The 282,362-nt window shown below is 42.3% G+C and overlaps 14 protein-coding genes and 2 long non-coding RNA genes across 20 annotated transcripts in view; 11 read left to right on the top strand and 5 right to left on the bottom strand.

The window, feature by feature from the left end:
* Positions 1-7,090, top strand: part of znf710b (zinc finger protein 710b) — an 11,733-nt gene extending 4,643 nt beyond the window's left edge. For both annotated transcript variants that reach the window (XM_035627553.2, XM_035627554.2), the window contains exons 3-5: positions 2,278-2,469; positions 4,207-4,378; positions 5,283-7,090. In XM_035627553.2, coding sequence (XP_035483446.1) covers positions 2,278-2,469; positions 4,207-4,378; positions 5,283-5,464 — 546 coding nt within the window. In that variant the 3' untranslated portion in view covers positions 5,465-7,090. The remainder of the gene's footprint in view (positions 1-2,277; positions 2,470-4,206; positions 4,379-5,282) is intronic.
* A 2,448-nt stretch (positions 7,091-9,538) lies between these two features.
* LOC118302645 (isocitrate dehydrogenase [NADP], mitochondrial) lies at positions 9,539-17,548 on the bottom strand. Its single transcript, XM_035628960.2, has 15 exons — positions 17,300-17,548; positions 16,484-16,729; positions 15,441-15,673; positions 13,541-13,548; positions 13,244-13,384; positions 12,592-12,683; positions 12,062-12,227; positions 11,827-11,987; positions 11,575-11,718; positions 11,298-11,434; positions 11,045-11,196; positions 10,815-10,927; positions 10,108-10,205; positions 9,917-10,009; positions 9,539-9,779 (listed from the first exon to the last, which is right to left on the bottom strand). Exons 1-15 carry the CDS (start codon positions 17,453-17,455, stop codon positions 9,695-9,697), a joined length of 2,025 nt encoding a protein of 674 aa, XP_035484853.1. The 5' UTR covers positions 17,456-17,548; the 3' UTR covers positions 9,539-9,694.
* Positions 17,549-18,534: 986 nt separating this feature from the next.
* si:ch211-107o10.3 (uncharacterized protein LOC407663 homolog) lies at positions 18,535-22,990 on the top strand. Its single transcript, XM_035627555.2, has 7 exons — positions 18,535-18,778; positions 19,146-19,286; positions 19,467-19,658; positions 19,933-20,094; positions 20,487-20,603; positions 20,772-20,976; positions 21,824-22,990. The coding sequence occupies exons 1-7, from the start codon at positions 18,703-18,705 to the stop codon at positions 21,918-21,920; spliced, it is 990 nt and encodes a 329-aa protein (XP_035483448.1). The 5' UTR covers positions 18,535-18,702; the 3' UTR covers positions 21,921-22,990.
* Positions 22,991-39,100: 16,110 nt separating this feature from the next.
* Positions 39,101-63,970, top strand: LOC118302773 (ras-specific guanine nucleotide-releasing factor 1-like). Its single transcript, XM_035629201.2, has 27 exons — positions 39,101-39,781; positions 44,948-45,054; positions 46,618-46,765; positions 47,533-47,625; positions 48,534-48,787; positions 48,890-48,969; positions 49,343-49,536; positions 50,300-50,409; positions 50,733-50,851; positions 51,298-51,458; positions 51,670-51,733; positions 52,357-52,499; positions 53,017-53,099; positions 53,926-54,174; positions 55,844-56,217; positions 56,750-56,866; positions 58,948-59,118; positions 59,207-59,313; positions 59,436-59,548; positions 59,969-60,029; positions 60,207-60,313; positions 60,462-60,546; positions 60,876-61,073; positions 61,289-61,368; positions 61,498-61,615; positions 61,832-61,900; positions 62,468-63,970. Exons 1-27 carry the CDS (start codon positions 39,506-39,508, stop codon positions 62,558-62,560), a joined length of 3,774 nt encoding a protein of 1,257 aa, XP_035485094.2. The 5' UTR covers positions 39,101-39,505; the 3' UTR covers positions 62,561-63,970.
* Positions 63,971-66,345: 2,375 nt separating this feature from the next.
* Positions 66,346-71,998, top strand: wdr76 (WD repeat domain 76). Its single transcript, XM_035628863.2, has 15 exons — positions 66,346-66,531; positions 66,704-66,826; positions 66,912-67,001; positions 67,105-67,197; positions 67,694-67,752; positions 68,202-68,319; positions 68,435-68,536; positions 68,841-68,881; positions 69,064-69,217; positions 69,466-69,624; positions 69,765-69,880; positions 69,977-70,075; positions 70,197-70,349; positions 70,432-70,485; positions 70,618-71,998. The coding sequence occupies exons 1-15, from the start codon at positions 66,481-66,483 to the stop codon at positions 70,871-70,873; spliced, it is 1,668 nt and encodes a 555-aa protein (XP_035484756.1). The 5' UTR covers positions 66,346-66,480; the 3' UTR covers positions 70,874-71,998.
* A 215-nt stretch (positions 71,999-72,213) lies between these two features.
* LOC118302588 (FERM domain-containing protein 5-like) lies at positions 72,214-131,064 on the bottom strand. The gene is made up of 14 exons (XM_035628862.2): positions 130,479-131,064; positions 89,470-89,574; positions 88,580-88,622; positions 88,385-88,463; positions 84,834-84,931; positions 82,134-82,257; positions 81,451-81,538; positions 81,094-81,182; positions 79,976-80,039; positions 79,393-79,484; positions 79,233-79,307; positions 78,984-79,052; positions 78,760-78,866; positions 72,214-75,898 (listed from the first exon to the last, which is right to left on the bottom strand). Exons 1-14 carry the CDS (start codon positions 130,578-130,580, stop codon positions 75,309-75,311), a joined length of 1,725 nt encoding a protein of 574 aa, XP_035484755.1. The 5' UTR covers positions 130,581-131,064; the 3' UTR covers positions 72,214-75,308.
* Positions 114,351-122,405, top strand: LOC118302590. Its single transcript, XR_004790607.2, has 3 exons — positions 114,351-114,826; positions 120,896-121,047; positions 121,697-122,405. It is a non-coding gene; the product is annotated as an uncharacterized LOC118302590 (long non-coding RNA).
* Positions 131,065-132,153: 1,089 nt separating the features above from the next.
* On the top strand, positions 132,154-136,453 carry cry5 (cryptochrome circadian regulator 5). 2 transcript variants are annotated; one of them, XM_035629089.2, is made up of 11 exons: positions 132,154-132,279; positions 132,617-132,844; positions 132,978-133,172; positions 133,264-133,382; positions 133,522-133,676; positions 133,855-133,995; positions 134,132-134,299; positions 134,439-134,579; positions 135,323-135,474; positions 135,555-135,775; positions 135,881-136,452. In XM_035629089.2, exons 2-11 carry the CDS (start codon positions 132,630-132,632, stop codon positions 135,940-135,942), a joined length of 1,569 nt encoding a protein of 522 aa, XP_035484982.1. In that variant the 5' UTR covers positions 132,154-132,279; positions 132,617-132,629; the 3' UTR covers positions 135,943-136,452. The 2 variants fall into 2 exon arrangements, with proteins under 2 accessions (XP_035484982.1, XP_035484983.1); XM_035629090.2 differs by having other exon boundaries at positions 132,191-132,305; positions 135,881-136,453.
* Positions 136,454-140,330: 3,877 nt separating this feature from the next.
* Positions 140,331-152,110, top strand: LOC118302717 (alpha-protein kinase 3-like). The gene is made up of 14 exons (XM_035629087.2): positions 140,331-140,678; positions 140,892-141,117; positions 142,622-142,743; positions 143,133-143,250; positions 143,496-144,726; positions 146,401-148,342; positions 149,020-149,167; positions 149,420-149,547; positions 149,642-149,677; positions 149,791-150,065; positions 150,258-150,346; positions 150,457-150,674; positions 151,015-151,063; positions 151,187-152,110. Exons 2-14 carry the CDS (start codon positions 140,996-140,998, stop codon positions 151,500-151,502), a joined length of 4,794 nt encoding a protein of 1,597 aa, XP_035484980.2. The 5' UTR covers positions 140,331-140,678; positions 140,892-140,995; the 3' UTR covers positions 151,503-152,110.
* A 5,600-nt stretch (positions 152,111-157,710) lies between these two features.
* Positions 157,711-161,169, top strand: sec11a (SEC11 homolog A, signal peptidase complex subunit). Its single transcript, XM_035629071.2, has 6 exons — positions 157,711-157,904; positions 158,391-158,500; positions 159,296-159,445; positions 159,616-159,735; positions 160,560-160,617; positions 160,717-161,169. Exons 1-6 carry the CDS (start codon positions 157,854-157,856, stop codon positions 160,765-160,767), a joined length of 540 nt encoding a protein of 179 aa, XP_035484964.1. The 5' UTR covers positions 157,711-157,853; the 3' UTR covers positions 160,768-161,169.
* Positions 161,170-162,774: 1,605 nt separating this feature from the next.
* Positions 162,775-163,842, top strand: nmbb (neuromedin Bb). Its single transcript, XM_035629072.2, has 3 exons — positions 162,775-163,077; positions 163,293-163,480; positions 163,584-163,842. Exons 1-3 carry the CDS (start codon positions 162,912-162,914, stop codon positions 163,635-163,637), a joined length of 408 nt encoding a protein of 135 aa, XP_035484965.2. The 5' UTR covers positions 162,775-162,911; the 3' UTR covers positions 163,638-163,842.
* Positions 163,843-168,256: 4,414 nt separating this feature from the next.
* Positions 168,257-173,015, top strand: LOC118302456 (tetraspanin-3). The gene is made up of 7 exons (XM_035628604.1): positions 168,257-168,447; positions 169,644-169,835; positions 169,965-170,039; positions 170,455-170,556; positions 170,654-170,806; positions 170,961-171,044; positions 171,873-173,015. Exons 1-7 carry the CDS (start codon positions 168,349-168,351, stop codon positions 171,963-171,965), a joined length of 798 nt encoding a protein of 265 aa, XP_035484497.1. The 5' UTR covers positions 168,257-168,348; the 3' UTR covers positions 171,966-173,015.
* Positions 173,016-173,019: 4 nt separating this feature from the next.
* On the bottom strand, positions 173,020-180,323 carry LOC118302455 (proline-serine-threonine phosphatase-interacting protein 1). The gene is made up of 15 exons (XM_035628603.2): positions 180,119-180,323; positions 179,351-179,451; positions 179,020-179,094; positions 178,289-178,323; positions 178,083-178,189; positions 177,825-177,887; positions 177,585-177,677; positions 177,093-177,138; positions 176,907-176,986; positions 176,461-176,559; positions 175,526-175,622; positions 175,258-175,354; positions 174,942-175,024; positions 174,474-174,589; positions 173,020-174,278 (listed from the first exon to the last, which is right to left on the bottom strand). The coding sequence occupies exons 1-15, from the start codon at positions 180,149-180,151 to the stop codon at positions 174,147-174,149; spliced, it is 1,257 nt and encodes a 418-aa protein (XP_035484496.1). The 5' UTR covers positions 180,152-180,323; the 3' UTR covers positions 173,020-174,146.
* Positions 180,324-260,486: 80,163 nt separating this feature from the next.
* Positions 260,487-265,324, bottom strand: isl2b (ISL LIM homeobox 2b). Of its 3 annotated transcripts, none has more exons than XM_035629310.2 (6): positions 265,181-265,324; positions 264,551-264,740; positions 263,930-264,192; positions 262,513-262,808; positions 261,559-261,726; positions 260,487-261,311 (listed from the first exon to the last, which is right to left on the bottom strand). In XM_035629310.2, exons 1-6 carry the CDS (start codon positions 265,236-265,238, stop codon positions 261,195-261,197), a joined length of 1,092 nt encoding a protein of 363 aa, XP_035485203.1. In that variant the 5' UTR covers positions 265,239-265,324; the 3' UTR covers positions 260,487-261,194. The 3 variants fall into 3 exon arrangements, with proteins under 3 accessions (XP_035485203.1, XP_035485204.1, XP_035485202.1); XM_035629311.2 differs by having other exon boundaries at positions 262,525-262,808; XM_035629309.2 differs by lacking the exon at positions 265,181-265,324 and having other exon boundaries at positions 264,556-264,734.
* On the top strand, positions 264,087-265,952 carry LOC118302836. Its single transcript, XR_004790641.2, has 3 exons — positions 264,087-264,161; positions 264,575-264,763; positions 264,927-265,952. It is a non-coding gene; the product is annotated as an uncharacterized LOC118302836 (long non-coding RNA).
* Positions 265,953-276,882: 10,930 nt separating this feature from the next.
* Positions 276,883-282,362, bottom strand: part of LOC118302308 (transmembrane protein 266-like) — a 39,407-nt gene continuing 33,927 nt past the window's right edge. Inside the window, exons 9-11 of the mRNA XM_035628347.2 lie at positions 282,032-282,227; positions 278,848-278,910; positions 276,883-278,521 (exon numbers count right to left, since the gene is read on the bottom strand). Of these exons, the coding sequence (XP_035484240.2) occupies positions 277,881-278,521; positions 278,848-278,910; positions 282,032-282,227 (900 nt within the window). The 3' untranslated portion in view covers positions 276,883-277,880. The remainder of the gene's footprint in view (positions 278,522-278,847; positions 278,911-282,031; positions 282,228-282,362) is intronic.

Here is a 282,362-nt window from a genome sequence, read left to right as displayed (position 1 = left end):
CCAGACACCCTGACTGTTAAAGACACACTGTAAATATTAAAGGTATAGATCTTTTTTTTCTGGTCATGTAAAAGAAAAAAAAACCAAACGCAAACAGACAAACACAAAAAAGAGGCAATACCGGATTACCAAGGGGAGCTACCACACCTCTGTTGTCTGAAGCCTCACCTCAGTTCATCTCCGGTCCTTTACCCACTGAGATCTGGGTGAAGAAGACAGGTAAGTGCACTTAGCCTGGTGAACACCCCTCCTGCTTCCTGTGTCCTTTTGTGCTTTGGTGTCGGATTTTTGTGGTGACAAAAACTTGCTTGCATTTTCTGAAGTCAGAATAGAAAAAAAAACTGGACTAATTAGCCCCCAGTCCAAATGTTCATACATTAAAATGAAAGGATAGGAAGCAATTTAATCAGCTACATACCAAGAGCAGACTTTGTTGCAGGTTGTTAAGACTTTATCCCTGTAGTGCCACCAGGTCTGGATCAGGAAATGTGCCCATTTTTTTTTGTCATGCAGAAGAAAAGGTTAGGGTGAGTACAGTTTATCAACCATTCACTATTCAGGAGAACGAGCTCCAGGGTGTGTCTCCTTGGGACATCATCAGGAAAATTGAGTTTCTAGCTCTGAAAGAGGTTTGTTTGTGTTAACAATACAGAACAGGTCGGCTGCGAGATCCTGCAAAAAAATCCCACAGTAAAATGGAGACTTATACGTGTGATTTCATTACCAAAAGACGGCAAACGGCAAACAGAGTGAGATGTAGAGGGGGTTTTTTCCCCTAAGGATTTGATTCTGTAGCTGTGCGATGCCAGGCGTCCTCGTGTACGCCCCGTCATAATCCTTGTCTGAATGAACTGCCTGTAATTGCTCGGTGTTCCCTGCCTGTTCTACACACACACACACACACACACACACACACACACACACACACACACACACACACACACACACATCTCACATAGTCAAGAATATTCATAAACATTTTTTAAGGATTCTCCTTGATTTACTTAAATAAAAAATAAAAAACCAAAGCGACACTCGTCTTCAACGCGAGAGAGGAGTCTGTATTGTCATTGGAGAAAATGCTCTCTCTATTGTGACCTGTATTTGAGCCTGCTGCTGTTCACTGCTCCCCCTGGTGGACATCAGTAACACCGTCAGGTTATTGTGCAGACAGTAGGTGGACTGACTGCCCAGTCTGCTACATTTGTCTGTTTACACAGACGCCGTCTCTCGACCCACCCGTGACCCGTCATACATATTTGCTCCTCTCTATAAAACCACTTATTCAGTGCCACTTGTTCTGTCCGCCAACACCGGCTGCAGAGGGGAGTGCACGGTGCAGCTGCACAGTCATCTAGACTTGCCTCAAGGCCTTAGATGTTGTGAATTGTCTGCGCCTGTGACCTGCTTCTCAATGTTTGTACATTTCCCGATGCATGTGGCAGTAGAGAATATCATGGGAGCAGTAGAAAGACGAAAGGGCTTTGGCTGTTGTACTTGAGTCACCTCCTTTGGTGCACCTAAAATGGCTGCCCTGGAGTTGTAATATGGTCAGAGATAGAAAACATCTCACTGAAAGGATGACGAAGTTGTTAGGTTGAAATGTTTACCATAACTACTGCTGACTCCCCAGAAAAAAAATAGTTTCACAGCAGGTTGTCTTTACTTTGCCTACACATGTTCTGTCCATTACAGTAAAGCTGTGAAACTCCTCTTTGTCCTGCATGTTCAGCAGGAACATTATACCTCTCCTGGTGTTTTTGGAGGAAATTAGATGTTAAGTTACAGTAACACAAATGTCCTGGTTTTCAAAGTTGTATAGCCATTCCTCCAACAAAACCGAGACAACTACCACTGCATTACCGTCATGGTGAAGTTAGAAAGGGTAAGTCACACTGAATCTGAAAATGTGTCTTTATGTTCATATTTGAGTCGTGACTCAGAGAGAAGGAGTGTGACTTGTGGCAGCGATTGCAGCAGCAGTCAGGTTTTAGCCTCCAAGAGCTGTTGCATCTACTAATTATGTTGATAATCTGTGAAAAAATAACCTCCAGTTGTTTCCAGACCACCAGCAGGAACCTCACACAGTCCCCTCCACGACGCTACTTCAAGTCTCTCACACCTCCCCCTCACCATTTGAAAACCTGCGAATGAAGCAGTTAATTCACTTCTGTCAAACTTTTACTGAACAATGTGGTGGCGAAAAAAAAACTAAACTGCTGTACACAGTGTTAAATTGGAATGACGAACCCTTTCCTTCTGTTTGTGACTGTGCAGGGAATGAAAGGCCACAAGTGTGACGTGTGTTCGCGAGAGTTCACCCTGTCGGCCAACCTGAAGAGGCACATGCTCATCCACAACAGCGTTCGACCCTTCCAGTGTCACGTCTGCTTCAAAAGCTTCATCCAGAAACAGACCCTCAAGACGCACATGATCGTCCACCTGCCTGTCAAGCCATTTAAGTGCAAGGTCAGTCGTTGAACTCGATCAAGCCTCTGAACCCGAGAACATGCTGCCGTGTTAGAAGGACAGGTTTCCTGGGGAAAAAATCACAAAGAAATTACCCTTTTTTTTTTATAGCCATTAGGCACAAACTTAAATAAGTGAAAGTATCAGCGGATTTTCAGTTTTCCAACAGTCCTTGAACGACTCTTGCGCTATCATGTTGTTTATGATACGTGGAAACAGTTCAACATGTGTAGTTCGTGGAGCCCCTAATTTGTTTTTAACATCTGTAACACTTTTGCACACTAGGAAAAAGTGTAATATTTAATTACTTTTTTCCCTTTTTAATGTCTTATGGCATTATTACTAATACAATGCACAAACAGGATTAAAACCATTATACTGCACAAAAGCCAGTGTTGGAGTTCTCTTTGTATCTAGTCAGTTTGTGCTGTTCCCATAGAGGTGCAGGACTTTTTTAGTGCATTGAAAATAAATGCCATTAATGGGATATGAATAGTCCAGATAGAGAGGGAGAGGAGGGGAGAGGTGCATCATGGGAAGTCCCCCGGCAGAGGAGGCCTACAGCGGCATAACTAAGGGACGGTTTAAGGGCAAGCCTGAGTCTGCACTGACTATCAACTTTATCAAACAGGAAAGTCGTAGGCCTGCACTTAAACATGCAGATCCATAGATCCTCCGCAGGAATCTGAAGCTGCAGACCCTCTCCACTGCTGCTCAATCAGTGAGGATGGGAGTCGTGCTCTCCTCCCAGCAGCCGAGGGAGTCCAAGATCAGCTCCTTGGTCTTACTGACGTTGAGAACAAGGCAGTTCTTCTCGTGTTCGCTTCTCACACCTCTCATGGCCGATAGTGATGCAGCTGATGAGCTGTGGGACAGCGGTGCTGGGTGTGGAGGATGAGTTTAGAGGGCAGCTGTTTTCACCAGCTAGATGCCGAGCATCTGCAAGTTTTGCTGGTCCAGCTTGTGGAGGGCAGTTTGGGTATTTAGCAAACTGGTTCTAGTGTGGTGGGCAGGGAGGATGCAACGTGTGGGGCAACAGTCGTTAAAGCAGCTCAGATGGTTTCTTCGGGACCGGAGGATGTTTGTCTTCTTGGAACATGTGGGGTGTGTGTACCACAGACAGGAAACAGGAAAAGGTTAAAGATGTCTGTGAAGAAGGATCTTGAAGGATTTACACACGAAGTGGCTGATTGTCCCGCTCTAGTAGAAACTCCACAAAGTGAGCGTAGAAGGAGTTAAGCTCCTCTGGAAGATAAGAGGGTGGGGTGGGGTGGTCAGCCAGTGATGGTCCTCAGTCCACTCCTGTGATCGTCTGGGTCCGAGCTGAGTAGAATTGTGAATAGGAGCACAGAACCTTGAGGAACAAACTTTTGCTTTAGAGAATTCACTGTTGACGTGTACACACTGTAATGGATCTGACAAATAGGACTAATGCCTCTTAGTGAGGTTCCTTTAATGCCAATTAAATCTCCCAGTGTCTGTAATAGGATGAGCTGGTCAATGGTGTCAAAGGAGAAATGAGATGACCTGCTGCTCTGACGCGGCTCCTGTGTAATTTTAAAATTCACATTCTCGCGTGAGAGACAATGCCAAGAGCAAACTGTTGACAGGCCGGAAGATTCTATCATTAACCTCCAATCTACCGCCAGTACTGCACTGTATATCTTTTCTGTTTATGCCTGTGCTCGTTAATGTCACAATTTTTCAATGAATTTGTTTGTGTATTTGCTTTCTCAGGTATGTGGCAAGTCTTTCAACAGAATGTACAACCTGCTGGGCCACATGCACCTCCATGCTGGCAGTAAGCCCTTCAAGTGTCCTTACTGCACCAGCAAGTTCAACTTGAAGGGGAACCTCAGCAGGCACATGAAGGTCAAGCACGGCATGGACGTTTCACCAGAGGGACAAGGTGAAGACCGCTGCGCATACTCTCACTTTATTTTCCTAGATTAAATATAGGTTAATCGATTTTCTTCTTCTTTTTTTTTTACGACAAGGCCCAACCTCGTATCCAAACTAGTTTTATTCCCCTTTTCATACTTCATACATCAGTGACCCTCTGATCATAAACTCACAACTGGCCTGGTCCTGATCTGACGGCTTTGGCGGTGTTACTGTGGAGCTAACATATTCGATATTGATTTCTTTAGTTTGAGCAGATAAACATCAAACATGTATTTTCACGTAGAACATAGCAACATTTGAATCAGAATCTGATCCCAGTTATGGGCAGGACTGCTCATGCTGCCATGTCCCCATCTATGAAATCACACACAGTTCTCTTGAAGCAGATTAGAGTTTTTGTGTTATTAACTCTCAATAAAAAGGATATTCCAGAGTTTAATTCGGGTTTTGCTTTTATTTAATCATAACTACTTCATTTTACATAAGCTGCTTTCAGAAATGCACTGATGTCAGACATTTTCCGTCATCTCCTGGATGGGCTGTATGTGAGAACGCAAATGTTAACGCAAATCTTGCTCTGGACATTTTTTCAAAACGTACAGAAATTTCTAGCGAAAATGTCCAAGTGAGCCCCCATGTAAGAATACAGCAGGGAAATCTCTCGAAGATTCACAGCGAGCGAGTGGTCGTGTTGGTGACTGTAAATAAAAACACTGCCTCCTGCATGTTCTACCCAGATGCCTCAGAAGGTTCAACAGATTTTCAAGAATTCAAGAATAGAACTCATATCTTCTAACCGTTAAGCAAGAAAACGATGTGAAACATGGCTGGCCGAGGAGTTTCCTCAACGTGGGGGCACAGATTTATTTAGTACAAGGAATAATCTGAATTTCTATTGTATTTTCCAGAAGTTCTTCCAGAAATGGAAAACCAGGGGGAGTATGAAGGACAGAGCTTCAGCTTTACATCACCAGACAATATGGACAATGGTGGCTCCCAGAACCTCACTAAACTCACGACAGCGAACATGGAAGACATGGAGGAGTATTACAACTTTGGCAAGGATACGAGCAGCTACACGACACCTTGAGTGGTGATGAACAAGAGAACAGGATTTTTTTTTTTTTTTTTCTCAGAGCAGTAGGAAACTACAGAGATGCTGTTTGTCGAGGCTTTGGGCGACTCTGGGGAAGGGGTTTTCTTTTGGTTTTGGCCTCCTTCCAGAAGAGCCAGAACTGCCGGACTCTGATGGGAGGCCAGGCTGGAGACTCACTTGAGAAGAGACGCTCCCCGTTGCTTATAGCAGAGACACTGACTCCGTCTGGAGTCTGCTCCTTCTGTGGGATAACTACACTTACCGACTCTAGCTGACAGTGAAATCTGTGTGTCGCGTGTATGTATCACTTATTTGAAAAGAAGAAAAAACAAAACAGAGACAAATAAAAAACCCTGCTGCAGTCGCAGAGCCATCAGTTACATTTGACGTGATAGAAACGTGTTTACCATTTTGCCATTTTTTGTCATTCACAACCAATGTATGCCCTTATATTTTTGACTGAAAGTGCCAGTTGGATACATTTGCAGCTTAGCTTCAAACCGCGTCTGCTATTTACTCACTGTATATCGAACCTTTTTGGATTCATAGTCGCATCATATTCACAGGTGTGAATGCTATTACTAAACAGTCCCCGGTTGTGGTCACCCGTTCCGCCCAGCCCTCGGTTTATACTTCAAACAGGCCAGTCTTTCATGTGCTTTGTGCTTTTTATTGCACTGGACATTGAAGCCCTTTTCCTTAGCAGAGCACTTTCTACCAAAGTGGCTTCTGTCCCATGTCTGCTGATACCGGAAACCATGTTGCCGGCATGTGAAGCCCACCACCACCCCCCCACTGTACAAACGATTCTGCTACATGCAGTGTGTTTACCCACCGTTTTTTCTTTCACATTGGTTTTGCTTTACATTAATAACCAATCCTGTGTAGTGAATATACCGCTCTAGTTTTTGAATTACTGAGTGAACAATACAAAGCACTTTTTTTTCCCAGTGAGAACTGTCATTTTTTTCCTGTGAAGCCTGTCTTCAGTGAGAGTGGACACATTTGCCCAAAGGAGAAGAGCTTTGGGAAATAAGGTCATAGAATCTTCAGAAGCCAATAAAGGCAATATTAAGATGAACATGTGATTTTGCTTTCTCAGTAGGTTTGTAAAACTGCAGTTTCCTTCATGTGGGTATTTCACAGTTGACAATTCCAAGGTGAATTGAAGAAGCAGTTCGTATAGAGAATCTGCAATTTCAGTTTTGTTTTTTTGTTTTGTTGATGTTTGTAGTTTCAGCACTCTTAAATCCAGGGCTATTTTCACTTTACGTTCAATTCAATCGATTGATTCAGGAATATATTTCCTCCTGAAATGGATACTGAAAACCAACATGCAGGTTTAAGAGAAGTGTGGAAATGTGTTGAGTCCCTGCTTGTATTTTGTAAGCGTTGAATTGAAAGTGGACTGACACTAGTCCTGCTGTTCATAATTCTGTTTTGGGGAAGACGGTCAGCTCCCCCTGTCCTGCCATGCAGGTCAGCCTTGATATGCACACTAAACCAGAGGAATGGTCTACTAGTTCTTTTGTTTTGTTTTTTTCAGTTGAGGAATATTAAACTGAGACCTCATGGAAATTGACCATGAATTATTTAATAAAGGTTCTCTAGTTTAAATGATCTGTTGAGTCTGAGTTGTAGTCTGTCGCTGTGTTTTGGGGGTGGAGGTGTGTCTGTGTATATATTTAATTTTATAGGAGTGAAAATGTCATTTAGCATATAAATCTAAACTTTATAATCCATAATGAAAAAAGTGAAAAGAAAATATTTTGATCGTTGTTGTTTTTTGCAAATTTGTTAAAAATGAGAAGTATCTTGTTTTTCTCTGTCATTTTTATGCCTTTATTTTGATAACACAGTGAAGGTGAATGACGAGCAGTAAATGGTCCAGCACTCGTCCGGACCAACTGACTAACCACACCAGAAGGTCCATGGTCAGGGTGGAGACCATGAGCCCAACAGTCGTCTCTGACAGAGCTTCAGAAGTTATCTGCAGAGAAGGGAGAACCTGCGGGGAGAGGGCGACCATCCATCAGGCCTTTATGGAAGAGTGGTGAGACAGAAGCCCCTCGGACTAAAAGGCCTACGAGGGGTCACTTTGGAGTTTGCCGAACAGCTTTTAAAAGACTCTTAAGAGCATGAGGAGAGAGATTTTCTGGTCTGATGAGACAAAAATTGAACTCCAACCAATTGGTCTGGCGAGCACCAGGAACCGCTCATCACCTGGAAAACAGCACCCCTACAGCGACTGGTCAGAATCTTCTATATTTTCAATACTCCGGTTCATGGTTTTATTCCATACTATATGTTTCTATCAACTACTGTTGATAAGGTTTTCTTCTGGCAAATAATTAATTTCATCAATCTACACTCAATATCCCATAATGACAAAGTGAGAAGAGAATTTTAACGCATTTTTTGCAAATTTATTAAGATGAAAAAGTGAAATCACACTGAGTAGTCAGAGCCTTGATACTTAGTCGAAGAACCTTTGGCAGCGATAACAGCCTCAAGTGTTCTTGGAAGTGAGGCAACAAGATTTGCAAACCTGGATCAAGGGATTTTCTGCCATTCTTCTTTTCAGATCCTCTCAATCCTCTCAAGCATAGGAGTCTCTCCAGAGATGTCCGATGGGGTTCAAGTCGGGGCTCTGGGGCCCATTCTGACGTCATGACTCATGAGTCCAGACTATTTATTTTCTTAAGGATGACTCATAACTTTGGTGCAATGTTGTCCCTCAATGTAATTTTCCTCTGAATTTTTACCTTTTAATTTCTCCAGGAGAATTTAAGAATCATTGTCCACTGTCCTTCTCGGAATCTGTACCTCGCCACAATCCTGTCTCGGAGATCTGCAGGCAGCAGCTTTGACATCATGGCTTTGTTTTTGCTGTGATTCGCATGGTCAACTGTGACTACTTATATGTAGATCCTTCCATATCAGGTCCGGCCAATTAGATTTAGCAGAGGTGAACTTCAGTTAAGGTGTAGAAATATCCCAGAAGTGATTGAGAGACAAAAGGAAGCAGAGTTACATTTGTAGTCTCATAGCAAATTCATTTCCCGGGACATGATTGATGAATTTGCTGCAGAGATGTCTCCTCTGCAACTGCAAAATAAGTTGGTCCTGTCCTTGTTTGTAAGTTTTCATACCAATACAGCGTGCCTTCAATTAGATCACCAGCTATTCACATATAACTTATGAATCCATAACATACAAATACTCATTTACTGAACCAGGTGATCTAGATGAACTCAAACACTGATGGAAGAGCAGTTCAGTCAACATGTGACCGACAGTTTACCTGACATGGAGCAACCACTAATAATGATATGAAGGTACAATTTAGTTGAGGATCAGTTTCATAGGAGAGCATTTTATAGTTAAAACCAGTACATCAGTGTAGATAAGCTTCCCAATACAACGCAGTGCATAACTGGCTGACCGTGGCCATGTCGACATCTGCTGGTGGAACATGGAACACTATTTGCCAAAACTTGACTGTAGCGCTGCATCAATGCACTGCTCGACAGAGGCTCATAAAAGCAAAGTAATTAAATTAAAACAACATTTTTGGGGTATTTGCCATTTAACCTCTACAATCTGGAGGAGTTGAAGGTTGAACACTTTGTCTTCCTGAACCAATGTCGCATTGACACATTCTTGAGGCTCCTCCACACACCACCGATCAGATATTAATATGTCACTGTGATATTATGACATCTCAAACATTTAATGAATACATTCTTGTTGGCAGATCTCGATAAGCTGAAATAAAAATGCTTCTGCTGTCGTAAAGATAATCTGACCATGTCCAAAATGATTGTTTTGTCTGTGCTGAACACGCACGCACGCACGCACGCACGCACACACACACACTTTTCTATTTTTGCGGAAAGTGCAGAAACTTGGCATTATTGATCACACACTCTTCCCTGGAGAGACTTTCCTATACAATGTGAAGTCTTTTATGGTCATTATAGGTTAACAATGGCATTAATATTAATTTATACATTTTAATAATTCTATTTGTGCAAATAATAAAAGGGCCGTCCGCAAGAGACACAGTGATGAATAAGTAGGTTTTAAAAATACAAAAAAAGGCACATACAAATATGAAACTTGTTTCTTTGAAAATTGGATACAAAGGTTCATAGAAACGACAAGTACAAAGAGTTAAAAATCTCCAGACGGGCTTTGTCTCTACAAGTGTGCTTTCGTTCCTCAATTGCCCAGAGTTTTGTCCAGGTTGGTCTTAATCGCATCCAGGAAGTCTGACGTGTTGATGTAATGTTCATTCAGCTTGCAGCTGCAAGACCAAAGCACAAGGGATGGATTCATAATTAGAAATATTATTATACTAAATATATGCTGTATGTTTTTTATGCACGGGCATCATTGTCAGTTTCCTTTTTAAGAGTGAAGGCTTTTAATGTGTCAACTCACTTGGACAAGCCATAGATGCAGACTGCAAGGTCCTTGGTCATCAATCCACTTTCCACAGTTTCCACGCAGACTTTTTCTAACGTCTGGGAGAACCTGGAGAGTGACAAAGGAGAACAACAGATCAGCATGTTGCAATATGACAAATATAGTGATTGTGACGTTAAATGACACCAACTAATCAGATAACACACTTTATCAAATCAGGATTTCCATCCAGTTTGCCTCGGTGCTCCAGTCCCCTTGTCCAAGCAAAGACACTGGCAATGGGGTTGGTACTGGTGGGTTTTCCCTACAAAGCAAGGACACAAATTAATGTCAGTTACTGGAGATTGTAGGTGGGTCTGTTGATGTCACTGTGAATGCAGACATTAATATCTCTGCCTATTTTGCCAGGAATTTGGGGAATGGATTTTGTGTGTGAAATTGGTGTAAAATGGTGAGTCTGAGGGACACGCAACATAATTTGACAATTACTATTCAAGAATGGGGGAAAAAAGGCCCTGCTGAAAACGTCACACAATGACAACTAATAACTCTGGCGTAATTATTTAATGACTTCCCACCTATCTCCACCTTGTATGTGGCACATGTATGTTCAACAGCTCTCAGTCCACAACTGCCTCGACTTTGACTAAAGCCTTTCAAACAAATTCTACTCTGAATCCACTTTGGCTCCGGCCAAAATGTGCAAACATTTACTTATTCCCAAATCAGTTCCCCACACACACACACACACACACACACACACACACACACACACACACACACACACACACACACACACACACACACACACACACACACACACACACACACACACACACACACACACACACACACACACACACACACACACACACACACACACACACACACAGTGTGACCTGATGATGCTTACCCTTTGGTGTTCTCGGTAGTGCCGGGTGACGGTGCCATGGGCAGCCTCGGCCTCAATAGTCTTACCATCGGGACAAACCAACACAGATGTCATGAGACCCAGAGACCCAAAGCCTGACACACAAACACACACACTATCAAAGGGATATCTGCTCACCGTGAATATGGCATTCACGCAGCTAGAAGTGCAAAGCAACTGCCTAATCTACCAGCAAGTCAAAGTGCACTTACCCTGAGCCAGAATGTCGGACTGCACATCTCCATCGTAATTCTTGCAGGCCCAAACAAAACCCCCAGAGGACTTCAGAACCTGGGCCACCATGTCATCGATGAGGCGGTGCTCATACCAGATCTTCAGCTTGTCAAACTCAGACTTGTACTCCCTGAAAGAGACAGAGAACACTTGATTGGGGGAGAAGAAAGTTCTTCTTGAGCCGTCCAGTGCACAAGGTCTGCCCGTGTGCTCGTTTGTCAAGCGTCTTACCTCTCGAAGATATCCTGGAAGATGTCTTTGAAGCGCCCATCGTAGGCCTTCAGTATGGTGTTTTTGGTGCTCATGTACAGGGGCCATCTCTTCTGGATGGCGTACTGGAAGCAGCTGTGAGCAAATCCACTGATGGACTGTGCAAAGAATAATGAAGGTCCAGAGATAAATCACTTCACAGAACTTTGAATTCAAAATCCGAAAAAATACACTCCCCAAACAAACATTATTTTCTTTAACAAAGGCTTTATAAATCTATGAACAAACTCATTCTTACCTCATCAGTGTTGTACATTCCCATCCCACAACCGCCAGCGGGAAAGTCATACACCTCCCACTCCCTCTGCTTGCTTCCATCAGCTGGGGAAAACACCATCTTGAACTTGCCAGGCTGGTCAACAACAAAGTCTGTGGCCCTGTACTGAGGAAACAAAAACCACAGGCAGTATGTGAGATGGCTCCTCTGTCAATTTGGAAGCCATTTTGGAAAAGGCAAAGAGCTGCATTTGTTTCTTTTCTTGTTTTTTACCTGATCGCCAAAAGCATGTCTGCCGATTGTTATGGGCAGTGTCCAGCCGGGGATAAGGCGGGGAATGTTTTTACAAAGGATCGGCTCACGGAAAACTGTGCCACCCAAGACGTTCCTGATGGTTCCATTAGGACTCCTCCACATCTTCTTTAGCTTAAACTCTGAAGCAGACATACAGACAATATAAGTTTATTCCTGTTGAAGCAGACTTTTTAGCACAATGAGTCGAACTGACCCTCAACTCTGGCCTCGTCGGGGGTGATGGTGGCACACTTGACAGCCACATTGTATTTCTTTGTTGCCAGGGCCGAGTCGATGGTGACCTGGTCGTCAGTCTGGTCTCGGTAGGGCAGACCCAGGTCAAAGTACTTCAGCTCAACATCCACGTTGGACAGGATGAGCTGCACAAGCACGAGACGCTGATGTGTTATTTGTCTAAGGACAACAATGCATCGTCACCGCAAAAACACACACACACACACACAGTGTCTCTACATGACATTGCCACCGGAAAAATATATTCTGTTCTGTTCTATTTTGACCTTTGCAATTTCCTCATCATAATTAAAATGTATTCACAAACCCCTGGCGTTAAAGAGCTTTTGAACTTGAACGCATCACATCACATCAGATCAACGATTCGATTTGTTGTTCATAAACGCAAAAACTGTCTGTCACTCAAGTAACTGATTAATCGAAACCCAACGTTTCCGCTGAAAATCCTTTTGACTGACTGGATCCGAGAATCAGCCTCACACACTCTACCTTCTCTTTGATGAACTCCCATATGATGCGAGTCATCTCGTCTCCGTCCATCTCCACCACCGGCTGGTCCACCTTGATGCGCTTTGTCGCATCTGGAAAAAAATGTGCATTCGTGTTAACTTTCACACTTTTTTCAAATGTGAAAAAATAAAAAAAAATTAAACAGATCTTAAACAATATGAATTTGTATTACACTGCTTGGTTGTCATGTGTGACTGTCCCAGTAATGTGGCCAACAGAACATAACAGAACAAGCCGATCACATATGGATTCAGACTAATATCTCTTTCACTGCTGAGTTAGACAGAGTTCACTCTTCTTGATGACAGTGAAACACTGATAGCTGCCAGACTTTCTGACTTTGGGGATTATATGACAGCAGTTATTACCTGTCACACCTTTTCCCTACCTGTCATCACGTCGGTGACCAGACAGACAGACAGACTGACTGACTGACTGACTGGGACCAGTTGCAATTATAGACTAAATTTGATTTATTTTGTCTTATAAATATCTGCTATAGATTTACACACATCACCTGTGAGATTGATACAAACACTTTGTTCTTTCCTGTATCTACTGTGGGCATCCTGACGTGATGACACGGTCACATCCACTTCCTACTCAGTCCAAACAAACGCGGCTCACTTACAGTTCCTCTGCTGCAGCCGGTGGTGCTGGCAGACGGCGGCCGGTGAGGCCACCGCGGGGGTTGGCGTCAGCGCCGCGGCTGCGCTCCTCGACACGGTCGTCAGAGCCTTCAGGTAGCCCGCCATGTTCACCGGGGTCGGTTACGGTCACAGACCAGACGCAGGGTGAATGAACCAGGGGCGGACAGGTAGAGGCCGGCGAGCTGGTGACGCCGCGGCAACACAGCCAATGGGTTCCACACACGTCAGCGTCGAGACCCAGCAGGCTTTTGCTCTGATTGGTCCGCGGCTTTTCTCACCGGCTTCGCTGACCAATCAGAATGGAGTGTGCCCATCGAGGAGCTTGCGGTGAGTTCAAGTCATCAACAATTCTTAGTATTTTCCTGTCCCTTCCACAGTAGGCGGTTAGGTGAACAGATAATAACCACAATATATTTTAATCAAGTCTACATTGAGTAAACGTTAAAGGATGTTTAGCCCACACACAAGTCCCTTTCTGTTCAAATTAAAGTCCAAGCCTGTGTTGGAGTATTGATCAGATTGACGTGACGTGGCACGTTTAAAAAGCAGGCTCATAGGCTACATCTAAACTGAAAACCAATGTGATTTACCTTGACTGACATTCAAGTACTCGATTCAAGCCTGCAAATTATTATTGAAGAGTGTGAAAATATTGGAGGAGTGAACTGAAGACTTTCATTTCTAAAGACAGAAATCCCAGCGGATAGTTTCTTAACATTCCCCTGATCAGACATGTTTAAGGGGAATTCTCTGCTTTGAATGATTCATGTCTGCGAGTCTCTTAAATTGCATTAGACAAAGATGTATCAAGCGCTTTAATCGCCCAATAAAATGCATCTATGGATCGACATCTAAATTTATTTCAAAAGTTGACCTGCTATACTGAGAAGTATAGGGTGTCTCCTATACTTAGTGTATGCACACTGGAGGCCTAAATGTTGCTTATTACAGTGTAAGTTGCTTATTTTGCTTATTGGAACACAACTGGCTTCCAGCTCATACCTGTACATGTGTTCATCTGAGGATTTTTAAGGGGATCACAGAGAATGTTTTGGTCTAAGCATAGATCATTTGGCAAAAGTGTCAATAAGAAAAGGAAAACATTTTTGAGTGGAGGTCTTTGAAAATTCCCAACTGAGAAACTAAACAGAGTAAACTGGATGATCGCTCCCAAACTTTCAACTGATTTGAATTTAGCTTTTTTAAAATTTACTTGTTGCCATTGAAAACCCTAAAATACATGATTGTGCAATTTAATGCAGGATGCAGATACTAACTGGTTTAAAAAAAAAAAAATCTGCATACCAGTACCTGATTTAAATATAGAATGCATTTCAGAAACTCCTAATTATAATCTAGCTACGTTAAGAAATTCATTAAGTAGCTCAAAAACTTTCCAATAAATTTTATTGAAATCTATGCAAAAGTTCTACAGATAACAATCAGACAAATAAACAAATTAGAACTGGAAATGTGACTTTTTTTTATTGTCCATTAATGTGAAACACATGCAACTGAGAATCAGTTTGATCAGTAACAACAGGATGGCACACTTAAACAGTACTTGCAAATAAAAAGACCAAACTGATTTCTTAAGGCACTTTGTATGAGACAGACTAGGACATGAGGGAGAGCTCTGAGTGACAACAGCAACTATTTTATGCACATAAATTAAGGTAATTACAAACAAAATACACACCATAAAACAAATAAAACTAACATTCAGAAACAAACAACACTCCTTTGGTCTCTATCAGTGTGCCACCTCTTTCACTCTTGCTAGTTTTCATGAAAATGAAAATCAGTTACAATTTTACTGTCCGACAAGCCTGGTCACTAACAGAAAACTGTAGATCAAATCACACCAATTTCATCCTGTGCTTCTGTAAAATATAATAAATAATCTGTGCAAGGTTGAAAGTTGCCAGTCTCATTTTCAACAAGGGTATGAGTGGTGTTTCTTTTTAATTTGACTTGTCAAGTATATAATGTGGACATTAAACATGACATCAACATGGACATGAAAAAGGCCTTCACTGGGACACAGGTGGTCAAAAACAGACAAAGTCTTTGCACTATTCCTTTTACAAAGGGCTTTCTGAAATCACAAAAAGATGTGTGCTAAATCCCAGCAGCACTTCTACATTCATACCAAAGAGTTACAAAGACTACAAGCACTAAGTGGTGGCTGCTACGGAGCCTTTCTTGTCACTGAAGAAGCTTCTTAGCATCATGACTTGACCGATGCCGATGACAAACAGCAGGACGGTTTCTCCGACGGACCAGTAGGTCACCCGCTCGAGGAGGTGCTCGGCTTTCATGCGGTCGTGTGCCTCTCTCAGCCGGTACCATGTCTGCGAGTCAGCCACCACCTTCAGGACCTCATGAATGGAGACGCACGACGACTCCAACTGAAAGCCGAAAGGTGAACACAGATTGATCAAGAACACAGAAATGGCCCAGGGGAACAACCAAGTGGCAACCCACCGTGACGTCACCAATTGGTTAGTGAAATGTCGTTTTGAAGCCTCTAGTTTAGCATTTTGGCCAACGCCATCTTGGTTTTTTGAAAGGAGGAGCAGGGAGAAGTCTTGACTAAGAGCTTGACCACTGCACCTACAACCTGCAGCTATTGGACGTTACTAGCCATGTATCATACTGTGCCTACGCCCCAATGCAGACTGTGCTGTATCGTCCTTTAGACTCTAAATGGGACCTTGATCTACAAAATGAAAATCATGCTGGATTGACAAAGACTTGAAAGTTGAGATTGAACCATAAACTCCTCAGTGAAAATGTTTACCGGCGTTATAAATCAAGTGACATGTAGGGTCATTTTCTCATAGACGTCTTTTTTGCAACCAGTGGAGTCGCACTCGGCTGGTCATTCAAGTGTTGTATGTCGCTAATGTTGTTATTGCTGTAGCATCCCTTTAATCTGCACCATATCCTGAATGTGAACAAATGTGTTGTAGATGTTTCTTTTTGGTATGTTTTCGGATTGCCTGACCACCAGATCGTACTTCAAAGTGTTAAAAAAAAAAGATTTATCGTCTTCTGATCAATTTCATTTCATTTTTTCAGAACAATTGCTTGCCTCACTCCACTAATACCCAGCGACAGCCACAGTCTGGCCCTTTGGGGGTTTCCACTGCAGACAGGCCGAGTGTGGGCATGTTGCTCCCCGAGCGTAAATGTAAATCCAGGTTCCTCGGCCGTACCTGAGTCAGCGCCGTGGTTCTCGTCATGCCCGGCATGAGAGGCTCCTCGTCCCCATGGCGGAACTCCAGGTACACCGTTTTGTAGGTAAAGGAGGAGAACTCGTTGCTGAAGCAGACCTTGTAGACGCCCTGCATGGCCGTGGTGTGGGAGAAGCTGTCGTACTGCTTCTTCTTCTCGTTGTACAGGACGTTGCTCTGCGGATCCGTGACGAAGCAGTCCACGTCGTAGTTGCCTCCAGCTATGACCTCAAAGAAGAGACAGGCAAAACAACACACGTCAACACACACGTGCGACAACACATGCCTGTCAAGACAGTTGTAACGCGTGTTCTTTTATAGTGACATATGGACGCCACGCGTGTGCTGTTAATAGGGCTGCAACCAACGATTATTTTCATTATCGATTAATCCGTTGATCATTTCCTCGACTAATCGATTAGTTGTTTGGTCCATAAAATGGTGAAACATGTCCATCGTGTTTCCCAAACCCAGAAGATGAGGTTTTGTTTTTGTCCACGGATATTCAGTTCACCGTCACGGAGGAGCCAAGAAACCAGAAAACATTCACATTTAAGAAGCTGAAATCGTAGTGGTCGATTGATTTAGTGGTCGATTACTAATCGAAGAATCGATTGGCTGATGCCGCTCAGGTCTGCACCGACTGAGTGTAACACGCGTTTGTGTGACTTAACTGCAGGTTGTGGAACTCATGGTCTTCTGGACAACTCATTGGAACCAGATGCATTCTGACAGCATGTGGAGCACTGACACTCGCAGTGTCTTCATGTACAAGATGCAGGTGTCCCCGCGACTTACTTGGAAGTCGATGTCGAACCTCACGCCCTCCTCCAGCTCCTCGTGGAAACACTGCTTCTCGTTGTCGGGCAGCTCGAACGTGAGCTCGGTCGCCAACACCGCGGCCACACGCAGCAGCAGCAGCGGCAGCAGGGAGCTCAGGGCCGGGGACAGCATGGTGCGAGCCGGGGAGACGAGGGAGGACTGCTCTACACTGTGACACCGCGCGACCGGCGCCGAGCTGCTGCTCTGACGTGGCACCAGCACAAAGCACTTCCGGTGCAGGTTTGTTTATTTTTTTATTTTTTTATTTATTTATTTTTTTACTTTTACAGCGTCGAACATCCCGCTGCTACGTTATCAAACGATGCAAAAATAAGTGTGACATAATCTTTTTTTTTATAAACAGCGATTAAGATAATCCTGTAGTTCACTGTTGAGACACAGGCGTAACAAAAAAAACAAAAAGCAGCTGTCCAATAATATAATAGTACAACATTGACAATCGTCGCACTGCTTTTCAAGTTTTGAGTACATTTTGAATATAGTAGTGCAGGTCTACCTCTTAAAGTACATGAGCACATAAGCGGTCTTGTGAAATGTATGTGGTTAATATATATTTCCCACTTCGATTTATTTGTTACAAACCGTTTTATGCTGATACGTAAATCTATGTTCCTAAAGTAAATTGATGACATGAATGGAATTAGTGGAATAAAGTGATAATAAAGCTAGAATGTAAAAAGTTAATATAAATGATAATAAAAAATAGTACAGTACTGGAGTAACTGTACTCTCCGCTACTGTTCTATCGAATTTAGTCCCCAGACACAAGAATAATTCAAATATTATTCAATTAAAGAGGGATAAAAGATGCCCTCATATTAAAAAAAATACAAGAATAAAAATATCATCATCATCATCATCACCATCATCATCGACGAACAAACAGGATTTTGATTTACATATACGATGGAATCTGTGTGATTTATTTGTTGTATTATTTCTGCTTATTTGGCTCGTGGGACTTCACAATGACCCACGTCAGCAGTAGATGAGTCAGCGAGCTGTTTGATTGGCGTGTTGGGTGTAAACTTCTCTTCTACTCCTCTCTGAGTGACACCTAATACATTTTTCATCGACCTCCCCCCTCTCCTTATTATTATTATTTCGTCCTATAGTTGCTATGACGACGAGGGTGGTGTCCGTAAAACTTGAGTCATATTCTGAAAATCCCACTCCGCGCAGACCACGCCCCCACTTCCGCCCAGGAAGTATTATATCAAAAGTCGATCAAGGGGAGAGAAGAAGCAAATAGCTACTTGAATAACGCCTGGCCAGAACAAACTGATCACTTTTAAATGTGTGTTGTCTTGTTTTCATTCTAACTGAAGCTGGAGAAGAACAAATCCACAGGTGGAAACATGCAGCACTACAACGAGGCGATCAAGGACTTTGTGGAGAGCCATGCTGCCGGGCTCACGTTCGCCTTTGTCGCAGGTAAACTGATTCTTTAACTGTAATGATCCTGTGTGAAGGGACATCTTCTCTTGTTCCCTGATGAGTAAACTGTCACTACTGAGAATGTACAGCTGGAAGACACCAGTCGACCCATCACACTGACAGACTGTGTGGGATCAGTGTGACATGTGATCCATCATGGCAGGAACACTGTTGGTCAATGTAAGTCTGGGAATATGTGGAAGTGGAACATGTGTTTGAATCTGCGTGTTGTTTTTTTTAGTAAATAGTTATCTCTCAAAAGTGTGAGGAAATCCATACAAGGAAAAGTGTAAATGGAAAAAACCCACAATGATAACCACTGGTTCAATGTTAATATTTTGTGTCAACGTCTGTTTCTTCTCAGGCGCTGGCGTGTTGGCCTTGCGTAGGTGGATGGGTGGGAGGGTGTGCAGGAGCAAGGTCAGGCTGGACGGGAAAACAGTCCTGATCACAGGCGCCAACACTGGCATTGGGAAGGAGACGGCCCTGGACATGGCCCAGCGAGGTGAGACCCTCATGAATGTTTATCACCGTCTGAGAGTGCTGTTTGCTGCTGTTCTTTCGCAGAACTTTGTCATTAACTGAATACATGTTAGCGCTGTTCTCTGATATCGCGACTACTTGCACTCGTACTATTTGGAAATCTGAAAATGCATTGAGGTTGTGTTTTTATGTTTCCGTCAAGGGGCCAGGGTGATCCTCGCCTGCAGGGACATGACCAGAGCCTGCATGGCCGCTGACGACATCCGACAGAAGAGCGGGAACGGCAACGTGGTGGTGAAGAAACTGGACCTGTCCTCGCTGCAGTCTGTCAGAGACCTGGCCAAGGACATCCAGGAGAATGAGGAACACTTAGACATCCTCATCAACAATGCAGGTATTTGGCCTTTGCCAAACAACATGAACAACATACAGAGACACGTGTGGAAATTTCTAATGGAGGGCAGTGTAAGTGAGTAGAATCAAGAGTTCAGTTGAATACAAAAAGGCCTGTCACATGCGCCAGACGGTGCAGATCAGATAATCACAGTAGTAGTTTTGGACAAATGTTTTTAATTTAAATGGCCTACAATTCATTAACCCTATTGTCCAACATTTGGTTAGTTTTGAAGCGATGGTGGAGCTACAAAGGTGTTTTCCTTTTCTTTTAGGTATCATGATGTGTCCTAAGTGGATGACGAAGGACGGCTTTGAAATGCAGTTTGGTGTCAACCACCTGGGACATTTCCTCCTCACCAACTGTCTCCTTGACCTGCTGAAGAAGTCGACTCCAAGTCGCATCATCATCGTCTCCAGCCTGGCACACGAGAAAGGTGAAGGGCAGTGTGCGGCCATTTCAGTGCATCGCAGCGGCTTCATTCAACACATCTGCGATTCGGAAGTCAAACAGTGACGCACACAATACATATCTTGTGGGAGCAAGTTGATATCTGCATAGTAAAGGCACAATTGGATTACGCTTTAAACTTTAAAAGTTGCTTTTAAGAGTTTGTTATTTTCTCAAATGATTTTTAAGACGAAGATCACAAAGTTTTTTTACCTTGTGCTCACAAGATATTTATTTTGTGGGAACAAGTTATTACCTTGTACGCACAAGGTGATACCTTTAAAAATGAAAAATATCATACCCGGGACTTTAGGGGCTCCGTACATTATCAGCTCTGGTTTTCAGAATCAAATTCCTACTCTGGATTGTTTCTTGCAGGTCAGATTCACTTTGATGACATCAACCTGGACAAAGACTACACACCTGATAAGAGCTACCGCCAAAGCAAACTGGCCAATGTGCTCTTCGGCAGAGAGCTGGCTGCGAGACTGCAAGGTAGCGTATAATGCAGCCTCCGTCCCATCAATACAGTGTTGTTCATCATGTATGTTATCGTTGACCAGATAAAGAACAGGTAAAGGAGGACCCACCCCCCCAAGTTTTCCCACTTTAACATTTCATGTATTTGAACTAATATGTGATCTGATGGATCCCTCTCATCAGGCACCGGTGTGACAGTGTGCAGCCTCCACCCTGGGGTCATCCGCACAGAGTTGGGCCGCCACTTTTTCCCCACTTTAGCCCTGTGGAAGAGGATCATAGCAATGCCACTTATGATGCTGATCAAAAGTCCCTGGGAAGGAGCCCAGACCACCATCTACTGCGCCGTGGACGAGAGCTTGGCAAACACCAGCGGCCTCTACTACAGGCAAGTACAGCTGCAATAAAACTCACATGACCGTACACATACATTTAATCAATCAGAGGTGACAACTGCAGGGATTACAGTTCACCGACACAGATTTCTGTTAAATTTCAATAAACCATGTTAAAGATCTGTGTTGATTAACAAAAAAATAATAAAGACAAGATTTTCACTTTGGAAGACAAAACCTAAAACTGGCGTCCCAGAACATTATCCATCTCCTCGTCGTGATTTGTTTCACAGGTGTTTCGTCTCATGTCAGGTTATGTCTGGGAAATCACTGCTGAAAAAGAATCGACCCGCTACATTCACTCACTGCTCTTTTCAATTTACCGCCTTTCTGAAATAACATAGAAAAAACAACTATTGGTTTTATGGTTGCAGTTTGTGAGATTATGTTAAAAGAAAAGGTAAAACCTAAGGTGAATGTTTTCACTGTTAATATATGTAAATTGAGATTTGTATGTTGTATAGCTGTGAATTCAATAGGGAACAATCCATATAAATAGCTTAAGTTGAGGCTACTTGGGTTAGTTCAAGTTTTATTTTATAGATTACATTATCTAAGTTTAAGGGATTAAAGTTGTCAGTTCACCAGCTTGTTGTCATTGGCTGATAAGTTGTATTTCTGTTCATTGTGCTTAGAACAATAGACTCTGCTCATGTAGGTTCTAAAACGAATTTATATTTTTGGCAGAATGTCTGCGTATAACAGCAAACACCAAGTGTAGAGCTGAGAAGTGTCTGTAGAAGGAGGTTATACAGAGTGAACTTCAAATCATGACGAATCACTGACATTTAGAGATCTTCTTGTCCGCCCCCTTTTTTTTTTACCTTTTCTGCCGTACAGTGACTGCGCCCCCAGAACGGCGGCACCGCAGGCCCTGGATGACGCCGCAGCCAAGAAGCTGTGGGACCTCAGTGCCTCCATGGTCGGTCTGGCTTAAACACATCATCAGCCTGTCATGCTTTTATCAGCTCTTCCTCCTGCTGGAGGCAGAGGCCCTGTTTGCATGGGTAAATAAAGAGCATTGATTCATTTCATTATTTGCTATGCGTTAGGGCATTATCAAGATTTATTTACCAGTAGATGAGGAGTACAAAATGTACACACTATTTTATCTCACACTCCTGTCAGTTGATTGATTATGAAATGTAGGTGCAAAGCTTTATCTTTATATTACAGTATGCATATACTGCACACTTAATAATTTGTGCTGTTTGCTCCTATATCTGTCGCAAAATGAGATTATACTTGTTTTATTGAATCTACTGTTTTGGCTGATTGTAATTTTACGTTATACAATTAACTGGATTGAGATGCTTACACTGCTTGTGGACCAATCAGGCTGCAGATTCCTGGAGACTTTCAACGCTTCAAACTGCTGCATTTATTCATGGAATCTCACAACAATTACCAACATGTAGTCAGACGATTACACCGTTTCTGTTACAACCTCAATGCAGAAACACAAACACATGTCAAGCAATGCTACAATTTCCTAAACACTACAAGGGAAGGAGGACGAGAGCCGTGTGTGTCCAGGCTGTAGGGGAAAGACTTTGTTGAGGTCGTCCTGAATGTTGCCTCAACGGCCGGGAAGGAGAGAGGATCATGTGTAGAGAGGGAGTAGATCCAGTTGACTTGTCACGTTATTGGTGTGTGTGTGTGTGTGTGTGTGTGTGTGTGTGTGTGTGTGTGTGTGTGTGTGTGTGTGTGTGTGTGTGTGTGTGTGTGTGTGTGTGTGTGTGTGTGTGTGTGTGTGTGTGTGTGTGTGTGTGTGTGTGTGTGTGTGTGTGTGCGTGTGTGTGTGCGTGTGCGCGCGCGTTCGCGTTCGCGTGCGCTTTTTCTTTATTTATGGTGGATGCTGAATCATGACGAAGTATTTCTGGTGTTGTGTTACCTCTGAGATGATGATTAAATTGTGTGTGTGTGCGCGACACTTTGACAAAGTGTACAACAGGTTGGCAACCGCAATGTAATGCTTTTGGCAATAAATGTCCAATTTAAAATTGATTTTCCTCTGGCAGTTATTATTATTATTTGATATGTGGTATATTTGGGAAAGATGACAAGCTGCAAATGAGGAATAATATCAACGAGGATTTATTGATATTGAGACTCACTTCACCACGTATCAGAAGGTCAAGATTTGTTGAAAATGTTGAATGTGATCCCGTCTTGTGTTTGAGAGGAAGCTCTGTTATTGAGTTTTTCTCAGAGCTCGGTTAAATGAAGATGTAATGGGATGTAAATTGTAATAAAGTTGGAAATGCGCAGGCGTTTATAAAAAGCCAAACGTCCCTCAGGTATACCACTTTTTAAAAGAAGTGTTTCAAGTTACAGCAACAGTTTTTTTTTTATTATCTCTCAGTTTGACATTGACCTATCAGTTTGTATCAGCGCGTGTACACGTTTATAGAACATAGAGAATGAGAGAAATATTCTTCTCAGAGTGTAGAAAAGTTTGTTGGTGTGAAATTCACTCACCTAAACTCTTTGTTCCAGTTGCCTCGTCCTCGGTGTACAGTTAATGGATTGTGTTAGTCATGCTGTGTCGTGTCAGGGTGTCTGAGTTCACTTTGACCCCGCTGCTCTCGAAATGCTCAAACCAGATTGTGCCCTTTCTGATGGAATGCATCACTTTGCCTTAAGTCGCACCTGTCAGACGCGGCTGTATGTCTGGGAAACATGAATTAATGATTCAATAAATATCCCACTGTCTCGCAATTTGCGCAACAGAAAATCAAAATTAAACGTCAGTCCTTCGATTTAAAGAACAACTTAAATTATCCAGGAATTATTTCAGAGCATTTAATTATAGACAAATCATCAGTTTACAATGCAATCGAAATGTTAGTGCAGATAGTTTGCACGAGCCCCTTAGTTTCTAGTTGCACCTGAAAATATTCACATAAAAAAAAGCTCTTACTTTCTTCACAATTTCTACATCTTAAAAAGCAAAATGACTTGCAATACTATTCAACTGTCCAACAATCAATTTATACTTTCAAAGTAAACGAGTAACAGCCTCAACATGGTCACAAATGAAATACTGGAATGACTGAATCGCCCCAGAGGCTTTCTGACTCAGACGTTGTCTCTGCAGTATCTGTAGGTAATGTCATGCACATGCCCTTATCAGTTCTCCGTCCAACGGATGCAGAATCTATAGCTGGGCTGGAAAAGTGATAAGGAGATGTGAGCGACCACAGTACGGCATCAACTTTTTAATCTCTGTCCAACAGTGATTTGAGTAGAGGGGGTTTAAAAAGTCCCCGACCAAGGGCAGCGTGAGTCTCTGCCATCCCTTTCTTCAAAGACCTGGCCCTTAGAGCGGAGTTCCGGAGGCCGGAACAGATGAGATCTGTTGCCGCATTTCCATCTTTCAGCCACACGAAAAGCAAATCTGTTAGGGAAAAGAAAAGAAAAGAAAAAGTTCCCGTCCGTCTCTCTCTGCCATCTCTGCAGGCTGAAAACCGCCCCGGATCCTTACGCAGCGAGGAACTAGTTAAGCCTGAGCTAGTCAAAGTGGGTTCCTGCAGCAGTAGCCCTTCGCCGTTTGACTGCTGACAACCTTTTGAGACACACCCCATTGATGAGTTTTATTTCACTGCAGCCCCGCCTGGCTCAGAGGGATTTCATGGCTGCCATTGGTTCATGTTCAGAGCTCGCCATACCTGCCCCCTGGCTCCCGTGGACAGGAGCCAAATAGTTCCTTCAGCTGTCCATCACGGGGAGATCAGCCAGTGGGATGAGAGAGGCCAGGCTTGGTCGGCGTGTTCCCCACAGGTGTGGCTGAGAAGCACATTCCAATATGTACATACCTGTCAGGCCCTCTGGTATTCAGCTGCTCCTAGAAAGTGAGACCTCTGTTGACCACTCGCGCCCCCCTTTCCTCCTCGTGGGGCCCACGCCGAGGGAGGAGGACACAGCTCCTGTTTCACTGCACAAATAAGCATGCGTTTGTGTGCGCATCTTTAATTCTATCTGAGATTATTCCACTCTCGTGGTGTCTCATTTAAGATCAAACCCTTTGGAGGCCACTGTGCACAAGGAAACGTGTATGTAACCGATGACAAAGGACAGAGAAGCCTTGCTTTTGTGCCCCCGAGGCTGTTTGGAGTGCAAACACAGGGGACTTACTACAAACAACATTTCACAGGCGGATCTTCAATTGTGAAACTATGGGAACATAATATGGTGATTAAAGGCAGCGCCGTGTTTGTACAAATCTTCATTCAAGAATTCAAGAATCACGCACTGCCACGCTTTGTATCTCATTATACGCCCTGTTATATGTGGAGGCGCCTGGTGTACAGGTGCAGGCAGAGGCATGTGCTTCCTCCCCTTCATCCAGCAAACGACATCAGATCATCTGCGCCTGTGTTCTCGCCGTGGAGGTCACCAAGCCTCGACGAGGCGGTGTGTGTGAAGTGGAGAATGGTGCTGTCTGCCACTCTGGTGTGAAGGCTTCTCTCTCTCTCTCTCTCTCTCTCTTTATTTCACATGTAAGCCATTTTCCTTTTGGTCTGTCTCCCTCTTCCTCCTCTGTCTCCATCTCTTAGTTTCTCTCCCTCAGTCAGAGTACAGGCACGAACAGTGTGCGCCTCGGGCAGGTGTGGGAATGCAGGTTTGCAGCATTCATGGGCCTTGAGCAGAGCAGAGCTCATGTGGTGATTACCTTCGGACGAGTCTGTGCTTGTGTTGAGCTGAATCAGAGCAGCCACAGTGACTAAGCTTCTCTGCGTTGCCAGGTATTTACAGTTGAAGTTCTCATCAAACAATGCTGACGCCGGTTTCACTGGTGTAAATGAGCCACTTCCAAAATTCCTCAACTCAGAAAAAAGGTCTGTTTCCCTGTGTCTTCACGCAGATATTATTACTAATGTTTAATGTTTAAAGGGGGTTTAGCATCAAAATCTTGTAAACGATGCTGCTACAACAATTGATATTTATGATAATAATAATTTTAATCCCACAATATTTTTCTCCTGATCATAGTCATGCTTCACAAGTGATACAGGAGTTAAGGAACAAAGAATATTGAATGTGAAGCAGCTGTTGCTTTCTCACAGACAGCAGTTGGAATTGACAAAATTAATGAATGCGTTTGATAAAAGTACATAGGTTAAAACCAACACCACCGATGTTGTTATCACTCTTGAGAAAGCAGCGTGAAGAAGCAGCAAGAAACCAGGGAGCTACCCTGTCGCATCCACAGCTAGTAACAGAGGGATCTGCATTACATGTATGTTACAAAAATATAACGACATGTTCAATGTTGTCTTCCATCCTTTTCTGTGTCACATTCACGTGGCACTGTGGCAAAAGAAGCGGCGAGAATCTGTCAACCGTGCTCTGAATTTATTTTGCATTGTAGTGCTGATGTCAAAAGAATGAGAATGGAAACAGCCATTGAAAGTGCAGCATAGTGAAAGATAATATAAATAAAAAGATAATATATGATGAATTTTTAATCTTAACCAAACATGAGGTGGCTACACCTGCTGTGTAGTTTAATGCAATCCACTTTACTAGCATTGCAATGAACATTTCATTTGACTTAAAATATGCAGTTTTAGTTGTGACTGTGTCAGAGTCACGTTATCTGCATTACAATGTAAGGTGTTCCTTTTATTTTAGCCTCCCGCCTACATTTCCTTTTAACTCTTTTAATCTATGATTATTTTATTTTTTTACACATACAGCAGTGAGGTCTGTGGGTCTCTCAAACAATATGTAAGTAAAGCCACGTAAAGAAAACACAACAATCAGTGGCGAATTGACTTCAGTGAGCGGTCGTACCAGTGGGACATAACGGATGTGGCTGGCACTGGACTATAATGGAGGGGAAAAACGGAAGAAATATTCTGGGTCATAATTATTAATCACTAACTGTTAATGTTACTCGTCCAATAACACAATTCAGTACACAGACCTATAAAAACAAGCCAATGAGCTAATACTGTTGTATTGAATAACTGTCCGCTGCTCTCATGATTCTGGTTGTTGTTGTGGGAAGAGAAAGAGAGGGCGGATCAGGATCAGTGGGTGTCTGTAAGAATTCCTGGGCCCGGACGGGGAGGAGGGTTTTTCAGTTGATAGTTGTCCGGGCCCCGAGGCTGCGTTCTGTCGCCATGGATAAAGACACTGTCAAGTGAACACACACAGACAACAGGGCGGTGCTGAGTCAGCTGTCCGCCTGGTTTAGCACATGCTGCGCTGCCTTGGACTCTTCATCGCACGGTTCCCACCAGTTCCTCAAGTCAGGTGTCACAGCTGTGTGATTATTTAGACTGATGATTTATATCTTTTTTGGGAATGCATTACACCTTTACAGGCACAATTGAAAAAGTGCATTTCAAAATGCCTCAAACTCGACTTTGATCAAGTCAAATTACCAAAACTCTATCTATCTGTCTATCGAACTATCTGTCTATCTCAAATCAGATGATCATGTATATGCTTTGCAAAGGAACAATTCTGCTTCTACAATTTATTCATTTGATACTGACATGCCGACCTATGATCTCTGTGATTTCGATGTTTGCTTTAAATGGAATGCGATGCCATGAAGGGATAGTGTGTCTCATGTGGTGCTTAAACATCTCATATTTCATGATATATAAAAAAAAACATCAACATAGTTTATTTTCTTATTGAGCTTGTGAATTAAAAAAATAGCACGCTGCTATTTACTTGAATATTTGCTGTTTTCCCCTATATACTCTCCACTCCATTTGGTTTCATGCAGTCCTCTTCCGCATGGCTTGACATTCTGCTCTTGATGTTTTGTGATGTCTTAGCACATCATCGGGAGAGGATGGGCCGCAGCCATCTCTGCCGGCATTGTTGTCGATTATTTAGTTGAGTTGCTCTCGTCAGTGTGAAAGTCTGGCGCTAACCAAACAGGCATCGGCCTCTCTTTATCCAGTTCCGGGGGGATTTGCGGGAACATCAGACCCCGGGGTCACTCATGTGGACCAGAGGAGATCTGCTAAAGCATCTTCTGTCCCTCGCTGGGATTAGAGCGGACACATTCCAGGCCCCTCTGCTCCGTGGCTCCCACCACTGCACTGGTCACGTGTGCATGAAAGACCATGTGCGCATTCACACATGAACATATATACGATATATAATCATGTAGTCAGAGACAGACACACTCAATAATGATAAGTTCTATTTGACTCACTCTGAAAGTCCGCCATAGGTCACAGCAAATCTAAATAGTGACGATAATATGACAACACTGCTGTAGTGTTCCCAACAAACCTCTTGTGTAACACATCAAACTCTGCAAGTCCACACGCTTCCATCTAAATGAAACACTCATGTTCTACGTCTACACTCTGATAAATAGATTGTTTAAATTACTACTCAAAACATATTAATGTAATAGATCAATATGCTTTGGACGCACACAGACACAGACAAATTACACACACAGTTAAAACACAAATGTCAAGAAGTTGTATGTCATGACACAAAAACTGACTGATGAAGTAGTGTAAATGTGAAAATAGGCTACAATCTCAATCACGGACCTGCCCATAATTCCCAACCACAGAACTCTTCATAACTTTTTAACTTCAAATGCTGGCTACATGAGGACATACGATGTCGTCCGCACATCACACGCGATGTTAGGCCTGGCCAGGAAGCGGGGGAAGTAGCTACCCCCTGGCCTGTCGAATCCTCCCCTGGATGCTCTCCAGTGGAATGTCCCCGCATGCCTCCTCCAGCGCCGCAGTAGATTTTACCACTCACAAAGATTCCCGTCACACACATTTGCTGTGTAATTGTTGCACCTGGAGAATTTGTCAGTTGAGGTTCAGAAACGAGGGAATCACACGCTACACTTTTGAGAACTCATCGTTCGTTCGGTAACTAAAATGGTCATAAGTTCAGTTTTAGTGACCTTTAGTCAAAAGAAGTGTGACATAGAGCAAGAAATCATCTGATGAAATCCTGCAAGTAGGCGACGTAAAGCAAGGCTCGAGAACAGGAACAGCAAGATGAAATTCAGCCATTGTTATCAAAATTGTTAGTGGACCAGTGTGGTTGATTTAGTGACATCTAGTGGTGAGGTTGCACCCTGCAACCAACTAAATGGAGCCTGGAGGTCGGACATCCACTGTGGTCTTTAGGGAATGTAAAAACACAAAAGACCCTCTGCAGAACCAGTATTTTTCCATTCAGGGCAACTAGAAACACAACGGTTCTTAATTCCAGATGATTATACACAAATGAAAACATGACGATGAATATCATATTCCATTCTGACAATAAATCTCTTACACAATCCTACAAATGATGCTTAAAACCAATCATGTGCTTTTTCTTCTGTGATGTCCAACTGTCACTAGTGAAGAATGCTCTTTCTTTCATAATTTAAAATCCTTGCCATCCCTTTGTGTATATATATTACATAACAATACAATGCAGTATAAAACAAGACAAGGTTAAACAAGGAATACAAGTTGTACAACATGCACGCAATCAGACGAACCACAAGATATTTGGCTGACATTCTTCAGAGGCTTTATTGAGACAGTTGGGTCTTAAATATTTTACCTGCCACCATCAATTGCTAAAGGGAGGGATAGCAATTAGTGTTTAAAAGATTATTATTTAGATTGTCACTGGCCTTTCAACTCACCCTTCATGTAACATTGCTTCTGTGAAAATTTGGGCACATGCTTCAGATGCGATAATAACATAGTGCTCATTTTAAATGTGTGCAGCTCCATGTCCATAGTTTTCTGTCACAGGAACACAGGATGCTTTCCTTCAGCAAATCCTCAAACATACCTCTGCAGTTATGTAAATGTGGGAGCAAAACCATAAAAACTGACAGCACATGCCAAAAGCGACACGCTGCCGAACGTTTGTGCAGTTTAAATCGTCGGTCAATCAATAAATGCGCATTAATCACTCCCAGAACAGAGCAGTGGTGTGTGGTTGTGAAAAGCCTGCGAGCATCCTTTCATTACACAGCTGTGATACGGTGGCGGGTCTCAAATTCTAAAATTAGAGTCAGCATCAGCAGCATTCACAACATAACCTGGAGTTCATAAAAATAAACTCCCTGAGGAAATAGGGGGGAGAAAATCCTGTAAATTAAGAAATACACGTCTCAAAAAAATATAAAATGAATTCCAAGTTGTTTGGCAGGACAACTGATGCGGTAGTTGATTGCCTCTTTTGACCTGTGAACTTGTATGCATTTCTTAATACAATGGTTCTTAGTCACACAGTCTCCAAACTAAACCTTAGTTTCTTAATTCATTTGGAAGAAGAGCAGTGAAAATGGTCTCAAATAAAACCAGGGCTTCTGGAAACATTTGGGTGTAAGCCACTGCAACACATGGGGAAATAATATGTTCACCGACTGGTGCTGCAATAAAAAACCTAGATATGATTGTGGCCCTGTAATGTTCAGGTAAATAAAAAGAACAGCCTTGTGTTGCTGCGTGAGAGAACCGACACTACGCGAGCTTCAGTTCTAAGCACGAAGAAAGTCCTCTGATAGCGATGGACTTTGAGCGTGAGCTTGTTAACCTTGCGGGGACCTGGACAGATGAGAGGCAACACGGCGGAGCTTCCGGAGCCGCTGCTGTTGTTGTGCCGTGTTACACCCCTGCTGCTCACTGAAGGGTGAAATGTGATCATGGAGGGCTGCCAGCACACATCAGGCCCTGGCAGTTGAGATGGCAAGCCCAGTGAACTGCGGCCCTGACAAACCTGGACTGTCACCGGCAGCCTCTGAACACTAGAGGGCAAGCGCTGCCTTCGACTGGACGCTGCCAGTGTCTGAGTGAGGATGGATACTGTCTGCCCTCGGACAACACACAATCACACATGTCGGCAAAGATCACTCTGGTGACAGAGATCAGAGGCCGACATGTCAGCATCACATGAACAAATGGTAGGAGCAGAATAGTTCCTTTGCAAAGCTTATAAATGATCATCTGATTTGAGATAGATGTAATTTGACTCAACTATCAAAACTGCTGCTGTTTAACTTTCTCCAATTCATCTTATTTATAATTCACCACCTTTAAAACAAATCTCTAGTCAAACTCTGGGGGTTCAAAAAGTTCAGAAATAGACTCAGGTCTTTGCCTCATTGACATCATCAGGTACTTCACATGTATCCCCAGCTGCAGTTGCACCAAAACTGCTCCGTTTTCTTCATGAGTCATACCTGTTGATCTGCTGATCCTTCACATGTAGCGGGCTGAGTGAAGGAGGCAGTCATTTGCAAGTAGCTGTCTTTATTTGTGTTGTTACTATTTCGACATAGATGTATCTCAGCTAAGACAATGTCCTGTCAAATGGATTTAAAGCTTTAAGGTTGTTATTTGCCAGTGAATAGTTTTCATCCTCATCGCAAAATGAATTATAGTACATGTGGTGCTCAGTATAGCTTTTTCAATTCAGTCTCTCTATAGAAAAAAAATAGCCTGAGGGAGGAGAGTGGGATAATGTAATTAGCTCTAAATTAGTTTCTCCGTCCAGTGTAAAAATAACTTTTGTAACTACTTTTAAGAATTTATTAATTAGAATAAGTTATATGAAGAAACAGGAGCTAATAATGTTTGTTTATTGCAAATTTCGCTCTGGACAATTTAATATTTAATAAGCGCGACCATTTTCTTCTCTTCCCTCGGCTCAGGATGGCAAATAAATCTCTTGTTTGTCTGCTGACTATCTCTCGATTTAAAACAAGGTGCACAGGTCAGACTATCTATTCCTCCAGTTCCGGCGACCCTCAGTACTGTGCCTATTCCTGTTCGTCAGTGTGTCCACGCTCTGTTGTGCACTGCAGGCGATGAGTGCCAGTTCTGCTGCAGTTTTGAAACTAAACGTGGCGTACTCTGGGAGGTTTATTAGCCCCCTCCCTCCCTCCCTTCCTCTCTCTTTCCTCAGGGCATGGCAAAGGCAACTGTGGAGAGACACTGCCACAAATAGACTCTCTAAATATGGAGGGCTTCAGTCAAGAGAGAATGCATGATCGAATTTTGGGCCTCTCCGCAAAAACAGCTTCTATAAAAGGAGCAAGACAGAGGAGAGTGTGTTGAGGGTTGGTAGCTGTCTGTACGTGTAGGTATGTGCCTGCTTCTACCTGTTTAAACTTAACACCTGTCCTCATGCAATTGCCTTAGTAAGTTTTACAATACCATACAACTTAATTAATCCCGTTGGCAATTAGGTTTAGGGCAAGTAAAAAACCAAAACAGGATGCAGACATACACTCACAAACATAAACAGTTTGCCCTTGTGGTACTTTTGTTTGCCCATATGTTCAGCTTTGATTCTGTCGCTGCATCCGTCTTAGATCTAACAACAAATAACTAAATAATGTGTCAAATACAGAATGTGTCTAATACATAATATACTGTATGTTGTAGAGCACTTGCAAAACCATATTGTGAATTGCTTGTAGAATCATGAGTGACAAAATGACAGCCAGGAAGTTTACTGGAAAAAAAAGGGGTAAAAAAGAGGCAATGCTCTGCCCAGCCTTTCTGTGAATGGAAAGAAAGAAACTGATGCAGATCCCTCGTACATGTCGCATCGATATAGTTGTAATGTCTCACTGACAGATGGAGAATTCTCAGGCTGTGAGATGATCACATGATGACCATATCATCATGATATATAAAAATAAAATGAATATAATTTGATCAAACGAATCTTGATATAAATTGCAATGGAGCAACAGCATGTACGTTGCACAAACAGTGTTATTGTATATAGATCTATTCCAAAATTGTGGGCTAAAAAACTGAATTGTTCAATCGTTGACATTTTGCAGTCACTGTGTGTTGCATGCACCTAACTTGGTGATGTCACAAGGTCGCATATATCATTAATGACGTGCCTCACTTCATACGAGATGATGTGTGTACAGGTCCAGGTCAGTGGACATGTATAGCTTTGCCAGAAGAACCCAATACTCTCTCTGTGTATATAAGGAACCAGTTACACCTTATTCGTTTCAAGTTATATTTGTGTTGGCCCGTGGGGCGCTATATAAACTGTGCATTTCCTTCTCTGTGTCTAGTTCCTCTCGAATGCTGAGAGCGAACACTGACCCAGTGCTGTATCAAAGTGAAACTTCTCCGTGATCTCAAGAATTAACTGTGACCCTCAAAAATGGACAGCACGCAGGGCTGCACAGGCACATAGTGGTATCACTTTTGGTGACAAAGAATGAGCTAAACTGGATCTAACTGGGCAAAATTTCCACCAACCACTGAGGGAAATATCTTAATGCTCCCCTTAATGCTTTACTATGTCCACCAGCTGGTTGGTGACATTAGTATGTTATTCCGTGCCGGGCACATGCTGTACAGTGGGTTTTCAAACTATTTTTTGAGAAAAGCTGCTTCCTGCAGCTGAAAACACCACCAGGAGAGCAGTGAAATAACCAGAACCAAAAGCAACAAGAGCTGAGCGATTGTGCCCCTATCTCGCAATGGTGAGGAATCCTTCAAACAGCTCTTGGCTACAGATCTGGATGTAGATCCCTCCCACAATGTTACCATTCACAAGACCAATCTTTGGTAGAAGTTCCATGCAAATCCGTCCATAAAGTTTTGAGTAATCCAGCTAACATACAAACAAACAAACAAACAGACGAACCAAACCGATCACATAACCTCTGTGGCGGAGGTAATAAGATGAAAGACATTACATAGAGAATTGCCGAGTCAGATGATAATTACTGCGACTTAATCAATGAGTGAACCATTTAACATACAAGTAATAATGTGATACACAGTCAATATTAGAATATTGATTTAAGTTGCTTCAAAACTCTGCATTTAGCTACAATCTCACACCTGAAGACACACACGTCTTTGCTATACATATTTCTTTTCTATGCGTTTTCCAGGAAATGTGACTGGGAAGGAGTTTTCGCCATACTTGACTCCTGCTGCGGTCGGAGCTTGAGTGACATAATGACATTTCAGCTGAACAGGGTAAAGGCCCTCTCTCCCTGTTGGTTCCTCACATGCTGCAATGCACCATGCTCCCCCGTAGTTTACCCTGTGAGCTGACTTTGAGTTTCAATGCACCGACGAGGCTTCACACAAGGAAGCAGCGAGAGTCGGTTAAAATCTACCACTCAGTCACATGTTTGATCTGGCCCAAAATATGATCAGCTGAAGACACTTCCACTCTGACTATATTATAATAATGAACACGTCTTCATGAGTCAGCCTCCTCCATCCCACAGCCAGAGCAGTGTTTGTGTGTGTGTGTGTTTGTGTGTGTGTGTGTGTGTGTGTGTGTGTATTAGAGGACAGTGTCTGTAAGTGTAAATGCGTGAATGTGAGCATGTTCATTAGCACGCGCTACCCCATGTATGTGTCCACGTGTCACAGCAGATGTTGCCCAAAGCCTGGCGCAGCGTCTCCAGTGATGTACTGTCCACTGACCTTCAGGAACATTTGAAGATGTCCTGTTTGTCAAGGACGGCGCATTTCTGTGGCTGATTATGATGCTTTGACTTTCATTAATATGTGTCACCTCCAGATCTGCTATATGGCATTTGCATGACATTTGCATACATCTCCGGACCAGCCGTTCCATGCTGCAGTGTGCGGCGCTTGTGGGAACGAAACCTGCTCAACAGGTAGGCAGATGCCACTCTGGCAGGGCTGCAGAGTGGAGGTTGGAGTGCAGCGGGAGGTTGAGGTTGAGAGGATAGAGAGGACAAATAGTAGTAATCAAACTTTCTTCTGTTTAACAATTGTTGCACATCACTGCTCAAAAAGAATAGAATCAGTTGCTTGCAATTCATCAAATTGCGTAACCTAACTAACTAAACAGCACACAATATGAAATTAGATGATATAATAGTAAAAGAACAATACGGCATGAATAGACACATTTTTTTATTTATCCATAATGTTGCATTTTCAGAGTCTTAACTCCTGTCTGACTTATTTTTTGTCTTTAATACGTGGATGAGGTCGGCGGTGGTGTTTGTTCCTTTGCGAGGCTAAAGCTTTCGGTCAGTTCTGGTGCTGCTCGGCCTGAGGATGCTGCAGCCAGGTGGTGACCCTGCATGCATTACCAGGCACACCGCAGAGTGCGTGGAGCTGCAGCCAAGTCCCAGAGTCTGAGAGCTGCCCACACTCTGCCACCGTCCTGGATGAGCCGTGTGGACACTGATAGAAAAACACTCAAAGAGAAATAAAAAAGCCAGTTTTTTGCAATGTATTATTGCCAGTTTATGAACATAGCACCACACCACAACAGGGATATGTATGAAGTGTGCTGATCTACGTAAATGTGCTCGCACCACGAATTAGCATTTCATCGACAAATGTCCGCTAGGCTGCTTCTCTAATCTAACAAGTCTTTGCATTACTTCAACATCCCCTACAGACTGACAGCATCTCTAATGGGTTCTGTCGTCAAACCATCACTGTCGCCGAACAGATGCAGATTGAGAGGACTCATGGTCTTCAGTCTCCAAACTGGTTGGCAGGTCTGGATTCACATACAACTCTGTGAAAAGTGTCCACAGCTTTGGCCTCAGGTCGAAGGTCAGCACGCACAGGTCAGTTTGCATATAAACCAAATCTGAAAAAATAATTCATTTCATTAAATTAAAGCTGCAGTATACAAACATCTATAATAAAGAATAGCCAGACATTTGTAGTTGGTGGAGACCAAAACAGAGCTAAAAGGAAAGTGCAACTCCAAATGAATGATAATGTTGCTGTTACTGCTGAAATAGTAAGTTTATAAGGCCATAATTTATCAGAGCTTTGAGACTGTCAGCTTGTCATTTAGTTTTTCTTCATCAAAATAGCCAAAACTGAAATTAGTTACAATCTCATTGACCCGCTTTCTGTTCCAGGGTTGTTAATGACTCACTCTGTGTTATGGACAGCTTAACATTTGATGTGCAGCAACCTAACAACCCAGACAAGATGCCTCTAAATCCAATTACACAATATGCCTAAAAACACCTACATCTGTGGGCTCCGCCCCATGAAAGCTGCTTTCTGATTGGCCACAGTTTCACGATTTTGAATTCCCTTCATGACCTTTGTCAAATGTCATCACCGCTCTGTCTCGCCAGTGTTCTGCGTCACTTTCCTTTTTATACCTTCTCTAATAGGAAGCCATAAAACTAATCTTTACTATCGCTGCCTTTCAGTGACGAGAATCACCAACTCATTACATCCCCTGTTTGAGGGGCTAAATATGGGATGTAAAGAGCTGAGCCTGGGGCGTCATGGTGGCTCTGTCGCCTAATGGCTGCATGTGATTAAATTCTAACTCATTCCACACTGTTGAATCTCTCTCCTTCCACTTTCCCGCCTCTCTACACTGTACCTGACACCAATGCATAAGGGAAAAGAAACCGAGAACTTTAGACACCTCTCCTCCGTAAAACAAAGGCCAAACAGCTGTTTGAATCTAGCAACGGGATCAGTCATATCTCACTCAGTTATGTCCTGTTGCCTCCCTGGATCCTTTTAATGATCCCACATAGACAAAGCACTGTGATCCCACTGCGAAACACCCTGTGATGAAATAAACCATTGTGTGTGTCCTTGCCCCAATATGCTAATCCAGGATTAATTATGGGCCAACCCTAGTGAGAATCGCTCTCGCCCCCTAAGATATGTAAATGTGCCCAGGCGTGGACAGCGTTGAGAGGCTTTTAACTCCGTGCTATCTGTGTTCTATAGAGGAGACAGGACAGAACAGGACTGAAAGAGACGAGGACAAAGGTTTTGGGACCATAGATTATTTTACTTGGAAAAAAACAAGATCTTTTATCATCAGTTCAAGGGACGAAATTAGGTAGTGATGTCCAGAAAGCCATGTGTAGTGCAACGGGTTGAGTTTATCTGTGGACTCACAGAGGGTGTTCGTTACCTTAGAATAAGATCTTTTTATGTCTACATCAGAAGCAGGTCCTCTGCCATTGAGTCCGCCATGTTGCTCTGCCCAGTTTCTACAGTAGCAGTGTCCCACAATAGATAAGGCAAACATCTGTTTGAGAAGGTCTTCTGTCAGGACCATGTTCTGACAGCACGGCTTCAGGATGTCAAGGTTCTGCTTTTGTTTGATGGGTGACAGCAACACTAGATCATCAGCATAGAGCAGGATTTTGACTTCTTTTATTGCAGAGTTGAGCCAGGGTTGCTCCAACAGTACTGATATGTCATTAATATAGATCTTAAAACAGAGTTGGAGACAAGCTATTGCCCAAAAAGAAGCCTCTCCCTTGAGTAAAGAGAGCTATCCATTTTTAGGCCATTTAATACTGACATACACTGAATTATTTGTCATAAATTTGACCCCACACTGATTTGGAGAATTTCATACTGTAATCCCTCTTGCCAAACATGTAACATGTAACATGTAAAATGCCTGCCTATTGGTTTGACTTAAACTGGACAGCCAGAACCGACACCAGTGTTACCTTGGCTACATCGGTGTCTAAAGCTGGTCACAATACACATGAGATTACAAAGGAATTGCCATTTTAGAGAAGAAGAGGAAGAAGAAGGTAAGAACCACTGTTTTACATTTTGAAGAGGGTGCAGTGGTGGCAAAATACAGGGAGATGTGGGGACCAGGGGCGTCTGGGGAACCGCAAGGGGATGCAGTCACCAGTAGCGCTGTCATATAGGAAACTCATTGACTGGTGCAAACTAGGATGGAAACTTAGCCTAAAAGAAAAATCCCCTTTGAAGAACCTGGGCCTGGAGTGTCATCAAGGATCCTCACCCCCTCTAATGGCCACTGGACCTCACCCTCCACTGGCCATGAAACCACTCGTAGAAAGCTGGCAGGATGAATGAGGGTGGACTTCAGGAAGGTCTCTGGTTCAAACTCCAGCTTGAGGAGGTCCCTGGGTCCAGGAAGATGGGACAAGGTTAAACCGTCCAGAGTAAAAAACACAGCACGTCCACTTGCCTTGAGACTTTTAGTCCTGATGTACTCTAAGTGTTGTGATCTGTCCGGACGAGAAAAGATGACTCCTTCCAGCCAGTGTCTCCACTTCTCCGACTCCAGCTTATTGGCCAGCGCGCAGCTCTCATTTTCAGGGGTTGTTGTTTCTCTCAGCTCTCAGATAATTTTCTGGAAAGGAAAGCAGACGGGTGTACCTTATTGTTGTCTGGGAGCACTGAGGCCGGCCCCCCTCGTCCAACAGATCAACATTCAGAGATGAAATAGAGTTTGGGGTCTGGCATGGCAAGGATGAGAGAAGAGGAGGAAAAGCAGACTTTGAGGCTCTGAAAAGCCTCTTCAGCTTCAGGATTTCACCTGCGTGTGAGACCAGGCACCACAACAGGCCAGGGAGGATAAGAGATGAGGAGGCAGCGCTGTGCCGCAGCCATTCCACTGCAATTGAAAAGAAATATTATAGGTTTTACACCAGTGCATTTATTTTCTAATTTTAGCAACTACTTAACTTACTTATGATTATTAATTACTTACTTACAAATACATTATGATATAATACTACATGCTAAGATAAGATCAGACAATTACATTATTAAATGTATAGGTCATTTAATAAGCCCCACCTATAAACATTAATGTAGGAATTGTTATAGGCTAATAACATGATATATATTATTCTGGTATTGGGCCATTATGTATAACCAACATTAAGTGTAATTTAGTGCTGATAATTTTGTACTTTTATTAATAAGTTGTTTTTTTTAATGCAGGACTTTCACAAGTATGTATGCTCTTTGTCCGTACTGCCATGTGTTGACTATGTGATTGGCTTTATATGCATTTTAGTGATGTTTTTCCTCTTGTTATAATCAAAAGATGGACCAAATAATAGAAACACAACGTTGTGTGTGTGTGTGTGTGTGTGTGTGCGCGCGCGCGCAGGGATCTTCAGGGATTCTCCAGATAAATAATCTCTCTCTCTCTCTCTCCATCTCTCTCTCTCTCTCTCTCTCTCTCTCCATCTCTCTCTCTCTCTCTCTCTCTCTCTCTCTCTCTCTCTCTCTCCTCCTGCGTTGCTCCTCTGAGTTTCTGTCCAAGGTGCTGAAATCTGCTGCTCTGGGGTCACGTGACTGCGCTTCCCTTTTGAGAGCGAGCAGAGTACTGTGTGTGTGTGTGTGTGTGTGTGTGTGAGTGTGTGTGTGAGAGAGAGAGAGAGAGAGAGATAGTGCGCGCGCACGTGTGTAGGCTATGCACGCGGACACTTCAATCCTCCTCATGAGCGATCGAGGCTCATGAGGAAGGTTTCTCTCCACGACGCGCTCTGCAGCAGCCTTTGCTTGAAGCGTAGACTTAGTTGAATGCGTAACAGCGACTCCTTATTTGCATCTTTTTTTCTTTTCTTCTTTTTCTTTCGCCGTCGCAAACATTAGTGTGGACGGGCACACGGGAGTGGGCTGCTGCCCACCAAGTCTGACTGTGTTTCGGAGCTGCTGAGAAGAAGAAGAGACCATGTAAGAATCCGCATCTCCGCGGATCATCACAGCCCCCCCCCCCCCCCCAAAAAAACAAAAAAAAATGCAGAAAGGGATGCGACTCAATGATGGCCACATCAGCTATCTGGCTCTTTTGGCGAAAAGGGACGGGACGAGGCGAGGCTGCCTGAGCAAGAGAAGCTCAGACAACACAAAATGGCATTCGAAGTGGTTCGCCTTGTTGCAGAACATGCTGTTTTATTTCGAGAACGACTCCAGCTCACGCCCCTCCGGACTGTACCTGTTGGAGGGATGCGTGTGTGACAGGGCACCGTCCCCCAAACCATCCCTCTCCGCGAAGGAGTGCCTGGAGAAGCAGGTAAGGTGCTGGCAGTGCATGGAGCCCACACACACAACTCCGACTGGCTGACGCGCACCAACGACAGAAACTTGTCCTGGATGATGTGACTCTGAGGTTTTTACGCACAGCCGTTGGGACCAGACCTCGGAGACGCTGCTGAGCACACACGTCTCCTCCAGCTGTGTGTTTATCTCTCTGTCTGAGAAAGAGAAGAAGAGATTCCCCAGAGACGCCTTATCATTGTAATTCACTTGACGTTGAGTGTTACGTAATGGCGTCATCCCAAGGCATAGATCGTCTGGACGTTTGCGTTGAAATAGTGTGTCAGCCTGCCTCTGAGGTATAAGTCAAAGTGCGGAGGATCCGTGTGCTTTACTCGTGCAAACTTTTCAAACCACGGGGACCGACGTCACCTCCCTCCACTGCTGCTCTCGTCACACATGCCTTGCGTCACGCACTCTTGGTAGGACGCTGTTGTTTTTTGGACGTCAGGGGATCGCAAACTTCAACGTGCGTCCAAAACTTTGCGGGTCGCCATCTTGCGCAGGAGAGCTGCCCCCTTCCCTCATGTCGTTTTGACGTATTGATTGAATTCCTCGTCTTGATATTAATAGCATCCTACCTTGGCAACTGCGTCTCCCCGGTTTACAGCCGGCCTGGTTCACTTGATGGCGTTCTCACCATCACGGGGTGGTTAACGACAGCCATGATGGGAAAGCAATGTCTCAGGCACGCTTTTGTTTCTCAGTACAACCCCCCCCCCCCCCCCCCCCCCCTTTGATTTCCTCAGGAGTTTAGTGCTCCACATTGACCACATTACAAAAAAAAGAAGAAGAAAAGTATTAATGCTGTAGTGTAACATTGCCTATGGTTTTCTCTTGCGAAAACAGTGAGGGCCGGCGAGAAATAAACCCTGTGCCATGATCAGCATTTAGGAGGCAGAGAAGTGGACAAGCTGCTGTGAGCCATGCAGTCACCTTCTGAAATCTGCTCCGCCAGCTGCAGTCTGCTGTGCTTCCCCTGCTGCGGAGACAATAAACCACTCCAGTCAGAAGTCCAAGCGACGGGGTCATTTCACCTGCTCAGTAACCGTGAGCTTCGTTTTTGGTGGTTGACAGGCATTTCTGTCCCCCACGAATGCCTTTAATGTGCAAAATATGGCCACTCTGTGTGTCACCATCATTTATCCCTCGCAGTAAATGTATGAATGTTTTTTCCTAGAAGGCTGTTCAACCAGGACCTAAGACCTTGCCGACATGTTACACTTTTACACATGTGGACAGTTCAGCTTTCAAAAGAATGGTTAAATAATACCAGATTTCACTTTGTGGGTTTGTACGATTGAATTTGAGTATTTTGTTTGCCATGAACCCCCTCGGATTGTTTGTCATAATATGGAGTTGAAAAACAGAAAAATAAATGGATATGGGAGTCCACTTTTCAGGGCTCACAGATGTTTGGACTTTTGTTCCAAAAAGTTGTTTCAAATAACTCCAGTGCAAGATTGAGTTGGTGGATCAGCTCACACATAACAAAAAATGGGTAGATTATAGGTTTCCCAAAGTTATTAATGAACAGCAGGGGAGGAATATATCGCAGTCCAGCTTTCGATAACTAAAACAACAATTGTTTACTCTCAAAGAAAAATTCTCAGTGTCATAATGCTGAGTATGTGAAAGATCTGTCCCATCGGCTGTGTTGAATTAACACAGTCGATGGGACAGATATGGCATAAAAAAAATGGTCACTCATTTAAATTCAATTAAATGTGTTCCATGCTTTGACAATTTTCTTTACATGTCTTACTGTAGGTTGTAAGGTTATGAGTGAGCTCAGAATCACAATCCTGAGTTATGATATTTGTATTTTACCGCATAACATCTAGGTAAAAATTGTCTGATGACAAAGAGACGCATGGGGAATCTTCTGCAGTGGCTCAGGAAGCGTCGCACGGTGAGCCTGTGTCCGTCATCTGTACCTGGCGCCGCTGTCCATTGCGTTGAACTCTGCTGTCATGTGATGTTCCTCTACCCCTCGCCCCGCTGCACATTGTTGGCAGAGCTAGCAGGATTAGCGTGCATGTCGCCACGAGGGCGCTGGATGTTCGAGCAGCAGTCGCACAGTTCAAAACAAAATAGATGAATGCATGTTTATTTGAATCCAGATGAGATTATTTTGTTAAAGAGTGGTAAAAAAAAAATTGGTGTCATGTACAGGTTACAGTCCTCTGCATTCAATCAAACAGCACTGGTTGTTTTTTCTTGTGGTCAGGATAGCGTTTATTTGACTGTCCATCAAAGACTGTTCATTTATATTATCATTTATTTTTTTTCCAAATAGTTTTAGTGGACTACAGACACATTTTAGCTGAAGGTAGCTGATCAGGAAAAGGTCATATCGGTCATATTGGTTGTTTTGGGGATAGTACAAACACCTAACATTACTTGTTAAGGTGTGAGGACTTGTCGGTCACTCTCCTGACATCAGTTAAACTTCGTCCACTTGCTTATTTCCTCGAAAACCATGTCAGGAGGAACGGCATGCTCTGTTCTGGGGGATGAAGCGTGGACCGAGCGGCATCGAACGATGACAGATGTTCGTGCAGGCTGCTCCAGTGAATTTATTTCAACAGTGAATTAAATGAATTTGAAAGCCTTCAATTAGCATAACTCAGTCTTCTGTTCAGCACGTGTCCCTTTATTTAATATGTGTCTCGAATAAATTCGCTCAGTTTTATGCTGTTTGAGTGGGGGTGTTAACATTTTTGAGTGTACCAAAATCTGCATGTAACATTTGGATGTTTTGGCTGCAGATCTGCACACTTTGTGTATAGTCTGCCACGCCACCATGTACAGGTACATGTTGTGCGTACTCATCTGTACATCTTTCGGGACTTTAAGGTGCATGCCTTGAAGTCTATATTTGCCTCACTGTGTCCTCCCGCATTCGCCGGTGTCGATCTATAAAACTGAGCAGCTCCATAGAAAAGGTAAGCTGAGGACAGGACGAGTAATCAATGCCGCAGGTGTCTGAGGGCATACAGATTTCCTTTTCACCTTCCCCACTCTGGAAAAACAAAAGACGACACCGAGTGGATGAGTAGACCGCAGAGGTCGTCTGAGGCGACGCTGCTGTACATTACAGACATTAAACACATGCAGATTACAGCAGATCTCTGATGAGTGTCTTAGTCGTGTGTGTGTGTGTGTGTGTGTGTGTGTGTGTGTGTGTGTGTGTGTGTGTGTCTGCGTCTGCGTCTGCGCATGTACTGTATTTATATGTGTGTCAGAGCTGAAAGAGGAATGGCCAGGCGAGTACTGGATCTTATCAGTGTGTGACAGGGAGAGGGACAATGCTGCGAATAGATGCCAAGCCAACTGCCACCTTGCAGGGCTGCGGTGCTTTTTATAGCCCTCACTCCTCAAAAAGGCAAAAGATCTTTCTCCCCCCGTGCGTCTGTCTCTCCATTCTCATTGTATTTTTTTGGAGTGTTCTACATTTTAAATGTTCTTATTCCTCATTTAGAGGGCAAGCTACGTTTAAGCCACCAGTTACTATGGCAACCCCTATTTGCATCTGAAAAGTGCATTTGAAGGGACCAAAAAAATGTGCTACAACATGCCTCGGCACTGCGCTTCGCTCAGTGAGTACAGCAAATATGAGAAATAGGGTGGTGAGTAGTGTTGTTTACAAATATTTATATAACACATTTACATAATGCACTATGATCAGTCTGGATTTGTGGTGGCTTAACTATTGTTTTGAGTGTTTTATCATTATTTTTAGCAACTTCAAAGCCACAGTTCATGAATTTATAATGAATTGATATCTTGGAGTGAAGGTTAAACAGCAAGCAGAAGCAGTATTAATATAAACGACAAAGCTGTGTGTAGTTTAAAAACAATCAGAGTAATGTTCAGCAGTATGAATGTTTCCAGAAACGAGGCACAAAATAAAACAATATCAGAAAATGTGGGTCAGTGCCTTGTATGGAATGAATGAATGTATGAATGAATGTATGCGTCACTGGTAGTCAATATGACACACACACACACACACACACACACACACACACACATTTTAATGAACTATAAAAAAGTTAGGCTGAATGTCAGTTTGAAGAATATTTTTATTTAAGATTTTTTATTTAACAATTACAATAATCAGATTTGTAATCTATGAAAGTCAATTTGATCAGTTATCATTATAAATGTGTAAAATCTCTGTTCTGTGTCAAATCCAGCAGTTTGTATTCATAGATTTAGTGGTTTTATGTGGTGTTCATATTTTTGTTAGTCAGCCAGTGTTCGTGGGACTGATGGATCCGCTGCATTTTTGGGTTTTTAACTCAACACAATTGAAAATTTTACGTTAAACAAGGATTTAGTGTACAGGATATGTAGTCTCGCTCACCGACAAAAAATGTAGTGGTGTGGAGCTAAATATAGCTGCCTCAAAAGGCTTGACACACCAGCTTGCAGAAAGCGGGCGATGAGAAGCACATTATTGACAAAGGTCCGTTCTGCCGCTTATCAGGAAATATGGAACATTACTCCGCTTCACAAATGATTTGCTCTCGGCATTTGGGAGGGATAAAAAATCCAATATATTGGATTTGTGGGGGTCTATTTACAATGCATCAGTGTTATATAATTTGATGCGTTTCCACCACGAATGGTCTGGCTGTACTATTAATGCGATGACCACCACTTTGTTGATTTGGTGATTTGATGTGATAAGCCTATTTGAAAACAGTTCCACATGCATTTGCCATAATTGCCATAACTGGACATTTAAGGCTGTGTAGGGTTGCTGGAGATAATTGGAGAGTGAGTAAAAAGGGGTGAGGTCCCAGGTGAGTTGGTGTCACTTAAATGCAGAAAAATCACTGGGTCAGAGCCAAACAAAACTAAACAAAACATGCGTCAGTCGAGAGGTTTTCTGCCAATGTCTGTCAGAGAGCACAGAGGCTTTATAATGAATCTCTCAAGGCTTTGTCTCCCACTCTCACACACACACACACACACACACACATGCACAGCTGGTCAGTGATGACCACAGTGTGATGTTTAGCTATTTTTTCTAATTCTGTCACCGTCAAACGTTTACATATATAATAAATGTCTCATTATAGGCTGAACCGATGTTCAACTCTCTCTCTCCTTCTATGTTGTTGTTTTCCAGTATTATTTCACCGTCACGTTTAATCATGACAACCAGAAGGCTTTGGAGCTGCGCTCCGAGGACGTCAAGGACTGTGATGAGTGGGTGGCTGCTATCACACAGGCCAGGTACCGCTCACACATGACCTCTGACCTACATGCACACATTCAGCTGAGGAAGGTGTGTGTGTGTGTGTGTGTGTGTGTGTGTGTACCCTAGGATATAGCATCAATCAATTTAATCAGCCTGCAAAAGTTTTGTATAACTTACTGCACCTCACCAAAGGACTAAAGATTTTAAAATGGATGTTTTCAGGATCTACAAAAAGGGAATTTAAAGTATTCTTGGGACTTATTAAGTTGGAAGAAGAATGTCCCAGCCCAATGATGAGCATGATCAGCATGCTAACAAACTCTCAATTGATAACATGCTGATACAATGTTTAACAATGTTCACCTCTTAGTTTAGAATGTTAATGCAGCACAAAAACAAGGACTGCTGTATATCCAAAAATATAGACAATAGGAAGATTAATTTGATGATCTAGTATCACCTTCCTTTATATATTCTGCCAGGTTTAAGATATTTACTCAATTTCATGTAGTCTTTGGATTCAGACATCATGCACACAGAGACATTTTCCACTATCCGGCTCTCACTGTTGTGACCATTCCACCAATGTCAAAATCCCACTCTCGAAAAAACAATGTAAAGGTCAAAGGACAATTACATCCAATAGCCAGCAAACTTGTTTTTTCGGTCTGAAAAAATTCCCTCCGCTAAATGATTATGTTGATGCCTGTTATAATCATCGTACAGAAAACTATTATACAAAGAAATGAAATAAACATGCTTGATATACGGAGTCATGAGATGTATGATGAGTAAAATGCCCCTTTAAGATTCAGAGACAAAAGAGGGTCACGGCGGACAAGCAGTACAATCATTCTGAATGTCAGCAGAGTGCATTTGTATGGCGAAAGGTCAATTGATTGGACCCATTGAAGATTACATTGATTAGTCTTCAGTCAAGGCAGCAGCACTAACTGTACAACGGATACGTTGGTCTCTAAGCATGCAATGCACAGCGGGGCCATAAAGATCTGCCTTCGCCCCATCGTCATTTTGCTTTTGTCGAGCAAGGTTTCTGATGTCTAGCTCATTGCCTTGTTCTACCGGTTTAAATGAATGAAATACATTTTAATTCTCTTTCTTATGTCAGCACGTTTCCACTTCAACAAGCTGTTTCCCAATGTTGCTTTAATTTGAACACAAGCTCCTATTGAACCGTCCTCACTTGTCATGTCGCATCCAGACTCAAATTACTTTGCGGCCTGATGTATACAAGCTTGAAGGAGTCAGCTGCACGGATTTTAAGCCTCGCTTAGCACATACATGAAGTGTTGATCTGGGCACTGTACAGAATTATTCCTCATGCATAAGCAGCCTTTACACATCGCTTGTCAAACTTGCAATATTTGAAGAATTGGTTGTGTAAGTGTCTCTTCTCGGTGTGGACATAGGGTCTGTGGTTCAAACATATGCTGATCAGAGGTCTTGCTTTTGCTTTTAAGTCTAGGGAGAGCCCGTGAAACATGTGTTAATGAGGTCCTTGCAATGCCTGTGTGTGTGTGCGTGTGTGTGTGTGTGTGTGTGTGTGTGTGTGTGTGTGCGCGCGCGTGTCTGTATAGTTACCGGAACCTGGCTACCGAGCATGAGACCCTCATGCAGAAGTACCTCCATCTACTCCAAATCGTGGAGACGGAGAAAACGGTTGCCAAGCAACTTCGACAACAGATAGAGGATGGGGAAATCGAGATAGAGCGGCTAAAATCGGAGGTAAGTTGCTTGTAAGTTCATGCTTGTATCACCTGTTATTTGTGTGAGTGTGTGTGTGTGTGTGTGTGTGTGTGTGTGTGTGTGTGTGTGTTTTGTCTTACTGTGTGGTGCATAGTGACAGAGGCAGAGAGAAAGTATGACGTGAAAGTAATTAGGAACAGAGGCTAAACACAAAAAGGAGGCACAGAACAAAGGTCAAAACCTAGGTAGCAACCACAGTGCTCATGGAAAGCATTGAGCTTGCAGCGCCCCGTGATGTGTTTTATTTCCTAATTATTCAGTCGAAACTGGATCAAATGCATCTCTCTTTAATGTGCTAATGGCTAGCTCCAATTGAATTGAATGTTTTCAATATTCATGAATCATCTTCTATTGTACCTGATTCTGCTCCAGAGCATAATAATCTACTGCCTCACCGCCCATGCTAAAACATGTAGTTGTAAGGGATTCTGGTTGGTTTTGTTTGATTCATCGTTTATTAAAAGGTCTGTTGTTATTCACTGTCCCAATACACTGTGTCTTTCTAATCCGAGTAAATGAAACAGGGTGGAATCCCCTAACCCTTTTAGAATTTCTTTGATACCAGCTAATGGGTTCTAACAAAGTTGAAAAGAAAGGAACATTAAAAAAACCACTGGATAAAACATCAGTCATGATGATAAAATCACACAGTGTATTGAGAAAAAATTACGTGACCATGATGAGTAGGATTTTCGTTGCATACAGTACAAACCAGCTGAGTGAATGCATTATATGTTGAATTACAGATTGCTGGACTGCTCAAAGACAATGAGAAGATCCAGTCAAATCCAGAGGTGCCGCCCAGTGACGACGACACAGAGATCAAGAAGATCAAAAAGGTGAGAGCTGACTGCTTTGGTGCAGTGCAGTTTGAAAGGAGTGACCAATGTGGAGTTGATCGAGAAAAAAACAAAGCAGTGCGGAGGAGAAAGGAGGGAGGGTTTTTGGCAAAGTTTGATCTGAAGCAGGTTTTTGAACACTACCGCATCTTTGGGCACATTTTGATTTGATTTCTAACTTCATTTATTCAGGAAAGCTAGTTGCTTTACTGGAAACTTAAAGGGCAATGATTTACTTGCTTAAAGTAGAGAGAATATTTGACTTCAGGAGAAGTCGGGAGAAACGTGGAGAGAGAAACTTGACTGACGTCAGCAGGATGCGTAAAAACTGCTTGCAAGCACATTCTCCATAGCAACCTTCTCCACAGCAATATCCTTTCTACGGTAATAATGTGTCGTGTTTAAAGTTTGTTGTGTTGCCCCCAAGTGACCAAAATGTATTAATTATTACACACACTTTCAGTTCCTGAATAGCTCGTCACACTGATGCTCCAATACCGGTGATAGATTGTACCAGTGAGAGACATCAGCTTGAAGATGTGGATCTGAATCTGACTCAGCCTAAGATTTTGTGTGCGACTCTTTACCTTTGTGTTAAAAGTCACTGGGACTTGTCCATTGTTCCACATTATGTGACACTGAACAGTTGAAAGGTGGCGCGTCGTCGCTATCCAACAATGCATAATGAAACGTCTCACCTCTGGGATATATAACATTTGCGAATCCATTCTTCAGAGCTCATTTTGATCAGACTACGCTTTATGGTTACTTGACGACATCAGTTGTAACATTTGTCTTCCAAGATCCTTCAAAAACCCACAATTGTACCTCAGGAATGTATAGTGACAAATACATTTAGGTAAAAACACAATAGCATCACTTTGGTGTCCAAAACTTTTTCACCACAGGTACAGAGCTTCCTGCGGGGTTGGATTTGCCGAAGGAAGTGGAAGACCATCATTCAGGACTACATTCGTTCACCCCACGCCGAGAGCATGAGGAAGAGGAACCAGGTGGTGTTTAGCATGCTGGAGGCCGAAGCTGAATACGTCCAGCAGCTCCACATCCTGGTCAACAACTTCCTGCGGCCTCTCCGCATGGCCGCCAGCTCCAAGAAGCCGCCCATTACCCATGATGATGTCAGCAGCATCTTCCTTAACAGGTGGCTGGTGGGGACACTAGTTGTGATAGTGGCGTGACCCGGCGCAGTGGGAGAAGCCAAGAATAATGAACAATAGTTCATTTTGCTTATTTGTTTTACCAGTGAGACCATCATGTTCCTCCACCAAATCTTCTACCAGGGTCTGAAGGCCAGGATAGCCAGCTGGCCGACACTGGTTCTGGGTAAGAGCCACAGAGACGATGCCTCGCTCACCAACGTTAGCCTTTTTTCCCCCTAGGATTTGTTCAAGGTTCTGTTCACCTAAAATAAAATAAAAATAGAAGATATTTCCAGAGACTTTTTTGCATCTGTGATTCATGCCACAATTGAGGTAGGATGTTGTCACTCACAGCATCCAAGAATAACTAATACTAACTGACTAATAACTGCAATCTACTACTACAGTCTGTTTCCAAAATGAAATTCAATGAGATCACATCAGGTTGAAATATAGAGCAACCGAAAACTTTTCTCAGGGAAGAGAGTTAAAAAAAAAAAATGAATTAAACAAAACCTACTGCATGTATCCATGAAGATGTCTGTTTGACTTCACAGCTGACCTGTTCGACATCCTGCTGCCCATGCTGAACATCTACCAGGAGTTCGTGAGGAACCACCAGTACAGCCTGCAGATCCTGGCCCACTGCAAGCAGAACCGGGACTTTGACAAGCTGCTGAAGCAGTACGAGGCCAAGCCCGACTGTGAGGAGAGGACGCTGGAGACCTTCCTCACTTACCCCATGTTTCAGGTAAGATTCCGGGGATGCAGTGTTGATTATATCGACTTGGCTGAGGCACTGACCTGAATTTGACTAATGTGCTTTGCCTGCAAGTAAACAGTTAAATCCATTTGAGTTTCATGAAGCAATCCAAAGCTTTCAAATCGGATTTTACCTCAGTGAAACCATCAGGTGTAATGAGTTTAAACAATGCAAAGGTCCAAAAGTTGGACCTTTACGACAGTGCACCAAAGTGCATCCAAGCATTTTCTTTCCGACTTTGAACTTCCCACCTCTATCAAGGTTAATCAGATTAGTCTTTAAGATAAACAATTAAGACATATCATGTGTTGAAATGAACATATTCTCAATCCTGTCTTTCCTCAAACATATAAAAGATAACAGATAACATTTGTCACCACTCGGCAGTTCTCGAGTGGCAACACTTAGTTGTACTTTTGTACAACGATCTGTGTTGAAGTGAGGGCAGAGGTTTTCAAAGATACGTCACAATCACAACAATGATGCTGAGACTTGTTCTTCAAGCAAAGACAGACTCTTACGCTGATTGGATATAATGTTTCATTGAATATTCATTGAAAATATCTTATTTTTCAAGTGAATGTGCATTACTTGCTTTCTGTTAAAGGAGAAATTCAAAATAATGATCTCTCAGCATTTCACGTAAACCGTAGAACGGCCTCTTGACCAACTCTTTACCAGTCCGGGAGTAAATCTTCACATGAAATGATTATCACATATCACACACTCCCTCTGTGTGCTTCTCTCTCAGATCCCTCGTTACATCCTGACGTTGCACGAGTTGTTGGCTCACACGCCCCATGAGCATGTGGAGAGAAATAGTTTGGACTATGCAAAGTCAAAATTGGAAGAACTATCCAGGTAGGTCATCAGTCCGTCATGTTTTCCTGAATGTTACAAGGAACTCTGTGTTCACTTACATTCATTCTGCTTTTATTTTTCAATCATATCATTGATGTGTCTTTCTAAATGGTGGAGAGTGCTGACACGAAAAATGTATTAAGATTCACTCTGTCCTGGTTTACAAAACAGATCCAAGCTACCTGTTCATATCACGTGTAACTGAAAAATAAATCTGATCAAAGTGATCAAAGACCAAAGATACAAACAGTTGGCGATACTCTAGTAGCAATGCAGCTTTAATGTGAAGTACTTGAGTCAATGAGCATTTGTTGTCCCTTCAGAATCATGCATGATGAGGTGAGTGAGACGGAGAACATAAGGAAGAACTTGGCAATCGAGCGGATGATTGTTGAGGGTTGTGAAGTGTTGCTGGACACCAGCCAGACATTCGTCAGGCAAGGTAAGTTTTTTTTAAACTGTCAAATGAAAACACTGACAATGAAATGATGGCATATATTTATTATTCTCCTAAACTTCTGGCCAGCAAATAAAAATGAGAGTAAGCACATTAGGAAAAGAACACTTAATTGAATCACTTAATTAACTGAAGCCTGAAACGTCATGTCCCACCTGAGCCCACAATACCCAAAGAAAGGTCATGTAGCTCAACTTCTAATTTAATTTAAATTTATTGAAGAGCTATTTGCAAATAAATGTAACATTGCTTAAGGGAATGTATTTGACTTCATGAGGAAGTCAATGAAAACACGTTGCAGGAGATTATAGGATGACCTTACACATCGAAATAGCTTAGGCACTGACTTTAAGCCCAGAGTCAAAGTCACTATAAAGAGCTGAGAGGAAGTATTTCTCATCACGTGTTTATATTTGTCCATGACTCCGCAGGTTCTCTGATCCAGGTGCCGATGAGTGAGAAAGGGAAAATCACAAGAGGCCGACTGGGCTCTCTGTCTCTGAAGAAGGAAGGCGAGAGGCAATGTTTCCTCTTCTCCAAACATCTCATCATCTGTACCCGAGGCTCTGGAGGAAAACTTCACATCACTAAGGTACAGCAGGACAGTAGTCCAGAGGGCCTGGCACAAAAAAAACTATACAACGCTATCTGATGAATGATAATAAGTTTGAAATAAAAATTTCTATGAGAGTACCAGTTAAACTAGTATTTCAGAAACTTTAAAGTGACATTTTGTTGAAACTATACAGACATAGCTGGCAACATGCTGCATGTGACCTTGCAACCTCTCAACCCTGTCACAGAACGGAGTGGCCTCTCTCATAGACTGCACACTGATGGAGGAGCCAGAGGGCACAGATGATGAGTGTAAGTTACAATCTACAGTGCATTACATTCACACGTTTTCTCAATATACTGCATATACATGGAGGGTTATATGGACTATATGAAACGTAAAGTAAAGCTCCAAAACATCATATCACCTTGAATTGAACCCAAACAATCCCAGTTACACTAGGTGACTGGCGCACATGATTTAAAGGGGCAGCAAGCGATTCTAAAGCTATCCACGTTTAGAAAAATTCAGCGAATATTTCCTCACGGTCCGTTAGCTGACGGTTCTGTGTGTACCGGAAAAGAAAAATCCAGGTTTTCTGCTCAGCCTTGGCTCTCAAAATCATAAACCAAAAAATGGTGCGGACCATACCTGAAAACACTGCGAGTGCAGTTTGTAAACATCACTACCGGTCAGTGCAACAACAACAACAACAAACACAACAACGACAACAAAGAGAGAAACATGCTTTCTCCAAAATTGCTTACTGCCCCTTTAATCAAGGTAACCAGAATTAGTCATTGTGCACATGGATCCTCTGCTTTCAGGCCACACTTCAGAAGCAATGGCACAAAACAGTTACCGATTTTTGTGTAGCGTCAAAAATGTCATATCATTATAATAAAATAAATGTATATGAATTTGTGCTTTGCAGCCAAAGGTGAGCGGAGCGGCCAGGACACAGAGCATCTGGACTTTAAAGTGATGGTGGAGCCCAAAGACGTCCAGCCTTACACCATCATCCTGGTGGCTTCATCCCGACAGGAGAAGTCAGCATGGACCAGTGACATCAGTCAGGTATGTCTCCTCACCTGTATTCAGTTATCTAAGACTGAATATGGTAGGTTACAGATAAACACAAAGCAGGAGTCATGGAATAAACTGTCAACAGACAACAGAGTTTACATATAAAATTATGCTAAGAGCGCAGGCTGCAAGCATCTAATGCTCCATCCATATCATGAGAAAACAGAAGGGTAGCATTGAAACTTACTTGAAAGTGACTAAACTCTGTGTTCATTTTATTGTCAGTCAGTTTGTATAGAAGTGAGTTATACACAGCATCATAAAAATAATTGGAAAAGACGTACTTCTAACACTCTGGTGAGACCATTTTTAAAACTTTGCCTCAGCTTGTTGCCATAGTTCCACGTGAGATCTGATGGATTTGGGGACAGAACATAATCATTTAAAGGATCAGAACACGACAGTCTGTGTGTGGGGTTAGAAACTTGCAGGTTTGTGAACTCACTCACCCCCTTTGTGCTGTCATACTCAGAGGGAGCCCTTTCTCTGTCTGCTTGCATTATTACAGTGCATTGACAACATCCGCTGCAATGGTCTGATGATGAACGCCTTCGAGGAAAACAGTAAAGTCTCCGTGCCACAGATGATTAAGTGTGTGTCGGACGCCACGCAGCAAAGCACATACATTATACATGCTCAAACAGAAACTCACATCAGCATTACATACAGTAGATACACAGTTACATGACAAAGGCATGAAAAATGCATGAATGTATGTGCCCAAGCTCAAGCTTCTACACTTGTAAGGATCCATATTGACATAATAACATATCCCCTCAGCTATAATCTTAAGAATCACAACTTCAGGTCAAACTCTAGACTTTACCCCACAGCCCTTTAAACAAGTGAGAACATGGAAACATATCTTACATTTCTGACTAAATTAGTTCTCACAGAAATACAAGAGCGAACAAATTAGATCTTAGATTGTCTCCCTCCTTTATGAATGTATGCAAAGTTGCCACTTGAAATGATAACCCCCCTCAGTTCAGCAACAGCAGCTCTGACGCAATAAACTCATAGAATCCTTTGCATAGGCCAAAGGGGCTTAAATATCTAAGGGTCCCTTGGGTCTTTTAGGGCCCCTAGAGGCCAAAGGTATGGACTCACTAGTCTGCATCAAATTTTAGTCAGACATAATAGATTCAGCCTTTGAAAGACTTAAAATACTACTTCGCACATTCAGCATTTTTCTTCTTTTAGTTTAAATGTATTAATGATTACATTCATCCTAGATAACTTCATATATATGTATATATAAAAAAAATATATCTTTTTTACATTGCAAACAAACTCCTATCCATATTAGTGTTAGTGCACTGCCCACTAAGCCACACATAACCAGAAAACATCAACATATTAAATTTGGCAAACCCCCGCGAGTAACATGCCGAACCTCTCTTGCCTTTTAACACAGGTCGGACACGAGCTTGTACTGCGACGACGTTGACATTCGCTTCAGCAAGATGATGAACTCCTGCAAGGTGCTGCAGATCCGCTACGCCAGCGTGGAGCGCCTGTTGGAGAGGCTGACCGACCTGCGCTTCCTCTCCATCGACTTCCTGAACACCTTCCTCCACTCTTACCGCGTCTTCACCAGCGCCGACGTCGTGCTGGACAAGCTCATCACCATCTACAAGAAGCCCATCAGTGCCATCCCGGCACGGTTAGTGCAAGCCCGTGTTGTATCAGTCAAAGAAGTTATTATTAAATATGTGCAGATCAGTCTTGCAATGCATAACAATAACAGCTAGGCAGAAAATCAGTGTATCAACAAGCAAGAAACAGTAGATCACAATCTGCCACTAGTCCTGGAGCAGTGTGTGCAATTAAAATTATTTGAGTTATTTTCATCCTTTTTATGAAGTGTGTTCATAATTTTGTCTATCCTTGAACGTTCTCTATTAGCATATTAATGGACGCTGTTACTCAGCCGAGCTAAAATGGTTTATTACTTTAACCTCCACCACCCGCAGATTGTCACAACTGAAAATCAAACAAAGTTTGTGATTCCCACATTTTCCCCCTGAAGATGCAGCAACAGTGCTGTAGTGGCGCAGTGAAAAGGTGGAACTTACCAGGTGTTTGAGTTTTGCCTTTGCACTCACGTGGACCGTCTATAAGCAGCCCGTCATGCTATAATGTCTTGTCCAGGTGAGAAGGGACCAGAGAGGAGGCAGTGAGAGGTCACACCGACACATCTTCAGTCCACCATCACAGTTAATTGGGTCCCGCGTCCACCCACCTCTCCCTAACCCCTCCTCTTCTTTCTCGTTACTCTCTTTACCCTTTTCCATTCTCTCGCTTTTATTTTTCTTTCCACAAGTCTGACCATCCCTCTCTCCGCTGCGCTGTCACCATGGCAACCCCTCACTCTGCTGCAGGACCCCACCCTCTACTTCTCTCCTCGTCTTCTCCCTCCCTCCCTCCCTCCCTCCCTCTCTCTCCCTTTCTCCCATCATCTGCAGTGGCTCTACGGTATTAAATATTGATGGTGGTGTTTTGCACCCAGACCCTCCTCTCCTCTCCTCTCCTCTCCCACTTGTGTCCTGTCTCAACTCTCCGATTTTCCTTTTGTTCTTTCTCTTGCTTATTTCATATTTCCCTTCTCGTTACCTGTTTACCATCCCTCTCTTCCCCTCCCATCCTCCCTCTTCCTCCTCCCAACCCATATCTTTGCTTCTCTTTTCTCCTTTTAATATTTTGCGAATACGGACGAGGAGACACAACATGGCTACAGCTAACCCCATGGAGGCTTCCCATTCGCCCACTCTCAGCCAGCAGCCTTCACTGTGGTGGAATCCATATCCACTATGTAGCTTCTCTCTCGCCCCCTCCCTCTCTCTGTTTTCTCCCCTGCTTTTTTTTTTTGCATTGCACCTCTGTCTCCCACTTTCCCTCTCCGTCTCTATCTGGCTCCCCTTTTCGCTCTGTTTCTCTCTCCCCATGTCTCCGTGGGCCTCCCCTGAGCTGGTTGCTGTTGGCAGCACCCGTGCCTCCCACACTGTCACTTGACATGCTATTTATAGGCCTTCAGAGGGGGTGGCTCTCAGTGCAAGGAGGATGCTGTCTTAAACAATGTAGCTTAAATAAAAGAGGCAAGATCTCCCGAAGAGCCCTGTGGTTAATGTGTTCCCTCTCGGCCTCTGTGTACAGACACCGAGCACCACGCATCCGCATTTCTCTCTTTTCCACTGTCTCCCATTGAGGCCAATAAAATATTTTTAAGTGCTTGGTTTTAGTAGTGAAACTTGCTCTTGCTAATGTCCGTCCTTCTGTCTTTTTCCGCACCTCCTTCAGTGTTCTCCTCTCTTTCATCCCCTCCTTTCCTGCAGTTCTTTGGAGCTTTTCTTTGCCAGCAGCCAGAACAACAAACTCCTCTACGGCGAGCCACCCACGTCGCCGCGTGCCAGCCGCAAGTTCTCCTCCCCTCCTCCTCTCTCCATCAGCAAGACGTCCTCGCCCAACCGCCGACGCAAGCTTTCGCTCAACATCCCCATCATCACAGGGGGCAAAGCCCTGGACCTGGCCGCGCTCAGCTGTTCTCCCAATGGCTATGCAAGCATGCACGCCACCATGTCCCCCTTCAGTAAGGCCACGCTCGACATCAACAAGCTCTATGTGTCGAGCACCATGGCCAGCAAAATCCCTGACGAGGGTGAGCCCAAAGCCGAAGGCAAGGCTGAGGAGTGTGTCCTCAACAAGCAAGGTCAGAATCACTGTCCGAGGGATGGTGCTCAGTTTTAATGAGCTTCTCGTGTACTGTGGCATCTCCTCACTGCTCATATCTTGTATGTATCATCTGAATTCCAATACAGTTGTAAAGTGGTGCTCATGTCCTCATCTGTTTCTGTTGAATAAAGGGTCTAGATAGAGAAAGGTGGAACAATAGTACGCTTCTTTTAAACAGCATCATTTGAGATGGAAAACTATGGTGCAGCCCGTCTGAGGTTGTAAATGTGGAATCATAATTTTATACCAGATAAAAGAAGAATGACGTTGACCATGAGTTTCTTTTGGAAGCTAATTTTAGTGAATGATAATGATAGTGACAGTATAAGATTCAACTGACCACGATTATCTACCATAACATTTTTAATTAGTTCCCATAATTCTTACAGACTAAGTGGGTGTTTTCCTCTCTGTGCTGACCTTGCTGTTCTCGGCTACCACAGAGTGGTTATGGGGATATGTCCACACATTTCTTTTTTATTCATTTTGTTAACACTTTCTTTGTGCAGACCTGTCGGTGAGAGAGGAATGTGATGAAGACCCAGGTCAGAGTGACGAGACAGAAGCAGAAATGTCTCCACCCAAGTCCCCGTCAACACCTAAGAATGTCAAGTCAAAGAACTCTGGTACAGTATGAGTCCATCTCTCCTCCATTGTGTCATGACCCTGTGTTGTGCCCCTTAATATCCAAGACTTGTTTAGAACATCTTGGGTTCCAACCCACCAGTTTAAACGTCAAATGAGATGGCAAGATTGATTAATCTGGCATTATGTAATAACGCTCAAACTGCAGTGGCTAAGCGCTAAATGATAGTCACATACTATATTTTTCAGCAGAACATTTTGATAAAAGAAAAAGAAAGAAAATAAGATCAATAAAAAAATCATACTGTCAATAACAAAAAACATTCGTACCATGAGACACATTAAACAGGCCTGCCAGAGAAGTACTTGATTTTACCTACACGTTTGTGTGCTCATTATAGCCAATAGTTTCAGATATAAACATCAAGTATCCACAAAAGTTAATATGCACAAGTACGGTAGGGGCAGTAGGGGGGTTGTGACAGAGAAGCATGTCAGCTGGAGACAAGCTTACAAACCAAAAGAGACACATACACGCCATTGTCACAACGTGCACGATGGTGCTCTTGACTTTTCAGCAGTGATCTCAGATTTAACAGAAATAATGACCTTCTCCAGTGGAAACTGCACTTGGCAGAGTTGGCACCCTTTGATTACAGGTGATGCAGGATATCTTCTGACTGTGGCAACTCAGAATTATCAAGTGCAACAGTTTCAACGCTTTGGGAACTTCACTAATTTGCTTCCTTTCAGAGAGCTACCCAGGGAGATCAATATTACTGTTATATCTGTGCAGGAAATATAAAGCCATCGCCAGCAGCTTACCTTAACCTAGGTAGCATTAGCACTGGAAACAGGGGAAAACAGCTTTGGCTCTGTCACAGGGAGCTTGAGATCTCACAAATGGACACGTTATACAGGATATATATTAGTATTGTCAGTACAGAAGACTGACGTGTAAATATGCCACATTGCGTTTGTCATGGATGGGTATGCAATGGTCTGCGGTGCGGCAAGTTCCTGGAGTCTTGTTGTCACATGAGGTTGCCAGGCAACCAGGGAAATCCCAGAGTGTCGCTGTTAATTTGTGAATTCAAGAAATGCTGACAGGTGGATTTTTTTTCTTTACAGAGCCAGATTAGCTGTTTCCCCGTTGTTTGTCTGCACTAAGCCGAGCTCAGTCTTACCAGCAGCTGATATTTAGCCTACCATCCACCCATTGAACTTAACTGTCAAATTATTTCTCAAAATTCTTTTGACTGTAATTATTTGCAGGGAAAACTGGCAGGGAAAAAAATGTGGAAAAATGTAAATTTAAGGTCCGAGTGAGGTTTTTGATTAATATCAATATCAAGTGTCATATAATGTGTTTTCCAATCATGTCTCAGATATATATTTATATTAAAACAAGATCAACACTGCACACTGTTTGACTCGCAGAGTTAAATGTAGTCACAGCAGAATTAGAGTTAACTTTCCAGAAACTGACGAGTGTAATTTCAGCCAAATAAGGTCTTGATAAAAAACACCCACAGCCTCCTGGCCCTTCCCATGCTGCAGAGAGAGGGAGCATCCACCCTGTAGGTAGTCAGGCACAATTCATCCCCAGTGTGCTCTCTTCCCACGGTGCTGGATACAAGGGAAGCCAGTGCCTTGTGTGAGTAGGTGGAAGGAAACCTTGTACCTTAGCAACGATGTGCGTGTTCTTCTATACCGCCCCCGGCTGAACGGGGGAAGGCAGGGAGGAAGGGAGTGAGAGAAGGAGGGTGGCAGAGAGGCAGACACAGTGAAGTGTACGCCGTCACTGTTACGAGCTGCAGGACACACTGTGCTCGGTCTGTTTCAGCTCTCTGTTCCCCCCTAGTGGTCAACAACTAGTATGCTCGAGGAGTACATCAACAGCTCCACACGGAGAGGATGAAATCATATTTTTAATTGCATGACTATTTTTTTTTCTCTCAGTCTGACCCTGTCACAGACTCTGAATTTACACTTGAGAACATTGAAATAATACCATATTCCGGAAAAGTGGAAGTTTTCCCTTAACAATTACAGATCAGCAATCAACAGTAAGTTTAGGGTTTTTAACTTAAAATGTCTCTGTTGGTCTCGCTCCCTGAAGAGTTTTCGCTGTTTTCCTTCAACAACGGCATGGTGGTGTCATCCTGCCGGGAGCTGGACAATAACCGCAGTGCCCTCTCTGCCGCCTCGGCCTTCGCCATCGCCACGGCCGGTGCCAATGAAGGTACACCGACCAAGGAGAAGTACCGACGCATGTCCCTCGCCAGCGCAGGTCAGTCACAGAATGTGCATTTGGAGTATAGGAGTAATGAAGTATGTTGCGTTCACTTTGAACCTAATGTTGTTGATCCCGGTCCCAGGTTTTCCTACAGACCAGAGGAATGGGGACAAGGAGTTTGTTATCAGAAGAGCTGCCACCAACAGAGTCCTGAATGTGCTGCGCCACTGGGTCTCCAAACACTCGCAGGTACGCCTCACTTTTCTTCCTTTCTTTTTCTTAGTCTCTATCTCTCCATGCCTTTAAAGGAGAAAAATACCACATTTCTTTAATGACACTGTTGTTGTTTTTGTTGCTTTGTTGGTCCTCAGGATTTTGAGCTGAACACAGAGCTGAAGATGCGGGTAATTGGTTTCCTGGAGGAGGTGATGCATGACCCCGAGCTCTTGACACAGGAAAGAAAGGCAGCTGCCAACATTATCAGGTTGGTTTCTCTGTTATCACTGCGTGGTCGCACATACAGTTACATATGACTCTATCTCTTTGTCAGCAGCCAAAAGGAAAACATTCATGAAAGATTTATTCTGAAGCCAACAATCAGATATGGTTAAAAAATGATAGAAACTGGAGATGCAGTACATCATCCCAGGTCCTGGCCTAAATCTAGGCCGAGGTAGAGCTGCTCAGAACTTTATGTAAAGAGCCTATGGTGCAAACAAACCAACATGTTAGCATACAAATGTATGGAGCTGAAGAGAAAACTGCCCGTAATCCAAACCCAGACCCAGTGCACTGGGTCAAGTTTGTCACTTTTCATCAGATTAAATCCATTTATGTTGTTTAAGGTCATAGCGTTTTTGGACAAAACTGTCAAATAATGGCAATTTTGTCTTCTTGTATGCAGGACTCTTACACAGGAAGACCCCGGAGACAACCAGGTCACCCTGGAAGAGATCACACAGATGGTGAGGGGAGACTCACAGCTCTTTCCATTGTAAAAAAAACCCAACACAACTAAAAACCTTAATTGAAATCACTCGGTGTTCTGTAGAAGTGATTCATGCTGTAGTTGTGGTAACAACTTTCACTGTGTGTGTGTGTGTGTGTGTGTGTGTGTGTGTGTGTGTGTGTGTGTGTGTCAGGCCATGGAGGACTGTAAGACTGAACCATTTGAGAGCCACTCTGCCCTGGAGATAGCTGAGCAACTCACACTGCTCGACCACCTGGTCTTCAAGGTCATCCCTTATGAGTGAGTACACACGCAAACACACAAACAGCACTCGGCCTATAAAAAAAATAAAAGATTATAGAGGCTGAGTGGGCGGAAGAAGGGAAGTGCACATATTGTTATATGTTTTTCAGAGTTGATTAGTTGAAAACATTTTTTTTCCCTACAGGGAGTTCTTTGGTCAAGGCTGGATGAAGAACGACAAGAACGAGAGAACTCCGTACATCATGAAAACAACGAAACATTTCAACGATGTATGTTTTTCTCTGATAGATACATAGATAGATAGATAGATAGATAGATAGATAGATAGATAGATAGATAGATAGATAAATAGATAGATAGATAGATACATGGATGGATGGATATATCAATAGATAGATAGATGGATGGATGGATGGATGGATGGATGAATGGATGAATGGATGGATGGATAGATAGATAGATAGATAGATAGATAGATAGATAGATACGTTGTTAAGCCCTATGAGGCAAGTTGTGATTTGTCAATTTGGGCTATACAAATAATATTTGAATTTGAATATTATCACCATGTTGTCTATTTATCTGTGTTTTTTGTCAGATCAGTAACAGGATCGCCACAGAGATTCTGCACTGGGACGATGTCAACACGCGCGTGGCGGTGATGGAGAAATGGGTGGCAGTGGCTGACATCTGCCGCTGCCTCCACAACTACAATGCCGTGTTGGAGATCACTTCCTCTCTCAACCGCAGCTCCATCTTTCGCCTCAAGAAGACCTGGCTCAAAGTGTCCAAGCAGGTATCTGCCATTTCTGACTGATCCCTGATTTCTTCCAGCAGTAAAGTTAAGCAATATTTCCCCAGGGGTCGGAAGATCTTCAAGTTCTAGCTTTGTGTTTCCTGGACTTTATGTCCCCTCCTCTGGGCCAAGAAATAATTCTCAGACTGTAACTCCACATAAAACCACAACTTATTATTTTTCCACACTTTTTTTGTGTGTGAATTATTTTCTAGACGAAGACTGTGATCGACAAGTTGCAGAAACTGGTGTCATCAGAGGGACGGTTCAAAAACCTGAGAGAAGCGCTGAAGAAGTAGGTATCCAAAGCTTTTCCTTTTCCTCTAGGCGTGTTCACACATTTTGTACGGGTTCCTCATATATTCTTTGTGTTCATTGCTCTTTGTGTGTCGCTGTGTCCCCTTGTCCTGCCTGGTGTCGTCAGCTGTGACCCTCCCTGTGTTCCCTACCTGGGAATGTACCTGACTGACCTGGCCTTCATCGAGGAGGGAACTCCCAACTACACGGAAGACAGCCTGGTCAACTTCTCCAAGATGAGAATGGTAAAAACACATGTGTGCACTGATGTACAGTAGATACAGTACATTACATTAAACCTTATATTGTGTCTTGTTTGAGCCTATTTTAACATTTTCACATTTCAGCAACTTGTGCATCTCGCGTGTTTAAATTGTATTATTTTGTTTTTTGACCATGGCATGGGTTGATACTGTCTCTAAGGTCGAATTTTGAATAATACTTCTTTCACTTTTCTTCAGATATCTCACATAATCAGAGAGATACGCCAGTTTCAGCAAACAGCTTACAAGATTGATTATCATCCAAAGGTGAGATTTGTATTTTTCTTACACTTACATGTAATTTCAGGAGCTTACAGACTTTGATTTCATGTCTGCAAATATTACTTGACTATATCAAGTCAAAATCAACATTGTTCAGTTTTTATTTCCATTTAACCTGAATAAAGTGGCCGCTGAGAACACTTTTGTATAAGGCAAGACCGAGAAGTATGCCCTCTAGGCTTATGGGTACAAGGTATACCTGTGACTACTAGTCAGTGATTGATATCTAATAATAGAGCAAACACCTCTGTATTCATTTTCTCCATACAACAACATTTCTAAAAATGTCAGTTTGGCAAAAGTTAAAAATGTTGATCCTAATAAGACTTTGGCAGATAGCCAAAGTCTTATTAGGATCAACATTTTGCCAAACCCACTTCTTCTTTGTGAACCAAAACTCACACACTAAGGGCCCAGGGCTGTCACTAAAAGTCAAATTCACTTAGCAGAGGTATATCATTTTAAGGAATAGAGAGTAAATGGGTCAATATAACTAACTAAGCAGCCGCGGGCTTACAGTAATGTGTACATGACTTTTCTTTGTCACTTTAGGTGGCAAAGTACTTGCTGGACTATAGCACAGTGCTGGATGAGGAGAGCCTGTACGACGCGTCTCTGAGAATTGAGCCCAAGACTTCATCATGAACAGGATCTCCCTCGGCCCTCATATTGTACAGGAACAATATATCATAATGTACATACACTATTATTTGTATTAGACACAGTAGGTTGTCCTCTTCTAGTTTGTGCTCCCCAATGGACCCGTTGTGTATAATTGTTATTAGAGACTGAGTAGAAGCCCAGAGAGGTTTTATTTATATAGTCACAGAGTATTTATATGTTATTTATCGTCTTAAATGCCATTTTATGAGGACTTTATTTTCAACCACAGAATGACCAGATGAGAAAGTATATAGACACAATACTCACTCACATCATACTGGGAATATGCAGTATAACAACTCCCACTTTTCTGCTTACATGTCAAAGTCAAGAGAGACCTGCACATAACTGCAGAAATCTTTCAACCCCCCCATATAGTCTGCATTATTAGTGCAGAAGCCATTTCTTCAGCCTATTTTTCATCAAGTGTCAATCTTAAAATAAATATGCCTATCTGCTAATCCCCTAGCTGCATGATCATTCATGTAAAAGTTGCACTCTTTAAGGGTTGGTGGGACTGACACACCAGCTGGTTCTGACTGAGCTGGGACACATTTTTGGTTTGGAGAGACGGGTTTTCATGCTTTGCTTATTACCACCTTATTCCCCTGGTGGGCAGCGTGATGTACAGTATATACAGTATAATCACTGGGCAGTGTATGTAGCAGATATAACCAATGTTGAGCCACTTTCAGAAAGTTAAATTCCCAACTTTTGCATTCAAACAGTGAAAGCTTATCACGGTTAATCCTCTTTGGCCAGTGCACTATGGTTTTGCCTTATATCATGAAATGGATTATGTACCACAAAAGTACGAAGCTATTTTGTTTTACAATTTGCCGATGAAACGAAAACATTTGCTGTTTACACTTTAATGCACAGGCAGTCTGACGCATTTCCTAATGTGCAATGTGTTCCAAAAATATCCCTCAAAATGTGTTGTCCTTATGATCGCTCAACTCTGTAATAACTTTACTGTGTATGACACAAATGTTAAAAAAACAACTTATCCTGTCTACTCCAATGTGTAAACAGGAACTATACAGTAGTAATATTGTGCTTATTCTTGGAATATTTATATGTATTTTTTACAGGCTTTGTATATCGAAACACCTACAGCTTAAGTGGCAGGCATGTACCACTTTCACGTGTTCAAATCAATCTATACCTAGAGCAGTATGTGTACTGTATTTACACCCCACCCTTGCACATGAATCTTTACCCTCTAACAGGCACATCAGATGTTTGCAGTGAGCAATACCCAGTGGTATGAGAATTATATTTCAGTCTGTTTCAACAGCTTGAGTAATATTTCCAGTTTTGTATGAAAGTGTATTCTTTCCTGATTACCTCTTGTTAATAAATCTATTCTTTCTCAGGGGGAGAAGGGTCTGAGGGCTGCCACGCATTTGTTTGTTTTACAACGTATTGCCCCATACGCTTTGTGGCCGTGGCTTTGTGGGGTTAAATTAGTGGAAGTTTGTGTTATAAGTGGTCTTTGTAAGGAGCAGTTGAGTCATGTGAAGCACGTCCCTGAGCGAGCAGGGGACATCATGGCGCTCACCGCTGCTTTACGGTTCATCACCTCCACTTTTAGTTTCGTTCATTCAACACCATTGATTCTACTCGAAGGTAAGTAGACACTCATGAAGCATGTTGATTGTTTTGTGTTCGTTAGTTTTTTTTGTTAAATGCAAAATGCCGCTGACATTTAAGTACGATAAGGACAGAGCTCTCCAGCTTACAGTAACTTCTCCAGCACAAATAGTTGGGGGTTTAGGGTTTATCACACAAGGCGATCCATAGGGACTTGGTGGCAACACAAAGGAAAGGGTGCCCTTCTTACAGCATGGTGACAAAGTGGGCTGCTGAATTCAAAGATGGTCGAGATAATTGACAGGACACGCTATCTAAAAAAAGGGATCTGTGTGCTACACAGTCGTTTTACTAAGTGTGTGAATATAGGACAGGACTTTGTTGAAACAATAGATGTGCTCGTTTTCTGAAACAAACTGATTCTACCTCATCAATCACCCCTCGTATATTTGTTGCCCATGAGTAACGTATGGTCAGAAATGCTCATAGGACTGAGGCCATCTTTTACTTTTCTCATTTGCACTATTAATTATTTATGATACAATAATTGTGGTTTTTGTTGCATAATACAGCATCACAAAAATGATTTAGTTAGTCAAGAGGATTATGAAACTTACAAAGGCTGCTAGGGCAAAATATTAATGGATGGCAGATGATTAGATTTGACTGGAATCTGCTAATACCCACAGTACAGACTTTTATCAAACTTTTTAATTTTTTGAGTTATAATTAGTACAATGATAATTTGCCTGCACTTCTATCTCTCTATGTTCCTCATCGACTTTTCTCGTGGATTTAGTATTGCACTTCTTTCTCGAAAAAACATGTGTGGACTGGCTGTATGCTCTTCCTACCCTCTACCTTCAGTCTGAGGAGTAATGGCAACAAAGTGGACTGATGAAACAACATGAATGGAGTCCACACGATGGGTTATCTCAGGAGTCAGAAATCAGAAAACCTAAAGTCAATTACAAAAGGAAAAAAAATGTGTCAGCTCAGGTGGTGGAGGTGTAAATTGGTAAAGGATATTGTATTGTGACTAAATGAAAGATGGTCATTCACAAATGGTTCCATTGCTCAGATCAGAAGTCAAATAATTGTTTTCATTTTTACAGCCTATGTTTTGTTGATAAACAAGTTCCCCTTTTACTTTTGGGCCTTTTATCATAGTTTTTCTTTATTTGCAATACTATCTTCTGTGCTTTTCTTTACCGAGAAGACATTTTGTAATTTAACTCAGCACGGACAAATACTGGTCTGTCTGTCAATTATTCTTCCAAACTACTTTGCATTTGGCACCATCACTGCATCCTGAGCTGGTGCTCGTGTATGATGATTGTAATTCGTTGGAGAAATACAAAGCCAGAGTGTGTTTACCGCAGAATGATGGAGAGAGCAGCCAAACCATTGTGGAGATAGTAGGTCTCTGGCAATGAAAGACTATTGTTTATTTACTGAGATATTCTTCATGAATATGGTTTTGGACCTTTTATCCATGTACAAATAGCCCAGAGTTATCAATATTAACCCCTCCATGAAGAGTGGCTTTTGGCCAGTTTCTTGTCAGCTTTTTATCGCTGCTTTTGACCAAACCTGCCAAAAGATGGCGACATACTCTCCCACTAGTCTGAGGAAGAGTGGGTGGCAGACCAGAGCCGTCTAATGAGAGTCGCGACAACTCCTCTCACTCCGAAGGACAATGGAGCCTCTCGATAGTTCCCGGAAATGAGCAGCAGCAGCAGAGTGGAGTCAATGGACCTTCTGTGTTGCACTCATGAAGGTTAAAACTTTTAAATAATCAGATTGTATATTATCAGCGCATCTGAATCAAATCAACATGGGGATTAAAGCATTTGAGAAAAAACAACTTCCAATTATTAACTACATAGAGTAACTACATAGGCATGTCGGTCTGCTTTATTGGGAATCTACTAATTACCAAAAAGCGCAATTCTGTCGCTCTGAATAATGGATTCGAATTGCGCGCCAAGCACTTCCGGGAACTACGGTGGGTGGTAGCTGACGCAGGCAGGGAGGGAGGAGACTTGAGACGTCAATCACATTTTTTTTGAAGGCGTTCATTGGCTGTGGAACCCAGAGAACAACCCCCTTATTCAGATGACGCAGAACGTCCGAACCAATGAGCTGCTAGAACGCTGTTTCACAACACAGAGGGGGCGGCACCGGTTACTAAACATTTGGAGCATGTGGCGCCAATATGATCCGACTCTTCCTTTGAGCTGGACCACCCGCTCACATCGCTTCATGAAAGAAACTTCTCTTTAAGTCTTCACACGTTCACCAACATGTCGACGAGACGAGCAAAACGTGAAGCTGTGGTGAAGCTGGAATTACTGGTGAGTGTTTCAAGTTCTGAATGTGAATCGAGTGACGGTGGAGTAACGCCCCCGTCCTCTGCGTCGGCTTCGCGGCTTCTCTTGGTTTATACGATTGAAAAGTGACGCAGTAAAACAGCCATTACAAGCGCAGTTAGTTGAGCTGGAGGTTAACGGAGCCGCGTGTTGGCAGGACTTGACCCCGGTGAACCTGGAGGAGGAGGCCGTGCGACGGTCCTCTCGAACGGCCCTGGCACCTAAACGTCTTCACTACTCCCCTGAGCTCACCACGGCTGGCACGGCCAAGGGGAACAGGGTAAAGATGCTGTGCAGACACGAGCACGAACTATGACACGTTTATTAGTTTAACTCTTGTTAATATGCCCACGTTTGTTTGGCAGAAGACGCACAATGGAAGAAATGCACAGAAGAAGACAGTGGACCTGAAAGAAGAAGAAGAGGAGGAGGATGAAAGTAGTGAGCATCTGTCTGTAAGTGTTATTGATCACACACCACTGTCATCCTCTTTTACGTGGCACGTTATTGAGAGCTTGTACAAAGTGTCAGTGCTGTATGTATCTCTGTGTGACACAGAGTGGACGTGGGGGACTGTCCGCGTACGAGCTGGAGCGACTGGAGAACATCAGACAGAACCAGGCGTTCCTGTCCTCCATCAACTTGTTCCAGGTAGAGAGACGGGAGGACACACGCACACGCACACGCACAAAAGCATCTTAAAGTACAACATACATCCAGGGATGTTTGGCTAAACAGCTGAAAGATTTGTTTATTACTGACACTGTGATTCTCTCACTAACCTACATTGACTCTCATATCAGTTTTCAATGAATATATGTGTATTTATATAGTATGTAAACAATTTCATTAAACTAAGATATACAGCTCTCCCTGATTTAAAGTTATAGGAAAAGGGGGCCCTTGGATTAATTTACAGCATCAGTAGCACTAAAATTATCCTCATTAAATTGAGGTCAGTAATATTTTACATGCTTTCCACAATCGTGTCGAAATCAAATGGTCGTGGCTGTTTGTGAGGATTTCACACACATGGACACACAGATTTGCACAGATTTGTTTACAGCCATCTTGTGACCCACTCCTCTGGCTGTCTCTGAACAGATAGGATGCGTATTAACTGTTTGTGTTTTTCTTTCTTCAAAAGGCCACTGAAGAGCTCAAGCAGTTGACACGGCCAAAGGCGTCGCAGCGTGGTCTCATGAGGTACAGTTAATCTGCTGACTGATTGTGGAGCTCTTAATTCGTTGTAGCAGTCATTTCTTTTTCTTTCTTATTTTGTTTCTCGATGACAACAAGCAAATATTCATTGTTCATTGTCCATGTTTCCTGTGCACTTCTCCAACATCATCCTACTCACTGCACCCTGCTCACTGGACTGCTGTTTATTACTTAAATGTGATTGGGAATGTGTTGTTTTTTTTAGGGAAATGTACATAATAGTGAAAGAAACAGCTTAAACATATTGCAGCATCCATTTTAAACATGATGCTTGTTTAACTCCCTGTTAATTTAATTCCACTGAGCATCACTTTGGTTTTCTTACATATTCACTTTAGACTGTTAGCCTGTTTGATAGTTTCAACTCAGAGCTTTAAGTGGTAAATATGTCCTGCTGTGTAATTCAACTTTGACGGCGGCTTCTGTGGTGGCAGGTCACAGGCTGCTGCAAAAGAAGTGCTGCCAGCTCGCAAATCCCTTCGTCTCCAAAAGATAGAGGCGGAGAGCCTGATACTTCCCCCTGAACCCAGGGGGGCGTTGATCTATGAACAGGTAAAGCTACAAATAAATAACCTTGTAATATATGTGTGGTACAGTTCATACTGCGCCACTGCTGTCTGTATCCGTTGCTTTCGTAGTTCACTTTGTTGTCTAACTTGTTTCAAAGTCCGTGTCACTCAAGAAGCCTCCTGGTCCTCTGCCCATGGATCCAGTCAACATGGAGGAGGGAAGCAAGCTGCCTTCACAACTTCTTAAGCTGTGCTCTGAGGTAGGAGTCGGATCTTTTTTAGCTCCTGGCAACCACACAGTATAAACAAACAGCACTTTGTAGCTTTGTTATGGACTAGTTAAGTTTATATTTCTGTAATGTATGCTCTTTTTTAGTTTTTCTCATTGATTAAAATGTTCTCTGCCAAAATAGTAAATCAATGCATTGCTGTCAATCGGTGGTGCCACCGGCACCACAAACACAGGAAGTATCTTGGGAATATGCTGCCTTGCATCTTTGTTGGTCCTATAATTGTTGTTTGTGAATTATATGATGAATCTTAAAGTTGCTTTTCTTTTCATAGGACCCAACAGGAAAAAGAAAGGTGGAGCTTGATCTAAAAAAGTAAGTTATACTTTTTTTCTCTGACATTTCAACTTATTGCTCATCAAATACAGTAGTGACTGCTCCACCTGCCGGGGGCGTATTAGTTTCTCTTTGACACACGTTAACACGATGAACATGATTTATGTAAAAAATTGAAAATACTGATTCCGTCTGTAATCGACGCTGGTGTCTTGATGCAGATACGGCTCGGCCCTGAGGAGCATGAAGATAACTGAGGACCGTGTGGCCAAAGTGGTGAAGGATCGTATCTTCTCTGCTGCTTTCCACCCCTGCACCAGCAGCTTGTTGATGGCCGCAGGAGACAAGTGGGGCAAAGTTGGCCTGTGGAAATTGGTAGGGTGTTTTTTCTTTTCCTCTCTGCTATGATCTTTCTGATGATCGGAATAGGCTTTTTTTGTTTTGGTTACCCTTATGGCTTTCTTAAGCTTCCACTCATGATCTCCCTTTAATCGTGCTCTGGTCACATTGTGTTTTTAAGTGTTAGTCCTTGGACATATGAATTCCTTTTTTAAATGTCCCAACTCTTTCACATCATCATATGTCATATATAAGTGTATATGTACATGTGTATGTTCCTTCAGGGCGGTGACTGGGGCGATGACGGCGTGCTGCTCTTCGAGCCTCACACTCGTCCAGTGGGCTGTTTGGCCTTCTCCAGGGCTCATGCCACCCAACTGCTGAGTCTCAGCTACGATGGCTCTCTACGCTGCATGGATGTAGAGAAGGCCGTCTTTGACGAAGTGAGATCATTTTGTACTTTTTTGAAAAGAAGAACAAATATATTGTAGAGGTTGTAATTTAAATCAACTTCTCTGCAGCACATTCACTCATAAATTCAATGTATCAGCAGTTAATGTGCGTCTGTCTTTTAATATTCTAGGTGTATGACATTGAAGATGGCCTGAAATCCTTTGACTTCATGACGCATGACTGTTCGACACTAGTCGTGGGGAACTGGTATGGAGAGGTTGCCATCGTCGACAGGCGCACTCCAGGGTAACGAATTATCAGTGACTATAAATAGAATTAGTTTCCAAACTCTTTCCATTTCGTTGAACGGAATGGATGAACTCTTTATTTATTCCTCTGTAGAAACACCCACGAGTCCGTACACTCAATGGACCCAAAGAGTCTGCGTTGTGTTAATGTCCACCCTTTGCAGAAACACTACTTTGCTGTGGCAGAAAGCAAGTATGGCTGATTATTGACTCTTATTAAATGTTTTCCATTTGAATGTACCTGATTACAGGTCTCTATCGTGTGTCAATCTGTTGTCTTGGATGTTAAACAGATGAGTTTTGTTAATCTGCAGGATGGTGAGTATTTACGACAGCAGGTGCCTGAAGAAGACCAAATGCCAGGCAGTCTCCCAGCTGCACGGCCACTCTCTGAGCATATCCAGCGCTTATTTCTCCCCTTGCACTGGCAACAGAGTTCTCACTTCCTGTATGGATAACCACATAAGGTACAGCCAGCTCCACACTTGTCGTATTTGCTGTCGTTTATTTTTCAATTTAAGCTCAATGTCTTAACTGTTTTTCCTACAGAATATACGACACATCTGCAATGACTGCAAAACCCCCCTTGTTGACAACCATCAGGTACATCCATGCAAAAGAACTTCATCTCAATAATTCAAAGACTGCTCTTCCTTGTGCTTTGTCTTTCCTTTGCTTTGCTTTGAGACGCTTGTAACCAGAATTCGCTGACAATACATACCTCCAAATTTTCAGACATGACATGCAGACGGGCCGCTGGCTGAGCAAACTCTCAGCAGTGTGGGACCCCAAACAGGAAGACTGCTTTGTAGTGGGGAGCATGTTGAGGCCTCGGAGGGTACAGGTGTTCCACGAAAGTGGCCAGCCGCAGCACTCCTTCATGGATGATGAGAACCTCAGCACGGTGCTGTCCGTCACCGCTTTCCACCCCACAAGGAACGCCTTACTGGGGGGCAATTCGTCAGGGCGCCTGCATGTCTTCTCTGACTGACAGAGACCAAAACACGAAGGGCCGTCCCCGCTGGTCGCCTTCAGCGGCAACGGTGAGGAACCAGTGAGGCGATGGCTTTTATCACAGTCGATGTGTAAATCTCTTCAGTTCACAGCACAGTGTCAAGATATGTCACTGCTGGAAACTAGTTGCGACAAAATTGTTGAATTTGATCTTGTCGATCACTTGTGAAGGCTCTGTCGAGTTTCCTGAGGACTGAGTGAACAGTTTTCTGCCACAAATCCGTGACTGAACTGAGGTCAGGACTCGGGTTGATGCCGTGCTTTGAAGCCGCTACTCTGTAGATATGGCTTCAGATTTGGGTTTGTTGTCTTGCGGGAAAATAGATCTCGAGTCAAAGATCTCTTGCAGATCAGATGGCAGGGAGGTTTTCTGCATTGTTTTCATTTAACCCTCTGTGTCATTGAGCTGTCACAGCGATGCATCATTCATGTTGTTTGTCCTTGTGCAATTCTTGTACAAAAGCCAGTCCAGACGTGGCAGAGTCCCAGCTGTACTTCCTCCTAACAGTGATGTATCTGTCTTATTTACTCGACTCGAGGGGAAACTCAGGGCCTTGGAAATGATCTTTACTTCTCCTAACTGGGACATTTTCAGTAACCTCGTCTCAGATTCTCATTTCATGTCTGCAATTTAGTTTTTTGAGAGGATGGTGCACATAGTGCTTGAGATATATTTAATGTCACATATTGTAAAACAATTCATCTGTCATTAAGATAGGTCAGTGTCTGAAAACAGACCTGTTCAGTTTCAGTAACTAATGAAATGGAGTAGGATTTAAACTAAAAAGAAAATGAAGTGGTATGAAAACATTTTACAGGCCCCGAAGGCAGACAGTGGCTGAACCTGGACATTGAGAACTTTTTTGTAGACTCTGTTCTTTACTTCTGTTCTCAAATTTTTCTAATTATGCTCCAAATGTCTTCCAGAATTAAATTAATTCTAAAATGGGTTCACTCTACATTGTTTCTTAGAGCTGTGAATTTGTAAGATCAACATTTAATTTGGATGTGACATGCATCTTTTGTTAAGTTGATAGTTTTCATTCCATGTTTTTTTATGTTATAGCAAATACAATAAATATAGTTTTTCTTTAATACCAAACATTTTGTGTATAACTATCTAAATCTCAGCAGTGGAGTTATCATTGGCCCCTGAAGATGGCAGCATTGATGCATAAAAGCAAAGTGTGGCGCGTGTTCGCGTGTGTGTTCGCAGTAGTCGATTGTCTTAGAGCAGGGACACTGGACACTCCTTATGCTGTTGACTGTCTACTGTGAATTTCACATTGAACGTGAAGCCACTGTGACAGCTGGATGTCAAGAATAGATTATATTTATTCACAAATCGAGTACACCAGTATTCAGTCAGTGGTGGGAAATAAGCAGCCTTGTTGGAGGTAATAAACGCAGAACACATGCTTACAGAGACATTTCCATGTGCGGGGGACATGGTACAAGGAGCAATTTTACAGTCCGACCACATCGGAGCCATTATTCCACCTTTACGTTATTCAGTCATTTGTTAAGCAACAAAAGTTTCGTGCCAATCGAGATGTAGCCCCCTTTTTTTATCATTGTGTGGTTCAGGTGATCGGAAACAGATTTTAGCAACACACAAAAATCCATACACAGAACTGCATTGCACAAAGACAGATTCAGGTAGTTTAGTATGCTACTTATGCTGTTTTTAAATTGGCAAAACATACAAACCGCTCCGATTTCACTGTGGCTAAGTCAAGTGACAATGGGTCTACTTTCAGTTCATTTATATGCACTCACAGGATTCATCTCATCCGTCTTTATAAAATGAGTCAAAAGAGAGCAGTCTAGGATTAGGACCCACAACACAGGATTTACACAATTCTCTTGTTTTCTCTTGTGGACAAAAGACACTTTGGACAAATCATCCAGCGTCACCCACGACGGTGGCCAATGAGGAGCAGGGGGCACTGTTCCCTTCACACATGCATCTACAGGCTGTTTGACCGTCCGAGGTTTGCAATTCATTGTCATTAATATTCGTCACATAATCTATTATATTTATTGCTCAAATTATGTTGAATTGTTTTTAATACACACCGACATAAAATGAGATTTAAAAAATATAAATTATTGGAGGTAAAAATAAATAACCGCCTCATCTGGCACCTTTCACCAAACACATCAAAAACCATCCAAGCACCATCTGAATTAAAGCGAATATATCAGTAAGTCTCACAACCAACAGCAAAATATTATTATTATTCTAATGAATATAAATATATTAGTCAATCTTTCTTTAATCTCATCCAACTCTGCACTGGGAAAAAAAAGAACTAAGAATTATTTTTACTTCTGGTCTTTTCACCATTGCTGAATTTGAACATTTCATTAATGTACCAAAATAAGTTTTTATAATACTACAGGTATGCTGCCACAATACTGTTTTCATACTAACTTTCAGCTCTTTGAAGTTTTTGGACAGGGTTTGAATTTGAACACTGTAGGATTCCAAACTGCCCCTGGACATCCTGAACCCCGGCAGCCGATCCATGTCTGTCGTCTTCTTGAATAGTCCATCCATATTTTTTTTCGGTGTAATGTTGTACACCTGCTGATCATCAACCTCAACATCAATTATTACTGGCACACAGCATATGTACCCTCATGCTAAAAATCCTAATGAATCACCCGGAGGTTTGTTTAGAGTTAAGAAACTGACTATGGTGAGAAAATATGCCGTTGATCGCTCTGGGCTGTGGGCGAAACCTGTGGAACAATGTAATAAGGCTGGAGAAGGAGAGCAGACTCTCAGAGTTTCCACCTGTCGACGCAACCTGACAAATATCAGACAGGACGTTTCTTTGGTAGGTGCGACGATGAAGATCGAAGTGGGACGTAAACATGACTTATCGTAAGCTCTCTTGTAAGCGAGCGCAGGGCTGAAAACCAAACATCCACTGTAAAAATAACTCTTGGAAGTCCGTAGAGCACTGTGGGGAAATCTCCATTTGTTAGCCTGACACCAGTTTGTACAAAAATGGAAACATGACATAAACATATTCTGACTTTACAGATGATTATAGATATAAACACAGCGGGAATGAACACAAATGGAACTTGAATTAAAAAAAAATGTATTTAAACTCTTAACTCTATACTGTGGGAAAAAAGCACTTATGTGTGCACTTTACGAAGGTTAAACAAGGCCGAATCTACCATCATGGAAAGGATTTTATATCGACAGTATTGCACATCAAGATAAACTCCTTCTACAGAGTCAAAGAGCTAACCAAACACTTCACTATCACTACAGTGCTAGCTCACATAGTCCCACCACTTTTACAACTACTGTAAAAGTGACTACAGCAAAGTGGCAACTGTTCCTTACACACACGTTGATTGTAGTTATTGGCATTATTTGGCTGCTATTCAATAAAATCAGTAAACCTACCACCTCAATTACTTACTTATACACTTACAAAAAGCTTATTTTATAGTCGCAGGACAATGAAACCATATTGGTGCTTTAAAAAAAACAAAATGGCAACGTGAACACACTTAACAGATGTCGCTTATTACAAAAGTTTACTCAAGGCTTATAACAGGGCAGCGCTGACATTACTCGTGGGTCGAACGGCTACTGCAACTAATTGTCCGAAGACTCTTTTAAAATGTCTCATGCCAGATGTGCGGTTGTGACCCAAATCAGAAGAAATCAGGGAAAGTTGTGGGAAATTGTCAGTTACTTTAAAGTGTGCTAAAATCTCTTTGATCTAATTCCACATATCTGCCGGAAAATGATATAGAACAAAATATGGTATATGCAAATACTATTTTTCTCCAGACAGATCTACATTCGGTAAGTGCTGCACACACACACACACACACACACACACACACACACACACACACCAGATAATGCTACTACTCCAAACAGCAATTATCAGTGGCCATAACAACATTAATGCCGAGAGAAGGCTCGTCCCGTCACCTTATGTCGACACAGCGCACGCCCCAACACATCAAGCTATTCTGTCTCAGCAATAATGTTACAACACAAATTATACAAAAATAAAGGCAACTGTTATCGGTGGTTGAATGAGTGAAGTCTGTCAGACTTGCTCGTCCCTTTCAGTGTTTGAATCAAACTCTGTTGCTGTGACTTTGTGTACAAATGATGATGATTATAATATCCCCCCCCCCCCCCCCCCCCCCAAAAAAAAGAAAGTGAGTTTCTCTCCTCGCAGTGATGGTCAAACAAGGCTGTTCAGGGGAAAAGTCCGAGGCTCATGGGACAGGAACAAGTTGGGAACAGGGCGGCCACCTTTTGCCTTTTCCCTCCCCTCACCCTCTCTCCGGTTGTACGTGCCCCATCTCCATCAGTGGAGGCCTGTGTTGTGTCATTCAGTCTCTGCATCTTTGCGCTCGCCTCACTTGCTGACTAGGAAACCACCCATCCAACGTAACTTACAGGCGAACCAGCGCCGCAGAGGGCAGAAGTATTCAAAGTGGAACTGCTGGAATTCGGGGGTCTTGCGGATGTCTCTCAGGAAGGCAATGTCCAGGTCCGACTCTGTCAGCATGATGAGGAGCAGCAGCAGGGCGAACAGCAGTCCGATGGTGACCAGAAACAGACGCAACACACTCAGGACGAATTTGTTCAGCTCCTCCACGTCGCTCGGTGGCGACGGCTTGCTCCTAACCATGCGCAGCGCTCTCCTGCCAGGCCCGAACTCTGCCGCATGCCCTTCCTTCGATGTCCCCGCCTCTGACCCCGGCTCCTCATCGACGCTGCAGGGAGATCCGTTGAGGTGACGAGCCAACGGCATCTCGGCGCCATGTTCGGCCACGGGTGTAGGCAGCACGCTGTCAGAGGGGCTGTAGGCCTCGTCGGAGATGACTGCCGATGTGCTTGCCTCTCTGCGGTACGCCATCTGGCCCCGGGAGGGCATGAAGCAGTCGCCATGGGAGACGGAGCGCACGGGTGTGGAGTGGGCGCTGTCTCGAAGGGACTCGAGACCTGAAAAAAAAAACAGCAGAAGAAGACGGTTCATGAGGGAGAGACGGCATTCAGTAAATGGGAGGTATTGCTGCCGGATGCACAGATTTTTTGAGCGATTATCTAACATGACCCAATACTAAAGTGAGACTAAATCAATTTAAACATATCTCCGCCCTCACACACAGAGTTGGAAACCATGTCACATGATACTGTACATATGGATCGTATCAACGGAAGACGAAACCAAAAACCACAGTTAATATCCATAACGCAATTGAAATATAAATCGTTTGAAGTAAATCATATAGGTGTAGAGTGTGTTGCCATGTCATAGAAGGGTCGTGAACGTGCACAACAGTGACACGTTGAATCCATCTGACAGTGTATTTTATTTGAAAGCAATGTCCAAATTCTTGCGGACGTAGTGAAAGACCATCTAATTGGAACAAAATTCATAATCAAACTTCATAGTTTACATCTACAGTGTTGTCAGTTGACTGTTAAGCAAACAAGAGCCTGTCCCTGCTATGGAGTGCAAACTTGAAAAAGTTCTACGCAGTAATTTCATTCAATTAGTTACAAAACAGGAGATTCACTCGGCTCCTTTGATTTTGAGGCTGCTGCGCTGCCAGAACATTAGGTACACTGTGCTCACTGCACTGATGCGACCAGAGGGAAGAAGGATATTGTTTTGGATTCCTAACTTGTCCCTTTTTTCAAAATGAGTGGCAGCCCCGACCCCAAAGTAAACGTGAGATGTGAGAACAACGACTTCTGAGGACACTTTTTTAAACTCTCACCGAGGACAACCCCAATGTCAACTTTAAGACTTTCGTATCCTCTGCAATGGATTCAGCAACATCTTTATATAATTACATGATTTGATGTGATATTCAGAAAGTATAATGGACTGTTCCAATATTTTTAAACAGGTCAGAAGAAACATTTTTCAGAGCTGCTCCTTTCAGCCCTGCTCAAAACCGGTCTTAGTTTTTACCTGCACTACTGTCTGCTGTGCTGTGGCCCTGGAACTGGGCTGGGCCAGCTAGCCTGGAATGGGTCCTGGAGCTCTGTCCCACTCCAGGACCAGAACCTGAGTTGGAGGAGCCCCCAGGGAGAGCGGGTAAGAGCGGAAAGACCCCCAGGGCCCTGCCCAGGAGCCTGGGTCCCAGAGACAGCACCCGCACCGTCACATCTCGGTAACAGTGGTTGATCATGCGCAGGTGAACGTTCACCTTGGTCTTGATCCGGATCAGACACTTCACCATGGTTCAACGGGAGAAACGGAACACCCGTCTAACCGCTACAGCGCTCTGACACACTTCTGCCTGCCTTGGTTTCTGACTGGCTAAGCGGCACTCCCTTCTCCGCAGCGAGCTCCCACATGCTGGCAGACAGGCCGACAGGGATGGCGATACAGAAAGACGGACGGAGAGAGAAGGACAAGGCACGGGAATGTGGTCCACTTGTGCCCCCTCCCCCTGCTGTGACACACGCGGCATGGCCCCTGACAGTGGGAACCTATTTTCAGCCAGAGATATTATTACCAGTGGAAATACCAACACGGACACAGCAACAGGACAAACACGGGGGTTTGTTTCTGTTGCCACAGTGGGGTGCAATGTCAGAGTCCCGCTCTCTGTGTCAATGACAAGAGGGGGCTGCTGTGGGTAAAGCCCTTAAGTTGATTGTTGTGAACATACAATAAGTTCATTCAGTTACATTCTGACTGTAACAAACAGCAAACTTACTCACATGGCGGCACTGGTAAAAGGTTAATAGCCTGTTGGAGGAGAGAGCGTACAGCGAGTGCCCTTTATAAACTGACAGGCAAAAATATAATGCCTGAGGCCACTGGCTGACAGGTGCTCCTTGAGTTTGTATGTGTGTGTTTCAGGAAGCGCACATCCAACGGCGACAACACACAAAAAGATTGTTTATAAGGAAGATGTGCGTGAGTGAATTAAAAACTTGAAAGTTTTGTTTTGCTGTGGCAGTGCAATCCACAACGGATCAAGTCACATGGAGGGGGAAAAGTGATTCCCTACACCGATGGGGCACTTGCACCACAGGGGGCACTTCTGAAGAAAAAGGACATCCGGGGGTTTTGCTCAAGAGCCTGTGTCCCGGAGACGGCACACGTAGCTTCACATCTCAACAGCACTGGTTGATCACTGGTTGGTAAAACAGCAGGGCGTGCAGTCGTGACAAGCAAGGCCAGCAGGCTCAGTTAGATACACCCAAGTGTGATCTCCCTCCTTACATCTCAGAACAATGTTCTGTCCCAGAAAAGAGCTGATGATCATGAACATCCTGTCATTTACTGCCCTCTTGTGGCAGCAGCGGGCTGTTGTCTCTGGAGGCTTGGTTGACCACCATTCGTTGTGTCTGTCATTTCCATGGCAGACACAACGTGGGCCCCCCGTGGGAGGGGTCTTGTCTCGTCGACAAAGGCCAGGGCAGCATTCTTTGGACTTTTACGCACGTGCATTGCGCATAATCTTTGGATCTTGACGGGGGACTGGCTATTCCTAGCAATAGACGCACGTGCACATGCACATGCACATGCACAGATGTGTTTTGAGACTGTACTTGTGTGTTAGAAAATGTACCCTCCAAGCATCTTTCTATAGTTGCAAGGGCCGATTTTGATTCACCACCATCGTTGTGAGTACATTTTGAGCTTGTGAGTGTGTGTGCGTGTGTGCTTGTGTGTGCGTGCGTGTGCGTGTGTGTGTGTGTGTGTGTGTGTGTGTGTGTGTGTGTGTGTGTGTGTGTGTGTGTGTGTGTGTGTGTGTGTGTGTGTGTGTGTGTGTGTGTGTGTGTGTGTGTGTGTGTGTGTGTGTGTGTGTGTGTGTGTGTGTGTGTGTGTGTTTTACCTTCCATGATGGAGATGTGCACAGCTCTACGTCGGGTCCTGGGCACACTGGTCAAACGGGGCCCATGGGTGATGGATGGACAGCTCCTACTGGGCACCATGCCAGCCCTGGAAAGACACCCACATATACATAACACAGAGACACGTGGAACGTGGACCACCATGTGAACAAAGGTGAGTATGAATGCAGAAATGCCATAAAAAGTATGCAGTTTAAAATGTTACCTGTGGATCTCAGGTGGGTCTCTTTTAATTTTAGCACTTTGTTCCATTACTTCCTTTGCAACCTTTCCACTGAGACGACGAGAGAAGAACATCTGTTAATCTTCGATTTACGCTAAGCGAGTAGAGCAACACCAAGGTTATGTGTACAACACTTGGAGTCGGGATGTTCTCAATGAGTGAATATATGTGCAATAGTCCTGAGGTGTCCATCGATTAAATGCGACATAACACGCTGTGTGCATTTGATACCTGTATCTAAAGCGACTACCCTTGAAGAAGAGATTACTACTGGACACAGTGCGGACTTGACTCGACTTTTCCAGCCTGTGAGTGAAAAAAAAATCATAAATACAATCATAAACTGAGGCGAAATTTTTATATTGTTTCCAAAGTAAAGTGTGTGACTCACTTGAAGAAGGCCTGATTCTCCACTCCACACTTCCACAAATGCTTACAGGCCTCAGGTGTAGGTGCAAAGTAAGTCAGTATGATCTTCTTATCCTGTAACAAGTCCAGCACATTAACTCATATTACATGTCTTTAACCATACAAATATTAAGACCACAATTCTGATACTGATGGACACCAGTATATGGCTTATAAATCGTTATTGGCTTATCAATCAGGCTTATCAATCCCTCTTCAATTTGACATTTTCACCATGTAAATAGAAAATGTCTGTATATTCATTCCTGACATTTACTGAGCTCTTTGAAACGGGGAATTATCACCCATCATCCAAAGCCCCTCAAGAATCTGGATCTGTAGAGCATACAGTATATTCACCAACTCTCACACTGTGCCTTTACTCTGCTCTTTCATCTGCAAAAATGCACAGCTAACTCACATTTTTTGTCCAATCATTTCCCAGTTACTTTTGTATTAAGGATAAATTACTTTGGCTCCCATGCATAAATCTTGGCCATACTCATTTAACTTCCTGAGCTCCACAGGCCACAAAAAAGCATCGTTTTAATAATGCATATGCATACCTCCTTCTGATTTGCATATACATGGAATGTCTTTGCTTCAAACTTGAGTTTGGTCACCTCCTCCCTGAGATACAGAGACAGAACAAAAGGCCAAACAGACAAAGAGGAAACGAATGATGAGAAATGGAAACAGAACAGAAATGAAAAAGTAAAATAAAGAGAAAGAAAGGAGGTGGAGAAGGGACAGCAGAAACCTAAAATATTAAAATCAGCTGGAGGCACATTAGTAAACCCAACAGTTTCATTTCTGGGTAAAAAACCCTCGACACATTGATTATAGAATTTACAAGAATTACAAATTACAAGATTAAAAAACAGAGTTTTGCAACAACACAACTCCAAACAACTCTGACTCTGTGAGAACGTGAGCATGCTGCTTCATCGCTGTCTGGAAAAGGTGAGACTAATATTTCACAAAGTTTGTAGAGTAATGAAATATTAGTCCAAATGCTAAAGACAATCACATTAGGCCAAATCACATCACCATTCTCTGGCCGATTGGTATGAGCTTCATTGGGTAAATATCAAAGTAGAAAAGCTCTATATATTTGTTTGGCATATTGACTCATGAACATATGACACAGAATCAGTGAAATTTAATTTATGAAGACAAATTAATTGCACTTACACATGTTCAGATTTTAAATGCAAACCATGTATCTATTTCTATCGCTCCACATCATTGCACACAAGACATCAGGCATTTTCTAAAACGCCTGATAGGGTGAATTGTATTATAAGATATTATCAGTGTAGGAGGAGAAGAATCTAAATCCGACAGACAAGGAAGAAAACATGATGTGTGGGCCAACAGTTATAAATTGGATTTATATAACTTGGATTATACCACAAAAGCTGTTTGAACTCATTTTAGGATTTCCTTTTTCCTTTTCTGGCACCTTAAACGACACGGTCTGAAGCACATCTGAAATTATGAAGAAGAATGTAGCTGATTGTAATTGTTTCACAGACACACAGCCACTTAGTCTGGCTCTCATGTGACCTGAAACATAAACACACGCGGAATGACCATTTCACTTGAATCTGAGTATTATCTGACATCTATCTGCCATCCATGTCCATACCACGGCCAGTAGTAACCGTTCATCTGTACTCACCATTTGAGGAAATGGACCCTCCTGTTTCCTTGCAGCACAGTGAATCCAAAGGGAGTGAAAGCCAGGAAAGCGGGGTTGCCAGACACATCCTGACAGACACACAAACCCATGTTCTTTTTGTCATTGTAGCACCAGAACTTTAAATTGTAGTGACATTTTGTTAATTTCTTTTGGAAATGTCTTATGTTGATATAGGGACACCCAAGAGAGAAGTATAATAACTTAATTTTATACTTTCAGTACCTCACATTTACAAAAAAACCATCTGATTGTATCTAAATGTACCTCAAAAAAAAAAGGAAAAGAAAACTGAGGCCAAGAAATTTTTACAGAAGAAATGTGATTTGTAAAGACCACCTTGCATGGATGAGGGTCCACTCCATATGTCTCCAGCATCTGAGCCTTCTGGAGGAAGTTGAGCTCTGACGTTTCGGGAGTCTGACCTCTGGGAGATTAAGAAATAAATAACTGGATCCTGTCACAACCATCTGTCAACTCACAGGGCATCATTTGACATTTGCGCTAATGTTTGGTAAATAAGCTGAAAAAGAATTAGACACGTGCAGCATATAAATGACCTGCTCCCTTGACAGCACGAGCAAAAGCATATGCTGGGTTGTGGTTGAAGTGTCTGAATGCAAAAATATCCCATAGTCTTTTTTATGGTACACTTTCTGCACACCCATCCCTGTTTCTCTTTGTCTTAAATTGGGATTATTTTCCCCCAATTGCTCCCCATCAAACCACAACACTCTGTGAAGTTCACACACCAGCGTTGCACCTTAGTAGGTGTGAGTGTGATTCTCGTGTGTTGCTGCTGCTGTGTCTTAAAAGTTGCCATGTGGGGACCTAGAGACCATCAGAGCTGTCGTTCCCCTTTGTTTCCAATGAGTGACCGATGAGGTTTAATTTTAACAAGTCCCTAGAAGAGCACAGCGTGTAACAGCTTTAATTTATGTGTGCCTCTGTGATGTCTCCACTGTGGCTGCTGAGGTAGTGGAGGAGCATACACCTCGGGACAAGGGCCGGTGTCACCTTACATCAGCTCAGTCTTGTGGATCTCAGCAATCCGCCGCTCCAGCCTCTCGGAATGCTTAGGGAAGAACTGAAACTTGGAGCTGTAGCCCTCCGGGTGTTTCCCGGGATCGTAGTCACCAATTTCAGCTGAAATGTGGGCACAGGAGAAACACGACAAAGAAAAAGTTGAGGATTTTTTTTTGCAAGGACTTTTTGTTTGAGACACGTCTTTCCGAATAACTTAAATACCTATACCTTTAATACAAAAGGCATCAATCAGGACGGAAGAAGGAATTACCACTCTGAATTAAAACTAAGTGGGTGGATGCTTGGGTTGTTGATATTTGCCCAATTCTGCACTGAACCTGACAGTCACATAATATCCACTTTAGTAAAACAAGGTGATGGTGGGCACATGGTTCATTGATCGAGTAAAAAGCAGTAACAATTGGTCAAGTAAAATTTTGATATCACATCAAACTGTCAGTAATTTCTTACAATCACTATTTTTAGATTAGTATCTTTGTATTTAATTACTCTACCAAGGGCATGTCTCTATTTCTATTTCTATGTGGTCATCCTGTTATAATAATATATGTTGTCGTCCACAGTACACATTTGCAGAATACACGAAGCAAAGACCAAGAAATCAAGAAGGTCGTGGCGACCTGCCCTGGCGATGACGCGCCCCTCGTGACGCCCACCCTCCTAGCCTGATGGCTGGCTGTTTTTAAAAGGAACGATGGCGCGCATACGAGGGCGACACTCAGTTGAAGAGGTGAGACTGTCGCTGTGTCGCTAAGCTCCGAACAATCAACGTGTTCTGTACCCTGGACTCAACAAACCCACAACTCACTCCGCTCGACCAGCGATCGCGGCCCGGACTGCTCATCGCCGGACTCTGCTCTTGTCTTCTGGGAACTGGAGGTAACGCCCGGTTACCGGCTCACACAGACACTAACGAAACAGGAGGTATCACTCCAGGGGACTTTTGGCGAAGGGAATATTATAGTGTGTTGTTGTAAAGTACACTGTGGGGAACGTTTTGGCTTTGCGTGTGTTTTTTTGCTGTACGAGTGTCTTGTAACTGCCTGTAGGCCTATTACTTCTCTACTTGGTGTAGAATCACACTTAACAGGCAGAGAGGTCGTGGTTGTTGTATATTATTATTATTATTATTATATTAGCCCATTGTCAGACCAAGCCTCTGCCTGGCACCCCGGCTCAGCAGCCATTGACCGTCTGCATTGTGGATGTGTGCACACTGAAGAGGCCACGGCTGACTCGTAGAAACAACAACCTTCAGATATCAAGGTGGTGGTTTAGATACCGGCTGACGGAGATATTTATTGCTGGAGCATATTTTAAATGTGCCGTTTGAAGGCTGAATCTTTTAAGAACATACATGAATACACAAAATAATCGTGGGTGGACCAATAAATTCTCAAGAGGGAACTTTTTTGCCAAAGCTTGTCCATGTCTCCATGCATTAGTTATTCACTTGGCGGGTCCACATCATACTACTTGCCAGTGTTCTCTGCAGCGCAGTAGCCAGATGAAGCAGCCTCCTTGAGTAAACTGACATCGGATTACAGATGGTGGAGAAATACACGGAGAGTTTTTTGGCTACTTGTTTGCTCAGTGGGGAGAAGTCTACCAGCCAGGCAGCCATCACGGCTGAAAACTACGTATTGTAGGAGCCAAAATCCTCCCAGTTTTTATTTGCAGTAGCTCTCATGGATTCACATGGAATGACATGTTTTCATAGTGATTATCAAATTGTGCTTATATAAGCTCAAAACACCTGCAAAGACATGCTTTATAGAAATGGAAGGTTAGCCTGTGCTGAGGTTTTTACCATGGTGTAAATACATTTCGCCCTGCATTGATATGCATAACAAATGTCAGCCAGTGTCTTCCAGTATATTGATGGTCTGTCTTGTGGGCGTGGAGCCACACAGAGAATAAAATGTAAATGGTTGGCAAGGTTTGACGGGTGAACTGCTCCTTGATACATCTCACCTAGGGCGATGAGACAAAATGACAAAAGACCGTAGTGCAGAACTGTAAGATTTTCTCAAAAGGTAAATTCAGTTTAATGGCTTTATTATCACACAATCCCTTGAATTTAAAAAAAAGAATTATGCTGCTCAGGGTGAGTAAAACTAATATGATCAATTCAAGATAAAAGCAACAAATTCAGATTCTTAAAGTGCCCATCAAACAAAAGCAATGTATGAGCCTCCAACCTCTGAACATGCTCTGCTTGCGCGTCTGTGTACACCCACACAATCTGCAAACACACACACACACACACACACACACACACACACACAAACACACACACAGCACTTACTAAAGAAACCAGGGTCATATGGAAATCACAAAGAGCCTATAGAAGGTCACAAACATGAATATAATATACAGCTACTGTCAGAGAAAATATGGTGATTTAGTCACAGTTTGTATTACATGCTCGGCAGAGTTTTGAGTGATGATGCCAAATGAGGAGCACAACTAATCAGCTGTAATTTCCCATCAAAACAATTGAGAAATAACGTTTAACATCTTGGTAAAATGCACCAGTCTGAGGAAACCGTTCCACTGCTTGTGTTTCTAGACAAGGTGGCAAGGTCTGTGAGGACACCTGGGATTTTTTGGGAGCTGCTTCAAAATAAAGGTGCAGTTGTCTAGAGTTGTGTCGTTGTAAGTCCTCGTCATACCTTGTAATATGTAGGCAGCCAACAGAGCAGCATCTGACGTCTTGCACAGGAGGCGACCATGGTAGAGATCCCTCTTAACCTGCAGGAAGACGAGATATCTGTGGAGCGGAACACAGATAAACTAATTTGGGTCGTTATTTAGGTGGGATCGATATATATTGGCAGCTGTATATGAAATGCAGACGTGTAAAGAGACAATTTTTGGAGACCAAAGGACAACCTATCTACAACCAAGGTGTTGGATGAATTGAAATTTTGACTGGCGATGGCAGAGAAGTCAAAAGAAAATCACCAAAGCCATTGTGAATTATTTTCTTGTACCAAAATGTAAAGTGTAATCAAGAAGCTGGTGATGACAGGCTAAATAAATGAATGCGTGGCTTAGTGGACAGGGTGTTGCTCTTAGAAACAAAACAAAAAATCATACTACTTGCTAATGGTGGAAGTGCCTTGTGTTTACAAGGCTATATGGCTGGTAGAAACAAACTGCCATCCCTCAAGACAGTGATTTGTAGAATCGATTAAGACTCCATTAGGGCTCTTCCACGACCCATTCTCAATGATAATAACAATTTAAATAAATTTAATGAAAGTATGATTGACAAACCAAAGTTGTCTCCCGGAAACATTTGACACAGGACATGTTGCCGGCTGCCTCGAGGCAGAGCTCGAACAACAGCGCGCTGAGAATAGTCAGGGATTTGAAATATGATTGCTAGTTTGCACTGGAGTCCACTGGGAGCAACTCTTCTGGTCACGTCTGGTCTTGTCCTCAGATAACTCACGAGTCATTTTCTCACCCAACATTCATTTCATATGATTAGTCTCAGCAGCATTAGGCAGTGCTATCAAAAATGTCGAAGGAGAGTTAGTGTGCATGTTGAGCATTTTTACTCCGTCTGATGGCATTACCTGATGTCTGTAGTTATATACAAATCATTTTGTGTTCATTTGTATGCAGTTGTCAATGGGCTTAAATTATGATATACAAAATTAGCAGCAAAAAGGTTCTTGGTTTGAATCCCTGTTTTAACTGGGGCCTTTCTATGTGGAGTTTGCATGTTGGCCACGTCTGCGTAGGTTTATTCCTAATAATCTGTTTTCCTCTGACAGTCCAAAGACATGTAGATTGGGATTCGGTTGATTGGACACTCTAAATGAACTGTGAGTGTGAACGGTTGTTTGTCTCTAAACCCTGTGATGGGCTGGAGACCTGTCCAGGATGCACCCTGCCTCTCGCCCAAAGTCAGCTGGGATTGGCCCCCAAGCAGTAAAGATGAACTACGTGAGAAAAATCTGTTGGCGGCCCTCATTCAAATATGGATCGCAAGGTCTTTTAGTCAAATGTGTCTATTAACAGTCCTGCTGCCTCAACATGTGTACGAACAAGTGTATATGACTGCACGGTGCTTATGCCAATTCTTATTTCTTCTAAAACAAGCATTAAATAGGATTATCGGGAAATTATAGTGGATATGAAAACCCCAAAGCAACACAAAAAATCCATGTGTAATGTTGTTACCTTTTCCATCTTCCTGCTCATTTGTGTGTCTGTGAAAACCTCCAGTCAGAAGAGATGGCGGAGGATGGAGGAGCTCTCCCTTTGCCGGAGCGCTGCTCCATTATTGCGATTAAGATTTCCCATGCATGGCAACCGGTGGAGGGATGTGATTTTGAGGGATCTGTGTGTGTGCTCAGTAGCTCTCTGGCTCACTCCTCGCAGCAGTTTGTTAAGCTGTCAAGGATGCCACACACAGTACAATAGTAGTGAGGAGCATCATGACACTGTAGCCTACTGTACATAAAAAAGGGAAGACTCAAATCCCCCTGCACACAGACTCACTGTGCAGACCACTGGGTGCTGTAGTGAATTTTAATGTATGGTCTTTCTTTTTCAGTTGCATCACAGCATGCCTTTTTCAAAACAAGTTCACATTTTAATATTGCAGTTTCAGATTACTTTATAAGATGGTTACTTTCTCTCAGTAACACAGAAGGCAAGGTGACGGTGAAAACATACGTTAACTAACCTTCCAGTTTTTACCTAAAAAAGGAAGTCAGAGGCTGGAAAGGATTCCTTTCTTTAAAATCTCTGCTAATCTACTGATGTAATTATTCAGTGGCTGCAGAGGCATAAAATAACAGAAACATATAATAAGAGCTTTGATCCGATTTATGAGACAAGGGAGATAATAGAAGAAGAAGATAGAGACATCCCAAGTGGTTCAATAAAATCTCCATGCAGTGTGAAGACTGATTTCATCTCCCTGGCAGCTTTGCCCTGAGTCAGCTTTTTAGACTGTGATTACAACTTCCCTCAAGAAAAAAGTAATATATGTAGTCATCGTCTCTAATTGGGTGTGAGAAGTTTATCAAAAGATCATCTATGTCATTTTGTTTTTGTTTTAATAATGCGCGTCAGATATTTTGAAACCCTGCCTCACTCTTTACATGGTAGTCTCAACTCTCCACTTTCTCCATTCAACCAGAGACAGACGTCCACTTAAATTGGCTGACTTACAAAAATGAACACGAATATGCCCTTTAGGCATGTGCCCCTTTTTTCTGCTACGGTGGTCTCCAAGTGAAAATGCTGTAACATCACAGTGCAATTTTCTTTCCGTGCTGCCTGGTGGAGATTTGTTCTGTCTGGTTTCCTGTCTTTCCTTTCAGTTTTGTCACTTGTTATTCCCATTTGCGTGTAATCACACACACATCAGGACCTCCTGCTGAAATGACTCAGGCATTAAGAACAAATGTCAAGTGATTGCCCCTGACTATACAGTACCTCCTACTTCAGGGCTGAATCTGTTCTGTCCGGCAGCACTCACCATACATCAGCACACCTCATCACATGATGTTTGATTCCAGCAGCGGGTGGACAAACAAACCAAAACGTTGCTGCTATCACAGAACAGAACTGGGATTTGGAAGGATGCGCCTGTTTTCCATTATACAATTTACAATTTGTTCCAAAAAAGTCAAATACAATCCTTGTGACCCATGCGGGTACACAAAGTCTTTTAGGACTTTCAAATGTACCTTGCCCCACAAATGTTCCCTCAAATCATCCCTTCTTCTTGAGCCTTTCGACAAAATTGTCTGAGTGTTTGAATGATTTCTGTTTAAGTTTAGTTGCAACCTCTTTGTCCACTGTTTTAGCAGTGTTTCACATATCTCGTTCATTTACATGCATGAGTGCAGATGCTGAATGAAGCATGTTTGTCACTGTCAGCCGGGACGGACTGTGGTTACCTCTGTGTACGCTGACACCAGGTACATACCCCTCTTTGGGCTTGCTGTGGTCATGATGACATATTGCACTTTGACAAACTGGGGACACACACGGTGATTACACCTTTATTAGATACTGCTGCTCAACTTTTGTTTGGAACATATGACGGATTCAGCTGAAGTGAAGATGCAAAAACAACCAGCTTCAGTTTGAAAACTTAATTGGGGCGAGAGAATTGAGACACACAAAAGCTCAAATTGAACCCCCATGTCTAAACTCCACCCTCCGCACCTGCTGCCATATCTTAAAATCTTACCTGGTGATTTCCTCTCTCAGGGCAGCAGGGTTAGGTGGGTAAAACTTGACACGCAAACACATAGTGAATGGCGGCTGGGCTGTGGAAAAAAATACATAGAAAAAGAGATATTTTGCATACGTTTTTATTTTTATGATGTGTTTTTCCTTTTTCATTTTTGGCACATTCACTAGGCATGTTGAATGAAATACTCACACTTCATTTGTTTGGCAATTGACTTTGGAAACTCCAACCAGTGCTGAAAGGGAGAGAAAAAGACACAAAGATCAACACTTTGGACGCTGAGCATGATGACTTGTAATCTATGGAAGGCACAGTAGAATAACTCCTCCCATCTCCTCACCTACTGTTTATTCAAACTCCTACCAACACGTCGAAAACTGGCTCTACTGAGTGAAATGACGACACAGTGACAATAATGGGCCAATGCATCACACAATAACACTGCACAACCTTTGTTAACTTTTTCTTTTTTTAGCAACACCTGCATCCACGTCGTCTCACAGCTGAATGATGTCTTAACTAAAGAAATATAGAAAGAAAATATAGAAGAATTTATATAATTTGTAACCTTCACAGCTCAAAGGTGCATGATAAACACGTACTGAGTTCAAGCTCTGCTAATTCCCCAAGGACTATGTTAATGTCTATGATTGATATTCACATCAATTAAAGGGGCTGGCCTCTCAGCAGTTTGCATAACAGACCTGCACACCCACCAGCCTGTGCTGAATATTTAGGGTGGTGGTGGTGGGGGGCTCATTAGGCCAGTTAGACCTGGCATTTATGTCTAACAGCCTTTCATAAAGTTTCTGTCTTGATAATCTGCTGGTGACCTACCTGGTGATCTGCAGACTTTTAAAGTTTACATTTGAATAGTTTTACTTTTCCCGCCAGCCCCCGAGAGCCCTTGTAAGAACACCTGAATGTTCTGGAAATGCCCCTGCTGTTGTGAACGCGTCTGACTCAGACAATCTCCTGCTACGTTCGTTGTATCTGAACGACAAACTCAACTTCATGTCTGAAAACAGCTCATGTGACTCACGGAAATGCAATTGGGTTTATTATTAAAAAGCAATACTTACCCTCTGCTTGTCTGGGTCAACATATCGAATGCCAAAATAATCTTTCTCGAGCAGGTTGAGATGATGGCAAAGGAGGTCAAACAGGTACTGTCCCTTGGCATCCCGCTGAAAGAGAAACAATATGAGAAAATTCAGACAGTGTCAATGCTTTAGTGAGACACTGCAGGACACAGAAAAGGAAAAGTCCTCATCCTCTCCACCCTAATATTTGAATATTCACAGACACAGTTAATGAACCAGCAGCAGATCAAAGGTGCAGACAGTAAGTGAACTCTCTGCTCCGACCAGGTAGAGCAGCAACCAGCGTCACACATTATAAAATGACTTCCGTCCCTTCTCATTAGGAAGTCCATTCTTTTGGAGCCTCTGCGAATTCAACACGTCCACCAGAAACTGTTTTAATATTCCACTTCTCTCAAGGGGGGTATATAAGGACTATCAAATATTCATATCGAGGCAGCAGCCATCTGTCAAAGCTTTGAGACATTTCTGCTGCAGAAAGAGACCTGAATAAGGAGCGGGACAAGGTGTAGGGGGAGGCTGATGAAGGAGAGGAAGCCTTTGTCAATATATTTTGTGTCTTCACTAAAAAACCTGGAAATACAATGACAGCGTTTTGTTTGCTCAACAAGCAAATTTGTCACAGTGTGGGGGAACTGAATATTTTGTCTTTGAAATGTTTTGGCTCTGACAATAGAGAGGAAACAGGCCTGCTGTCCGGGAGCAGTTCAACTCAGCATGAGCAGGGCTCTTCCATAAAGCTGCGTCAACCCCCAAAACACTCTTTAGAACCTGTGTTAATGGAGTCTTTATTTAGATTTAACTACAACAATAAGGTGCAAGGCAACAAGGCTGCCTATACAGAACAAAACGTGGTCAGTAATTGACGTGTTAATGCACCGTCAGCAAAATCCAACGCTTAACCAAGGCACTGACATTTACTATAAATAGTTGTCCCCCGTAAGGCTTGTGGTCTGCAGGTGAGGACCCAGACAGCACCATACGTAGCGGCAACGTCGGGATTGCAGCGTCATAATCTAGTGGAAAGTTTCTCTGTGCTCATCTTGTACGAACAGGATTTCAGCAGCACCGAGAGCTAAATGTGGCTGATGGCATGTGCCGGGTGGTTCAGTGGGACTATGCCGCAGCACGTACAGATCCTTGCCACTTCCAATTCCACAATGTGCTTAATGGCAGGTGCCGCTTGAAAGTGGTTGGCCACTGTCGGACTGTCACTGCCACCCCCCCCCCCCCCCCCCCCCCCACCCCCCCCCCCCCCCCCACCCCCGCATTCCCAAATTTGATTCTGACAAATACTGCTGTTGATTTATATTTTTTCCGCCCTTATTGACGACATTTGCAGAGCATAGTCCTGTAAATGAGGGGAAGTTTCTTGCGTTTGTTCTACTGCTGGGATGCGTGTGACACGTTTGAAATGACAGTAAGTTAATTTCAGATTGTACTGACTCTGACTGTAATATGCTCGCATTGCAGCTGGTTTTAGCCACAACAGCCTGCTCAAACAAATCAACTTTGTTGTAAGCATGCATGAATATGCAAAGACAGTAATTCCTATGTCGTGATCCCACGCGGAAAATGGAAAAAACTGAGAATTTCTTGCGATGTCCCACAGTGTTTTTTTTGTTTTTTTAACCCAGTGTCATCAGTAATCCGCTCTGCAACGGGTTCTTCCAGACAAACTGACGCTGGAACAATTTCACTTTCTCCTTTTCTTGCAGCTCCGCAGCAGCAGCAGCAAGCCTCTTTCATAAATTCTCCTTCTGAATGAGGTCTCAGCTTCTTAGCTTTCCGCTCGCACACCACACAACTCGACTGCGTAGCACATTGACTGTGTCAGAATGTGGTCTCGTGAAAGCTGCTCGCTTGGCACAAAAACTCAGCAGAAGAGCGTTACCGCTTTCCAAGAGCATTGGTCCCCGTAACTCATCCAGTATAGCTGCTTGTTTCCAGCTGTAATGATGCTCAGGACTGACCTCTCTTCATCATTGCACCCACTTCCCCTGCATAGACACACTGGCTTGTCTCGTCTTCGGTTTTGTCAATTTCTCTTGGAAAAGCTTGGCGTCATGCATTTTCTTTTCTTGACAGTCGCCATGACGTCAGTCAGCGATGACGCATAATAGCAGCGTGTGTGTTTCCGTGATGTGAAGTGACCATGAAAGATATGCTAGTCAACTGTTCTGTTATTATCTTTTAACACAAAAACGAATTGCTATCAAAAGATTTTTTGAAATGTATCTATGATTTCTCTGGAGGTCGTCTACGTGGTTCCCCACCCCTGTTTTCTGTCTGGAGGGGAACTCTTTCAGTGTGCATCACCGAGGAGATTTGTGCATGTCTGCGTGGTAATTTGTGTAGAAATGTTCTACACCATGTACACTATACATATAGGATACAGCCTTTCCTTTCCCAGTGGTAAAGGACACAAAATTAAATACCCTACTTTGCCTTTTAGAGTGCGACATTGCGTACATGTAGGTGTCACAAAACTGCATAGACACAGAAAATCAAATGCAGATATGTGAGAACGGAAGGCGGAAGAGAGAGGAGAAAGACAAAACCAAATAAAGAGGGGGAAAGAAAACAGAGAACGGTCAGAGAGAGAACAAGCGAGGCCAGTTGACACCGATCTGTCCTCATCACAGCACAGCAATCAAAAAAGAGAGGACAGGGGAGAAGCTACACTGAAAGATCGGTCCATGTATGAACCATTTTCAGACACGGCCCCTGTTCAGACCCAATGTGAGAATCTCAATGATGAAGCCTCTGCACACTTCTGCTTCACTCAATATCAGAACAAACAGCAGGACAAACAACCCTCGGGCATGTGGCTTAACTTTGACAGGGCGCCTTGAGATCAGAGTTACTGCCCTTCTTTGGTTGAATTCAAACCTGTGGTAACATTAAAGTCATTTCGGTCTTATATATTTTCAAGTAGTGCGTGCGTTCATGTCGTTGTGTCAACTTGTTCTGTCTGAACCGAAGTTGTCCTGTTTCATTAACAACATCGCAACATCCCGTACTCTGTATCTCCTCGGGCCAGCGCTTCATTCAAACTACAATACATCCGACATTTGAATAAAATATTCAAAACAACAATGTGAAATCTTTGCAGATTCAAAAAAATTATGAGTCTGGTGATGAATTTGCCAAAGGACCATTGATGCATCAAGGAGATACATGCATGAATAAAGTCAGGGGAAGCAGTTCATTAGGAACGAAGCCTGTTTTTTCCTTTTTTAATTAAATCTTTGAGCCAGAAATCAACTCAAGCTCAACCCAACACAAACCTATCAGGACCAGTTGTGTCAAACAGTGCACTGGCCAGGCCTTTCACAGGACGCTGACCCTCCATCTCCTCTGACAGTCTGTGTGTCACCATCACGACGTACACCCTGACTCACCACGACAGGCCTGCTGAGTAGCCCAGCAGCAGAAATAGAATCACACACACACACACACACACACAGACACACACTTAGGTTTTCACACGCTTACCTGTGAAACCTCTGGATCCACAACATTTTTAGAGCCTCCCCCTCGCTCCATCTGCTGTGCACTGTAGTGTAAACTACAGCAGTGCCCAAAAAGGCCATCCTCATCAATCATGTTGTGCTTCCTCCTATGTGTGCACCACTAAGTTTTCTATATGAAATGCCTAAATGTGTTTGTGTGTATGAGTGAGAGAGAGCATGATAATAACAACAACTGAAGGACAGGGCAATTCATCTCAGTCCAACACTTAAGCGACTAAATGAAAAATAATGAAACGCATTAAAAGAAAACACAAAAAAATAATGCTGATCTCCTCAGACAAAAAAAGAAATGTTGTCACACACAAGCTGCAGTGCCCTTTTTTTTATGATGGATTTACAGCTGTTAAAACAGATTTAAAAACCGTCCGACTTAATGAAGAGTCTCTGATCGTGAGTCTTCTGTTGTGCAATACAAAGCCTGAAGGTAATCCCGTTGTTCCTGCTAATTTACCCCACTCTGCACACTGATGCAGTTTGTATCGACGAGATCGACTAACTTTGCAGCACAGTCTCTCTTGCACGTATATATGAAGCTCGACAAACACTTGTAATGTATACGCAGTGTTGCGTTGCATAACGAAGAGGCACACTGAATTTCAGCGGGCTGACCGGGGGCCTCCACCGGGACACGGAGACAGGCTCTGAGGCAGAAACATTATTGATCTGAAGTTAAGTGTTCTTCGGCATCCTTGTGAGATTTAAACCTAGAGCCAAGCTGCACTACACCGGTGGCTGCATAGAGGTAATAAACATACTGTATGTTGCCAGTTAAAGCTCTGTTTTATTGTTTTTGAGGAGATAAACTGAAGATCTATTATGTGGTTTGTGGTCATGTGATTTCACTTTGGGAATTGCTTCTCTAACAGTTATCTCCCCCTTTAGGTTTTATTGCTGAGAAGGAAATAATTAGATCCGCACTATCTTTGTATTAAAACCCCTTTGTTGCCAAAACATCGGGAAACTGAAAAACCAGCTATTGAGATAAATTGCCATACAGTTGAGCAAACACCAGGCTTTGCAGTGTGATTAATGTTTGTTTTACACTCAACACAAGGACTGTACACTGACCTCAGTGTATCGTGAACAAATTTCTTAATGATGCATCATACAGCTGTGCATATCTGTAAACTCTAACCACTCATGAATAACGTAACGGGCCCCTAATGTAAGAGTAGCTTGGGTTGATTTGTTTCACAACATATTTACTTTAGCTTGGAAAATGTTGTTTCTGCTTAATCTAATATTTAGGCTGTTTTAAGACACTTCTCAACAAATAAAATAAATACATACTTCTCCCATACAAGTTATCACAGTGAACAAACAGCCCCCTGTACACTGTCACGTTGTGGTATTGTGTCTGCTGGCAGCTTTGTATAATACTAATAAAAGAAAGAAGCTGGGCCATGATTACCTTGTCAGCTTCAATTCATTTCATGGCGAAGTCATTAAGGTCAGGGATTCGATTTTCATTGGTCTTCCCTGATCAGGACAAATGGATGGCCTGGAGGACCCGTTCTCCTCGCCTTGTGTGTGAGTATGAATTTTCTTGCACCTTAAGATTACAACTGAATTTAGGAGACAAAATAATCTCCATCAATCTCGATCAACATCTCATGGATATGCTTTTTAGCAAAGGGGGGTCATCAACCTTAAACGAAGGTGCTAACCACTAGGCCAAAACCCCTTGAGTCGTAGTGTCAGTCGCTAGCACGTCTCTTAATGTGTCAGGTAGTGATGTTTACAAACTGCAAAAGCAGTGTTGTGAGGTGCGGTCCGCACCATTTTATCGTTTCCAATTTACAGAGCCAGACAGGAAATATTTGCAAAACGTGTATTGCTTTAGAATCGCTTACTGCCCCAATAATGAGTGAATGCAGCAGGTATTGAGGACAAGGAGGAGACATCACTGGTGTCTCAAAAGAGTAGGTCTTGGAGAAGAACTTTCAGTTGACCTCAAAGAGGTTTCCGGTAAAGTTTTATAAAGTATGAGATTCCCATCTTATAGGCAGACACCTACTGAGTATATTCCTTTTATTAGCCCTCCCAGATATGCAGTTTAGCAGAGAGGAGAGTACCACAGTTTGTAAAACTTCAAATTCAAGAGGAACAATCCATCCTTCTGTGGAACAGTGGTGCGGATCATCATTCTACTCTTGCAAGGACACTGTTGGAGCCCTGGATGTTTAAACATTCAGTTGCCACGTGTTTTGTGGACTTCAAAAAGGCTTTAGACTCCTTTGGATTTTCTAGTTGAGGAGTAGCTTCAAAAAATTTAGGATCCACTGCAAAGCCACTGCACTGAGCAAGAGGGTCTTTGACTAACCAGAGCAAATGCAGCACATCAACAATACATTTGTTTCACAAGACAAGATCATTTTCAGAAGGTGTTGTACTACCTGTCACCACATTTGTATGTGATTTTTCCAGGACGGAACGTTTGCGGTGAAGAGTGTCTCAGGGTCACATGGTGGTTTGCAGCTGAGCGTGAAGAAACTGGAATTTGCAGTGGATTCTCGTGGTGAAGAGAAAGCATTTAGATAAAGCACCAAATCAATTCATGTTCTAATGCTTAGGAAAGAATATTTTTTCTCAGGGATTCTGGACGAATATGGCATCTGATCAGAATGCCTCCTGGATGAATTGCATGTCCAACAGGTACGACACCCTGTCCGGGCATTACAAGGTACACTAACAGTTAGGTGTATACCAGCATATAGGACTGTGGCAGTTAGTGCAGTATAATTTTTGTACCTATATACAGTATATATTGTAAATGTGCACATGAAATGTGTCTCTTATTAGAATTATGTGATCCGTTAGTGATAAGAGTGGTAATAGTTTGGGGGGATGTAGAGCGGGCAGCTGTGATATTAGCCACAGAGACTCATCTGAAATGAGATTAGTGCAGACAGGAATGTATTAAACAAGCAGAGGCCTCTAAGTGCTTTATGGAAGCATGCGCAGCATTTCATCACAGCTACAATAAAAGTGATAAACGGAGAGCAGGAAATAACCCAGACTGGGGCCAAATGATCACTGCGGTCCTTAGTGGAGCGTCAGCAGCGGCACGCCGCTCTCAGCATGGCCAGGCCGTGCGTCAGATTAATTATTGAGAGGGGTTCCATATCAGCTTGGGAAACACAACATCAATAAATTATGTTGTAATTTTAAGCTAGAGAATGGAAAATGCAACAACTGAGCAAATGGTCCTGAAGGGTTACTGCTTCCGCAGCAGTGTCTGCGAACATTGGTGTTGACGATGTTGTGTTTTAGTGTTGCGTTACTGGTGTGAGCTCCTGGGTGGCAGGGGATTAAGTCGAAGAATGGTTATATGAAGGTCTTAAACAACACCTGCTTCTTCAGGGCTCAACCACAGGGTTGATAGTCAGTATATCTGTGTCCCTCTTTATGCTGATTTTGACTGTTGTTAAAGTTCTTGCCTCAAAGATGTCAGCAGAAAAGCCTATTTTACAAGCTTAACACAATCTCATGCCATGGTGATGTGTAATTTCCATACTCTGGAAATCAGGCAGAGAAGTGAATGACTGCCGCGGATGGTCAGTCAGTCACAAGCTTAATGGTTTTAGAAGATTTACACTCAATGAGCCTTCCCTGGCAACCCAAAGGAAGCAATAAATATGTTCCACAACGATGCTGCCGGCAGATAGTTCAAGTATTATTTCATGGTACATATATATACACGTGCATGTATGTGTTTTATATGGCTAACAAAATGTCATGTCACAAGTGCACAAAGGTATTTTTTTACTGTGTGTTGTGTACACTTTTTGACTTATCAGTAATAAAAACTGCAGTAACGAATAGAATGGTCATATATACATTTGGGAAAAAAATTTGAGGAGGAAAACTAGTCTGAAGCGGGTTTAATTTCCTCTTTCTCACAACAGTATTTACAGAAGAGGATTTTAATGAATTGATTAATGAGCAAAAAATTAAATCAAAGCAGAATAAAAAAAGTAATATTTCCCCGTTAGGGGTCTTGAGCTAACCAGCTGCTGACTGCTGCTTCATATTTAATAGACCCACATCAGAGTGGTAATAGTTAGCTCAACTTAACTCTCTGTCAGAAAGTGAATACTGTAAGTGTAGTTCCCAAAATTTCAAACTATCCCTTTAACCCTCTGAAAGCCATTTTTTCCTATTTTTGGTCCGCCGCGTCACCTCATGTAATAATACTTGTCAAACCTCAACCCTGTAATGTACAGTCCAGTTATATACATCTTAATTTTTTTTCAGGACAACCTAGGCTATCAGAAGTTCCGTATCAGTTCCTGTCTGCAGTGACACAGAGGAGTGTCAGTAGTAGGAGTAGGAGTAAACAGGAGGAGCAAGAGGTCCTGTTTTCAGTGTAAAATCTTTCTTTTTTTCGACCAGTCGACAACACAGCATCTGATTGGTACAAGTCTGTTACAAAGCCTCTGATTGGTCAAAGATCCAAAATGGATGGCTAGAAGTCCGCTAACAAATGCAGTAGTCTTGAAAAATGGGGAAAAAATGATCATAAAAGTCATTCAATGTCTGATTTATCATCATGGACATGTTGAAGAAAGACTCAGAAAAGGACAATGAAGTTCCAGGCCGCACTACAAATCTTCTGAAAGGGCCAAGATCGCACGGAAGCCTGGAACGGAGCAAGTGTTAGCATCCCGTCAAAACAAACTGTAAGTTGCATAAACTGATCAAATGTTATGATGACTTTTATAACATGGCGCATTTTCTGTCACATACGACAGGTTCTGGATCATGATCTGTAAACTGAAGGGAGAGCAGAATTCCTACATCCTTTATTTTGTAGGTTTGTTTAACCTCCAGCACGTTAGTCAAGCAGACATCAGCAGATTGAGGGCAACCCTGATGAATTTCTTTAATACGAAGAAGAATGACAGGAATGCATCTCAGCACCACATGAACCCAAAGTTAAAAATTCAAAACACTAAGTGCGACATTTTTAATCTTTTTAAAACCCTCCTCACAGATAATCATAATAAAAATATGGGGGATGACTCATGCTGATTATAGATAAGGATCCTTTCACCAAAACTGTATGAGTGTAAATCTTGATTTAGTTGCACAGCCACTACTTTACATTTGGCTACATGCCGATGATTCATTCTTGTGGCACACTCAAATTGCTCGGGCTGTTTATTCTCCCTGGATTTAAATTCAACAAGAAACATTGTGGATAGATAATACTGATTTATATGTGCCTGAGCTTCGCTAACATTTTATCTTACTTGTAAGGAATATTGAATCTTCTTGAGCGACTTGTTAATTGTTATAATATTTTCTGAATGTTATTTGCATTATTTGCATTTTGCAGATAACAGTTTCTAAAAGGAATGGCTTGATTATGATGAGAAAATTGATAACCGAGAGTACGATAGTTAGGTGAACTGTATATGTGGTGTTGCTAGGGGGTGTTTAGCTTAGCTTAGCATAAGGACGCAGTGGAAACTGCTAGTTTGTTTCTCTTCTAAGTTCAAAAAATTAACCTACCAACACTTGTAAAGCTCAGTGAAAAATAAATTCACAAATTATTTAATAAGTACACGAATAGAAATGTTGTATTTCTTTTCATGGAGTTACCATAAACTCCAGCAAGCTGCTATGTCTACTGAGGAATAGTTGCAGCAAAACCAACAGGAAAAAAACTTCATAGTGTTTCCATAATCAGCCCACAAATCATTATCTCAAAAAGGAAAGGTGAACATTTACTCCATTACTTAAGGAGGTGAATTCATAAAAAACTAAAAAAATTAAACACAAAAGCTTCATAAGCAAATATCTGTAATACGTTTAGAGCGGTTTGTTGGCTGTACAGAAAGAAAGGAAAACTTCCAAAAGCAAACAGAGATGGAACCGATCACAGGTTCCTACTGGGAAGCCTGTTTCCTTATGTTTATGATCAACCTCTTGCAGTAGTCCTTATGGTCAACCAACACTTTTTGTGTTGGTTTTGTGTCATTTTTACATTTGTCTTAGTGTACGCATCAAAAAATTAAATTACAACACGTTAATTTGTGAACTTTAAGATGGAGCAGTTGTTTCCGCCTCCTTGCTAAGCTAGGCTAATCACCTACTGGCTCTCGCCCCCAACTCAGGGCAAAGACACGACAGTGATACAGATTCTCTCATTTAATTCTTGGCAAGAAAGTGAATAAGCACTTTACTGTTTTCACAACCTCACACAACTGTGCAGCATCAACAATTCATGGCTGCAGAGCTTAATACATCCAGTAAAGACACAAGAAAAGAAAGAAAGAAAAAACTACACTCAAGCAAACATTTCTCGGTATGTTTCTCGGCAGCCACAACGTACAGTGCAATCACTTCATGCGGAGGATTTCATTTTGGTAAACTTGCACTTGTACCTTCAAAGACAGAATCTCCTGCAGGAATTAAGTGCTCAGTAAAAAAAAAGACCTTCGAACAAATGAGCTTGGTAATGTACAACCTGTGAGCCAACAACAGGCTTTCACTAGTTAAATATTCACTGTAATGCACCTCTACCACCGCCTTTTCATGTTCACTCACATGCCCCTAAAAACCCGTCAGCTGCTCGAGGGAAAGACAGAGATCCTCTTTAAAAAGATGTTCACATCAGCAGGCTGCCATCTTATTGCCGTTGAAGTGGCCCAGCGGGACTGGAGATGCTGGGGCTGCGTTCACAATACCTGCTCAGTTGTGTAAATCCTTTCTCATTCAGATAGAGGCTTGTGCTCCTGGGGGCTCCATTGCAGGATGCCACTCTGGAGAAATGGGCCTGAGAGCAGCGAACACATAAGAGTTATAGGAGTGACCATCATAGAGACCTTACTTTTAATGCACTGTTGAGGGACGTTTTTGGAGGGAGAAACATAACTTTGTGCTGGGGATTTTATTTTCCAAACTCTTTAAAGCGGCCTTGGGTGCCTTGAAAGGCACTATGTGAATCAAATTTTTCATTACTATTATTATTATGAGAGGAGGGGATATAGGGGCTTTGGGCAGAGGAGAGGAAACGTAAGGAAAAAGATGAGATAAAGGAAAGGATAACAAAGAAGAGAAAGCACCAGAGCAAAAAAATAATGACAGCAGTCACAAAGTGACTTATTGTCCCAGGTGAGCAGTCTCTCAGGCTTTTCTCCAGGAAAAGGGCAGTGATGTGCATAACATAGAAAGAAGCCACTGAGTACCTGTCCTATCCGTCCTTCCTGAGACTGAGTGGTGCACTCACTCAAAAAACTTAAATCTTTAGTTATAACTCAGGAAGTGTGTCTCTTTTGGAATTTTGTGGGACGTTATAAAGACTTATTGACTTAGATTACTTGTACGCTTGCCAACTGAACACCACATTGCTCTACATTATTTATTTTAATCAAGGTAGACATTAGAAAGATAACTTTAGAAACAAAATTAACTTAATAAATGTTCACAGGACATATTGAGGATCAGGCAAATGAAAAATCATGTGGATCACGTTTCCTGTGCTAGTGTCTGCAACACATGCATGCTCAGCTGTAATTGAGAGTGCTGCTTTTGCCTAAACTTCCTGTCTTTGTTATTTAGTAGAGCATGGCTGCTGTGACATTAACAGATACATCAAGGACAGAACATATATACAGAATCAAAAAAGTGGCACCTCCGGGTATATCATGCCATTTCCTCCCGTGGAGGTAATATACAACCACTGGAAAACGTTCTGCTAACTGTAGGGGTCCAATTAAGTAGTGATGCTGTTTCTTCTTGTTTTCTTCCCATTTTTGGGTGAGAAATATATTATTTCATCCAAATTTTAAGTAATAACAACCAATGCATTATTACACTTTGCCTGCAGGTTATATAAATGTATTTGCTGCTATTTAGCTGAATAAAAAGTTTTTATTAGAGTCTAAATCTTTAAATTCTCGTTCACAAATTGGGGGTGAAGATTGGGGTGAAAAGGCCCTTACTAATATCACAGCGAAGCATCAAGAGCTGAAATTATATAAAGGTTATGTTATGTAAATATTTAATGTACAGTACATACAGTGTATACTATTGATAAACAGTGTGTAACCTTCTCCAAATAGCACTGGAGTCAACTCTGGCCTCCAGGTATAACTGGTTAATAATCAGCCTCACATTAAACTAGTGGTGTCATTCTGTACGGAGCCTTTTTAGAAATGAGGGGACACTTTAAATTGGATTTTCCTAAACTGTGCCAAAAATCTGGAACATTGCTCCTGATCACAAGAGACTCTGCTAATAGAAATGTAATATTCTCCACACCCATTTTAGTCCTGGAGCTCATTTAAACATAAAAACGCCAATTACTAAACCACCAAAACTGCAAATCTTACCATGTGTATTGGCAATAAGTGTCCTAACAACATCAAGAAGCCAAACTTAATTCACAGTATAGCGGGACGACAACTTGTTTTTTCATTGTACCGTATTTGTTGTGCTTCAACGGGTGTAGTTTTTACATCACTACAAACACACCCTATACCTGCACCATGTGGTGTCTGTCAGGGTGTAAGGCAGCGCTAGAAAACTGTGACAGCAGAGAATGCTAAGGGCTAACACTCAAGGGTAACCGATAAATAAAACCTTCATTCATCTTTAGTACAATTATCTTGACAGTATGATTTTGTCTTGTGTGCACAATGAAGACAAGCTGGCTCTTCCTGGAGCCCCTGGGATTGTCACAGCAGAAGTGTCCTCAACTAAACAAAGTTAACTTTGCTGCTTCAGGTGCAGGGTTGTTGAAGCTGTCGTATCGTCCTTATATCAGAAGTGGGACCAAATCATTGATTTTGCCGTAGTGAACATGACTTAGTCACCTCACAGAAGGTTCTGAGTTTGAAGCCGGCTGGGCCATTTCCACGGGAAGTTTGCTATGTTCTCTCTGTGTCTGCGTAGGTTTTCTTCGGGTAGTCCGGTTTCCTCCCTCCCTTAGATTTAATGGAGACCCATCTATTGCCTGTTGATGTGAATGGTTGTTTGTCTCTGTATGTCGGCCCTGTGATGGACGTGCGATCTGATCTGACTTGCCCAATGTCAGCTGGGATTGGCTCATTCTACCCTGCCACCTTCAAAGGATTAATGGATGGATTGATGGTTGGATGGATTTGTGGAAGGCCAACAACATATATTTGCAAAAGTACAGTATAGGCAAGTAAATCATGTAGAGACCATGATGCAGTTCTTCCCCCTGTCTCAACCCTGGAGTCATATGAAAAAAGACTCTATGATGTGATGGCTCTTTGTTCTATGTTCATGCAAAGTACGAGACATAAGTGGGAAGTTAACTGCAGTAAATGCCCAGAGGTCATTCTACCTGACAATTACTCAGCTTCCTAGGCCCTGTAATGGCAGTCCATTTACTAGATTAATTCAAGGCGCACTGCTAATACATAGATGTTATTACTTGGCTGAGCAACCATTTGGCCTACCATGAAAAGGTAAGCAATATATTATAATTCACTGCATACAATTATGGGCAAATTAGTGAGTGAACAACCTAATATCACACCATTTGAAAGATGTGCAAAGAAAAAGACTTTCTGCTACAAATTTAATATTGCAAGCAGAACAGAATACAAATGCAAGAATGATGATTCAACATGAGCTAAAGACAATATTTCATAAAAGCACAAATATAAAAAAAAAATTGGAAACACCTTGTCTGTGTGCTACAAGCAGCACTGAAGGTCAGGGCTGTAATAAAAGCTTAGAGCTCTGACACCACAGAGAGTGGTTCACCATGTAAAAAGTGCTAACAGGCAATACTGTTGCCCTGATCAAGCAGCAAGCAGGTCAAACGTGTTACTGATCATGGGCCATGATAAGTGGAGGCGCCGTCTGCTGCAGTTGCATCCAGACAAGAATTCAAGAAGGGCAATGTGGTGTTTTGGTGTTCACACACTTGCTACATACATTTAGCTATCTGAAAGCTCTTCTCACACATGCACATGGTGTATCCTTTTCTTATTTCATCAGTAGTACTGTACCAGATGGTGCAATACAAAACTCTCAGACAAATATAAGTGGTCATGTATCCTCCAGGTTCCTCACACTTCCCAGAATGCACCACCAATGCATCACACTTGTATTAATTGGTTTAGCTCCTTTGGGGACAATGTGTCCGTCAGTCATAACACTCAGGATGCTGCCAGAGGGATTTTGTGAATGGAAAACTGAACCAGAGCAGCAGTAAACGGCTTCCTCCTAGTACCGATCTGTTAATGAAGGCAGCTAGACTAAAGGCAAACAGGAAACCTGAGAATTATGAATGGTCAAGAAGCTCGTGCTTCTTACTACTCTTGGGTCTTAGCCTTCACAAAATGGAGGAGGTGACCACATGCTCCTTTGCTGAAGCCATTGTATTGATTTGACTCGGTTTATTCACCAAGTGTCATCATCATGTCTGTTTAGGTTTATTTGATGTTAGTCTCCTGCAACTAGCTCCTCTTTTGACCTGGCATATTTGTCCTATACACCAAGTGGCCTTAACAAAGAAACTCAGCAGCCATGCCGTCAAGTAGCCTGGCGTGACAGACTAATATTCAAATAAGTATTAGTCTAGGACCTCTCAGTTCATTTTCGATTTCCAAAAGGTGTTACCAATGGATGCAGACCAAAATGCCTCCAGACGCAATTGGATAGCAACGAATCATGTGTCTGTTGAGCGACGCAAACATTTTTTAACAGACTAGAGCAGAGAGGAGATGTATGTGATGATGATTCCACAATGTTTGTGAACCAGTGTTGCCATTTTTGGGAGAAATTTGAATTGGCTACTTTTAGTCAAATGCTTGTTCATCAGTGGCAGCCATCTTGGTTGATTACAAAAGTTGCTTCTCTCCACCATGGTATAAACCCCGCCCATTATCAGTTAAACGGTTCTGATTGGACCGGCAAGATTTCTGCCATTTGGAAATTTTCTAATGGAGTGGATCCAGACATAGTCCAAATTATGTAAAAATCAATAAACTTTAAGGTTAAGTCACGTTTTTAAGTTAGGGTAAGGTTTGGTTCAGGCAATGTATTGTTCTCTCAAGCCATAACTGCATGTGTTTTTTGTATGCCTCAAACGTTTGTATGTATGTTTGACTTCCGCTTGCTGAGGGATTGTGTATTTCACTCGATAGCAGCCAGATGCCATGAGAAAAACAAGGTTTCAAACAATCCCTATTTCTCAAACTCTGGATTCTTAGCACCTTACGTTCCTTCATGTTTTTTTCTGTCATCTTCTCTTGATAAATAAAAACCTTGATGGAAAGAAAAGAATCATTTTTCATTCCAACCATCACCATTTATAAACTGTCAACTGTAGAGCACAATCATTGATCTTTACCCTTTCATATTTTATATTCAATCGAATGGTTTCACAAGAAGATTTGAAATTATAATAAACCAATCTTAATTTCTGCTGAGAGCTGTGCCGTATAAATGCACTAGGGTTACAAGGGAAGAAATGTGAAAGTATAAAAACAAAACAAAAAAGTCCACCGTTAAAAATCCCCAAGACAGCTGCATAGTTCAAAGCTACAAGCCCAGAGGTCGACGCGACTGTAAATCATCCAGCAGCAGAAGCTGATCTAGCAAGTGAAGCGATGACATTGATGCTGCTAGCTGCTTCCACAGTTTTGCAGGCATGGTCTTCAGTAGCTTGACAACATTAGTGAATTTAGTGAACAAATAATGACAGGATTAAAACAATAAGCATTATCATGCGCAGTTCAAGATAGTAATGAATTTGAGCTTCAACAGTAGCCAGGGTTAGGCTAACAAATGTCACAGATGTATACAATCATCCCAGACTCACATCATAGCTGCCTCCTAGATAGTTGGGTAAGACTAAATAATAGTGCAAATTATGATGTATCTAAATGCATAAATTACTGTTGCATGTATCAAGAATTCCAGTGGCTCACATTAACAAATAATCAAGTCCCTGTGACTTGATAGTGAACAAGATGTAGGTCTGGAGCCTCATGATATTTAAAAAGCGGCCTTGGCTGAGAGTAGTTTTCTTAGCGGAACTACTGCCCACTCACTAGTCACGGTTGTAACAAGTACAGAGAAAAGTCACTTAGCAGCTGTTTACATTAGAAAATCACTGAAACAGATGGTGTAGTCCTGAGCAATAGTTTCATACAGTGAGGTGATAATGCTCATATTGTCTTAAGTGAGAACCCTTTTTTCAAACTTAAGATTTGTGTATGAATGCAAAAACTCTTTGAGTTTGAGAATATGATGCACAGATCAAAATTATCTCCTTTACTAAGCCACTGTACACACAATACTACAATATTGTGCTTTCCAGTGTTTTCCCCTGCGGGCATGAACAGGCCCCTGCCTTATTCATCTCATCCATATAACCTCAGCACATGAGCAATGATTAACCACCCACACAGGACCTTCAACACTGCATACATGGGGGAAAAAACAGCCTGGAAGTGTATCGTACAGTATGATATTCTGAACCTCATGCAGGTGTGTGCTGAAATATGAAAGTCAGCGGACAACATTAGAGAATAACAGGCTCATACTCTCATAAATCATCCATGAAGGCTCTCTGCTGGGCCTATATCGAACAAAATAAACAATTTGTGACCACGTGAGTAACCATACCATTTGCACTTGCAGAGTCAGAAATCAAGAGAATGGTCCTATGATTTATACACTATAGGCAGTTAAACACACACTAGCAGTTTGTTTTGCGACAGTAACTTTGTTTACACGCATTTGAAAATATAGTTGCAGAAGACTTGCCGTGTTGCAGCTGAATGGCATTTTAATGACTGAGCAAAACAATTTTTTTCCCCCCTTGCTTCATTTGCATACATCAGTGGGTCCAGAGGAAGAAAGCTCCTGTATCCGAGCAGGTGTCTCCAGGATAAGCAGCATTATCAGCAGCAGGACGGTGCACTGGAAGCAAAACCTTTTCAACTAGGCTTTTAGCGTTTTTCAAATGGTTGTTTCTTAGATGTAACATGTACTCACTTCTGGTAAAGTAGCATTTTGGTCCCTTCTTTCCATTAGGGTGTTGTTTTCGCCCATATGTGCATTTGTGTATATGTGTGTACTAAATAGCTCAAAAAGATTTTCAACTTGGTGGGATTATTACCTGGGAGGGTATCTCACGATGGCTATCTTTTGGAGCTGATCAGTCCAAGGTCAATGTCTACAAAAATGTTACAAAAAAAAAAGCATTTTCCAAGACATCTCTGCAAATAACAGAGCTAGAGAGGCAATTAAGCCTATATTGATCCTAAATTAATCCCCCATCATATGATTTATAATAAGTGGTGTCATGAGGAAGTCAGAATAATGATGTCATGCATACTTCAAAAATGCATTTCTCAAGTTATCTTGAAATTGTTGTATATACAGCGCGTGTGCGCAGGGTAGAGCGCCCTCTCCGATGGTTTTCATTGTTTTTTGTAAGCAAAGTAGGTTAGTATCTCTCCTTTAGTCTCTTATACAATTAATGGTGGGAAATGCTCACATCACTGGTGAAAGGAAAGTGCAGAAATTACAGTGAGAGATCATGGATGTTGCTTATGATCAAAATAATGGCAGACCAGGTCATACACACAGAGATCAAGGTCAGTGCATAAAGAGCACTGATAGAAAAGAAGAAGTATATTGCTCCTGCTCCAAGTGGACACAGGGGAAAATGGCATTTTATGTACTTGACAGATTGTCACACTTTTTATTCTTAAAATGACTGCAAAGCACATTCATTTCCCAGATTTGCACCAGCGTCCTGAAAACAGATCAGTCAGTCTTTTACTGCCTCTCTTTGCCGCTCTCGCCGTCCACCGGCTCTGTCACATTACATCTCCTGTGTCAGACTCAAATATCTCTGACGACACGAGTTACTGCAAACCAACTCATAACTGCATGAGAGTCTAGTCACATCACGTCAATAGATTCCGCCTGCTGGATTCCATTAGCCGAGGAGATTTTGACGGGCACACACCAGGTCACCCTCGCAAAAGCAGAGAATTAGCACAAGTTTAGAATTCCAATGAAGCTTTGTAAAACACGTACGTTTTCACATCAGTTAGTCCACAATGAGTTGAACCTTACTGGAAATATGCTATTGTCTTCATTTCTATGTTGTAAAATGAGCAATATCATTCATAGGTTTTCTCTAACCGTGCAGGGTGGAATTTTTGGAATATTAATATAAAAGTAAAATTTGAAAAATATACTAATTAATCTGTGTGATTAAAAAAAAACTCTGTCCCCTCCCCCTTTACCCAAACGACTGACTAATTACACTCAGCATCCTGTAATGTCGTGGACATCGCGCTGGGCAACACCGCGGAAGTCTGTACAAACAGCGGCTTCACAATGAACAGTGTTCACTGGCTGTGTAATCGCACTGGCCTGCAAATATCAAGAGGGATGCAAAGGAAGCCAGAACACAGGTTTTGCTGAGTCATTAAAATGCTGCTCGGTTGCAACACAGCAGCAAGTGTGCCAGCTGGAAAATAAGCGATCACATGAAGTAGTTTTCAGAAGACTAAAGGCAATGCAGAGGCACATTGAGAAAAGCCAGAATATTATAGCTGCCAGTTACACCAAGTATGGCTGCATTTAATATCTACAGGACTGACAACATCTTCTGCTGATTATAATTAGGATGTAAGAGCCGAGGAGGAGAGGTGATGTTTGGAGACACTAATGCTTTTTCCGGCACAGTTTTTATAAATGCATAAACTGGTTGTTTGCTTCTCTGCTCAAGTGAACCGACAAAATATCTACGCCATCATGAATTTCGGAAATCATCACATAGGCATAGGGGAAATAAGCTTGAAATATTGTCCAATCCCTTGGCTTGTTTCAATTTTAGATCATCATCTTTAGAAAGGGCTACTTGATTTAACACGGTGGACAAATAAGAACCAAATTCGGTTTGCAATGAGAGGTCTGAAAAAAGATTGCAACGCTCTTATTGCTCTGCATGGGCTGGTTCGTTCTAGGGTGGAAGGATAACGAGGGCATTACTGCTCACATTTAACAAGAGTGGAGCTGGATAGACTGATGGGACTGCAACACTCGCACACACACACACACACACACACACACATCGAAACACTACAAACATACAGACATACATACAACAGCATAGGAGGCACATTCATGCACTGACAAACACATATACGAATACATAAAGACACACACAGGGACACACACCACTGAGACAAGTCGAGGGATTAAAGAAAGATAATGGGTAAGCCGACTCCTGACAGCTGGTGTGTGTGTGTGTGTGTGTGTGTGGAAGTTCATGTGAGATTATCGATTTGATTTCTACAGAAATAAGATAAACACTTGAGGCGGACATTTACGTGAAAGTTTTACAAGTAACTGTTTTTTATTATTGCACCTGCTGTTCGAATCCTCACGGGTTTTCCTCCATTTCTGCCAGAGGCAAACAGCAGCCTGTGACATGCACAACACTGCTGCAGCATTCAGCATCCCGACACATGGCGGTGGAGACAATTAGCTGCAGAGATACACTGAGCCCCTGAGAGGACAGCGAGGACTCGTTCTCATTCATGTCGCACAGCCCTCAGCTCAACAACACACTCCTGGCATAAACCACACTGGCTGAAAGGAGAAAAAGGGCTTAAACCATGATTCAGGTTGTTTTTGTCTGGGCCCGACGTAGTTTCCCACAAGACAGACCGGTCAAGGAGGGGATGCCTTTACAGAGAGCAGCGGCAGCATGCTACAAAGAGCTTCTGACGATTCATGTTGTTGCTTGTTTCCCTGCGTCGGTAGCGCGGCCAGCAACCCAGCAAAGTTTTCATTTGCTTTTCATACTAAAATTGACTGACCGACAGTTTTCGGAGGCTGCTAGATTACGTTTGAAGTCTTTAGTGTGGCTTGTTGGAGGGGGTCAGTCTGCAGGTCAGACTGAGCTGGATATAATCACACAGAGGCCAAGCTGGCTCATTTCACAGGGCACTTCCCACCGCCCCAGTGTAAGCTAAGCCTCTGCTGAGGGCACATGCCCGGCTAAACCCCACAGCCGCACCAGCTTCCCCTTGTAGGGCATCGCAACATGGGTAAACAGCACAGGCAACCTCTGCCAATACCCATTTCAATTCCGCAGGAGAGTGAGCCGTCCATCCCCCGGAGTGGTTGTCTTCACATGAGCCAGGGGCAAAAAATGAGAGCAGAGATTAACGTGCAGTTTGAAGGCGATTGAGGCAACAATTTATAGATAGATTATAGATTCCGTACCGTATTACATTTGAGCACAACCACAAATCATTTGTGTTTTATTGAGGTGGTTATCAACCTTTTTTGGATCCTGGAGCCTTCAAATAAAGCAGTGTCTACTTGTGACATATTTCAACAAGATTGGTGGGCAGAGCAACTATGAGGGCGAATATTTCTACTATAAAGTATATCGGTTGATGTGAGCCTTTCACAGACATACCGTATCGGCTTATACGTTATCCTGCATGAAAACTTATTTTACAGAAAAACAATGCAGAACAGATGTGCATTTGCGTTTACACTGTAAACATATATCAGTTTGGTTTTATTTGTGTTTTCTTTTTATCTATATTTTATTTATGATACTTTCGTAGTCATTTGAGTTGAGATCTTTTGTAAGTATAAGCTGGTTGGTCACGAGACTGAAATCCCAGCACCACTTGACACTAGACAACTTTAACCTTGAATCACCACAACTTATCACTTATTATGTAGCATAGGCATTTCTTTGAAGCTGCTATAATCAATATATCAATATTAACAAATATAAATGTGTGCAAGGGGTCACAATAAACATGTTGCCAAGTCTGTAACATAAAAGGCCTTGTGTCCCTGAATGTACCGCATGATAGGGAGGATGACCAACACGTGAAGAAGCCCTATTCAAGCCAGATGTCCATAGCATCAATGTGTAAATGAGCATCAATGTGTCATCTGAAGGCAAACAGTTAATGTGTGCTGGGTTGTTGCTGTATAAGCATCCTGTTAAAGAAGTGCACGCAAATAACCAGTCGGTTCTTTTGGGCAGAGCTGTGATGTTCCTTAATAATAGTCAGACTTGCATTCATCATTGCTACAATGCTGCAATATCGACCAAATGTCAAATGATCAAATGATGGATGTTTGCAGTGAAATAGTCCACCAGACTTGGAGCAAGTCTGTTCAACCAAACTGAACAGAAAATTGGGTTCTGAGGCCTTGATCACTATTAGACTCCATTAGCAATTATTGATCCTTTCAATTGGTAACTGACTTTGAGATGCATTCTTAATGTCATTAATGTGGTTTGTAATAGAGCCTGTCATACAAATAAGCCCCCACAGAGGAAACATAATAAGTAGTGCCGTGGCAGTGCATAAAATCATTGCTTAAAATATTTATGATTATTTACATAAAAGGAACATCAAAACTGCTTTATTGCTCTGTGGGAAAATTGATCAGTTTTAAGAAATCTTTCCACCTTTGTAAAATATAGTTGTTTGTAGTCACGCTGGTGGCATTTTATGAGAGTTAACAAGATCCAACCTGTTAATTTGTGAGCTTCGAGCTGTATCCCCCCACTTTCCTTTTGCTTAACTAAATTAACCGTAACCGTATGCTAGCTCCAGTTATATATTGAATGTGCACATATGGGAGTGTTATTGACCCAGCTCGTTCTCTTTCTCAGCTAGAAAGAGAACAAGCATATTTCCCATAATGTGAAACTGTTCCTTAAATAACGTTGTTAATGTTTGCATCATAAATAGGGCTGTTGGGTTTGAGCTGCTACAGGGCTCCTATCAGAGAGCACCAGGTCACCAGGTAGAGTTCAAATGAGTAAGATGTTAGTCACTAGGCTACGAATCAACTTAAATAGATGCACAATTCCTAAACTGATCAAATAAAATACAACAAAATGAAATTGTATCACACGTTAGCGACAAGCCTGAATCAGGTACTGTGCGAGATCTGCTATCTAGTCAAAACACTATACTGTATTTACAGCTTCATCTTAAAGGAGCAGAGGTACGTACACACAACCTTCAACATTCCTCACTACAAACTCTACAGTTGCAGGGACACAAATGGAGTCTCTGACTACTGTACAGGCAACCGCCATAATGTAAAGTGAACAAAACTCCTGTGAACGTCTCTAACAAGTAACTTACATAACATGACATACTCTGTTTGCGTAGCTCGAAGCTATATGCAATAAGATTCAACACCGTCTCTGTAACTTAAAGAATTCACAACAGGGGCACTGTCTTTTTTTTGCGCAAAGTAAAAAAAAAATCCTAATGATTTTAAAGTCCCTAATAGAAGCAGATAATAGTCTGAAAGCATTAAGTTGTAGTAGCGTTTCAGCTCAGAGTGCAGTTGAATCCCCAACAACTTCCTCCAGTCATTGGCATGAAGGTAGCCTGTGATCGGATACCCAGGGCAAAAAACACAAAATATTCCCAAAACTACTCACTAAACATCATGCTCACTGTATCCCTGTGATTACATGGCAGTAATTGAGGCAACACAAATGATTATTTCAAATAATCTATCAACTCAAAGCTTTTCTCATCCTGGCTCTGGAGGCTGGAAAAAACTGCTTGGATAGGTTTAACAGAGCAAATAAAACATAAACTGTAGGAATGCAAGGACAATATTAGCATTTTGTAAATGAGAGGGACATGTTCCCCACATCCCCAGTGGATATGCCATGCACATAGATGAGAATAATGCAGCTGATTTATCAGATTCTATACGATCTCACCATGAGCACTTTCACGGTGGTTTATTCCCACGAGAGCAAATTAGCGACCCATTGAAATTCACGTAAGAGTGTAGGAAACTGGGGTCTCGGGATTTTTGCTGAGTCAGAACTCACTAATTAACTAATGAGGGCCATCAGCTGAGCCGTATATTCAGAACAGAGGAGAGGACGGGGGGAATGTGCATGATGGACAAGACAAGTGCAGAAGAAAGCATCAGGGCAAGTCATCATCCTGCCAGAGGATGAGAAAAGCTTTGAGGCAAATCAACTTCAAAAGATCCTGTTTTGTGGGAAATGCTAATCGCACTGAAACATCTGATGACGCACTAAACATTTGCAATTTGAAGCTTTTATCATTCAGTCAGCTGTCACCGATTCGGACTGGACAGTGTTTTAGAGTGAAAGTATAAAATGAAAAATAAAATAAACATTCTTCGTCCTGTACTTCTCTGACCTTCCCTGACCTCCGCAAATAGGTAATCCAGTTTCAGAATTAATTCTTATAATTATTTTTTTGACATCACTGCTCATTTGTCCATTTTAATGTCTTTGTAAATTAATGTATAATGGGGACATGTCATTAATTTAATAGTTGTCACCTTATTACCTTACACCACCTTTTAAATCCCTTACAGACATATACAGAAGTGTGAACAGTCATTTTGCTGGGTGAAACTAAGGCCACTCATACGAAAACTGGATTTGCAATAACTGAATGTCAAAACTATATAAACAAACAATTCATTTTTCTTCTAAACCTACCACTGTAATAAAGGTTAATAGAGATCAAGTCCAATGAAAACTTCCAATAATGTGAGGGGGTACTTTGCAGAGTATACAGCAAAATGTTCTTCAAGGCATAATGGGTACACTTGTAGTTAAAGTTCATTTAATCAAAATGTTGAAAAGAGGAAAACAGTGGCTGCAATACAGTGGCTGAGCTGTGATCATCACTTAAATGTTTAGCGACAACCATATTGTTGTGGCACACAGGGCATGTGCTCTCTGTTTACACAGATCTACAGCAGGTGACCAGAGTCTGAGTTACCATGACTGGAATATGATTTATATCACCAGTGGTCTAGAACGGTGGCTCAGAATCATTCCGAATCATGTAACAAATCTAGATGTTCAGCTTGAGGAAACATTTGATTGCATAAATAGTTACCTGACATTGACTTCTCAGCCTCTAAGTCATGGTTAACTCGTTAGCAAAAAGAATGGATCCCAAAGTCAGTTCTCATAGTTCGGCAGTAGCTGTCTCCTGGTTCCAGTTTGTTGAGGATATATGTCGGCAATCCCAGGTCTTCATCTGAGATTGTGCCCATGCGTAGCCTTGACATGAATAAATATGTTTTTTTATGTTTGTGATTAATGCTTAAGTAGCAGGGGTAGGGGTGTAGGATAATGCACAGGGTTGGAAGATAATCCGCACACTTCTGAGGCTTATCTTCTCTCGAGCAGCTCTTACTCTATGGGATCAAAGCCATGCTGAAGAGGGAGAAGGTATTTGGCTTAAATGACTGCGATCCTGCTGACGGATGCTGCAGTTAAAGAGGTGAGCCGCGATCGCTTCTCTAAAAAAGGCAACAGACAACTTACATGCCCCTACTTTGGAGATAACGGAGAAGAAGAAAGAAAAGTTTGTACACTGGAGCTCCTACTTCGTTTTCTGGCTCCTGGGGTTAACTAGCCGCAGTGTTAGCGTCATGGCTGACTCAATGCCACTAGCCTGGCTGCTGTCCAAAGCAGGAAACAACTTTAAAAATCCAAATTTGAACAACCTGTGGTTAAATGTCCGGTAGTATTAATAAGTAGGCTGGTTGTGTTACTTACTGATCTAGTAGGAAGAAGACAAACTGCATATAAGCCTCTCAACTCCATGAGCTCTCTCCATGGAATGAATGCCTTACAAAGGTTCACTTTTATTTTATCTCTTATGTTTCTATTTTCTATGACTGTCCTGCTTCACCAGCATGTCTTCCTCCGTCAACGGGATTCTTTTTCTAAAGAAACACGTGGTGAAAGCAAGGCTTATAGGGGACCAATATGAGTGCAGATGGTGTCATTTTTCTATAGTCATTACACTGTGCGATTGGTTTTTAACATTATAATGAAACGTTTTAGTCAATGCCAGGTAAAAAGGAACAAAGAGAAAGTTAAGCGGCCTGGAAACCCTGCAAATTTTGTTTCAACACAAAATGATTATCCTCCTTGCTGTTTCTTCTGACTTCTCTTTTCCCTTGTTTATCTTTTGCCCTAGACATATTTTTTCCTGGACTTCTACCACCTCTCATTCTGCTGCATTATCCTCCACCTTCTGGTGATTTATACATTTTTAATTCCCACCACCCGTGACCGCTCTGCAGATATGTGCACTGACATCATAACTCTTATTTTAGATCTTCTCAAAAATGTACCTGCATTATGTAAGAACTGGACGTGCCAGGGCAAGAGGATGAAAGGTAACACTCATGGCCAGAATGAACAGATAAGTATTTTGAAAATTCATATACATATTCATTTCTTTATATACTGTTACATTTTAAAGCATTTAAGGTAAACTGCCGCAGCCAACCAGGTGGGAATCCCCTGGGGATCACTCTAACATCCATCCTCTCTTCTTCCTTCTTTCCTCTTCTCATTCCAGTCAAAACTCACGTGATATTCATTTCATATATCCTCGACTCTCGCCGTGAGACCCAAGAGCAGACGACATGCTGCACACAAATTAATGTCCAGTTCGGCTGAAGGAACACAGTCAGGGCAGAGAGCTCACTCGGGCGGGAAGGTCACTTTGACCCCTGCTGAAGCAGGAAGTGCACAAGGCCTTCTGGGATACACTGTCCGGTCGGCGGCAGTACTGACAGCTTGATGAATCACGCAGCTGAGGGACACGGTGAATTTTTCAACCCTCTTGAACTTGAAACAACCTGGCTGGCAGGGACAGGGGTAAAGAGAAGGGAGCCCGCTGTTGTGAAGCAACACGAACGACAAGCCTGATACCATTGGAGGTTTTTGTACCAATCACAACCCTATCCTCCAGGTAAGTTTCTTTCATGTGGCCATCTGTAACGGACATCCAGAGGGACCCAGCCCACATAGCATAGACTGTTAACCCCGTTTAAAGAGTGCCAAACATTTTAAGGACTAACCTTCCCCAAGGCAAAAGCCAAACTGGTGTAAAGGAGGCTAGTGGAGAAGTCAGACAGATTCTCAGAAGGACACTGCAAAAACTTCTCCTATTTATGGTCATTGAAGATTTTTTTGTATAACTTGTAATGAAGCAGTCTAACTTTTAATTTATTACATTTATTACCATTATCATGTTCCTGTTTTCTTTCTTTTCCTTCCTATATTCCGCATTCCTTTTCCTTTCTGTATTTCTTCATTACATACTTTCAAGTAGGGCTTCAGTTAAATAGTGCAGAACGACCATCACAATTTCCTAGAGCCAAATGCGAACAACCTTTTTGGAGGAGCAATTGGCCAAAATCAATTTACTAACATGTAAAACAAAAAGCAGAAAAGTGTCAGATTTGAGAATCAGGAACCATCAAATATTTAGAGTTTACGATTAAGACCAAAACTAATGAATTCCTGTTGGACTCCTACTTACTTACTATAAGTGAACTTAAGATAAATATAATTATCCATAGATTCTATACTCAAAAGCAAAGGGAAATTAGTAGCTTCTGTCAAAATCCTGATATGTTTGAACATATGGTAATGCTCCTGTAGAGTTGTAGAGTGAGGGTTTGGGTATGTGTAGCAGTGTGTGTGTGTGTGTGTGTGTGTGTGTGTGTGATGAGTGTGTGGAGTCACTGTTGGGCTGCCGCAGAGCTTGGCCAAACACCAGCTTGACGACAGCAGCTGGAGAGCAGTGATGTAATAATCTTGTTGCCATGGAGACCTGTAGTTCCCAGCATCTCCAAAAATCCAAGGGCGGTGGAAAGTCACTGGGCTTGTCGGCTGGGCCGTATAGTGCTGCTGTGACGAGACAGTACACAGCGACGAGTGCGGCGCATCTGAACTCACTTCACTGACTTAACAGCAAGCTAATGTGTGCAGCACAAACTTAATGATAGTTCCTCGTGGTGCAGGAAAAAAACAGAATCAAAAGTGTAAAATCCACGTTGTCAGAAATCAGACAATACTATACTAAGTATATATATATATATATTTATATATGTATGAGAATATATGATAAAAGCACAAGTAGAGAGTTAGACCTTCCAGCCAAACCACGTGACCTTGTGAGCATATTCTGTGTCCTCAGAACAGCTGTGTTGAGGAATGCCAGTGTAGTCGATAAGGAAATAATCCAATCGAACAGATGCTGGGACGATGCTAGGGGCAGAGTTGCTGGGAAAGAAGGAAGCCTGCTTCTAAAATGAGTCTCCTCTGTCTTTCATCATATTTACCATGTAAAGCAAAGGAAAGTTTTAACGGTCAACTCGCAACTGCAACCTGTAGAGCGTGAGTTACTTCACTCTTTATTGAGGCAGAGAACCCCTCCAGATGAGGCTCCGGAGAGACTTAGAAGTAAAGAACTAAGAAATATTGGCTGAGACAATCAAAGAAACAAAGCAACCGGAGACAAAGGAACGGGGAGAATAAAGGAGCTCGCAGTATCCTGCATCTAATCACCGGTTCAAGTCGAGGGATTGTTTAGAAATAGGGAAAATTAAGCGGTGGCCTTGCCTTGATGTCTGAGGCCCATAAACCAAGCTCAAGAATCTAATTAGCTGCCTGTTTGTATTCTAAATCAGTATATGGATCTATTTCATATGATGAAAATAAATTCTGGAGTTATTATATTATTGCCTGGACTGTAGGGTTCTGAGTGTTTTGCTCACACAACAGTAAATGTATCCTCATACATTTTAACAGCTATCACAACAGCTAGTTAAATAATAGAAGATGTGCTGTCACTTCAAGTGGAGAGGCAGGGGTATTTTTGGAATGCACACGATGGCGAAGCATGCAGTATTTAAGCTGCACTAAAATTAAAATTTATTTCTGCCAAAAGAAAAACGATATATGCAGTAGGCTGCTTTCTTTGAAAAGGGCAGGAATCTGACAATGACTCTGCATGTGTTGCATGGAAAATAAGGTCTGCTGAGAATCAGTGCTAACGTGAGCAAACTGGGCGGAATGTGGGGGAAATTTTAACATTTTTAATGACTGTGATTATCAGTCATTAAATAACAGTTTGCAGACGTTTGCCTTTTGGTGCAGCCGAAGACATTCTTAAAATTCTTTAGTAAAATTCACTTACTAGCTTGACCAATGTCTCATTGACCTCTAAGGTAACTAAGCTAATACGAGGCTAATAAATAATCTAACGTGGACACTAGCAGGAAACGCCGTGCTGACCAGATAACCACAACTTAAGGTCATCTGTGTGGAATAATTTGGAGCTCTTTATCTTAGATGGAACAATTATCAATAAAGGTGCAGGGTCCGATCCCCCGAGCCTGCATGTCAATGGGGCAAGACACTGAACCCCCAAATTAACCCTGACGGCTGACGGGTGTACCAATAGTGTGTGGTAGAAAGAGTGCTGCGTGCAGAAATGCTGTATGCGCAAATGGGTCAATGTGACTTGTCCGGTAAAGTGCAAAAAGCAACTGCCAAATCTACAGTGTCAAATAGTGTGAGGATTCTTAGCTCATCGCCCGAATGAGGCAACCGGGGGGACCAGAATCAAGTGGCGCAGAGTCAACGTTGCAGCCTCTTCTGGCTGCCTGTACTTTTTACCTCACTTTTCCTCACAACCATAAGCTTGAGAGAAAGGTCATCACTGATGGGATAGAAAGAATAATGTCCATGGATATGCAGCCCACTGTCATTGTTTCAGGAGAATATTTCAGAATAACGACAGAACTGGAGACATGACTTAACATTTCAAGTCGCACCACAATCTCAAGACACGAACCCCAAGGGGATTTGTTGTCGTTGTACACCACATTCAACATCAGATGACAACTTTTTACGAATCTATCAAAACGAACCATTCATTGGCTTTGAAAACAAATAAGCACTACAATGAAAAAAACTATTCACTACATCTACCGCTCTTCTTTCGCTTTTCCGCTGTGGTAAAAGTCAAAAGTAAAACTTGAGTTGACAGCACATACATAATTTAACCATAAACCGTTCTCTGTGTCAGTTTGAAACCACCAAAAGGATTTAAAATTAGATACATGCACTGTTGCTGCTCAATAGAAAGCTGACTGTCCAACCGTATAGGTCCACCTTATTTCACCTCTTTATATTCTCTATAAACAACAACAAGATTCTTACAAAAGGCACAGAGATCTCATCAAGGCTGAGCGCCAATCTAGCCAATTAGATTTTCTGGGAATCCATATTTCATACTGTGAGCATCGGAGCTGCAGTGATTGATGAATAATGTGTCCGGAATAGATACGTCGCCTGCCGTGCTGCTGGCAGAGGGGCAAGGGTCTTGTGTGTTATGGTGATGTGTGTCTCTGTCTCTCACAAATATTCCTTTCTGTAAACCTGAGCAAGACAGAAGAAGTTGTCTCAGAGCAGAATACTTTTGGTACTGATGAGTGAAGGACACAAAATATCCTTTTCATTGTTTAGAAATGCCTTGTTCTGATTGACATTTGATTCTTTCAGAAGACCACGCTTCTGGATCATGTTCCGAAGCACCAGAATTAAATTGATAATATTTAAAACTTGCACTAAAAAATATGCAAAAGAGAAATATGCAGCTATATGTAGTTCAATTGGATGTCTAAGGGCATATCAGACCCAGGAAATCAGTCCCTTTTAGTGAGGTAACCTGAATATTTCTTTCTTTCTTTCAACAATATTTAGTTTGACTCATTACTTTTTAAACTAAACTAGTCTCGGGTGTTGTATGTGGTATGTTGTATGTTGTATGTTATTGCGATAAATGTGTACGATATGCACGGATGCTTTTACACAAATGAAGTTCCTTACGGATAAATAAGGTCATTTGAAGTGAATTGAATTAAGAAAAGCATTAAGAAAAGAGAAGAAAAAGCTCCAACAAGGCAGGCATGATTGTGCTGCCTCTTCCTCCTCCTTGTTTACAGAGATAGACATGTCGAAAAGGCAATGCAGCAGCTCCCTCCGATGCATCATGGGATTAAGTAGTCTGTTAGCCAGTCCGCCATGACAGAAGAGTCAAGAGTCATGAGACAAAGAGAATATTATAGGAGTGAATAGAGAAGGATGAGGGAAAGTCAGAGATGTACAGTACAGGAAAAGATAGCAGATTGATTTTTGTCTTTGTGTGTCCATGGAAGAGTGCAAGAGGGCAAGCAAGGAAGAGCGAAGGCCCCCGGACTGGCACTTGACTGAAGTGTGCACCGCTCTGTGTCTGAAAGAGAGCTGATGATGACTTGGAGAGGGGATGAGCCAGAGTGAGTTAGAGGAGCTGCGCTTAATATTCCACGCACATAGAGTTGCTGTGCTATTGCAATGGTGTAAAAATAGACTGCAGCAGACTTTGTGGACTGTGGAGCCGAGCTAAAAAGAGAGGTGCAGTTGCGTACGATGAGGGGAATCCAGACTGGTCGGGATGATGTAACGGGGAGGAAGATGGTTGGCTTTGCCTTTGGTAATGATAATTATTAACTGTATTTCTCCACTTAAATACAAAGCATTGGGAAATGAAAGTAAACAGAGACATGATCTTCTCAGACTAACTATCATTTTTTCAAAATCACTTTTGTCAAATGTCTTATACAATGTATATATTTAGGTATTGTGCATAAGATGCATTATGCAATTTATAGGGTACAAACCCTATAAATCTACATTCAAAAGAAGAGTGGAACATTTTGAAGGTTTTCGTGTTGCTGAAATATCCAGTGCTGAATAATAAAACACATGAGATTTAAGAAGAGCTCTCTCTCTCTTAAAGCCCTTTTGAAAATGTCTAAGTCTGGATGAAATTCATATCATGAACTCTAGCCTGAGTCCTCCTCTTTTCCCACTTGGATCCAGCCTCTATGTTTTGAGGAGAAGACTCACTGACGTTCACAATACTTCAGTTGAGCTTCAATCTGGTCAAATCTGCCCAGGAAGCGGTTGTTGTCCCACTAGAGATACTGGAGATCTGGGTCTGTCTCACATCATTTTTAATAAAGACACTTCTCTTTGTGGTGGGGGGAAAAAAGAATCTGAGACGTGTTTTAGTTGGGATTTCACAATAGCAACAGCAGCTTTTGTTCTGTCTGTCCATCTATCCATCCCAAACTAAAATTTAGTTTTGCTGATATTTTGAACTGTTGATGAAAAGGACTAAAAACTGCTTGATGTAGCTTGTCCAGCTTTAATGGAGCAGTGACTCAGGCTGCACTTGTTGTATCTGCCTCAAAGTAAACACCTTCAGGTGTTTTGCTCGTGAAAGGCTTTGATTGTAACGTACAGTGACTCTCAGGGGAGAAGCGGAGCATAGTTTTGGTCGTGAACTTTTTAAAAAGTGAACATGAGGTCTCAGATGCCATGACACAGTGCTGCTGTGTATGATGGGACATTCACTCACTGTCCAGTTTATAGGTTACAAGATAAAAAAAATCTAATGCAGTCTATCTAATACAACATTCCTGCAACAATTAATCCAGTGCTGTTACACTGTATTGTATTATACTGAGACATATTTTAAATACTCAGTTCACGCTCATTTACGATGTCAGTTTAGTGCTTTTCAGCAGAACCATTAATCGCATCCTCTAAAATGATCATATCGTGAAAACACAGAAACATACAAATAAAAATACATTTAATTCAATTTAGATTAAAATTAGTTTGTTAAAACTACCAGATGTGTGTCTAAAAATCAAATGTGGTTCTTGGATGTTTACTCTTTTACATTTGGTATGCCACTAAATGTATATGTATATGTGGCCATAGCATTTTGCTATGGCCACATATACATGTAGCTGCTAACTAGTGTCTGACACAATATGACCTGCTTAGCAATAGCACAATTACAATTTTGATAGTGAACACCTATACAGTGTATACTATTGCATAGCATTAGCATGGACTGAAGTGCAGTCCCTATGGCTGTGCGGCTCCCACCTCTTCTCTCACACTGATTCTGTAGATCCTGGAGGAAGAGCAGCAGCTTCATCCCACAGCTCAGACCGCCACACATTCCCAAGAGATGACAACCAACACAAACAGAACACACGCCACAGACCACAACTCAAGGCCTGGATCGACCACACGGACACAGGCCCTCTGCATTAGTACATGGTAAGCCTTTATGTATGAACTACACATGCACATATACTCAACACTCGTTGGCGTGGTTGTGTCAGACTTCACAGACATACAGGTGCGGTAGTTGTGTGCTGTCACACTGCTCACAACGCTGCAGAACCATAAATCTTACGAGTCATGAAAAACATGGAGTAGACATCTTGTACTGTATATCGCAGGGAAGTTGCATACACTGTTTTTTGTCTCTACGCATTAGTGGATTTAAGTTTTTTCTCTCTGCCGCAGAGTGATTAGCAGACACAGTGTGTTTCCCTCGTCAGCGTCCTGGAGTCATTACAGATGATTTCATGGTATTAACCATTGTTCGATGTAAACCGTCCTTCCTGAAGCTGCTACACACGCACACACACACACACACTCACACTCACAGAGGAGGCTGTTATCTGTAAAGTGCTGAGCCAGCAGGCAGCCTTACAGGACGTCAGCATCCATGTGTAATTAAAGCTTTTTTGCTTTAACTCTAGTACCCAACTGCCCTGGTGGGCACCAGACACCGGCAACACGTTTTGGTGTCATCTCTTCTTCAGGCATTAATTCACACAAATACTATACAGAATAAAATCAGGTATGCAGCTGACCTCTTTGTTTAGTACTGACGCACACAAATACTGTTTCGTTGCAGATAAAAGAGAGTGAAGAGAAGACATGAAGACATTTACACATGGAGTACATTGGTGGCAACATCATTCATATAATGACCAATCTAAAATATCAACTATTGGAGCCAGAAGGAACTGGATTATGGATAACACATGAGGCCCATGTCTGTCCAAAAATCACAACAGGATGAGGTTCGGTGCGGCCAACATCCGTCGACAGAGATGAACTCATCCTCTCCCGTGAGCTGTTCACCTCTACAGCAAGCACCTGACTCCGCCTTTAAAGTCGGACATGAAAGGAAGAGGAAGAGGCCCACACTGGAGAAGACACCGGTGACAACAAGAAACCGCGCTCTAATTTCTGTGAAGTCTTTAAGACTTCCCCGCCGTACAGCCTGTGCCAGGCTGAGAAGGATTTCTCTGCCACTCTGATATCAACCAGCATTGAGAAGCTAAAACAAATGATCCTGCTAATCTTCAGATCTTCAGTGCTGCTCTCTGGAGACAAGGCACACCTCTTAACACAACTGTTGTGAATGAAGTTGTGACAGAATGCACTAAATTACGGATTTTTGAAAAGATGCGTTAAAAAGAGCGGCACGGACAAAAGGGAGAATTACAAATACTAAAGAACATCCGTTTCCAAACCCCCTTTGCTTTGGAGCTCCTCCAGTTCTGTGGTAGTCTGACTGCATAATCCCCCCGAGGTGTAAATGCTCCTACACAGGCAGGGGGGGGGGGGGGGGGGGGGGGGGGGGGGGGGGGGGGGGGGGGGGGGGGGGGTGATATAGTTTGGCTGGTTACAGTCTGGCTGCTGCTCAGTTCCCCACATTAAACCATAATCTCCTTGATGCCTCCCAAATATGACAGGAAAATTACTTAATTATGTTTCAGCCTCAAAATTAAAAGCAGCCATACAGGGAACTTCTATTCACACGACGCTGTGCAGAAATTCTGCAACACTGATCGCAACCATGTGAATTAAACTGATGGAGCTCAGCTTGACTTGATGTGCACTTGACCTATTCGTCTGGAATCACTTCTTCATTCCCCACTGCCAACATGCAGTGAACAGTTTTACACACTAATTTCTACCATTTTAGTTTGTCCATAAAGGAATTTTAGGCAAATACACACCGCCACCCCGAGAGATTGAATTCATATATTCAAAGAAGCAGGGGATGAATTTATTGCTGTCAAGTTTTGCTGTGAGAGAAAAATAAGGTTGTTTAAATAAATGCTTAAAAGGAGTGAGTGACTGGCACCTGGGGCCACACAGCACAGACTGAGATGAAAATAATTGCTCTGATAAGAGCAAGGCCATCCTCACGTTAATCCACCTGAGATATGTTGAGATACTGTATTTCAGTCTGGACCAAGGAGTTGGACCAAATAACCATCACTGCCATCCCTGGAACTAGCATGGATAAAACCATCAGGAAACCACCATATGCAATTTCAAAATGTTGACTCACCTACAGCCGTCTGACTGTATAACACTGGCTGTAATAATGCCTAAAGCCTTCAGTGAAATGCCTCAAGCACCCTTCTTGCTGTGTCCTGTATTGTGTGTCTTTGCTGTGTTGTCGGCAGTGTCAGGTTCAGTCGGGGCAAGCTCATTAATCTGCTCGGCCGCAGTGCTCGTGGCTGAGAGAGGAGAGAGACAGAGACAGAGAGAGGTCGACCAGAAAACGAAAGTGAAAAGGAACAAAGGGGGGATTTTGTGGAATTCAGAGGCTATCCAGGATACAAAGGACCAAAAGAAAAAAAGAAAATGAGAAGAAGTCAGGACACAAAGCACAAAATGAGAAGAAGTGTAAAGGAAAGTATATGGGTTAAACATGGAGAAATTCAATGAAAAAGAGATTAACAGTGAGCGGAATAAGCTTTGCTTCACTTTAAACTCTAACTACTGCAGATGCTGCCATACAACAAACCAATTACGTCACTGTGAGACAGCCAAGCGCTTTAAGTGTCCCCGCAGTTTCTCTTATCGCTGCTGCTTCTGACCTCATCAAAAACGTCCAGAAACATATACATCAGAGACCATACTCACTATTGTCACAGCCACCTTTGGAAAACCAACAACCCAGCAACCTCAACCTTAAATACACAACTTTCCCCGGCACGATTTCAGAATGAACCTCTGACAGAACATGGAGGCACAGGCGCCACTGAGGGCCACAACAGATCAAACTGAATTATTGAGAATCCATACAGAAACTATTGCAAGTCATATTTGAATACACACACAATATACGATCGGGTTGAGTTGTATCATCTATTTCAATGCTTTGTTTTTGCGTTGTACAATATGTGAATATTATAGAAATGTATAATTTAGGTTTCAAGTTGCGAATCCATCGGTCAGTACAGAGAGTAGAACCCACTGTGTAATTTTTTCTGTGGTTTCTGTGTTGTGCAATTATCAGTACCTGAAAAATCAATGATCATTTTGAAAATATACATCGCTATGAGCTGCACTAATTGAAAAATGTCTTAAATTGGTATCGACTAATCTTCCCACTAATTGCTCATCACCATGAAATTGCCAATACATTTTAATCTCTTGGATGTTAGGAAACTATTGCCCCGGACTTTGACAGCAAATAGTTTGGATCTGATCAGTTGATTAAAGTCTCCTAACGGTCAACGATCTGCACAGTGTCACACAGTGTTACTACTGTATGTGCTCACTGAAACATGCAGTCAGAGGGGTGAGCGGAGTTGAGGCCCTGACTACACTGGAGTCATAGATAATAGTGTCAACATCTCAGTGTCCTAATCTGAAAGCACTCCGAGGCCTTGAGGGTTTATTTTACCATCTCTCCACATTATGGATTAACATGTTATTTAACAGGAAGCCTCCACATCAGGAAGACATGTTTCTTGCAGAATTCAGCAGCACGTGGCTGGTAGTGAGGCTTATGAGCAGGAGCTTTGACTAAACCGCATCCTCCATTTATTCTATATTAAGCCTTTACTGGTTAGAAATAAATCCCAGTCTATGGATTATAATGGAAAACAGCTCTCCTTAAATCCCATGCTTGTGAGCCACAGACTGAATGTTGAAATGTATGTGAAATGTATGTTTGTCCATCCATTAACGATGAACTGAAAAAATTACCTTTGCCAAGGAGGGCAGACTGAGCTTCAAGGCCTTTTTTTTATCACCACTGTTCATATACAGTTCAAGGCGCAACGTGTAGCACCTTTCAATCTAATGTGAGAGAGACACTATCAACATTCGCTCATAAAATGTCTAAGAATAAAAACAGAACACCTTACAATAGTCTGAATTTAGCTCTTTTAGCTGACACCTGGGAGCTTCCCAATCCAAGCAGAATTACGTTATCTGTTGCTGAGCAGGTCGACTGGAGCTCAGACCGACGGCCCCGATCAAAGACAGCAGTTGTTGCGTGGAGTGTGAGCATTCGTGCATGTCCCATCTGATCCAAAATTCAAACATGGCTGCAGAATACACAACCCCAATCCCCTGAGTAAATAAGGTCTGGACATTTTTGGCTGCAAAGCTGTCACACTGAGTAACCCACTGATTGGTACGCATTTACTGAAATGCATAAATGATTGCCCATCAAAAGTAGCAGATATCAAAATTAGACAGCTTTAAATTGCTGACTTTATCTCAGCAACAGTTACAAAACCAAAAGTATCTGATACAAAATGACATGTTAGCATTTAGCTACTGTAAAGGCTCCGCTGTGCAGAAATCCACAGAAGTTTAAACATTTAGCCAATCGTCAATTAATTTGCTGTTGAGCTAATCTTTTAATCAACTAATCATTTTAACAAAACCTAAAAATCTAATCTGAATAATCATGCTCATGGCCATAAAAGACCCCACCAAAAAAACATACAATCAAAACCAATTTCTCGGACTGTATGGTAATTTATCAAAGATGCATCAGGGATTGCTTTTTTTCTCGTCAGCTTCAGGGAAGAACAACACTTTCACACTGAAAGGCACTATCTGTGCTGGGGGGTTTCTTCTTCCTAACACAAACAATAAAAAGCACTTGCAATTCTTATTTGGCAAATGTTGTGTTTGGACAAATTTAAATAATTAAACATTAAGGGGTAAGAGATTTAGGGGTGAGATGAAGCTTTGACATGATTTCAGTGTGGGAACTTTGAGGTGAGGGCAACGTAAGTCGAAGGACGAGCCCAACCATGTGTGAAAACAAAACAATACAATCCTCTTTTTAATGTTAGCAACGCATACCAGGAAGAAGACAATATGAGTTCAGGGAGACCACTCAGGAGAAAAGAACAACCTATTTTAATAATGCATTCACAGTGCAAAAAAAACGAGAGGAGCGCCTTCCAAGTTCTGCATTTGAGAATGTTCCTAATTTCATTTGTGAGATATACAGGATCTGAGCCGGTGCCAAGTGACTCAACTTACTCACAGTGACGAGGTGCGTCTCTCTAGATCAATGCTATTCCGCAATTAATCTTGCTTTCAATCTCTGATATATATCTTGTTGGTTCGTGGTAGCAATATTAATTTCAAGCAAATGGCCCACAGCCTCTGCATGCAAAGCTGCCAAGCTGCTTGGTGTTTTACCTCCTCAGGTGATGAGCAGTTTACATTATTATGTGGAACTTTGAATGTGGTCTGTGTCTTGTAGTTTAGGTTATGAATGATCTTCTTTTTTTTTAAATTGAGACATACTGAATATTATAATATATTTGCACTGTCCTGTCCTGCATTGTACTGTCTCTTATGACACAATACAGTTTCTGTACATCCACTCAGTAGTTTAGAACAAAGGGCGACGTTCCCACTGACTGGCGGTTCGATCTGGCCTCAAGCTGCACTCCCCATCTCCGAAGGTATCTTTGCATATTAACTACCCCGACTTGCTCCCTCTGTGTTTCCTCCAGGATTGGCTCCCACTTTAGCTGACACAGCCCTGCTCGGGATTCTCGTTCTCCTGAACCTGTTATTTCATGGCTGCATTGGGCCTCCCGCTGCCCATCAAGTGTTTCCCCAGGCTCTTCTAAGTGCCCTTCACTGCACCTTACACCTTTTCCCCCACAGCAGCTCACCATCTCAACGCCACAGTCACATGCCGGCCCCCTACTTGCTTCCTTACCAATCAGCCCTCTTGTCAGCAGAAATAGCACTGTGCATCAATCTTGGTTTGAGGCTTTGGGAGATTGTATCGTGAGCTTCGGACGGGAGAAGCCTAGGAATATCCTGAAGGGCTGAAAGGCGTCAAAAGAGCAGGAGAGATCAATGAACAGGGGTCTGCACATGCTTTCGGGGTCATGGTGTATCATCATCAACAATGTCATCAGCAGGGAAGGGGGGCAGGTAGGCTACACAACATGGGTGAGATAAATGGGGCGTGGCAGTGGAATCTGATGAGACTGGTAGGTAGGCCTGACAAATTCAGAGGCAAAGACAGAGGTCCGGGGCCCATGTTATAAAACAGGCCATGTTTGCTTCATCTTTGCCAGATCCTCCCCTTTGCTTGACTTTTTTTTTTCTTCCATTTATGAAGGTCAAATGTACCACCATCCCCCCGTGAGGCGATTTCATTATTACAGTAACAGTTCAGGCTAATTGAGCTAAACGGAGAGCATGCCGGATGCCGAGCCCCATGAGGGCCCTTCATTCTGGGCCACTTCTCCAAGGTGTGTGGGGAAGAGCAGCAGCTTTCCGCTCTCATTTTCAGTGAGCCGACAACGTCGTCATACTCCAGTATGGTCACCGTGCTGCAATTATGTGTCATGTTTATTAAGCTATTGTGTTAGATATAAGTAATACAGCTCCCTTGCTGTGTTTGCGAATTCCGAAAAATAAATGGTGGTGCTTTTGTTGTAAACAATAGGTGATCGGTTAAGCCAATGATCCTATTTATGTTTTCTTTTAAACCGTTTGTGCTTCATCATGAGCATGTCAAATCATGGCATATTTTTATTATTTCCAATGTTGGAAAATATTGAAATATGCCAATAGAGAGCTAATCCCTCTCGATAGAAGCTGCAGTACAAATTAAGCATTCTGTCCCTGTTGTGTGCTTTCAGCATCTAAAAGGGTGGGATCAGCATATCTTGACAGACAAACACTTTACATTGTTACCGGGTGAAGAAGCTGCTCAGAAGTCAAGGGGGAACAAGTGCGGGCTGTACTTTGGAAAACACAGCTCATCCAAAAAGAAAAGAAAAACGACTTAACACCATGCCTACCCCAGAAGGATCCTAACCTTCTAACACAGCGTTTTGCTTGTAAAACATTAACATTAAAACTCAAAGTTAAGTTGGGAAGTTGCTCAGAGGTCCCATCATCTGTCACAGGTCACAACCCTTTGACCGTGTGCTCCCTCACATTTTACATCAAAACATGATCAAAACGTGTCTGAAATCCCATGGAAAACAATCGCGGACGGACTTCCCACTTGTTGTTGTTGACACTTGTTACTCTGTCACAGGAAGGATGAGGACATGCCGGCAAAGACCTGAGACTGACGTACAAATTCATGTCCCCCGAGCTCTGCCACTTCAACTTGTTAGACGTTGAAAGGCTTGCTTCGCCTTTGCCGTCAGATCCGAGGAACGAGCAGGTGGTGATGGTCTTTGTGAGCTGTCATCTCTAATTCAGCAGCATTAGAATCCCTTCACGTACGAAGCATCAAACGCAGCCCCGGCAGCTCAAACGACCAGGTAAGATGACGCACGCGGCAGACGGCAGCAGCACAAAAGACACCGCACAGACCCACACACACTCGATTTGCAGAGGAGGTAGCGCACATGAATCGCTTGCTCGTACTCCTCCACTCTCTTGCTTATGAATACACGGTCTGTTTACTGTCTCTTTACTAGAGATGTTGCGACTTTGTTCATTCCAATATGGCAATTGATTTTCTTTTTTTAAACAACTCCCCAGCACAAGAAATACAGAGGATTGCTTCAACCAAGTCCACAAGTAAATTAGTGACTGGTAGAATGACTCACTAATGAGAACACTTGTAAGACTTCTGAATGAACCTGTGACAGGAGCGAAGCACACTGACCTACTCCGAGTGACCAGTGGAGCATCTACACCTTTACAACACAACTAAATTGTCCTGCGATAAACTCTCGCTTTCTCCATCCTATACAACATCACCACAAACAACAGCCTCAGAAGTGCCCAGTAGACAAAATGCTTTTCTTGTCACTGTGTCAGCAACAAATAAAAACCAGTGACGGACTCATGCAAAAGCTGAACCCCAAAAACCACAGCCAGAAATTGAGAATAACGGAGGTTAGATTCACTGGGGGCCACAGAATTGGGCAAATATGCTGGAAAGCTGTTTTTATACAAAGCGGAACACTCCCAACCTTCATACAGGCTAAAGTCATGTTGCTTCTTCTTACAGCCTTATACTTTAGCCGTCTAATGTTGCAAGAGAGACGGGCTACTACATAGTGCAAAAATATGTCCTGTACATTTTTAATACAGGACTCTGCATAATGATTTCTGGAAAACCGCAAACAAGCAAACTACCGGAGGCGGAGGGAACATGTCGCTGACTTTAAACAACAGCTCACTTTCTGTGTCAATGATACATCTCTGAAAACACTGGTAATGTATATTGTATAACAAACAGCCGGTGTCTCTGGATCACCATCCATTACCTGCTCATGCTCTTAGTGGAAATTGACCAATTTCCCTCAAACACAGTAGAGACTGACAATAGCTATTGTATGATGAGCTGTGACTGTATGAGCTGTATGAGGTAATATAAGGATGATATTCACCGGGGGTTTTAAAAGTCTGAGACTGTGGGTCTCCCTACAGACAAAGCTTCGGGAAAAAAATGTGTCCCCTCGCTCCACTTAGTTTACTTGTCTAGTTTGGCCTAATCTCTGTATTTTGCAGAAAAGCCATGGACTAGGGACTTGATTGCTTCTATGCATTCCTCATACAGCCCCAAATCTTTCAAGACCACCAGAAAGTCTGGATCAGTAAGGTCTGACTTCAGCACTTTTCAGAAATTGGCTAATTTTATCAGTTTAAGTTTTTGGAAGAGTTTATGATACAAAAGGGAATCCTTTTCAATTGAGTATCAACATCGGAGGTGGAGTTCTCTCATCAAGTGCCCATCGCTCTGTGAAACCCGCAGGGTCAGTCTGAAGGGCAAGCAACAGAGAGTATCTCCACCCTCCTCTTAAACTAATTGAAGTCTGCATTTCACTTTTTCCCTGGATACAGACCAGAGGTTCCTGTGCCTCTGCCTGCCAATCCCCCCCCCCCCCCCAAAAAAAAATCCAATCTGAGCCTTCCGATGAAACCGTTCAAAATCAGATTATCCAGATTTGTTTCATAATGCATGCATGGATCTGCAGAAACTGCAACCGTTTATACGCATATGTTATATGGTTTGTGAATCTATAAAAACAGATTTATGTGTACGTTTGTTGAATACATTCTGATGAAAATGCTAATAGTGCTGGAAATCTTGCAATGCAATTCACGCACCACATGCTTCCTGATGGGATGTCCACACAGGTAACATCTGCAGCCCCATGGTGACGCGCACACACACACACACACACGCACACACATCATGGACACAACAACATCCATATATTCTGATTGGAGTCAGTCAGGGTGGCTTTAGCTGTGATAGGTTTTTTTTTGTTGTTTTTGGTGAGGGGGGGCTGCAGATTTAATGTGGAGTGAAATGTTACCTGCTCACTGTGCGTCTGTGTGTCAGCATCGTCGTCCTCCACACACAACACACGGCTGACCGACAGGGACATGCTGGTCCACGGTGAGACCACACTGACCTGGATCGTGCAGGTGTACTCCGAGTCGTCCAGCAGCCGCACTGTGCAGTCGCACTCCCGGTCCAGACTCCTGATGCTGCTGCTCATCAGTCGGCTCAGCATCTTCTCGGTCGTCTGCGCGCGGGACCAGGCAGAAGGGCGCGCACACGGCGGCGCATACGCACAAGTTGGTCTCCTGTCACGTCAACGACGTCCCGGTTGTCCTCTGGTGCAACACCTGGTCGGCGGCGGCGGCGGCGGCGACAGCGCGGGGCATCGTGTCATCAGCGCGTGTGTGTGTGTGTGTGTGTGAGAGAGAGAGAGAGAGAGAGAGAGAGAGAGAGAGAGGACTGAGTGTCTGAGTACCACACGGCGCGTCCTTCCAGTCAGTGAGGGGTGAAATAGTGCCTCTGCTCTCTGTCCCTGTCTCTGGTCCGGTTCCCCTCGCACCTCATCGCGCCCTCTCCCCCGGTCCCCTGGCCGTTGCCATGCCGCTCTCGTTGCCGCTGGGCGGGCCGCTCGGTTGAGTGGCAGGCCCGTCGGCCAACGGCGCGGCGACAGAGATGCTGCCTTCACAGAGTAACCGAGAGGAGCCCAAATTCCGATAGGCAGGTATCGACTTGCGTCGTGACTGCATCCTCCTCGTTGAGGAATGTAGACCACGACGACCCCCGCTGTGGTTTCACGTCAATGAACTGTCCAATAAACAGCCAGGTCGCTGCAGAAGTTGGCTAAAAAGAAACTCGTTGAACGGAGTATTTACCAAAACATGAACCACGTTAAAATACATACACATTTTCTAACTCAGGCCTAACATTGAATATCACATACATAAACAAGCATCGCCTCAATATACTTGAAACTGTTTTTGCTCCCGGTGACGTCACATCGCTGTCGCCTTTCACAAGTCAGATTCTTCAACTTTTGTTGACATCATTTTTCTTTTTACATTTACATTCCGAGAGACCTTGAGGGCAGCAACATATTCTATCATTCATTCCTTCAATTAACCTCCATATCAAGGTTTTATCCTCAGTTTCTGAGAAAAATGCTGACAAAAGCATTTGAATGTATAGGATATTAAAAAGTCATGTACACCTAACAATAATATTTTGAGTTTGTTAAAATAATGTTCGCAAATCTTTTCACAGCTTGCAGTTGTATATATCACCATTTATATATGTGTAAAATGATTGCATGCGCGTATCTGCATGTGTGAATTTGTAAATTTAAGTATGTGCATTACGTTTTGGAACTTATGAATATGTTGTGTGTGAAATTGCTCATAAGTAAAATTTAAAAAAAAATACAGGTCCAAAAAAAGGTTTTGTAGCTGTATAATTTGGTGCAAGCATAATTCAAATTTAGGCAAGAATATTTTCATGAGGGTTTCTCAAAGTCCCATGGCACACTGTGTCATCTGTGCATGTGACACTGAAGTTCGACTTTGCAAGATCACGTCCAGATTTCTTTCACCGTGTCTCCCTCTGGTCCTGTAGTGAGTAATGAAGTAGTGAGTAATAAAAACAGAGCCACCATATGGTGAGGGGACGTCCTGAATACTACGTCACGCTTTCTGTCCAGCCTGTGACTCGGGACTGTTGCGAGTTGGGACGACGCGTGGACCACGAACCTCGACTATTGTTGGCACTTAAGCGACATCTGGTGGACGAAGGGATACACTGACTAGCAGCCACGTGCGTCACCAGCCCTGCTCTGATTGGCTGATTCTGCTGCCGACGTACAAACAGGCCTTTCGTAACAGTGAGCGTGTGTGTTATCAAACGCGAATTGTTCAGCAAACGCGGGGAGCAGTTTTCTTGTAAGTTGAAGAGTCGTCACTGGAAGGTGAAGTTCTTCTTCAGAATCGTGCGTCGTATTTGGTTTGACTTACTGTCGTATTTGGTTTGACTTACTGTCGTATTTGGTTTGACTTACTGTCGTATTTGGTTTGACTTACTGTCGTATTTGGTTTGACTTACTGACGCGCTGGCATGTTGCTGTCAATGCGCTTTGTTTTGAGTCTGTCTCGTCGAATCTGTGCAGTGTGCATGCAACTGTATCATCCGGTGGCTCTTACAAATAGAGAGCATCCGTGTCCAAACCTCCTTCTCCATGCGTCCCTGTAGTGATGTGGACTCTCCGTGACGTGTGTACAGGTTCACCAGCAGCATGGCCCACACATGTATCCACTGGTTCCGCAAGGGCCTCCGGCTGCACGACAACCCGGCACTGCTGGCTGCTCTGAGGGACTGCGAGGAGCTCTACCCCGTGTTCCTCCTGGACCCTCACCTCCACAACGATGCCCGCATGGGCATCAACCGCTGGAGGTTCCTGGCCGGGGCCCTCAGGGACCTGGACTGCAGCCTGAGGAAGCTCAACTCCAGGTAGGGCTTCCAAGCCGGGCTCTTGCAGTTGGAAGTCCCTGGCTGGTATTATGAGATAATAAAGAGTCAGACTGGTGCTGTCATGTTCACGTGGGGATATTTTCCCCCACTGTGCTGTGTTCGACTCCTTCAGGCTGTTTGTCGTGCGAGGCCGACCCGAGGATGTGTTCCCCGCGCTGTTCGACAAGTGGAGAGTGACAAAGTTAACCTACGAGTACGACACAGAGCCCTACAGCCTGAGCCGGGACAAAACAGTGACCGCACTGGCCGAAGAACACGGAGTCGAGGTCGTCTACAAAATCTCCCACACCCTGTATGATACAGAGAGGTATACGCATAATCTTTGTGGGGGGGGTTTTGTCGAGGCTGTGTTATACCTTTCAGATAGTGAATATGTATTGTTCATCTGCTCTCTGTAGGATTATCGAGGAAAACAATGGGAAGGCCCCCCTCACTTACAACCGCATGCAGGCAATAGTGAAAAGTCTGGGCCCCCCGAAGAAACCGGTCCCTGCGCCGACCATGGAAGTCATGGCAGGTGGGCAACCACCATAAAACACTTCACAATGTCAACCAATCAGCACATTGTCTTTTCTCGAGATAATCCTCAAAAGCGATTAGTTTAATTCACGTTCTAGCAAAATGCGACATATGAGTATACATCTCCTCTTGCACAGAGGCGAAGACCCCTTGCTCAGAAGACCACGAGAAGAAGTACGGGATCCCTGCGCTGGAGGAGCTCGGTCAGGGCGCTGCTGCCCTGTCGGAGGAGCAGTTCCCAGGGGGAGAACAGGAGGCTCTGAGGAGACTGGATGAACATATGCAACGAACGGTATTTCTCTTTCTCTCCTCATTGATTTTAGAGTTTTATGAAAATGGGAGAATATTACTAAACTAACATCCAATTCAGCAATAACATTTTTTTTTTTTTCAATTGAGCTTGATTTTTATGCCACAAATATCACACATGCAACCGTCTGATTCACATGTCTTCCGTCTCCACACTTCAGGGATGGGTGTGTAACTTTGAGAAGCCCCAGACGTCTCCAAACTCTTTGAGCCCCAGCACGACTGTTCTCAGTCCATATGTCACCTTCGGCTGCTTGTCCGCACGCACCTTCTGGTGGAGGCTGACGGACGTCTATCAGGGGGTGAGTGTCGCCATCACTCTGCAGTTCGGTCTGTAGTAGTAGACACTATTATTAAGGTGTGTCACAACATGGACACGACATTAATGATGATCTAGAGCTCGACTTAGTCTGACTATTGTATTTGTTGTTTTTGCAGAAGAAGCACTCAGATCCTCCAGTTTCTCTGCATGGCCAGTTGCTGTGGAGAGAGTTCTTCTACACGGCCAGTGCAGGCATCCCAAACTTTAACAAGATGGTGGGCAACCCTGTATGTACTCAAGTGGACTGGGACACTAACTCCGAATACCTGGCTGCATGGAGAGAGGTACTGACATTTGAGTCCATAAATAAAAAAGAATATTTGTCGTTAGTAAAATATATTTATTTTAATGATAGGGCCTACAGTCATTTCACCGAATTCCCTGCCCTGTTGATAATTCCTTTCATGGTGTATTTGCCTCAAGGCTCAGACTGGTTTCCCCTTCATTGATGCCATCATGACTCAGCTGAGACAGGAGGGCTGGATCCATCACCTGGCCAGACACGCCGTCGCTTGTTTCCTCACCCGGGGAGACCTGTGGATCAGCTGGGAAGAAGGGCAGAAGGTGTGTAAATGAGCTCGTCTGTATTGCTACTCTAGATTAAGTTTTTTTTCTCTACCAAAGAACAAACACTCAAACCTGTGCCGCCCTATGTGCATGTGTGCAGCTTTCAGATCACATCTTATTTCCAGCAGCAGACAGAACATTTCCTTTGCTGTAGTTGAGTGATAAGGTTAGAAATAACATTGCGAATGCCAGTGCATCCAAATTATCACCTAAAAACAACATATAACTATATATGGTTTGGCAGGTTGGGTCTTCAGAACTGAAACCATTTCAAACATATTTAGTATAAAAATAAAATAGAAAATGTTCTGTGCTTATATAGCACTTTCTAGTCTTATCGACCAACCCTTTCACACACACACACATTCATACCGCGCTTCTATACACTGAGCTTTTTGCATCACACTGCCAGCACAGCCATCGGGGCAGTTTTTGGACTCAATGTCTTGCACAAGGACATTTTGGCATGTGTGCTGGAGGACCTGGGCATCGAACCACCGACCCTCTGATTAGTGGATGACCCGCTCTAACTCCCGAAAAATCTAAATCTGCTGCCTGGCATAAATGTAACTTGAAATCCTCATAACAAGTTGTTAAAGCACAGAGAACATCTGTGAACTTCTTTTCTGTTTTTGGCTAAAAAAAATTGACACTGCAGCAAAAAAAAGCCCAAAACTGCGTTCTATTACTACTAAAGGGAGTTTTATGGTGTCTTCTTTATTTCTTTTCTGTGCCTCCAGGTGTTTGAGGAACTTCTGTTGGATGGCGACTGGGCTCTGAATGCGGGGAACTGGCAGTGGCTCTCAGCTAGTACCTTCTTCCATCAGTACTTCAGGGTCTACTCCCCCGTCGCCTTCGGCAAGAAGACCGACAAGAATGGAGACTACATCAAGTGAGATCGTAATTGTATCAAGCTGAACTTACCACAAATCATGAATTCATTAAATTCAATGACCTTGACTTTCTTTGCAGGAAGTACCTTCCTCTTCTTAAGAAGTTCCCTGCTCAGTACATCTATGAGCCTTGGAAAGCTCCACGCAGCATCCAGCAGGCAGCAGGATGCATTGTGGGTAAAGACTACCCACATCCTATTGTACAGCACGAGGTGATCAGCAAGAAGAACATCCAGAGGATGAAGTTGGCTTATGCAAAGAGATCCACAGACGACACGGAGTCACCCAGCAAAAAGCAAGGTATTGCAAGAAACAACTTATTACATTTTCTTTTTCTCTTTTGGTGTTTGTTTATGTTTACAGAAATTTCTGTGTCCATATTTCTCGTTTATTTTTTCCTAATAGGCACAAAGCGCAAGACTCCATCTGTTGTGGACATGCTGAAGAAAAAAGAAAGAAGAAAGTAAATCACTGTTAATGAATGTAAGGAGGCTGTCTACTATAACACATTTTTTATAGCACAACACTATTTTCTAAATTTAATTTTTAATACGGTTCTTGTTTTTTTCTTTTCTGTTATGTTGTTAGATCCATGTTAAATAATAAAATGCCTTATTGTTTTTACCCTAGAAATGACTACTCAGATATTTGCATTCATCCTATATAAAAGTCACGTGGAATATTAGCCAAATATTGTGAAATTTTAATTTATTAGCTTAAAGTGGCACGATATTGGCAATCTCTGTGGCAAGATCTTATTTCAATGTGAGGAAATTAACATTTAGCATTTCTCTCAACTTCTCAATGAGACATCAAAACAATACTGTGTATTTAAGTGCAAAAAACAATTCTTAACTCTGACCACTAGAGGTCACTATAAGTCTACCGGAAGAAAGATCTGCTATTCACTGTTTGAGTGCAAGTTACCAAATAATCGATTATACTGATAATTGCTTTAATATGTCAGACATGTTTATTCTAAGCAATGTTAGAAACAACTGTTTAAAAAGTAGTTTGCTTGGACTCGGACATTTCTGTTCTATTCTTTGTTCTGTTTCTATTTTTTGCCAATCAGTGTTTTATAATCATTTTAAATATTCAACATATTCATTCTAATGTTTCACATATACATTTCATGAAACATTTTAACATCAGGATTCACTATGTCCAACTACAAATGTCAAACATCTGCCTTTTGTATGAAATACTTTTTTAGCTTCCTGATTCCTAATAGTCTTCACGGTGGCCACCAGTAGAGCATGCTCCCACCGCGGGATTTACTAAGGGCCACCAGTTGACCCCGAGCAACATACTGTATGTTTGTAGACTGTGCATGTGGTTGGCAGAAGGCTGTGTTAGCAGTGCAGTGCTACGTAAAAAGGCGAGATGTGTGTGAGAGCTTGCGGGGCACACAGCTGTTCCCCCGAGGTCACGTCTTCTCCTGTTTCTGCCTTCTCGGAGCTGACACTGGTGTGAATAGCCAGAGGATGAGGTCACAGCCTCAGCGGCGGGACAGACCACCGTACAAAGCCAGGCTCAGTTTCCACAGAGACCTCTCAAACATCAAAACAATCTGCTGTCCAACTCTGCATACGTAGAGCGGGTTAGTTCCAGGGGATACACTTGGCACTGAGCCACTCGGCTGGGAAACTCTCATGACACGACCACAGAACATATCGGACCCCAACAAATCACAAAATCAAGAACATTTGTTTGCTATCTTTCTCTCGTTTAATGAGGGATGTAATATCACAATATATTCTGTAATTCTATTCCTATGAATATGCTGGCGTCAATTCCAGAAAGATTCATGAATCTGAGGTCAATACCACGACTCCAACTGTCTTGACCTCTGCTTGCCCACTGCTGTGCCCTCTCTCCCCGTCAGTTTGTCAACACCTCGCCACGCAAACCATCCTGGATCGGCGTGCTGTAATATCCCTAGTAGGATTAGAGCAGCGTGTTACCATGCAGCTGGTGTTTCACGTGGCTTTAATGGTAGCGGTGCATCTCAAGAGCTTATTCGCTCCATGGACAGACCATCAGACACTCCACTTCCACTTTCTACATATCACATTTGCTACTGTAGATTGAACAAAGGGAACAGCCAGCATGTGCGCCGTGTGCGATAATCTTGCGGGCTCTTTCCAGTTCAACAGGAGCATCATTTCTAATATATATAATCTGTCTATTGTCATATATATATATATATCTATATATATATATATATCTATATATATATATATATATATATATATATATAGATATATATATATATATATATATCTCTTTGCCAGTATTCTCTCATTTAAAGCAGGAGCTAGACTCATTGATCTAGAAGTGGGTCAGTTCAAGTTTACATCACCATTTCCTGAGGATGACCACAACCTGAGTGTGGTAATTCTAATGCTTCAGTGTTAGTCAACACAAACAATACAGGTCCATCATTCAACACGAAGGCACCTGACGTGAGGCTGCTCCACCTGGTGAGCAGTTACAGGCGACAGCTGTTCATCACAAAAATATTGCGCCAGTTTAATTACACAGAAAATTGAAACCACGCCGACATTCAGTGTGGCTGACTGGAGGCAGGTGTTCTCCAGCTACGCTAAAAACAACCAGTGAGATTTCTGCATGATTTTTTCTCTCCTTCTTTCAGTTGTGCTAATGACATTATAAGGAAAAAGAGTGATGAACAAGTGGAAGTTGAGAGTGAGAGGTTTCACGTCACGACCACATGCTGAAAGGTCAGTATTTGTAGGACGTCCGTGGAGCTGGAAAATAAATGGAATGGTGAAACTGAAGAGCATGCCGCTCTCCAACTTGTCTGGCCCACACACACACACACACAATCTAATGAATGATCATAATAATTTACATTTGCCCTGCGGTGACCCTTCCTCTATTTCAGCTGGAGAAAAAATGATGACAGATAATGGTATAAACAAAGCCGGGGGCAGTGATCTCAGTGCGCATCAACTGTAGCCCCTCCATAAATCTACTAGACTAAGCCACAACAGGGTTTTGACAAGCGCTATACATAGAGGAGCATGAGGCAATGAGCATGCAATGTTAAAATCATGGCCCCCCCTGAATTCAGATTTAAGGAAGAGGGATTGTTCAAGCACTGACGTGGTCATTTATTTTGGGATAGAGGGGGCATGATGTGACGTAGATGACAAGAATACTTGGAAACAAAAATTCGTGGAAAGGCTACAGTTGGATTCCTGTCAAAATAGGTAACGTCTCAAGAATCCTTTTTTTTTCTGCCGAATCCTATTTTTATCAGCAGAGATACAGATCTCTTTCGTATTTTTTACCTCTGCCTAATTGCTTAATTGAACCTTAAAAAAAAATAAAGAAAGCTTTTGGAAATCTCTCTCCGACCGTGAGCAGCTTCCCCATATGTACAGTGTGTTTAAGGGACACACACTATCAGTCACATTACAGTCTCCCCGTCTGTGCGTCTCTCTACACGCCCCATCCAGAATGTCCAGACCACGCTGAGGCAACTGTGTCTTCCAGCCCCCTCGCAGGGAACTGGCAGCCAGTCACACACATGGCTCTCCAGCCCTTACATGTCTATCACTGCTGTGTGTGTGTGTGTGTCTGTGTGTGTGTGTGTGTGTGTGTGTGTGTGTGTGTGTGTGTGTGTGTCTGTCTGTGTGTGTGTGTGTTTGGGGATTCACTCATGGAATCCAATGTGAAATGTCATGAACCGTGTGGGTCCTTCATTGTTCTTGGGAATATTTACACATTAGACTTTGTTTCTCTCATTTTGAAATTAAATTCCTCCCGGTAAATCTTTTGTTGTGACGCCGAGTCGGTACGTCGATTCCCTGGCAGGAAAAGTGGAAATTGAAGGGAGTCACAGACGATGATAATTGGACGGAACAAAAAAGTAATTAAGATAGCTGAACAGAAGGCACGTAGGCATGTGTAATCTAACAAGTGTATGTGGTAACACGAGAGTTCTTTTCCAATTGATTTCTTTGAATGGGAACTAGTGCGAAATCACTCAGGGACAGTGATTCACATACGTATATCCATCATACATATTGTGACAGTTGGTATCATTTAAATAATTAGTTGACACTCGTCGACAATGCAAAAAGGAAGTTCATGGTGAACAGATAAAACATTCTTAAGGGTAATTTCATGGCATTTAGTTCTCCACCTTAATTTCTTCTAAATCATGATTTGTTTGAAGAAAAAAGAAGTACCTTATGGATGAAAAAAAGAAAGAATAAAAAAGTTAATCACTGATGAGATTGTGCGCGTGTGGGTGCGTGCCTGCATGCTTGTGTAAAGATAAGAGCCCATAGCTCTTTGGCAGCCAGTGGGATCTGCCTATATAAGGCTGTTCTATTCCTATTGCTTTCCTCTGGGGATCTACTGCAATTGTGACTCACGGGACAATGCATGCCAGAAAAAATATTGTTAGGCCTCACACTTTTATATTATATTATAAAATAGTGCACTTTTATCATTTGAAAAAACGAGATGATGGAGCAATGGAACAAATGTGACAGCTGATCCTGTTTTTGTAAGGCTTCTACTTATAGTCGCCGTTTACAAGCACGAGATCAACATCACTCCACAGTTTTATGACCAGAACCTTGTGTGACAGGATGACGAAATGAATATGCCGCTCGTATCAATGGACTCTAAAGTGAAGGCGTCGTCCTCCTGATTGACAGGCTCATATGATTCTTTATTATAGTCTGTATACAAGAGCTAAAAAGTCTGAGTAGCCAAAGACTGACCACACAAGTGCTCCCTCTTTTTCTCTGAGCTTTTGCCGTCCATTGGTAACGGAATATAAAGAAGAAAAACATTCGCCCTCTCTTTTAAATCCTCTCCTCCTATTTGGGGAACTACCAAATCTGGGATGACCTTGTATTTGACATGGAGTTACCATGGAACCTCTTGCTTCAAAAGGATTTTTCTTGTTTCTGCACAGACCTTTTACTGTGTTTTTTAAAAAAAAATTTTATTCATCTTTTGCTGCTCTTTGATTGTTTTTTTACATAATGATCCAAAGGCGAGTTTTGGAAAGTGTGATGTGCTCTTGTGCCTATTTGCAGGCCGACTATAAATAGTCCAACTGCCTACGCATGCTCATGTTTGATTGGAAATTGCAGTGCCTTGAGTCAGTGCTGTGGCGTATCTGTCAAAGGAGGGAAAAAGAAACTTGTGGACGGTAAGTAAACTGTGTACAACAGACTGAACGTTGTTTATGTCGCTGTTGAACAGGGCAGCAGGTCCTTTTGCATGATGTTTCTCTAATGTGTTTTTCATATCAAAGAGAAGTTAAGTATGTGAAATATAATATAACTGGACACATAACTTTCTGTTGTTCTGTCTATTGTCAAGTAATCCTTGTTCATGTTTTCACTCTTCTGTTCTCTCTTAGCTCACAATTATCTCTCAGGAAAGCCAAAAATAAGTGACCACACAACCTTTTTTTCCCCTGGAAAACTTTTTATTTTCCTTGAGTGTCTCATTGTCTTGTGGAATATGGGTTCGCGGAGGGCACCGACTGGCTCCTCTTCTGGGAATGGAAGGAATGGGGATAACGGCAATGGCGGTAGCCGGCCTGGCGGCTGCAGCTACCTGTCCAACTTGAGGCCAGGAAACAGGTATACAGAGTCTCGACTAACTCCGTGTTGAGTCTAACTTGTTGAAAACCTTTGTGGAAAAGATGTTGTCCAGCATGATGTGCACGGCAACACACCACCAATTCATTATTTCCCTACTCTGGAATGACAGTGTGTGGCATGCTGTTTCATTGTTTGTTGCCATGGTCACCGGAGTTTAAATAAACTGCTGATTAAGAACAGCATCTCAGTTATGCACCATGGGGCCCATATCACATCGAGCAATACACTGGCAACAGCTTCTACATGGAAAAGATTTGCTCATGAAACAAAAGTGTTGACCTCCAGGTCTCCCTCTTTCTTAATAGTTAGTTATTTCATTGACATAGATAACACATTTGGGTCCAAACAATATGCGAAAAAATCCATATATATTCAAATTCAAAATATTTTATGGTCTATCACATAGTGACAGAAAATTGCCCTTCAGTTTGTGGCTCAAACAGCATAAAAAGGACAGAAGAAGAAGATAAATACAACCACACAAACATATATATATAGATATATATAATAAATCCAAAAAGAAAAATATTTAAAAAGTAATACGATTACAATACAGCATCCCATCATTCAGTGTACAGAAATATATCAATCGATAATAATTGAAGGAATCTTTTCAGATAGTAGGGGTTTTAGCCAATGTTATAGGGCAACTATCTGAATGTTACTAAAGAGTTGCCAATGCCATTGCATTTTTTTGCTTTGAATCCAATGAACAAAAACAGCAGAATGAAATGCAAGTATACTGAACCATACATATTATACCCATTATTTAGAAGTGTGTCTGTCGTTATCGTTAGTGTCCTGCTCTGTTTGCTTAATCACGGGTAACATGCAGTGAAGTGAAACGGTGTCCCTTAACTGTGCACTGACCCAGCGCTGAAGTGGATGTCAACACCAGACATGGATCAACTGCACGTACAACAACCACGGCGATAATGATCTTGTAATTTGCATGCAACCCCACATTAGTTATATATATTGTAAAATGCATGTGATGTTTCTTGCTCATTTCCTCATGCTATAATGGCGGAATAGTGTTTAATGTCTGTAATTAATTTCAAATGGACCAATGAGAATATCCAACTGATCATTTTGGACTGCAGATATTGTTTTTGTTTATGTTTTCTGTGTAAAAACAAAAATTATATACTATAGATATGATTAAAGACATCAATTCAAACATGATCATTTCCAACCCACCAAATTTGACTTTTGATGAACAAATCAGCACATGTTTAGAGAAACGGCATTACACAATGATGTTGATTTGAATCCCCAAAATACAGTATTGTATAATTGTAATGAGCAATAAAGACTGTTACGTATTTTTTCTAGTCATGTTCAATTTTAACTGACCAGCTCCACGCAGGGTCTACTCGCAAAGCTGTTGACCTTTAAAAAACAATAGTGCAGTATGTGCGGAATCTAAAAGTTGCAGACAGAGCTACATCATGTCTGATCAACCCTCCCCTGTCTTGCACAGGAGCACATTCTGCAGTGTGATGGCACAATTGACTGAGGAAACGCAGCCCTCCTTCGAAACAACCCTCAAGTCAAAAGCTGTGTCAGAGAATTGCAACGTGAAGTTCTCGTGTGTGGTTACAGGTAAACACTACGCTAGGTATCTTCTGACACTTTTGAAGACACTTTGCAAGGCCTTGCTCTACATTTATGTAGTACACAACAATATACTGTACTTGATAAAACAAAATCAGTCCAATTAGCATGTTCACAAGAAGGTTACAACTTAAAGGGAAGTGAATATGTAAGGTGTTATTTCAGTATACACCTGATTTCACACATACAGAGCATCTGAAAATCATTCAAATAACCAACAAGGCATAACTCATCACAACTCAGTCATAACTCAAGAATTCACTGATTTGAAGCAATTGTAAACAAACTGCTACTTTTTATTAGGTGATAAAGAAATTGTTTATTCACTGCCCCGATATCCTGAAATGTTTCCATGGTTGTTTTTTTATTTTTTTCAGGATACCCCATCCCTCAAGTTACATGGTATAAGGATGATATGCAGCTAGATAGATACTGTGGACTGCCTAAATATGAACTATTCCACAATGGACAAAACCATTCCCTGCACATTTACAAGTATGTATGTTTCAAAACACCAATATGACACTGGAGAACCCTTGAGTATTATTTATATAATTTATAATTATCTGTAAAGAATTAATCCAAGATAACAAGAGAGTGCCTTGACATTCTTGCCCAAAAACTAGGAGTTTCTCCCTTGAGTTTCCTTGTTAGCAATGTTTAATTTTTTTGAGTCAGTATTTAATAGTTTAGTATATATATTTTAATTAGGTACCTATAATTGCCTCTTTTTTTTGCAGTTGCACTGTGGAGGATGCAGCTATATACCAGGCTTCAGCCATCAACAGTAAAGGTATCGTGTCCTGCTCTGGGGTACTGGAGGTCGGTGAAATGAATGAGTTCAAGATCCACGAGCGCTATTTCGCAAAGCTCAAACAAAAGGCTGAGCTCCGGCGCAGGGAAGCAGAAGGAAAAGAAAACCAGGAGCCGCTACGAACCATCAGTCCAGACCGGACACAGAGGAAGCGCCGCTCCACAATGGAAGCCTTTCTCAGCACGCCAAGCTCCATGGAAGATGAGGGCAACGAGGAGAACCATCAGGCTGTGGCTGTGGAGACTGAGGCCAGGTTGCAGGAGAAGGCCACTGTGGAGGAAGCTGAGGAAAAGCTGGTCTCTAATGGACAAGTCCCGACTGAAAATGGAAATAAGGACGGGACATACATATATGATGCTGCTCAGAAGAGTTTCACTGCACACAAACCCAAGACTCCCTTTGTCAAGAAGAAGATTAAAATTTCTAACAGTGCTAAATATGGTAAAGCAGATACACTGGGAGAAAGGGCATCTGAGGAAAGAAGAGCAAAAGATGAGACCTCAGCCTCTGTAGCTCCCCCCTGCATACAGTCAGTACATTCTAAGGGGAATTCAGAGGAGGTTATGGAGGTAGAGAAGATCGTGAATTCAGACGACAGACACGTGACTGGACAATGTCAGAAATCCGCAACACAGAAAGCAATGCTTGTTGAAGGGCCTTCACAGGGTGAAAATATTAGTCATGCGCCTTCAAAGACCGAACAGCTCACAGATTCAGTATCTCCTGCTGCTACTCGAACACCTGAAGGTCAATCTGTGTCAGGAACTCAAGGTGATCATGTTGCAAAGCACGAGAATGGGGCTGGACACAAAGAAACCAAAGACAATTTGGAAATGCAGAAACAGAGTCCTGACCTCAACCTCAAGGTTACCTCAACACAACTACGGTCAAGTGTTGCATCAACAATCCGTGCCGTTAGAAAGGAGGCCATTGTTAAAACGGAAGATGCTACAGCCATGGATATTGATGAGAAGTCAGACACTTCCACAAATGGATCTCTAGCACACAGAGACCTCGAGTCAGTGGAGCCGCCGTGTGAAAGGAGAGCTGCTCCGCCCGAGCGTCCATGTGAACAGGCTGCAGATAAGCTGTCTGAGAAGGAAACAAGCCCCTGCCAAAAAAGTGTGTCTGAGTCCCGGCCAGCCCTGCTGAGTGAGGTGAGTGAGCGCTTTCGCATGAGCTCATGAGCGCTTTGTGCTGCCAACACACAGGCCTCATCAGTAATACAAGCATCCTGGGGCTATTTATTGCTATTTATAAGTATCCAACGCTGTGTGACAAGAATGAAATGAGGCATGCGTTCACAGCTGAAAAAGGTAAAGACAGGTGACGGAAACTGAGAAAAATGAGTGGAGACACAGGATGATAATTCCTCCATTCACAAGGCAGTAGGGGATCAATGACTGGTTTGATGTTTTATGGTCTTCACAGTCCACAGATCTCAACCCAGTTGAACTTTTGAGATTTTGGACGGGCATGTTAGACAACAAACACCAAATGAGGAAGTGTCTTTTGTACAGTCCAAAGAAATGTAGAATCGAGGCCCAAGTACATTGAAGCACACCAACCCCTTACTGACATGTTGCTATTTCCTTCAAGTTGTCACCTGACTGTTCATTGATGCAACACATTAGACATCGTAAGGTCAAAGGTCGGAGATCTGGCCAGTGCCCCACTTCTTAAGATAGATGTTTTGACTGAACAGCAGATGATTAGCTTATCTTAGCACAAAGACTCTGAACAAACGGCTAGCTGGCTCTGTTAAAAGACAAGTTTAGCTGTTTTTTACACTTTGATTTATGTATGAATCAAAATGTGTTAATCTGTGGGTAATAGAGGTGCAAGTAGGTGGATTTTGTTTCCTTTTAATAAAGCCAGGTAAGGTGTTTCCCCCTGTTTTCATTATTTTTGATATCTTAAACTATTTGGCTGCTGGCTGTAGCCTAACAATATATGTAATGGATAGATAATAAAAGTGAATTGATCCTGTAATCAAACTCCAGGGTTTCCCCCAGAAATTAAATCGGCGTATTTCCCGAAAAAAGTTGAACTATCCCTTTAGTAGTGCAATGGATGGTGTAGTGGAGACATGACTGATGATGTGAAATAAGTGAGTGCACAAAGAAATTAGAGAAATTCTTCTCGCTTGTTTTTGAAAAGAGGACTTGCACGCCACACAGTTCTCATAGATGGTCATCTTGAACATTTTGCTGCTATAGCATTGTGAATCTTTATTGTACACCGCTTGGCCTCAACTGCATGGCTGAATACTGACAGCACTGAGACCTGAGACAAAACACTGCACCGCCTAAGCACCTCTTAAAATTACTCGCATTCCTTTCAGGCTACACCTCCGTGGAAAATAGCAACCTTGCTTCTGATTAGGCCTGGCTGTGTCAGACTTAGAAGCAAATAGAGGCAGTTTAATATATTTTAACTGTAAGTTAACTTTTTGAAGCTTAATATTTTAATGTCAGTTCTGTTGTTGCTTTTTAAAGGTACAGTTAAATGTTTGCCCCAGTCTAAATTTGGATTCGTGGTGAAATTAATCTATATGTGTAAAAAAAAAGGAAAGAAAAAAAAAGCTGAATGAATCTCTCCAACATTACCAATAGAGCAGGACATGCAAACCCCATTTGTTACCGTAACTAACTGTATCTTTTCTCTAGTTTATAAAAGTATTTTTACTCTCAGGGCTTCCCATTCCTTCCTCTGTTTGCTGCTGGTTGCTCTGTTGCTGTTTTTAAAGTGTTTATCCATGTTCTGCATAGCCAGGGATAAGGCTCTAAGCATTTACAACATGACAACATCTGCTTGTGTTCTGTCCCAAGGTTACACAGGCCCATACGAAGAACGATGCACCTGTCAACATCGAGCTTCCACCCGACCACTGTACAATGGACGCACAACCACCACAAAAGACTCCTTCGGAAAGAAAGATTGTGGGAGATGACACACAGACCCCGTCTTTACACCGTGGCCTTCAAGCAGCCATTGGCAAAATGACACAGGACATATGGGATCATTCCAGGGGATCAAATGAAAGCCATGCGGTCCTTTTAACAGACTTAAAGAAGTCACCCCTCGAAAGCCTTGGTGCTGGTGAGAAAACCAGAGAGTGTAACGCTGATATGGCTGTAAAAGCTGTTGAAGGGACAGAAATACAAGTTGATGAGAAGGTAGAGGGTAACAGGCTAGGTAGGTTAATAATGCAGACTGACAGTGTGGCCCCAAATGAAAAGATATTTGAGATGGAGACGGAAACTGCTGCTCGAGATATGGTTGAAAAGAACACAGTAGTGGATAAAGACGCCGTTGTTGTCGTTGTGGAAGCTTCTCGTGAAGAGAAGAATGAACCGTTATTGAAAATTACAGAATTACAGAATCTAAAGCCAAAAGGACCTGAGACTGCCATGCCACATTTCACAAACTGTCCAGAAAATATGAACACACTGGACCAACTGGTAAGTTTCAATGAAATTCCAAAGCCTGGATCGAAAGTCATATCTGTCGCTGAACTTCTGAGATCACAAATAAAAGCATTGGACCTCACGTTGGAAAATTCAGTTCAAGAACCAGCAATAACAGATGAATGTCAGGGATTAAGACTCGATGAGAGAAAATGTAAAGTGGAAGTGAAGAAGTTAATGCCTGCCAGGAAATCTGAGACAATTACTGATGATAATCCTCCTGCAAACATAAAGACAATGCTTATGGAGGTGTATCATCAACTAAATACAACCAATCAGGAACAAATTCAGACTCAAAGTAAAACTGCCTCACCTGTTCAGGCTTTACAAAACCCTCCTGTTATCAAGACTACAAGACACAATGGCAGTGTCAAAAAATTTAAGGAAGGTGATATGGATACTGGCCAGGAAACTGGAGTATCACATAGGCCTACTTTGACAGATTGCCATGTTGTTCCACCCACTGGTGGTCAAAATGCCAAACACAAATGTCTTCCTTCAATCACAAAGGATGAACTCACCAACAGGTCTGTAGCTGTCAGTCGAGGATCAGGGACTCCTATAAAGGCCAGTAGTCAGGAGTCAAATATTACGATTTTGGAGCATGTCCAAGATGAACGTGTTGAAGACAAAGATGTGGATTTGATAAAAAAGTTAACTCCAGAAATAAAACTCAATGGCAAAACTGCAAGGGGGGTTGCAGAAATGAATTCCACAACCCTTTTAGACACAATCACAAGCTCTTTGCAGAGCGTGAAAACGTTTCCCGCTCAAAGTGTACTGAGCACGGACCCACGAGAGAATGATATTCAACCTCTTCAGCTGGACAGCTCTATGGCTGAGGATTTTTCAAGGAGTGACTCCTTAACCAATCTGACTCCTGAGGCGAGTCCGTTGTTCAAGAAAAGAGACTGTGTTTCACCTCTTCCCTCTGCTACTCCTCAAGAGCTGGCCTCTGGCGCCCGCCGCAAAATCCTAACACCCAAGGCCAAACCAGAGGAGGCCACAGAGGCCACATCGCACGTTGAAAGCCCTGTTCCGAAAAAGGAGGCCTCCACCCAGAGCAGCAAGCTTTCCGCAAGCCCTGTGACCCCCTCTGTGTCTCCAAGCCTGTCTCGACGGTCACCTCTACTTCAGTCGCCTGGTGAGAGAATCTCTCCAGTAGAAAAGTGTTCTCCGCTCTTGAGCAGGAGGAAGACAGCGTTGGAGACCGAAGCTCCGAGCCAGCAGCCCACTGAGAAGATCCACAACCTGAAAACGGAGGGGAAACCTACAGAGAGGGACAAGCACGACCCATTCAAAGGTAAAACTGTCTTCATGCAGGCATAATACTTTCAATGAGTTTGCTATTGTTTTTGTAGAAATTATTCCAATGAGTATATGAAATGTTTCTTTCTTTGGGACCCCCCAGTGATAGTATCAAGTAAGACACTGTGGCAGACACCAGTGCTGTTAGAGTCAGCTGATAGACATGATCCACAAGGTAGATATGATCCTGCAGAGAGAGACAGGCACTAAAAGTCTATATGATTACGTTATTTGAAGAAGTAGTGTGTATTTTGCATAAGCTTGATGTATTTTCATCAGAACAGTATAGACTACCATTTTTAAGGGGATTTATGGACTTTGGGATTTTAAAAAATCAGATAATATATAAACATTGTTTAATAGTCTTGCAATATATTAAGTATTTTGAATTTGGCATTTAAGTTTGGATGCAACGATTACGTTTTTCTCTGATATGCTTTACTAACAGGAAATAAAGTACATTTGTATCTTGCAGCTAATAAGCTTGAGTGATGAGATACAGTATGTATATATTTAACATGGTTAGAATGAAACTGGGTATAACAGCATTTGCTTGCATATTATATATTTGCTATAGGCTTCTTCTTGTAGGCAAACGAGTATCAGACTGGATATGACAAGGTTTCTATGTGTCTCTACCATGTTGTCTCTGCTGGATGTCTCCTCCTCCAGCACCTCAGGTTATTCGCAAGATCAGGGGCGAGAGCTTCGCCGATGCCTCGGGCCACTTGAAACTGTGGTGCCAGTTCTTCAACGTTCTGAGTAACTCCACAGTCAAATGGTGCAAAAATGAAGAGGAGATTGCTCGGATTCAAAGAAAGTGAGTTCTCGCATCAACTCAATTGAATGAACTCAAAGATTCTTGTAAATGTCTTACTCCTCATAAAAAATATATTTTTTCCTAAACAAGGGTGTTGGTTGAAAAATGAAAGCTTTGAAATGACTTGCCCTCTCCTAAAAGTAGCTACTTGTATGGTCACTTTTACCGTAGATAAAAATACTACTCATTTTAGGAAAAAAAAAAGGGTTCACTTATAAAGTGTATTTTATTTGTGGTCTGTTTCTCTTCCAGTTCAGGGGATGAGACTCAGGTCAATCTTGCCATTGTTCAAGCATCCTGCAGAGACTTTGGTGTCTACGGATGCTCAATCACAAATGAATATGGGACAGACTCAACAGACACACTACTTAGTGCAGAGAGTATGTAGTATTCTACTTTACATTTTCACAAAGTAAACATTTGTCTTTGCATTGTATTGCTATACTGGGTCACTTTCTATTTTTATTCTAACAGTTTTAGCAGGGATGTCCCTTCGTGAGGATCTTAGTGGTAAGATAAAATTCATGTTTTATTAACAGTTTCTTTTTTCCCAGACCGATATGAATATCTTGCTGACATCTTTGTAACATCAGTAACTTCTTTTGCCCGTTCTTGTTGTGCAGTTGGAGAAGAAATCGAAATGACACCCCTGCTATTCAACAAGGGCGTGGCGGATTCTGGCATCTGGGGCAACAAATTATTTGGCCGAATAATGATGCAGGAATCACATATTGGCGATGGCTGTTCTCATAAAGTCTGGAGGGCAAAAGTTATCTATGGTCTGGAGCCCGTGTTTGAGTCTGGTAACACATGTGTCATTAAAGTACGCAACCCCATCGCCTATGGAGGCAAAGAAGAAAGTGGGCTCATAGAAAGAAACCTAGACATTGTCAAGCAGGTATGTAGAAAAGGTTTGATTTTGTCATTTCATCCATGTCTTATTAAATTTACAGTAAAATGAATCAGTCAGCTGTCAGTCCTGCCACCCACGTAGGATTACTGTGGCAGAAATCAAATGAAGTCTTGACAAAAATTATGTGTGTGGGTTGAGCTTATCTTCACTGGCTATTCTCCAATGTTCTGCTCACAGGAGTGTAAAATTCAGAACTTGGCTCGTGAATACTGCAAAATATTCTCAGCAGAGGCGAGAGTGATTGAAAGCTTTGGCCCCTCTCTTGAGTGAGTACTGTACCATCAGGTTTACGGTTAAAATCCTGAGTAATACAAGCAGCGCATGGAGTATGTTGGCTCCCTTAAAGTCACACATCACAAGGATCTTTGTTACACAGGGTGATTCCGGTCCACTTGATGTACCGGCCAGCGAACACTGTCCCCTATGCCACAGTGGAGGCTGATCTCACAGGAGTCTATCAGAAATACTCCGTCCTGGATCACACAGGCAGGATGGATGTGAAGACTGGTTCTGCGGTGGAGCAGAAATGTTGTGCCCTGCAGCACTGGATCTGTCAGTGGACCAATGGCAATCTGCTCCTCTCTCGGCTAGAAGGTAGGCCGACACGGGAATTCATCAGAGCAATGTGAAGTTTACTTTTCCCCCACGTTTGGCCAGGGCCATTAAGAATATGAGGATGACTTGGCCGAGGATGCTGTGAAACAATGGCCAATGAATATTCCAAAATGCTTTCTTATCAGTGATAAGGTATAACATTCCATGCAAGAATTTTGATCTGAGCTACTTTCAATTGTACCTTCTCAACCCTTATCCAAAGAGTTTAAAGAGATGCATGATTTCTAATGCTGTGTTAGACTTAATGGGGTGTAATTTCATACTGTCTCACATCTGAATATATTACCTGGACAAGTGATTCCAATGTTTTGTTTTGCAGGTGTTGACACTAAGATCACCAATGTTGGGATTTCAGTCAAATCTACGGGGTCAGTATTTTTTTATTGTGTTGCTTTTGCAAACGATACTTGGTGAAAGCTCATTTTACAGGATATTTATTTATTTTTCTCCCTGATTTTCAAGAATTTGGTTTTGTTTCGTGTTGCTTGCAGGCATCAAGGTCTCTCTGTTGAAGGGAATCCCAAAGTTTTTGAGCAGTTTGTCTCCCAGCACCAGTGTAACTACTTTTGTGGTCTGCTTGGCCTGAGGTCACTGAAGGTCATGGACTCTTTATTAACACCAACAAAGCCCAAGGGCTCCAGGAGCCCATTACTTCAACGCAAGATGGCTGCTGGTTCTTCTAGCCCACAGACTGGCCGTAAAGCTGCTGGCAGCCCCAGACTGCCAAGAAAAGCTGAACAAGAAGGCAGAAAGACCCCCACAGGACAAAAAGCTGCTGATGCTCCCGGAGTTGTTAAGATGGCATAAAATGAACATGTCTTTGAAATCGCAGGTATTCACAAAAAAAAGGAACTGAAGGGAAATAGACAGTGGATGAAACCCTTCAGAGACCAGGGAAGGAGGTTGATGAATAATAAGACTTTATTTAATTTTAACAGCCACCATTCCTTGCCATGATCACTCATTGTGGACTGATGCCCTCACATGTTTTGGTAAATCTCCACTGTGTCTTGTATGTATGTTCAAATCCTACTGAAGCTGTTGTGTGATGAGATGTTTGTGGGTTTCCTGGGTTTGTATCTTCGAAGTCCACGTACCATTGGTCACAGATTGTAGATGCCAGTCTGAAGTCAGGGTATTTGTACTTTGTGATGACATCAACCATTTTAAAAAACAAAACTGGGATAGTACTGGAACAGTACACCTCATTGTTATAGAGCAAGTTCAAACGGCCAGGAGTTTTTTCATGTCTCAATTCAGCCTCAAATTACACTGTTGTACAGTGTCTGATGCTGCAAAGCTTTTATATTGTAAGCTGTCATGTTTACCTGCTATTCTGCATTGCACTGCATTTTTAGAAACTGCACCTTTGAATGCAACTGGCTGTAAAATAAAAGACATAATTACGCCTTGTACGTTTGGAGAAGCTGTGAAATTGCAGGACATGTGCTTTTTAAATTGTAAGTGTCATTCTTAACAGACATTGTCATATTATGGAGCAGGCTGAATAATGAAAGCCATCCCACATTTACTCATTATCATATATATCGTCTAAAAAATGATAGGGAACCCAGTGTTAGCTCAGTGACTCCAATTATCTGACAGGACTACGTCACATTCATTTCTGGCATCATGACATGCACCCATTATTAATGCGTTTCTATTTGGGCAGATTGATTTAGACAATTCATGTACAGCAACATCTTATTTTTAGCTTTATCTTCTCCGGCTAAATCAGAATTTTACAAAATTGTACACTGTGCGATCACTTTTAACAATCATAGTGACAAGTTTAGGCCAAACAGTTGTCTATTTCTTATTTAAATAAGGTTAGGTAGATCTAATTTTCTAAGCAGCACTAAACGTAAAGTACAGAGGAAGCTGTTTATTTAAGGTCACTTTCAGATATTTAGTCATAAACCGAAAATAAATGTTATAATAATGTAATTATTATTATTGTTATAAAGCATGCCATTGCATGCTTCATAACACCACCACTCAGGGGCAAATCATATTCCCCCACAGATATTAGAGGATTAAGTGTTGCTCGCAAACCAGTGTGTGTTTGCAGGGTGAAAGGCTATAACTTCATCATGATAATCATTTGTGAGTCCCAGTCATTAGTGAGTCATCGTTTATGTAAGCGGTGTTCTCACGCACATGTGTGAACAGTACCAGGAATCTAGGGGCACGCTTCACAAAAAAAAGGTAACTTTGCATCATTTCTGATGATGTCCGTCAGCATTAGAGGGTCGGATGGTGTCAACAGTGGGGAGAGATCACACAACTTACTGGGAGGTAGCTGCATGATCCTGTTAATATAGTAAATGAGTAAATATATCTGATGCTAGTATCTTATTTTTATCTGTGATATATCCACTCTTCTGATAGCAATAGGACAAAAATAGAAGGATTTTCCAGTACGATAGTTTTGGTCTTAAAGAGTCCCAATGAGTGTAAAGTGAACTTAAGAAATGTGAAAAACACTTACCTTATACTGTACCTTACCTAAGTGTACTTATCTTAAATAGTAGCTCATAGCCTGCAGGATAACATGGATATACAGCATGGACCTGTTTGTAACAAGCTTTTCCGATCTCCAGTCTCCTGTTCTATAACCTGTCCTGTCTTTTGAGCTAAGGAAATCTTCCTTACAAAGAGAAAAATCTCAATTACCCCCACGTGTCCACTGATACTGAGCCTGCTCAACTCAAATGAATTACTCCGTTCAGAGCACGTGGGTGTACGTTTGGACCCGACCAGCCACACGGGATGTGTCTTAGACGCTGCCTCGCGGAGGTCACAGATGAGATCCAGCGTGAGTGAGGTGTGATAACAACATGGAGAAGAGTGGGCCTATTATGACACAAGACACTCCTGCCACCTACTGTTAGTTCAATCACCGTACCACTGATGGAAAGCAAAGCAAGTGAGAATCCTCTTCACATGTGATATCAAATGATTTAAATATTTTATTTGGTTCACCTGGAAATTAACTAAGATGTTAAAAGCATTTCTCAGTGTCTAAGTTATATCTGACAACACTAAATACTCCCGCCTTGACAGTTTTTTTGTGCTATGTTTTATATATTTGTATTGGCAATAGAGCAAAAATAAATAATAAAACACAAAACACCTTTTGTTTTTATTTCAAAAAGTAACATTTTCATCACAAAAGGAAAAAAATAATTGAAGTATTAATTACACCTTTGCTATTCAAATTGTTAATAGTGTATTTAATGGTCTATCTGACCAAAAGATGTGGCAAATGGATAGATATCACTGTCAATTTTCTCAAATCATCATGTACGTCACCTTGTTGACACACATTATCACTATCACTAAATTTGTCTGAGAGGAATAACATCGGAAAGTGAGACATACCTTAATCCAACTGTTTCCTTGAGATATTAGGGAAAAAATGATGAGTGAAGCCGGGAAATTACAGAGAAAAGATGCACTGGCACAGCTCTTCATGCTGAACTGAGTAGCTCTGCTATAAAGAGCACTGGATCACTCAGAGTAATCTCAGCATTAATACCCATGATAAGACACCACAAATGAGAGAATTGTTAGTCCCCAACTGAAGAAATTTTTACGTGTACATTTCGGCCCAAGTAATTGCCGTTTCATTTAATAAGACACAATGTTGAGTTAATGTGAAGCTCTAACCCCCAGAGACTTGATCTGTGGCCCATTAACCACATTTGCAGCATTCAGCCTCACATGCAGACTCATTATGTAGCAACATGTAAGAAAATGCTCCACACAAAAGATCATATTTGCATTTCAGCTTCGTTAGATTTGAGAGATAGCAGTAGCAATGGCAACAGAAAGGGAAAAACTGGTCTAAAAAAAGCTGTGAAAGGTTATGCCAGGATATGAAGCAACACATTTACACTTAACCAAACATTATTTATAGAATGTCAGTGTGGATGTATGTCAATAAGAGCTCATTGAATCAAAGGGGGGAAAACGTGTGAAAACGGAAACAGCGACTGGCAAGTGTGGTATCTAAAAACCACCCTCTCACAAGGCTGCCTGTGTTTCTGACCTCACATTGTTGTGCCTGTGTGACCTCAATTACCATTGGCGGGCCAGTGTAGTTGTGACCATTTGGGCAGATTATATGAAAAGGATCACACGTCCCTAAATGTCACAGACTAGTTGGCATTTGAAAAAAGTTTTATCTTCGGTCCACCAAAAGTCGCAGGCTGCCACTGGTCTCTGTGCCATCGCTAAATTGACTGTCATTGCTGAGTTGATCTGCCATATCAAAGATAGCTTTTGATGACAATGAAGTAATGACATTCAGATGCTTATCTCCCATTGTATCCTCTCATGGGAGAATTTAAAGGCTTACTCAGAATTAAATCTACTGTATATCCATGTACAGAATAGGCACATGATGAATCGGGATGTACAATCTCCCTTTCAGATTTAACAGAGGAAAAGTAGGTGAGGATACAAGATAAATCCTCAAAACAATACTCTGATCAATGGGGAAATATTGGTTTGACTGTTTGGCGTAAGGTTCAGCACAGCCCCCGCTTGTGACATCTGGGTGTCAAGAAGTATCTGCAACATCTGACATAAAAAACCAAGGTTATCACATGGAATCTAGACTTAGTGGGGACATTACTGTTCAAGAAGCCGAACAACAATCTTTAACAGTGTTTCAAGGGACTTTGGGGGCCCCAGGCAAAAAGAACCTGTCCCCACCCAAAAAAGACACAATGCCAAACCAAATCATTCCAATCTTCAAATGATTCTTTTATTATAATTTTTTTTAACAAGAGCATACTGTGCATGCACATTAATAATAGTAAAGTTTATGTGCGACCCCTCACCACATCCCATTATACACATGCTTTTTGACAATCTGGTCTTCAACAAAACCTAGAAATTTATGAAGCTTTTGGCAGGAGGCTAGTGGCACGGGGCCACATTAAGGGTTTTTCCAACCATGGCATCATTGCAGTCTCCAGCTCATAAGTGACCATAGAATTCAAGGAAGTTCTCACAAAATTGACTCTGATGTATAAATGTAATCAGCCGCTCTCAAACGAGAACACAAGCCTTTAATATCCGCAGGAGAGCAGTTGGCATCCCCTCACCACTACTGCCCTTTGCATGGGTGGCGGGGGATGTGGGGGTCATGACCTGCATGAATCTTGGCAAATGCATCTTGAAGTTCGTCAGAGGTCTCAGCAACCAAACAAAGTGAAAAATACCACAAACAAAATGTGAAATGATATTGAGTTTTTCACATAATGTTTACACTTTTTTGATTCAGTATGAATGTCAGGATAAAAACAAGGCAAATTTGAGTTATTTTGGTCTTTAAGGATATACCCAAGGACAAGGATAGCAATTTGAGATTAGAAACTGCCAAAGAAGAATAGACAGAACTGTGTGTCTGTGTTTGGGATCTTTACAGCTGCTGCTATTGATTTGATTTGATTTGATTTATTGATAAATGCACGTGTGTGTTCTTGCACACAGCACATATTGCACATATAACTGAAGAGTTTTGATAAAAATGATATGCACAGTATATTTGAACACCAAACTGTAGAGCAATTGAGGTAACTTAAGTCCTTGGCTGGAGGAATTGTAATTGACAAATGCCAAACATTCTGCTGAAAGAGGCCGACTTTTTTTTTTTAATTTCAAATGTAGGTTATTTCCAAAACACTGCATCTGAATCTGAAACTGTGTCAGAGGAAAACCAAATGGGAAAAACAAAACACAAATCATAAAAACACAGTAAACACAGTCTTGGCACATACGCACATACGACTCTTATAAATGCCAACATAAAGCCTGACTTTTCCACGTTTGCCATATGTGTAACGAACAGGTTGAATCAACAACAAAAAAATGGCAGGTGGCTTTCACGTGTGTGATCACCAATTATGTTATTGCTTACACTCAGTCAAACGCACTTCCGCTAGGAAATTAGATGTGGTCCAAGATAAAATAAAGTAGTTAATAATTAGTTGTTATGAAAGCTTGTCACTTGCCAACAAAGATTTTTCTCTTTTGTGAGTCAGATTATTACAGTAATGATTATGAGACAGCCCAGATGTTAATTAAAGTTGTAGTGGAAAGTAAACTCACATGCATTCACTTAAAGCACTTGTTTGCAGAATAGAGATTACCAACGTTAAAAGGCAGCTATAAATATGCCATCAATTATCTATGTAATGATTGTTTTCATTAGTAAATGTTTGATTTATGAGTCATAACATCCACATCTGATTTAACTGAAATATAGAAACAGAGACAGAGGTTGTATTGTGAATGTTTTTGGAGAAGCTTGATTTATTTTTTTTACAGCTACTGTCATCAATATTTTTATAAAAACAATGGCTCAAATGATCACGTGTAATCTGAAAGGGGTCGCTTGCAGCAACCAATCCACAGAGATTAATATTTTTTTCTCAGGAGTTTAAAGAAGAAAAAACACTCACAAATGTATAATTGGACATACAGTACACTCTTCAGGTATACCAGTAAAAATGACCCCAAATGGATGCAGACATAACCAATGCACAATTTGGACCTAAAAGTGACTCTGAGCTGAGTCTTGAGGTTGTTAAGCATCTGTAGCATCATGGTGCAGTTGTTCTATCATTCAGTGTTGGTTAGTATTTTTTCCAATCCGCTAAAAAGAGATTATGCCTTTCCTTTCCACAGAACAGATTTCCTTGAAACTTGGTGGAAGGATGGGACATCTATCTATCTATCTATCTATCTATCAATCTAACTAATTTAGTTAGTTTAGCTTCAAGCTTTATTGGTATGAAAGTTTAAACAACAATGTTGCCGAAGCATAAACATACAATTGTACGAACATTCGGACGGAACACAACAAACAGTTACACTAACATTGGGATTGATTTATATTCATTACATAAACAGTATACACATTGTGTGTGTGTTGTGTGTGTGTGTCTCTCTCTCTCTCGTATCCTGAACTGACACCTCAACACAGCGCTCGCGGTGGGGGCGGGACTTCCGGTCGAGCGCACCCGGAAGATTCGGATGCAGCTTTTTGGTGGCCGACCGCGCGTCCATACGTCCATTGCTCTGGACGTTTTCATGTGATTTCGGGCGCCTTTTTTCCTTCCTAACCCCGTAGTATTCGCAACCATGTTGTCTCTAGACTTTCTGGACGACGTGCGTCGCATGAACAAGCGGCAGGTATGTGTCCCAGCTTCACTCCGGGGCTAGCGACCGGGGCGGGGGGGGGGGTGTCGGTGTATTGTCGGAGAAGAGCGCGGAGCTAACGTCAACTAGCCGCCGAGCGCTTTTCTTCTCTTTCACGGTGCAGATCCACAGTCTGTCGACCTGCAAAGTGAAAGTGTTCTCACACACGCACACACACACACACACACACACACACACACACACACACACACACGTGTCCCTCTCCCCGCGGCGCGGAGGCCTTCTGGGTGAACCGTGTTGAAACAATGAACCGGACCTCGGTGCAGCTAGCTGCTGTGGTGGTCGTGGGAGCTCTGGTCCGCGACGCCAGATGTGCTCATCAGGGGAACATCTCGGAACGAATCCAAGAGTTACCAAGTTGTTTAGGGACGATGTAACGAACGATAGTTACAAGGCCTCGCGTGTGTTCTGAAGACTGTGGCTAATAGAAGATGTCATTCTCTGCATGTCCCCTTGCAGCTCTATTACCAGGTGCTGAACTTTGGTATGATCGTGTCCTCTGCGCTGATGATCTGGAAGGGACTGATGGTGGTCACTGGCAGCGAGAGTCCCATTGTTGTCGTGCTCAGGTGGGTGAAATGCACACGGTGGTTCCTTCTGCTCATAGTTCCGCCTCAATGTGACGTGTAACCTCTGCTGGTGAGGATTCGTGTTGGGAGATAACAGCTACTTGCCCCCCGGGAAGCAGGAAAAACTTCACACGATGGTTAGTTATTGCATGGACACAACTTTTGTTAGCAACAAAAGCGACATACACCATGTCTGGTGTTACTACAGTGGGCGCGCTGTGGCGAAAGTACACTGTGTTATAACACATAAACCATAAAGGAAAAACTGCCAATCTATTCTTGTTTTCATCTTGCCTTTTGTTATACTTCTGTCGTATCGCCATCGACGCTAATCTATTTCATAAAGCTCTTGGTTGGTGAACTTCACACACTCAGTCTGAGTCAAACAAAACAGCCAACAACCTTGAAGAAATGCTGCACGCGTTACTATTGTACGAGCACAGCATTAGGTTCATTTGACTCTCCTGTGGACAACAGGACATTTAAGGTCACACAGTTATCACCATTGTGGAATACACATTCGACTGCCTGCCCAAAGTCCATTTGTTTTTTTAAAAATCATATCAGATACAACAACACTTCTACATCTTAGTGCCAGACAGCAATAATGGTGCACAAGTTCTCCCATTTCCAAGGCTAATTTAGTTCTTTTCACCTCTTTAAAAGACATCTCTCTTCCACAAATTGTAGATAATGTCTGTTAAACAAATGTTGAGGTTGGCATAGCATAATGTTGATCAAAGTTAAACATGTAAAATATGTAAGTGTGAATGTGTATTTTTTCATCAATTTCAGTGGGAGTATGGAACCAGCGTTCCACAGAGGAGACCTGCTGTTTCTGACCAACCGGGTAGAAGATCCCATCAGAGTCGGAGAGATTGTTGTCTTCAGGATAGAAGGCAGAGAGATCCCAATAGTACACAGAGTACTAAAGATCCATGAAAAGTACGACTACACATGTTGTTACCCGTGATTAAGTTCTACTTCCAGTATGAGTATAAGTATCACCTGAGAATGCAATTCATAGACGTTAACTGTGTTGAAAGTATCCTCATCTACACGTAGATTGTGTCGACATATTGTGGTCTTAAATCATGCCGATACTTTGTTCACAGGGAAAATGGAGACATTAAGTTCTTAACTAAAGGGGACAACAATGCAGTGGATGACAGAGGCCTGTACAAGCAGGGCCAACACTGGCTGGAGAAAAAAGATGTGGTGGGACGAGCTAGGGGGTGAGTACTCTGGTTGGGGAAATGCATGATTGTACAGATATCTTCCTTTGCTTTGTAGTGGAGGCAACCGATGTCAATAAGATGTTTCAGACTCAAAACTGGAGGAGAATGACAATTGGGGGGAGTTGGAAACGTCTAGCAGACAATGTATTAAATTAAAACATTTACATACAAGAGAAAAGTGTGTGTCACGGTGGGTGGACACAATAAAAAGCTGTATTTTTATACTCAAAATTAATGATAGTCATAGTTGTTTTTTCTTTGAAGACAGTCTCACAAGGTCATCTGCAAAAAGAATCAATTTCAAGTCTTCGCTGTTTTAGATTTGAGGATTAAGGTTGGTCTATTAGGTTTTGCTGTTTAATTTATACCGAATAAGGGGCGACTTAAGCAGTTCATCTTCTTCATTTGTACTTAGGGTCCCTCTCAAGGACACTGAGCACTCAGGTTTATACATAGGACCCTCAGATGCTCATTCCTGAAAGCAGGGACAAGGTACCCTGCTTTAGGGGTAAAGCAGAGGCAAGAAAAATAATTCATTAAAATTCTGAAGTCCTTTCTCTCCTTCTTTGGATGTTTAAGTTCTAAAACTTGACATACAGCATAAAATCCTTAAATGCGAAGAAGCTTGAAAATTAGGGGGAAAATCAGTTACTTATCAATATAATTTAGGATTCATTTTCTGTTGCTCTGCTAATTAATCCATTAACTAATTGTAGCAGCTCTGGACTTGTTTGTCTATAGATTTGAGTTTAGTCACAGCTTAAGCCACATTATACATGCATTCCTGTAATTAGATTATGTGATTATTGTGTCATTCCCAGGTTTGTGCCATACATTGGAATTGTCACCATTCTCATGAATGATTATCCCAAGTTCAAGGTATGTTTGTCGACCACGTCCCAATCGACGAGATTTGCTTGGCTCAGTCGCTTTAAAGCTTCAAGCGTGATTCGAATTCTCCCTGTGTTTTTTTTGCAGTATGCTGTCCTCTTCATGCTGGGACTCTTCGTGTTGGTCCACCGGGAGTGAGGGACCTAGACCTCAGGACTCGAGAAAGATAAACTACGTCCAGGAAACCTCAGTCATGCCTTTCAAAACAGAATTCAGTTCAGACTTTGTCAAACCCAACTGGCTTTTTTGTACCATTTGCTTGAACATTTTGTAGAAATGTGGATAGGGTGTTTACATTTGAAAAGGCCAAGCTTTAAAAATATTTTTGTGAGGGAACTAGGCTATGTTTAGTTTGAAGTCGATCTTTATTTGTAATCCTCAGAATGTGAAGCAGCATTCTTAAAGATTAATTAAGTCTCGTTTCTTTCCTGTCGAATCATTGTGTTTGGAAAAAAAAATTATGTGAAGTATTTTATGAGAACTGAATTTGAATGATATTAAATATGGAATCTGGTTACCATCCACAATGGATTATTTCAACTCCTTGTCTCAAATTCAACAGTCTCTTTTTTTGCAACATGATAGAGGAATCTGGAAATGTGGTTTCAAAATTGGACTGTTTATTGTGGCTGCATCTTTTTAGTTTTTTTTAATCAATATACAGAATCAAAGTCATTCACGTGAACTTGTGTCTTTTGTCCAGTATTTGCTGCAGGTGATGATAAATTTTCTATTAATATTTCTTTAAGACTTTTTGCAAGAGAATTAATTTTGTGGGTCTGTTGCTCTTGTAGCAACCTTGTTTCTTCTCTCTTTGTTTACATTGTGTGAGCACGCTGAAGTCTTCTTGCAGTCAAGGTGAACCCTTGACACCAGCATGTAATCATATGCGATCTTAATGTGGATCCACTTGATATTATTGAGGTTCTTGACCTTGGACTGAAATTTGTTGCCTTGGGTTTTTGTTAAACTTCAACAACAGTCCATGTGTTGTGAAGTGGGGCGTTTTATTGCTTTCATTGCCAGGGGAACCTCACAAAAACAATACACTGCATGGTCAAACCTAAGTTCTAGGAGCCATGAAACGTAATCTACAAAACCCAAACAAATTTGATATCCACATTCATTTCTTGCACAGTGTCACTTAAGTAAATAAGAAATAAGATCATGCTCTTACACTGTCAACTTCCATTTGGTGTATTGTCATGAGAGAACAGAAAAAAAGTATTGGTCATAGTCTCACGTCTGTATGGCCTGACATTAATTTCACCCTTTGATATGTAAATCATGCAGTTCTAAGCCTCAGATGCAAATGTCCATCACATCTGTTGGGAAAAGTTCAGTGTTTCACAGAAGCACGACTGTCTCAATTCATCTAATCAGAATTTAGGGGGGGGTGACGTGATGGTGAGACAACTTTCTAATTGGACCGACGTTCGGCCATGCAGAATGTCTGAATTCACAAGAAAATGTGTTGTGTGAATGCCAAAGGTTATGGAAAGAGCAAGACACAAGCTGCAGCTCTGCCACAAACTTGCAAGTTTAGCACCCTGAAGTGACACAGGGGCCGTCTGTCTTATCTGCTCTAATTTAGCAGTGAGAATCAGCAGGTTCTTGTCCTCAGAGGACTGATGGGGATCACAGCGGCATGCTGCAAATGGCCAAATGTCATGTTACTCATTCTAAGGGGCCAGGCCTGGCCCCGAGAGCAGGGGATGACTATGTGTTGCTCTAGAGGGAACCTGCATCTCTGGGATCTGACAACACAATTTACAATTCATGGGGGCTTTATTGTGGTGTATTGGTGTATGGATCGATAACAACATTATGAATGTATTTGTGGAATGTTGTTCCTCTAGGAAATATAAATATACTACTGTTTGTGCATTGTACCTCCATCCATATCACGTAACCAATCCATTAAAATCATTTCAGCTGTAGACAGGGGGGAAACAAAATGAATCCATCCCCAAACTGAATAAGGTATTTGCGCACTGCTATGTTGCTTATAATCTGGTCGGGTGGCAGCTTTCATTTTCCACCAAACATTCGGGTCTGTCCTGAGCCGAAGATGATCCGCGCGGCGCGTAAAAGACGCACAGACGCGCTCTCGTTAAACTTGACAACGAGCGCAGCAGACTTGGTGACACGCACACGAGAGCCCTACCCAGGCCAGGAGAGCCTATAAAAGCGGGATGCGACTCTGAGCAACACACATAAATCCAACAGGAGACGCTTGGAGACCTGGTCCCTGAAGGACAGCTCGCAAACTGCGTGTTGAGATGAGGGGCTTTACGCTGAATAACGTTTGCCAGTGTGGCTTATTTACTTATCTCGTCTTATTTTCGTTCGTGTCTTTTACCACTGCAGTCAGCTTCGACCTGACTGAGCTTAGGAATAAAGTTGCAAAAATAAAAGTGAATCCAAGAGGCAATCTTTGGGCTACAGGTAAGTTCATCGTCTTCCAATCTAATTCGTTGCAGAGTCATATTTGTATTAGATGTCATCTAATTGTGGTTTTGTCCACATCCGTGTTCACATTGTCCCGTTTTCTTTTCTCATGGAACGACCTCGATGTGTGGATTCATGTGGCAGGTCATCTCCGCCAGATGTCTCCGAGTTTGAGTCTGTATTGACGAGCCTTATTCTGTCTGACTTGGCAGGACACTTCATGGGGAAGAAGAGCGTGATGGATCCCCCCCTGATGCCCCCGGCGGAGGGGCCGGGCGATGGGGCGCTGGAGGTCTCCCTCCCCGGGGAGCAGAGCGCGCTCGGACAGCTCTTCCAAGAGTTTCTGCGCGTGGCGTTACAAGCGCAGGTGGACACACACGAGAGTCGCTCCAAAAACCAGGTGAGTGCCACCAATGTCCAACATTGTCAATTTGTCAAGTTATTCAATAACGGACGGAGGTGATGATTCTGTGTAATCTGATGTTGGCTCTCTATTTTCCCAGGAGGTGGACTTGTTGGCGAAAATTTTGGAAAGCTACATCCAAAGCAAAAAGTGATACAGAAGATGGAAGTCTGGCACGCATACACATCTGACCTCATGGGTTAGAAATGAATCAACTAGACACACAGTACAGTCTCCTGCTCATCATGATTGTAATCTACTGTAACTATCACTGGATACTTCTACAGCTCATGTGCCATTTGCAATACCAAATAAATGTTTTTTTTCCCCCCTCAGTTGATTTTGAGGATGATATATCACATTGTCTCGTCGTTTCAGAGTATTTATATTAAATAAAAAGCATTATTTGAACGGATGTGACTTTGATCTGCGATTTAACACACTCATCTCCTTCTAATTCTTTCGATTTGATCCGTGCAGGACAATGGAGAATGTCTAGTCGCCCTTTAAACGAGACAGATTGCTCGCTTGCATTTTATTGCATGCAGACAGCTTCTGTAATTAGAGTTGTATATTGTTCAAGGCTTTATATTATAGAAACCTTAATATTGAGTTACCCCCCTGCTTTTCACCACAGGGATCTTTAACACAGGAGATTTACAGCTCTTATTGATAGTTCCAACATCAACAATCAACCGATTATTTCAGCATGATTGTTTGGCTAAAAAAAGAGAGGCCAAAATAACACTTATATAAACACGTAGGCAGCTTATATAAATAACGGTGTATAGCTTCCTGAACATTTTATCTTTTATATCGATTTTATCTTTTGTACTTTTCTTGTCCTGTGAGTGAAGGGGTGATCTGTTCTCTTCGATCAATAGTGGTGAAGTGAGATGGCCCAGCAATGCCTTGGGCTAATCTATTATATCATAAACAGATATAAGCTACACAGCTATTTTAGAATTCCCTCCCACAATGCCTCCTCATATGCTTCATATCATTTGTGTGAGCCCAGGAAGTATTTAATCTATTTAATCTATTCAGGTGAGAGAGATGAGAGTTGTGTCCGCCTGCCTTCGCAGCTTTGGCCCAGTAAGTGACACAGGGGAAAAAAGAGCAGGATACACTCTAGTTTTACATTTACACCTTGCTAAAGAGCAGCATGACACAACAGTCCTGCCATATTTCCTAACTTTATTAAGTATATGAGATGTTCAATTGTAGGGACATTTTTTGAGAATTGTGTTATACTGACATGTGTCGGCGACATTTTGTCTACTCTTATTGTTGCAAATGAGGTTATCACTTTTCTCCGAGCTCATGACTGCACACTTGTATTAGATGGAATCATTTTGGGTTTATGATACTCACTGAACTGAAAATTTAGGCTGTGCCCTCAATTATTTTGCAACAAATGGTAAATCTATGAGCCACAGGATCCTTTCCTGGAAGAGTAGTTCCATGAACTAATAGTTCCTGGTACTTTTGGTGGAAACACAAAGTCACCCCCCCCCCCCCCCAAAGTTTTTAAATATATGGAGAGCAAGAAGCTGGTGTCTTTGTAACCACACTTTCCAACATTGTTATTTTTTCCAACAACAGTCTCAAGAACGTGGAACCTTAAGGTGCACAATAAGTAGGTTAGTAGGCTAGTACAATTTCATAAATAAGTCTCCATAATAGGATAAAGGAAAAATTGAAGTGACAAAAGAAAGGCATTCAAACTTACATACAACCACTGAAGAGACACTTTAAAACATATTCAGACATCTTTTTGGTTTACATGTAAAGGTACAAACATGTTTGTTGGTTTTAAACATCTTTGAAGAGTTAAAATGGACATGTGTTGGATCGCAATGAGTCAGTTCACCTTCCACCACAAACCCTGTCTTTTATTGGTCTTACATATGTACATTCATTATTAACTAATGTGCGTGTGTGTGTGAGAGAGAGAAAGAGAAAGAGAGAGAGAGAGAGAGAGAGAGAGAGAGAGAGAGAGAGAGAGAGAGAGAGAGAGAGAGAGAGAGAATTAGTGGATATAACTGCCTTCACATGATGGTGAAAAAGTTGCAGATCCAAACATGTTGCAATGTGTTAACTGTTTAGGGAGGGGATGTCTCCACACACTTTGAGCATGCATAGATGTGTTCCCCTCCTGGGGGAACAAGAAAACCAATTTAGCATCTCTCGGCTCTCTGTTTACTTTGCATGAGCTCTATTGCTCGTATTAATGCTTTGTTCCTTCATGTGCTGGCTCGGTTTTATTTAATAATCCCTCTTTCTGTCACCCGCCACACAAATAAGCAGCCGTGTGTCTTTCAATTCCCAGGAGTTGATGCAAGCCAAAGACAGAAACAGATTGAAATCTAAATTCCAGGAAAAAAAAATATTTTATTCCTGCACAGATAGGTCTTCATTAAACTCCTTCATCATAATTCATCAATTCACCCCAAATAAATCTCTATCAATGAGACAGGAGTGGATGGAGAAAAAAATCAAAAAGAGAAGAATCTTTGAGGAACTGAGGTGTAAATTGTAAACGAATACCAGAAAAGAGCCCCTGATATTCTGCATATACTGGACATTGTATGTTCACCCAAGTGTGGTAATACCCAGCATTTGATATTTACTATGAAGGGTGTCATAGAGAGAACACTAAACTCTCTGTTGTGATGTGATGAAAATAACTCAAATGAAAAGCCAATGTGGCGTTAAGACTCTATATGCTACTGGACACTGTGTGTAGTTCAGCTTTGTTATGTGTCGTAGCTACAGTACAGTGGATTGCTAAAAGAAAAGACCATAAAACTAAATATTATGTTAGGTTATTTGCAACTTGTGGGATCTCTTACACCAAATCCTGAGGCTAGTCAAAAGCAATTACAAATAGTTATCAGTACTTACAGATGTCCGCATCTTGATGAGGTAAAATATAACCTTTGATGCTTTTCTTCTTTCCTTTTTTTTCAGACACACTAAGATTAACCATCTAGCATGTTCACCACTGAAAGGTGATGCTAATCAGAGTATGTTGTCTTAAACTACACCTGTGACAGATTACTTTCCCCTGGGGTTAGTAATTTCTTTGTTTCTTCATGTTTTAATCAACATAAACATAATTTAATCCATGCTGTTTGTTTTTATGAGGGTGTTTGATGGAACGTTTGTTTTTAAATGGATTTCATGTGTTACAGTGGAGGCATTTAATTTGAACGAACATAACGGAACACATGATATCACTCTGTTTACCATATAAATTGTGATATTATCGCAAGGCAAGTCAATCTGCATTCGTGCGCAAGTAAATTATGATAATTTTCCATTTTTGTCTCCTGTGCCTCCCAATATGGACATCATTTCCACTGGAAATTTTAATTGCAAGTAAAGTGATACAACAAATATATCTCGGTAAAGTAAAACATTGATCGTCACTTTTCATATATCATTTTGAGGAAATATGCCATTGCCTTAGCTTATATGCAAACTTTAACACCATTTCAGCCACAGCCGTATTCATTGGAAGGATTCAGACAAGAATTTGTCATGACCACAAGTCTCTGGCATATTGTGACCTTGGGTATTTGTTTTAGTTTCCCTGCATATCTGCTTGTTTCTTTGTTTTATATTGTCCTGGTGTGATAATGACTCGATTTATTGCCGTGAGGGTAGCCTGATGCATAATTCACACAGTGGATGTATGTTGTGTCAACATGGGCAACATCAGCTTCTGCTTCCGTATGAATGTGTGTGAAAGTTCCACTTTTGTTCAGTTTGAACACTTTCAGACAGACAGAGACAAATGGGGCTTGCTTGAACTCAATAAAACCAAGGCTTTGGGCACCAGTCCAAGTCATTATTGATTGATTGCCCCAAAGGTACCAGTTTTCAATTTGCACTCATAGTAGATGCACAGGTCGGTTAGAGACAGTAGGGAGATATTATATTTGTCTCTTACATTCTTTCATTTTTGCTAAGGGACTGTGTGGGTGCAGTGTCTTTATTATTATTCATTCAGGCTTGAGACTGAACACCTGAAAAATGTATGTCGTCAGCACAGGGTTATCATTTATTTGTAGGGAGCTCTCACAAACTGCATATATACTTGATACATCCTGCTTTCAAAAAAGTTATGTCAGTGCAAAACTAGCAGTCATACACTGCCACCATCTGGCATGAAGACCCTTACTGCACACTGAGGTAATCTCTGTGTTGTTTCTGTCTGCCAGCTGTTTCAATTGGCTTACAATAGGCCCCTTCAAAAGAGGGCTGTCATACCTGTAAAAAAACCATTCAGCACCACACCTGAGCTGCTGTTTGCCAAAATGCATTAATTCATGTTCTGCCATTGGGAAATGCATGGATAAATAGATGAAATACAAACGCACTCGATTTACTTACAATGTAGTCAGTGTTGCAATTGCTTCAACTCTCCTATCATTGCTTATGATACATCAAATACATCCCAATGAGTTGATGTAAATTCTTTTTGTGGTGTACAAGTAGAGCTAACTTACAACTATCTTATGTTCATGATGATTTTATGATGGGCTGTGTAAAAAAAAAAAAGAATCTTGGTGGTTGGATGGTTTTGCAATCACTGCGTCCAGCAACACACAGATGAACGTTATAAATGGGCCTTGTCAGTGTGACATCATTGTTCCGGGGATCAACGCTCGAATATCCTCCATCAGGAGAAGATTTGTTTTGATGACGTCATCCGATCACGTGTCCTCTGTCTCGCCATTGCGGCCGTTCGATTGGTGGAGCCCAGGCGAGTCTGCACAGTGAGCCCAGGACCACCGAGGCCATTTTATTATTATAACAGAAAAAGCTGCAGGTGCGTCGATATTTTATACACACATATGTGTATATTTTCTCAGTCGCAGACTCGAGGCACAATGGGACAGTGTGGAATTACGTCGTCGAAAACCGTCTTGGTTTTCCTCAACCTCATATTCTGGGTAAGAAAAACCGACAGATGTGCGAACACAAACGTGTGGTAGCGTGCCTGCGAGGCCGGGCGATGGGGAGCGTTAGCATGCTAGCAAACTGCGCCAGAGCTGCGCACTGCAGCCCCACGACACGCGAGCTGCTTCCATTCCACGGTGTCGCTTTGGCGTTTACTCCGTATGGTCTGCCTCGGTTGCCTCTGTGCGGACCAACGGTCATGTGTCGGTCGCTACTCTCCAGCCGCAGTGTGTCGGTAGCTGCCGCCCACAACTTGTAGCCATGACGTAATGCGGCAGCCGCCAGGTGCTGGAGCCGAGTGACGCTGCAGTGCTGCATGTGTCGTGACATCCACATGCCAGCAGAGATGCGGTCAAATGTCTCGAGTGAGCTCTGAAAGGTTTAGCTCAAAGAAAACTAAAAAGACCATGTCATCGCACATCATTTTTCCAAAGTATGTTTATGTATTTGTCTTTGAAATCATCTTGACTTTTTACTGCTCTGTCTCTGTCTTAAATTAAAATATGCTGTTTGTGACCACAGTTATTTACAGTTTTGCCGGAGCAGATTGTACAAGGTTTACAATGCAACTAGTTGTAAGTGTAAGGATGAAAAAAAGACAAAATACTGTAACACAACCTTTGTATGCATTATGAATATACACCATAATCCTAAAGCTGCAAAAGTTAATTGATTAATCGATAAGTAATCGACTACCTAAATAATCGCCACCTATTTTAATAATCGATTAATTGGTTCGAGTAGTTTGTATGAAGAAAAACAAATTCTCTGATTTCAGCTTCTTAAATGTGAATATTATCTGGTTTCTTTGCTCTTCTGTGACAGTGAAGTGAATATCTTTGGTGTTTGGACAAAACCAAACCAAACATCATCTTGGGGCTCTGGGAAACACGATCAACATTTTTCACCATTTTATGGACCAAACAACTAATCGATTAATTGAGAAAATAATGGGCAGATTAATCATTTATGAAAATAATTTTTAGTTTCAGTCCTATATGACTATACACCATAGTCATATAGGACTATGGTGTACTGTAGATTGCATTATAAGGAAAGAAGAACAAAAAATCAATAATAAACATGTAGTAGAAGAATATGCATTTTTGTCTGTAATTGCCATGTGTGACTATTACAAGTCCCTTCTTCTCACTCTAACTCCTGTTTCTCTGTCTTTTTTTATGTGAAGGCTGCAGCTGGAATTTTGTGCTACATCGGAGCCTATGTGTTCATCACGTATGACGACTACGACCACTTCTTTGAAGATGTGTACACTTTGATCCCCGCCATCATAATAATAGGCGTCGGGACCCTCCTCTTCGTCATCGGCTTGATCGGCTGCTGTGCAACTATACGTGAAAGCTCCTGTGGACTGGCAACTGTGAGTGTGGAAATATTCTGACTCGCACACCCTTTATATGAGCTAATTAAAATGATGAGCAATGTCAGCATTTTGCTTCTAACCTACCTTGTACTGTCTCTGAACAATGCTTCTCTGTTTTCTTTTCAGTTTGCAGCCATTCTCCTGCTCGTATTTGTTACAGAGTGTGTGGTGGTGGTGCTGGGCTACATATACAGGGCAAAGGTAAACACTACCTCACTGATCAGTTGATCTCTTATTTACACCTACTATGCGATGCACACTGTAGTCAAGCAGAGCCTGTAGTACACACACACACACACACACACGGCCCCATCTCTGGGTGTAATGTAGTGTTTTTCCTGCATGCCTGTACAAGATGATTGTGTTACATAATATTTGACAGCCAATCACAAGCATTATTAATTCAATGTGCAAGCATGCTGCATTTGTATTTGCTCACTGAAGCTGATGAGGTTCAGTCCTTAGGCCGCAGCATTTTCCAGATGGAATGTCGAGGCATTTTTTGATACTCGATAGTACCGAAGCAATGTAGTAACTGCCATAAAAGTAACAGCGTTCGGTACCCAGCCCCAGTCACTGAACTGGGACAGTAACAGCGGCTGTGTATATGCTTCAGGTTGAAAATGAGGTGAATCACTCCATCCAGAAGGTTTACAACGAGTACAATGGCACCAACACTGATGCCCCCAGCCGCGCTATTGACTATGTGCAGAGGCAGGTGAGTGGAAAAAAAGACGGTGAGACAAAGTTAGGATTATATTCTTAACTCCAGACTGAGGATTTTCTCTCATCGTCCTCCTCTGTTCTCCTGTTAGCTTCACTGCTGTGGCATTCACAACTACTCTGACTGGAGGAACACCCGCTGGTTTAAAGAGTCCAAGAACAACAGTGTCCCGGTCAGCTGCTGTCAGCCCAGCATCAGCAACTGTACTGGCACTCTCACTCGACCATCAGATCTCTACCAAGAGGTACACACAACATGCTTATATATAGATCAGCTACAGAAGGGTATTTGATTTACCTGATGGAAATATGTTTTCTGTTGTACACAAAGATTTATTTGACTTATTTGCAGTTTTATGACCTTGAAACTCTTTGAACGTCATTCATTTTCTGTCTTAGGGTTGTGAAGCTCTTGTTGTGAAGAAGTTAAAGGAGATCATGATGTACGTCATATGGTCTGCATTGACTTTTGCATCTATACAGGTAAGTTCGAGAATGAGTAATACAGAGCAGCCGATAGAAAAATGCCAAATTGACCCAAGCGGTTAACACTAAGGTTTATTCATTTATAACTATAGGGCATTTGCAGAGCACACACCTCTGACGAGACTAAGGTCTTAGTAACGGTGCCCTATGACGCCATGTTAAAGACGGTGAAAAAGAAATTCCTGGATCCGTCTGTTCTTCTGGATCCATAGCAAAATTGAATGGGTTCTTCTTTGGGTCATGCCCCACCCCTCCACATTATTTCATGGAAATAGGTTCAGTAGTATAGCCTACTGACAGCCAGACAAAAGGCAATGAAAGCATTGCAAAAAAATCCAAGATTTCGTCCTGCATTTTTATTTATTTTTTTTATTCCAAATCAAGCTGCAGTCGTCTCTGTCAGCTGAAAACTGAGGGGACAGCAGCTCTGACCCAGTTGTGTCAAAGGATTTCTCATGTGTTTGACAGCTCAGCACGATTACTAGTGACTAGGAAACCCCTGCTCCAAAAGAAATGACAAAGACAGCATGGCCAATATGTTTATATTACTCTTAAACATACTCTGTATGCGTGAAAAGATTATGCTTCTTTGTTGAACATGCCTATACAGTCTGATTTTTCCATAGTAGCATAGTGATAAATAAAAAAAAATATAGCCAAAAATAAGTTATTCCAGGCTGCTTGTTGTCAAGTGCAGCACAGAAAGTAGATTAGAAAAGAACCAAATGTTTCATCTTGGTTTTCATTACACTCGCACGTTTTCGCTTGCTCAAATGATGACTTAAATAATATTGTCTCTTTCGTCGGTGTGCTGTGTGCCTGCAGATGCTGGGAATGCTCTGTGCCTGCGTGGTGCTGTGCAGGAGGAGTCACGACCCAGCATATGAGCTGCTGGTCACAACCAACAGCTACGCATGAAGAACGAGGCCAGTCAAGCGAAGCACTCAGAAAATCAAAAGGAGCGTCACCGGATATGTCCACAGTAGATTTCGGCTGTAGTTATATAAGCTCAAGCACACCTTGCACAATTCATGATAAAGTAGCGAACACTGACGAAGTGGTTTGGGTGGGGGTGGGGGCGGGGGCGGGGGCTTCAAGGCGAAAAAACAGTTATTTATTGACATACATTGTAAGTTACTGTTACTTTCTTCTCCTTTTTTCTCTCTTTACTAATACTGAAATACTTACAAAAGCCAAAGTTGTGTTTGGCTAATTGACCTTTGTGAAGTTGATGTTGATTTTTAAAAATGTTATTCTTTTAGTCGTGGCCTCATAAAGTTTGGGCACACACCCAGTGAGGATGAAATAATTTGGAGCTTCGGTGTGAATTACGTTTGGGAGCGTTGAGTGGAATGTATTTCCTTGTTAGCTAGTTTGCACTATGGCTGGAGCTCTGAAGATATTCCACGGATGTTAAAAAGAACATGTACAGTATTCCTAATACCTTGGCTTGACCAGATATTGTCGAAATGGAAAAACTTTTTACCATAGAAAGAACTAACTCAATGTTTTTATCTTTCCTTACAGTGTTTTGTTTGTGTAGCACTTCTGCAGTTGAAATTATCATTTGGTAGAATGAGTTCTGCATATTCACAAATATTCAGGATGTGAGTGATGCAAATCATGTTTTGGTGAGACATTCCTAATATATAGCTTGTGAACCAACCTTTTAGTCTCCAGTGCTGTTAGTTGGAGTGTTATCAGTGTTACCTGAAGACGTGTGATTCAGTTTGTTACAGCCAGAGGATTCCTTCTGTTTAGTTTGTTAGTTAGGAACCTGCTATAAAGAAATATGAGACATTGTTTTATACATTTTGTGAAATTGGGCTCTGTTTCAATATTTTTGAGCTGTTAAGTTGACCCCTTAAATATTTAGCTAGTGCCGAGATAAAGACAAAAAAAAAAGACCAACAAAATTGTGTATAAACGGGAAAAGAGACAGGGGACAAATAAACTCATACATTTTAACATGACTGTTTCATTGCCATTTTATCCACATGGTTATATTTGCAGTTGAACCACATTCAGAGGTTATAATTAGATATTTTATCTGTCACAACAAGTATCTGTGCCATCAATTGGTAAATATGTTTCTTCAATGTTATAAACTTGTATAGACTATGTAAATTACTTTATTGTATGTTGATCTACGCAGTAACTGATGATCCTCCCAGCAGTTCCGGAAAAACCTTATCATCGGCAGACATTACACAAACATGACAATATCTTCCCCAGCTCACAAACATGCAAAAAAAGAACAAGAAAATGGAGACATAAAACCTGAGAGACAAAACCAAACCAGCACTGCCCACTGCTGGATCATCATCAGACATGCTGCATTATTCATTTGTAAAAAAAACAAACCAAACCGAATAGTCTTGACGTACCACCACTTGATTTTCTTCCCAGTTGGAGAGAATTTGTTATTTTTTCATTGCTAAATACAGCGACCTTGACGGTGGTGCGATGATCCATGATCAGAGTTCAGATTATTTGTGAAATTATTTCATTATTATTTAAACCCTAGCTGTCATAGGTACAATACATTTGTTCTACTAACAGCAAGTTAACCTTCTCTGACTGTCAAAGACAAAAATATTCTTAAAAAAGAATATTCTGTTTGGCAGACTGACAAGAGTGGTAGTGGAAGTCATTTTGTGTTTTCAAAAATTAACACTACCAGATCATTTACGATTCCTCAGTCCTGTGACAATGTATGTGCAGAGTTGTAGCTACAGGGAGTGAAGACGATAACAATCCCAGCCTCTACAACGCATGAGGTAGCAGGGTTCTAACTTAACTACAGCCATAAGCAAATGGCTATGAATATTCCCAATGCATGTTTCAGCGACCAGGACTATCTACTGTGCTAAATGATGATAGATTTTCAGTACAGGTTCAGAAAACCAGGAGATCAGTTTGAGAAGAGCGCATATCGAGGACATTTGAGTGCTGATGAATGAATCATCATCATTATGTGTCATGTAAGTAGTTTTGCAAATGTGACACATGAGGCATACTTGACTTTTTGAAAGCAAATGCATTTGTTTTGGTGTGTGGCAATGTGTGTTTTGCCATTCTGTGTGCGTGTGCGTGCGCTCAGATTTTGCCCAGATAGTTTCCTGGCACCAGTCCAGTCAGCCCGTCCCTCTCCACTATCCACCAACCGTCTCCTCCTCGTTCCAACACTTTGACCACGTCGCCTCTGCCCACAGACAGTTCATCCTCTTCCTGACCAGTTAATGTGGATGAACATAAGTTAGAGGTGAGAAACACAAACAAACAACTAAATACACATTGTACTTTTTTCTTTTTAACATACTGTACAATCAGAGTAATGGTTATCTGCATTTGACCAGACTCCATGTCCAGGTAAGTATTGGTAAATGACTAACATAAATAACTAAAATGATGAAAAATGATCACCTGAGCAGTGTATGCGAAAAGCACACAGTAGCTCTCTTCATCAGCCGTGTATGTGGCCAGTGACATTTCCTGCTCGAAGCCTGTGATTGGTGCATATCCTCCACCTAAAAGCTCAACTGAAGCCAGAGTCATAGCAGATAATTGCTAATACAAAAAGTTAGCCTCGTATATAGAGATCAAAAGTACAATTCAGTACATTTATATTTCATGCAGTTTAAATATAAAATTGTGTCCAAATGTTTCTAATGTAACAAAACTCTTAACAGTTTTTATACTTTACATCAGATTTCTATGTTATTTGAAAAGTTATTCATTTCTGTATTATGATTTTATTTCAACACACCGATATCACTTCAAGGTAGAACCAACATAATACGGATCATTTTTCTGTCTACCCCTCATTCAAAAATAAATAATTGTAACTAAGTGTAACAGGATGGTGAATGAGGGGGCACTTGTAGTACTTACATTCACCAACAGATGATGATCGTGAGTTCTGAGGACTGTCCACACTGATGTTCACAGAGCCTCCAAGAATTGATTCCGGGCGCCTGTGTGGTCCAGGTTCAAGTGAGATGTGAGTATGTTTTGATTACTCTTACATGTGTATGTTTTGTAGGGGTCAAAATAAGAAGTGGGTTGTGTAAAATAGAACGAACCAAGAGGAGACAGCATTGTTTGACTGGCACTACAATCCTGCAGTAATGCATCATTATAACCCAGGCAGTTTCAGGAACAGTGCTGTCTCCTGCTGATTCTTCCTCCAAGGTAGATTCTATCACACCTCCTCATCATGTCTTCTCCTCCTCTTGCGATAAGAGCTTGGCCATTGCTGTGTCCCGACATCTCCGCCTGGTAGTAGCTCTCAAACACGATGGGCTCTGTGAGGGGAAAAGAGATGCTGTTCATTCTGATGAGAATTGTTCTTTTTAGCTCCAGGTTAGTAGTTGAGTGTCACTCTAATTACCATTATTTTTGCCTTTTCTCGCCGTTCTTTTCAAGTTAGTTAAGTTTTCTCTAAGGGGGAAAGGACAGTGTAACAGAGGCCTCACCTGGAGGCCTCGATCCCGTGCCTTTGGTCTGTATGAAATGGTTGTTGTCTGTCGTGATGTCACACTGCTCCAGAAGCTTCCTCACTTCCTCGTAAAACTGATTTTTAAACAGGAGGAAATGTTCATGACCATATGAGATCAGAGCTATGCACTTTTCCTGATTAGCTCAGGTGGTAAAAAAAACAAAAAAACAAGAATTTCTGTGGTTAGAGACTTTTCCCTCACAAAAAATACTTACACTTGAAGAAGACCATGAGCATGAAGGACGTTTGCCAAGTGTTATGATAAAATTGCTTACATCAGCATTGGTGTTTGCAGGTGCAACATTTTACATATTTAGCATAGTAGTTCAGTACGCTAACATTTTATTTAGCACGTCCTCTGTGGATAATGATTTTCTGTATACAATTTTGCAGCATATTTCATTACATTACAACCATAGAGCCATGCCACTTGCATTGCTAATACAGTTTAAACACATTAATTCAGGTTTGAAACTTTAAGCCTAAAACCAGAACAACCCAAACTAGCGCAGCAGCCAAACATTGCTAAATTTCTGATGATAAATTGCTCTTAAAATTGCACAACTTGTACATAAGTTTTGAATATGTGCCGAGACATCCATCCCCAGCTGAACCCAGATGGTCCTGAAGTGCTGAGGTTTTCCTATAATCAATACATAATCTATTTGGACAGGTTTCTTCTGTTAAAGTTAATAAATCATGTTTACATTCTGTTTAACTTTGATAAATTTTCATTTGCAGACACCTGTGGACATGCTGTTAAATATATAATATTGTGGTAGTTTGGTCACTAGTAAATTACTGTGCCATCATGATAGTGACCACATTATCATGCGATTTTTACAGTAGTATCACTATTGTACTTGTTGAATTTGTAGATACACGTCAGGAAGGAGCATATGATTAGCTTACCTCATCATCTTTGACACACTGCATGGAGAAAAGATTGCAGTGGTCCCAGAGAGCACACCTGAGCATGCTGATACGATTTCCCTCCATTTGCTGGAACACCTGAAAGACAAGTACACACCTTTAGTTTCCTCTGTACCAAGTTGATCTCAGTAACAGGTTAATGTCTGCAGGGACGTGGTTGTCTCCTCCTTTTATCATATCCTTCAAACCTAACAGCACTCTGGCAGTATGACTGCATGGTTGTAGCTTTGTTCTGTTTTTAGCATGATCACTGCAAGATAAAGTGTACTTCCCTACAGGTCAGCAAAAGCAAGGTGCTATGAGAGCAATCAGTCTTTGTGCAGATTAAGGCAAGATGGTGTGAGGCGTAGTCTCAGCAGAAGCACCTAATTCTAGACTGTGCCCATGTCAGAGAGACGTGCAGGGTATAGAAATATCCACTGTACCTCACACGTGCTTTTGTGTGTTTCTTCCCAATCCTGTCGATCACCCTCCAGCTGAGTGATGTTGGTGGAGTACAGCTTCTCTGCGAGACAATTGAAGTATCTTAACAGATGCATATAGTTACAATTGAAACCTGTCAATGAAGACAAATGTAATATGGAAAACAAATATGTGGCTCTGGATCCCACCTGCTTCATTGGCCGACTGTCTGCAATGCTTGGCCCTGTGACGTACCTGTGACAAAACATGACACAGGGAGTGAAACGCATGACCTATGTGACAGTCTGATCACAAACCAGAGATTCCAAAACAGATTTATTTTGGAAATGCTACTCTACAATACTCTTGAATATACTGAAACTTGAATATAACCATGGGTCATTTTGGGAATTGGCTGATATTGATAGTGCTTTAGCTCCTTCAGTTCCTCCTTGCTAGAGGTTTGCGTTGCGCCACTGATGGTGCACTATTGCAGAATGTCCCACCCCCAGTGTTGCACTTCTGCCAGCTTGAAATGTGTAATTTATAAACAGAGCTGAGGAGTTGCTCATTTGTTTGGCGGGGTGAGGTAGAAGATAGGTATAAGTTTGTATTTAGATTCTTCTCATCGTGGTCGTGGTTGCTTTAAAATCTGGTCTGACGTAACTATCATAGTGAGGTTGTTCACACATTGATTGTACCTTTTCTGAGTTCTTGGATGTTCCGGGGGTCTTTTCAGCTCCCTGTTCGGCCTCATCAGCCTCCTTGCATCTCAGTTCATAGTTCCTCTTCGACTGTGGGACAGAAAAACTGAAAGCAAAAGCTGCACACTTCCACCAAGGACTGTGAAACACATGCTGTGTTCGCAGAAATTTTTTTTTCCACAATGAGGAAATGCTTCTGTATTAAAAGCAAAATACACAGAAGTAGCTGTTTCCTACCTCCAAGGTCTTCTTGAACAAAAAAACTTTTTTCTTATGAACCTTCTCCATGATGCTTTCAAACTGTGGAAGAGGGAAAATTGAAATATATCAGGCATGCATATCATATTTTAATATACTATCTAAGACCTATACATTTCTAACTTGCATAAGACCAGAGTAAGAAATCACTCTTCACATTTTGTTCATCAGGGGAATCAAACCTTATGCCTTTGTGAACAATAAGTCTGTTGTTAAGCAACATGAATTGCCCATTACCTTCTTCCTCTGCTCTTTCTGACGTTCTCTGAATGTCTCAATCTTTTTCACCTCCTCTTTCAATATATCAGAAAGTTGGATGTGAAAGTTCCCAATGGTCTCCATTTCTGCAGCCAAAAACAAATCATCACATTCAAACGTTTGAATACACATCGGACCAACAATGAATTGAGTTTGTCAAGGAGCAAATGACTGGGCTAACTCACGTGTTTTTAATTGGCCAAAGGATGCTCTCAAGGTGCTGGAAAATAACAATACACATGCAAAACCAGAGATGAGTCTACAGCTTTATTCCTAGGACACAAAGAGGCTGATTATCTTCGCAGCCTAACCCCCCCCCCCCAAAAAAAAAAAAACACACAAAAAAAAACACCCCTCATCCAGCACGTCAAGTTCATCCAGGGCTATTATTGCTCAGACTCAGCATGTTATTTTTGACCAATAATTTTCTTCCCTTTCCTCTCTCAAAAGACACACAGAGGCTCATTTCAACTTAACCCTCTCACTGCAGCGACGCAAGAGCAGTTTGGACTGAAAAAAATATCACTCATTTTGCTTTTAATTTTCCAAAAGGATTTCCTTGTTTTAAAAGTAATTTGTTTCTGTAATTGTCACTTTTAAAGTGAAGTCAGTAGCAGGTGACTAACATGGGAGGAACTTGAACAGAACAGAAAACTAGTTACAGGAAACAGTTAATGTGCCCCCCTACCACCACACACACAAGCACACACAAGCACACACACGCACGCACACATACACACGCACACGCACACACACACACACACACACACACACACACACACACACACACACACACACAGACGGTCTTGCTTTCTTTTTTTCTGTTTCACACTTAAACTTACTTACTTGTGTTTCCTCTAAAAATGACACAGACTAAAAATGACACAGACGCCTTAGACTGACACCATGTATTGACCTGATCTCTGTGTGTCCTCCGGCTTTGCGAGCGATAGTCACCAGCTCCTTCCCGTACCTCTCCTCTGCTAGTGCCCTGTGCAGAATGAACACACAGTTATATCACTCTGGTGCCCAGATCTTCACCTTTCAACCTGCTACCACCATTTCTTCTTTTGAATAAAACACTGTCTTAGGATTTATTTTGCAACAGATCATCAAAAATCTTGTACTGCGTTTTAAACAGTGGTGGTCCTATGTGGACATAAGTGTGACTAATAACATGTGCTGTTGAATCACATAACCGCAGTCAGTTTTAGTTACAGCTACTGTACAAACTGATGGTACTGTACCTCATCTTCAAAAGCTCCTCCACATCTTTGCACATGTGCCTTCCATCTCGTAACCTTTGTATCACAGCGTCGTACCCAGCATGACAAGTCAAATCAGACCCCTGTGTTGAGAAGAAATAAAAAGCAAAAAAAAAGATTAATAGATTCTGCAATGAATAACGTTGCTCAACAAAAATTGCAGCATGTCTTTTTTGACAATCATGGACTCACTATGTGGTAAAAATGCAGAACTGAATACTTGCAAAAATAGTTGTATATGACATGTCAACATATCTCTGCACTTCATCAAACTGCCCCTGATGAGTAGAGCAGAAGATCAAAACTGTGCACAATTGGCAGTTCAACACGCTGAGGGAGGACAGTTTGTGGCCTGTACAGTACAAGTCCGCAGTACTGTGATGGGAACTTATGAACTCAACAAAGACATCTTTATTTATACCTCTACAATGCCACTTGTTCATTAGTTCTAATTTACATTATTTGGCTTCAAGTCATAAGTTAAAATATTGTCTATATAGCAGTAATCAGCAGTAGACAGCAATCTCTGTCACAGGCCACGATAAGTTTGTTTTGTTTTGCAGGTATTTCAATTTACATGTATAATGGATCATTCGAATGTAGCTTATTTATAGTAGCAGTTGAATTTACACATAAAAAAGCTACAATAAGTTATAACATAATTGTGAAAGTAACAACATTCTTTCAGTTTTTTTCTTTTCTTAGAAGGGACAACTTCAACAAAGCACGAGACTACAAAAGTAAACTCACCCAGAAAGCGTCTTTAAACATCAAACGTTCCATCTCGTTTGTTACTTCCACGAAACTCGACACAGTTGCTTTCCTCTAAATCAACTTCTCCTCCAGGACTTTGATCAGAGCTTAATCACCCACCAACATTTTTGAAAATAAAGTTGTTGAGGGTCAGGTGATACTCATGCAAGTGAGCCTCGTTTCAAACCCTGAGTGGCCCGGATGTCAGTTAGTCATTTTGATTGAGGAGGAGCTTCTGTCCCATGATGTCACTGACCACACTCAGCTCAGCCCATGTGAGGCAGTCTCTCTTGCATTATGCGTCAATGGACAAGAACACTGTTTTTCCGACATGTAATCTTCATGTGTCTGCTTAGATATTAACGTGTGTATGTCTCTGTGTGTTTGAAGTAATCTGTTGTGTATTGGGGATGAAGTTGTTGGTTTGCTCATTTACAGTAAACCCATCTAGTAAGGGTTCAGCCAAAGCTTTTGTGAGCACTGACTGTGAGAGGGTGTCACTACTATTTAAACAGTGCGGTGTGCCATCATAACCATCTCATTACTATGTCAACATGTTACAGATCTAAATAAAGTAAATCAATACAAATCAAACTAAACTATTATTGTAGTTGTAATGTTTGTCATTTGATTCTTTCTCTTGATCTTATCCTTTTTAATTTGACTGGGCACAAATCAAATTATATTGTTCTAAATACAGCCGATTACCAGAGTGAATATCATATATATATATATAAACAATTATACCTTAAAGTTTTGTTGTTACCTACAAATATTTTCGTTTTTAGTTTTTCTATCCACATTCTGCACTATAAGCTCACTCAGGTTTAACTTAATTTAATGTTTAACAATATTCACTGTCTCTGTGCAACTTCAATATCTATTTATATATATTTAAATTACATATATTACTTCAACTATTTAAAAAAATATATTTCCTCGTGTTTGTACTGCATGTTTGCTTTTTTATTACTCTTTTTAAAACTTGATGTTCTTATTTCTATGGCAGCTGTGGCTCAGAATGTGGAGAGGGTTGAGCTCTAACCAGAAGGTTAGTGGTCAACCCTCTCCACATCCTGAAGCTGCCTGGCAGCAAATGAATGTGATGAAAAATGCAGCATGTTGCAGCGCTGAGTGAATGGGTGAATGTGAATTTGGGTGGTCGATAAAACAAGTAATCCCTATATAAATAGAGTCCATTTATCATTTGACCATTTATTTTTGACTATGCCATTTGTGGGGCTAATAAAAGCTTATCTTCCACTCCTATAGTGACCACCAGAGGGAGACATAGACCTGTCCAAATCTTCTCAAAGACACCCAGTGTTTTAAGTATTTAATGGGCTCAAACTGTCACATCACACAGAGTTCGTAGGTCTTAAATGTCCACAGTGGGGGGTCAGACATGAAATCCAGAATCTCTCAATCCTGTTGAGATGAATACAAATCTGTGCCTCAGGCATCTCTCAGGGAAAGACACGGAGACACGTGAGTGAGCACACAGAAGCTCATTATTGATTTTCAAAGTGAGGAGGAGGAGGACAGACTGTGGTGTCTCTCACCAGTGGCTAAGTGAGACGTGTGAAAATCTTTGGTTCTCTCACAAAGCTGAGGGATCATTTTGTCACACACCTAACGACATGTTAAAGGTACAGTGCAAATCAATACAGCCAACTGAGAATAATGGGTGTTGGCCTACTTTATTGCTTTCAATCTATAATACCGGTACAATTTTGTTTTTATAGTACAGAACGTTGAGATACAATTCTGCATATATTGCACCAGCTAGACAAATTTTCAATTATGTAATTGATTGGAAAGACAAATCTTATCCTGGGAGATATGTTTCAGAGCAGTAATCTTTCCAGAAAATCTGAAGGGTTTTTAGATTTAGCTCAAGAAGTATAGGAAATTCAACCCATGAGGAAAGACTCGGTGTTTAGTCTTCAGTATGTAAGAAAGGTTTTAAATAGTGGAATTTGACGATACACAGGTTACGTGGGAGATCCATAAACTGCTTCAGGATTTAGCAATGTGTCAGATTTTTGTGTAGTAGGAATTGATTTTTGGGATAGAGGAATAATTAAAATATATATGAACAATGCAGGTTTTTATTAGTTGTTCACTTGAGCATAGTCTACCGAATACTGTTTATGCATCTCTTCCATATTTACAGACATGATAAGTTATTGTATTCAACTTGTGTGTCATCCACTCTCTACCTATATACCATGTAACGTCCTTACACAGGAAATACTAATTTTCATTCTTCTCGATCCAAAGCCCTGGATCACAGTCAGACATCCGTTTGGAGTGACCATCTTTGGTTTCAAGAGGGTGAAACAGTTCAGTTTTCCCACTTGGAAAAACCTGACATCAACCAGTTCGAGCAGAGATAATCCTCCCAGCCCAGGGCTCACAAGTTTTCACATTGAGATGACTGAGTCTGCAGTTCTTGGCCTTCGCTGTGACCCTGTTTGAGGCCTCTAATGGATGGACAAGCTCTGGGAATCAGCTGTGCTGCCAGCGTCTGAGCACACACACACACACACACACACACACACACACACACACACACACACACACACACACACACACACACACACATGCACACTTTCTACCCTTCTCTCACTCCTTTTCTCTCCCTCCCTCACACTCCCCCGGAGTGGCAGTTATTGAACTGTGACAAACGAGCCGTGTCAGACCAGCCCCCCTACCTGGGGGATTGGCTAAATGACCTTTCCATTACCCAACCACTGCTGTATTCCCCCTCCACAGATAGAGTTACACATGCGGCCGCACAGCCCATTTGCCAGGACCAAGTGTCACTGTTGCTGCCATTAGCCACTGCATCCTTCTATACTTTCTGACACAAACTTTTATTTTAATTCTGTTTCAATTCATCTCATGGCAGCAGATCGCTTTGGCCACCCCACATGCAGTATTTATCTTGATTTTGTGCACTTACATTGCAGTGGAGTCTGGCCCATGTGTGCATGTCGAGTGACAAACATGTGATGCCAGAGACAGCTTGTGTCTGGTTGCTAGGTTTGTGTGTGTGTGTGTGTGTGTGTGTGTGTATGCGTGTGCGTGTGCTCTGGCCTGCAGAGCGTGTGACTCAACTGGTTTTCACACATTCTCCATCCTCCCTTCTTGCTAATCCTCCGTTGACCAGTGGTACCAGTCCTGAATCGGCCCCGATTCTTTAGGGAACAAGTCTGAGGAGGAGGAGAGTGAAAAGAGGGGGCGGTGAGAGGAGTGGAGGTCAAAGGTTAAAAGTCGATGAGGAGTGCAGTGATCGAGAAGGAAGAGGATAGGCTAAGATGATGCAAGATGAGAGAGAGGGATGGAGCCGGTGCGAGGGACGAACAAGCCAGAGGAAGAATGGGAGGCAGTCAGGGACAGAGGAGTAAAAGTCCGAGGGAAGAGAGGCTGTGAAGTGAGCAGTGCTTGGTCGATTGCTGCTGCCTGCTGGAGAGGAATGCAATGAAGTGAGTCCTTGGCTGCATTAGTGGGAACCTGTTAGGAAGCTGACAGATGGGCAGCTAATGATGTGTAGGCACAAGGGCAGGGACTGTAGTTGCTAGTGAGACAATCTGTAGTGGCTGTCATAATACAGCTGAGAACCAACAGCTGAGGGCAGCGGCGAAGGAGGAGGAGGAGGAGGAGGATGAGGATGAGGAAGAGGAAGAGCAGAATCACACTGACCCCAGACAGCGAGCTGCGTGGGGGCCTTTCTCACGTTTGATCTACATCTGGCTTCAAATGAAACATTTATTAGCCGTCTTTAATCCTCCTTATTACTGCTAAGAGCCCGCGCCTTGATCAATCTGATCCTCATGAGTGGGTTATTCCCTGATGCGACTCTCTGGACACTGGGATGAGAGCAGCATGGACACACACATCTTGTTTGCATGTTTGCATGGATTTTTTTTTTTTGGTATAAATATTTGATGATGCCCGGATGTCACACAATGCGATCATGTCCATGTTTCTTTTCATTTGATGATCTTAAATTGACCATGGTTGCCTGCGCGTGTGTGTGTGTGTGTGTGTGTGAATATGAGTTTACAGTATGTGTTGATGAAAAGGTTGAAGGGTGAAAGGATTGTGTGTGTGTGTGTCTGTATATTTGAGTTGAAGTGTACTGGTGGTGACCCCTGTAAACGGGACGCGTGCCACAGGCGATTCCCCCTCCACCCCTGATAACCCACGGTGCCTTTGATTTTTGTGTTACACTAATCAGCCCAGTGGCCATTGTCTCTGCAGGGACGCACCCTGTCCTCCTCACCTGTCCCCATGTCCTATACCCTCTTTCCTTCTGGCCAACTTCCCCTCTCCTCTCAATTTTCTTTTTTCACCATTTTTTTCTTCCCATCTCCCCATGTCATTATCCTCCCCTCTCCTCTCACCTTCCTTGTGCTATCCCCTTCTTTCTCACTCCTCCTTTTCCTCTCACTCTCTCTCTCTCTCTCTCTCTCCAGCCTCTGCATGTTTCAAGTCCAGCCGGTCTCTCGTGACCCGGCCTTTTACCACCCCATGCTGCCTGTCTGTGTGTGCAGAGACGTGTGCACATACCTGTGCTTTTACAGTATGTGTTTGCACTGTGTCCACGTGTGTGTGTGTGTGTGTGTGTGTGTGTGTGTGTTGCAAAGCCAGAAGGGGAAGACTGCTAATTTGCTAAGTGGTTTCATCCATCTGCCAGAGGACAGAGATTCTGCTGGGGTTCACTCCTCTGATCCAGGCCACAAGGGGAGTCAGAGTGTGGCCAGACAGAGGCCAACACACCAACTCCTGTCTGTGCTTTGTTGTTTTTGTTCAAAGAGGATGGGGCAGTGTGTGTGCGTGTGTGTGTGTGTGTGTGTGTGTGTGTGTGTGTGCGTGTGTGTGTGTGTGTGTGTGTGTGTGTGTGCTAGGTAGGTTTAAAAGGCTGTAAAGTGGAACATGGCCTGGTGTTTGACAAACACAAATGGTATCAGGTTCCACCATAATGTGTAATCCCCTTTCAATTTCGTACATACACAAATTTGAACTTGCTCTACAGAATAGTTCAAATAAACCCAACCTTGACTCTGATCTTAAAATATCTGAATGAATGAAACCACACCAGAATAATAATACTATTTTGCCAATTCCTCGGCTTCACAATTCATCTGTTATTTAACTCATATGAAATTCTGCATAATATATTTATAATCGAACAAACATGCTGAGACTTTGCCCGGTTTCACTCATCACATCTAAGACAGGGTTGATCTGCCACCAAGCTGTATCTTACAATATTTCACTGGGATTGGTGGGGAGACGGTTTTTACTCGTAAAATTGGGAGATTCTCAAGAGACAGTTTAGAGACAGGGTTATCTTCAAAAAGTTCCCTGCAGAGAAGACTCCAAATATACATCTGTTGTGCAGCAAGGCCCCTTGTGACAAGTCAACTGGAACTCAGTGGAGAGGCCGCATTCAACGCTGTATCATCCAAGACAACCTCTGCTGCTCATTGTTCAGCATGCACGCTTCGAAAGTAACTCCAGGCACAGATCAAACAGCAGGTGGGGCTGTTGAGTTTCTGAATTAGTCCTTTGAGTTTTGGGGCTTATGCAGCTCTACATCCACATTCCTTTTGTTTTGTCTTCTGTCTCACAGATAGCGGTGAGGCTTTCTGAGAGAATTATCAGCGTCCGTTTAGGGATGTAAATTCTTTAGGTTTATTACAAAATTCCCAGCAAAATTTAATAAAAAAAACTTGGCCAGTTGTCTGAGAAAGACTTTGGGAAATCACAAAGTATTGTACACATTCTTTCAAACATTTCCTTGAGAAAATGCATTCTCTGCAGCCTATCCTATACTATATTAGGTTTGGACAATACCTGATGTATTCATTTCACTCAGTGTTGTCTTGTTTTCTGTATTCATTGGCCAGTCAATGGCCAATAGGTCCCAAAAGAGTGTCCTTTTTTAAAAAGTTTATAATTTGATTATTCTTAATTCCGCAAAAACAAAAACTTCAAGAGCTCGAACTGTGGGCTGATGGTGCAAAGGTAATTCGGTGGTGCATGCAGATGTCGGACTTCTACAAGAGCAACAGCAGCACCTTTGTGTGACAGTTGGTCTTTTATGTTGCGTTCCTTTGAGCAGCACAAGGTTGGTTGTTGGCAATCCATCAGACATTTTATTGCCACGGTAAAACTGAGGACAGCACAGGTTACATTTAACAGTATTACAGCGGGGGGAAGATGAAGGCAGCTCTCGATTAAGCAGAGGCTCCGATTTGTTTAGCCGTCCTTTTCCTTTACCTCCATCACAGGACGATTTCTTCCCTTTATCTGGTTTTGTCGAGCTCGAGCAAAATACGTGGCAGAGCAGCTAATGAGCAGTGAATGCTGCATGTATGACTACAGTGACGTGGGTGGTTTTCCCCCTAATGTATGTTGTAAAGTGATTCTGTGTAGTCAGCCACAGTCACAAACAACTAGAGACTGATTATGTCGATGATGCATGACCACATCTTCATTTTATTTACAGTTGTTTGACATTAAATTTCAATAGAACAAATTATTTTGTTTTAGTATGCATCATATTGTACCTGTAATAAATAACATTTCAACTACTGACTTATGCTGCACCGTCACCACGGTGACAGGCAGCGGTGTAATTTTGGACTACCAACACTATTCCCTTTACGTCAACTGCCAACGGTCGTTATGTTCTGCGTCTACATCGACGGTTATTCAGCAAAAGAAATGATTGCAACTGCAGGGCCAAATGAGGAGCAATTTTTATTCTGTAATATGTATAGATATCCATACTCTTGGTTTTCTGCTAAATTACTTAAAATCAGATTTAAACAAATGTGTAAAGCAGATTATCACTATCGTTACTTCCCAACAATCTGAGTGCGATGCTGTCTTCAACCCATCTTTATCATGCGTGTTCTACATCCTCCTCGAACAATAATCAAATATTGGACAACTTTAAAACCAAACCAGACAAAAAACGACAACAACAACAACAACTTCATTTCCACATGATAAATTGCCGTTAGTGTGAGTGTGGCTCCATCCTGGCGTGACTGGGTTATGCAGGGCGGCAGGCAGGCCCAGGTATCGCAGTTACAGTGGTGTTGTGCTATGCGGTGGTGTGCATGATTATCGACCAGCGTGTCATGCAGGATAAGGCCCAGTGTGCCTCTGTTGACTGCTTTGCGGTCAGCACTGCAGGGAGCAGGATTGTGGTTAGCCTACAGACAGCCAAGGCTGTGTAAGAAGATCAGCTGTGTGTGTGTGTGTGTGTGCGTGCGCGCATGTGTTTGTCTTTCCACTGTGCCCTTTCTTTGTTGCCTCCATGCTCTGTGTCTCTGTCCCCATACGCCGATTTTCTTTCTCATTACTTTTCTAACTTCTGTTTTTATTCCTCTTTCCTCTCGTTTGTCTCTCCCGTGCCGTGCCACTTACTAACACAAACACACTTACTGTGTGCAACATGCAACCCTCGTACACTTTTGCTAACCAAGCCTTTTGGAAGCGCCTCAGGCTTCAAACAAACCCCCGGTGCTTATGAAGCTACAGTCTACACTCTTTACTCTTCACTACCTATCACCGCAACTGCTTGACTGAGTCTTCACTGACATGAAATACAGTCTATAATACTGCTCTTTCTTATCCTTCTTCTTCTTGTTTGCAATTTTTTTTTTTATTTAGCTCAAGTTCTATTTCGTCCCTGCTCTACACACACACACACACACACCAGTGACCACAGATGCATGCAGGAGTCGGGCCCTGTGGCTGGGGCTAATGGACAGCTCATAAATGGCATGGAGCATTGCACAGGGGAGGGAGGCAGAAATGCAGTGTTTGCCATGCTCTGATTCTTCCCCGTCCCGATGATAGCGCGGTTCCAGAGAGCTTCATCAATTCTTCATGGGGCCCGGCGCTAAACACAAACAATATCTGACGGAGGTTTGCCACAGGCATGCTCCGGGCACCCTAAACCTCCTCCTCTGTCCCCTCTCAGTACGTTTTGCAAGCTTGAGCAGTTTTGATACAGTCGCGGCGGAATGGGGACATCTTATTCAACATCCAGTCGATTGTTCGAGGTGATGTATTTTAACCTCGACTGGGCTTGATTCTTGTCACGACACACTGAAGCTATTGATTGTGGTTTTGTTTGTGTTATTACACTTTTGCCGGATTTTTTCCAGCAGAAAGATGAGCGCAGATTACTGTTGCATGTCTGCACATCTGTATTTTTTGATGTGTGTGTTTTACAGGTATGGCATTAATCTGAATTAGTCTAATGCAGGAAATATATCACAACATGACTATAAACAGATTGAATTTAAACAAAAACATCCTTTCATTTGAATTGGTTCCATGAGTGAGTGACCACACCTGTTCATCTTCCATTCTCATGAAAGAATTTTGATGATGAGGATGATTTTTTGTTTTAACGCTTGAGTGTCCTCTGTGTTTTTGTAGCATCTGTAAGGACATCAGCAAAAACTCAGTCCGGCCACTGTCATTATATTTTGCAGTGACATCCACGTCTTGTTTGATGAATTTGTTTGAATAACATCCAGAGCCCTTAACCCCAGAATTTAAATGTCGTATTAGTTTTTCATCAAACGCTCCTGTACGGTACTTAAATTTATGTCACTTCATTCATTAGAGGACCTGAGGCACTTCTCCCTGTCATGCAAATGAAGCCTATTTGCATAATTTGTTTGCCAAACACATCCGGGCCCTGATGCAACAAAATCATCAATAATCTTACTCAGATTTGGAGACGTTTCGTCTGCTCCTGCACTCTGATGTGGATTAGTTTATGGAGATGGAACCAGTTCTTACTTTCTTCTTGTTATCCCAATAACACACAGTTGTGTAGTGAAAAAGAATAATCAAATTGATATTCAGGTCTCCTGTAGTGACTCCACTCATCCGTCTCTGCCGCTGATGGAGGATGATGGGGAGTGCGGTGAGATCAGATGTGTTGCTCATTCATTTTCTCGGATGAAGCAGCCATTTATTTTACTTGGGAGCTCACTCACAGTTCTGTGTTTTATCCTACAGGAACGTATTATTAGAACATGAATTGTTTTCCCAGTGGACAACATATTGGACTGAAAAAAGAGACTTTTAACGGAACGTTATCAAAACTACCATCATACAACCATGTTCCTTTGTTTTAATGTTCTGTATTAAAACCAGTTTACCTGCCAACATTGTTCTGCTATTTTCGGGAGCTCGTTTTACAGCACAGGCTACATGACCGTCAACGGAGCTCAAATAGTAAATTACATATTCTTCCCTGTAGCTGCTGCGGCGGCCCCCATCCTTTCTCAGCCTCGGCTCCTCATTCATTACCTGATGAGTGCTCACCGGCACGGCCCTCTTCCCACTGTTAACCAGCATCCATAATCAGGAACGGTGGCGAAGACATCTTTCACTAGTTGACTTGTCATTAACTAAAAGCATTGTCGAGCTTTACTCCCAATTACCACTCCTCTCACTGCTCACATAAATCACACGTTGTCGTCTTTCATGAGCTGCACTCTTGTCGGATTTTCTCTCTCTCTCTCTCTCTCTCTCTCTCTCTCCAGCCCGCCCGCCGCTGCCCGCTCACCCACTGCACTCTCTTTCCGCTGCCCCGCAGGAGGCTTCTTTGACCAGTGTGCTTTGTGGATGTTGGTGCAGTGCCATTAGGAGAAGGAGTAACTTTACCTCCCAACCCGTCCTCCTTTATGTTGAGTGCAAACAGTGGTTTGATTGCTGGAGGTTTAGGCGAGAGCAACAATAGAGACCTCATCGTTTAAGCTGTTATGATCTTTTAATGGTCTTCCATTACTGTATCGTTATCCTAAAGCCAGCAGTCACTGCTGCGGGCGCTCGCTTTCGTATCACTTTCATTAAAAGGAGGCCAGGATCATTTGTAGTGGCATTTAAGTCATTTGTTGAGGGTGTGCGTGTGTGTGTGTGTGTGTGTGTGTGTGTGTGTGTGTGTGTGTGTGTGTGTGTGTGTGTGTGTGTGTGTGTGTGTGTGTGTGTGTGTGTGTGTTTATAAAGGAGACTAGCTGAGGTGCAGTGTATTTTTATCTGGATCATCGATCTGTTTCAACCTTCCCTCCTCTGCTCCTGGGTGTAGAAGCCTTGACCTTCATTGTGGGAGGTATTAGTGAGCCATGTGACCTCCGCTCTGGGCCACTGCTGCTACACCACTCTCTCACACTCTCTCTCACACGCACACACACACACACACACACACACACACACATACAAACACCTGCTTGCGAACGCAAAAAGGCACTTACAGTGTGTCATAGATAACAATAATAGGAAAAAAATAGGCAGGAAAGTATGAATTAAAGGTGTAAAGTTCCTTCTGCAACCATCACTCCACACTGTCTGGGTTACAGTTGCTGCACACGCAGAAGAGTGCACACACACACACACACACACACATGCACGGAGGGGGTCAGGGTCTCGAAACACAAGATTTCTGTTGTCTTTGTTTGTCGTCAGCACCTTCTCAGGCGGTTGAGGTTTCGCCTTATCCGGAATCAGCCAGGCGCTGCAAAAGGGGTACGTCTGTGTATGTTTGCGTATCAGGGAGTTAGTGTGTGTAAGGTATTGTGTGTCTAAGTGTGCGCAGGGTGAGCAGGCTGTCTCTGTGCTTTTTTTTCGCGTGTGTGTGTGTGTGTGGATGTGTGTGTTGAGGAGAAGGTGGAGGGCTCAGTAGCTGAAGGGCCCTGTATTGATGTCCGCTGCCTCCCCCCCCCGAGGCCCAGCTCTGTGGGATTGTGTGTCAGTAGGACAAAGACATGGCGCCATCCGTCCTGCTCTACGGGCCAGTAACTAGAATTAATTACAAACCAATCGAATCCGCTGCAGCCAATTGGTAAACTAATTGGTAATTCCAGCTGCCCATCTAGTCATGGATGGGCATCTAGCTGTGGCCACTTGTGTTCGAGGTGGGGGCCCCTGAGACAGACTTTTCTTTTCTGTAGCTGTGCCCAAATATAGTCGACTGTGTTGTTACAGCGTTACAGAAATCACTGAAGACTCCTGTGTACCGTGAGATTAATTTGTTAGTGGGAGGGCAACATCTAGATTGGCTTTTTGGTTTAGTTTTATTGACATTCCATTAGGGTTGTTTGAATGTAAGTAAATATCTTTCAGTACTTTTTTTTGTAAATTGAATCATTAGAACTACTTTGTACTGAAGAAGGACTCTGTATTTGGATCATATCAAAATATGACTCTAACCTGATTGCATTTATGCCTGAAAATGTGTCTCCAGTGTCTCCAGTGAGATCTGATTGACATCTGATCACTATGTAAGAATATGGTAGTGATCTGTGACACGGCGTTAGTGTGTTTGCCTTATTTTTGATCGGTCTTCATTCCATCCACAGGCATCCTGAACAACGTGAGGCGAGGACTGCTTCGTGTCCTTGCAGGTTTGGAACAGTCACGTGCGATTATTATTTCCTTTCACATACAGCTGTCGTATGTGGACTGACGAAACTTATTTGCATTTACACTTGTGTTCAATTTGGTCACAATGTGTCCCTGACCACCTCCAGAGGTGACTTGGCCAATCGGCTCACAATCCATCCTCAATGTCTCTTGGAAGCCTTTACTCCTGTACTTTCATACACTTTTCATTTGCACCTGAAATGCATCGAAATACCCGGTGTTAACAGTCTCTTTAAAAGCAACAGCTGTGGTTAGAGGCATTATGATTTCATTTATATATGTATGTCCCATCTTCGTGAATGGGAAATTCTTCAAATTTGGCCCAAATGTTATTTTAACATGTTCACCCAAGAAAGAACTGATTAGATTTCGGTGGTCAAAGGTCAGGGTCACCGCTCATAAAACACTTTTTTTTTGCCATAACTCAGTATTTCATATGCTAATGACCAATAACATATTGTATGTCTAATGTGTATCTAATAGTGATGATATTTTATATCCATCCAGAGATCAACTTTACTATGACATCATAGTTTTCTACAAATACACTTAATACCTTTCATTAAATTAATTCCAAGTCTTCACTACATGTGAAATCTGGACTGACATGGATGTAAACTGCAACTTGACTTGTTGTCCTCCTTCCTTGCAGTGGGGTGGTAACAAAACTCTCAGGAGACGTATATACTGTATGTTCAGATGCTGTTCGTTCATTTGACAACTCCAGTATAAACCCACTGACTCCTTAAGTGAGAAAATATGTTTTTTTGTAAATTGGATGAATGGACCCTTTTAAAGTGACCTGGAGCCCTCCGAGTCATATCTTATTTAAACAGACAGGCACTGGGCAGGCCATGCTCCACTGGCCCTCCGCCTGCCCCAGCTGCTTGTTGCCTGTGTCGTAGAAGTGGTGGACATGAGGGTCAGGTTACGGCCCGTTCCGACGTGGCCCCGGTGATGGGGGACACAATAGAGCTACTGGCCCCACTATCCCACTCCAGACATTCCCCACAAATAGCCCCATTAGCTGGGACCGCTGCCCCTATTCTTCCAGCCCATTCAAGGATACCTTTCAGCATATCTGTAGTCTATATAGCAGGTAGGACCGCTGCTATGGAATTGTGAGAGATGACGATGGTTCGGACGAGCATTCACCCCTTTGAAAGACCTTTCGACCGCTTGTGGTTTCCTTTTCCGATTGATGCTCTTCATCACTCCTCCAGTGTCGCTTCTGTCTTTGAATATCCGAGGAGAAAAGTTCTCCAAAAAATGGACACCTTTCTGTTTTCCAGTGAGCCGTCAACATGTCTGGCTCTTGCCGTTTGGGAGGAAGTGCATGAGGGAGGATGAAAGGCATGTCACGGTGCCAGGTTTCTGCAGGAACATCAATCTCCCAATTAGGCCTGAAATAACCTGGCCTGACCTGACACTTCCTGTTTGCCTGAGCACGAGAGAGAAAGACAGAGGCAGAGAAAGGGAGAAGAGGAGGAGGACAGCGAGGCAGAGGGAAAGTGTGAGAAATGAAATATAAAACTGAATGATGGAGAGAGAGAGAGAGAGAGCGTGGCAGGAGACCAGCCAGTGAAATGTATGTTATGAGGGAGTGTATTTGCATACCGTGCATGTGTGTGTGTGCGCTGACTTATCTCATCACATTCCCTCACTGACAGTTGCACTTTGTCCCTGTCAGGTTACTGTCTGTTCTCATGCACGGTGTCTCAGGTTTGACTGTCATCTGTTGCTTACACAGTGAAACTGTAACTGTCAGTTGCTCAGTTGTGCCTCATTAGTTGGAGGATACTTCTAGTTTACTGCAACCCGGGTCTAACCGTTACTGTCAGTAATAACAGCGTTGTGCAAACACAAGTTCTGCATGATCATACAGGTGTTCGCCAAAATGATTGGGAAGGTAAATAGTAAATTTCTCTGTTTTAACATTCATCCCAGGGTTAAGACCAAATTCTTGGTTCATCTTTGACCTACACCACAACTTACTGTAATTGTGCACCTCAAATTAAAGTGTTTCACGATGATATCCCTTCGGTGGGATTTTTAAGTTGCAGTAAATTAGAAACAGACAGAAAACCTTGGCTCAGATCTTAATGATTTTTATTTTTTGAATCATTTTTAATAAGTAAGAATCAAAGTTTCTACCTATTTTTTTCTTTAGGTCTTCTTAACACTCAAAATACAGTAAATCTGCTCCATCAGGACTGTGTGGGTGAGCTTCAATCAGATTGGACAGAGACTGACAGTGCACACAACCCACCAACTGCCGTCAGATTCAAATACTGTTAAATCCTGTCTGGTGCGTGGAGGTATGTGACATCATCTACTTCCAAATGTGCTCCACCTACTTTAAAGCAGTGACAGTAGGAACAAACTTAAACTTGATGATGATTCTGTTCTGACGTTGGTAGAAAATGGTCTCATACCTCAAAGTAAGAAACTACTGAGAGAGTAACTGTTTTAATACCTTTAATGGTTTTGCCATCTTTTAAAGAAATGAGTGAGTAGTTGTTTTCTTATCATAGTTCTATTAATCTGTAGGATTAATTGCCTGAGCCTTGTATGTGAGTCCTTTCATCAGCGAAGGCTAGAATTAAGGCAACAAGGTGTAAATCTGCACTTTGAGATTGCTTTTAGCAATGAAAAGTGCTCTATAAATGATATTTATTATTATTATTATTATTATTATTATTATTATTATTATTATTCAAATTTTCCTCTGCAAACATGTCACGTCTCCCGTGACTCAGCATTGTGAACGTTGTGTCCTGTCGAGCAGGAGAGTTTGAAGTGTTGGTACCAGTCACCACGTTACACACACACACACACACACACACACACACACATGTATGCACTCACTCACGGCACACACACACATGTTACTTGCATCATAAACATGGCCGGTCAATGGGCCGAGCAGTATTTCAAGGTAATCCACCAGTTTATTGGCTTAAACCAAATGACCAGTACACTCATAAATTGATTAAGGCACAAAAGTGCAGGCTTTCAAGTAGGCGGCCCCTCCCCCAAATTGTGCTTTTAGCACAGACTCTACATTGATTGTTTTACTAGTCCTTTGCACTGGTTCTGGCTTTTTGTTTCCCATATGGGTAATAACCCAGTTTACTGACGTAGAAATGTATTTTACATGAGCTGGTTTGTAGGATTACAAAGACAGGAAGGAGACCCTCACTTTCACTAGTGCTGCCCAGGAAAGGTTTCTACGGCGGAAAGCCAATTCTTTACAGTTAGTTTAAATTAAACTTTTCTTTTTTTTGTTTTTTTGTTTCTTTCATCCTGGGACGTGAGTTTTGATCTTAACCCTTTCCCACCGTCAGAAACAAGATAGCCTAAATCAGCCAAGTCATGAACCCCTACTGATTTATAGAGTTCAGGAACACAAAAAAATGTGACCTGACCTACAGTAAATTTCACAAAATCAATGTCCACTGAAATGTCAGGGAGGGAAGCCGGTTTTAATGAGATCACAGGTTACAGTTTCTGGTTACTGAAAGAGTTGTACTCACAAATCAAAAGCTTCTATCCCCTGCATAACACACACATTTGGTTCCAGGGTCGGTTTTCTCAGAGTAGCAGTGAGATCAAGAGTTTCCACCTATTAAGTTAACACTGCTGATCTGTGCAGGATAAACAGGAATTGCAAACCAGATTAGAGGCACATTTTCCTCTCAGATGCCCAGTCTGCACTGTTAGGATCTCCCAGTTAGGCCAGTGGAGCAAGATAGATGATCGATGGCTTGTCTGAAAATCATTCGCCTAATCTGATTTGTAGGGATTTTCTCTCCTTCAGCAACGGAAGCGGTGGCTGGCTGGGAGAGAAAAACTGAAGTGGGAGTCTGCCGAAACATTGGTTCAATATGGACATTATTCTGAAACCTGAGACTACAGGAAATAGATATTGATCATGATGACCATTTACTCACTCCGTGGCTGTGTTGGGGGGCAAAGCGAGACCTACCAAGAAGATCCTTAGTTGAGTAAAGATGGCACAGCAGTCTCCTTTATATGCTGCAGACAACTGTGCTGTGATTTTCTTCAAATCATAAGTTTGGTGCTATTCTTTACAGTCAACAAATGCCACCAAAAGACCAAAACCAACGATGAATTGATTGCGCCATTGTTGTCCAGAAATGATCAAAAAACATTGGTGAGCCATTCTGTTGCACTGGCTGATACATTCCTTTACTATAATGAACATGAGCAATGTGGGGTTTTTTTTGTCAATCCCACACGTTGTGCTGCTGCAATAAATACTCACCGGAGCACCAAATCCATAATTTTAAGTTGTTCCCAACAAATGTACCACTTACTGCTGCTCCACTAAGATTTGCTAGAAACTACAGTGTCCTGCTGTGTTTTGGGGAATTGAAAAAATAAATCTGTGACCCATTTTTTAAAGATTGACATCCTTAGTAGGAATGAGTGGACTCAACTAAGTGCCATGAACAGACCAAGGAACATGGAAAAAAAAATAAACAGGAAATTAACAGAGTAACGTTGTAGCTTTTGATATTGGTATTGATATGGGTTTTGTTGACATTAAAAGACAGATATAATATCTAGGGTCTTATCCTTTTATTCCATTTTTGATTTATGGAAAAGTACAGAAAATTATAGGCACAAAGCAAATACCACAAGTAATTTTCAAACTTATCATGTTGAGATAACAGGGCAGCACATTCTTTTCTACCACCTGTCATGAGCAGGATATGCAGCCGTATCCTCTACTTCTCCGAGCTATTTACGTATCTCCCCTCTTCTGGTTTTTACATTATTCAGATCCCAGAAATCTGTTTGCCCAGACACTAAAGCCCGAGCTTTCGGCTGCCATTAGTGTCTTTTTTTCCCTTTATCAGGCGGCTGAAACTACCTGTGATCGTGAAAAATTCATTGGAGCACCAGTCATTCATGTGGAAAAAAAGACAGTCTAATGCCTTTCCAGTATAGCCCGGTTATAACCATGATAACAGCCAAACTGGCTTTTGGGGGGTAATGTTTCATACGGGGCTCTCCTCTCATCTCTCCTTGAATCTATGTCATTCCTGCTCGGTAGCCTTGTACTGTCACTGCTTCAGGAGGAAGGCGGAACACACTGTAGCGCAATGCAACAAGCCGGTGCTGATTTGTCTTAAGACTGCACCTACGGGGTCGCTGATCATGGTCATCTCTGGGGCTTCGAGTGACAAGACACAGAGACGGAGCCCAAGAGAAAAACATAACACATAATCAAGTTATAATCTCATTATGTTCTATCATGACACAACAGTGAAGCATTGTGGTAATGCCTCTTCCTCAAGACCAACATGCACAGTCTCACACACACACACACACACACACACACACACACACACACACACACACACACACACACACACACACACACACACTGATGTCATTCTTTAGTTCTTGGTAATGTATTATTCAAGGGGAAATTATGTATATATATATATATATTTTATTATTATTATTTTTTCTTTTTTTCTTTCTACCACCAGTCTCCTCCAGGGAATTCCACCAGCATTGATCTTGTCAGAGACAGACGGGATGTGCAAGATAACAATATGAAGACGAAGGAATGGAATTCAAGAGGATTTGTCTCGGTTAATACTGTTAACATTCAAATATGCAGACCCGATCGGAGGTGATGTTTGGGGGAAGACAGAATATAAGTGTGTGTGTGTGTGTGTGTGTGTGAGCGAGAGGGGGGGAGGAGAGAGTATGAGATCAACAGAATAGATCAATACAGTATGAGAAAGGAGGAAAAGGTCTGGTTGTCCTGTTTGGGTTGTTCATAGGCTCATGTCTCCATGTGTAAGATGAGAGTATCACACAGTGTGTGTTGTTGTGTGGTCTGAAATATGGTCCTGGACTCAAGAACACATCTGGATGGGGGTTTCCCGGGACATTAGAATGTAGAAATGATCTTTAAGCTCCGTTGGAGATGTAGGCAAAGCAGTTATATCAGTGATGAAGTTATTTGAAAAACTTAACATTTTTCAGCAAGCTACAGGCGTAGTATGTTTTAGTTGTTTAGTGTATTTCTTATTTCATTAGCTGCAATTTTCATACAAATCGCTGACTTCTATTAAAGAGGTGACAGACAACTTTCATGCCCCTAGTGGTTCCAGGTGGTATTGTTGTTTTGGTTACAGTCGTAAAGACGCTGCAGTAGCAAGACGCAGGTACGAACGCAGATGCTTAACCTTGGAGCCGACTCCTGTTCCTACTTCGTCCCGGTTGCCAAGAGAATAACACAGTTAAAGTGAGGCTTATAGAGGACCATCGCCTTTTTTCATTACCTTTACACCGTGCAATCAATTTTTACACCATAATGGCAAGTTTAAGCCCAAAATTTGTCTATTTCCACTTTAAGAAACAAAATCATGCTATAGCAGTCAGCTTCTGCTCGATTTTCAGTCCATTACTCGACCCCTACCCAGACTCTCTGTGCTTCCACTGCTAAACAAAGAATTAAAACACTTCCTATTTAAATGTATTGTTGTAAACTACTACTGCCACAGGAAAAACCAATAGGACTACCACATGTTAACACTGTCTTGTTTTGATGAAGTCGAATGTAAGTTTCCTTAACCTGAATCGTATAATTAGTTTCAAAACAATCACTATTTCCAGACCGAGCGGTGAAACCTAAGACACTCTGTAATGATGCTGCTTTAGTACTTAACTCGTCGCTGTGGCAAATTACCGAGCGTGAATGATAACATCTCTTAAAACATATAGTAAATGAAGTCGCACAGCGTCATGAGACATATATAAGCAAACGCCCCAGCTGCTGCACAACAGACCCCTTGACACGGGGCTGCAGAGATATTTCAGTCTGAGCGGGGTGAGAGATGAGGACCGAGGGAGTGTGGGGGTTGAGTTGACTCCCACAGGAGACTGTGACGCCTAAACAAATTCGATAACCTAACCTTGTTACCCCCAAGTTGCATGGCACTGGCCTCCATAACACCCCCCCAACCCCCCCCACCTCCATCCAAAACAATAGCTTAAGCAGACAGGCAAGACAGTTTGTGCACAATATACACACTGGCGTGCACGCGTGTTCGCACACTGACAGCCACAAGTGCACGCACACACACGCACACACGCACACACACACACACACACACGGGGAGTGTAATGAATGAGTGGTTGTGAATGGATGGCTGTATGCACTTAGCGCCGGGTGTAGCCAGTCTCGGCCGTGGATGATGAATTGACAGCAGCTTGTAGTCGAGGCTGACAGGTCCTGTGAGAGAATGAGAGGAGAGGAGAGGAAGTCAAAACGGTGAAGATACTACCACACAGTTATGGCAGAGCTGCGGACAGAAGATGGTGGCGGGGAACGATTTAGAGGAGAAGGGAGAGGGAGGACTCCGTGGGGAAGGTGATGAAGCATGCAGCTCAGGTTTCCTGTCTCTGATGTAAGGCCAGCCGGGATCGATGGCTCCACTGGGGCCTCGGCCAGCACACTCCAACCTGCCTGCTCTCACAACTCTCACTCTCCCCCCCCCCCCCCCCCCCCCCCCTTTTGCCTCAATCCTTATCTCTTTTTCTCTTGCCATTGTCATTCGTCATTCTCTCCATCTGTCTCTCACTCACTCTGGTCTCAATCACAACAGAGGCCGCAGAACCCCACCGTCATCTCCTCGGTCACATAAACCGACGCACCACCTTTACGTGCCTTATTCACTCAGGTAAAGTGCAGCGTCTCCTTCCCTACGACGCTGCTCTGTCGCTGCATGTGTGGCTCAGAATGAGGGGAGGCTTCAGTAACATCCTGTGCAGGACATTGAGGTCACCTACTTGGGGTATGTGGGTCATTTAGATGAAGGAGTAATTCAGAAGACACAGCTAAATTGAAAAGCGTATGATATATTAATACTCAAACTAAGGGTTTTTCAATAGCATTCATATAAAGCTATCATTCAAAACATATACCTCCAACTCGACAAAATACAAATGAGCCCCAGTTTTACACATCTGTCCTGCTGGTGTTCACGACATCCAGGGGAGTTTTATTTTGTTAGACTCAATTGCTCAGCACCTGAAACTCACCTTTTTGACTTAAACATGAAAAGTCCCTTTTCAAAAAACACAACTGAACAAAAAATAAGTGAGTAACATCAAATAAGTTGAAAATACGTAGATAGTAGACCTTGCACTCTGTATAGAAAGTACAATTATAAGGTTACATTTTTTAAACAACAACATTAATGGGCTTGTTGTAGGATTAATCACTACTGTTAAACTGAACTAAATAAAGAACTAAGAGGAGCAATGCAGTTGATGCATGATTATTTGCTAGCAATATTGCCCTGCTAGATTTGATCGGGTTGAAATCCACCACAACATAACATCAGTTGAACATGTCACATTAATCATCTCGTTCACCGTCTTATTTATTATATTCATATAAAAATATATCATATATTTATATTTATTCATGCGATGTTGAGGATCTCTACATCATCTCAAGAGGCAGCAGAAGTGAGTTGAAAAGACCCATCTTTACCTCTTTTTTTTCCTAAAATTTGGAGACTGGTGTAACACAAGCAGCGCTGTAGACACAGGAGAAGTTACAGGGTTAAAATAAAACAAGTAGCACTTGGGCTGCATATGACTGGCTGCCATTTGTATTGAGACAAATGGCTTTTTAATAGCCTTCAGGGATTGATACTAATCTTAGGAGGCTGGTCTGGCTGTTTCTCTCAGCGTGGGCCAAGACACCAGATTGGGTGGTAGCAGGGACCAGCAGCCCACCAATGTTGGTCCTCAAAATGCCACCCAAACAGAGGCGGGAACAAAGAACGTCTACTTATTTCATTTTCATAGTTTTCAAAATCATACATGAGTTTCAGAAGGTTTTGAACCAAACATCACAACAAATTGACAAACATTTAACTTTAAATGAGGGGGAAAAGACAGATACTGAAGGAAATGTGTAGGCTCTGATCCTTCGCAGGTTGATGCTATGGTGCACAATTTGTGCTACTGTTGATATTGTATTTTTCTTGCTGTATGTATAAAGGAAATTATAAGGCATAGGGAAGATTGTCCCTGTTGCATACCAGTCAGCCCAGGCGTACAGTGTGCCTGACTGTATTAATACAGGTTACCGTGAAAATTTGTCGCTAACTTTATTTTCGAAAGCTTTCGATCTGAGTTACATTACTGACCACACATTTATTTCCTACTGTGGCTAATTATCTTATTTAAATGTAATGCTGTGAATATAACACAGCCTCCAGTCATGAGCTGATTCTGTGAAAAGCAACTTCATGTATACAACTGGAGGTCAAAATTCTGAAAAACAGAACAAAAGTTTCCATTTTAGCGTCGATTTTTTCTGTTTATACTGGCAACAGTCGTGGTGCTGAAGGAGCCCTGTCTCTCCTTGTCCTCATTAAGTCCTGTTGTTGCCCGTTAGCAGACGTGAGTCTGGGGTTGTCATGGAAAATCTCTGCTCTCGTCTGTCGACAGGAGGATAGGTGTTTCAAAACTAAACACATGCGGCTCAGACGACTAGCCTCCGCAACACTTTTGACATAGAGTACACAGTATACGCCTGTCTGAAAATGTTGTATGAAAGGTCTGAAGGTTGAAATGTCAAAAAAAAAGAAAATGCCCTTAAACCTTTAATATCAGCTTGTTGCAAATGAGGACATGAAGTGAAGGGCCAAAGCCAAAAGTGTGTGAGTGGAGGAATCAGCTCAGGTGTTTTGGCTGAAGATATTAATCATACAGATATGGTCAAATCTAAATTTTTTATATAAACATGAATAAGATAAGGAATTAGTTTTGAATTGTTACATTTAACACATAGACATGAGACATGGAAAAATGTATAATTGTTCTGCAGCGCTAACAGAACTAATGAAATCATTTAAAACTCTTCCTTTTGTTGCAAAAAAAATCAAAGCCGTTGGTGAGAAAGTTTAAAATCTCCCTTAAAACCTGCCGTTTGGAGGTTTCATCCTACAGCAGAGATGATGTGAGCCTTGGCTGATTTGCAGGGACAATGAGTCGACTTATCTTTTACCATTTGTGTGCAAGGGGGGGAGGCGGCTGATCTAAACCTATCTGACATCTAACATAACCATAGCCGACACGTCAGTGCCGATAGCACACCAGAGGGCGGTCGGAGCTCATCTGGCAGAGGGATCCACTCCCTTGTGTTTGTGGTCTGCCTTCATTTCCTCACAAACACACAACGGCAGCGTGGTGCACGTCTGCGCAGGCAAGCACTGGCCCCATAAATATTTCACCTCAAAAAAACCAAGATGTCAAGAAGCCTTGGATGAGGCACTAGCAAATAATTCATACCATCTGCTGTCAAACACGTCCCGGACCCAAGAGTTGGGGTGGTGTGGTATCTGCAGAGAGGGCACTGGAGGGACAGGAATAGAGGGTTATATTGTACCGTGTGTGTTAGTCTTACATGCGGTTTTGCAGTCATGCTCTTACATGTGGTTTTGTAGATACAAACCATGGGCTGGAGGCGATTTACCGAAGCCAAGGAGCCGTGTGGAGGAAGTTTAATCGACAAAACATCGAGTGTGCGGACTTTTACCTGAGGCAACAGGTTTCTTAGCGATCTGCTGACAGACCTGTGGCGGCACAGGCCTCCGAGAGAGACCATGCCATGAATTCAACAGTGTAGGGGTCTATAGAGAGAGAGAAGGGTGATGACTATGTTGGCATCAGCAGCAGCTGAGCAACGGCCACGGTGAGAGGCATGAAAACGGTGAAGCAAAGGCCATCCAGAACCCAGTGACTGGCGTAAAATTGGCTGCAGGAGCTAACAGTGAACTCATTCACAGCGGGCTGGGTAATGTGGCTGCTGGGCAAGGATACATATCTGATCTTATAACACCTTGCCTGTCATCCTTTCTCTCAGCTTTTTCGTTCTCTGCCTGTTTTGTCTTTCTCTCCCGCTCAGTCTTTTTCTTGCCGACCCGCCCAAGCTCCTTTCCCACATGCACGCTGAAACAATTTTCCAGGAGCTAATGAGAGTTTTCGTAAATATTCTGCCACTGCAGCAGTGAGGACTCTCAATACAGAGCAGCAGCATCACTCTCCTTATGTATCTACTGTATTTCACGAGGGACAGTGTGTGGTCATAAAATCACACCTTGAGGACAATACTAGAAGGAGCTACGAGGGGATACGAGACAATGGGATTGTGTTTCACTTCTGATATGTCATCACTACTTTCAAAGATTTATTGCCCTGTTTTGTGTTTACATTATGTCTCAGGAAAGCAATAACCGTCATTGAGAAAATTAAAATCATTGGAGGGGCGATGCATATCCTTAACACGAGCTGTATTAACCCCAATCAGGAAATGCTAACTTTTTATATTGTAAACTGATGTAATTTCTAGAGCACAAAATGGTGACACCATCATGACAAAATTTATACCATATGATGATGGATTATTGGTTAAAACTAAATAAGATGAAAAATGTGTCTCATGATTTTTAGATTTATAAAAGCATTAGGTCTGTTGTCCAATATGATGCAGAGATACCTGGAAAAATGCATGTTGTGACTTCTTCACGACACCACTGATCATATGATATCATTTGACGGGGAATCATTTTATGACCGACACAAGCTTTACATTTTCTCTCTAGCCATATCATTTGTGTAGAAACCTTGGTCGTTTTTTCAAACCCTATGTTGTTGACCTCGACTTCTGTCTCTTTCCATCAGTTGTTGAGTTATTTTGTGTGTACACAAACACGCACACACACACACACAGATAGGGCTGAAAACAATACCCTGCTTGCGCATCTCTGCCAGTGCGCTGGGTAATTATTCAACTGAAGTTACACTTCAGTGAAGTTGCTGTGACAGCAGGATAGGTAATGAATATATCTGAAAACATGATGAGTTAAAAAATCTGACAATAACAGTCAGAAGCATCGAACATGATCAGAGGAGTTTATTTCCACAGTAAAATAGTAAAAAAGTATTTTGCATGAAAGCAGAAGCTATAGAGACTATTAGACTTTTTAATAGTTTTCTTTTCCTAATGAACCCTCGTTATTTCCAATTAAAACATTCTTTGCTATTTCCAAATAAAACATAAGTTTGTTTGAACCACTAGTAAGTAACTTCCCCTGCAGACTTAATTCCACACTGTCGGCTGCATCACACCAGCCTTCATAATATTTTAAGTAGGATATTCGTGTTTCGCGAGCTTGTGCTGAGATATTCACACTTGTGGTGGCTTCAGTGAAGCGTGCAGGTGTGTTAAAGGCTGTTTGTACAGTGCTGCTGTGTCTAGGAGAGAGGTCAGCAGGGAGCTGCAGCAGGTCTCAGCCCATTACGTCTGACTGATCACGGTCTCGTCTCGCTGCCTCTCACTGACTGAGAGGATGCTGGTGTGCTTGCTTTGTCCACAGGGGGCCTTCTCATAGGCGCGCACGCACGCATGCACATAAACATATGTGTTTGTAGTACTGACGATAACATTTTTTTGTCCTCATTTTGCAATAAACCATCAGGACATGTCCGACCCTATGCCAGAGATTGGAAAAAAATTGCCAAACAGACGCACAAACATACAAATACTCCAAATATGTGCTCACTAAAAATACCCTGTGTTGTGTGGTATATTCAATGGCCCTGCTAGGCAGAAATACCCAGGCCGTTAATGTGTTCCAGCCAGCCAGCCAGTGCACTGGTGCAACCATTTATAGGCACACACACACACACACACACACACACACACACACACACACACACACACACTGGCTTGGGGTGGCGGCTATGCCAGGCAGATGCCTCTCGGTTGCTAATGTGTTCCAGCCAACCAGCCAGAAGACAGTGGCCAGTGGAGCAGATAATCACATCATGTGAAAGAGACCTGCACAGCCAGGGAGTACTGCTGCTGCTGCTGCTGCTGCTGATGGGGACGATAATACTGATGCTTATTCCCTTTCTGACCAACCCAAGACTGTGTGTGTGTGTGTGTGTGTGTGTGTGTTTGTGTGTGTGTGCGTGTAGTTGTTTGTGTGTGTATCACTTGGGTTATAAGCTTCATTATATGCTGTATATATGTGAGGTGAAGTGCTTGTATTACTGACCATACACGTGTGTGTGTGTGTGTGTGTGTGTGTGTGTTTGTTTGTATGTGTGTGTACCACACGTAGTGACTGTGAAAGTAACAAGGAATGTGTGTGTTCGTAATGAAAGTGTACACCTGTGCATGTGTGTGCGTGTGTGTGCGTGTGTGTGTGTATGTAAGTGGCTCCGTGTGTTGTCTGTTTTCAAGATCACTGCTTTATCAGGAGATGTGTTTTTTGTTTGTTATAGTAAAAATGTCTCTATTGAGCTGAGTAATCATTTTACTGAACCTGAGTGATGATCTAAGCGTCACTTCCCAGGGACGGATGAATGGCTGTTTGTATGTCTGAAGAAAATCAATGAGTTTCCTGAAGGTGGATCAGTTACTGCAGGTACTGTCTATTGCGATCTGCTTTGATGAGTGATCCTTGTGAAGGCTGACCACTCAAAGCCTGAGCCAAAATTGACCCAGAGGCACTACACAACACTTTTGGAGTTAAAAAAAAAAAAAATCAAACCATTACTTATTATTATATATATTTTTAAAGATTACATTGGGCGGGAAAAAATGAATAAATGAATTCCGCCTTTTATTCCACAGCAGATATTTTGACTCGAAAAGCCACTGGTGTCCTTGACACTGTCAACTAATGTCAGGTTGTCTTGTCAGTTGGTGGTGTGGCCCTCATTAATATTAATAATTACACCTGTGCTTTTCCTGCTATGTTATGTGGCCATCATGTGGGGATGGGATCAGGCTGGATGAGGCCACTTGTATCCCATGTCCATACATGACAATCTTGACTCAGTCAATTGATCAAAGAACCCAATTTCTCTGTAAACCTTGACATGTTTGTGCCCAAACCTGACAAAACCTTTTAGCACAGTGTTGTCATGCCACAAAACAAAGGTATTTATCAATCAATAGTGGTTTGTAATGATTTGCGAGGGACTGACACACAATCTTGGCGAAAAAGGACTGAAAAGGCTTGCCTGTTTTTACATGTACAATGAATTTGTTATTTAAGAGAAGTGAAGCGATGTTTTCTGACGGAGATGATAGAAGAGCGAAGGGGTACAACACACTGTACAGAAGAATCCTACTGTAGCAACAGGCCTTAATCACAAAGAACATGATGTCACGTCTTACCACATATGTTGACAATAGAATCAATGATTTTCCTATGATGACAAATCTACAAAGAAAAGGTTAACAATTTTTAGACTTTACTTCCTGCCACCTACAAATGCACTCATGTGTTTAGCAGATGGGGCAGTGGGGAGACGCAAAATCATTGTCCTTAATAGATGCTGTGGTGATTCTAATTCAATGTTAAGCATTATTATGCTGGAATTTAATATGTCGACACTGCAACTGCAATGTGGCCGAGGTGCATTCCATGATTTTTTTATCCTTCCTATCAGGAACATTTAGCCACATTCAGCCACTCTCCTTGGTTGCTTGAACTATTTGCTAGAGTGCTGTCTGCTATCAAACAGTACAGTGTGGGTTGTTACATGCACATTGTTATTTTGGCACCTATACAGACAAAGGGGTTGGTCCCTGTGCTCTTGTTAGAGCGGAGAACATATTTAAATGAGCATTTAACCACATTCATTGAGCATGAAGTGGCCGGGGTGACAAATGAACGTTTATGTTTATGTTTATGCGTGTAGAAGAGAGACGGCGAGTCATAAATCAAAACATGCCCAACATTTATCTGCAGTGGAACAAAATGGAAAGGGTGAGACAATGAATGTCACCCGGCATCTCGTTGATTAAAACAATCCTGTGGAAAGAGGGGGGGCGACATTAAGTGTAAGGAGGAGAGAGAGAGAGAGAGAGAGCAACAAAAAACCTGACAGTGAAATATCGTTATGAGAGACGGGACACGTAGGGAGGATAAACAGATAGAAGCGGGGAAAGTGCAACGGAGAGCTCGCAGGATCAAATCTTGTTAACACTGTGGCGTGACCTTGGCCGGCAGCTGACACCAGCGATCATCTTTAGGTCACAGTCGCTAAGCCACTCTGTTTAATTGACATTAGCCGTGACTCCACAGCCCCGGGCCCTTCAGAGGAGTCACACCACTCATGCGGCTCTCGTGGCGATTCAGGCTGTAACTTTGTCCAGTATCTCCAAAAAAACTGACTCCATGAGGACACACAAGCTGATGGACAAACTATTTAGGAATGTACAGCAAATGATTATTTGTGGAAGCAAGAGAACAGATCGCCTTGTGCTAATGATCACAGGTTGTGCTCATTTTGTCTCATTATTTGTATTTTGATTCCAAAGCCCAATTTGTCTCAGATACCTTCGTTATTTCTTTTTGACTTTGCTTTCTTTGTTTAAAAAAAGGAATCTTCTTGTTTCAATTGTCCTGAATTATTAGTCATCCAGGATACATTTTGAATGCATGAAAATGCTTTACTTATACAACACCAAAAATCTTTTTAAATTGAGTTCCTTAATAGTTTTATTAAACGGAACTACAAAAAATATATATCATTGTCAGTGTAATGTGTAATTTCCACATGGCTCCAAGGAAACTTGTAGCTTCAGTGCAGAGTAGTAAAAAATACTGCAAACTCTTTCCATATGATATGTACCATCCCTTAATGTGTTTGTTGTGTTGACGGTAAAACAACAAGAGCTTTTGATTCCATAGTCATGGATGGAAAGTCACTCAGGTATGTTAAAAAAAAACTGTGTGACTGCCGCTTTGATAAATAAAGATAAACAACTGACAAAAAAAGAGGATATATCTGGTGAATTACAATAAACACATGTCATCATTTATCGTCACCGCAGCAGGAAATGACATCACAACAAGTCTGGCCGACCTCTGAAGGTTACTCCGATTTCCCACGTCTCGAACTGGTCGTCGTTTTATGACTTGGCTCTACTCTGCGTAATGTTTCACTGTAACAATAACAACACAATGTGTCAGAGGAACCCGGAGCGAGAGGCTGAACAGTCAGAGACGGAGTTTTTGTTTATTGACGGCCTTTGTGTGAGTCAGGACGCTCTGACCCCCGTGTCCCTCAGATCGGAATCTGCGGTTACGAGGCCTGGAAGCAAAACTTCTGTGATGACTGCAGATTTATAGGAGATGCTTTACTCATCGCACCTATGGGGGCAGGCAGGCCGGAGAGGGGGGGAGGGATAAGGCCTTTCTCATGGCGTATTGAACAATTTATACCTCGTCAGGATCCGCAGAGTGCTTCTCCGTATTCAAGAGGGGAAGGATCAGACCTATAACGCAATGAATCTTGCATTTATTTAGTTATAAAGGAAGAGTTGCAGCTGGATGTCACCACTGCAGTTACTGAGACGTAAGTCCATGTAGAATATTTGGTCAATCCAAAATCCCCCCAAAAACTTTGGATTGTACACAAAAACTGTACATAAAATCTACACAAGGCATGAGCTATGAAGAAAATAAAGGTAGACTTTATCTATTGTCACTTATTTGATACGTGCACCATGTTTTTGGTCTACATTATTTTCTTCTCTCATTAAAGGGAAGTTTCCTTTTGCCCAAAACTCTGTTGCCATGCTGTTTTCATCCCGCGGTAATTTTGACTTGGCGTTGTGGCACTTGCAATTTGACATCAGCTACGTGAGATATTACATGATTATATTTTTTTGTGTTCAGCCAGTCTGGCGGCAGAAATCATTCCATACCTGTCACATTATTGGAAAAAGCCTGTCTCTGATCCTGGAGTAATATTGTCTGGTATCTTTTGATAGGCAGAGTTTGTTCTTTTTTGGTCTCGTCCCATGATAAGCAGATCTGCCCTTAATAAACATGCTAGGTTGTCTGACAACTGTTGGTGGTATTCTCCTAACCCTTGATCTTGCAGTCGCTCCTCAGCGGAGCCCCCTCTGCTGCCTAATCTCTAATGCCTTCCCAGCTCCACTCTAATTCATTGCTTCCCTTTCCACTGCCCTGCCAGGGTCACATGAACGACGCGCACTGCACCGGACCCTGCTGTGACGCGTCCCTCTGATGTCTTTTGTTTGTGCGATGGGAGTGATGAGAAAGTGTCTTAAGTGCTGGAAGTTTGAACTGAGACAGAGTCCAAACTGAAGGCGAATTAAAGCTCGCAATTAAAAACTCAGTCCTCGTGGCTGCAGCCGGAGTCGAGCCGGCTCGGTGCAGAGGGAGAACAATAGCCTCACTACAGACGTGCCTGTGAGTTATGGTGTCACTGAGAGCACCTCACTCTATTAAGGAGCAGTGTGGAGTGTGATGGAGGTCTTGGGAGAGTGAACTTGAATAAAGAGGACAGACTGCAACATTTCACTTGTGGAGAGTAAAATTTGTTTTGCATGATAAAAAGCTGGTAATAACCAGCCGTAAAAAAATAAAAACCTGACCTTCCTTCTTACATTCCCATGGAGAACGGAATCATTTCCAGATATATTCCCCTGTCTCTTACTTGTTGAAGTAAGTGATGTTATCTGAGGTAAGATAAGGTGCAATTGTTGCCAGACTTATAGCGAGGGCACTCAGTTATGTCTCATTCATTGGTATTTAAAATGATTTGCAAATCCGGTCGGCACATACATAGTCATTAAAAGCAGGTGTCTCATATTACTGCCATGGCCTGTATATTGTAGATACAGCATATTGTCTTGTTTTATATTCATCGGCGCACACAGACATGACACAATAGGCAATGAGATCAGGACTAATTTGACAATTAATTTTGTGATAAACAGCCTCATTATGTCTCATGCTCACCGTGTCTGCAGTGTTAATTCTATTCAAAAGATTACGCCAAAAGCTCGTTCATATTCTGGGGCCAGGGACCTGAAATAAAACACACATTAATTCAACCATAAGACTGGAATGATGAATGATATATTTTTTAATCTGCAAATTTTTTTTGATTTGGATACGTTTGATTGATTGATTTTGTTGCTCCTTTTCAAAATTGGTAGTAAAAACCTTCTTTTTTTTATGCAGACTTTTTAATTAAGCTTGTATTCTCTACACTGTCAGCAAAAGGGTTGACCAAGAGAAGAGCTTTGAGGATCAAACTTATAAATTAAAAGATATAAAAAAAATTGTAAATTATAGTGTCTGTTCAATAGCAAATGACATCAGCATTAAACTGATGCTAAACGTTCGCAGCCACAAACTAAAAGAACAAGCCAGTTCATGAACGTGACGTGCACTCATATGAGTATCATTAAAACACGTCACATAAATAAGTTGTACTGTATATTGTATATTCAAACATTCCACAACCTTTTAGCAGCAGAAACTCCATTTCTATTTGTGGCTATCGATGTTTTACTTTATGTTTCAGGTTGAATAAAAGTCAAGATGTGAAACACACATCTATAACAGTCCCTCCAAAGTCAAACAGCTCTGCAGTAAAGTTATCGGTAATGCACTGAGGTCAGGTTAATAACAGCAGGGCCCATAATATCAAATAAAATTTCACTGTTTCAATAAAGTTGTCCAGAATTACTGTGCGCTGGACGCCTCAGTGTGCCCCCTTTTTGGGAAATCGCAATTGTGACATCCGATTGATGTAGCTGTTGCTTACTGTATCCACATGCACGATTTGTTATGTGGCATTTCATTCGGGCGGCTGCCAGAAGCCCTCGTTGTACCTTCCATAACTCTTACACCCGTGAAAGATTTTTAATTAAAATGAAGACAGCCGGCTGAACTGTGGAGATGTCACAAATAGTTTTCGCTCCCAAAGAAGCCCATCAGGGTCTCGAGGCGTCAGATTGCGGGCAATTCCAGCTTTTTTGAAGAACTTGTTAATCATGTCCCCTTCTTAATTCAATTATCAACAGCTGCAGATTGATGCGTCCAGAGGCGGCGGGATAGGGAGAAACAGAGGATTCAATCGCTTTCCATCGCCTTATAGCTTGTCATTTGTCCCCTTTCTGTATTATATATTGATATGCCGCTGACCCCGTGCATTTACTGTATTGGATTTTTTTATTACTCACCTTTGAGCCTGCGCTGAAGAATAACCACTGACCCCTCAATGTGAACACAGGGGGGCCTGCTCTTGTGCGTGAGTGTGCCCGTATAAGGAGGCTGCACACATAATGCACATGCATACGCAACATTTGTTTTGTCTTGTCAAGATGGGGTATTTGTTGTGGGTCAGGGGGTCAGGCGAGGTACTGGAGGTTGGTTTGATGTAGTTGGGGGTGGGAGAGGTTTAGCTCCCAGGGCTGAGAGTGGGAGCCGGAGAGTTGGAAGGTCATGTTCATAAATTGTTACCAGTGGGCTGCTGCTTAATTGAAAAGGCTCGCGAAGGAACGGAACCCCTGATCTGTGGCCCCAGGCCCCTCCCTTGTGACCCTCGGGTCTTCACTCATCCAAGTGTGTCAAGTGTGTCTCCGTGTCTGTCTGTCACTGCAAAGAGAAAGTTAAAGTATGGTTTCAAAGGAATTACTATTAGGTAGCTATATGGAAATCTACTAGAGTAGTATTCAGTATAAAGTATCCTGCCACTCTATTCAGACATGCAGGTGTAAAGACATCATGAAGTGATGCATATGAAAGAATAATTGGAGTCATAATAAATCCTGAGAATCAACCTGGATTTGTTGTAAGGCTTCATGACTACATGTTTAATCTGTACTGAAATTCAAAATGGACACTTGGGCCTCGAGTTTAAAGCATCGGCGATTAACTTCCACATCCCTGGTTTGTTTCAGTTTGTTTCATGTCTCTCCCCATCTCTGTGCCCCCTGGTTTCCTGTCAAACCTCCACCCCCGAAAAAAGAGAAGAAAAAGAAATCCTCATTTGGTTCTATATTGGGGAAGAAAACTGAAATGTGAAATCGGCTACCCACATTTTTGCTGATCAATTTTCTCTCCATCAACCAATCAATTAGTCAAACCAATTAGTTAATTGACAGTGTGAATTAACTAATGACATGTTAGCTGTCATTGTTTGGAAAATTTAATTTTCTTAGCTGTTGTATTATTAACTCATTCTTTCCTCCGTGCGTACAGTATTTCCATGGCCCGATCACCATATTGAGGTCTCACTGATAATCATCTCACTCCATCAATCTTTCAGCTGCTGCTTGAGATAACCCCACGCCTGTGTTGACAAAGCAACGGCTCATTTCTGAAGCAGAGGTCCCACCTTCCCATCCCCTATGGGCCCTGAAATCTCACCACCAAACAAAGCAATCATAAGCATGAATAGAGGTCCGCTGTGCAACCCAATCTGACGTGTCTTTACATTCTACACAGGTGACACATAGTCGCGCTCCCTTTTGAAGGGGAGCGGTGAGCCGAGTGGGCACTCGGCAAGAGAGAGGGGCGAATCTGTCATTTCACACTGGGAGGAAATCCATCCAGGGCCGCTATTGTTCCGCATAATAGGCAGGAGATGGTTAAACATATCATTTTGACACACTGGGCGTTATGACATGGACAGTTTTACTGCTGCCAAAGGTGGACGGGATGAAGGAAACTCCTTCTCATGTTACCCTGAGCAGGGAGAGAAGGAGATGCTGCCGTCCTTCACCGTGTTTCTCTTCTGTGTCTCTGCTTCTCCCTGTCTGTCTTTGTGTGTGCGTGTGTCCCTCATGTCTCCCCCCGTGTCCCAGGCAGGGAATCTTGGGTTACTATGGTGACGTGAAGACAGCTTTTCAAGTAATGATTTGACATTATGGGAAATACATTTACTGTATATGCTTTCTGGCCTAGAATCAGATGAGACGATATGTACATGAAGCTTTACCATTAGCACATATTTAGCTCAGCTTAGCACAATAAAGCTCTCTTATTAACATGGAACTGTATGCCTCTTTTTATTTTATTTTGAAAACCGTGTAACCCTTGTTGCAGTGGTATCAATCGCCTCATTTAACTCTGGACAAGAAAGTGAGTAAGCATATTTTCCAAATGTTAACTAGTCCATCAATGATGTTACAGAAGGTGTTTTCAGACATGGACTGCGGACAAAGTCCGCAGAATTGCGTCCAGAAACTGTCCGGAGTTTGCCATTCATATAGGAAGAACGGAGAAGTAGATTGTCCGAGTCAGACGCGTTCATGATCAACAGGAACATTTTTTCTGTGGCGTCTGGGTAGAGCAGCAGGAGGCAGCACATATGATTCAACATGATGATAAGTCATCAACACGCCCACACGCTCGGTCTGAATTCTACAGACTACTGTATTGCCGCATGGACACGCTTGGACGTTCTGCAGAAATTTAACCAGGGGACTGGCAGGGAAATGTTTCCAGAATATGTTCACATTTGTGACGAAAACATCGCTGTTATCCGACAAACTACACAATTTTTCACACTGATCGCATCAAAGGTATAGAGATATTCCTCAATGAAATCTAAGCCACACGTGGCAGAAAGAACCCATCAGTGAATGGTTAAACAGTAGTTTATTTTCTGACCATGCAAGACTAACATTGTCTTTTCAATTGTGGATCTTAAGAGACACCTGTTTGACAGTACCTCAAAACATATTCATTAACTGTGACAATCAGGCTTCCATATGGTCAAGGGTTTTCACACTTTTCAACCATATCATCTCTCTGCTCTTAGTCAATATGTCAGCCATCTGTTTTTAAGACAATACACTGCAGGGAGGGGAGCCCTGCACTGTTTTATGATTCTGAGGTGTGAATCCCCCCCCCCCCCCCAACCTCCTTCGTCAACGCTCGTGTGGTGTCTCCTCACCCACTGTGTGTCCACCTGAGGTCCCAGGACAGCAGTTATGGAGGATGACTGCTCAGCTCTGGTCCGCTGGCTGCCTCTTCTTTAAGGTGTAACAGAAACAATCCCATTAAGTGGTGGATCGCCTTTCACACAGATTACTGAGCATCTGTCACTCCTGCTGGAGGGGGCAGGGACAAGGTCGCTACCGCTGGCACACGCACGCACACACGCACGCACACACACACACACAGACACTCACACACACACACACACACACACACACATACACACACACACACACACACACACACCAGTATACTGGCCAGCAGGAGATCATGCAAATGAATTTTACAAACATATTACAGCAGAGTCTTTAGAAGTTACTGTAATGAGCTCATGATTCCTGTTTGAGCCAAACCATCATAGATTATGTTTTGAGACAGACTCCTAGACTATAGACAGAAGAGGCCTTTTTACATACAGTATTCAAGATTGTAATTCTAACGGAAGGTGTGGCCTAAAACCTTAAAAAACTCATGTCGTAACTGTCCTACTATACAGTATATACATAAAATATGGTGTGTGCACACACAAATCATATAGCAATTTGAGGGATCTGTAAGGCACACAGAGACACCTGCAGCCTGAATACGAGGCCTAGAGAAACTTGCACTGAAACAAGTGCTCCATGCCTCCGAGTTACCTCCAGGTCTCCCCTGTGATGTCAGTCACTTGTTTGTTCCACCTGGTTTCTCTCTATAAACTTGTGTCTTTCAGCAAGCCACCGACCCTCCATGCAGGCCGGCTCGTCGGGGCGGTGTTGTGTTCTGGTCTGCGCGGGGCCCTGGGGCCCGAGGGCCCGAGCGATGCCGCCTCACGTTCACCCCGGGTGAAAGGTGAGAACTCTGAGAACAGAGCGTTCTGGTCTGTTGGAGGGGACCTGCCTGCTCTGTTCTGCGTGCTTGAGTTTGGGCAAGGGGTGACACGGGAGTGGTGAGCGGCGCGAGGAGGAGAGAGAAATGAGAGGGAAAAGGTTAGTGGTGCAACTGAGGACAAATGACAGACATTCCAGGGAGACACACTGTGGGACAGAGAGAGGAAGACAAATGCACCACAGAAATTAAAGGACCAACGGTGATCAGTTTACTTTTAATCACTTTTTATTTATTAAAAAAAAACAGAGCTGTACGTATTAAGTGAGTCGTGTTTTTGTCCTTTTAAAGCATAATCAATGTTTTTTCTATTAACAATGGATCAAATGATTGTGTAGTGTTAGAGGTGATGAAGCCACAAACAATTATAACAAACCTCTTCAGCTCATTGTTTGGTTTGGTTTACTCTCACCATCATTCCCTCGAAACACAACCACACACACACACACACACACACACACAGACACACACACACTCACACACTCACACACACACGCACGCACACACATCAGAAACATTAATCTGGATAAAATTGATGTCTTTCTCTTATCATATATGTGTTCATGTGAAAATACTTTTAGATTTCATAATTAGTGTGTGTGTGTGTGTGTGTCTGTGTGTGTGTGTGTGTGTGTGTGTGTGTGTATGTGTGTGTGTGTGTGTGTGTGTGTGTGTTTGTGTGTGTAAAAGTCAGATGTGAACCTTAACTACTTCAAATTGCTATTCCTGCAAATACAAATTATAATCCTAGAATATATGACTTTTATACTTACTTATAGATAATTTGCTACAATCTTGTTTTATGGAAAAACACAGAGCCCTCATACATAATGTCTATGAAGTTATACAGCTAGAGTGGCTGATCTGGAGTGGAATAACATAACTTACATTAAATTACTTTACACTCCCATTTTAAATTCAAATAGAGTGAGACAGGTCACATTTCGCTGATAGATCACGCTGTAGGCGCGCTGTTTGCCTGTTATTTGACACTTGTCCTTTCTGTCTGTCATGTAATGATGGAGGGGAGAGCAGTTATCTCAAAAGGGGGGCTGTTCACAGAGCAAAGGATACCAAGAAATAAAAAAATAGAAGAAAAAAAAGTTGCAGCCATGCTTCATGGCTGTCTTCGAAACAAAACAGATGCGCTCTAATTTATGGCCACTTTCTGTGATTGGAGAAGAAAGCTTAGAATCGATCTGGGGCCTCTCTCTTTCACCTGTTAAGAGCTTTCCTCGTAATTGGCTGCTGCCATCACAGCCACTGCCAAAACTGTGGCCTTCTCCGTTGCACAATAGTATGTTAAAGTATGTGTAAACTGCGCCTATTTTTCTTCTGCTCTGGCTATTGATTTTTAAATGAAGTATCAAAGAAAATCAATAGTAATCAACAAATAGAAGGCAACACGCTGTAGTGTCAGATCCTGGGGCACAGCTTAATCAATTTAGATGCCTGTCACAACATGGGGACGAAGGGGAGACATAAAAAAAAAAAAAAAAGTTGAGAGCCTGGTTTGAATGGAAAGTGAGCGCTGGGATGAGCAATTTGTCATTAGAGAAGAAGAAAGATGTCAAGCTTGTCCTACACAAACGTATCCCCCCCACCTCCCCTTTCCTCTCCTCCCTGCTCTTCCTCCGCTCCCCTGGCCTGTGACAGAGCGCTCACCCATAGTTTGGGGCGATTCATGTAAAAACATTACAGTATCCCCCAGGCCGGGGATCAGATTACACCACGGCGAGGCCTTTTCCAAAGGAGCCTGTCCAAAATGCTTAATGAATCTCCAAGTGAACCATGAAACAGGTAGTCTACGTGCCACTCACTGTCAACACCTAGCCATCTGTCATTGTCACATGTCTCCTCTCTCGCTGCATACCTGAATGTTGAGCCAATGTTGGGCCTGTGTTGGACCCTCGGTGAAAGAAGTCGGAAACCAAACCCCGAATGTGTGATTCATACCGTTTTAATAAGTGAAGGGAGTCAGATGCGGGCCAGACAATGGCCCACTATTTGGCCAGAATAGTATCATTTTGGATGGTAATCTTTCTCGGGACAGTCTCCTCACATTCAATAAAACAAATATCTGTAATGCATCAATGATAAGTTTGGGCTTCTTGGGATCTGGTGTGTACAGTATAATGTCCTCAGATTGGTGGATACTTGCATCATACCACTCTCTTCTCTTTTTTCAGTGTCTGCTGTGAATATCAAATGAGGGCAATATGCCAAAAACAACTATCTTAAAAAAAGATAGTCTGTTTCCTGTTTTATGAGATGCAAGCGGCAGATTATTTTTGTCTGGTTCACAAGAATCTGTAAAGATGTGGTTAAGGTTTGTAAGAGTTGGGATTAATGTCATTTCTGTGGTCAATATAGTAAATAGTCTCTCAAAGTAAACGTTTTGTTTCCCATCAGTTTCCTGAGAATCAGTATCACTGTGGACAGGATTTGCTCCTCGGCATTCAGAGCAACTCTCTCCTTGACCCTGAGAATCGATCAAATGTGTGGGCACTATTCTACTGGGGGTGTTAACATTGCTTTCTATTAACCTCTCCGTAGTTCTGGTCAAATGTCAACGCAGGTAAAACCTTCATTCAGTTTCATTCATTCTGAATACAAAAGAACGGGGAGATGCGTCAGGCCCCTTCAGGCTACACTTCCTAAGTCAATCTGAAACTGTAGCCAAGTTTATGTTTTTGCCCTTGTACTCGCAGGTCTATGCCAGACTGTCTAACCCCCTCCTCTCTTCCACAGTCCTCCCCACCCGCCACCCGCTCCACCACCAGCAGCAGACTGGTGTGCCAGGCCTCCCTCCAGGCCACAGTGCTGAGAAAGTGACAACATAAGGTCCATTCTGTTCCCTGTCACTCACAGCCCCGGGCCCACTGTTAAATGGAAAAGGCTTTTAGAGGCTGTAAATGGAAGAGGAGAGGGAGGTGGGTCACAGTGGACATTTCAGTGTGTGTGTGTGTGTGTGTGTGTGTGTGTGTGTGTGTGTGTGTGTGTGTGTGTGTGTGTGTCTGTGTGTGTGTGTGTGTGTGTGTGTGTGTGTGTGTGTGTGTGTGCGTGCATGCGTGCGTGCGTGTGTGTGTGTGTATGTGTTTGTGTGGTAAGTTCGATGCTTCTGCCCTGTTTGTCCATGTGCTGTGCCAAAGTGTAGCATGTTCATGTGAAAGGACTTGCTTTTACGTCTCTGAATTATACTGTGTGTGCGTGTGTGTGTGTGTGTTTGTGTGTGTGTGTGTACAGCACATCTAAAAAGCATGCACAGCAGGGAGCCGTGGACACCAGGCTCCTGCACAGGTGAGGCTGCAGTAAGCTTTTAACAGGAGCCTTGTGACTCTGTCCACTGGCCTATTGTTAACACACACTGTTTCTCAGTGGAACCCTTTTTTCACGTGTAATTATTGTCACCAACAGTAGGATGGGCTTTGTTTGCCCCTCCATTCTTTACTGTGTGTTTTTTTCTGTTGTCTCTCTGTGTATGTATGAACGTTATAGGCAAGATGTTTTATCATCATCCGTAATAGTAAATGACCTGTTTTGTCATCTAGAGTCACCTTGAAGGTTGAGTTACATTTTATATAGAGATTTAACCCGTCTGCACATATTAATTTCCTCACAGCAAACGATGCAACGTAAACGCTCTTCATAGCGCGACTGTGTCGCTACATGTAAATGTAACACAGCGACCGGATGCACCAGCACATGCCTTTTAAACAGATATGTCCGTTGACAGTGCCTGGTAGGCAGCACTAAGAACCAAATTCCTCAGTGATCCTGTTTTATGACACAGGTTGTCTGCATCAGTCCGACAGAGGGGTGAATGTAGGGACAGTTCTGATTAATTGATTATTAGTTCAGCTTTGAAGCCTTCTGTTTTTCCCCCTCTTTGCCCAGGCTGATTGCTAATATTTATAACTGTCCGCCATTTAACTGGGACTGGGTCAGATGTAATATATTGCTACACAATTGGTCCTCATTTAACCCTGAGGATAGTAAAGCTGTCACGGGGGGAATAGTGTAATATTCACCTTCATGAAGGGGCAAAATACAGTTCACACTGGACAACTAAAGTCTACAATTTTGGTTCCATAATTTTAAAGAAGGTGAAATAGTGGTACTAATATTAAAAAATACTGAATCCTTTTTCTTTTATCCTCACTGATTTGATTGTTGTCCTGGAGCAAACATGTTTTGACACAAAACACAAAGGTTTGCATTAACAAACCGTCACATAACATAACACAACATAACATAACATAACATAGGTACTTAATTGAGGCTAGAGGAACTTTGTAGTAATAGTTATTCTAACTTTATAAGATATATATTATATATTGTATATACAGTTGTACATATAGAAGATATGGAACCTTGTTTAATCCTTTTCTGTATAGCTTCACACGAGGTCAATGTTTTTTCACGGGAATGAATGTGTCGCTTCTGATGTCTTTGTTTGTATTTTCATTTGCATTAATTTCTTTTTTAAGTTGTGTGGTCCTGAATTCATAACCCTTGACCCATGTGTAATCATTTGCAATTTAGAAAAACAAAAAAAAAGGTTCAGAAAACAATAAACTACTCCCTGTTAATTCCTCAACATTGGAAATACAGATTTCTCTGTGTGACAGACGTGATGGATTGACTGTGGTGTGTTGCGCCGTTGTCAGTGTTGAGTGTGATGATAGTCAGCTGAAGGCTCTCACTTGTCGCGGCTGAGGCGGAGTGAGGGGACGACTGGCGCCGACCCAGTCTAAACAGGAGTCAGCCCTCGTTGTCTGAACAGGTCTGCTTCACACTGGAGGGAGGGAGGAGGAGAGCGGCGGTGGGGAGAGACAGAGGAGAAGAAAGTCAGATATTCACACGCGCACACACACACACACACATGCTCCCATCCATTTGTTTGGTAGCAGTCAGTTGGACACTATTAACACATTGTCCTTCCTGTTCCTGCCGCAGTGAGCACAGTGACTTAGAGACACTTAAATGTAGATGTATCCGCATGAGATTTCCAAAATATTTATTCAAACAGTCAGGCTTACGTGGAAGCGGTGTGTGCAAGGACACACTATTGTATGCATCTCTGCTCATATGTTTACCTAATTGTACTTTTGTTCATTGCACAACATGTGGACTTGAACGAGTGTGAACCAACTGACGCTTTGTGTGATTTAATCTGGATTCATCAAACACACACTCTCAAGGCGCTCCACTCCCCTCCCTGGACGGTGGGCTGATCTGCAGCGCGACGCTCCCAGGCTACACTTCTCACTCCAGCCTCGGTGTGTGTGTGTGTGTGTGTGTGTGTGTGTCTGAGCGGGACGTGTGTGTGTGGGTGATGGCTGAGACAAACCATCTGTTTGGCTGAGTCTTGGTGTGCTTGACGTCCCCTCTGCCTCGGCGTGGCTGCCCTGCAGATGTTTTGGATGTTTTTAGCGCTTTTATTGTTTTTGATTTCCCCTGCTCTGTTTAGAACTGGAGGGATTACATCCCATCCACTGTGGGACATTTGAAGTGTCAGCCAAGTCTCAGTGCCCCTTCTGTGAAACTGTGCCATTGGACTCATCTTGCTGTTTCTTGTAGAATTAGACTGTAAACAAAATAGTTATGAGTGTGTATGCATGCATGCAACTTTTTTGATGACACATAGCAACATTTCCTCAGATAAAGAGCAACAGTGAGGGAATTGCCACAATGCCTTTCTGAAGAGGGTGGGGATTTGCTCTCATGGTGGCTTTTACTTTCTGTGAATCCCACTTTAAAAAAAAAAAGAGACTGTTCTTGTTACCATCTGAAATATGTTTTTATGCTGTGAAGTGTGTGCTGTCTACAGAATGTAATCTATCACGTGAAAAGAATGCCTGTGCGTCAAAAGTCAAATTCCTCACGGTCCTACTGTGTATAACGCTGTACTAATGCGGACTCTTAACACCGGATATCACATTACACAATTTAGGGATTTTCAGCTTGCGTCAGTCATAATGGGATTCCAACCACTCACCACTCATCATTCAGTGACGTCTGATTGATTGGTGATGATTATTGTTCCTGAAATAATTAGGCAGAAGTGGGACAATAGGAGAGAATTAATAGGACCAAATAGTAAATGTGGCAGTCGTCTTCTGTGAGGAATTTCTGGATCTAACTCTGACGAAAATGATAAAATCATGTATAGTAAACTTTGATGTGGAAAATTTGTTGTGCCGTGTTTGGGAGCAGGAGTCTCCCCAGAAGTCTGTTCCTCCAACTTCGAGCATCTGTTTTTTGCCATCTGTCATTGAAGGAAATGAGTCACGCCAACTCGCGAGAATCTTCTGGAGTCTGTTGGATCCAGTTTATCTTTCTCTTGCCTACAGAGCCTCTTTGGCTTGGTGTTGGAGGGATCTCACCGGCCGCCCTTATCTATCGGTGGCCAGGCGGGGTTATCTGCTCTGGCCTCCCTCAGACATAAGGTCCTCAGACCTCACACAGACCGGTGGAGCGAGAGGATGTTCTTGTTCTTTAACGTTTCTAAAAGAATACATATTTTCCTGCTGTACAAGTAAAATAACATGATATAGTTATATAAATATTGAATACTTACATTGTAACAGCTGTTGTTTTTTATCCCACTCAACTTTCCATCATATTTATATGATATGTATATTTGCTGTTGATGTCAGCCATATTTGTTATGGTTGAAATGTTCCCCCGCAGTGTCGAGGCTAAACCTAACTCAACTGTGCAAGTCTAAATTAGTCAATTGTTATTCTTGTCGGAGAGGGGTAATAAGCCCACACTTGCCCCATGTGTTTTGAGTTGGCCTGAGTGGTGAGTGGGGTGGGTGGTGTTGACTCTGTGGTGAAAAGTGGCCTTGATCCATCTCTGCGTGGTCACTTCCAGGTCAGGCTGTAGGCAGAGTCGTCGCAGGGCGTGGAGGGGGGAAAGCAGGATATCAGAGACAGGCCAAATAAACAAACCTGTCAGCCGGAGCATGGCCCTCTGACCTCCCCTGTCCCATCTGTTTTCTTATCTACTCCACTGCTAATACTGAGAACAAGTGACACCTCTCTCAGGCAAGCACTCACTGTTTTCCTTCCACTTAGCCACAGCAGAGGTGCACAAGCACAGACGATATCGTATGGCCTGTGGAGGCAGAGCTAAGCCGATGGCAGAAAAGCTTCTCGTTATCCGGTATGATAAACACAGTATTTAACCCGTTTAATTTTTATAGTATAAATGTACTAGATGGCTAAAATGTGTTTTTCTAACTTTGAACAGATTTGAAGTTCAGCTAAAGAGATCTCAGATATCTTTGAGTGGCACAGGAGGGAACACTTGTTGATACAAAAATGAATATCATGCTGTCAGAGAATCACTCCGACCAGCTGCAGAGGATGTTAAAACATGAGATACAGATTATGATGATAAACAAATGAAGCAGGTCTAAATCTGGGCTCAGACTACAGAGGTTTGAAAATCCTGACCGAATTTTGAAATCGGGCTGCATCACGCACTGGAGGATAATCTATGCAGATATTCTTCTATCTAATCTCAATAATGCACACACAAGTACGTTTTGAAAATCATGTCACATCACACACTACGAGATATTATTACGTTTTTTTGCTCCAGAGGGAGCAGCGCACAAGTGATAGGTCTTTGGCACGTTGTACAGGCACTCCTGGTCTTGCAACACTGTTGAATGATTGACTCTCGTCGATTCTGCACAAGTACTGATGTAATCCTTGTGATTATAAATCTTAAATATCAAACATTCGGCAGGTAGTTTGGTAGGTTTAACAATGGCTCTGTAAACCCCTCACACTATCAGATAATCTGGGCAGAACACCAGTACCCACCAAGGTTCCAGACCAGATTTCTCCTCCTCTCCTTTTGGGGGGGCCAAATCAGGGTTAAATCAGAGTGAAATGTCTATAGTCTGAGCCTGGCTTTACATGTATCATAAACCTTCAAGTCAAAAAGACAGTCGATGGACAGAAACATGACGTGCTCCCTGTGGCACCTAAACCGCGTCACCGCTGTTCCCTCCCTTCAGTCACTACGTCTTCAGTCAGTAAGGTCAGACAAGATAGATCACACGAGTTACTATTGTGGTTTTAACAAGACCGTCCATCTTTCTCCACCTTCTCTCTGGCTGTTGGTCGGTGCTGGCGGGGAGGTCACAGACCCGTTATGCCTGTAGAGGGGTGGAGTGGATGGGTAGTTGATGGTGCCAATCACTGGCGAGGGCGGAGGAGCAGGGGCCTGTTAATGAATCTCCCAAGGGACGAAGATTGCGGGGGAGGAGCTGCAACAAGAGAGGAGGTTCCGAGGGCGTAGTTTTGTGTGTTTGGGTCTGTGCGTGCGTGTTGTCGGAGGGGAGGGGGTAACAAGCTGTCACACCGCAGGAAAGTCTGCTCCAGTAAGTCACATCTGCCAAGGGCCACAAGGACCATGCCTCAGGGCTGCAAGGTCAAAGGGCAAGACGTCCCCCTGCAGAGCGCTCAGATCACATATCCGCTCCAGTCAATAAACTGGCTGCTGTCACTGTTACAGACACTGACAATACTACTCCTTTTTCTATAGACCCAACTGTGGAACTGCATCATATTGATTTACAGTATGTCTCAGTCTCATTTATCTGTTTTATTTTTGGGATCCGTCAGAGTGAAGGATTATATTTTTTTGATAAAGATGTGTGTGGAATCAATGTGTGCTGCTGATAAAAAAACATTTCACAAACTTAGAATGTTTATTTTTTTGTGTTGTTTTTTTTGCTGCCACTGTCTTGTTAGAAGATACGGATACCGACAAAATACTGGTCCAGTCGTGAGGAAAGACATTTCTAACATGTGTTAAGAGATGCAAGAGATTACTTATGATCATCTTGGCTGATTGATTCTTGGCATGGTTGAAGTTTGGTGCAGTGGAAGCTGATTCCCTGTGCGGGCTGTTTCATGGCCTCATTGCTAGCGGAGATGTGGAGATATGCAACCTCCTGCTGTACTTACAGTTTCTGACGAATCAGCAAGTAGCATCCTTTTTGTTTTCTTGACCCTAACCACTATCTCTCATGTCCCAGAGCCATCCTAAGGGTTGTTTTCTCTGGATTATCTGATCTTGTGCCCTATTTCTACTGCAACGAGAGCATGAGATGCAGCCAGCGCCCTTCATTCTCTACCCCCACCTCTCTCTCCATCGTCTCTTCAGAGGGTGACCCTCCTCTGCCTCTACCCGTTTACAAGTTTGGCGAAGCCCATGACCTCCGGGCGCAACTCCCTCGGTGACCGGTAATGGTTTATTTTCTGTCAAAGTGCATTTTGGTACCACTCCGCTCAAATTTTCTGGGCATATTCAGCAGTAGTGCAACTTGAACCAGTCATGAGCTCACATGTTTACAGTGAAGGGCTGCCATTGTTTGTCACACCTTTCAAATAAAAGGTAGCCAAGATGGACAGTGTTTACAGGATGCTGGGAGCTGTCGGGGGCTGCGGCTGGCAGCTTTGTCCACTGGGATGGTGTTTGTAGGCTAATTTGATGGTTGCTGAGTCCTCCCCCACCTCCCCGCTGCAGCCCGAGCGGTGCGCGCCTGGATGCTTCATGGTCAGCTCGCAGTTTTGTACATTATTATATTTTAAACAATGATTTTCGTCCTACAATGGATAATGGACCATTGGTTTATTCCTCACAGCACTGCTGCTCCTTTTACCAGGGAAGGTGTAAATAAACCAAATGAAACAGTTCATGTTTTATTTGTTTGGCTGGATTTGTTTTTTCTTTATGTGTTTATTTCAGTAGCAAATTGGTTGTGGAAATATGTAAATAAAGTGGTTGTCGAAATATGTAAATAAAGATGTGGAAATGGGGAAGGTGCTTGTTCACCCCTTATCGTATCAGCCCACAGCAATGGATGCTTTGCGGTCTGGTTTCTTTTCAGGTTATTCCTTTAATTTGCAACGTGAAAACATCACCAAACATATGGTATTTTATATATTGTTGTTATGGTATTTTACAGATAGACAAAAAACAATGGGTAAAGGAAGAAAAAATAATACAAAAAGAAATCTAATGAGGCTAATGGTGATGCAGTATATAGCAGCATCACAACTAAGGTAATTTGAAAGTAAAATTAGTATGTGGCTATACGTAGATCCCACTTCATTTACATAATACTGACATTTAAAAAGTAAGTATGTTTGATTTAAAGGAGTTATTTTAAACTATTAAAGGAGATATATTATGATCATATGCTATCATAATCAAGACGTTTATGAAAAGGTGACTCTTGCTTGATCTGTACAATAATCTGATGCAAATAGTTGCCTGATTTTTTAAGTACATCAAGCAGGACATTTTTTATCAGTGACTTCAAAGTACTCTATGTTCATGAACCCATTAACCTTTCCCCCGCTTTGAACTGTTTGCGTAAACACGTTGATGTAGTCATGATGGCTGCAGGTACATTCCTAATCCAAGTTAATGTAAAAAAAAATAAAGAAAACAGCTGGGCTATGGTGCAGTCGAATGGAGCAGCCCGAGGGCGTTTATCGCAGCTTGACTAAGCATTTGTGGAGTAATGATGAAATGAGTGCGACTGTGTGTCAGTTTCCATCACACTGTGCATGTGTCAAACACTCAGAGAGAGCAGAGGAGCAGGCCGCACCGTCCCGCATGCACCACTCCTACTGCTGCCTGCCCTGTCGTTCTCCATCTGTTGTCAGAGATCTCACAGGACCATCATCTTCTCCACCTCTTCCTCCTCTCTCCTCAGTTCTCCTATTTCTCCTGACCTCTTCCCAATCTCCCATCTCAAATTTTCCTTCCTTCGCTGTATTTCTCTATCCTCCCTGCCCCAATTCTCCTCTTCTTCTTTAACCTTCAATGCCGACTAATTAGGGGGCTGAGGAAAGGGCAGTACAAAGACATCGTCTGGCCCACCCACTGACCCCATTCCACCCTTTTCTCAGCCATCATTTCTAGCCATTAGCCCTGTCTTAGTCTTTTGATTAGGGCCAAGAACGCCTGGACACAAAGGGCTAATCATGGGATACAACTGGCTGGGCTGTGTCGCTCACCTTTGGGACTGTCCCCTTCCCGTCCCACCCTGCCTACCTCTCTTGTTTGTCTTTGGTCTACTGCCCAAGAACTGAGCCTCTAATCTATTTGCTGCTTAGTGAGGCAAACCGTCTGTCTCAGTCTCTCTTACTCGCTGTCATTAAAAGAGATATTGTCTTTCTGTCCTGCTTTATGATCACGTGTCCTTACTTGCTATCCCCCTCGTTTTGTTCTATATTTCGTCACAGAGGACACACTGCCACCTGCACTGAAACTGAAGACTGGCTTTGGAAAACACAACCATCCAATAACCTGTTTTCATCTGCATTTTCAATTTGAGCAAAGAAATGCTAAGTGGAAACATCATAAATTTGAGGGGAAAAAAGCCAAAATATTGCAAAGGAAATGATTTTACATTGACTGTGGAGGAAAAGTCGGAGTATCTAAGTGTACATCCACTTGAGCTTCCTCTCCTCTCCGGAGATTGTGGCGGAAGAAAACATGAGATATTCTATGGAACCTTTGTCAGATTACCACCTTAAACAAATACAAATGCTATACTTCCATCGTGTTTCCAGATGTTCATTGATTTAATTTCATCATCCCGTTGCACCACCATCTTCTGCGACAGTCTAATGGCATCTGACTGGAGAACTGGTGCCGACCCAAGTAGTTGATGATTTTATATAATTCACAGATTATATCCAAATTGAAATCAGTACTGTCCTGTTCTGTTGTTTCATAGAGTGCCAGCTAGCTTTGTTTGCTACTCTGTAGTAAACAACAGTAATGTGAAGTGAACACTTCCGTAGTTGTTCTTGCACACAAAGAAACATGTTTCGTCATGAAATCGCAGGCACACAGTTCAATCGGTGTAGTTGATTGCGTAGGTGGAATCCAGCCAGTTGAAACCCAAGTATTTTGCCGCATGCCAACATGTCATTCTTCTGGCTACCGCTCTACGATGAAACCTCTGGGCGGTTGCTGTGATGGACAGAAAGCTGCTTAGATGAAATTGAGGGGAAACTTTCCCATGTTTTCATCTGAAATGTGTTAAGACTCGCAAGGCGTCGGAACAAAGCACCCACTCTGCAGGACTGTCATACTGTCTGCTTGAAGTTGGCAGGGCGAGCTGGAATTACGGTGAACGTCTTTGAACTTTCGGATCCGTTTAAAACAAAGCTTGCTCATCATCACCAACCTCGCCAAAGTCCAGGTGTTGTGAAGCTTCGCTGGCACATAATCTCAAGGAGAAATATGAGATCTTGGTCTCTCATATGATATTGGCATATGCACTGTCAGTGATTTTGATTTGTCATTTACCACATTCATCTTGATAAATGTCAGAAGATCTGATTAAAGAAAGATTTGTTTTTGTTTTTTTGTTCATCGGTTTATTTAAGTTTACATTCAGATTCATTCATTTATTTGATTAGACAAACTGTACATTATAGCAATGAGGCCACTTTTGTCCCACATTGATCTGCTTTTTTTTTTTTAATCATGCAATTATCCCACACATTGCAATCTCAGTTTATCTTTTCATTTATTCAATTTTTATAATCATGTACTTCCTAAAACCAGCCAAAGCATCTGAACCCCATTACCATTCTTGAAAAACCATTTGTTCCTTACAGGAATCCTTGAGGGTGAAATGTCCTACAAGCAGGTAAGTATGTCAGCAATGCAAACAGATCACATAGGCCCATTAAAGTGGGTGGTGCTTGACTCACACATTACACATTTGAGTCGGCCAGCACTTTTGGCAGTTACTCTGCTAAGTCCAGGGGTCACGTAGGTCATCACAGCAAGCATGCAGCAAAGAATCCTGCCAGAATGTTGTTTTTTTTCTTCCTTTTTTTGCAGATGTAATCACTTATTCTTTGATGTATTATTTAGATTTATATAGAAAAAACACACGAACAAGAGTTGGATGACACAAAACTAAATATTGAATTATCTCTAACATTTGAAAACCCTCTGACCTCGAAGACATTTTTTCCTATTTTTTTAGGGAAAAAAAACCCTGTAATGTACAGGCCAGTTATATACATCTTTATTCAGGACAACCTAGGCTATCAGAATATGTTTGCTACAGTGACATCACATGAATGTATAAATAGTTATATGACCATAAAGACAAAAAAGAAAAAACGGAAATTGAATCTCACAGACATTCATTATAATGACACACCAAACAACAATGATGAAGATTTTTCCCTCTTGAAAGCTGTTTTTTTAAGCTTTGGCTATAAGATAAAACAATCCAAAACATTCTTACTAATGCAAATCAAAAGTTATTTAAATTTTCTCCACAAGTCCAATGAGTAAACAGGAGGAGGGAGAGGTCCTGTTTTCAGTGTAAAATCTTTGTTTTTTTCGACCAGTCGACACCACAGCGTCTGATTGGTACAAATCTGTGACAAAGCCTCCGATTGGTCAAGTGCATCTAAAATGGAAGGCTAGAAGTCCGCTAACAACAACAGAAGCCTTTTAGGTCTTGAAAAACGGGATGAAAATTATCATATAAGTCATTCGATGTTGGATTTATCCTCATGGACACGTTGTATGAAGACTCCGAAAAGGACAATGAAGTTCCAGGCCGCAGTACAAATCTTCTGAAAGGGCCACGATCGCACGGAAGCCCTGCCTGGAACAGAGCGAGTGTTAGCTTCCCATCAAAACAAACTGTAAGTTGCATGAACTGATCAAATGTCATGAGGACTTTTATCACATGGTTCAGGCAGAGAGAAAAAAAGAGTACAAACTTGTTTTCACCTGGTCTTATTTCCTTTGTGCAAAGAGCAGCAGCTGCTGTGGAGCTCATGCAGGTTTCATATCAGTCTGATTAACAGATCCATGTGGTCGCAAACTTCTGTGGGAACAGTTTGTATCCATTATGACCACAAACCCAAACAGAGACCTGATGATCGTAAGTGATCTTCTCAGTTCAGTGCCAATTTGATGGGCCACAACTGAATACCACAATCCTCGTATTGACAACGTCAAGAAGGCGAGTGCAACACACAGAGGAAAATGGCTACAACGGCTGGAGGCTGATGAAAAGATGAAAAGTCTTTCATTTATAATATTTCTGTGCTTGCGTCCATCAGTTTTTCCACATTTTGTTGTATTTTTTAAATATATTTGAGTCATCCGTTTGTCAAAAAATCTACAAAAACAATGGGGTGGATTGGGTCTTGTCACGTAGGACGCTGACTGATGTTCTTCTTCTGCTGGTTTCCTCGTCCTCCTCCTGGATGCCCTGGATTAGGGCGAGAGCAGACCTCCCTGCTGCCGCTCACACACGCAGACCTGCTTCTTCTCAACTCCTCAATCTCAGCTCTCGCCCCCTCAGCCCGCTTGTGTGTGAAGGGATGCAGTGTTTTGTACGGGCATGTTTCAGCGTGCGTGTGCAAGGGCAACTGTGTGTCGGTATGCTGTGTGGCTTCGCGTTTGTCCGTGCACATTTCTATGTGTTTGTGTGTGTGTGTGTGCTGGGGGGGGGGGGGGGGGGGGGGGGCATATGCGTTGGCTTTTGAGATTTAGCAGGAATGTTTTGGGGATCACTGTTTCAGATTTCACCTCAGTTTTAGAGGTAGCAGAGGAGCGATGGGGGCTTGAGAGAGACAGAGAGAAACAGGGAAACAGGGAGGAAAAAAGAAGGGAGGAGAGTGTGGCTGGAGGAGGGTTAGGCGTAGGGTGGGGGCTTCAGGGTAAATCGCTCCTCTCTCAGAATAATTTGATCCCCTGGCTTGGCTGGCTGTTCTTGACTGTGTCTTGTTCTGTCCGTCTCAGAACAATGCAGATGGAGTAACGTTTCAGGTCGGAGGGGAACACTGATTCTCCAGACAGGTAGTCACTGCCCCTCCCTCCTCCTCCCCATACCCCCCATTTACTTCTCCCTCACTGTCTCTCTCTCTCTCTCTCACACACACACACACACACAATACACACACACACACAATACACACACACACACAATACACCAGCTTCATGTCCTTTTCTCACACGCTTGCTCTCACCCCTTCTCGGTCTCTCTCCCCCCTGGTTCGTATGTTCTCATTGTGCTTCTCGTTCTTTCTCACCCCCTCCATCTCCTGTTGATTCAGTAGACAGGTAGTTCACTCTGACCCCACTGCCACTACCTTCACTCCCGTCCCCTCTTTTTTTTACTCAGCCCCATGTGCATTCCTCTGCAGAGACTCAGTATTAAGTGCAAGCAGCCTGACCCCCCCCCCCAACACACCATTCATTACACACTGTTCACTCTGTTCCTTTGTTTGATGATCTGACCTTTGTCAGACCTTTTACAAGACGCATCCTAACTGAACAATAAATCACTGTTTTCATTGATTTCCCGAAAGGATTAAAAAATAATAAAAGTAATAATAACTGAACTTTTTCAAAATGAGACGAAACAAGGCCAATAGTTTTCCATGATAAGATGAAATACCATTTAAATTTGTCTCAACCATTAAAACATTTAGATTCAAATATCTGCATAAACTTGACATACATCACCATCAGTGATTGTTACATGTAATATTCACAAAAAAATTTTTTAATTATGAATCTGTCGCAAGGCTCACTCCACTGGATCTCATAAACTTTAACCATATGGGGTGTTGTCAACCAAATTTGCATCGTCACTTTGCTCTTCATCCAAGGTCTTGTTGTCCTTGTATTCTCATATTGGTACAATAAGATTTACTATAAAGTCTCAATTTAAAAGCAACTTGACTGACGTAAAGTCCTGTCGGGTGCTTAAGGTGGATCGAGCTGCAACTTTTCCAAAGCGCATGACGTAACATCGGCATCCTGAGCTTCATAAAACTCCTTCCCTTTCATGTCATGCATTAGAAATCAAATTAAATCCTCAAATGAATTGAGTCTTTCAAGTTTACAGCAACAAATACATTTTCCCTTTTTCCAATCTCCCATTTTTTCTCCCCTCAAATGTACAGAAAGTCCATTAGTACCATTTATCATTAACCTCCCTGTGTGTAAGTTGTGGGTCCACGTGGCCGTGTTAGTTTTTCTCCCTGCGAAAACACAATCATTTCCCAGCGCTAAGAGCCCTTAATGGACTGGAATGGGCACTCTGAGGCTCATTAGCATTAGCCAGCTTCCTACTCTCCGTTAATGGAGAAATGCTCTTTATATTTATAATGCTTTTACAGAGAGGGCCGATCAATATCATAATCTACATGATTGTGGAATATGAAGTAAGGTTTTTTTTGCGTGCATTAGGGAGAAAGTATTGGTTTGAGTTGCAAAACAAGAAAACACTTTGATAAGGGTGTGGTTGCGGGTACATGAATCCCGATGCAATAGGTGGAGCAATAAAAGGATTCTGTTTATGTAACTGGCATAGTGATGACTGAAAAAGTTTGCTCGTTGAATCTCCAAACTTTTGGAACACTTTTTCTAATTCATGTTCTTCTTCTTCAATTCAAACTACTTAAAACCCCTGAAACCAAATCAATCAGATACATGAATACTGGAACAATGTAAATATTGTATGGTCTGTACACTGTCACATGAGTCAGTGCATGTTTATTGGGTTTTTCTTTGGCTTTGGAGAAAAACCTCCTGTAAGTCTTCTTCACATTTCTTTGAGTAATGTACAGACTCTGTGTTTGGAAGATAAGCAAGTGGGCACTGCTCTTGCTCTGAAGGGGGCTTCCCCAGCACCTCTATTTCCTCTGTGTGTGTGTGTGTGTGTGTGTGTGTGTGTGTGTGTGTGTGTGTGTGTGTGTGTGTGTGTGTGTGTGTGTGTGTGTGTGTGTGTGTGTGTGTGTGTGTGTGTGTGTGTGTGTGTGTGTGTGTGTGTGTGTGTGTGTGTGGAACTTGAGTGTTATCGCTGGTGTTGAGAAGTGTGAGCCATGAGGATGGTGACACTAGTGAGGAATACCAATCACTAGAGCTGATGATGTGTCATTCTTACGATGAGTCTCAAACACACACACACACACACACACACACACACACACACACACACACACACACACACGAACACACACGCACACACACACACACACACACACACACACACACACTCGGAAATACCCGGAAGCTGTAAAAGCCCTCAACAGTCATGGTGGTCCAATGGGATCTGTCTCCTTGAGGGCCTGGCTTTACAGTAATGGACCACAGGAAGGACACAAAAGCCACATTATTCTCACAACACATCTCACACACACATTTTTTTTAATCATAATATTTATTAATTTCTCCGTTCATGCACATCACTTGTGTCCTTACTGCATGATAATTCTGTGTTTTATCCTTCTATTTGAAGGAAGTGGTTTTTTTTTGGTACATTGATTACTGAACCTCCTAGATGCTTTTTTGTGTTGTCAGATTGTGTTTATACTTCTGTCTCCTTCTCTCTGTCTGTCTTTCTCACCCACTCACTGTTTTTCACCCCTCCCCTCTCCATCAAGCCTCCCTTTTCTGCAAAAATCCCCCTCTCTCGACCGTAGACTTCTTTTGCGCCATCACCAAGGTCAGGCTCACCTGTTTGGTGTCGTGTTGCATATCACATTTGATTCATATGGATCAACTCATTCTGCCCTGTGAGTCCCATTGTTTTTACCTAATACTGCTGTGAGGCGCACTGATACCAGGGGCACAGTCACTTCAGCAAGTTGACCTCCGGAGCTTATTGATCAGAACCACTTTGAGGAAGTTGAGTCATTAACCGAAAGGACTACGGTGGCAAAAAAGAGTTACCTGGAGGAAAACGGCCTCGCCGAGGAATCTCTGGGGCCTGTTAATCCGGTTATCTTCTGTGGAGATGCAAGCAAGCTGATTTTCCTTTAACGTACGGCTGAAGTTTGGCAGCATGACTCATATAACATAACGGTTTTACTAAGCCCCAGCCCCCAGAGTTATTGTTATGCTTGTCAGATTTTCCATTCTTGCGTTGCACATGTGTGGTTTACTTCTTCTTTTTCTTTTTTTCTTTTCTGAGACCGAGCACATGTTGAAGCACGACTGTCCTGGGTACATGACAGGTTTGTTTTTTATTTCTGAAAGGTCTTTGAGCCTTGTAAAGTCAAAGTCATAGCGACAAACGGGCATCGTACTGTTGCTCTTCTGCAGTTTCTTTCAGGAGTTGTCCTCAGAGAGAGAAGCAGCCTCTCTCATCCACATGATTAACCACCTCCAGTGCGCGCTGCGGGAACATCCATGTAATGTGCATTGACAGTCTCCAAGACACTGACCCCAAATGTCCCTAATAAATTTAGTAAAGTCTACACACAACACTTAAGCAGCATTCACCATGTCTCTGAAATCGATAATGACTGATTTTTGTTTTGGTAATGTTGCTCCCTCGCAGGTTTCCTTGAACTGACCCAGGTGTAACTCATATGGTGGGGCAGAGAGATGAAAAGTAGATGTCATATAATTTATACACTTAATGCATGTCCAGTGTGTTTGAAAAAAACCAATGCAGCATGAAAGGTTTAAATATACATTTTTTTAATTTGGAGGAAACATAATTCATGATAATTTGGGTTAATTTTTAATTCACTTTGTTCTGTTATATTTCCGTGTCTCTAAGTGATTATTCATTTGAATGTTGATCCACATGCTGAAGTACAGTTTATACAGCTCAAGTATCCGCTCTTCACAATAATCCTCATCCTTCCAACCTGCAACAGAGGTCCATCTCTCTCTCTAACCACCCCCCCCCCAAGTTTCACACATCTGCTCTTTCCCTTCCATAATTTTCACACATCTAATAAAATAACAAATTAGAAAAATAGTCAAACCATCACAGCACATTTAAGTATGTCAATAATCTGTAGTGTTTGTGTATGACATGTTCATATAAACCTTTGGGCTTTCTTAAATTGTACTAGCAGTGTGCGTGTTTTGTGCAGCTTCATGCAGACTCCAGTAGGTGCTGCTGGAGAACAGCAGAGTCGGCTTTAGTGTGTGTGTGTGTGTGTGTGTGTGTGTGTGTGTGTTCGTGTCCACACACAATCTGGGCTCACCACCAACCTGCTGTCAGCAGACAAGACCACGACTCACCACGTCTCCAGGGAGACGCTGAGAGAAAAAGCCACAGCAACACTAAGTGCCAATTCACACCTGTGACAGTACAGTATTTGGAAAAAATATGCTTTGACCTGCTTTTATTACTAGATGCAGTATACGTGGGGTTATACTGCATTAGGACGATTTAGACAGACAGAGAACATAAATGCCTCTGTTTGTCTAAAGTCAATCATTGCATCAACCACTGTCTATGAGGGTCAGCTAGTATGTGTGATCTGTTCCTAATGGTCGAAAAATGTACATTTTACGGTGTTTTATAATGTAATGAATAAGGCTGCGATACTACAGCCAACTGTGACGAACTTACTGGTTGAACTGGTCTCCTAGTCATGTTGAGATAGCGATGCAAATTACCTTCAACAATTTATGATGTAGTTACGAATGCACAGAGTCACAGTTGTCGCGCCCACTCTGATTAAACAAGTCAGTGTCCGCTCGACAATGTCAAAAATGGATTAATCCGTGTCAATGCTTTTGTCTTGACCCTATGATTTTGTTTTAAGTGACTGACTGAAGGTGCACCTGGGCCTCTGAATGACAAAAGAACAACACCATTTGTCCTTTGAGCGGATTTATGATCTCCTGATCCACCTTCTTATTTCCTCGTATCGCATGAGGGTCCAGTTTGAATTCTGGCATTCAAACTTTGGCTTCACAGTTTGCTAATCCCTATCCATGGCCAGGAGTGATATTTCTACCGTAGCAGCAATTTCACTGCTTGAAAAGAACTATTTTAAGTTCAGTATCAGTTTTCACATCACCCGAATATGCTTTAAGACATTGTGTGAACGTGCTTCGGGGTAGTAAAGCATTGTCTCAAGTAGAGAGAAAAAAGTTGCAATTTGTACCTCCCCTAATCTTCTTTCCCCTCACCCAGATAAACCATCTGTCCTGGAATTCAGATTGCACTTCATAGGGAATTAAGGAGGCTCAACTAAGTAGGTAAATTCCCAGGATCCTACTCTCAAAACCTTTAAAGTGTACGATATACCCAAAAAATTAAAATCTATTTATATGTCTGGTCACTTAGGCCCTGGGATAAAATGGATGTCTTTTGGTATTCAAATGAAGCCCATACTTTTATATAAAACATCATGGTTAATACTATAACATAATTTATCTTATCTTAATCATCCCTGATATTCCAACATATCAGCAACTTGGTAGAGAAAAACGAACAACGCCATGCTTCCATCTCATCAGTTCTGAATACACGCACTGTAAAGTGAGTAAAGCGCTCCTGACGTACAGTAAGAACCTGCCTCTATGACCTGTACCTTGCATACAGTAGACATTAACCCTTTGTTATCCCCTGCCGGGGTGCCACTGGGCCGCAGCCACTGACAAGGTTAAGCTGTTTAGAGTAGGTGAGGAGATTACACATCTTATTATCCACATCTCTCTCTCTCTCTCTCTCCCCCCCCCCCCCCCCCCCATACACCCCTCCCCCGGGCCGGCCACATGGGGCCGCTCCGAAATTTAATACCATGTCTACAACAAGATAAGGCTTTCTTACGGACAGATTAACAATATGCCCATTGTTTGTTGCCCCCGTCCAGTCTTGCAAGCAGGCAGACACAGGCAGCCCAGGCGCTAAAGCCCAAGTGAACTCTGTAGCAGAAAGAGAGAGAAATGTAGGAAGAGAGAAAGAGTTTGGAGATGGATTGCTGAAGCAAATATAGATTCTTTTTTTTCTTTTTTTCATTTGTGAGGAGGGGGAGAGAGATAATGAGAGAAGAGACGTAGACAGAGAGTAAAGGAGTAACTCAGAAAAAGAAGGAATTCTGCAACCTCAGATTGTCTGGCACTACTGGGTCAAGCACACGGCATACCTCCTGTAACAAGAGACTGGGGAAGGCATGTCAGCGGCCAAATTGCCCCTCAAACCCACTGACAAGGATTGTCAGCAGAGAGGGGAGAGAGACTCATTCTGGCCGACTCCCCTCCCAGGGTTAATCACTGGCAATTGCAGAGAGAGGAGGTGCAATCAAAGGGCCGCGATGGCACGGCACTGGAGTGTGTGGCCTGCGGTGCTCGGTTGTGTCATTAGACACTGTGACTGTGACCAACCCTTTCTCAAATGATGAAAAAGTTGTTTTATCAAATGTCTGAGGAGGAAGGGGGATTGACATTGGTGTGTGCGTGTGCGTGTGTGTGTGTGTGTGTGTGTGTGTAAGGGGGGTGCTAGGATTACATGAGAGGGGATTCGGAGGTGATGAGGCTTTAAACTGGAGGGGTTCCCCAAAGACCCTGGGCTCCTGAGCACCTGGTGTCAGATCATGTGAGAAGGCAGGGCTGTGATTGTGGGTGAGTGATGATAGTGAAAAGGCACAGATGGATGGAGTTTTTCCTTTCTTTTATAAATATTATTCTTATGAACGCAAGATTGCAGGTCTGCGATAAAGTCTGCTGGAGATAAATACATTCTGTCAAATTTGCCTCATTCTTTTGGAGGCACGTGTTATGTAAATGGAAAATTTACAGCATATTTATGGTTATAGTTTATTCCTCATCAAAGAGCAATTCTAATGCAGCTCTCTTCTTCCAGCTGAAATATACTATACATATTTATTCATATAATATCTTAGTGTCACTGAAAATGCCAGAAGTGTGTGACCAAGTAAAACAGGAGATAAAGATAATAATTATGAAATCAGGTTTTGAAATATTAAATGAAAAATGATCTTTGACTTAGTAGTTTTTATCGAACTAAATCCTGTGTTTAATCTTCGAATCTTCAGCTGATGAATATGTATGAAGCGGTGTGTGTGTGCGCAGACGCACTCCCGCTCTCATTGCAGACTGTTTGTATTCACATGGTGACAGTTGACAGCTGTTTTTCCCTTTAATAAGATTAGGCTAAAGAAATTAGTTGTGCACTCTTTAATCTTTCAGTTAACAGAGGGGGCCACCTGGGGCCTGCTTTATCCCATCCCCTCTGAATGGCTAATCAGAGAGGGTCTGATTCATATATACGGGGATGAGCACAGCCCTCTCATGCACACAGAAGCTGCGCCTCTACAAGCCAATAAATTGATAATTCCCCACCCAAAGTAAAACTGGCCTCATTTCTAATGTCGGAGCCACAGTTTTATTTTTACTTGCCCTTAAATCTTACTCTGACAATGTCCTCAAATAACCTAAATACTAGCAGAGGCCATTCATTTGATTCACACAGGTTTACATTATTTCAGGTACTTTTGTTAACCTATAGTCTGGCGTCCATATGAAGTGACATGAGATTTGCATGCTTATCTATTCCTCCTGTTCATACTGGCCCTTCCTGCAAGATTACACAGTGTAAAATGTATTCTGAAGCTTATCGGATGCTAATATGATGCTTCAGTGAGACAAAAAATTGGGCAAGCTTATTGTTAAATAATATTTAACTCACTCGGTCATACTGTACCACTGCAGCCCAGCAAGGTAAGTGTCCAAGGAAAAAGAAAAGAGTGGATTTTACATAAAACAGAAAACAGAATGTGTGGATTTTGCCCCCATTTGCTTCATGAAGCGATCTCACGAAGGCCAGTGTGAAGCGCAGGAACAATTACAGTCGTAACCTGTTTCACTCTAAGTATTAGAATGTGAGTTTTGTTTCGGGACGGAAGTGAAAATTTGTCGGTTTATCCTTTAAAGCAGGGCATCGACAGGACGTTCACAGAGGCCACCCTTTTATAATCAAACACCTCAATGTGGACAAGGAAGAGATCTTGCTATTATACTGTTACCTCATATGTCGTAATAAAATGTATCAAACATATTCAGGTGTTAGCGTCGGTCTCATCTTCAGACAAAATTATATCTTATGTACGTACGACTCTCCCTAATCCCTAATGCTCACGTTGCCCGTGTGTGAAAGTGCTGTCACCCACGTTTGCTCTCAGAAGGGGTCTCTGCATGTTGGTTGATGTGGTTTCTCTGCAGTGGGAGCTGTAGTGGGCTGGTGTAGAGAAATCCACTCTGGCACAGCTGCACAAATGGGCCTTTTACTGGGCAAATCAATCAGGCAGCCCAGGGTTTGGACCTTTGCCCAGAAAGCACAGTTTGGTGGGAGTCTCACCTTACCCCGGGTGCACTGGCTGAAAGGAGCCAGTTTTATCACAGTACAGCACTCACCCTGTTGCCCCCGCTTTCTTTTCCTCCGCCCACGGCCCCTGCTCTTTCTCCTCCTGTCATCTCTTCTCCACTTCTGTAGCCTCATCGTTCCTCTTTCCTTGTCCTGGCTGTATTCTTCTCCGGTTCTCCTCCTCCTCCTCCTCCTTCTCTCATGCTCGGCTGGTCTTTGCACACTCTCCAACTTAACAGATTGCCATCAGGAGGTTGTGATATATGAGGAGAAATGTCATGTCGTCTGCTGCTATTCGCCATGCGTCACTCAAATCAGTTGTGACAGTTTCCTATTACATTGTTTACCTGCCTGAAGGCGGAAGCAGCCATACTTTACTCATATTCAAATCTGCTCGATCTGGAGACACCACAAGTCTATGCTTAGCTTCTTTAGGTTGATACGTTATGCGGTTTATAATGTCTACTGTTATTCCAGTGAGGATTGGTTTGCGAATGAGGACCAGATGGAGGGAGTTATCGTGGATGTTGAGATGTTTATGACAAGGAATAAACAGGGGCTTGCTTTAAAATATCACAAATCTAAGTCGCTCCCAAGGAAAATTCCATTTCTGGTTGAAATGTTGCACGTACACACTAGGTTTTGAGTGAGGTTTTGCCGTTAATGGTTGGAGATTTAAAAGGGAAAAAAGTGAGGTTATTGCATATTTGGGATAAATGTCACAACATTGCAGTGCAATCTGGATAAAAAACCCTGAATGCACAACCTCAGTATAAGCATCAGGTCTGACTCGCTGGTCAGGGGAACTCCCTATTGTCCCGTGCTTCTTATCTCTGCGGACAGGTCACCAGGTCGGAGAGATTAGATTGTCAGTAACGTGGCAGAACTTGGCAAGTGAGAAACAGGTTCCTTACAGCTGTCTGCTACTTCCTCACCCAGCCCCTGTCCCCCCCCCCCCCCCCCCTCACTGTGTGAGCGCATGTTTTTAAACCCATAACTGCTGCGTCAGTGACTGAATTCACAGCAGAAATAGTTGCCACACATTTTTGTAATATTCCCGGGCTCATCCCGTTCATAGTTGAGTCACACATTGTCCTTTTTAATATAAAGCCAAGCAGGATTAGATACAGGTAGATGAGGTTAGGCCGTTTGAGTTCCCCTTGTAAACCAACTGAAAAGTACATCCTTGTTTGGTGTTTTTATTGTCCCCCTTGAACCATGCTCTAGGAAATGACTGGGGTCAGTTAAATTAGACTGCTTCACATCCCATCACAACCAGCCAGGTTAAAAGACATCTGTGTGCTCTGTGTATGTTAAGGGGATCATTTGAATCAGAAATGACACACTGAATGATTCTTCACTCGCATTAAAGATGATTGTATTGTATCTGAAAATCTTACTTGAGACTGGAGATGTATAATTACAGAAGCTCGTTTTGTTCTTTTAAATATTTACTGGATTCTGTTTCTCTTTGAGTCACAGTGTATTAAGGATACAGGTGAAGAAATCCCCTCCCACGGCCGCTGTCGGCGGACCTGACGAGCTCAGTGTTTTGCCGAAATCTCCAGAGCCTGGCAATTAGTTAATTGAAAAGTTATGTACTTGGCATAAATAATTAAATACAGGGTCCCTGGAATTAGCACAGCATCCAGAGACACAAATGAATCCTCCACAGCAGGATGAGCAGAAGATAGAGGCACTAATGTTTGGCTCATTTTCTAGATCATTTCTTAATTAGAGAAACAGCTTTGTGAAGAACCCCCCCCACCCAAAAAAAATCTACCAGGTCCTGCTGAGGATGATCAAAAAAGTATGTTGTAAGAATCATATCCCTATACGTTGTTCTACACCTTCACACCTGCACCTCATGGTTAACAGAACGGCACACGGCCTGACAGAAATGTAGTATAATGAACAGTTAATGTTAAGGATGACTGGAGAAGTTCTCCGTTTTCCGAGATTACCTAATTTGTTGCATGTTGCAACAGCGTGTTGTTTTCAAAGCCTATCTTCTTTTTTCATGTGAACGGAATCGCGCAGACTAAACAATGTGGACTCGTCAGAACCGAGCAGACAACACACATGGTCCACGTTAAGAAAAACCCCCTTTGACCACGGCTTTGACCATTTGGCTTCTAGTCCGGGCAGCCACTGACTGTACGAACAGTCACAGTGAGTCAAATGCAAGAAGTGAAGGCGAGTTCCATAAAACTATCAAATATACATTACAGCCTTAGTGATGTTGACGGAGCACTAGTTTGGCGTTTAGTGTATGAAAATGTATTGCACCGTATCGTCTTGCACTAACAGAAAATTACAGAAGTATGCAGGTGTCAATCAACTTTGAACCACATTGCAAATTTTAAATTGTTTTTTTTCATCTGTAATTCTTTTAAGATGTCAACAAAGCTGTTGCACTGAATTCTATGCCTTTACTCTTGCAGTCTTTGTGCAACTCCTCCACTTCCACTGGTCTGTGAAGCAACAGTGTAGCACAGAGTAAAGCTGCACTCAAAAGAAATCAACTTGAGTATTCACGAGATGCAGTTGTTTTATTTCGTAATGATCCCCCCTCCCCCATTTTCCTGGAATGTCACATTTGTTTTTATTTATTGTGTATTGTATTTTTGTATTGCCTCATTCTTGAATCTGCTTATTCCACCATGCGTGTTCTTTTCCTCGCAAAGCTCACGCTCTCTCCATATACCAGACATATGTCAGTCACAATGCATGACATGGCCCTGCTGAGACACTCACGGGTTAACTCCGGGACCTGTTGTTGGCTTCTCATTGTAAAGCTTTCTTAGTTAGCCCCGGTGTTTGTCCGTGGTCATCTGAACAGGGCTAACATGACCTGCAGGACTCCTTTACACCCTGTGCAAACACTTCCGAGACTTCTCACTTGCCTCCGTTTGGCACCCGACCAGGAAGCATCTGTCACGGTGACTCCAAGTGACCAACTTTAGCCCCGAGCTGATGAATAATACAGAGACATGTGCTATTATTCATGCAACAATGCCGTGGGATTCTCGTTAAGGCTAATCAACTCTGAGAAGGTACAAAATGCTTTTGAAATATAATTTCAACCGAATCACCCGCCTGCTGGATATTTCAGTTCTGTTCTGTTATGTTATCACAAAGTTCGGTGGTGTATTTATTCAATATGCTTCATCGTCACATCATTTGTGATGTGGAGTGTCAGCAAATTCAGCTGTGAAAAATCAAATACCTCAGTGTACTTATGAATAAATTCACCACACTTGTTGTTGTTGTTTTTTTCCTCCAACCAGTCTGTGTCTCTCACCAGGCCCCCTTCGCTCTGCTGACAGATGAATGAGCTCTGTGCACCGCACTCCCTGTTCTGATGAAACTGATCACTTACCATCGGAGCAGGAGCCAAACATTAGTACTGCCGCCTCTCTGTTAGCTTGCATGGCGAAGTGCTGCGCTGGCCCCCTGCCCGTTTTGAGCTGGCTGGCTCTGGAGTTACAGCGGCGCGAGGATTCCATGACTGAGCTGTATTTACAGAGGTCATTTAGATGTTGATAGTCTATGCTTACAAGTGGATACATCATTTGTATGAATAATTTGCTGATAGATAGTGTTTAATATTTATGAAGGGCTTTTAATTGAGCCCACTCTTCACTGGGCCCTGGCAGGGGCAGAGACTTCTGGTGGTGTAAATGATCGTCACCAGTCATTTAGACACTAACAGTCCAATAAAGACACAGTTATTGTCAATTCAAAAATGCTACAATTAAGTAATTGTGTCTTTTGTTCATTCAAAAGAATTCAAATATTATATAATACATTACATGATCTACAAGGACAAGACATATTATTTCGTAAAGCTAAAAATAATTGGAAACAAATTATGTAATTCTTTGAGCTCAACCAATCTGGGGGTTTTTTGGTTCGTGAAAAAAGTGGCAGAAAAAGTGTGTGTGTGTGTGTGTGTGTGTGTATGTGTAGCTTCAGGTAAACTCAGCCTGGACTGTTGATCCCAAGGTCTAAGACTGTCAAACTGACAATAGATGCCTTAGTGGAGCCATTTAGGCAAAGAATGTCATAACAAGAAGCTTAAATCCAAGCAGTTTGAAATTGTAATTACTGGTGTATGTAAAGTCTGCAGTGACTGACAGCTCTAACAAAGACGTGAAAGAGGAGTGGAATTGTCCTGGAGAAGGGGAAAGCTCAAGAAAAGGCTGCTCGAACGGCTCTCAGCAGTGATCGCTGAACGCTGCCCAGCCTCCAGAGCTGACTGGAAGCATTCTGACACACTGGGAGGTCTGGTGATGGACAGGTCTCTCTGCAGGACATCCCTTTAAGAGAAGTGGGCTGCAGTCCCTCAGGGGCAGACATACCTGAACCACTCAGACAAGGTGAGACGGATCCCTCCGGCGGCTCCACTCGGGGCTCAGTGGGCTGGACTACTGCGGCAGACCTGGCGACAGAATAATAGGCCAATTACCAGTTATTTGTTCTGCAGTGGGTGGAGAGGGAATGTTCTACAGACCTGTCACTGCCAGACAAATTTGTGATATCACAATAATCCATTGTCATTGTGGAGGCTCCCTAAAGCTCAGTGTATTGAGTTTCCTCGCAAATGCTCTTATTAATTCTTTCAGAAGGCTGAGCGGTTTGATCAAGAAACATGTAGCCACATTGCTTGGTCAGCCATAATAAAAAAATATATATATTTATCTCAAAAATGAATATCATAATATTCTGACTTCAGATAGTTTAGAACTAGATGTCTCTGTGCACCGACTGAGTTTGCACGTCTCTCTGGAATATGACGAGTAAAGATGTTGTCAAAGTCTATTTTTGTGAAACTGACCCCAGTTCACAGGAAGTGATGCTTTATGTGTTTCTTAAAACAGCAATAGCAGTTTGTTGGAACTAAAACGAAGGAGATTTAATAGTCAATACCAGCGAGAAGAGCCTGCATGGCAGAAAATGAGGGGCAGAAAACACTTCCTTAGCAATTTCCTTGCAGCATTTCCATACTTATTATGTAATCTTTGAGCATAATAAAATAGATACAAATATTGACATGCTGAAGAAATATGGTTTGATTCACTTTACTCCTGATTTATCCACAACAATGCAGCGGTGCACTCTCTTTAAGGCTACTGATGAGTGTATCACTTAGCATGTCATGTGTTTATAATGTATCACTGCATATCAACGATAAATCAACGCCGTTAATATCAGTGTTTACCTCCTGCGGGATCCCAGCCCTCCCAGCAGAAACTGTACTTGTCTCACATCTACGTGACTGATCCCTGTCCGTGTCCGTGTCAGCCCTCACTGCGCGCCCATGTCAGCCCCAGCTGCCGTGCTCTGATGACAGCCAGCTGTTTGATCGGCTGCATGCCTGTCACTGAATATGTGTGAGAAATCTGCCGTTTGTCCCCTCGCTCATTCCACGGGTCCCGCCATAACCGCAGTTTGCACAGTAGCCAGTAAGTGTAAACGTATAGTCGTGGATAATATGACAGACTTTGTAAATGTCTGGGAATTCTTTTGCCGTGTGCACTCGCTAATGGGGCGGCAGGCGGGAGAGGAGAACCTGGGCTCCATTGCAGGTCCACTGAAGATTTAGTCTTCCTGCCCCGGTGTGCGTCTGTCCTTAAAGAATCACCTTTTGCACAGAGGCACACTTGTCTTTTGTGCTGTCTCGGGCGAGTACATCAAGAGGTAACCTGCAGCCTCCAGGTGACCTAATGGTGTCTCTTTAGTGCCATTTGACAGCCCTGACCCTCCACTGTCCAAGAGAGGCATTGATTTTAGTGGGAGAAGGCGGAAATGAGCAGTCCTTCCTCCCACGGTTTTCAGAGGAGCAGCGTGGAGGATGGCGGATGTACCATGGCCATCCTCCACGCTCAGGTGTCAGGAGCAGCACTAAGTGTGACCGGGCAACCCCGCACACAATCAGGCCCTTACACTGTGGAGGTATTGGCATACAGGTCCCCATCCTGTGCTAAGCATGCCACTGAGTAAGAGATACCCGCCCGTGGTATTTATAGGAGGAAGTGCGGCTCTCCCATTTAGGGCGGCAAAGTGGTGCAAATTTGTAATGAAAATGTTTGCTGACTGATTAGAAATCCTGAAAGGGATTTAGGTTGCAGCACTCTGAGGGATCAGATAGTTTGTTGTGTTTGTTTGTATGCCTGCCATGAACAACTTTAACATTTATCAGGTTGAACTGGAGATCGGAGGGTAATTACATGATGAGTTTATTAGAGATAATTGTGTTAAATCAAAGCATCACCTTTCCAGCGTGCAGCTTCACTTCCCTTCATCTCTGGACAAGGATTTCTTTTCAGGGTGTGAACTCGGATATTCGGTACTCAACACGCTTTTTTCCTGCTAAAAGGCTGCCAGTCATTTTTTTTTTGCGCCGCAGAATTTGTCGGATACAGAGATACAGGTTTGCAGGACTCGCTTGTCTACAGGGCCGGGGATCTCTGCACAGCCACGTTGCTCTCAAACAGTTATACAATGATCATATTACTATAATAAAAACAAATAACGGAGAGGAGTTTTGGCTCTGTGCTTCAAAATACACTGTATACATCTGTGTACAGATATATACTGTACATAATGTAGCCCTCACCCACTGCTAATCCATCAGAAAAAGATTCATTTTCAATACATTTTGATTAAAGTTAAACAAATGTATACAAAACTACATCCCACTACTAATAGTAACAATGCTATAACTATCATCACTTATTGAAAATCACCATTAAATCTGGTATTGACTCTGCCTTAACTACTAATTCAGCCACTACAATGCCATATACAAAGTGCTGCACACATTACACCAAATTTAACTGAGCACATCACATTCTCATCAACATAAATCTCGATGACATAATCAGCTCAGAAACTACAGTAGCACCATTACATTGAGCTCCAACCTGCTATGACAAGCATTCTCGCTGCACCTTTAACACTGTCATTAGGAAAAGGATGTTTCCTCTGCAAGAGCAAACGGGAGTGATCTTTGACCCCTGCTACTCCATCATGGGGACAGACAAGACAGGGCGAGAGAGATAGTGTTGTTTGTGAACCGGCTAAATCCAGCAAACATGCTGTATTTCCTGTATCAACCGGAGAAATGTGAGAAGTTTAAGTATGTGTTTGCCTTTTATTTGCACTGCGGGTCCGTCAGAATAAACCTTTTGAGAAAGGTTTCAGGGATAAAAAGGGAAAAAGAAAAGAAAAGCCTTATACAGCAAAATAGCTCTGCTCTGCCCCCACTGTAACCCCCATCCTACCTATGAACTAAGCCAGAGAGGAGACACAAAGGTGGACGCTGCAGTTTGTTGATTCAGGGTTAATTCACCAGGCAATTGACACTCGTCCTCCTCGCGATATGTACAAGTCTCGTGAGCAAAGCTACCAATACCAGAATCCTCACGATGACAAAGGTAAACATGTCTAACCTATTACAGCTTTGCTGGACACTAAATCAGGTGACAGATACTATAGTGGGCTGACTCATGAAGGATCACTAAATGTTATGTTGTCTGGATAAGAACATTTATGACGTATCAACACAGTGTCTTCACAAGGCTGCAACATAGTTAGAAAGGTCGGGAATAATTTATCGCATTGAAGTCACTTTTGTGAGAAAAGGCACTGTTTGTAATGCACACAAATCAAACGCACAATAATGCTCCTTCAGCACCAGGCTGTATTTCAAGGTGCATTGATAAAATGAAGGTTGAGGTAAATGCACACTCTCCCACAAAGTGTGTGTGTGTGTGTGTGTGTGTGTGTGTGTGGGTGGGGGGGGGGGGGCAATTGTAAAGGGTAATATGACTAATGCAGGGGGAGAAACAACAACAACAACAACAACGACAAAGAAAGCACGTAAATACTTTTCCATGTTTGCGTTGTCAATCACTAACAGCCCTTTCATGAATCCACCATAGACTGTATTTACAAGTCACTGGGTCTGCAAAGTAAAGTCAATGTGGATGTGCCTGAAGCCTGTATTCTCTGGCATGACCAGCAGAGGGCGACTACACTGGTTGCAAAAAGAGGTCAGATTCTAAGTCTATGAGAAGATGACTCTACTTTATGGACTCAAAACGCTAATTTCAAGTCTTCTTCAATACAGGATCATGTTCATTATGTAAAGTCAAATAGATGACAAAGCACTGTATGCACCGGGGCGTGGATACAGTGCGATTGACAGGTTGTAGCGCCCAATCAGTGGAGGTGGGCGTGCAGTGGACGAGCTCTCCAAATTAAGATCACAAACCGCTGGGTGACGTCACGGTGGGTTGCACCTAAAATCCACATACAAGAGCCAAATGGCCGCCTGTGTCTCCTCTAACAGCCTCTGTGGCTGTCCAGTCCCAATGCTCTGATTTTCTGCCAAACAAGAGCATGTTGGATTCAAGCCATGTAATCAAACGTCCTCCTCCGCTCCTCAAAATTTGTTTTGCTTTTTGTTAATTCAATTGGACATTCAACCTGGACCTGCAGAAAAAAAGGATGTGTGAATGAGTTTGACTCTACACGGCTGTTTTCAAATGAAGATTACAGCGTGTGCACAAGATGATTTGAAACACTGAGAACGGACATTTTAATAAAGTAGTAAACCTCTTGTGTGCAGTTAAACTTTTGACATTAGAAACATTTGCATATATTTATGATTTTAGTTTTTTTTAAAGAGGGAGAAGGAGTAGGTGTCATTTAAAACACCATAAACTTTCAGATTTAAAAAAAAAACATGTAAGAAGAAATCAAGCTATTATTCAAATCAGATCGTACGCATTCATCTGTTCCATGATGAATATCTGGAGAGATAATTTGAGTATCAGTTGAAGAAGCGTCATTCAGCTTTCACCTGTGTTTTGTCAGATTTCCCTTTTTTACCTCCTTGAGAGTCATTTATACACACAAACGCAGGAACAGTTCAAAAGTGTCTGCTCAACAACAAGTAATGACAGCGTCTAATTCATGATAAACACTAAATAACATGAAATACAGGAGAAATCTGAATGATTGGCCAATTTGAAATGAAAGCATTGTGTATACTGCAAAGAGGTTGCACACAATGTAAACAATGTCCTTTTCAGCCGTGTGCACATTTCGCGTTGATATATTAGAAAAGGAAGTGATAGCAGACGGGCTATCAGCGCTGTGTATTGTGTCATGTGTCAGCTTACATGTCTCTACATTCTCACTCAGACGTACTTCCACTTTAATCTACTGTGCTCCTGACCTGCTGCCGTTCTGTCACCCTGACATGTTTAACAAATACTGTCTGGTCCAGGCAGGATACACCGTGGTGTTGCAGAGGTGTTGTTGCCTGTCTGCACAGAAGAAGGTGATGGATTATGTATAGAACTCAAGCTTCCTTATCAAAATCTTCAAACATCAGACGGCGCTGCACATGTCTTCCCTCAGGGAAAACACTGTACTATGTAATTCAAGGGCAAATATTGGTAATTATTATTTAGTTTCCCCTTTCGATAGTCATTCCAGTGACGTCCTCTGTAACATCCAGGCCAGATAGACTGAAGAGTGGGGAAAAAGACCGCCTCAGACCCCCCCCCCCCACCTCCACAATCGCCCAGCACAAAAGCAACAAAACACGCCTCTGTAAATATTTCAGTGGCTTCAGCACCTCGTCCAGGGTCCCGCTGCTCGCTGTCTGCTGGTCCTCAGGGCGAGTCATTGTGCGTCCCATGGCAGACTGCTGGACATGGCTGGTCTGTTGTGGAGGGGCAGCGGTGCCTGCATGCATGCAGTGGCAGCGGAGGGGATTAGAGTTGATGTTACTCTGTGTCTAACTGGCAGCCGGGAATGCTCCGCCGCCTTGGCACAGCACGTGCAGTTTACATCATTTAGTTCTGCTTACTGCAGAGTGAAAATCTAGTTTAAATAGAGCTCAGATTGTACATCGGCTTTGGGAACCAACCCTGACCCGAGAGAAAAAAAAAGATTTGTTGGAGAGGTCACTTCCATGCAGGGCAAAACTGTGACTTGTCTTCCACTGATCTCTCTCAAGGCAGTTTCTTTAGTATATTAATGGTTTTATGGTTTGAAGTCTTTTGAGGAAAGTTGCTCAGGCCCACAGTCCAAGATCATTGACATAATAAATGGTAAATCCTATTTTAGAAAGGATATGCCCTTGATATGAGCCACGTCTCTCCGTGTTTCCCCGAGCGAGTCTTCGGGGAGCACTTTCCAATAAGAGTAATGTTCCCCCTGTGCACGCCCACATTCAACAATTTACAGGCAGATTACAGATTCTAATAAAAAAATTTGCAGCCTTAAAGAATCGACTCCGCATTTTATGATAGTCCAGTTCCCCTTCCACCACTTCTATCCAATTTAATTATTCTGATGTACATAATTAGCATGAGCTGGCCATTGTTTGACATCATTTGCATATTATATTGGATAATTGAATGAGAGTGGCTGATGATTAAATTAGGGTGAATGATAGATGATTCATCTTGCTGTGTGGAAAAGTTCACAGAATGAGCAGACTGGGAATACCACATGTACCTCTTGAATATTTATATGTTCCACCGTGCCCCCCCTCCCCCCAGCAGACATACTCTGCTAATTTAAAAAATGTGCAGCGGCTAAACTTGGGTGCTTGCAAGTCAAAGGATGTTGTTTCTTCACCCCTGGCTGCTGCTCAGTGGCCACCGCTGTGCATGGGGAGGAGTGGCGGCAATGCTCGGCGTAAGAGAAATACTTTTTGGGCTGTTTTGAAGGTGTCCCACCATCGTTGAGGCAACACTTTTGCAGACTGATAAGACAAATGAGGCTCGAGTGGGGAAATTCATTTCCAGGCACCTCCAGTGTAAACACAGACTCCTGGTGCCTGCCTGCCACATTATGGACAGGCTCCACCACGCTGATGAAGGCTGTCCTGGAAAAAGACGTGTTAAAGAGTTGTGTGTGTGTGTGTGTGTGTGTGTGTGTGTATGTGTTAATAGACAAATCTGAAATTAAAACGGAAAACATAGAGCCTTTAATGCAACTCTATAGGCTGCTTGATTATAATAAAACAATGTTTCTTTCTTGGTTCAACCAAACTGTAAAAGTCATTTATCACTTAAAATTAAAATTCCTTTCATGATCAAATTTTCAAAAACATATTTCTGCATATTAGTAACTTATTTGTGTTTATCTTGTTAATTGGCGTGTCATGACAAAATGGCATTAGCCGTTCAAATCCCCTTGCTACAACCCCAAATCCAGCCCGCTCCTTGGAATTTTTCCATGTGCTGTTCAGGCAGGATAAATGTTTGGAGGGAATATTTGGAACAGCTTTAGCCTTTCACATGCTAATGTAAGCACTGGCGGCACAAGAAAGCTGGCCTGACCCAGGGGCCACACGGTGACACAGTCTGCTGATTCAGTGCCGGCAGCCCTGGCTTTGTTTATGTGTGCGCACGAGAAATAATGCACGTCATAAAAAGGAGAACTTTGAAGGGGAACCACTATCCCCGCATGATAAATGCCCCCTGCTCTTCAGATATAAATAACTCTTCCCAATAGTACAAAAGCCATCTCAGGAGTGACTTATACATCGTCATTTCTACAATAACACCAGGCTGAGTTTCAACCCCTGGCATTCCTCACATGTTGAATCATTGTCCGGACATTTTGTCGAGCACGGATCTGGACACAAACTCTTTTGCTGTGTAATTGACGCGCTTTGAATTCAAAGGTGGCACATTAGAGAAATATCAAAGCAAAGCTGTTGACAGATGCAACAAATATATTTTAGATATATGGCTCAATGGCATCAATGGCTTCTGTAGACACTCTGTGCTGTGCTGATCACAGAACCAGTATGCACAGGGAGAGAATGTTTTATTGGTTTACTTCAAGGAATGTCCATTTTCAAACACAATTCGCAACACGAGAAACTTGTGTTTGTCTTTGTCTCCCACATACCTTGTAAAATCTCCTCTGTTCCTGTGTTATAGAACACATCGGTACACAAAGTGTCGTCTCATTGTCTGCTCAGAGTCATTTCAGGGGGCAAAGGAATTTACACAGTCTAAGGATCTGTCAGTAGGTGGTATAGGAAACTGTAAAGATAAGTCCCCACAGCAGCTCATGTCAACTTCCTCTATACAAGAGCCTTCGGCTTCTCTCAGATCTCCCAGATACAGCCCTGCCCTCGCTCTTATCAGGAACATGACCGTGCTCACTTCCTACTTTGTGCTTGTGATGGTGTGTGTGTGTGTGTGTGTGTGTGTATGTGTGTGTGCGCGCGTGTGTGTGTGTGTGTGTGTGTGTGTGTGTGTGTGTGTGTGTGTGTGTGTGTGTGTGTGTGTGTGTGTGTGTGTGTGTGTGTGTGTGTGTGTGTGTGTGTGTGTGTGTGTGTGTGTGTGTGTGTGTGTGTGTGTGTGTGTGTGTGTGTCTGTGTGTGTCTGTGAGAGGGTGTATTGAGGCCTGATATTTGTCGTGTCCGTTGCCTAACACATATCAGATCTCAGTGTAACGGATGTGCAAGGTGTCTAGACCAGGAGCTGAAACCACTTGGTTCAAACCTGAGTCACTTTTCTGTCCTTTGATTTGGTGTTTTATTAAATTCTTCTTTGCAGAAGACATATTTTATCTCCACATTATCTCCAGATTGAAGGAAAGAAATTAATTAGATTTTTAAAAAATAAGCTAGAGACCTTATATGGGCTGAAAATGTACCATTCCCCTTAATTATATATATATATATATATACAGTATACATATTTATAAAACATTATAAAAATTCACTGGATGATCTGAAAAATGCATTGTTGTACTGGTGAAAACCAGGCGATGCTTCTTTACCCCCCAAAATTGGATGTTTGGAGATACATGGTTTTCACAGGAATGCAATTTTTTATTAATTCCTCGCCAAAGTAAAAATCTCTAATGAAATATTCATATTTGTTATTCAGTGCTGATCACTCTTCATGTGGTTGCCATCTTAGTTTAGTCTGTTGGCATGCTAACATTCCCTAATTAAAAGAAAGTACAAGATACAGGTAAGGATGACGAGAATGTCATGAGGTTTTAATTTTGGCCTAATAGTGGAAAACACGTGGAAATCAGACAGAGACATTTATTTGCAAACCATCCATTGCAGTTCAGATACTGTATTTTTACTTAAAAACCACGAAAGCCATCTAAGTGGGATCACCTGTATGAATAGGATTTACCCTCTTGTCATCATGAATAACTTCCAAATTGTATATAAATCCATCCTTTAATTTTTGAGATTTTTCAGAACCAAATATCAGACCCAGATTGCCATCCTAGTACCCGTCGCTAAAAGACTGCGAGTCTACAGAAAAGTGGTCATCCTGACAGCTCCACTTACCTGCTAAATGGCTGCTGTATCATTGTATCTACTCCGAGAAGGAGTTGTTTGTAAAATTCTAAACAGCTGCATGGGTTTACTTTATTTAGCTCTAATACACTTATGTAGAAATAAGATGAGAGAGAAAAACACACTGGAGAAACCAAAGACGCCCATTTGTCTTATCGAGTGGCTCGCCAGTGCCTCTGCTATCCATGAAATCTCTTCTTCAAAAGTTGCAGGGAGCATTTTAATGCAGGCTGACAGGCTGAGAGAAAAATATCATCATCTTGTCTCGTAGAGCTGCAGAGCGGCGGCAGCCGCACCAGCGTGACGGCCCTGCCCAGATATCTCCTCTTGCTTTATGTGTTTTCCTGCAGCGAGCACTTGACGGAGGACAACTTGTTTGGATGTTTAATGCTGTGGCACTGGCTGGTGGAGGATTATACGAGATGGCCCAGTGATTTGTGCTGGCTGGTAGTGGGTTGGCGTTTGTCTCAGTGCATGTGGGGGATAGCGTGTGGGCAATCCAGTGTGTGTGTGTGTGTGTGTGTGTGTGTGCGTGTGTGTGTGTGTGTGCGTGAGTGCGCACAGTTCCAGGTCTTTGCTCCAACACAGACGTCAGTTGTCTTCCACCCTGCTTTCTCTGAACACTCTGAATAGTTCCTCACCTACTAGGGAGAGACATTTATTTTTTGCCGCTTCTTAACACTATAACCTTCATTAACCTGCAAGATTGATAATCTTTGAATTTTATTGTTTCAAGATTTATGAAAGCATCCTCTTGCCGAGTCCTTTTTATATGCCTTGGCAGCCAGGAGAATCATTGACTTACCCTGCGAAGCTTCACACACCGAACCCTCCGCCAAATGCTACTGTGAGCCTTCCCAGGTCACTGACAGACGTTACTGACAAACACGCAAACGGGTGCAGAAAGAGCAATATCGTAAGCCAAGAAAATTATTCTATAATAATATAATATATTTCTTTATTTCAGACCCAAGGGGATCCATATCACAATAAGAACACACAGAATATAAAACATAAAAAACAAAATACCAAAAAAGAGATACAAAGCCTTCCACAGTGTTCAGTCTCTAACATACAGACATGTTCGCCAATGGTTCCACAGTCTGGAAGAAAATCTGACAGAACTGCGTACAGGGTTAGCCAAAACAGCGATTAAGTCATTTTCTGACTCAGATACCCTACACATAAATCTATACATCAAGTTACGTAAAACAGCAGAGCAGGTAGGTACCTCGACACTGACAAACATATGGCTTGCACTGGAGCTTCTTGGAGCTCTCGGCAGCAGCCTCATGCTGTCCTTGTAAGCCGCTATGAATTTTTTAATGCTGCCTTGCTTATAACGACACCACACGTAGGCAGTATACAAAGGTGTACAACACGCTCTAAAGAGTGAGATCTTCACAGATACAGAGCACATGCTAAACTTACGACACAACATGTTCGCTTGAGCATACAGCTTCCGACGCTGCCTATATATATCCTTGTCCAGACAGATAGAAGCCAGGGAAGGATGACTGTCTGTCTTCTCTACTTCTGATAATCATAATCTTACTCTTTTTAGCATTGTATTTTATATCAAAATCAGCACCATACCGTGTGCATGTTCTCATAAGCTGATGGAGACCAGCACTACTGTATATGGGCTAAAAATTATCTGATTATCTGCGTACATAAGGTGATTGATTAGTGAGTCACCCACCCTACAACCTGTATCTTTAAAATCAAAGACAAATCATTCATGTACATATTAAAAAGAAAAGGAGACAGAATTCCGCCCTGGCGAACACCATTGGTCACTTGGAAGGGAACAGATGTTACATTCCCCCATCTCACTCTTATCGTCTGATGAGAGTACCAATAGACCAAGATTCTAATTAAAAAACAATGGACCCCACTTTTAAACAATTTTTAAAATAATTTCTCATGATTAACATGATCGAATGCTTTGGAAGCATCAATAAGGCACATGAACATTGTGGAATTTTGCCCATTACATTTCTCTATAATTTCCTTTAGTGCAAAAATACATAAATCAGTGCCATGCTTTCGTTTAAAACCAAATTGGTTATCAGTAGACAGGACCAGTGGATCTATCGTCCATTTAAAACTTAAACACCTTCTTCTCTTGCATGAAATACTTGCCACGTCCTTTTTATGGTGGAAAAGTAGTGTGCAATCCACATGACCCGAGACTCCTTCTGCCCCATGACCAATAACCTTTGTTACAAAATCTTCTGTTTATCACTTTTCAATATCAGAGTTCTTTTTAAATGTTGCCCAGTTCTTGGGAAGATGAACCTCGGTGTACTTTTATCCTCAAGAGAGCAAAGAGATCATCAGTCACATCTTGACTGTTGTCGAAAACATCGTGCGACAGCCCTTCATTTGATCCGTCCGAGGCTCCTTTGAACGCTGCTGTAGAACGCCGTCCTGAAGGGCTTCACCCTCAGATGATAAAATAGTGAATTATTGGTTTGTTTATCATGCTCTTAAAGCCTAAAGTGCATTATTAAACAGAGAGCACATTAAAAGGGGAGTATTGTTAAAAGTGTTTTAAAAATCTTGTAAATCCCGGTAATTTATGTCACCGTGGTTGAGGAGGCTCACTGGCCTTCTGGTTTTAATTTGATTTAGGCTCTGCTCTCCAGGGCCTGTACCTGCGATGCTGCCTTTTTTCCCAGACACTGTCTGGCCGATGTGACCTCCTCGGTGGGGCAGCGGTAGCCTCAAATTTGGAGACGTGAGATGGTGAGCTGCTGGTTGAAGGTGTTTGGATTAAGAAGGTAGAAAAAGCGCGAGTGCACCCTGTGCATTTGATGAGCCTTTGAGAAAAGCACTAAATTACTAAATGTATTATGAGTGTTTCCTTTTTGTCCCCTCTCCTAAGAAGTGTGTCTGTAAATGTGTGTCAAAGGAAAAACAAGGAGGATAGTGTGCACATCCAACACAATCTGAGGGACAAGTGGGGGTTGTCGGCACAGGGAAAATTGCGAACTTCATAATGATGTTTTATTAATGCAACATTTTGACTGACAAGGTCTTTGTCATGCAAACATCCACGCAGCTAGAATATATACACAAGACAACAGTGCTAACAGCTAGCCGCTCTTTGAGGCTTAGGTACAGATGTGATCTGAGCTGAATGCTAATGTTAGCGTGTTAATATATTTCAAATGACAACGCATACCGTGGGGGTGTGAAGTGGGCGTAATTTTCACAAAGTTCTGCATCCTCCTATTTAGCATATTAGCATGCTTACTACTTTTCCACAAATTTCAAATTAAACCAGTGTTTGAGCAAATTTTTAAATATGACCTGATAATGGCACTACATAAAAAGTCAGAGACATTTAATTCAAAACCACAGTTGTCAACCTATTGGTAGCGCAAGAGTAGAAAGTCACTGATAATCAAAATCATTGCAGTTCATGCTCTGGGCACCACAAACTAATGTGCAACATTTCAGGAGAATCCATCATATAGGTGTTGAGACATGTCAGTCAAAGACTAAAGACCAACAAATTGACTAACTCGGAGTTAAACCTACCATACAAATAAAAGTTGTGTCATTTAAACCCCACTTTTAACTATAGATGGATCTGTTTTTTATCTACATGTATATATAGTATGTCCTGCTTTTAGTTCCCATGGATGCAGAAATGTACTTCATTTTTTAATGCCTCAGCAGTGACCAGGCCTTGTCTGGGTCCAGAAGCCTGCTCCAGCCCCTGGGGGACTCCCTGGCAGAGGCAACAATGGGTCAGAGCCCCTTCTTTGTACGGCCGCCCTCCTTAATCAAACTAGCCAGAGGAGTGATTGGATTTTAATACTGCTGGGCCCACCGTAATGGTGTGATGGACGGGGACTGGTGAATTGGAGCAGGATGTCAGCCCTCGGAGGCCTCCATTAATGATATTGCTTCATTTCTTAAAGTGGCAGGAACACCTTGGGACGAAGGGATAGCTCCAGTTGGCAGACAGAGCCCTCCCCTCCCTTTTTTTACCCTCCCTCTGTTCTTTTTTTATTTGACTCTCTTTTATCTCTCTCCCTTTGTGTCTCTCTCTGTGTGTCCGCAGTGTTGTGGACCATTTCTTGAACTGCACATTTCCAGTGTGTGTGTGTGTGTGTGTGTGTGTGTGTCTTTGTGTGTGTGTGTGCGTGCGTGCGTGCGTGCGTGCGTGCTTGTGTGTGTGGGTGGTTCCAGGCTGCTACCGTGGCACTGAGAACAAGTTACCACAGATGTAATTCCCGTCTTGTGGGAGATAATTTCAAGCTATAATCTCTACATTTAACAGACAAAAACAGATCTATACTTACTTACCTACTTAGTGCACGTGTCCCATCAACAATGAAGCCTGTCAATGCAAACTGGACGTGATGTCACAACTCTTTTGACTCACAGGGTTCTCAGCTGACAGGAGCCGTATATCAGTGGCATTTACATTTCATTTTCTGCTCTGTATGCTATAATTAAAGTTTGTCTTTGTTCCATCCCAACTCGCTCAAGTCACAAGGTTAATTGAACTTTAGCACTAAATCTAAAACACAAAGACTTCCTGAAAACATTCTTGAACTCCTGAACTGACACCGATATGACCCTGATGAACGCCAGAGTGTCTCCCTGGAACCTTCTGATGCCATCTTCTCCTACGCAGTGACTCACGCTCACTGCTTCAGTGTTTGCCTCCAGTGACACGTGTTTGTCTTCGTCTAATGACAGTTTGGTGTTGTCCAGGGGGGGAGCTGGGGGTAGAGGGGCGGCAAGTACAGGTGAACCCTCATTGTGTTTTATAGCGAGTCATTGTCAAGCGGGGCGGCTCCAGCCTTCCTCTCTCTTCCTAATGGGCGTTAGTGTGTTGTTTTTGCAGTTCGATTTATGTGTGGGTGGGGCACTGTGATTTACAGAGCTCTGACATTGTCTCAGCGGCGGAACCAGAGAGGCTGCTCGCCGCTCTCTGTGTGTGTTCCAGGTGTGCCCGAGGTCTGCTCGCCATCCCCGCGCACACACGCACATGCACGGCGGTGAGCAACGTGTACCGAGAAACTCACAGACGAGAGCGCACAGATGCTTTGACGCACACATTTTGGTGCTGTAATGCTGCAGGGAAGCTACCGTGGTTGCAATTTTCCTCCTGGAAGGTTCACCTGAAGTGCAGTAGGATAAGAACTACTGTGCGTGACTGTGACCACTCAGTCAGTATATGTCAATGCAACACATAAAAGGGAGAAGCTGTTTTTTAGAAAAATCTATATTCTTTTATTTGATGAAGCTTTCAAAAATACTTCCTCCCCTGTTGGCCCCTGTGCTTATAAAACTTTGAAGCATAATATGTGGATATTTACCCATCGTGTCACTTCCCCATAAAAGCACCATTCATTCCCCGGGATCGATAGTACACAAGTAGCCCGGTATACTACATGTTGACGTGGCCCTTTCATCATCGGCGTAACCTAAGAGAAGAAATGATTAAAATTGTTCTCGCCGAATGTTAAATTGCCCATTACCCGTCTCAGATAAAGTGGTCCTTAAATGTCCCATTAAAAACACCTGACAAGAGGTGGAGGAAGCACAAGTGCACAAGGTAATGATGTTGACACTGGAGTTACAGCTCAGTGTTGTTTATAGGTTATGTGAGGAAAACAAAATCACAGACCAGAGAGATCTTTGTTGTCTCACTGTGGTAAAATAAAATTTGTAACTCAGACTCAATTGTCTCACCTCCTTTTAATGGCGGAGGAGCAGCGTGCAGGGGTACGCTAAACCTCACAGACAGCTCTATTTTTCACGTCATAGTGTTTGATTTAATTTTACACAAGCTGCTGAGACCTTCAGCCCACTCATTGTTGTTTCAACACTCGAATGCAACACCCCACCACCACCCCTCACCCCATCCCTCTTTCCCTCTCTCTCTCTCTCCTGCAGCAGAAAAAAAGGCCCCTGCAGTTCAGTCTCTGCATTAAGTCAGCCTGTCAGAATGCTTCCCCCGAGAGCTTTGGACTTGAAGTTCGTCCCGGCAGTTCCTCTGCTGGTGGCCCCCACTGGAGGAGCGGGGTCACAGTGGGACCGAGTGTTGGAATTTTCACACAGCCTCAGCAGAAATCACACACGCTCATTTTTACACGATGTTTGTCGGTAAAGGCTAATTCAATAGAGTAAGAATTTGTCCGAGAGCAATGAGGAGGGCCAGCAGGGATTGCAGACAAAGTGGGAGATAATAAACCTATTGAAAACATGTTGCAATTGTTTAATTGTTTAAAAAAAAAAAAAATTCTAAAGGGGAAAATGCTTTAAACGGAAAAATTGCCTTTGCATACAACAATGTAGAACCTTCCTTTCTTTTTTGGTTCTAATGCCAATTTTTTTCAGATTTTAATAGAAAATCAAAAAAAATATATTAGCAACATTTTTTGTGAGTGGAGGTCAGTGTGTGATTTTTAATAACATCAATATAATAATGATGATACTAATATAATAAGTGGTGGTGGAATTAATGTATTTTCTCTTACACGTTAGACAGAAGTGCCACTGTGTAAGTTTTTGTATGTATAATATATATATATACATATATATAGTGAAAAGGCCCTGTCAAGATAAAAGTACCCTAATTAACCCTGAAAGTTTCATTTTCTTTCCTTTTCGTCCCATTATCTCTTCGTGCGGAGATGCTAGGTGGCATCTTTTAACCTTTGTTTACTCAAAGTCTGGAAGAGATGTATTCAAAATTTCTCACAGGACTTCTAAACAGTAAACAAAATAATATATATATATATATGATTTGTTATATTTGCTATATTTGGCCTGCAGTGTTAAAATGAACAAAACGCAAAAGTTGACTCCCTGGCAAAACCCCACAAAACCTTAATGTATATATTCATGTGTTGGCCACAGTGAAGGATATCATATGGGAAGAAAAAACCACAACACTGATGAACACGTCATTTAAAAATGGTTGCCATGTAATCACCTGACAGGTAACGAGGTGAAGAGGTGTTGCTAATAACCATAAAGGAGTAGAGTTAGGCGCTAGGATTTACATGACCACACCGTCCATCCGAAATGTGTGCCATGTATTTTCTTCCCTCCAGAAAACAAACGGAACCAACAATCATAGAATCGCGCTGTGTGAAGGATGCTGTTCTGCTGTGTGTGTGTGTGTGTGTGTGTGTGTGTGTGACCGCTCGCTGACTCGTGGCCGCGCCGGGCGCCGCTGCAGCTCCTCCCGAGCGGACCCACCGGGTGATCTAATTACGCCCGCCCCTCCACCAATTAGAGAATTACGTCACACCTTTAAATGGACCCGCCCTCTTAATCATTGATGATACGGTGTCATTCCCTCTGACAGCGTCCAGTTGCACCGTGGCAACTTGACACACACACACACACACACACACACGCACGCTCGATTTCGGCGCTGCAGCAGCACTGACACGGCTATGGGAGTTTCCTCATCATGACAAATGTGCTGCAAAAAAATGATCGTGTTTGTCTCGTGTCAAAAGAAATGAATTTATGAGCAGGTAATATTTTCTGGTCTGTGCTCAACATCTGAGCGTGCAAATCATGGGCGCACCATATTGTGTCCCTAGTGTGTGTGTGTGTGTGTGTGTGTGTGTGTGTGTGTGTGTTTGACAGGGATCACCGGAGTTTGTTTTGGCTCTTGTTTATCACACAGAGGGGACACGCCCATTGATGGACCGTGTGGCCCTCAGGTACTCACTCGTGTCTTTACGTGTGAGAGGGGACGTGATCTCTGGTCTGTGTGAGCAGCACGGACGTGGAAGGAGCGACTGAGGCGGAAAACATAAAATGGAAAATAAACTTTAACTGCACTGCACCTCCATCGTGGGGGGGGGGGGGGGGGGGGTGGATGTAATCTTGTGTTTTAAAGTTACCATGCAGTTCCATTTGTCTTGTTATTTTAAACAAAGTCTAAAGTTCATCCTTGCCTGTTTTTTGTTTCATGTGAAAAATACAATAAATAAATAAAATTAATGCATAAATAATCTGATTCAATCAATTAAAATCCCTACAATGTCGAACCTTTTTTTTCTTTATATTTGACTTTTTAAAAAAAGAAGAATTACGAACATTTGGGAAACATTTGATAAGGATGAAATATCTTAGTTAATTTTTAATGGGACCCTCTTTTGTCTGATATCAATTGTTAGGCCTACGTCCATACTGGAAACGAACTGTTGGTGGAAAACATGTATGGCCCCATAACGATTTTCTGCTAGAGATGAGTTGATATGGGCCTGCATTCTTGTCTGTAACCGCCATTGTTATTCTTCTCTGTTATCTTAATCTGCTCGCATTGTTAACTTATCTTATTTGAAATGGCTCAATTACAAATCTATTATCTGTCTTTTGTCATTCAAACTTCCGACGAAGACGCTGCTGGGGGTGGGGAGAAATCCACGGTTGTTTTCACTTTACCCCCTCAGTGCAAAATGTCAAAAATACGTTCACCGATCATTTACTGAGGGCAGAGAAATACAAGCACGTAGCAATGAAGGGAAATCATTGCACCAGGAAAATTATATTTTTTTATCAGGAGAACGATCATGAGAATTAAACATTAAGACTCTTTAAATACATATCTATTTGTAATAAATGAATCAAACCCAATAAAACTATATAGGGCGAGTGGAATTATCTATTTTTCCCTCCCGAATGATCAATAACAAATATATTAATAATACTGAGCAGAGGAAATAAATTTGAAGATTTAAATATAGCGTGAAAAGTGAAAGTATACACATATTCCTGTACAATTTATCCGCAGGTTTTCGGTGCACACGCACATTTGCAGCTTTGTTGTTGTTGCGCACTCGGCGGAGAGAGGCCGGTTCATTTAGTCTGGTCTGTCATCTCATCTTGGCTGACCCGAGCCGCGCAATAACGCAATTCACTGAAGGAAAATAAACCGAGGAGGAAAGTGACCCTTTACGAGCTGCTCTCTGCTCCCCTCCCTTACCGGGGGGCTTTGGGGTGTGTGTGTGTGTGTGTGTGTGTGTGTGTGTTCGGGGCAGTTTGTTGTGGCTTCAGTCAGTGTATCGCTTGCAGGTGATGCCAGGACTAGATAAGAGGTCGCCGATCCCTGCGCGCTGTCTAGACCAGCTCGTTGGGACTCAACCAGAGACTCAGGACTGGGCACAATTTACAGCAGATTTTTGCCCCCGAGATAGTAACTGACCACCGGTCGATCCCTGCTGCATGGCCGAAGGGGGGAAAGAGTGCAACAAGATGGAGGGGAGAGATAAGACAACGGGGCCTTTATAGGCTTCTATTCAGTCAGGGCAACTTGGGCTGATCGGAAAAACAACAACTGGATATTTATTTAACTTATTAAAGCTGTGGATTTATTCTTCAAATCGCACATGAGCTCCGTGATTTAAGACAGAGAGTTTGAATTTGTCATCGTGAAGAGGTTAATTTAATCTCTGCAATCAGACGTTTGTTCTAATTCAGAGCTGATTTTTTTTATTTGATTTTTTTTATTAATTCAACATCATGGAATTGGTTTGCAAAAAGCAGATGTGACAGATTGATGGACTTAAAAAATAAATGAATGGGGCCTGTATACAAATATCTGGTAACGAAGACACTTCATGTATTCATCTTTTTTATTGTTTTTTTAAATCAGTTAATAATCCCTTTACGAATCGCTGTCCTACCAATAAATAATATAACAATAATTTACTTTTTTTTGTTCGAGAAGCTCAAACAGCCGGTCTCCTGCCCTTAACATAAAAGTATTTTTTTTTACAACACGAATAGTTTGCAGATTATCATGCTCCGACCTTAAGACAATGAGTCAACTGGACTCGACAACGCAATGAACGTATCAAAAAAAAGAAAAAAAAGAAAAGGTTTTGCTCAGGTTGAAGAAACGAGCCACTATATGATCACAATGAAATTGTGGAGAAAGTTCATGATCCCGAGTGGAAATGTTCCCGCATGTCTGTTTCTGGTTGGAGCGTTTTGTTTGTTGTAGTATATCCATCGGGAGGTCTTCAGTCTGTACATCGTCTCCGTAACAAGTCATGCAACAATTTGTTCTGCTTAGTTTTTGTCAATGAAGTCTCCAAAACGGAAAGGGAGAAAAAAACAACAACAACCTCGGAGTCAATCGGTGCTTTCGTTGTTCCTCCTCTTCCATGTCAAGTAATTTTTAAAAATCCAAAAAAAAAACCTCTCTCCTCTCTGAAGTCTGGGCGATGTGATGAGCTGGTCACATGCAGGGGTGGGGGGGGGGGGGCCAGGGGTCATGCTGCAATTGACCTTGCAGGGGCACCGACAGGTCTGATGGGCCCCGTCTCACGTCTCCACCGGACTGGGTACCATACTGTTGGGGGTGTCCGGTAACTGAGAGGACAATGAAGTCACGTCGCTGCCCGAGGAGTTCCCGAGAGAGCCCGATTCAGAGAAGGACACCTGAGGAGGGGGAGAGGAGGGGGACAGTGTCGGAATATGCAGCACATCTTGGACTTTTATTTTGAAAGGATTTGTGTAATGCATCATAGCTCAGGTCTTTCCATGCCGAGACTGACACAATGTGTGTGTGAGTATGTGTTTGTGTGTGTGCAGATCATCAGTAGGTGATCTACAGATGGATGGACGGACAGAAAGATAGACAGATAGTGAGTGCACATATTAAACTCAGTCTGTCCTGAGCACACACCAGTTGTTGGAAGGCCGGCTGGTCCAGGTCGCTCTGCAGGGCGAACTCGCTCAGGGCCTTCCACGGAGGCTGGTAGGTCTGAACCTCCACTGGGTTCCCCTGCACGGTGCTCTCATGTCGGATAGGACTCCCGGCCACAAGAGGCGTCCCCGTGAGGCCCTGCAGGTTCTGATGAAATACAAATATATATATATATTTTTTTAAAACAGTATGAACATTATCGTCTGTATCTTGCAAGAAAGCATCTCTCACCAATGCCTCACTGATGAAAGAACCAGGCCCTTACAACACCCACGCCGTTTTCATTTTCATATTCCATTTGTGATGAATAGCACATTTGGAATCATTCAGACAGAGGCGTTTTTTAATTAAACAAGTTTCCCTTTTTGTGCCGGAGCAAAGATTGACATGCGGCCGTGTCTGTTGTCACAATGGATGTTTCACTGAGGCACATCGAGCATGTGTTCGCAGAGGATGTTTTTACCTCTCGTGCAGGTCAAGCAACTGAAGCCAAAGCAGTTGATTCATTATTCATTGACTTAAAGTTTGAATACAGAATAGCACGGCAGCCAACTGGAAAAGGTTGCATGGTTGCACGCAAGTACAGTGGTAATAATTGTGTAAAAAGAGGGGGGGAAATCACTGGATTACACACTGCCAGTGGTTTGCACGAAAGAGAGACAGACTATAATCTGCAACTAGTGACAATCGCAGGGCAGTTTACCAGCCATGTCAACACATTTTCAATAAAAACATGTTAAAGCTGCAGGTTGTGTTAGTGTGATTTGCACCTTTTGGTCAGTTTTCAATAAGCTCTGTAGATCATTTGAATTAATGACATGTAACTTCACCAAGACACAAAACTGGACCAATCATAAAATTCAAAATGAAGCAGCTGTAACAACCAAGTGATGAATGTAAATCGTTGGTAGTAAATCAAGTGGTCCGACTTACGAAGATGCTTACAGTCTTATCACTGTGGTGCTGCTGCTGGAGCTGCTTCATGAGGATGGACTTCTTCTTGTCTTTGCAGCGCTTGTTCTGGAACCAGACGCGGATCACGCGGGGGCTGAGGCCGGTCATCTCCACCAGCTGCTCCTTCATGAGCGCGTCGGGCCGCGGGTTGGCGTTGTAGCAGGTCCGCAGCGTGTGCAGCTGCTTCTCGTTGAGCACCGTGCGCACCCGCGTCGTCTTCTCCGACTGCTTGTGGACGTGGTTCCGATGCGGGGCCTGCCGCACCGTGACCGGGTCTGCGGGGGGACGGGGGGCGGGGGGCGGACAGAGTGTCACAGAGGGAACCCTCACAGGAGACACGAGTCATGTCGCAGGCGACTCATCTTCATCGGCGCTCTTTTGCCAAATGTGTCCTCTTTGCTTGTTTTTGTCTTAATAATATTCATAAGTCTGGCGGGAGGTTTTGATGAGATCAAAGTACGTTATACCTTAAATCGCAGGACAAATAACAAATAATATCTTACAACAGGAAAATGGACCTTTTTGTTTTTTTGGATTGTTTGTTTTTTGGGAGGGGAGGGGGGCTGTTATCGTTAGTTGACACTCTTTTTTCTTTTTTTGTTTCTTTTTTCATTTATTTTTTACCAAATCTTTAACCTCGATAAAACTTGGGGGGAAAAAACCCCTGTTGAAGTATGAAACATCATATTGGCGTCACCGCGTCAGTGGCCGTTGTCATTGCACCGAGCTGTGTAAGTGAGTAGGTTTTTAAAACGAGGCGTTCAGCAGGAAGTTGTTGAATATTATTCATACACTGGCTTTGTTCTCGTCCTGTTGGCACGCGCCCACTGGAGGATGGTTACACACACACACACACACACACACACACACACACACTGCCACGACTATACCAGATTATTCAGATAATGGCAACAGAGCTGTTTAGCGCTAATGAGATCAATTATGAAATTAGTCTAAAGAAGCACACACACACACACACACACACACACACACACATTCAAACACACTCACACATACAAACACACTAAAACGTTAAAGAAGGATAAAGAAAAGAATTACAATTCCTGAATATTCTTATATTGATTGTTCATTTATTTTTTTCCTAAATTAATAAAGTCAGATTTATTTCTGTGACAAGGTTTGGATTTAATGCATTTGATTTGTTGGAAACAACATTAAAAAAAATCATATCATAAGCCTACATTTAACTTTAGGATTAGACCTCTAGCAGTAGGGATCTGCCATTCATAATATTAATGATGATGACAATAATAATTATAATTATAATAATAATATATAAAATAATAATAAAAATAACAATAATAATACTAATAATAATAATACATAAAATAATAAATAATACTATTATGAATAATGATAATAATAATCATCTGACCTGCCAGGTGTAGTGGTCTGTTGGAGTGGACGTGCCCGGGGCTGATGGGACTTCCTGCGGAGCTCCTCTCCAGCAGCAGGCTGTGGTCCGCCCGGCAGAGCAGCTCTTCTTCCCGCAAAGAGAACTCGTCTCCCGGCAGCAGCTGCCTGCTGCACACCGAGCACCGAAAACACTCGATGTGGTACACGTTATCCCGGGCCCGCATCACCAAATCGCTGCTGCTGAATCCCAGGTTGCATTTTGCGCATTTTATTCCAAATAGCCTGGAAAATTGTTGAGAGAATTAAAAAATCTGAGGGGGGGAAGATTTAGGAAATAAAAAACCTAAAAGAACTTTGGGCTCGGGAGTCGTGAGGTGTGGGCTATCTAAATGTTCTCAAGCATGTGTTTAATGTTTTATTTGAATTGATAACAAAATACTGTGGTGTTTTTATTATTATTGTTATTATTATTATTGCAAACGTGTATAATAAGTGTGCAGTTAACTTGTGTTACATGCACAATAATTGTTATGTCCAAATCTCTTTTGAAATGAGGTCTGGCCCAAGTTTACATTTAAAACGATTTAACGTGATCCAGCCTATAAGATCATTTTCTTTTTTCTTTTCTAAAAACTCCTACCTTACATAATCTCTTTTGCAATAGGTTTTTCCGTCCCGGACGAAACAAGTGCAGGTCTCATCCAGGTACTGGCTGCACTCCGCGCACTTCAGGCAGGCTGCGTGCCACTCCAGGTCGGGAGAGACTCTCAGTATGTACTGGTCATGGATCTGACTTCCACATCCTACACACATCGCGAATCCTGGCTTCTCTGCAAAAAAAAAGCACTGCACCGTGAGCACGCACTGAACACAGCCGAATGAATTAAATCACAAACAAATGCAGCATTTGATGTTTTTTAAATACTTGAATATCTTCCTCTTTTTTTTACATTTCAAAATGTCAAAGTCCAGATTGCGTGTCTCCGTTTTGCAGTGAACTCCTCTTTTTCCTGCAGACTGGACAACTCTTGGTGTTATGTAACAGATGGCGACTATTTATGTTCGTAAAAAAAAATAGAAGAAACAGAAGAAGAAGAAGAACAGCCTGAACAATAACAATAACACCACTGCGCGGCAGTGAAAACTGAATTATCAAGAGAAGGACTTTAGTCATCGATCCTCTGCTTGATAGTCCATAAAAAGCCACTGCGACGAAAAACACTTTCTGCCTCTTTATGTCCGGCGAGTGGCCGTAAGCTTCTATACTCACTTTTGGAATGATCCCCCATATCACCCAAGAAAGAAGAGCTGAAAATAATATCCACCATACAGGAAGGATGAAGGGGATCGTGGTAGGTGCAGAAAAGATGTGAGCGGTTCACCGGCCCCCTCGCTCGCCTCCCTGACAACTTGTGTCTCTCCGGACTGGAGGGGGGCGAGGAGGCTGCACGGTCCCACGCGCCGCGCTCCCCTGACGTCATGACGTCCGGGCCGGGCCCTCCAATCGCCCCGCTGCATCTGACTCGGGCTGCAAATAGATAAATAAATAAATCTGCGTGTGTGTGTGTGTGTGTGTGTGTGTGTGTGTGCGTGTGTGTGTGTGTGTGTGTGTGTGTGTGTGTGTGTGTGTGTGTGTGTGTGTGTGCGTGTGGATGACAAAAGCCCGATCCGGGGTTATATATTTAGTTTCTTTCAAACATTCAAAGCAAGAAAAAAAAAAGTGCATTGGAACAGTTTCGATCCCGTTTTGCGGATGCACATAATTTTCATAACGACGATGAAGAACAGTATCGTTGCAATGTATTTAAAAATGTGGGAACGCTTCTGCGTAAAAAAACAAAAAACAAACATTTATCCAGCCAAGACATCCGAGATTTGTTTTAGTTTAACTAGTCGACACGTTTCATTTCTTAGTCATTCAGTGAGACAATGACTTATTATTGATATATATATATAATTAGAATACATTTTGATCCATATTGCAAATTATTATTTTCATCTTGTCTTGTGTAGATTCATACAGATAAAGGAGGACTTGCTTGCTTCCCCATTTATATATATATATATATATATATGTCTTTATATTTAAACCTCAGCTTTTCGCTTTCTCTTGGTAAAACATCAAAATCATTTCCCATGTCGTTCTGGGAAAATTTGAATTCTTGGAAACCAAATAATCAGAATTAGACTGTTGTCTTGGAGCGTCGATATTTATTTTAGTAAAATGAAGAATTGCTGCAGTCATTTGGGTTTTTTTGGACATAAATTGAGCAGATGAGAGAATGAGCTGTCTGCTCCACCCATCTACTCGAGAACAAGGCCATCTACTGGAGGGAAACCAGAACTGCATCTGTTAGAGAAGGAGCATATTAATTCAGTCTATAAACATAACTGTCTACTTATGTATTGGACATGAAAAATAAAGCCTTGCTCATAAGTAATTTATGTAAGTGAAATTTGAATTACATGACTGCTGCCTGCAAAGTGGGAGGAGAAGTTTTCTGTTGCTGGTATCAGCTGTGTATCATTTTTATCGGTGAATTCTAAAGAGTCACTTGCTCCACATCCCGAGTCTCCCGCCCGTCACAATTTAGGCTCCTGGTATTGTGTATTGTTTCTGGTGACATCAGAAAAGGCTGTCGGGGACACTGTTTTATGTGAAGTGTAATCCATCATTGCAAAGGCAAAGACACAGAGCAAATAATGAAAGAGTTGAGAGGCACAGAGTGATGATTGAGCTCCTATAAGACCTCAGCTGACATGAAGGTATGAGTCCAGTTCACATGCATGAACCGGCATCACTTGACTGAAGCTCAGAGGGCTCGAGATGAATCTAGGGGCACATGATTCACCTGGAGGCCTTCAACCAGATCGTTTATGTTCTTCTATTCTTTTTTTTGTTGTAGTTTTGGTTTTTTTTTCATCCTGTCATACAAACTGTTTGTATCACTTTAGTGTATGACTGAACATCTCTCTGCCTCTCCGTTGTGCACAATTTCTGATCTGTTCTATTCTTCACTCAAAAGAAAAAATTGATATATAAGTAAATGTCATGAACTCACCCTCACTGTTCATGCCTGCAAAACTAAATATTGCAATTAATATTACAAAAAGACAAAGAAAATCAGTTCAACTCTATCTTGTTATTATCTATATAAAAAAATACAGCGCTTAATCTGGAAAATCTTACTAAATATAACAAAAGAAAGCTGTGAAAGTTGTCAGTTACTTTAAACTATCTGCTCAAAGATAAACTCATTATATCTTGCAGTGAAATGATTCTCTGTAATTTATACAATAAAGTGAAACTAAATCAGATATTGTATTATGTGTATACTGTTGTTTTTTTAAGTTCAACAATAACACCACAATTTTCCAAAGTGTGCATATATGTAATTTCTTCCTAATCTTCAATGAATATAAATTTCCTCATTTTCTAATCTGTGATTGCCAAGTAAAAAGTGTCTTCCGACAGAGCTAATGGTCTTTGAATTGAATTAGGACGCATCAACTAAAAGTGAACATATTTTAGTTGAGTTCACATTGATCTTTGTCGTAGGCTAGACCTTACTCTGAATGAAATGTGTAAGAGGTGACTCAACGTCTCCAGTTCGAGTCCGCTAAAAAGACATGATGTTTTTATAGTATCATATTTAAGCCACACATAATTCTCATTGTAAAAAATGAGCTGAATATAATAGAAATTTGATGCAGGTCGCTTAAAAGACTGAGATTTTCCCTCTGTTCTGCTTCCACCTGACCTTTTCACTCTGCCCTCAGAGAGCTCATTACAGCCATTACTTTAATCTTTACAGTCTCAGTCACTGTCACTAAACATCTGCGAGAGCTTAAGTCCAAAGCTGTTGTGGCTCCCTGTAAAGAATCTCCTCCGCCGAGTGTCTACTAAACTGAATGTGGCTCACATCAAACATCGCTGAGGTCAAATCCCTGGACACTTGGCGTCAGGACCACGGATGCTGCTGAGGCTGTGAGAAACGCACAGAGTGGGAAAATGTGTGGAAGGAGCATCGTCGCATGCTGTGTAGCATTTCTCTGCAACGTGCAGCCTGTGTGGTGAGATCAAATCTACTATAAAAGGTTAATTATTATAACTGAGTGCAGTGCTTAGGTAATTCTCCAGGTCAAAGGTAGGCATACAGTGATTTTATAATACTGTACATTCAATGTGCAATGAAATATCGCATGCGGCATCACTGTTTGTGACCCGTTAATGACTGCAGGATCCAACCCAGTCATCCCGGCTGTCACTCCAGCATGGAAGCCTCCCAGAAGAATCTCTAATCACAATTTGATGGGGCCCATTAACCTCATGAAATATATATGTGAGACTCAAATCGCCCACTTAAACTTTGGCAAGAGCCAAATGTTCTTGTTTGGAATTCAGGGGGGCTTTTGTTCTGGGCTGCGTTACTGAACTTTTCGCAGTGACTCGTTCCTCTCCTGAATGTTTTAGGGTTCCGTGGCACTTTGCCTCTATTGTCAGACGCATAAGTAATTTACAATGGCCAGCCCCCTCAAACTCCCCAGGCTGGAATCAGCTGAAGTTGTGCCAGTTGGTATATGTTTGTTGGAGCGTCTTCATTATAATTCCATTTTTTTCCCCTCATAGAAACACAATCCAACCCATGTCAACACAGTGAATACTTGTTGTGTCTGTTTTTTGAACTGGATGATGTCATTAAATTGAAGGGGATGATATGATGTGTGAGATCTCTCTTTTGTAGCTCTGCTAGTTACAAGCTTGCTCAATTCAGGATCTACTAGGATAGGACGGTTTGTAGACTCCCATACTGTAAGTCAACATCGATTCAAATTTAAGTATGGCATCAAATCATGACAGAAGTTATCTCAGGACACTTTTTTCATAGATCAGGTCTAAACTCTCTTTTAACAGGAAGAAATCCACAGAAATATGTGTATTAAGAGAAATAATAATAAAACAAATAATTATAACAATAGAGTTAATAAAAAGACAAATGATAATAAGGACGTTGGATGTAAGGAGGTTTCAAACACAGATGCATAATTGTACTGAGAAATGTGTTGAGTGCAAAAGTTTGATTTCTTCATTGACGGCCTGTCATTCAACCTGAATTAGCAACAGCACAAGTACATACAGTTTTAGTACACGTGGTCTCATATGGAATCAAAACTCCTACTCTTACTTTAGCTGATGTTTTTGTGTTCCATAATTCAGGACAAGGCCCGAAGAGCAGTGACTTCAAGCTGTTGTACGAGCCGGTGAGTTTCTGTCTGTTTCTTCTTACGCATAAGTGCCTTTGTTTGTGTGCCTTTGTTTGTTAGTGTGTGTGTGTGTGTGTGTGTGTGTGTGAGGTTAATATCAACCTTTTTGTTTCCTTTGTTGGCCATTTGTTTGTGATTGAATTCAGGATTAGAGATTTATTTTGATCATAAAATGAAATAATCCAATCTGTTTATTGACAATATAGACATATTATAAATAATGTGTACTTTATTACAAATGAATCAGACTGGTCATAAGACATGAATCAAGTAACATTCATACCAATATTTCACTGAGATAATATTACTATAGAAAATACGGGGGGGGGACTTCTTCTCCTAACTGCCACAACGCAAGACATTGTTTACTGTACTATACGATATTATGTACTATAACCAGTACATATTTATTTCAATCTTAATGGTTAAATAACTTCATTTGAACGTTTTTGCTCACTCAGAGACACGGCAACATTTGAACTTCCTGATATGTAGTTGATGGTTTAAAGCTCTAAATGATTTACCAGAACCAATAGAGAGTTTGGCTTTAAGTGCTTCGAGTCCACTCTTATGTCCAGAGTCAGCCAAAAGTGAAATTAATATCAGCACTCAGGTTATAAGATATTAAAAGTGTGTAAACAGATATCTCCTCAAATCATTTGGTAGTGACTTTGGGGCCAATGGTTCAGGTATTACTTTTACATGATCTGACTAAATTGCATTAAAACTAATTTTTTATATATATAACACATCACTGATGGTATGTCTGCATGCAGAGTTATTTATTTTGTGACAGGTGCTCAAAAAGGCCTCCACGAGAAAAAAGAAAAAAAGAAAAATCACATCCCCATGCCAGCGAGGACGCTCTGAGAGGGGAACCATGTTGCGGATTCATAATTCATAATTCTGCTGAGTTAATGCAGTATACACATGATAATTAGTATTAATTTTTGATTGGCGCCTCAGGGCAGTTCTGCATTGTTGGGCTGAGGAACCAGTGCCATTATTACCTTATTAGTGTAACTGTCAGTCGCCTGTTTTATTTTACAAATGCACACTTTGTATTTTATTATCAGCTGCTCTCGTCAGCACAAAGCGGCAAGCTTGTTGCAGATCAGTGGGTTTAACAAGAGACTGTGTCACTTAAATGAGGAAAGAAGCATCTCTGGACCAGTCAAAACAATACTATCACTAGTGTGTGTGTGTGTGTGTGTGTGTGTGTGTGTGTGTGTGTGTGTGTGTGTGTGTGTGTGTGTGTGTGTGTGTGTGTGTGTGTGTTTGTGTGTGTGTGTGTGTGTGTGTGTGTGTGTGTGTGTGTGTGTGTGTGTGTGTGTGTGTGTGTGTGTGTGTGTGTGTGTGTGTGTGTGTGTTTGTGGGTGTGTGTGACGCCTCTGCACACACTCACACAGCTGGTCTGTACATTTCTTTTGCTTAAACGAAAACGAAAACGGAGAGAGAAAAATTAAAAATCATAATACTGTACTCAGATCAAATTAAACATGAGAACAGGAACGCCTTACAACATGAACCAATCTGATAGGAGCGCGGCAGTTGGATATGATGCAGCATCCTCCTGTTGTTCTATCTACCAACTTATGAAAGGATTCATTACTTTTTATCTTAACATATGGATTTTAAATGCATTAATTACTGCTAATTGTTTTTATTTCCCACGAGAAAGGGGCTAAAACCATCTTTAGTCAACTTGGAATTTAAAAGACAAATATTCGTGTTTTATCATTTGAGTCATTTTTCAGGTAAAAATTCCAGAGGTTCTCTTGTTTCAGCTTCTGAAATGTGAGGATTTGGTGCTTTTCTTCATTCTCTGTAAATTAGATATCATTGATATTTTGACTGTTGGTGGTCGATAACCAGGAGTCTTGTTGAGCTGCTTTGAGCTCAGTGACGGGGATTTATTTTACAGTTTTCACAAGTTTCAGACAATGAACTGATTCATTGGGGAAATAAATCTGCATATTAATTGATTATTTCTTGCAGCTTCAGCCTGAAGACTTGACTGTATTCTCGTGCTGTACAACCCAAACGTGATTTGGGTATAATTTAACATTAAGCTTTATTCTTCTTCCGTGTGCTCTTTGGTGTTTTGCTTTCTGACCAACTGATTAACTCGGTTGTGTCACAATCTGCCTGTTTTGTAAAGCACTCGTGTTCTCACACCTGAGGGAAGCATTTCTGTGTGAAGGCAGAGGTTTCAGCATCACTTTAGGGTATTTTATTAACAGGACAGCAGGTGCACGACTCCCTGACCCACTCCCTCCACCAGCTGTGTGTGTGTGTGTGTGTGTGTGTGTGTGTGAAAGAGAGAGAGAGAGAGAGAGAGAGAGCTTGTGGAGCCCAAATGGCAGGCAGCCAGAGCTCGGGGAAGCTGACTGAGCTTGGCAAATTGACTGGTGGCTCTGGTGAACCAAAAGCTGCCTCCCTCTTTAGAGGAAACTTTGAAAAGCTGTTTGTGCTGCATGCAGCTGGACTCTGAAGGGAAAGGGGGCGTGCTTTTTCTATTTTTCTACTTTTTTCCCCCTGTCTCTTGAGTGAAAAAGGCCCTCTAGATTGACAGCGTCTTTCATACTGTATTATCCAGCCTGGCTTTTAACTCCAGGAGAACTGTGTTCACAAATTGATGCTCTGCTCCTTTGGGGCTGTAGCTGAAACATTAAATTGTACTAAAATATTCATATGTGAGTGCATTTAGCTGAGAGCAATTGATGTGCGACTCCCCAGAGGCCAGATGGAAATGTTGCGAGGCCCCAGCATGCGCTTGCAGACACCCCAAGCTCCGGCCGGGATAGTGATTGTGATTTAGCCGAGGCGACCGACTCGGAGTAGGTTGAAGTTTACCGGATTCAGGACGGCTGATGTCAGTGCCTGCCCTGGTGGCCAGAGACAGGACAGGGTATCTGGTGTGTTCTGCTCCAAACCACTCGGCAACTGAGAAAACAGATTTTGGGACGAATAAAAAGTACAGGGACAAAAGAAAGCAGTCAACCAGCCACTCAGCTTCAAGAAAATCACTCACTGGTTCCAAAATCAGTGTTAAAAAAGGTTCCACTTTTGTACTGAAACATTTCAGGGTATTAATGCTTGAATTAGATTTTCATTTTTTTATGGACAGACACTCAAATATTATTGACTGAATTCAGTTCTTATACAATTCATGCAAATTCTTCACGAATTATATTTCTACATGTTAGTTTTCTCAAATGCAGGACTAACAGCATCTGACTGACAGTAAGTTAAATAAAACAGAGCTGATATTAACTTGTATTGTTATTCTACCTGGAGTATATATATATATATATGTGTATAATTTTAGGTTGCCTCATAAATATTCTTATATGTAATCCATTAACACAAAATAAGCTTTTCACAGGACTAAACTCTTAATTTATTTCAAAAAACGTTGTGTTTTGGACAATAAACGACCCTTAGTCAGAGATGTTTTCATTCACATTTGGATTAAAGATTAGTGTAAATCATTCATGTTCTCTGACAGTATGCACTTACGTCTTAAAACTATGTATGCAAGTTACTGTGAATGTTTGGTCGAGATGTTAATGCATTCATTCCAGAAACAAGGCATTGAGTATAAATACATACATGGTTTTGGTTGGATTTAATTAAATAAAAAATATCTGTGGAGGACATTTCCCTGAAGAGTTGTGCTTTTTTTTCATAAATGTTTTCTAATTTAGCCTTTAGGTAGCAAGTCATGCATAACTACATCCGTACACGCCGGATTGCTGAATTAATTTTGGTGTTCCGTTCCGCAGATTATTTTATTCAGTTGTTGCAGAGTGATGTAGTGTCCCGTCTCCCTGAGGAGCAAGTCAGTTGAGTCCTCATGTTTATCACATGACTAACTAACTTACCACTTCATCTGATTTCTTATAACATATGCATATAACATTCTTTTTTCCCCTTTCATTTAGGTACCAGAAGACACAACCGTTGTATGTAAATTAAAAAAAATAAAAAATCTTCTGTAGCCATGACAACAGTCTCCTGAGTGGATTTCTTCCACCAAGCTAATCGCCGGATCCTGTGCACTTAAGAAGTATGTTTCAGAGAGAGAACCTGAGAAGCTTTTTAAAGAATGATGTATAATTTATCTGTATTTTTCCTCCTGCTTCAGAGCCTCTTGAAAGAGTGTCCTGTGTGAGACGTGTTCTGAATCTGTCAGACCGCGGCAGTAATGCAGTCGAACTCCCCACATCTCTTTCTTCTCAATGAGACTGACCCTCTTTTCAACATTATGCCCAGCTGTTCGGTGCCATAGGGGCTGTGCACTGAATCTCTTCCAAGCACTTGAGGACAACAAAAAAATCAGGTTCATAAACAAGACCACCTTGGTGTTGTTAACATGAATCAGTGAATGCCTCCTCTGCAGGAAAAGGAAAAAAAACAAACGGCAACTAAATAAAATGCACATAGAACTTGACAGCTCACATGAGTTTGACAAAATCTGGTTGGATTAAAACCCTGCATGAAGAACTTTTTGGCCACTTCTTCAGAAACAACCATGACATATGGCATTATTACCCTTTAAATTAATATGGTGAACTTGTTCGCTAACAGTTTTTACTTACACATCAAGAGTGATTTCTTGTGAGTGCAATATTCACTCTCCTTGTTCATGGTGTGCACCATCTCCAGATGGTAATATCTGGCTCTTCAGCTGCAGAAAACCAAACCAATAAACTAAAAGACACGTTAAAGCTTGTAGGGGTTGAGAGGAACTGCAAACATTACCTTTGTTGTTTATTTCCATAGCTCTTGGCAAATAAAGGAATACAATTTGACACTTCATTTGCAACATTTCTGAGTTGTTGGTAATGAAGTGCCATTGTTTGTGTAGCAATTGCAAAGCAGCCTTTTTGAGAAAACAACAAGCATTTTCATTCATATTCGCTAAGTCTACAAAGGCAGTGGTGAGCATAATGTTTAAATGCTTACAGGTGTATTGGCTATAAAGTACTGCTTGTACAGTAATTAAAAAGATCTAATATATTTAAGTGATTATGGCATTTAACATGTAGTTGATACTGTATTTTTGATCTGCGCAGTCCACAAAAAGGATTCAATTTGATGTGAAATGATTTCTCATCTCTTTTTGTAAACTACACAGTGATTTACTGTTTATGTAAAGAAAGAAGGAAGCATTTATCCTATTGTGCCTATGAGTCGCTACATGTGAGTCTTATCTCAGAGGTCATCGCTTTCCCTTTGTTAATGAGAATAAAAACAATGATCATGTAATGTTAATGCAGTTAAAGTGACTCCCTCTGTGACATTATTAAAACATTTCAATAATTAAGTGTCTAATGGTCACTGTTAATTCACTCAGCTTCCTGTGAACGTGACAGGGACTACACCCCTGGTTTCAGTGGAGAGGTCCCACAAGCAATTTACCTCTTAGCATGTCTCCTAAAGGTCTGCTCAGTGTCCCCGCCTGTCAAAATTCAATGGTAAACTCAGACCATGATACGTATTGGCAAATTGGGTTAATATGAATCATTTAGGCATTAATTTCATTTATCCTTTGGTTGTTAAGGAAAGGCGTTTGGCATCACGCGTTTTGTCCTGAGTTGGTGCCGCAAAATTTGCTTCCTCTCATGCTTTGCACAAACAAATAATTAAGGACAGAGCTGGAAGTTAAGCCGTATGAGTTATCTCTTCTTTTATATGGCTGGGTGAGCTAAGGGTTCAGGTTGGAGGCACAGCACCTCCACTTGAGATATTAATACCTAGGCAGCCGTGACAGGCTGGCCGAGCCAGGGCCCTGGCGCACGTATTCAACAGGGTTCCTTTGTGCGTGTCGAGGGCCAAGCAGTTCATTATTTATTCACTAGCTTCATGGCATGAGATAGGATTGTTGTTTTTGTGAACTAGATTGATGTGATGGGTTGTGGTAATTGCAGGCTGCAGGTCCAGGTTATCAACTTACACGTGGCTCAATTCAAATGACCCACAGCACTGTCGGCTGCTGAAAACGATAAAAAACTGGTTGTGCTTTTTTTTCAATGACATAGGAATGTTGTCTTTACAAGCCTTTTGCTTTTACATTCAGCCAAATTGATGCAGCTGGTTTACCTGGCACTTATCAGCTTGAAAAGGCAAACATGTCTCTGCGTTGTTTGTGGTATCTTAAGTATTAGAATTTGTGCTATTCCAATTACTACTGAACGTATTTCACAAAACTTTGTGAAAGGATGAGACATGGGCCAAGAAAGAGCTCAAAATATTAGTAGGATTTTTTAATCACTTACTTTAACATTGTGAGATAGGGCTTTTTTCTTTCTTCCATTTTTTCACTGATTTCCCAAAAATCTGGCATATTAAGGGCACTGATGTCTATGGGTGTGTGCAATTTGGTGTGGCTTGATTGAATCTGAGGGGACTGTCGGGAGGTATGTGCTCTACTGGGTGCCATGTTTATTTGATTTTTAGGATGTTTCAGAGATGTGCACATATTGACAACAAATTAACAATTTACTGACAATTAACTCATAACCCTTTTATCTGCAGTAAATCTGTAAAATAAAATAGTAACCAGCATCTTTGCACAAGAGGTTTGGGGTGTTGGCATCAGCATTCACTTGTGATAAGGGAAGTTATGATGAGTACAAGACTAATGTCACATAAATACATGTGGTTTGGAGTAGTTCAGTAGTTGGTTGATGATGATATGTTTGTTTTTCTTGAAATATGATACGTATGCAACCGCAAAGATTAGACTTTAATTTGAGTGTGCTGAGGAAAGCATTGTCAAATTGTAAACATATGTTTTAACTTCTCTTTTCTCATGCAGACTCCTTCTGAGTGAGGCTCCGTTTCATTTTTTCAATATCCCCTCTACATGTCACCACTCATTACCTATAAATAGAGAGAAGAGATTGCCCCATGCTTTATCAGTGTAGATATACAACTGCTGTGCGTGCCAGAAAATGAAATAATATCAGCATTGGCAGAAAGTGAAGCATTGGCAGATTGTACATTGGCAGGGAAGTATTGATATGTTCCTTTGGGCTGCACTAACTGTTAGTCAAAGGTGTAGTTTGATGTAATCTTTCCAATTGTGGGTCAACACTGTTGACCCTCACTCACAGAATGAGTGTTAAGTTTTGTGTCACCGAAAACCAAGAGACAGAATTCTTATACAATATATGTAAAGGTCCACTTAGCCCCCCTGTACGTCTCATTTAAAAATGAATTAAACAAGGCTCTTCTAAACAATCCTCAGTAACAGCTCTGAAAATGAAGTACTTCATACTCAAATCTGAAAACACTTGTGTTGACGAAGAGTTATTAACAATTAAAATATTCTCCAGATACTTGTAAACATTTGACAAGCAACATGATGGTGCAGTTTGTCTTGTGAATTAATGATATGAGAGGGTAATTAGGGACCCGTGCTGATTCCTCTCACGACACACTCGTAATGACTTCACCAATTAGCAGTTGCAGTGACGGGTCTTCTAATGTTAATAACCTTAAATAATTTAATTTTTTTTAATCATATGCAAATAAGGAGATGATGATCAAATGTTATACAGTGCGTTGGTTAACTTTGAGCCCAAGAGAACAAACATATTTGTTAAGCGTGTGCCCAGTGGTCGTCATTGGATCCCATGTTTCGGATCTGAATCAATTAGAATAGCACCTTAACACGGGTCAGTAAACGAGGAGCAGTTAAGGAAATACTAACTTTTATTTTCGCTATTTTCAATCAAATGACAACACCTGCATTTGGCAATCCTGTCGTCCATATCAAGTTTACAAAAGTGTCTGTAAACATTAAAGTGCAAAGAATTTGCTTGCCATTGAGGGCACATATCTTTTTAAAGGTTCATGCTACAAGCACTCCAGTCTAGTTTTTATTTGAAGAATCCAGTCAATTTAGTCATTCCATCCACACGAATAAACCCCACTAAAACAAAAAATTCTGTTCAGTAAAGTTCGATGATCCAAACGAACGACAGTGACCGAACAAACCAAAAGGTGAAAAAAAAGAAAAGAATTGGTTGTTTTAATATTTCAGCCAGTCTTAAGTACCCTGTGACTGTTTGAACAAAGACACCACAATGAATGTTTAAAATTGATGACACAAATAAAAAAGAAACAGAATAGCAAGAAGAAAAGAAAAAACACTCACTGCAGAGAACGGTGTCTTGGTTTGTTCAGCATTTAAGTTTTGTTCAGTATAGGCTTGAATGGCCCCTTGCTGGTTTAATTCATGTTGAGTTCAGTGCATTCAGGACCTAGTCAAAGTGAGAATTCCTGATGAGAAAATGTGTCCAAGAAAACATCAGACTTCCCGTTATGGGATGTTATTGTTGATATTGTTGTTGTGCTATTTCAGGGCATTTCTGATTTTAAAAATCCATCACGAAGGAGCAGGGGAGGTATGGCAAAGGGCCTTAAGAGTTCTTATTGTCTTTTCTGCTATATAGTGTTCTGAACGCGTCAAGGGAAGGAGCATCAGTGTCAGCTAGAATCAAAGGCTCGAGCTTGCTCTGGATGGGCTAAGATTGGATTTACAGAGCAACAGAAACGTTTCAAAAATATTATGGGGTTCCTCTCATGAGGTCTAACCTGCCACAGGAATTCAGACGTGTGCCAAACACGGTGGCGGTTAAAAGGGGAATAAAAACCCATCCTGTTTCTGTGTAAATGTATTGTTGTATTGTTTATGTATCAGGCATGTGCCCCAGCGGTGTGTCAGCTGGTCCCAGGAGCCGGTACTTCTCCTCCAGGGACGGCTCAGTGGTGCCGCCCTGCAGGTGGATCAGTGGCCTGGTCTGCAGAAGCACACGACCCCTTCCGCGGCCCCGCCTCTCCTCTTGGTTCCTGCGATTGAAGATGTTTATTCTGTTGTCCAGCTCAGGGCTGGCCTTTTCTGAGCCTGTAGGGCTGGGAAGCTTAAGGTTGACGGGGTCCACCGCCAGGCCCTTTTGGGCAAGGCAGGGGTCCTCGGAGAGGGAGGAGAGTAGTTCCTGCACCACCATGCTGGGGCCCCTGGGGTCTTGGCCTGAGAAGGAAGGAGGGCAACAGCGATGAGAGCTGTAGCTCAGACTGAGGTCCTGAGCCGTGCTGCTGCTGCTGCAGTCTGTCATAGATGAAGCCGGGGTGTGGCTACTCAGGCTGTGAGGCCGCACCGTCAGGCTGCCACTGGACTGTAACATGCTGGCGGAGGCGTCACTTACAGCGCTGCCCATCCGCTCCAGAGCGAGCATCGTGTTTGACTGAATAGGATTTGTATTGGTGGGGAGGTGAACGTCGATGGCTGCCATGGTGATGACACGCGTGCCCAAGCCAGAGGCCCCAGCATCTTCCGAGACAAAACAGAAAACACAGATAAAACAAATTTACCCTTCACCTCTTTCACGACAAACTCAAAGAAAAAAGAAAACAGTAGTGTAAATGTTACAACCTCGGACTGAATCATGCTGCTGTCTTTGGGTCAAGTCTGAGATATTTTATCCTAATTTCATTGAATGCAACAGTACATTTTGAGAAGATTGATAACATTATGCATAGGCCATCAAACGTGAACAATTAACAAATTTATCTGGCAAATGCCTGGATAAATATGTTTTGCATTTACATTCAAATATTTACCTAAATATTAAGTTCAGAGTGTTCGTAGTCCCTTACCACTGCTTGCTTCACTGTAGTATTGGCTGATGTAGTTGTTCATGTCATCCTGCCCGACTGGATCTGAGTTGAGATAAATACATGTAAGCAAAATGTTGAGATGAGAATCACTATTTATTTTTTGTAGACAAAAAATATTGGCATGTGTTTGGATGATTTGTTATATAAGTTGTGCTTGTAACACATCTGTGTTTATTTCCAATTTTTATAGTGACTCAAACAGTCCCCTGCATGTAGAATCTTCACTGTAGAATTGTTTATGTACCGTCATCTACTATTACTCCGGTATTACTTAGTTAAAGTCAGATTATGGACAAACAGATATCTGCAGAATTCATATTACCAAAAACGAATAACTAAATAATATTCAGATTTGTTCCCTTTACCAGACATTATTCATTTTTTGAATAGCTAAAAATAGGTACTTAATGAGAACGACCACTGTATCCATTAGTGTTGCCTTTCTTCACAGAACTTCTGGCTACATCCATAAGTTTAATCAATGAATGTCACATGAATGTGAAATAAACTTGTTGCAGCTTAATTGTTCAAAATTTGGTTAAAACATGTTGCTTTCTGCTGATTCTTCCGTTTCCTTTGTTACCACTTGATGGGTCTTTATTAATGGTTTGTGTTGTCGTATTTGCTCCTGTTTGTCCTGCCCTGTAATGTCGTGGATGCTGTACTAATCAATTACTTCTATGAACTGTACAAAATGGGCAAAATATGCATGTTGTCATCGTAATTAGAGTTGATACATAGTTTTGCACTGGTTGTTGAAATGTTTGGTTACCCATAAATAAACAAAACAATGCATATTATTATAGTATGAGAGCAGAAAGTCATTTAATCAGATAACAGGAGGTGACCATTCAAATAGAGGGTTAAATATAGTGTAAATGACTGCGAGTGTAATTGGATTTCACACCTTTTTCTCTGTGGGTATTTTGGTCCATTTCATGGTTAACAGCGCAAAACTAGTCCAGATGGGAAAATATCTCTTATGTTTACAACATAATATCGACGACATCTCTCTGCATTAGCTGCACCCTAGTGCACCAGAAATCTACGTGGAGCAGGGGCAGGGTGGGGTTGGTTACAGGGATGAGAGACATGGGGCAGAATGAGGGAGAGCGGGAGCTCTTTGTTCGGGCCCTGATCCCCGCGGTCTGGCGGGCCTCGGTGTGCGTGGGGACTGGCTGTGATCTGCTCTGCTCTTCCGTTCGCTTGATTGGTCTTGAGCTCACTGTCCGCTGGCTGAGTGCGAACCCAGAGTACCCTGAGTGCTAGCCCCCGTCCCCCGGGACATGCTGCAGACTCTGATGGGTAATTTCATTTATTTTTCAGTCTAAAATATTAATCCCTGAGCCACCCCTGGAGAGGAAGCATTGCACTCACTAAAACAAGACTGAAACAATCGCTCCACAATTAATAACACATGAGTCTTAAGAAGAAGAAAAAAGAATGGGCTGTCCAGCATGCGTAAAAGGGCTCCCCTCTTCTGTCTGTGACAGTCAAGTTACCGGGCTGTCATCTGTCTGTGCAAGAGGAGAGATGACATGCTGAGGTCCATTTAGTTCAAACTATCATTTTGACGTCTGAGGTATTCGTTCTGAAGCAGCATGAGCGTAGAGCCCCAGGAAGATTAGCAACCACCGCAGCTAATAATAAAAGTTAATCAAAGGTAATTGCTATTGATAATAATATACATTGATTTGACTAGATAAGAGCTTCATGGTTTGGGAGTTGTGTGCCACGTAGGCATTTTAGCCATGAGAGCAACATGTCTCTATAGGAATTCCAGTGTTTCTCTGTCAAAATTTCAATTTGTTAAAAAAAACTTGGTTTATAGGACACCTCATGTGGCTCAGCTGTACTTTGGGCATTGTGCTCGGCTAACTAGGCTATTGTAACATGCTATCACGTAAGACGGTTTAACATCATACACACTCACATTGCCACTGACATTTGCCTGACCGCCCTGTTATCATGGCTGCAGACTCCCACCTCTTGGTACATTGCAAATCATGTTTGTTAAGACAGTTTGATCGATGCAGAAGCGTGAATTCAAACGTTCCATTTAAATGCCTATCTTCCTTTGTTGCAGTAAATCTCTCTCTATTGTACCGTGAGTTCTCTGTCACCACAACCCTTTCTGAGCACGGCAACTCCATTGGGTCATTGATGGACCTTGGATGTTGTTTGAATTTACATGGTTTAGAACCCTGAGGTGTTCAAAACCACCAATCTCCTGTGAGTCATCATCATCATCTTCATCATCATCAAAGGCCACCGCGCTGATAAGCGTCCTGTACAGTTGGATGGCTCTCTGCAGGTGAGAGAGAGACTGTATATTGGGCAATACAAGTACATGCGGCTTGATTTGAGTTGACCTAACTCGCCTCAAGCCCCGTGGCCTAAGTGCTCGTCCCAGTGACCATGTTTCTGTAAAAAGGGCCGCTTGTTTCCGAGAGCCAGATTTCCCACTATGCCCTTGGGGTAATTTTGTGGCCGCCGTGGATCCTCCCGGTGCCCTATTGTGGTTTGCAGGTGAAGGGGAACAGATGTTGACAGGAGCCCGCTCCTTCCTAACAAGGCCCAATTCACAGAGCACTCTGTACCTGAAATAGCCCGGGTGGTCGGGGCTGGTTTGGCTGGCCTCGCCACAAAGGGGGGCGGTAAGAGAGACAGTTGGGGAGTGGCAGCGGACAGTGCAGGCTGACGTGGTGTCGGAGAACATGCTTGTTTTCTCCAGGATTCACCAGATCCTAAAAGCTTTTTTTTGCCCTTCATATTGATCCCAGAGCGCCTGCGGTCAGATGGGTGTTGTGTGTGAGCATGGAGGGGCTAAGAGCCTGGCCTCGAAGACGCTCCAGGGCTACTGCTCCAGATTAACCGTACACTACTGTGGCATCCAGTTCACCTGATGTTACACCGCTCGAGACTCTTTGTTCCACATAAATATGTACATACTTTATGCTGCACCTCTCTCCAGGTTTGTCCGGCTGCTTTCTCAAGCAAACACTGCACCTGGCATGTTACGTACAAGCTATGTCACAGTCATTTTGTCATTTTCAGTTTGTGGAATTATTTTTTACCGCCAACTCATGAGATGTTATCAGTTTCATTTCCAGCATCCTTTACGCCAGAATACAAATATACATTTTTAGAAACCATGCCATACCTGCAGTGGTAGTGGGCTCCCTGGGGTTTCTCTGGCCGCCCTCATCATCAGACTCCCCAGGAGTCAAGCCTTCGACAACATGAAAACTCCGGCCCTGTTTGCCCCATACGTGGTGGATTTGCATGGCTGCTTCACGTTCTGCTGCAAGGTCCAGGTCCTGCTGGGCCAGGTGGGCCCTGAGCTGCCGGATCTCAAACTGGAGAGTGTTGAGTTGTGTGTGTGTGTGTGTGTGTGTGTGTGTGTGTGTGTGTGTGTGTGTGTGTGTGTGTGTGTGTGTGCGTGCGTGCGTGAGCATCCAAACAGAAAGTAAAGCAGATGGTCGGGAGTGCGA

Source organism: Scophthalmus maximus, chromosome 4 (assembly GCF_022379125.1).
Source record: "Scophthalmus maximus strain ysfricsl-2021 chromosome 4, ASM2237912v1, whole genome shotgun sequence".
Taxonomy (NCBI): domain Eukaryota; kingdom Metazoa; phylum Chordata; class Actinopteri; order Pleuronectiformes; family Scophthalmidae; genus Scophthalmus; species Scophthalmus maximus.
This window is presented reverse-complemented; position numbering and strand designations above follow the sequence as displayed.

What these genes read in the sequence shown, in the direction of transcription:
- LOC118302456 (XM_035628604.1), top strand. Translation starts at nt 168,349, where the DNA reads ATGTGTATATTTTCTCAGTCGCAGACTCGAGGCACAATGGGACAGTGT. An exon ending in TCCTCAACCTCATATTCTGG is followed by an intron (nt 168,448 to 169,643) that starts GTAAGAAAAACC and finishes TTTTATGTGAAG; the next exon opens with GCTGCAGCTGGAATTTTGTG. An exon ending in GCTACATATACAGGGCAAAG is followed by an intron (nt 170,040 to 170,454) that starts GTAAACACTACC and finishes TATATGCTTCAG; the next exon opens with GTTGAAAATGAGGTGAATCA.
- LOC118302717 (XM_035629087.2), top strand. Translation starts at nt 140,996, where the DNA reads ATGGGTTCGCGGAGGGCACCGACTGGCTCCTCTTCTGGGAATGGAAGG. An exon ending in CACACTACTTAGTGCAGAGA is followed by an intron (nt 149,548 to 149,641) that starts GTATGTAGTATT and finishes TTATTCTAACAG; the next exon opens with TTTTAGCAGGGATGTCCCTT. An exon ending in ACCTAGACATTGTCAAGCAG is followed by an intron (nt 150,066 to 150,257) that starts GTATGTAGAAAA and finishes TTCTGCTCACAG; the next exon opens with GAGTGTAAAATTCAGAACTT.
- LOC118302588 (XM_035628862.2), bottom strand. Translation starts at nt 130,580, where the DNA reads ATGCTGAGCCGACTGATGAGCAGCAGCATCAGGAGTCTGGACCGGGAG. An exon ending in TTGACCCAGACAAGCAGAGG is followed by an intron (nt 88,623 to 89,469) that starts GTAAGTATTGCT and finishes TCTCCCTTTCAG; the next exon opens with CACTGGTTGGAGTTTCCAAA. An exon ending in GCACATCTCCATCATGGAAG is followed by an intron (nt 75,899 to 78,759) that starts GTAAAACACACA and finishes TTTTTTTTTCAG; the next exon opens with GTCTCGAGTCCCTTCGAGAC.
- cry5 (XM_035629090.2), top strand. Translation starts at nt 132,630, where the DNA reads ATGGCCCACACATGTATCCACTGGTTCCGCAAGGGCCTCCGGCTGCAC. An exon ending in GACCATGGAAGTCATGGCAG is followed by an intron (nt 133,383 to 133,521) that starts GTGGGCAACCAC and finishes CCTCTTGCACAG; the next exon opens with AGGCGAAGACCCCTTGCTCA. An exon ending in GCTGGGAAGAAGGGCAGAAG is followed by an intron (nt 134,580 to 135,322) that starts GTGTGTAAATGA and finishes CTGTGCCTCCAG; the next exon opens with GTGTTTGAGGAACTTCTGTT.
- LOC118302455 (XM_035628603.2), bottom strand. Translation starts at nt 180,151, where the DNA reads ATGGAACGTTTGATGTTTAAAGACGCTTTCTGG. An exon ending in GGAGGACACACAGAGATCAG is followed by an intron (nt 178,324 to 179,019) that starts GTCAATACATGG and finishes GTTATTTTCCAG; the next exon opens with CACCTTGAGAGCATCCTTTG. An exon ending in CTTTGGCCAATTAAAAACAC is followed by an intron (nt 178,190 to 178,288) that starts GTGAGTTAGCCC and finishes TTTTGGCTGCAG; the next exon opens with AAATGGAGACCATTGGGAAC.
- sec11a (XM_035629071.2), top strand. Translation starts at nt 157,854, where the DNA reads ATGTTGTCTCTAGACTTTCTGGACGACGTGCGTCGCATGAACAAGCGG. An exon ending in GTGGTGGGACGAGCTAGGGG is followed by an intron (nt 159,736 to 160,559) that starts GTGAGTACTCTG and finishes TGTCATTCCCAG; the next exon opens with GTTTGTGCCATACATTGGAA. An exon ending in ATGATTATCCCAAGTTCAAG is followed by an intron (nt 160,618 to 160,716) that starts GTATGTTTGTCG and finishes TTTTTTTTGCAG; the next exon opens with TATGCTGTCCTCTTCATGCT.
- si:ch211-107o10.3 (XM_035627555.2), top strand. Translation starts at nt 18,703, where the DNA reads ATGCAGCACTACAACGAGGCGATCAAGGACTTTGTGGAGAGCCATGCT. An exon ending in CAGCCTGGCACACGAGAAAG is followed by an intron (nt 20,095 to 20,486) that starts GTGAAGGGCAGT and finishes TGTTTCTTGCAG; the next exon opens with GTCAGATTCACTTTGATGAC. An exon ending in ACCAGCGGCCTCTACTACAG is followed by an intron (nt 20,977 to 21,823) that starts GCAAGTACAGCT and finishes TCTGCCGTACAG; the next exon opens with TGACTGCGCCCCCAGAACGG.
- isl2b (XM_035629310.2), bottom strand. Translation starts at nt 265,238, where the DNA reads ATGGTGGATATTATTTTCAGCTCTTCTTTCTTGGGTGATATGGGGGAT. An exon ending in TGCAAAAGAGATTATGTAAG is followed by an intron (nt 264,193 to 264,550) that starts GTAGGAGTTTTT and finishes ACAATTTTCCAG; the next exon opens with GCTATTTGGAATAAAATGCG. An exon ending in AGCCGGCCTTCCAACAACTG is followed by an intron (nt 261,312 to 261,558) that starts GTGTGTGCTCAG and finishes CCCCCTCCTCAG; the next exon opens with GTGTCCTTCTCTGAATCGGG.
- wdr76 (XM_035628863.2), top strand. Translation starts at nt 66,481, where the DNA reads ATGTCGACGAGACGAGCAAAACGTGAAGCTGTGGTGAAGCTGGAATTA. An exon ending in AGAAGGCCGTCTTTGACGAA is followed by an intron (nt 69,625 to 69,764) that starts GTGAGATCATTT and finishes TTAATATTCTAG; the next exon opens with GTGTATGACATTGAAGATGG. An exon ending in GTCGACAGGCGCACTCCAGG is followed by an intron (nt 69,881 to 69,976) that starts GTAACGAATTAT and finishes ATTCCTCTGTAG; the next exon opens with AAACACCCACGAGTCCGTAC.
- LOC118302773 (XM_035629201.2), top strand. Translation starts at nt 39,506, where the DNA reads ATGCAGAAAGGGATGCGACTCAATGATGGCCACATCAGCTATCTGGCT. An exon ending in AGGAGTGCCTGGAGAAGCAG is followed by an intron (nt 39,782 to 44,947) that starts GTAAGGTGCTGG and finishes GTTGTTTTCCAG; the next exon opens with TATTATTTCACCGTCACGTT. An exon ending in GGGTCTCCAAACACTCGCAG is followed by an intron (nt 59,314 to 59,435) that starts GTACGCCTCACT and finishes GTTGGTCCTCAG; the next exon opens with GATTTTGAGCTGAACACAGA.
- LOC118302645 (XM_035628960.2), bottom strand. Translation starts at nt 17,455, where the DNA reads ATGCTGTCCCCGGCCCTGAGCTCCCTGCTGCCGCTGCTGCTGCTGCGT. An exon ending in GAATGTACAACACTGATGAG is followed by an intron (nt 11,435 to 11,574) that starts GTAAGAATGAGT and finishes TTCTTTGCACAG; the next exon opens with TCCATCAGTGGATTTGCTCA. An exon ending in ACTACCGAGAACACCAAAGG is followed by an intron (nt 10,206 to 10,814) that starts GTAAGCATCATC and finishes CTTGCTTTGTAG; the next exon opens with GGAAAACCCACCAGTACCAA.
- nmbb (XM_035629072.2), top strand. Translation starts at nt 162,912, where the DNA reads ATGAGGGGCTTTACGCTGAATAACGTTTGCCAGTGTGGCTTATTTACT. An exon ending in AGGCAATCTTTGGGCTACAG is followed by an intron (nt 163,078 to 163,292) that starts GTAAGTTCATCG and finishes CTGACTTGGCAG; the next exon opens with GACACTTCATGGGGAAGAAG. An exon ending in AGAGTCGCTCCAAAAACCAG is followed by an intron (nt 163,481 to 163,583) that starts GTGAGTGCCACC and finishes CTATTTTCCCAG; the next exon opens with GAGGTGGACTTGTTGGCGAA.